Genomic DNA, 288,358 nt, shown 5'->3' on the forward strand with positions numbered 1-288,358 from the left:
AGGAAGAAAAATTGCTCAGCGTTATTGTTGTCAGGAAATACTTATTTTCTGTCGTACTTTCTCCTATTGCAGATGGAAATGATTCCCGGCTGCGTTTTCCCCCTAGAATTTGCAGGGAGCACCATTATTCTCCCAGCCGGGATGATGCAAAATAGCAAGCCACGCCAATCTATTGATGACGCATCAGTATGGGTGTTACTGGATACAATGGCGCTGGTCGTCTTGCTGTGGACATCAATCTGCCGCCGTGTCCGCTGGCTATCTTATTGTCGACGCTGAAATGTTATTTTTAATTTTCTCACTCCACTCCAAGGAAGTACCCAGCCCTGTTCAGTCTCATTTCTTGCCGCGACAATCGATGCGCCCGCCTCTGAGTTGTGCCGGTTGCTAGGGGCAGTGTTTGGGTGTTTACATGCGGGTGTTGCTGGTGGTTTTATTGATGTAGCTATCGATCCTAAAGTGTCAATTCCTGTGCGTGTGTGCCACTGTGTGTGGGTGGGTGGGTGTGTGTGTGTTACTAGTGTGTTTTAAATGAAGGAGAATCCTGAATCCAGTGACGGCTCATGGCTGATATCGTACTGTAATACCTGAGTCCCAGGGAGTTGAGGGTGAGCTTTCAGGGATCAGTACCTGACTCAGAGGCACTTAAGTACAGTGGATAATGATGAGTGATGTGAGAGCTTTAACCCTCAACCACGCTTTTAAATTATTAAAACAGCGGTTGTCTTTGGTTAAAAGGAAGCTGCACTATCAACCAGTCAGTCTTTCTACATAGCTGTGTATCTGTAAATGTGATTTTTTTTTTTTATTGATCTAGACCACACGTGTCAACATACGGCCCTGGGGCCAAAACTGGCCCGCCAGAGGGTCTAATCTGGCCCGCGGAATGAATTTACAAAGTGCAAAAATTACACAAAAATTGAAGACATTAACTGCAATTTTTCCAATAAAAGTAACTGCTATTCCAAGGGTTCATACATATTTGTGGATATAACAATTGAGACCTAGAACTAAACCGAAATTGCATTTCTTTTTCTTGAGAAATGGCCAGTCATAATGTACTTCTTTGCACTAAAACAAAGGGAATCATTTGGAGTTGTCGTTATTTATAGGTAAATATGCTATCATGTTATTGGTCCGGCCCCCTTAACATCAAACTCATTCAGATTTAGAAAGTACACACTTACAACATAAAGCCTGCGGTTCTCGCTGACAGTATGGCATTAATAAAGACATGGGTATTTCCCAGTCATGGATGGTCTATGGGAAAGATGTTGATGATGACTCCAATTTGGTTTAGATATCTTGGCTTCTGTTACCTTGATTATTATTCTGTATTCGAATCTGCCTTCCAAGTTGCCCACCTTAATGCAAGGAAAGTCAGCAAAGTGGTCTTTTAATAAAAGCCAATATTGCAAAAACAGACAGTTTGGACGTTGTTATTATTGCAGTTAAATTCTTTAATTGTTTTATCATGGCCTTATACAGTCCCAATAGCAATGAAAAATTGTTAATATGACCTTACTGAAGCCTGTCATGTAGTCAGTCAGTGCCACAGAGAATGCTCATGCTGACCAAGGAACACAAAATTGGAAAATGTAACATTGCTGAGTGAAGCTTTCTCTGGACTGACACATGAACACTACTGCTCTGCAGCTTGGATTTCACTGTCTCAATCCCTGTGAGCAGAATATTGTTTGGGGAAAAAGGACCAAATCTCTGTAGGATGGCATTTTTGAGATTTTAAAAATAGCATCAATGGCTTTTTAGTGGAAAATGCTGCGGCGGTTGTACAGTTCAATGAATTTTCAATAAGTTATAATGAGTTTTACACAACAACCATGGTATTTGGTGTTCTACCATTAGCATGTAGCTGGTTCGCTTCTGAAAAAGATTAGCTCTTCAGTTTATAAGATTGTCTGTGAAGGTGCTCAGTCTTCCAGTGTCATGGTATAGTTTCCTGGGTTTCTGTTTATTGTATTTTGTTAACTTCTTGGTTTTTCACAGTCATGGTTTAGTGTTTAGTTTTTCTGTTTTCTGTTTCCTGTTTTATTTTGTTAAGTTCTTGATTTCCTGTTATGTGTTACTCCCTGTGTTTTTCCTTTGATTAGATCATTGGTTTCTCCTTGTGTTATATCTTGATTTGTGTCACCTGTGTCTCATCACCCCTCTGTTCCTCGTGTGTGTATATAGCCCTGCCTTCCCTTTTGTTCATTGTCGTGTCATATTGTTTGTTTGCCATGTCTGTGTGTTCCATGCCATAGTTTTTTCATGTCTTGTCCAAGTTTTCATAGTGTTTTAGTTTTAGTTTTTTCTTTGGATATCCTGCCACGTCAGCAGCGCTCTTGGTTTTTGTCAGCTTTGTCTTTTTTTTTATTAAAAACCTTTTCGCCTACTCCTGCCTCAGCCCTCTGCGTCCTGCATTTGGTTCCTAACCTTCTTACCACGCAACCCTTCTTGATATCCAGGTCATGGTATATCCAAAAACCAAGTCCAAAGTCCCTAGTTATGTGAGTTTCACAGATCCTTTATTCCTAATAAAAACCTAAACCAGTCATTTGGAACAGAAGAAAACTCAAGTCCATTGTTTCAGCTTTGTTTTTGGATAAACTGTGAGATGAACTCCTGCACCCTCTATATTCAATAAGTCAAATTCTCTGCATCTTCTGTACATCCTTGCCCTGCTCTACCTTCCAAATTTCAACTGGAAGCAGAGAAACTGAGACGGAGTGATGTATCACATCATTGCTTTAATGCAACCCCCACACCCCCAGTGGCCAGGCCTTGCTGCCCAGTAACTGTGCACCAGTGGACCCAGTTTGCGCTGCACTGTATGTGTGACAGTGTCAGGTCAGATTGTTTTGCCGGATGACTTGTTGCGATCGCGCTGAGGCCGGCACATTTAATTGTGAGGGATGGGGTCGCAGAGGGGCGTTCTCACAAAGCACAGGGAGCAGAGGAATGAATGCGGTTCAGAAACATCGCACTCACTGCATTCATTCCGTGGCTGACCTGTTTACTAACCACATTAGCAGAGAATAAAAGAGGGTATAATAGGAAAGGCTGTAGGAGTGAAGTGGCTGGAAGCTGCTATTTTTTGCAGATGTTCATTATCTTTACTTTATAGTGTAATAAAAAGACCACCTGCACTATGTTTAAGCCCACTAACTAAATGACAAATTCTCATTTTGGTTTTCTGTCATGTTTCATAGTCGGGGAGCACAGAAGGAATTATTACTGTATACTTGTATGAGATTTTGCATTATTAACTTCAGGAAAATGAGCAGTATTTCTACATCACCCAGCAGGCAGTACATATTTAGTAAGGGAGCCGTTTATTTAAGCAATCATCCAGTACTGATTACTGAATGAAATGTTTTGAAATCATTCTGATTAAGCTCAGCAGGTATCTGATTGACTGAATAAACACACATTTAAATTCTAAAATTGGTCTGAACCGATGGCCGGGGAATCATGGTCGGCATTAGTATGAGGTCCATCTTTGACAATTAGGCAATGTTAAAGGTGGATCAAGGCAGCTTTTATTCCAGGCTTTATGGACTGGTGTCCCTTACTGAAGCACATGTCTCCTCAGATGTTATAGTTATAGAAGCTGATCGATTACAGCATAATCAAATGAGAGAATTAAGCAACCAAACCTTGTGTCTGTTTATATTTGAACCTAAGTCACTGTTAGACTCAGGCATTTTTTTCTGGGTTTGGTTGGTTTCTTTCTGCAGGAGGCCAACAAATGAACCTTCAAATGTTGTCGTGTTTTTCATATTCACTTGTGGACTCGGTATGAGCAGCATCATCTAGTGGTATTCACAGCTTTGTGGAAATTTGAGACGTGTGTTGGTTATAAATGGATGGTAAGTTTATAGGTTCTAGTCGCATAGAGTTTTCCTCATTTGTCTGAGGAATGTGTTGACATTCCCAATCGCCTCATCCTGTCATTCTGTCTTTCCATTTTTTACCTTAAGTTACTTGGTTAGCTTGTCTCAATTGCTGGCCTTGGTGGTTCAGGTACGTCCACAGTTGCCTAACAACAGTGTTGTAATGATATCTTTAGTAGCATCTTATGACCATAAGCCTATACAATATGAAGCTGGACAAACTTTCCATGGTTTTGAAGCTGTAGTCAAGCTTACTTGAAGCACTTTTAAAGCTCAGTGCTGCAGCAGGTAACTCCCCGCACCTCCCAGATGATTCAGAAATGGGGTGGAGCCAAAGCAGTCAGGTGAGGCAGATAGCTAGCAACACGTGAGCACATCCACCTGTCACTCAAAGCAGCCACATCAATAATAGTGCATAATTTTAAGTCTTGATATAATTTAAACAATAAGGTATAGCAAAATTTGCATGAATATGTCAGGACCACGTAGTGTTTTTTTTGTCACTTCCTGTTTTATTTTGTAGTCTGAGTCTTCTGAAGGCTGTCTTCCTGTCTAGTTCTGTCTCTGATTGCTTTCCCCGCCCTCATGTGTTTCACCTGTGTCTCATTGTCTCCCTCTCCCTTGTGTATTTAAGCTGTGTTCCCCACTCCTTCGGTGCCAGATTGTCTTGTAGGTTTACCTGAAGCGTTCAAGCCAGTTTTTGGCTGAGTTATTTGCCTGCTGGATCACTGTACCTTAGCTTGTATCCTGACTTCCTGGTTTTGACCCTGCATCTGAATAAACAACCTCTGAGCTTGCCTGATCCCTGACTCCTCCATTGTGTCCACCTGATCTGTACATAATAGAATGGTGAAGACAGCTATGGAGTCCAGGCTGTACCAGGGTATAACCATGGTTATTTGTGATGTGAAGTTGGACATTTTAACATGGAAGTCTATAGGGATTGGAGCCAGTTTCAAGTGGCCGTTTGAGGCAATTTTTGCTTAATTTTTCAGCCTCAGAGGGGTGCAGGTTTAGCCTGGCATAGCCACACTCAACTGTTGATCAGAATAGCATTTGGATTTCATTATAACATAAAATAAAATATGATAATCTTTTAATTCATCCCACAGTGGGGAAATTGCAGTGTTGCAGCAGCATCTGGTGAAGGACAGTGCACACAATCGGAGCCATTTTGTTGTAAACAAATTTAACTCCACGGCGCTTAGATGTGTCCAATAGTACTCAACTGATCTTTGCCAAAGCATAATCAATTCCCAGCGGAGGGACTCCAGACCAGTGTTCCCCCACACAAATACTTGGTGGCCGTAAAAACTTCAGACTGCCTTCCAGTGTAGTGCAGCTGTGGAACTATTATTATTATTGCTAACAGTGGTACAGTAAGTCTGTTGTGAGGTACGGCTGTCCAGTCTAGAATCTATAACTGTTTGACAATGACGCCATCTGATTGATGGAAAAGCAGAAAAAGACGATGCTTTTGTGCTGTTTGAACGGCACCTGAAGCGAGAAAGAACTCTTCTTAAAAGTTTATCTTAAAGGGGAATTACCGTTTTTTACAACCTGGACCTTATTTCTGGCATAAAATACGATAGTTTACTCACCCATATAACTTTGGTGTCAGTCGTTCGGACGATATTTAGATCCAGTGGAGCGCCGCGGGGAGTGGGAGTGACTAGTGGGAGTGACTGGGGCACCGAAACGCAGCCTCTAAATAACGCATTATCTGCTGTGAAACTCGTTCATTTCACCAATATTTTGTTATGATACGCTAGTACTATACCTCCTTACTACCTCCTTAATGTCTAAATATCGTCAGGACAACCCCACGTGACACCAAAGTTATATGGGTGAGTAAACGATCGTATTTTATTCCTAGAAAGGAGCTTAAGGAGCTTAATAAGGAGTTTGCCAGTGTTAGTATGATAATATGATTAATCATCAACTAATATTAAATGCTGTGTCTTGTTTCACAGCACCTCATCTGCGTTCATTCTCAGTTAAGAGGTGCAGTAAAGAACACTGAAGTGACAGAGATCTGTTGCAGAACTTCATGGCGCCAGTGTAAACGCTCCTCCATCTCTCTCAGCCCTGATCACTTCATAATTCAGCCAAAAATGAAAATCCTTCCAAAGAAACCATGACAACAACTCCACACAGTCTGCTGCCGCTTGTCAGAAAAGAAAGAGGAAGCAAGAGGCAAGCGTAAAATCTCTCGTCTCCTCTCTGCTTCACCCCTCTTTTGCATAATTAGTTTTTAGGGAGGATTAGAGCGCTAGGTGCGGGGGGGTGCCATTGTAATTGTGATCATTTTGTACAATAACTCCTCACCCAAGAGCATCAACATATGCAGACATCAAAGAGAGCGATGCCTGAGCAGGAGGGGGAATGAGGGATATGGAGAGTTTAGGATGGAGGAGGAGAAAAGAGGCCAGAAGGAGGCTGGGGGGGGGGGGGGGGGGGGGGGTGAAGCTGGAACTGACATTGTTACGGCTCAGATTTCTATTATTAACCTCAGTCTGCTCCATGCAGCATCAAACCACACAGCCGAGACACGGTCCCAGTCATTTTCTAATGTTTCATTTTGAGCTTTGTTCCTGCTCTTCCTTCGCTGATGCCTTTGTTAGCTGACATTTGGCGTCGCACCAAGCTGAGGGCTTCCCAGGCCTGCGGAGCAAAACCAGAGTAATCCCGACTCAGAATAAAACATTAGCTCTGTTTCGCTGTGCTGGCTCACTTTCCTGTTTTCATAGAGCTGTGTGCTCCCAGACTGTCAATCAGGCCCCGGTTTATAATCCTAACTGCTACATTACAGGGAGTTCAAACTGTTTGTTTTGACTGTACAAGGTGCTGGAGAGATGCCTGATCCAGACAAATGTTGTTGGATGAAGTGTAAAAGAGTTTAGATATCTTTTTTTTTTTCAGTATTCCACTTTTCTGGTTTCCAAGTCACATCAAAAGCCATAAGTTTAAACACAGAATCTTTTGCGTTTTGATAAATGTCAAGCTAACAAGAAGTTCCTGAAGAGCAAAACAAGTCAGATAAGTCAGTATTTTTAGCATCTGTAAGCTGGCTTTCTTCATTCACATGTGACCTACACTTCTTGTTCCTATTGGTTTAAAGAGTTTACACAACGCTGACTACGTTTACGTGAACAATATTTCTTCAACTGGACTGAAACCGGTTGAATTAGACGTCCCAACTTAACAGTTTACGTGGACGCTAAATAAAATGATCTGATAAGATTCACGTGTTTACATGCAGCAAAACGGCAATAGAACTTCTTGACATGTGGAAAGTGCTTTCGCTTTAAATCTCCTTGAAATATAACAGGAAGATTTTTTCCCCCTCAACTGCTGGCAACACACTGAATTCATTTAATAGAAGTTGGCCAAGATGGAGCCACGGTTTCTGCCCACATTGATTCTGGCTTTGTTCGTCTTTTCAGACACTTATTTTCCTGCCTCCATGTTTCTTGCTGATGTGTAGCCCACGTGGAGCAAACATGCTCAGAAGGGATGGATTTATTCCAGCCAGAGAGAAACAATCAGTGTTTCCGTTGTTATTAGGAGATCATATTTTCCTGTTGAACAGTCTGATTGAAAAGTCCTTCTGGTCAGACCAGTCTGTTGTGATTGAGGTGGTCACATGAAGCATTTTTATTCTGATTGCAATATATTTCTGATCATTAGCAGACCCATTTTAAATTTGAGAAGAGCTTCCTTCAGAAACATCTGTGTAGCTTAAGTACAACAAAATTAGTTGGACCTTAAGGACTGTGTTATGCTCAGAGTCATTTGTGTGAGACATAGATATTGCTTTGCATTTGAAGACGCATTAAGTATCACTACCCTGTGTTCTTTAAATGAGGAAACGCCTTGTACTAAAAAGAAGTTTTCTTTATTAAAGCAGCCTGGCATTGTCTTCATTTGATTTTCATGTTTTAACTCTCTGAAATGAAATAACCATTTATCTAGCCTGATGTCTGTGTAGTAGAAAATGGAAAATTAGATCAGATTTAAACAGCAGTGTTCAGTTTTTATAGCTTTGAATCTTTTTAGTTTTTCTTAAATTGGATTTTTCCATTCAAATTTGCTTTCAGCAGCATTAGCGCATCGAAAAGCTAGTGTGCCACCGATGTTCTGTAAAAGCTTGTTGCGACTAGTTTATACAATAATTAGATGGTGCATTAGCATTCCAATGGTCATGTAGTTGAATTACCACCTTTCTGACACTGTTTCAGCGTAAATTGAACATTAGAACAGTCATGAAGGAGGATTTAATGCAGGACTGTTACGTACTCCGCGAGAAGTTTGTTCTCGCAGCCCTCGTTTGGGAGTTCTCGCAGCTCGTGCATCAACCGGGCATTACTTTTTTTATTGTGTTTTTGTCCGACAACTATTCTAATATTCATAGTGTGACCACTAATCTCTCCTGAGTAGAGATTGGCATACTGTGTGTGGGTACATACTGAATGAACGGCGCGATCCGACGGACACGGTCGTCAAAACGACTGGACGAAACCCGAAAATAATAAGAAAAGTGCGTCCATCTCCCGCATCTCCCACAATGCTTAGCGCGTGTGACGTATGCTGCAGTGGGAGGGGCCTATGAGGACTTCCCCTGAGTTCGGCACTCTGGACTTTCTCGTGAAGCATAAAATTACCTGGCCAAAGCAAACTTTTTTCTTGTTCTCGCAGCCCTAGGAGCAAGAACAAATTTCTTGCTTCTCGCGGAGTATGTAACAAGCTTCAATCTCAGTTTTCATTAGTGTACCTAATGTTTTGTCAAGTGAGTGTATTTATAGCAATAAAACATTAAACAGCACCAGCTAGTTGTCACATCAGTGGGAATCTTCCCGGGTCCCTCATGCAGTATACTCTAATTATATCATTACATAGGATGAGGGCTTGTCATTTCCATTAGTTACTGTAGAACGCTAATTAGCTGTGATTATACAGGTCGCTTCTGTGGAGCAGGAGGGGAGGGGTGGTATGACAGGGTTGGGGGGCAGGTTGCTAACCTTTTCCAGAACAGACTGACGCAGACATGGCTTGGTGTAGCACAGGAGGGGGTGTGTGCACAGTCTACATGGCTGAGCAGACGGGGCAGTAATAGCATTAGCTGATATTTCCCTGACCGCCTGCTGCAATGATGAGTTTAGTTAAAGACAGTAATTAATACGTCTCCTGTTTATCATCTGTCTCTATAAAGCAATGCAAGTGAGATCATTTACCTACTTATAAAAAGAATATACTACAAAACACATTTTAAAATGAACTGGATTTCTGTGCAGAGACCAAGCTAAGTCTTAGTAAGTCTACTCCCTGGGGAGATGTTTCCGTGCAATACTCAGACTTGGGGGTTGTTTGGTCCGACATCTCGGCATCCCCTTAGCTGTGGCCAGCTTTGGATCAGAGGGTTAAAATCTTATCTGATTACAGCTGTAATTACACCCAGAACCATTAAAACATTATGAGGAGGATGTGGAAGAGGTGTTAAATGTAGGTACAGGGAAGGGAGACTTGTGATGAACAGCAGTGACCAAGAGGTGAACTTTAAACACAAGCACATTAGTCGCGTCACAGAGTACCTGCAGTGAGTGTTGTGGCGTCCATGTGGTTAGAAAGTTGAACCTGTAATATAAAGCTCACAAGTTGGTTTGAAACCTGGAGGCAGCGGTTGTGTCTCGTTTAGGGTCAGCGCCAATAGCCACGTATTAAAATACCTGTCACCTGTGATCAAAAATAGAAAAAATAACTGAAGTTGTGTTTATCAAAGTGATTTTAATTGAAGAATTTTTTTGTGTATCTGAAATGCTAATTCTTCATCTTCTTTGGGCAGAGCCTTTGTTTTTATTTTTTTAAGCTAAGCTAAGCTAAACTAGCTCCTGGTTCTAACTTCAAATTTAACAGTGGACATCTTCTTGACTAACCCCCGGTAACAGCTTCAGTAAACCACTGTAAGTAAAGATGGACGAAGAGATGTCTTTGAAGCTCAATATGGTTGGCTCTGGTGGCCGCCATCTTTAGCAAGCTACTTCAAAAATGAACAAAGAGGAGTGGCTTTAGTGGCAATGAGGTGCGTGGGGGATGTCTAGTCAGATAGCTAGCAACTTGTGAGGACATCAACCTGTTGCTTGAAGCGACCACAGCCTTTTTTATGCAGAATGCCCAGCCTACGGAAAAATTAAACAATGGCAAAATATTCACCTTCATGGAAGAATTAGCACTGGAGACAAAGAAATTGTTTGTTTTGTTATACCAGGCTGTAAACATGGCTAATTATGCTGTAAATGTGGACATTTTAACATGGAAGTCTATGGGGAGTGATACACTGCAGTGTGGTACCCGCAGGTAATTTAATTTTTCAGCACCGGAGATTGGCCCAATCAATAAACTAATTCCCCAAAATGTCAGAAGAACAAAAACGAAACAAAACTGGCATCCCCTTTGAATAACAAACCATCAATCACAGCAAAAAAAAGAGAAGCACTGAACAGAACATTTGACATCCATCATCTTCACTGGCAAATTCCTCTGTGCTAATATCAATTTTATTCATAAAGAAGGAGCCATGGCCGCTCACATTTCTTTCAAGACTCTAGCAACTAGCCACTAATAGTCTGTGACATGTTAATGTATGCACCTGCAACTTTTCTCCGCAGTGTCCTTAAAAAAATTCCTCACACAAATCTTTGATCTGCGTTGACCTTTCAGAATCTGACAAAATCCTCTGTTGCTATCTTGGTGCTGCGGCCTAAATTCTTCTTTGTTGTGAGTGCAGCTGTCAGAGTGCAATAAATCCTCTCAAGACCTACTTAGAATTTAAAGTTTCTGCTTTTCACGGGGATGTCCTTCCTCCCTTCCTTCCTTCCTCCTCTCCCTCCTTCTCTGACTATTCAAGCCATCCTGTCCCCTTCCCGTCATCTCTCTTTCATACTATTTTCAGAGACGCAGCGAGTTCCACTTTTGAGCAGCAGAGCGGATTCCTCAGCGCGTTGCCATGACAACACTCCCATGGCTCCGCGACACAGTTTTACCCTTTTCCTTCCTCCTCCATGTCATCTTGTTAATTTTTTTTCCTTCCCTCTGTGTCCACTAGTCCTAAAAAGCCTTGAAATGTTTAAAATTATAGAATACAAATGTACACACAACTTGAAATACACAGTCCTTACACTCTCGCTTTAGAGGTCTGCAACAATGTGGTTACTTTGTGATACTTGAGGCTAAAAAGGCTAAAAATTTAGCAATTGGGGGAAAAACGCTTATTGACATTTCTCCCGAGCCCTGCCACTTTTGTCATTTTGATCACACTGGTCAATGTAAGGAGCTGCTAAGAGGTACTTTAAAGGTACCTCTAGAGATGTTGGCCACTAGTTGCGCTATAGAGCAATGCTTTTATTAGCAACTTGTTTACAAATATGGATAATGGACTTGGCCATCTGTGCCGTCAGCCATAGGATTCCTAAAGGGCAGTTTTGAAACACAGAGTGATTGCTCTGCAGCTTAGGCAACCCCAGACCTCCGCACCATCCAATTGTCATGAGTGAAGAAAATTTGCATTTGGACGGAGCCCCAAGTGGCCATTTCAGGAAGTACATTTTCAGCATTTCCAAATTTGCTTCATTTTTCAGTCCTTGAGTACTCCCACACATACAGGATCAGTGATCACAAATGTAATCATTAATCAGTTTACTGTATTTATCATGTTAAACGCTGGGCAAGATACTTTAATGGTGGAAACATTAGAACACATCCATGTGCACTGAAAATTAGTGTCAGACTGAACAGTTCTGATTTGGAAAGTTGTTGGCTGTTGTTGGGCTCTCTCTCATATACGACCCTAGTTTTGGAGGTGCATCCTTGGACTGAAACCAGTCAAACCCAGTCGGCAGCCTGTTAGCCTGTTCAAAGCGAACACACGGAAGGCTTTGTACCATTGTTTGCTGTCTCTAGCTTCTTAGCCTCCAAGCTAATAGTAGCTCTTTTGATTTTGATGGTATAGCGCTTTTTGATTGACGAATACAGACTACTGCCACCTGCTGGTATTAAGAGTTATTTCCTGTCACGTAGGCCTATAACATAAGTATGTACCAGTTGGCCATCGGCTTTAGACTAACTGTGTGTTCAAGAGCAACATTTTGGTCCAGACACAGAAGACGTAAGGCACAGTCTGCCTTAGTTTCTGATAGTTCTTTGATGTCAGTTTGTAGTGTCAGCACTTTCCCAGCACAACAGAAATACTGAGCAATGTAAGTGTACAGTGATTGGTTGAACATATATCCAGCCTAGGCTCGGCAGTTTGAAAACAATTTGCAAACATAGGTAAAATGTTTGCAGTGTAAACAATTGCTCTTAAGATTAGTCTTAAAAAAAAATAGAACAAAACTAGCGGGACTGGACCAACAGAGAAGTCCAGGCTTTATTTAGTCTAAATGCAAGACCAACTGATGGATTATGTTGCGTTGCTATTGGTGGAGTGGTGGAATTTAGAAAGACAAAAAGCCCCTGAAGGGATATAGTTCACAGATGAATTTCCCATCTCATGAACGTGAACTGTTTTAACTGGACGTAAGAAAGATCAGTAAGCGTAAATGTGTCAACAACTAAAAGAAATAATTTGCAGCCAAAATTTCCAATCATTAATTTCATCGTGTTACAGAATTTCTGTGACTTTCCCGTCTTCTATTGTTTCCTCTATCCAGCCGCATCACGACTCCATTCTCATCTCAATTATGCACCAGACTTACAAAGAAAAGCTTTTCATTCATTAGATAGATACTCCTTCACTCTAAGGCTTTGTCTTTTCTTTGGGTGCTGTAGCACATCAGACTGATGTCACTTTGCCCTGAAGCTGACCTGAATGTGCCTGTGTGAGGAGACTAAGTGCCTCCGGGTGAAAAGGCAGTCAATGCATGTGTGTTTGTGTTTTCAGAGCGAGGGAGGATCCACATCTTTTCATGCATGTAGAGCTACATCTAACTGGCCTCAGAATCTCGTGCGCGCATTCAATCTCCCAGGTATCTCTCTCTAAACACACACATTCATAAGGGAAGAAGTGGGGAAAACCCACTCTGTGCTATGCACTAGGAAGACAGAGGAAAATATATTGACCCTCACTGATTTATTGATGAAACTGGGCAGAAATGGAGGGAAGAACATACGCAGGAAAAACAGGACAAGTGGAGAGGGATCCGACAGATGAGACAAATAAGAGATGAAGAGGCAGTAAAGGTGGATGATGGGGAGGGTGTATGTATTATTAAACAGCCCGGGTGTTGGATTATTCACAACAGCTGAAGGAGGAGGCAGATATTGGCTCACGAACAGGGAAAGCCGGATCACACACTCAAGATGAGCCAGAACCAACTGAGGTGGTTTGTGTAATTGAACGTCAGACGCTGTTAGAGGGCGAAAGAGCGAGAGGCCGTGAGAGAAAGAGAGAGAGAGAGAGACGTAAAGAGGACAAACTAGTCACTTTTTATTAAACCTGGCATGTGTGCTTCAGTCTGGGCAAACAAATTAAGGAGCGCACACACATTTCATGCTTCGTAAGTGTTGGCACGATTAAGGATCGCTTTCTGACATGCATTTTGATGCCTCCATTACCACAGGAATATTAATTGTGCCGTTGTGCGGGAAGCGTTTGAGGTGATGTGTGAATGTAGAGGTGACTGTAGAGTCTACTGTGGCCCGAGACAAAAATGTCCACACTAGACTTGGTCACAGACGACAGAGCTGGACCATAGACTGTATAAAGATGGACGGCAGAACAACTCCTCGAAAGTGAAGCCAAAGCAAGTAGAGCTCCCCCTGGTGACTGGTTGCAGTATAGGTCATAAGCTCCACCCCCTCCATGTTAGCGGATGGGACTTGGACCAAAATAAAATGATGATACAGGATGTGACATCATGATCACTACAGGTTGCCATGACTACCGCTCCGCGAAGCGGTCTCGTAGGACCGTGAGAGTTGAGGGGAAACATAAATTAATTAATTAATTAATACAGTGTATAGAGAGGGAACCCCTTGTGTTACATTTCCTTGTAACTGGTGGGGGTAGAGCAGAGCGCAGTATGTGGGTGTGGCCGGGTCATCGATAGCTTGGCTGCACTCTCAGACCGTACAGTTCAGACTCCAAACTCACAAGATGGCGTTGCAAAGGGATACAGGCAGCTGAAAATAGCATCAGTTTGACCAATGCAGGGAAGTGGTTGTCCATATTTATATACAGTCTATGAGCTGGACACACTGCTCTGCTAGCTGCATTAGCTAGTGTTAGCCGTCAAAGAACTCCCAGAGTGATAACTTCTGTTTGTTTTGAACTGGGCACGGTTGTCATACTTAACTACTCTAAAGAGTCATGCACACGACATGTAATGATGTGCAGATTTGTGTCAGATGGGGGCCCCTTATGGAGATCTCCTATTATTGTTATAAACTTAGCACATGGCCACTGCTGTAGTTTAACATTTCTCAGCCCTATCGACGGGCCCCAAGCAGTTGCCTGCCTTGCCTGTTGACAAACTGCTCCTTTGTGTGAATGGCACGTTCCCAGAGCGCTGACCCCGGCAAGACACATCCCACTGCACACACTTTTCACGAGCGTGCTTCGAAAAGGCACTTTAATTCCGAGGCGCACACACAGGCATGCATACGCACTCAAACAAAACCCCGCTCCAAAAATAACAAGCATGTCCCACATTGAGGATTCATTCCAAACCGAGGCGAGCTGAGCGGCTTCCTCTCACGTGTTTGACTCTGCTGGTATCGCAGCTTCTCCTCCTCACTTTTCTTTTGTATCAAAGAAAGGAGATGCAGCACAGTAGACAATGATGCATTCAGTTCTCTTATAAACAACTCTCTAACATTTTTATTAACATTTATTAGTATTATTTAGGAAGTTGTGCCAATACAGTGTTATATTTCATTCTTTCATTTTTGGATATTTGGGGTTTGGGCTCAGGACAGTCATCTCTCTTCAGCCTTATTTTTGAATGAAAATAAGGTCATTTTCCTGGTAGCTTTCAATCAGCACAGGAGTATGTGGCTCACATCATTACATGACATACATGATCTCCAGTACATGGAGCTATTCCCTTGTGACCTAACCACTCTCTCTTTACCACTCTTTCCACCTCCCATAGATTGTGTTTTTCCTTTTCCTCTTCGTCTTCAGCTCAGCTGTCGTCCCCGTCTCCCTCCCTCGGCCCCTTGTGGTTACTCTGGCCGTGGTTGTGGCTCGTTAGCGCTATTTAGAAACTTCTTTCCATCTCATTTGGCTCTTGGCTCCCAGCCGCATTGACATTACGCAGCGTGATGAGTTGCTGCGCCCCACAGCGGACATGACACCTCCATTTCCATCAAGACTCGCGGCTGAACATCAGCCCATTTCTCCTGAGCTTTCGTCTGTTGTGCTGTTAATGTACTCACATTTCATACAGGAGGTTTAAATAATGAGCAACAGCACGTTAGCTAATTTACAAAGATACCCAGCAGTAGTCAGGCAGTTTTAGAGCCAGATTTGGGCATGTTGGATCATGTTTTTGGTGATTTTTACAAAATAACGTAATTATTTCTCTTTCTGTCCTTCTTCATCGCTTCCTCAGGTGTAGACCAGCATGCCGTTGGTGAAGAGGAATATTGAACCCAGGCACTTGTGCCGTGGGGCTCTGCCGGATGGGGTGACCAGTGAGTTGGAGTGTGTAACCAACAGTACGCTAGCAGCTATCATCAAACAGCTGGGCAGTCTGAGTGAGTATACTGCAGTTCAGGATGAATATATTGTTTCTCTTGATATTTGAACATCAAACGTTTTAGCATTAGCATTTTAGCGCTTAATGATGTAATCTGAGACCAGCACCCCAAAGACATAGGCTGGTCTACAACTAATGCAAGTTTGACTGCTGTAAACAAAAAAATAGAACTAAAAAGGTGATATTCGACTCATAGCTTGTGGTTTGCCAACAATGTAGTGGAGCAATGAGAAGGGAAAGAGGTTGTTGGGATGTGACTGCAGTGTTTTTCCAAACAGGGTTTGTCTTCTATTGTTATGAGTATCATTGTAACTGTTAAAGCTTTAGTGTGGAGCTTGTCCAAATAAACTCATACCAATCCGACTTTTAGGTTGGACTCCTTGTTGCTTGGGCTACAGGCTCGCTGATCCTATGGTTGAGTAACAAAAGTTACAGATGTAATCTATGATTTCATTGTCTCTAGCACTGTGTAAAGATGGACATTGACCCTTGAACAGCTCCTCAAAAGTGAAGCCAAAGGAAGTAGAGCTCCCCCTGGTGACTGGCTGCAGTATAGGTCATAAGCTCCACCCCCTCCATGTTAGTGGATGGGACTTGGGCCAAATCAAAACACTAAAATACACGTCAAATACATTTCAGGTAGTTAATATAATGCCGATGCACTTTCAAGTGTCGATTTTTCTGTTAAGTTTCGTTTTAGTTAGTTATATGATGCCATAGAAACAAGATGTGACATCATGATCTCTGCAAGTTGTGAAGCTCCATGAAGTGGTCTCATAGGACCGTGAGAGTTGGACAAAATGAATTAATAAATAAATAAGTACAGTGTATAAGCCATCATTTCTTTGTAACTGGTGGAGGTAGAGCAAACAGTTAATCACAACACAAAAAACAAAAACGCAAGTGAGTCTGGCAGAAGTGTGGGCGGGTCATCGATAACGTGGCTCCACTGTGCAGATTCTGGCTCCAAATTCACAAGATGCTGCCGCCCGTATCCCTGGGAAAATAGCCTCAGTTTGGCCAGTGCAAGGAAGTGGGGATTGTCATTGTCCATATTTATATACAGTCCGTGCTCTCTAGCGGTAACACTAGAAGAGGAAGAGACAAGCATCAATAATGCAGCAAGAGACCAAAAATGGGAGAGACTGATACAGTTGATACAACACAGAATTCCCCAAACGTTTGCCTCAGTTACTTATCGTCCACAGCTTTGGTTCCTACCACTGCATGCTGATAACTGGCTTGGAGCGGTAGGTTTTTGACAGTATTTTTAAATAGAGAGCAATGACAGCAAGAAGAGTGAGCTCCGTACATACACTACCAATATTTATATGCTCTGTCCAAGAAGGTTTCTGATGCTCCAAATATAAAAGAAACTCAGCGTTGAGATAAAGGATGACATTCTAAAAAAGAAAGCGGTGAGGAAGGTGTAATTACCCTTATGGTGTTTTTACAGTGTAATTTCTCCCACCGCTAGATTACACACTGTATCTTCAAATTATAATTAATTCAAATTATAACCTGTCATTTTATAGGTTAAAAGATGTCTTTCTTTATTCAGAATTCATAGCAAACTAGTCAAGAACAGTTTTGTCCAAGAGAAGTCACCCACAGTCACATTCTTTTTTTGTGAAAGACGCCTCTGACCGAGTGTCACTAACCTTTCACAGGCTTGATCTTTGCTAGCTACCATGGCTAAACATACACATCGCATGTTTAAGCTTCACACTTTAAGAATATTACAAAAGATATCTGTGTACTTGATTTCACTACACAAGAAACTCTACAAACACTTCAAGGTTCTGGTCCTTCCATGTCGTCAAGCTCTTTGGTGGTTACACTCCGTCGTGTCAGGTCACGTGTCTGCCAGGCACCCTCGGCAGCAGTCACATCCCAGCGTCCTCCTCCGTCATCCTTAGCATTTAAGTGCAATCACACCCAAAAGCCAATCAATTCAGAGCTATGTTCCTCAAGATCACTTGGGTTGAGTGTGAATAAGCCACATGCTGATTAGTTGTAGTTCGGCAGTTGTTTGCTGATGAGTATGACGTAGCCAGTTTATAAAACGGTCAAAGGTACTTCCAAGCTGGTGAGCACACAGGTGAACATGTTTCTAATGCTTTGTCTCTAATTTTACAGTGTCTTCTGTACTTTAGTGTCCTCTCCTCTGTATCCTCTTGAAATTTCTCACCCTAAACATTTCATTGGAAACCTGCGTGCCTCATTTGCATGTATTTTTTGGGTTGTTTTGTGAAGAAAAGGACTACTTCGATAAACAGAGAGTAAATTAAATTCAGCGACAGCTCACTGCCTCTGCCTCTGCTCCATCTGTCATGGTGTGGGCTGAGAGATGGAGAGGCGCTGAGGTTATGAGGCTGCTGTGTGAGCATCTTATGTGGTTTTTTAGGATGTGGCTGTGGCATTTACATCTGCGTAAGTACATTTTAATATCTGTACCTTCGCGCACTCTCACATAGACGGAACAGGCCTTTTAAGTATTCAGTCCGACAGGTGCTCAGCAGGAGGCGGCCCGTCCCGCTGAGACAGACGGCGGGAGAAGGCACGGCATAGAGCTGTAGCACACTGAGAATGATGGAAGATGTTGCCCAATTCAAACAACGACTCCTGTTGCCCAGTCTGCCCAAAAGAATCAACAGTTATTTCTGAATACAGACGGCTATTACAGCAGGCGCAATGCCCTGTAAAGAAAAGTCTTGTCAGTAGAGAGCTGGGAATTAATTAGTCAGGGCAAAGGTGGTAATCCTGGGCTCAGACTACAAGAGTTTTCATCCAGAAATCAGGTCTGGATCTCACTCACTAAAGAGATTGAATGCGACCTGTTTGCAGATCCGCTCTTAAAGCTCTAGAACTGATTCCAGAGCTGTTGGGGTTGCCCATGTGTTATATGTAGAATTTAAAATCTGGGTCATTTAACAATAACCAACGAGAGAAACAAGTCAACAAGGAAACAAAGCAGCCAACGCTGTGTTGCCAAGCAACAGTAAACTTTACGACACAGCCTTCTAGGCTAACGTTAGCTAGCGTGCTCCTGTAGGCACGTACTAAAACTGACAGTTAAAATATCACCTCCAGTTTTGAATGAAGAACAGACACCCTTATGATGACTCCCCCCCAAAAATATCTTCTTCTTCTTCTCTCCTCCTTTTTGGTCTCCCTTCTCCTTCTTGTTCTCATTCTTCTTCGTCTCCTCCTTCTTCTCCTCCTCCTTCTTCCTATTGTCATTCTTTTTCACGTTCTTCACCGTGCCCTCCTTCTTCTTCATCATCCTTTTCTCCTCCTCCTTCCTACTCTCCTTCTTTCTCTCCTTCTGGTCCTTGTCCTTCCACTTCCTCTTCTTATTCTTCTGTTGTTGTTGATCATCATCTTCTGCTCTTCCTATTCCGCTTCTCATACTCTTCCTCCTTCTTCCTCTCTTTCTTCTTCTTCTCCTTCTTCTGTTGTTGTTGATCATCATCTTCTCCTCTTATTTCTTCTTCTTCTTCTTCTTCTGCTCCTTCTTCTTCTTATTATTATTATTATTATAATTGGTTGACAAACCACCTTCCAGTTGCATTAGCACCACCTACTGGACTGGAGTGTAGCTCAGTCAATTTACAGCCAGCTGTTTCACTCCAAGGTTCCGGGTTCGAATCCATGGGCCGACTGGGCCTTTCTGTGTGGAGTTTGCGTGTTCTCCCTGTGTCTGCGTGGGTTCTCTCCAGGTACTCCAGCTTCCTCCCACCGTCCAATGACATGCTCATTAGGTTCATTGGTGATTCTAAATTGGCCATAGGTGCGAGTGTGAGTGGTTGTCTGTCTCTCTGTGTTAGCCCTGTGATAGACTGGAGACCTGTCCAGGGTGTACCCCGCCTCTCGCACAATGACACCTGGGATAGGCTCCAGCAGACCCTGCGACCCTTAACAGGAATAAGCGGGTACAGAAGATGAATGAATGAATGTTTCACTCCAGTCTAGGTTTAGTTCACATCCGTTTCCCCATGAGATCACGTGAGGTGGTCTGTTCAGTTCTCCCCGATCTGGCACAATAATCTACTTAATACTGAGGTGTTCGTTGCACTCTTCATTTTTAGATTATGTTGTTTGATGTTAGCGCGGTGACTACCTGTGAGGTTGGGTAGTTTATCTGAATAAGACTTTATGCTGTCGTGACGGTTAATAAATGAAAACGTTTTATTGGAACCATTCACCAACACTTCTGCACACACTTTCCCCGCTGATTCTACTCTCTGCGAATAATCAAATCCTGTGATGTGAAGAAGAGCTCAGCTGGCGAACGTGTTAAGTGTGAATCTGCCTGGATGAAAGGAGTCAAATTTGAACCCTAACTGTGCGTGTGTGTTTGTTTCTGTGCAGGTCGCCATGCAGAGGACATTTTTGGAGAACTGTTTAACGAAGCCAACAGCTTCTACCTGAGGATGAGCAGCCTGCAGGAGAGAGTGGACCAGCTGGCGGTCAAAGTCACCCAGCTGGATTCCACTGTGGAGGAAGGTGGGTGTCATTTTGTCGCGTGTTTATTCATGAATTCAAATGTTCACAAAGGATAGAAACGGCATCTGTGTGACCCTGTAAAGGTCCCCTCTTCCTCAAGATTATGACGAGTGTAATTTAAACACTAGCATGAATATTTTCTAGTTGCATTCAGGAAGGAAGGAGAGAGAAAATGGAGAGAAGAAAGAGAAAGGACAGAAGGAAGAAATGGCAAAGAACGAGGCAAGAAGGGAATGAGAAAGAAAAGGAGAAAGAAAGGGCGGCAGATAGATTAAAAGAAATAAAGAGAAAAAAGAAAAAGAAAGACCAGGAGAAAGGGAATAGGATGGAAGGATGAGTGGAGAAAGAAAGGCCGTAAGGAAGACGAGAGAATGGGCACGAGGAAAGGAAAGGAGAGAAGAAGGAAGGGAAAAAGGAAGAAAGAGAAGGGAAGCGGAGAATGAAGACAGAAGGATAGGGCAAAGGAAAGAGTAAGAAAGGAAAGAAGAGGGGAGGAATGGAAGGAAGACAGAAGAAATCAAATGAGGGAGAGAGGAAAGACTGAGGTGATGAGGGAGGGAAGGAAGGAGGAAAGAGAGAAAGACCGAGAAGGATTAAGAGAGAAGGAAGGAAGCGATAAAGAAGGGAAGAAATAAAGAGAGAATGAAAGAAAGGAAGATGAAAGGACAGGAGGAAATAAACGAAAGAGGAAAGGAAGGAAGTGTGTGTGGTAGAAATGTCAGAATGGCCCTGCCATGTTGTGCATGTGCCCTTCAGCTGTGTCCGTTCCAACAACCTGTTCCACTTTCTCTGTGTGTGCGTGTGTGTGTGCGTGTTCATGTGTGTGTGTTTAGGACACACACTGTTCCAAATGCACACAGTCTGTAAAAACCTCCCAGGTTTGTGTGCGTGCTTGTTTGTGCAGTGTGAGTCTGAATCATTATCTCCATCATTACACTCTTCACTGTCTCTGAAGGTCAATTCTCTTAATGCAGTAATTGATAGGCCCGTAGTCACACACACACAGACACAGACACTCAGACACACAGCGTCATGGTGAGTGTTGATCCAGATCTGCATGAGCTGACTCACTTTATAATGTGACATGTGAGTAACCTCTAGTTGTCTGCTCCCTGTCCTCATTTCACTTATTTCCGCTCGTCTGTTTTCTCTCTACCTCCCCCTCTCTTCTTGTCCCTCCTCGCTTCCTTGCTCCCAACCATTTCTTCCTTCAAATCCCTTCTTCCTACCTTTCTTTGTACCTGCTCTCTCTTTCTTTCTTCCTTCCATTCCGTCCTTCCAGCCTGTTTTTGCTTCCTTCTCTCTTTTCTATCTCCTTTCTTACTTCTGCCATTTTCTATCTTAATTCCCTTTTATTTCTTCCTCTCTCACTCTTTCCCTCCTTCTCTATTCTCTCTCTCCCTTTCTCTTTATTCTTTCTCTCCTTCTGTCTTTTTTTTCTCTCTCTCTCTCTCTTTATTGTGTCTCCTTTTCTCAGTGTTCCCTCTCCCTCTCCATTCTTTCCTCACTTTATTATCCCTCCCTTTCTCTCTCTCTCTTTCTTCTCCCCCTCCAGGTGTTTCCTCTCTTTATTCTCTTCCTCTCTCCCTGTCTCTTTATTCTCACCCTTTCCTCTACTTCTCTCTTCATTCCCTCTCTCTCTATTCTTTATTTTCTCTCTCTGTATGCCGTCTCTTTATTCTCTTCCTCTCTTTATTCTCTCCCTCTCTCTGTCTATCTCTCTCATTACTCTTTCTTTTCTCTCTCTCTTTCCTCCCCTGTCTGTTTATTCTCACTACCTCTCTCCCTGTCTCTTCTGTCTCTCTGTCTGTCTCTTTTTCTCTGTATTCCCTGTATCCTGGCTGATACTGTCGAGTCATTCTGCAGCACGTCGGCCGCAGACATTCAGCATCAGAGCAGCACAGGCGGCGATGAAAAGGAAAAGCTCAGCAGTCCTCCGTCTTGTTCCTCTCTTCTTCCCTCTCCCCTCCTCTCCTCCGCCCTCGCTCCCTCTCTTTCATCTCCTCTCTCCGTCTCCTTTCGTCTCTGTGCCTCCTCGCCCACCTACGCGCAAACCGTCCGGCCGTCCTTCGTTTCCCACTCACTCACTCACTCACTCACTCATCTGTTACTGTGCTGTCTTCTCTTTCAAGACATGTCTTTTCTCCCTTCCTCTCTTCTTTATTTTCTTGTCCTTCGCGCTTTCCTTCTTTCTTTCTTTTTCTTTGTCTTTTTCCTGTATCTGTAAACTGACGTGGTAGATTACAGCATGAATATTTTCTAGTAGCGTGCGGGAAAGAAGGAGACAGACGACGGATAAGAAAGCAAGAAAGAGGATGATGTGGGGAAGGGAGCAAAGGAGGATAGGGAAGAAAGGGAGAGGAGAGAGGAAGGATGAATGGAAGGAAAAAGAGAGCATGTAATGGAAAAAGGAAAGGGAAGAAATGTGTAAAGAAAGCGAGAGAGGAGGGACGAGAGAAAGAAGGCAAGACAGAAAAAAAGGGAAGAGGACGACAGATGTAAGAAAGACGGACAGGAGGAAGAGAAAAGGGAAGCAACGAAGAGAGGATGGAAGGAATGAGGATGGAAGGAAAGCAAGGGAGACACAAGAGGAGGAAGGGGAAAAGAGAGCGTGGAAGGGAGAAAGGGAGGAGGGAAGAAAAGATTGAAAAAAGTAGGAAAGAAAGAACTGAAGGAAAGAGGATCGACGTACTGCAGGAAGGAAGGAAAGACAGAAAGGGAAGGGAGACAAAGGGGAGAGAGAGGGAAGAAAGAGGGGTACTAAAAAAAACAGAAGGAAAGAAAGAGACAAAGGAGGCAGGGAGGGAGGGAGGAGGTAAGGGAAGGAAGGACAGAAGGAAGGAGGTCAGAAAGAAATCAACCAGGGAAGTAATGAATATGAAAGCTTCCAAGTGACTTCAAGTAGATGTAGATGGACAGGTTCATTAATCAGACTGGTTTTTAACAGTAATGAACACATCTGTCTGCTCGGCAGGTCTGATGACATCAGTGTGTGGGACAGGAGACAGAGGAGGAGAGAGAGTGCATGGTCAGAGAGGGAGGGTGAGAGGAAGAGGGAGAGAGATCCAAGTCTCTTTGAAGACGTGTCTGAATGAAAGTCGCATTAGCTGCTGGTTGTGGGCCGCGGGGACAGAAGCTTAGGAAGGAGTGATCAAAGACAGAGCGCGCGCACACACACACACACACACACACACACACACCATACAGCCAATCACACCTTTAAGTCCTGAATCTTCGCTTTCAGAGGGTTAAACCCGACCTGACAAAGAAAGACACACACATGAGCACGGAGACTGAAATAAATCACCGACAGGAACATATGTCACGCTGACACGCTTTAACTTTCTTACAGCGTGTTTTGGGCTGGTGGACACTGATTTTGTGTGTGTAGAGCCATCTGGTTGATCCTGGATAGCGTCGCGTTAAGTCTTCTCTGGGGTTAAGGGATTGACACACATACCCGTAGTGTTTTATTGTGTGTCTCTCACTCTCCCTTTCTCCCAAACCACCAGGCTCCTGTTTGTAGCCGCAGTGTGTGCGTTGTGTGCATAAGATGCTTGTTAAGCCGATGCAACAAGCTCCAAGACTAATCTGTCCCTGATGTCCTATTATTACCTTCTTTGTACGGGCATGCATACGTATGTGTTTGTCACACACTGTGCATTAATCTCTATGCATGTGTAGTGTGTATTATTGTTGGGACTTACAGGGGGCTTATAGAGGGTTACCATCTATAGTTGCCATCAATAGATGCATATTACAACAAGCAATTGCAGACATAAGCAAACAGACGCTAATGATAGGTGTTCTATGGTAATATTTTATTATGAAGTACCTGTACTTCTGCCTCTGTAAGCAATTTCCTGGGTTCCCAGCATGCAGTTCAACAAAATCTATAAACCCATAAATCTCAGTGTCAAAGCCACACATATAAGGGTGACATTAAATGTCTGGAACTCGTCTGAATGGCCCAAAGCAAGCGCTTAATAGCTTCCACATAGGCAGCGCACATCTGTTTTTGTGCTTTACCTGTAAAGGAGAAGGGGTCGTTAATCTGGGGGTGGAGGCTGCAAGTTCAGCCTGTAGCCTACGTGATCTATGTAACGTCTGAGCGCAGTGTTGGTAACTTGGGGTGGAAGCACTCCTCGAAAATAGAAGACAATGGAAACACAGAACAGGGTACGCTAACGTTTTTAAAGTCGTCCCCCACTCAAAATATTTAAATTTTCATGCAACCATTTTATCGAAGCGTAGCCAGTAACCAGGAAGGACCTTCCTGTTGGCCAAATTATTCAAATGCATGGCTCATGCTCATGCCCTGTTCAAAATTAAATAGTTTTTCATATTGATTGCATTTCATATAGTCATTTACAACGTCCTTTGTTGCAAGTGTTATATCTGTTGACTATATGTAAAGCTGGACAAATACCAACATTTGTCCTGAAAAGTAGTTTTGAAGCTCAGTCTGGTGGATCTGGCCATTGCCATCTTGGCAGGGCCTAACTCCCGGTTAATTCTAAAAAGGGTTGCAAGAGTTGGCGAATGAATGAGGCAGGACGATTGAAGCCTAGAAAGACTCTCACTTAAATTATGCATAAATTAAAAGCATTGATACACTTCAAACAGGCAAGTTAAATAAAACTTCTACCACGCACAGTTGTCATGAATGATGAAATACAAGCTAGAGACCAAAACTGGTTTTTTTTACCAGTTAGAGCAGACTGGGCTTTGTGGGGGGAGCCTCCCTAGCTCTACATTTACAACAAACACATAAATAAACTTTAAAGATGTGTGTGATTCTGCCCATTTTTGGACTATTCCTTACGTTGTCCACTGTAGGATTTTGCCATTGTACTGTTTACTGTTTCCTTCTTTAAAAGTCTCCTCCTTTGCCTCTAGTCTCCCTGCAGGACATCAACATGAGGAAGGCCTTTAAGAGCAGCACCATTCAGGACCAGCAGGTAGTGTCCAGGACCTCTGTGCCCAACCCTGTGGTGGAGATGTACCACCGCTGCGACAAACCGCCTCCACTCAACATTCTCAGTCCATACAGGTCGGTCATTTAGCTCCCTGCTGGTAGTTTACCAATCTTTTAGGGACTTGTGTCTTTATCTGTTTCTCACCTGCTCCTTTGTTCATCCACGCAGGGACGACAAGAAGGACGCTCTGAAGTTCTACACCGACCCCTCCTACTTCTTCAACCTGTGGAAGGAGAAGATGCTCCAGGCCACCGAGGACAAACGCAAAGAGAAGAGGCGGCAGAAGGTATGCTTTGTGTTAGCGGGGATGTATGTGTGTGCGTCAGAAGACGGAGAGTGTGACGGAACAGTAAAAGAAATTCATCTTCTTGCTTTGATTTTGCTAATCTGTTGTGTTTTTTTGGCCATTTTTAGTTAAAGCATTCCTATCTTACTGTACTCGCCATTGAGCTTTGCTTCGTTGTGTAATCGGTTATTGATACAGCAGCAGTTGGGCAGACTCAATATCCGGAGACAAAAATGATGACTTAAGGGGAATGTAATATTTAATAATTTCTCTAACTTATATTCACATCAACAGAATGAGCCTAGAAGTAATATGTAAAGGTATGTACACAAGGATTTTAATTCCGTTTCCTGACCGAGGCTAAGCTAATGTTAGCTAACGAGCAGCTAAGTTAATGTCATAATGAAAGAATGAGGCTGCTGGGAATGTCAACAATTTACTCAGACATGTTATAATATTACAAAGGAAACTCACAAACTCTGACTTCTCTGACCATGGTAAACACGACCCTATGTGAAGGCAGCATAATTTTGCCTTCCAATTCTGTCGTGTTTCCAGAAAAGTCCATAAAACATAAACAAACCCCTTATCTTTAATAAGGTCCAGGTTCAGAAGTTGTTACTACTCTTTTCAGAAAAGGTGGAGGTAAATGGTAAATTGATAAACTGTATTTCTGTTGTATAGAGTTATAAAAGCCTCATTTCCTACATAAAGTTGCTGTCAGATTGCTAAACTGTTAGCTTCAGTGGCTTCAAGACACCAGCAGTTGTCTAGCAGCTCCCTTCTTGCAAGTTGTGGTCAGTGTTACCACTTGAATGGCTAGCATTTTGTGACTCATATTCAGGTTCTGTCTCTTCCAGTTCATTTTAATTCAACTCTTTTCACTAGGTCTTTGGTTACGTTTACATTGACAAGATTAATGCGATTTATTTAAGATATACTGTATGTGTTTACATGCCCCAAAACATCTATCACAATAGACATGAGGAAAGCACTTCAGCCCCCTGTGGAACATCACATCTGCTGGAAATATAAAAGAAGAAGGAGTTATTTTCTCCTAGTTTTATTTTCAAACACCGAGATGCTTCTGTGTTCTCATCGTTGACATTGACATGGCTTTTGGCATCTTTTTAAACATTTATTTGAACAGCTGGTTGTTTTGCTACCTCCGTGTTTCTGCCCCTCCTGAAAACTGGTCATGTCACCTGATGATTACCTGAGCAGAAAGAACTATTTATTCCAGCCATTATCAAAGCCTTACACCACCACTCTCAGGCCTATTTAAAATGTCTTCTGATCAGACCAGTCTGTTCTGATTGTTATCTCATTCTCTCGACAGTCATTGTCCAACCTTCTGAACAGCTGCTGCTGTACCTGTTTGCTGCATATCTGTGTTGAATTTAATGCTGTTCATGTTTTTATGTTCCCTCCCTTCAACCTGGAAAAGCATAGTGTAAGTTTTCCCGCTTGAAAAAATGACATGTTTGAATACCAGACGGCGGCAGGAGGATGGCCTCTTCTTCTCTGCCCCTTTTCTCTTACAGCACCTCCTTCTTTCTAATTTATCTTTAGTTCCCTGGAAGGGGCCCCCCTCCCCCTCCCCATCCCTTCCTCCTCTTCCTCCTCCTCTGCTCAGTCTAACGCACCAGCTTGTCTTTCTCCCATGTTTCCATAGGGCTGTCCGGCCCACCCTGACAGGCCCCACTCCAGACAGGCCCCACCCAGGAGCCCCCTGTCCATCTCTGTAAGACAACCCCGACCCCTAACCTGCCCCGTCCCGCCCTTACCTTTCTCCCCCTTCACATCCCACTAACACACATTACACGCTCACCTATCACACAGGGTGTCTGAACACTGGTAAGACACACACATATTCAACAGTGGTATTTGAATAAAGTTAAAAAAAAAAAAAAAAAAAACACAGCCACACACACACGCACTCCCTTCTGTTTGTGTCGGTGTCGTGTTGCGTTGGCTTGTCACCTCACCGTCTCTCTAACCCTCTCGTGTTTGGTTTGGTTGCCGTCCTGTGTTCCCACAAGTTTTGGCTCCGTTGTCCTTTGTTTTCTAATGTCTCTGTGTTGCCCAATAGTGAGTGGGTGGTGATGAGTAGACTAGTGTGTGGGGTTGTCTCGGTGTGAATTTACCCTGTGGTGAAGGAGCTGGTGATGGGGTCCAGTTTTTTTCCCCCCTCCACCAGATGAATCGATGGTCAATAACCGAGCTTTTCTCCGCTCCTCTATCTGTCCGTCTCTTGTAGGAGCAGCAGAGGCAGGTTGAGGATCCAAGCAGAGAGGTGAAGAAGGTCAGTAATCATATTATTATTGCCACATGTCGACTTCCGTTTGACACAAGCATGAAATCAGAAATATATGAACAGTATATGTATTAAATGAGCAGCTTATAACTCTCTATGACGGTAACAGTGGCAAGGAAAAACTCCCTTTTAACAGGAAGTGTCTTAATACCTCCATACAACTTGTAAATACGCTGATTTATTCGAAACGCATCTGCACATTGCCCAATTTACGACCATCCCCAAACATGCTGACTGCCACTGAGCCTGAACTCATTTGTCAAGTGGGGGAATTCATTAAACAGCTGCATTTCCAATTGAAAATCAACAAGTTATTAAAGTAAAATCACTGTCCAGGCTAGATAACGACAGAATACAGTAAAACGTTTCGATGTATCAAAGTTTAAATTGTTTAATGGTGAAAATGGTTTATTTTAGTGTAATTCAAGATAGGTTAGTGATTAATTGATTGCACTAGAAAAAAATCAATAATCTATAATATAAAAAAAAATAACTCTTCGTAGGAGCCCTACTGCTTATAGATGCTATGTTAAGGATTAGCATAAAGCCAGCTAATATCCTTAAGCAGCACCAGCATTTAAAACAACAGCATGTTAATTCATTAAATTCAGTTTACCACAACCCCAATTACGATGAAGGCGCCACTGGCGGATACAGTATGTCTGTAAAATGAAACTATGTTAGCCTTGTTAGCAGCAGCATGCTAACCTGAGAGGTACTGAGCACTGGTGAGCTTGCTTGTTTTTGCCTGGAAGTAGTATTACAGGTTAACTTGCCTGTTAGCCTTGCAGCTAGTCACTACCATTTCTGATCTTACCAAGGCGTTGCTCTTGCACTCTTGGATACAGTGCCTTGTTCCCTCCTGGCAGTCATTTTCTTCTTTAAAATCTTTAGTATTCGCGAAATATGATGTGTTATCCATTTTAAATTGTTAGATATTCGCAGTAGCAACAGTAGCAAATAACCAGTGCTTCAGCTAACCTTACTCTCATTAGGTAATGACAAAAAATTATGTAATAGCATCAGGAATCAATGTAGTGAATTAAAGAAAATATGACACAGAGCCAAAACAAAAAGATTTATGGTTAAATCTTAAGAGCAGAGACTATTGTTTTATATAGAGCTATTAATCAATCTAAACCTGTCTCTAGCAAATGTATATTTAAGCCATTTACTGAGACAGTAAGACACTCTCCAGTGTCTATTAACAGAGTCCCTAATGGGGTGTATGAGAGGTACAGCTGTGCTAATGCTCTGTAATATATGCACTATGGCAGCTCATTGAGTGTAAACTTTAACAACACCATCCCTTAAATGAGAGATTTTCAGGAGAAAACACCAAATTTGCATCTATTCTGTTCTGGTTTACTTTTGAAGGTGCGTAAGGCTCGCAACCGGCGTCAGGAGTGGAACGTCCTGGCCTACGACAAAGAGTTCAGACCAGACGCCAGGCTCACTCCCTCTCCTTACCACGGCATGTCCTCTGAAGGCTCGCTGTCCCCTGATAGCAGGTAAACAAACAAAAAAAACTGTCCGTGTAGTGTTGGTGTGAGGTCTGAGGTCCTGCCTCTTTTGGTCACACACACATCACCGCTCATATGTAGAGTTACTGTTTGAGGGGAGGGTACGAATATTTTATACTGTTACAAACCCAGCTATAAGGATGGGATGTTGGAAGAAAGACGCCGTATAGACCAAGCAGCTATACTGGTCATGTATAAGGTCATGTGAGCAGGGACCTCTAAGGTGATCTGTAACAGTGTTATTGGGATATATGTTGCTCAATCACAACAATGCTAATGTCCATTTAAGCGCATACCCATAAAATACACCGTAGCGACTGAGTCCATACTGACCTGCTGTCTGTGTTGTGTTAAGGTCTTTGCTGCCCTCTTCTGGAGAATGTAATTCATAGCAGATGAAATTTTAAATGTGACACAAGATCAGGCATGGCATGAAAAACACTGTCAGCAAAGCAGGAAGTAATATAAGATGAAAGCAGGATATATATGTAAAATGAAAATATTAACACTGGTCATTTTTATGGCACAGAACACATGCCTCTTAATAATATTTTTATGTTTTCTATTATGGATACAACTAACTTCTAAATGAGGGCTTGAATTATGCAACTGCAACTGAAGTATTCAATTCTCTATATTACTGTGTTGTAAACCTTTTTTATTCCTCCAAAAGATCAATGGCGTCCGACTCCTACCCGGCCAGCCCCAACCACCCCTCCGGCCAGGCCCCCAACACCGCCCACCCCATTGACCACCACGCCAGGGATCACCTCAGCGCCGCAGCCCAGACCCAGTCGCTGGATCGGGGCCTCAGGCCGGCCAACCAGCCGCCGGGAGCGGGAGTCGCAGCACCACCAGGTCGACATGTGGCCTCCCTGGGAAGGACCCCGTCGGGACATGGGGTCCAGGCAGGAGGAGATCCCACAGTTAACGGTCCGAGGCAGCAGTCAGTCAAGGAATACCGGGCCGGGCATGGGTAAGTTTCTTAATCTAGTTGTTTGGACAAAATGATAGGTTTACAAGGTGTCTCATGAGCTTTGTGGGTTTCATGGCAACAAAATCACTTTTCTTTTCTGTTGTCCTTCTCCCTTACCAGCGGCCAGCCCTCCACTATTCCAGAGTACTATATCCCACCAGCGCCTCCCCCGCCTCCCCCAACCATCCCTTCCGCCCAGACCGCCTTCGACTCCACCACGGCCCCGCCCTCCGCCGCTGCCTCCGCCGTCCCCCCGACCTCCTCCGCCCTCTCCCGTCCCTACTCCCCCTCCCCTCCTCCTCCCCCAGCCAACTACGTGCCCTCCCCTTCCCACCCACCTTCAGGCGCACCTCCGGCCGCCCCTCCACCGCCGCCTCCGGGGGTGCCCGCGGGACACCTGGCCCACCCGTCTCCGCAGCACGTCGCTGTCGGTCAGTCAGCTGTGGACGGGGCGCCCTCCGCAAGGAAGTCCACCATGCTGGGGATGATCCCGATGAGCGACGCACGCTCCGACCTGCTGGCTGCCATACGTAGAGGTGAGTGTGTGTGAGAAGTTTGGTAGTTTAATAAATGTATCCACACTAATATTTCTATTAAAAGAAAACCTAGATTCTTTGAATTTCTGAGATAAGAATTTCTGGCACTGAGACATCCACCCTCCGTCCCCTCCAGGTATCCAGCTGAGGAAGGTGCAGGAACAGAGGGAGCAGGAGGCGAAGCGGGAGCCCGTTGGCAACGATGTGGCCACCATCCTATCACGGCGTATCGCAGTGGAGTACAGCGAGTCCGATGACGACTCCGAGCTCGACGAGAACGAGTGGTCCGACTAGGAGAAATAATTAAATGAATAAGTAAAAGAGAATGAGATAAAGATGGGGGGCATGGTGGGTGGAGCTAACGGAGAGCGTGAGGGAGAGAAATGTGAGACTGAGGTGGATATGATGGGATCTGGTTAGTTTTAATGTTCATTATTAACATTTTAACATGAAAAGTTCTGAAAAGAAATCAACTGTTGCATCCTTTTCTGAACACTCAGCAACAGGTTGATCATTTCAGCTTGCTTGGTTGCCCCTGGCGACGCCTATTATCGAACTGGAACGCAAGAGGTATTTGTGTCTAATCACCCAGGGTGTGCGACACACTAAACACCATTTCACTGCCCTCTCGCCCCCATCTGCTCATCCTAAAACACTTAGCTGTGAAAAACAAATGCGCTTCTCTTCCTTCATATCTGAGTGGTGATCATTAGCAATATTACAGGTTCTCAAGCTGTAGGTAGGCGGGCCCCCATAGAGTGCGGGGGTATTGTGTTTACAAAACACATGGTATAGCACAAAAAAGAAAAAAACTAATTATAGTGCAATCTTAACTTATCTGCCAAATGATGAAGAATCTATGGAAACAATCCAGGATAATCAGGGGAAAATATTAGCTTATTAGCAAATTAGTCTGCTTTACGGGGCCATGCCTGTTTATGAAACATGTGCACTCTTATAAAGAGATGCTGGCCTTTTGGGAGTTTGGTCCACTGTTTGTCCTTACTAACCGATATTATCTCAGTCTAAAGAGCTCTGGCTGGTGTGTGAGCTGTTGAATACATAGCACAATGGCTAATTGTAGCTAAACCTAACTATTAGACAAAATGCTAATTGGCTAATCAAGCTATTACCAAGCTTTATTTTAGTGCGTTAGCCTGCTGGCTACGGTTATCTTAGTTCTCCAACACAAGTTGTTTGCCTTCCAGAGGACGTTAGCAAAGCTAGCTAAAGAGCTAATAACTGTTTATCACTGGTTATGGACATGAGCCAAATCAAAAACAGACTAAATTGACACATTTGTACAGTATAGTCACATATATAACTGGAGAGGTTTATTTATATGTGAAAATCATTGTTTTAACTGATCATAATCCCAAATAAAAACTATTTAAAAATGATTAATATTATTATTGGAACAAACAAACCTTTAAGGACACTAGGAAAATGTAATAAAAATCTATTCAGTGGTAACACGTCAATAATTACAAGTAGAATTAAAAATGCTGAGAAGATCTTTAAACTTTTTTACAAGAAATGACAATTTTAATTAGATTTTTTTTTTGTAATTTGTAGTTCGGCTTAAATATAAATTTAACTTTCCCTGGTTTTACAGTTAAAGCACTAGAAAGGACATGCATTGAGAAATGTGATGCTGGTTCTAAGGTAAAGTTTTGGGTGAAGTGATTAGAAAGCCAAACTCCCAAAAGTCAACCTAGTTCTTAAACTCATACCTTTAAGATTGTGACGTACGTTAGTTTGTAACAAAACTGTGAAGAAAGACACCGCCCACCCAGCAGTGTTGCCAGGTGGGAAATGTAGGATTATCGTACCAGAGACATAAAATTATCGTATTTTGAGGGAAATTATCGTACACCCGTCATAATCAAAATAACAAGTCTATTGATGCGCTATATAGTCACTCGAGTGTTGAATAGCATCTAACAGGCACTCACGGCTTTGCGTTGGTACGGAATGGATTCATCAGCAGCCCCACAGTTGCGTTAGGCTAACGTGTCCCCCATAAACAATGACGGGTGGGAACTAATGAGCCAAATCATGAGGCCTGGAGGCCACCCACTGTTAGGAAATAGACATAGCACCAGGTTTAAAAGGGAAATAGTATTCATGATGAGGATGCTGAATTTTTTTCTCATCAGGATTTCAGACAGACTCTCAAAATAGCAGTCACCAATAACATGCTTTGCTATGGCAGTTGCCTTTGTGCGGCCAAGTGACATGTTTTGTGCAGTTTTTGAGTCACTAAATATGTCCTTGATAACATCCACCAAATGGTCTGTGGCCCTCATTGCGATGTTGTGCTCTGCTAAAAACCCCGCCAGCTTGACCTCAGCAGTCTTTACCGCTGTTTCCAGCTTCTCCTTTTCAGAAGTTCTTTGCAGGCATTGTTTTATGGATTTTTGTGTTGGAGCTAATATCTTTTCTTTCTCTTTGTGTTTTTTTGATTTGCTGTGGTTTTTTAATACAGTTATTTCGGCCACCAGCTCTGTCTTGCAGCACCGACAAAAAGCTTTGCCTTCCGAGCCTGCAACAGGTCTCAACCACCCGGCAAATTGGCTCTCCCACTCTTTTCTGTAAATTTGTAGGCGATGCTGCTTACTTCGACTCTGCCCCGCCGTTTTCTTAGCCTCTCCTCCTCCTCCTCCTTCTCCTCCTCCTCCTCCTCCTTCTCCTCCTCCTCCAGGTTCTTTCATTTTCTTTTCCGCGCTTCTCCAGACCGGGCCGAGCCGTCTCTGCTTCTTCTTCTTTTCTTTTTTTTTTTTTTTCCTGGGGCGGGCGCAGCGGACTATTCAGCCAATCATTGCCGTTGTTCTGAGGCAAGCTCACATTTAGAAAAGCACGATTGGCTTGAAATTTGTCACATGGAAAGAGATGCCTTCAGGGTTCACAAAAAAAATCCGACAGACAGTTGCGACAGGCTGATTACAACCGATTACAACCACACATTCACTGAATGGTCAAATTATCGTATTTTTGGCCTTTTTTGGGATTATTGATCGTTTATCGTACAGAGGGCCAAATTATCGTACAAATACGATAATTATCGTACACCTGGCAACACTGCCACCCAGGGTTATGCTGGTTTGGGAAAACAAGCGCCACCAGACTTTGTCTGAGTTTAGGGATAACTGCGGCCTCCATATCAGCGCGTTGAACAGTAATGCAAGAGCACATGCCATTACTTAGCTTGTATTCGTATTCTTTTTGTAGTCATTCATAACTCAAAGCCAGTGACTGTGTGATGTGGTCTTATATACGCTTCCACAAGTAAACACAAAGCTCGTCATCCTGGCCCAGGGTCAACGGTCACGTCCACTCATCCATGTGAGTGACCCTGGGTCACTACTGCTGTCCGTGGAGGCTTTGTGAACGCAGCCCCAGGACTATAAATACATAAGTGTAAGAGACTTGCAACAGTAATATCCAGTATATTCTCTCTTTATCTCTTTTCAGTATAGGTTTGGCTAATCCTCAGTATGAACTGATTGGACTGTAGTGTTTTTATAATGTGCTTTTTCTTTTTAAAATGTGCTGCAGTGAGTCGTTCACATTGGTTTGTTTTAGGGCTTTTCCTTACCGTCAGGGTTACACCAGATAAAAACAGGTCACCAGTACAGCCAGTTAAAGGGGGAGTCCAACGTTTTTTTACCCAATTTCTTAATCTATTCTTGAGCCAAAGCAGATATCCAACAAAAAAAAAGAAAAAAAAGAAAAAACTTTTATGCTTTACTTATTTCTGGTTGATTCGATTTTCTGTCGGAAAGAATATTTTTGCTGCTTGTTCCTAATAGCAAACCATCATGGTAAATGTAGTGCTACGTATCCATTTAGTAGCACTGCAGCTAAATCATTTACTGACACCGGTTTCAAGTTGGTTTTATTTGTTTATTTGCATTTACATGTGCATTTTAAACAGTTTCTAGTTGTGGTAATCCAGTCCGACATTGACAGACATTGCCTAAATGATCAGGTATTAGCCACGTTCACAGTAGATCCTAATCTCATTTTAAAATGAATTTGAATTTTGAATTAAATCCAAGGAAATGGTGTTGAAATTTTAATTTTAACCTACGTATCTAGATGTTCATTGACTTGACGTTGTGCTAACTGAGGCTAATGACAAACACCTATCTATATCTGAAACTATCTGGACGACATTCCACAGGTATTTACCGACTTTGATTTTGAGATTTTGAAAAGGTTAGGGCTTATAGTTATTTTGTTGCTGTATATAAACACGATAGTTGACTCAACGACTGCACTCTGTTATACAAGTCACATCTGGATGTAGGACTGAGGGTGATATGTTGACGGGGTCTTGGTATCCTCCCTTATCGTCCGGAAGGAACTGTGCCAAGACCTTCATTTGTGGACATTATTATTACCGAAGCAAAAAAAAAAAAGCACATATGAACAGCCAGCGTACGGAGTTACCGTAGACCTGGGTGAGATTTAACTAGAAAAAAAAAGGGTTTGTGTTGTAACAGCCATGAAATCTGCTACAACCTGAATGGAGTAGAAAATCTGGAGGAAATGTAACCTAGGTCTGATTGTTGGGACTGTTTATTCTATGGTTGTGTTGTTGTCCAGTAGCCATAGATACACTCCGCCATGACATTTACCCCAGCACCTACTGATGGAACGTGTTCTCGAGCATCCTGAGAATTCTCTGATCTCCACACAAAACGAAACAGAGTCTCATATTTCTGGTCATGGGAAGCAGAGGCGTCCAAAGACAGAGATTTTGGTCCGATCCGTACCTTCCGTATCTATGGCTACTGGCTCGTAAGAAAACTACGTTACGTGTTGAAACTGTGGGAAATGACTTCATGTTGTATAGACTTTTGGTAAGGCAGCCTGTAAAGGTAAAGTACAATTGGGGTAATATAACCTAGACTATGGAACAAAATAAAACTGTGTATTGCACACTAAAAGTCAACTGTAAGCAAGTATGCATGTAACTATAGACAATAAATGGTGAACAAAACTGTACATCCTCTGACTGGTTTATTTTTTAATCTATTCCTCGTGGTTTTATGTAATTTAAGCGTTGTTGATAAAAACACACCACTGAATCATCTCTTTTGGCAGCAGCTGTTTTTAAGTAGCTCTACACCCATTGATCAGTAAAACACAGGGATTTGAAACATACAAGATATTAATGTGACATCTTTCTGCAACTAAGACAGCGGGGGACACATTTTGAAAAATGATGGCCATTACATAATGGTTCATCATGTTAAAATACTTTTTATGGTGTTTTTCTGTTTCTTTTTTCCCGGCATTTCTTTTTTTATACAGAAAAAATTATTAAATAGATAAATAAATTATATATGCGCCAATCAGCCACAACATTAAAACTGCTGACAGGAGAAGTAAATAACACAGGCACACACAAAAAAAGCTTTAGGAACAACTAAAAAAACATGAAGAACAGCACAAGGTGTTGACCTGGCCTCCAAAGTCACTAGATCCAAAACTGATCAAGTATCTGTGGGATGATCCACAGAGGCCCCTCCCCTCAACCCATAGGACCCAAAGGCCCCCACTAACAACATTCTGTTGCCAGACTCCTCAGGACACCCTCAGAAGGCCCATGTCCATTCTCTGGTGAGTCACCACAAGGGAGACTTACACAATATAAGGAAGGTGGTCATAATGTTATGCTTGATCAGAAGTCTTGCTCATAATGTCTTTGCCTGAACCTGTGACTGAGAATCTCACTTCCTTGATCCATGTGTTGGGGGCTGGGTAAGCCTCCAGTCAAACAAGATCAGCCTCTGGGCTTGCAGATTTCCATAATGGATTAGGGGAAATTATTTGACCTCTACCCAGAGTGTCCTAAATCCAAGAGTAGATTCTGGCAATCTCAGTTCTCAGTTTACCATTTGTGTAATGAATTTGATGAAGGATTTTGTGTTGGACTGAGCCATGCCGTGCACATATAGAAGAGTGAACTAAGTTTACAGCAGTATGCCATTGTTGGTCTGTAAGTTTCATATTCAGCTCATCCTCCCACACGCTCCTTATCAACGTTAGAGTTCTCAATAGGGATGGCTCGATCCGATCCCTTTAATCGGTATCGGCCCGATATTGGTCAAAATTTCAGGATCGAATATCGGAAAAAATAACTATAGCCCGTCCGATCCGATACCCAAATGCTCAACTTAACTTTGCGCGACATGCCGTAAACAGAGAGCAGCTGCTGCAAGCGTGTGTAAACAGAACCTCGTGACAGTGAATTAGCCTAGCGCTCTTATCATGTCAGCTGTGTGGAGTTACTTTGCACGCAAGGAAGAGAAAGGTAAAACAGCCGAATGCAACTTGTGCAACGCGAGTGTCTCAAGGGGTGGCAGCAGCACTGGATGCAAGTGTTTGTGACAGTTATTTAAAGTTAGCAGTCACTTAGCAGGGTGCCCATTACGTGATCGCGATCGACCGGTGCGGGTAGATGGTGTGCCATTGGAAAAAATAAAATGTTTTAGATGTTAGTCTGGCTTAACAACTAACTGTTGCACCTCCAAAACAAACAGCAAGACAAACGTTCATTTTTATTTATTTTACTTTATATTTGCAACATACCCTCAGTTCAGCGGCACAGCTTCAACCACAACAACTCACGAAAGCCGTCTTTCTTAAAGAGACAGCGCTATTTTTCTAAAGGTGCAGTGCACCAATTTTTCTTGATAAAGATAAAAACAAAGATGGATAGAGCTTTTAACACTGTAGCAACAATTAATATGACTTAGGATACACAGGTATATCACTTTGACTTGGTCATTGTAAAAGCAGCTCACAAGCCAAAGAAGCGTGGGCACCCCTGTCCTATAGTCTTCAATGGGACATTGGAACTGAGTCCATTCTATATCTAGTTTGATATGAGTGTTTTACATACAGTTCAACTCCAGAGGTTACATGTGAAAGAAGAAACATTCAAGTTTGCAGTTTGCACTGATTTGAAGTTTAAATAAAGAGCTTATGGCTTGAGGCACATCGTGGGCTATTTTATTTCTTCCCGTAGGGGAGCAGAATATTTGTTGCACAGTTTGGCCATGGTGTTTTTAGATGTCCATATTAAGCAAAGTACATCTATACAAACTATATGTATCATAAACAACTTAACAGAGGAGAAAAGAAGGTATCGGATTGATATCGGTATCGGCAGATACTCCAAATTGCAGTATCGGTGTCGGTATCGGACATGAAAAAGTTGTATCGAGCCATCCCTAGTTCTCAAGATGGCTGGCCACAAAGAGTTATAAAATGTAGAGATGCAGTGCCTTTGATTAGGGCCTGCTCATAAGAGAGTGTCTATCAAAGTTTCAGGAGAGTGATTCGGGAAGTGAGGGAACAGTATTTTTAACAATATCCTTCATTTGAAAAAAAAAAGAGTTTGGGAAGTGATATTTATGTGAAAGGTGTTGGAACACACCAACAAAGGCAACATGATGCTTTGGGCAATGTTCTGCTGGGACACATTGGGTCCTGCTACTCACGTGGATGTTACTTTGCTTTGGTTGGTGGTATATGGCAATGTTACAGACCATGCACACCTTTTCATGTTAGCGGAGCACAGCAAGGAGTTCAAGGTGTTGACTTGTCCTCCAAATTCCCCAGATCTCAATCCAGTCAAGCATCTGTGGGATGTCCTCCACTTTACAACCTTCAGCCTAGATTCTGCTAACGTCTTGGAGCCAGCAATACCTTCAGCATACCTTCAAAAGTGTAGAGGACTTCAAACGTCAGAGCTGTTATGGCAGCTGTTTGACCTACATGGTGTTAGGCAGATGATCATAATGTTATGGCTGATCAGTGTATTTGTTATTCACCAACACACAGTGTGTTTCTTTCCTACAAAATACGACATTTCTTCTCCATTTCATCATGACTCATGGATTTTCTTCTCACTTAAAGCCGAACATGGTAACAGTCACTCATCACCATCAGTCCTGTCATCTACGTCTATCCAGCAAACCTCCTTCCATGTTGCCGGCGCTGCGACAAACCCACCACTGTCACCATGCTCGCGTCCAGCTCCGTGCTGCGCTGGTCCTTGGCGGGGTGGCGGAGGAGGAACCGACGGGTGCTGTTTGGGACAGAGGAGTCATTTTGGGAGACAGATGGCAGCACAGCAGAAAGGGAACGAGAGCGAGAGAAAGGTCAGCGGTAGAAGCGAGCAGCACAGCAGAGACACACATAATGCTGCAAGGATATCTTTCATGTCGTATTGAAGAATGCAGATCCTCCATAGTCCACAATACTTACTCATTCCTTTTTTTCTGGGTCGGGATCTAATTTTAGAATAAAAAACAGGAACGTCTATTCAAATGCACTTGACGTGATGTTGGAGGGGATGTAACCAATTGCTACAATGATTCACTCCGTATTTAAGAGAGACAAGATGCTTGATCCCTTTCCCGTGCAAAAGACCAATAACGATATATATATTCACTCTTGATTAAAATGCCACCTGGTTTAATAGCACCAAAATAAATCCTGTTAATGGGAACAACAGCGTCATGAGTCACCAATTGATGATAACTTTAACAGAATGTGCAGAATCACTTCAGCAGTCAACTGCTCTTTAGACAAATCACTGGTGGCAATTAGCAGCAGGTTTTAGGTTCATTTCTCAACTTTGAGGCAATGAGGCAATGCCTATTACAATTATTTCATAACAGTATGACAGTAAATCCTCAATATATACGAAAACTATGGCATTGTAGCTTGACTGTCCAAGAAATATGGATACATTAATAAAGCACCAGTTAATAGTGTGCTTTCTTTTTTTAAAATAAAGAATCAGGTGATTGGATCAATTTGAAGAGGTTTACAAGTAGCAAAATCAGGAGTGGAGTATCCATCTTAGATCAGGTCAACAAGTGCAATGCTGAGAAATTCTGAGTTTAGAAGAGATACAACCAACAACCCTCACATGACTCCACATACCTACTTCAAGGCTACTACCAACCAACAAAATCGCTATGTGTTTATACATTAGATACTACATACATTAGCACTACTTTCTATCAACTCAATAGTTGATAGAAAGTAGTGCATCATACTTTGTAACACATGAAAGCAGGACAAATATAGCCCTGCTATTGTGGAATAAAATATGAGAAAAAAGTAAAAGGTGCAGAAAAGTTTGAAAATAAATTGACTTGTTCTGAAGCCACAAAATAAATAAATTCCAGTAGGCTCATAGGACAACTGAAAAATGGTCTTCCTAGCCTGCAAGATGACCCGCAGTGCGGAAAAGGTGCTTGCTATCTGCATTTGCGCCAGGCCTTGAGACATTTCTGGGTGTGCGGCGCAAAATCCTCTCGCCAATCCTGAGCGCCCTTGATCAACGGCTATAGTTTCACCAAAATTGTGGCTTGATTTGTTTTACTGTCAGGTTGAATATTCTAGGACCTAGAATCTAGAAGATAGAGTGAGGTGCAATCTTCAAAATTATTATTCTATTGGTCATAATTTTGCCAATCAAAATCAAAGTATCTAAATCGAAAATATAGGAGGCCCCAGTATTATACCTTGAGGAACTCCACACACAATGTTTCTTTGCTTTCCTGCTATAGTATTTAGAAAACACAGATTAACAGAGTTTGATGGAATGATCCAGTCCTGGACTTTCTTTGTTGCCCTTGGTGTTTACAGAGTCCACCAATCTTGACCTTTTAGACCAAAGGGAACCACAAAGAGGCGAGAATTTTATTGTTGTTTTCTAAAGGATCACAGATGTTCGACTAATCTCTTTATTTTGAAGCCTTGACACGAAACTGCGTGATGTGAAACAGTGTTGATTAATCCCTTCTGTGTGGCATGTACGACACAGTAGCCTTTAATGATGACTGTGTGGCTTAAATCAATTCATTTAAGCCACGGATATATTAAACATCCAGCAAAACAAACGAATCATCCGATGAACCTCCAGGAAAACAGTTCCCGTCAGCCCCGTGATCGTCTCCAGTTCGCGTCACTCATGAATCATTTCCTGGCCACATGGAGGACATCAACTTTCAGTCAAATGTTCGTTAAAACTTTTAAATCCGGATGAAGAGGTGCGTTGATCTGTGAGTCAGACGCAGCAGATGCAGGAATATCACCACCTTCTGTGCTCTTGTGTTGCTCTCAGAGACGCGCACATATATAGAGGTGATTCGCAGCGTCCTGCAGCAGACGGTGGAGGGAGCCTTGTGACTCATGGAGAGGGAGGGAGGAGGGAGAGCAGTGGTGAGAGTAGATATGGGTGAGTAGAGAGAGAGAGAGATTGGAAAAAGGGAGAAAGGGTTGGGTTCATGCTTGTTTCGAGAGAGAAAGAGAGAGAGGGAGAGCTGCTGTAATGACGTAAAAGAAGTGAGATGTGTGTGTGTGGGGGTGGATGCTGCTGCGTCTTTTCCCCTCGCCTCCTCACCGCGCAGCACTCGCCTCGAACCACACGGTGGAGCTCTTCACCTCCGCGAGCCGAGGAGTCGGAACACTTGTCACAAACACTGACACAAATGTATTCATAATTGATTTGATTAAAGGTTGCGCCCAGTGCCGCTGATTTACGCCAAACAAAGTCTCCTGCTGCACTGTTAATGATTTATTAAAAAAGAGCTGGTGGTGTGTGTGTTTGAGACCCCACCCTCGTGCACAAAAACACACACTGCATTATCACTGCTTGCCCCTTGGGAACACATACCTGCACATAGAGGCACAGATGACACGTTTGTGCGTTCCTTTTTCTTTTTTCCGACTGCTTCCTGACAACCTGTCCACGGGGGGAAAAACCTCGCCCACACAAGCCCTTCTCCTCCTCTACAATGTCAAACGTGTTTTCATGTGTGTTGCATCTCCTCTGACTGGATTCTCCCTTTTTCATCTCTCTCTCTCTTCCACTCCTCTCCCTACCAGTGCCTTTTTCTGCTGTTATGCAAGCAGGGAGTGGTTTAATAATTCATGCAGCATCTTCCTTTTTTTTTCATATCTTACTCGCAGGCTTTCCTTTACACTACACTGACCTGCAATATTGACTCACAGTCCCCCCCATCACCACCACACACGCACACACACTTGTAATAACACTCACATAATGTCACACGTTCTCCTCCAAACGCAAGACGTCACCAGATGCCAGCACACGGAAGAACACACGACTCGTATTATTTTCCTTCTTCGCACTTTATTTGGCAAATTATTCACCTTTTTATTTTTTTTTGCAGACTTTATTTTTTCTCTCTCGCTTCTCGTTTATGTACAATAATAAAAATAAATCTTTCTCTTCGAGGTTTTACATTCGACATTTACAAGTGCAATGTGTAACATGTCCATCTCATAAAGTGCAGTTGTACTTTTTCGGCCGATCGTTTCACAACGCAAGAAAAAAGAGGAGTAAGGAAACGGTGATGGTTTACAAAAAATAAAAATAAATGACTCGAGGACGCCACATAATGTCACACTGACGTCACAGTATTGTTGCCCCATGACCCCCTCGCGCTGCTTCCCGTCCGCATCAACAAGATCGATGCATAAAATGTGTTTCTATGAAGGCCATACTCGGTCCAATAGAAAATTAGCTCTGTAATGGTCGTTTTTTTTTGGGTTTTTTTGTTGTTTTTTTTTCTGATTGACAATCTCTGCTTGCCTGAAGAGTGGCCAGGTTGTAGGTTAGAGGGAAAAGGTTAGCCTAGCCTGACTGAGTGACAGTTGAGCTGGTCCTGCTTATTGTTATTATTATTATTATTAGCTGTAGGCGCTCGGCCCAAACCCTGCTTTTAAAATGTAAATGCTTGTGCTCACAAGAAAAAAAACTAAGTAGAGAGAGAGGCTCCAAAAAAGGGATGGATGAGGAGGAGGAATAAAAATAGACACGGATGAATGCGTGCTTGAGAGAAGGACACGAGGCAGTAGGGAATAAAACTTAAGAAGAAGAGGAGGTGATGTTTCCGTCTACGGCAGCGAAACGAAGGTTTCACTTTATTTACTACCTCCCCTCTTTTCCTTTTTTTTTTTTTTTAAATTCTGCTGTCCTTTGTTTCACTCTTGTTTTATCTCCGTTCAGGGGAACTATTTTTAGACGGCGCCCGACCAACCAGCCTCCTGCGGGCCGAGGGTAGCAAAATGTTAGACAACAGAAAGAGACGGAGGCAGAGGAAGTAAAAAGAGATAGCTGAGGACGGAGGTGCCGAGGATGTCAAAAGACAGACAGAAACGGGAGCAGGAAGAAGAGCGTTTGAACTAAAAGAAAGGAATGATGAAAGGTAACTTAGGAGACAAAAGTGCAAAGAGGACAGGAGGGAGAGGTGCGAAAGAATAAGGAGCAGGCGAAAAGAGGAATGGGGAAAGTGAGAGGGATGTCTTTGAAACGACCTGCTCCCTTAGACACGACGCAGACGAAAGAAAATGACGTCACTGGAAACCTGACTCTGTGACGTACAACGCTGCTCACGCACCGCCTCCCCTTGTCTTTTTGCACGTCTTTTTACGGACAGGACGAGCTGTGGTCGCTGCAGAAGACATTTTTCTGGATGCATGTCGTTTGAAGTGGCGCGCTCTCGTTTGCTCAAAGTTGCTGTTCCTGACCTTTTCTGTTCTTGCTTTAGTTGTCGTTTACAGATTAACCCACAGAGGATGAGCACAAACTGAAAATAAGACACTAGAAAGTCAAAAAATATGGCACTTTTTCAGCAAATTCAGCATATCTGACAAACAACCCCCCCCCCCAAAGAAACTTTTGACATTTTGACATTTTATAGGAAGAACACATATAAGAAGAGGAAGATACGCACACATACGCACAACAAACTCACGCTCACAGCAGTGACCATGTCCTTTAACTCATGCCCTGATGAACATTACAAAAATATACATTTCTGTACAGCATTGCATAAGAAAAATAACACACACATACACACACGCACACACTCACTTGTACAGTGTTTCTTTCTTTTTTTTTTTAAGTTGAATTATAGTCCTGTATAGCGACCAACAAAATTATTCTGCGCGTGTTTGTGTTTACAGTGAAAGTTGGTTGAGTTATGGTTCATTACAATTGGCTATGCTCCCGGGTGGAGAACGCACGCACAAACACACGCACATTTACACACACACACAGTGAATGGTCCATCCACTCCCGCCCCAGGAATGGTTGACTGAGTAGTGGCATATTCACAGATGAGTATTATTCATTGTTAAAACGACCACTGGATGGACATGCCAGATGGGACCGATGGGTCAGACGGTGCTCGAAACACAGCCAGTGAACGCTGGACCTCGCGATCGGTCGCTTCAGCCGAGCGATGCCTGAGTCGATGTTTCAATCAGCGCGCTCGTGAAACGGCTGATGATTTGTGGTTTTGTTTGATTCCCCCAGCGGAGTCGGGCCAAATAATCGCTTTGAGTTTGTTTAGCCTCGGTTGAAATAAATTGCCACACACGCTTGTGCTGCCAAATCAAACCTCATTTAAAAAGTTGTCTGAAAGTGCTAATTATGGCTTGAATGTTTAACTTGAAGTCTGCCCATCGACATCGAAATGTAAAAATATGGCCGCAACACACCAAGCCGCTAGCCTCTAGAATCTGTAACCCATAGCTTTTGGGGGGGGGGTTCTCCTGCACCGTTAGCAGAAGTTGGACCCCTCTCAGCAGCATTTACACCGACTGGGCGTTTTCATCTCATCCGAACAATCAAATTCAGAAATATTTTAAGAACAACTTGATGATCTAGAATAAATAAAATGTAGACCAACTGACCATCATCTGGATGACGGTTTGTGGCATTTCTAATAGTAGTCTCCCAGCTAATAGTAGCTAGGAATAGCTTAGAAGCCTCCCAGCTAATAGTAGCTCTTCCTAGCTTAGTAGCCTCCCAGCTAATAGTAGCTCTTCCTAGCTTAGTAGCCTCACAGCTAATAGTAGCTCTTATAGCTTACTAGCCTCACAGCTAATATTAGCTCTTCCTAACTTACTACCCTCACAGCTAATAGTAGCTCTTTCATATTTTAAATGACAAACACATATTTTATGATATTTGTCCAGTTTTTATGCTAGACCCTCACTGTGTGGCAGGTACGGAGGCTAAAACAAGCCGCAAAACTTAACTATTTAATCCAATGTTCATGTTTCTAATCACAGTTTAATTTATCTTTGAACAGAAGCATCAGAAGGTGAGTTTAAAGGCCACAGCCAGTATATTAGCATTAGCCATGCTAGTGCAGATCTTCTATTAATATTCCATTTAAAGGGCCAAACTTTGAAGGATGTTGTTCAACATTGGTAGCAATGACCATTCGTAAGAAACTCTATTGGATGTGACATCAATCTCACCTCACTTATGATCATTCTGCATGTCCCATCTAGCATTTCCAAACACGAGGCAATACATTGTGCATACAGGAGAACTGTGCGCCCAGAAGATCGGCATCAGTTTTCTACGTGAAATGGATTCAGTTGACATCTTCTGCTTCCAGTTTGAGACTGACTGAATGTATTTCACTTCAGAACTGATGTTAAGTGGTTTACCATTAGGCTGTTCTGTTTATGCAGCGACTGAGTAAAAAGAGAGATCAAGAGAGGTGGTCAAACAGCAACATGTTTCACTGGTGGGACCCTTTAACCTTCACATATAATGGGATTTTTTACATTTCAACTCTTGAATGAAATTCCGCATTGTAGAAAATACCAAGCAATTGCCAATAAACCTTTTTGTTAGGGAGAGAAAATCCAATCGTAATGCAAGACTTCAGTCCACAGTATACCATCTGTTAATGAAAATGGAGTGTTTGCTTCACATTTAGATTTGTCCTACTTCCACGATTCACTACTGCTTGAGCTGCATTTTGGAAACCCCAGCCAGCCAGGCAGTATTTCATTCAAACGCGGTACAATGTGCTATTTGTTGCTTTGTAATATTTGCTTTCAGTTATTCTACAAAAATCATTCAAAGCCGACCGCATCTCTTTTTCTCTCTCCGTTTCTCGATTGTGGCTTTTTTTTTTCTTTTTTTTTTGTTTGTACACAGCAAAATACAGTTGGACATTATTGCAAAGGAGTTTTTGTTCCAGTAAGGCCAAAACAAAAATAATTCAAATAAAAAAAAAAACACAAGAGATTCTGCCTTTTTCAAACTAAATCTTTGACAGAAACTAGTGTAGCTGTTGTCTTGCTACCAACTGCTGCAAAACAACTGATTGTTTGTTCCTGCCAAGAAGAATAGAAAACACTTCAACACTTCACTTTTTAATTTACACTATAGAAAAAATTATCTTAATACCTGCTTCTCCTGTGCGCCATTTTCAAATGTCTGTTTGCTGTCATCTAATGTGATTTATTTGGTAGAAAGCGTTGAATTTGGAAGTAACTCCCTCTCCTTACAGAAACAACCTGTTGTTTTTTTTCTAATGTTGAGTTTTATAGTTTGAAACTACAGCCCATACAGTTTCCATGAACTGTTTTCCCAACGCCAGTACACCTCCCACTCATGTATATTAGCAGCATGCCAAAAGCTTAGTCATGGTAACTCTCTGGGAGGTTGTGCAGAGGAACAAGAGAGTGAAAACTCCATCCGTAGATCGTTTAAATGCAGGTGGAGGTCGGCAATAAATCCCTTCTCTAGATCATCCCCACAGCCTCCACTACATCCTCTCTACATCAGGCCAATTCCCGCTGCCATTATTACTGCGATGTTATTAACATTAGCTGGATTTAACTTACATGATGCCCTTTCAGTGGGGAAATAACTTCATCCTGATTGGGTGTGTGGCGGACGTGACCGGAGGTCTCGTTAAAGCGCGTCTCGCCTGGCGTTTCCATTTCACGCCACGTCACCTCGCCTCTCTCGCTTCTCATTAACCCGGCGAGCCTTCAGACGGGCCCCAGGGCAGCGCTGCACTGCTTCTTCAAGGCGGGGCGAGAGTGTGTGTGTGTGTGTGTGTGTGTGTGTGTTTTTGTGTGTGTGGAGAGAATATCCGACTACTGCTGACAGGCTGTAAGCAGGGAAATGAAAATGGAAAGCGTGCTGCACAAGCCAGAGGAAATTCCACCAGATGATGCTTCTGTTTTACAGCTCCATTACAGCTCTGAATATGAAAATGTTTGAGGAAGTACAACTTGAAGCGTGCCGTAGCCAAGCTAATCTTCCCCAATGAAAATGACCTTTTCTATATGGATTGTGCTCAGCTTAGCTAATGTATAATCAATTGGGCAGCGGAGTCAGGAATCTGGTCTCTAAATTTAGAGCTGCGCGGCCTAAACGGCATTATGCAGATGCAGTTAAACAGAGAGCTCCTGGTTGTCTCAGAAAAAAACAAAGAAAAACAGCAGCTGCTTTCAACTTGCCCGTTTCAGAAGGCCGGTTTTACTCATGGAGGCCATTTGTGGCTTATTTTCAACCTTAATTTCAGCTGCAGAGACACAAGAGAGGCGAGAGGACGGTAGAAGACAGAAAGGACGGGGTCACAGTTGCACTTCAGGACCTCAGGTGGACGTTTTAGACCAGTTGAAGCAGTCATTTTAATTAACCGTTGTGATGCTAATAAACATCTTGAATGAAAAGTAAAAGTGTGAGTTGAAGCCGTGATTGTGTAATGGGAAGCTTTAGCATTTAATTTTGGAGATGCTAGCTGGTTGTTAGGAAGGTTTGATTGACAGTTTTAACAGAAGACAGTCGAATTACTCATTAGCATTGTTTTGTTTCTCAGTCGGGCGCCGAATGGACTGGAAATGAGCAAAAGCAGCTCTGGTCTCGCTGGAATGTTCCTTTAAAACCGCTGTCTGTCTCGCATTCCCTGTCAAGATGGTGTAGCGAGAGTGTGTGTGGAGAACAGCGTAGCCTACTTTCCAGCACTCTCTCGCCCCCCCTCAGCAGAGAGCATTCCCAGGGTAGCGGCGCGCTGCAGTGGCGCTGTCCTTGGTGCTGAATTCAGCTCTCTCTGCTTCGCAGTCACGGCGCAGCGGCAGGCCGAGAAACCCATTCCTCTCGGATGCGGAGCAGATTTGATTTGATCGCGCCAAGGACAACACACGGCAGCCTAAATATGGAAATCCCTCTCTAGGTTTTGGGAACTAGCGAGGGGTGGGTGGGGTGGGGTGGGGGGGGGGTTATGTATGCATTAGGAGCCTGGTAGATTAGATTTAGTCTTGGATTTGAATGTTTGTTTGAGGAGGGATGATCCGAAGTTGTGTTTTTCAGAATTGACGACATATTCTTCACCAACTTACGCACCAAAATGTGCTTCTGTCTCGAATCTAAAAATGGGGGACCGTGCCGTTGGCATTGGGAAAAGTCTATTACGGGCTTGGTAGTAACACCATGAACGCCACTGAGTTAATTACCCTTGCACTTACTAACTGCATCATCTGCATCAGACCAAGGGAACGTGGTTGCTAAGAATGTCTGAAGAGAGCAAATGTTCTTTCTGTTTTTTTTGTTTTTTTTTTCTGTGTGTATCAGGAGAAGACTGCAAAGATAGCTCATTGAGAACGCTCAAGGTCATTCATTGTGTATATTTAGCTCGTCGTATTTTTACTCACACGCCACTTCATTTCAAACACATCGGTGAGAACGCGTATTTCAAGGCTGGTCCACTCCTTCTGATTGCATAACCATGCAGGGCTGCTCAAGCTCAGGTCCTGTTTGGAGATTCGGTACATTTCTTTCTAAATCTCACCTTCACACGTATGCTACTCTTGAGAAGTAGTGGGCCTCACTGCTCACGCGTGGTCAGCATGACCGGCCGACGTCCACAGGCCACTTTAAGGGTACCATAATCAGGCTTTTGCAGTTGGTTTCATGCCGCCTCCATCCGCTACAGAACATGATCTTTAAAAGCTCCATCTTTTCTCGACTATGCGCTGTCCTCTTGCTCCTCCTCCGCCGGCGCCACTTTGAGTGTGGCCAGCTGAGCGTTCGCCATCAGCCTTCCTGCCCTGACACGAGGAGGGGAAATCTCTTTCCTCGGCCTTAACCTTTCAGCCTTTCTCCCCGCCGACGCTTGTTCCCATCCTCTCTGTCTGACAACCCTGACTTGGCGTCTAGCGTCATGCTAAACAGACACCAGCCTTCCCTGCTACACATCGCTGGAGGTCCTGGGTCTTAGGGAGAGGTTAGACGGGACGCACCCGCAGCAGGCCATCCACAGCGACTTTTGGATGTCTGGGTTTCGGAAAGCATAGATGATGGGGTTGATCACGGAGCAGCAGGTGGCCGGGAGGACCGTGGCGTAGGTGTATATGACGGGGTAGCTGGAGTCGGCCACGATGGAGTACATGGCGAAGGGCAGCCAGCACGCCCCGAAGGCACACAGGATGGCCGACAGTGTGGAGACACCTTTGGTGGTGGAGATGGCCACAAACTGGTGCTGCACCGCGATCTGCTGCGCGTGGCGGAAGGCGATCTTGCAGATTTGAAGGTAGAGCTGCATCATCAGGGCGAAGACCAGGAGGAAGGTGACGGCGAGGGCCACGGCGTTGTTTTTGGTGACGGGCCGGCAGATGCTGCACGTGGACTCGTCTCGCAGGCAGTTCCACCCGAGCGCCGGCAGCAGGCCGAGCGCGAGGCACGACACCCAGATGAAGACCACCATCACGTAGGTGAAGGTGACTGTCCGCTCGGTGTGGTAGGTCAGGGCGTTGTACAGCGACAGGTACCGGTCGACGGTGATGGCGAGGATGTTGAAGACGGACGCGGAGAAGGCCGAGATGAGCAGTCCGACCGACAGCAACGTCACGTACTCCACCGAGCTGTCGACCAGGTACGTGAAGACAAAGTTCAAGATGAGGCCCAGGCCGGCCAGGAGGTCCGCCACCGCCAGCGACCCGATCAAGATGAACATCGGCGCACGGAGCGTCGGCGTGTAGAACAGCACGGCGATGACCAGCGCGTTCTCGCAGGAGATGAGCGTCCCGGTCACGCAGAGCGCAATATCCCACGGGCTGACTTCCTGGACGGCGACGGCGGTGGTCGCCGGCTGGAGGTCGGGGGTCAGAGTTCTCACGGCAGGCTCGGAGGAGGAGTTAGACAGGTCCTCGCCCAGGCTCCAGGAGGTGGAGGAGTCGAAGGGGTCGAGGGGGGAGGAGGAGTTGAGGCTGCCACCGCTGCCGCTACTCATGGCTGCTGCGGCAGCCAGGGAGAGAATCATAGCTGGAGGAGCGAGAGAGAGAGAAGAGGGGGGAGAAGGGAGGGAAGAAATAACGGAAGAATGAGAAGGGAGAGAAGGAGCAAGGAGATCGACTGTAAGAAAACGGAGGCAGTTTGGAAACAGAGATACAGAGATGATGGAGAGAACAGGTGGGAAGAAGAAATATCAGTGGGTAAAAGTTCAGACATGGGCAATAAAGGGTTTTTTTATGTTATGGCCGTAAGTTGAAACGAGACAGAGAGGAATGAAATAAAAAAAAATGAGAAAAGTCTAGACCAAAATGATTTATAGAAGGGACCAGAAGAGATGCCCCATATAAGGAAAAGCAAACTAGAAAGAAATTGCATGTGATCGGAGACGGGGTGAAAAACGAGAAAAGGGACGTAAAAGAAGAAGAAGAGACGGGAAGGGGAGACGGAGCGTGAGTAAGGGAACGAAATAGGACACGAGACATGATGGGGGGCAGGGGGGGGCAAAACAAAGGAGGAAAGTGAGGAGGAGCGATCCCCTCTGATGAAGAGAGGAAAGCAGTAAGACGTGCTCCCGTACATTTACTCATCCATCCATCCACTCATCCATCCATCCACTCATTCATGAAAACAAGCGTGCTCTTGACCCTTTGGCACGCACGTCACCAGCAGCTCCCACGCATCACGCTGACAGGTAATTAGCAGCAGCAGCAGCACAACAGCAGGGGTGGACACGCGCGCGCGCGGAAACAAGACAAGCGATTGACAGAAATATTCCTTCCATTTTGGTTTGAAGGCAACCCGGGCAGAGCGGCAGACACAATCAACGGCACAATTAAAAAATGAATAAATAAATAAATAAATAAATAAAAGCCAAGAAAGCTTTAAATGGGATGCATTCCTACCCAGCTGGCGCCGGACGGAGGCGAAGACGCTCAGTTTTCTCAAAATCAGAACCATCATCAAGAAATTCTATTTTTAGAGCATCTCTAAAAATGGTGCATGACGTCCTGGGGCACGGCTAGCTGCTGTCCTATTCACCGGTGGCGTGTATGAAGCGCGTGCCCGGACGTGCGTCTTGCGTGCGTTTGTGTGTGCGCGTGTGTGTGTGCGTGTCCGCATTTAGCAGCTCTTTAATTCTGATCCACATATGCTGCTGCTGGAGCCGTGCACGCAGACAGAAAAAAATATATATATAATAATAAAAGAATAAATAAATAAATAAAATATCCGGGCTAATTTTAGCTCAAACCCAGCCGGAGCGCGCGCGCGCCAAAATGATGTGGAGCTCCATTCATAAAAAACATTTCTCCCCTCTCACACCTCCCACCTCAACCTCCACACACACCCTTCCCTCACCCCCCCTCCCGCCACCTTTATTTCTCGTCTCTGTCGCTCTCACGCGCACGCACGCGCGCTCAATGACTGCAAACGGCCGGGGAAGGTCACCACCACCACCTCCTCCTCCTCCTCCACCAGCTAAAGCCCCGCTGCTGACGGAGCTCACATCCTTGCGGTATAGTGGGAGCTCGTGCAGCCCGGTGCATCCCAGTTTTCAAAAAAAAACACCACCAGCAGCAGCACGTTCAGCAGTCGCGAGCTTTTAAACGCCATGAGTGTGTGCGCTTTTTTTAATTCATCAAAAAAAAAGGGAACAATAAATACCTGGATCAGTTTCATTCAGCTGCAGCAGTGCAGAGGGAGAAGGAGAAAGAGGGGGGAGGGAGGGAGAGAAAGTATAGAGGGGAGACCACGCCACAGACACAGAAAAAAAAGAGAGAAAATTACCAGCTCCTTGTCTTCTTCTTCTTCTTCCTCTCCCCTGAAGCAAACCGGGATATCTCCTCCTCGTCCTTTATCCTCCACTTTACGCGTGAATGTGGTTTTTAAGATTTTTCTTCTTTTCAGGGTTTCCCCCCCTCTCGTTCTCCCCTTTTTTTTCCTCTCTCTCTCCCCCAGTCAGCGACGCGCGCTATATTCCTCGGTTGGCATGGTTATTAGCCTTCTGTCGGCGGCTCCGTCCTCGCGCTGCGCATCCTCGGCCTCTCATTGGACGCGCGTGTCATTCTCCCCGCCTGACGTCAGAAGTCTCCGCTCCTCCGGTCACCGTCATCACGGTCGGTGTGTGAATCACGGAGAGAGGGATTAAAACACTCAGGAGGGGAAGTTTGTTTATCTCGTTTCTTCTTCTTCTTATTATTGTTGTTGTTTGTTTGTTTGGTTTGTCTGCGCACGCACACTCTAGAGGAATGGACGCACGTGCATGTAGAGGAACCCGCCGTAGCTAGAGTTTTTAACTTCCTCACACATTTTCTTAAAGGTGATAAACTGAATAAATAACAACTACAAGTCAAATTTTCTGAATATACATTTTATTTAAAGTTTTAGGTGATTTATTTATTACATTTATTGCTCTTGCGCGTGCGCGAGCGCGTGTTCGCCTTCCTCCGTGGTCCGCAGCCGGTCAAAGCCAGCCACGCGGCGGGATGGATTGTTATGCAATCTGCCGCTGCCGCCGCCGCCGCCGGGCATCCCACTGCATTATAACCCCGTATACGTCGCCATGCGGGAAGGCTGCGTGGAGCCGACCACCGACGGTGCGCTGGCTGCGGGCTGCTTTACATCATCCCGTGGCCTCGATATGAAAGTGTGATGCCTCGCTGTTCTACCGGCTGCAGATAGAGGTGTGTGTTCGGTTCTCACCGGCTGATATTAATTCAGTGTGTTCTGATCACAACAGTCCCCAGAGGAATATTAAAATACAGACCTACAGCGACTAATCTGATTCTTTTCCATTAGTAACATCCTAGAAAGACTGATGGTGTTACTCTGGAACTCATTAGTGTGGTTTTATTTTATTATAATATATATAGCACAGTGAAGCTTGACTCCTGTGCAGAACCTAAGCCGGTATAAGCACTTAGTAAAAGTGCCAGTTCATTAGGTACACCTTAAAATTTTAAGTTAAAACAAATGCACTCCCATATAACAGTCCTGCACTACCTTCATTGAGGTTGGCGTATTCAGCATTTGATTAAAATACCTGCTATTGATTCGATTGTGTTTTCATTTTGGAGGTGCACACTTCTATTATTTTGACAGCCCTATTCTAGTGAGTGGGCTAGGCTAAATAAGTCATTTTTAATTCAGTCCAGTTTAACGCCACATCCACCAAAATGAACTGATGCTGTTACAACACAACCCGAGTATTATAACAGTCGTAAAGGTGTGCAGGACCGGTATATTCATTTTCACTAGTGTACCTAATGAAGTGTCAACGGAGTGTGTGTTGTTCGTGAGCCGGTGTATTGGCATCACTCTGCAAATACGCAGCTGGAACGTTAGTCAGCACTTAGGTGGGTTGAGTTTCTCTGTGTACTTTAAACAATGGTGACTGGAACTGAGCAGCTCATGTTGAAGCTGATAAATGTCGCGCTGAAACCACTGCGGCTCAGAAAAGAAAGGAGATGTCTGAGGAGATTGTTTTGCGTTTCTTCGGCCACATACAGACGCGGACCATGCTAGACCGGTCACAGTTGTTGTGGTCTGAGTCATCAGGATGCGTAGATGGGCTTCTGGAGCATGTCAGGCTACAGGCTAGGCTACAAAGCTGTGGTGTACCTACCTGCAACAGAGAAGTGTAGTTTAAGTGTGGATGCCGTTAATTCATTCATTCATTCATTCATTCATTCATTCATCTTCTGTAATCGCTTCTCCTGTGAAGAGTCGCCAGCTGTCGTTGGGTGGGGTACACCCTGGACAGGTCTCCAGTCTATCACAGGGCTAACACAGAGAGACAGACAACCATTCACACTCACATGTACACCTACGGCCAATTTAGAATCACCAGTGAACCTAACCAGCATGTCTTTGGACGGTGGGAGGAAGCTGGAGTACCTGGAGAGAACCCACGCAGACAGAAGGTATAAATGGCCATGACTGATTGGTTAGTGCAACTTCATTGGCCACAAAAAGACGATGGAACTGAATAACTTCATGGGTGTTTCTTGTCTGTACTTGTGTTCTTGTGAGTACAGTACAGTCCCCATTCAAATTACCTGTTTGACCAAGAATGTCCTAATATTGGTTGTGTGTATGTCCTTGCCCTGCCCATCTTCTTCCAGGACTTGTGGGAAATGTGTTGACCCGGTACTGACAGGTATCCCAAAATGCATTTCAAGTGCGCTGCTGTACCCAATTCCAGAATGACCGCCTCGCGTCCTCTCGTCCATCCATCATATCCCAATAGATGACTTGTATGATGAACCAGTGAACCAATAGAAGAAGAGGTAGGATGTCTACGCTTGTCCAGCCACTTATGGTGTGTTCACATTACAAGCGTCAAAAGCTACAACTCCATCACATAGACTGTATATAAATATGGACAACGCGTCCCCACTTGCTAACACTGGCTAAACTAACGCGATTTTGCCGGGGATGGGAGCAATGGCATTTTGTGAGTTTGGAGTCAGAGTCTGCCCAGTACGTTCCCAGAATGGAACCATGCAGAGCCGCATTATCGATGACCCGCCCACACTTCTGCCAGAGTATTGCGCTCTGCTCTACATTTACTAGTTAGAAAGAAATGTTTGATTATTCACTGCATTTATTTATTCAAACTTTCAGGTACTGGGCGGCACAGGGGCGAGGTGGTTAGCACTTGTTTCTATAACGTCAAATAACGAACTAAAACAAAAATTGACACTTGAGTATCCATCAGTATATATCTATTATATATATATATTATATATTATTATTATATATATTGTATATGTTATATTACTCCACTATACTTTTTACTTGAATAGATTTGTGATGAAGAAACGCTACTCATACTCCGCTACACTGGCTACACTCGTTACTTTTTTTTAACCATTTATTCTAAACCCAACCCAATGGATGACTCCGTTTCACCAATCACACGTAGCCATGCAGTCACATGACCTTACTCACAAACTGTGGTGGCATGGCGGCTCACATTTGGAAATACCAGAGTTTTCACATTATTTTATATTTTTGTCTACCTGTTTACATCACCAGATATTTACTATGAAGTACTAATATCTCCAAAGTAATGTTTCAGTGATAGGTTAAAGCAGATGTGTGGTGGCCAGTTCAAGTGCTGCAGGAATTTGCAGTTCTTGTGCGCAAAATAAACACAGGTAAACTGACTTGGATTATATTACTGGCTCATGTTAGCTCATCGTTTGTCCAGTTGCAGTAGAATAATACACATTTATACTTTAATAAAACAAACTGAAACATATCAGTTCAATTTTGATATCGTAAAAACTCTAATTGGAGACGATGACGCCCCCAGTCCTTGAGCCTTGAGTGTAGCAGGGTGTCATTTTCTCTTCTAAATGGATGCGTGACTTCGGCCGCCGTGATGCGAACCTCCTCCTTCCTTGTTTGAAAAAGACAATGAGGCTCAGATCTCCCTCTCTCTCTCTCTGTCTCTTTCTTTCTTCAGCTCAATTACATCATCACACCTTTAGTGCAGGAAACTCCCGCCCCAGCCCACGCTCTCTGCACCCGGCCAGCCTCCCTCTGCTCATTGTCTTTCATTTCTTCTTTCTGCTTAACTCTTGAGCTCACCTTCAGCTCATCTATTCGCTGTTAAACCCACAAGGCGAGAGGGGAAATGGGACAGGAAGTAAGCTGCTTGTTTGTTTGGATGCACCACCCCTACTCCCGTTCGTCAGTTACAGCGTCTGGCTTTTTTTTTTTTTTTCCCGTGGACGACGTTTAGTTTGAATCACTCCACATGATTAGAATACAGACGAAATGTGTGTGTGCGTGCGTGTGTGTTTTCATTGACGCCCTCTCCATGTCTGACTTCATTCATCTTTCCAGCAAAGCACCATGGGTAATTGTGAGCTGTTACATCATCCCAGTGTTTTGGTATGCTTTGTGGCAGAAAGCTGGTCCGACTCACTCCCTCCCTCTCCCCCTCCCTTCCCCTCCGTCTTCATCCGACTCCGTTTCTGCGGCACACACACTTTGCTCTCTTTTATTCAGTGATGACAAAGCATGCCAAAGTCAAACTGGATTACATCACTGGTGCACGTCCAGCACAGCGCGCTCTTTTTATGTTCCTCCTCCGCTCCTCGTCTCCTCCGGGAAGAAAGTCGCAGGAGGACAGACATTTGGCATTGAGGAGATTAAGTTGCATAACTTCATCATATTTGGGGCAGTGGTGCATGCTTACGTCTCATGCACACTGTCACGATGCGGAGTCATCAGATGCAAAAACTGACTCCTCAAAAATATATATATATATACGTAGGTTCCATTGTGCTGTTAAAAACTCGGATAAGCAGGCTCGTTTAAATCCCCATCCGCCCATTATCTGGGAACTGTAAAAGTGGATGACTAATACTACTCCCACCCTTCACCCCCCCTCTTTCCTCTCTCCTCTCGCGTCCACCTCACACACCTACACGCTCTTTCATTAAACCTCCACTGTGTTTCCCTTGAGTGCGACGCTTAAAAGAAAAATCACCTGATATTTACTGAAGCACTCAAACCAGTGGGATTTTTTTTCATTGACATTCTTGTCATTATTAAAGTGATCATCTTTAATATCAACATTTGACATTACATAATGCATGTAGTACAAGCATGGAGTTACTCATTCAAGTAATTATTTTTCATTATTTTCGGCACTATTTTCTTACTGTTAATGGCACAGTTTGCAAGTGTTTTTTTTTTTTTTGGTTTAGTGTTATTACATTTCATTGCAGTTTAATTTTAATTGTATTATTCTTGTGAATATACAGTGAAATTTCGCAATTTGGGATTAAAAAAAGTTTCTATCTATCTATCTATCTATCTATCCATTGACTGTCTATGTTAGTCCTGTTGTTCGAAGTCTGGTTGCAGTGGCAACATGCCAAGCATGGTTTTCCAGATGTTTCTTTACTGAGCAATGCATTATAGTTCCTCATGAGGAGTCCCAAGTTGTTCCCAGGCCAGACAAGATATATAATTCTTCCAATGAAGTCTGGGTTTGCGTCTTCCCATGCCTGCTAAACCTCTAAGAAGAGGTGCCCAGGAGTCATCTTCACCAGATGCCCGAACCACATCACCTTTCCACGCAAAGGATCAGCAATTATACTCCAAGCTCAAGAGGAACCTTGTTTCAGTGTCTTGTACTAGCACTGCCATTCTTTTGTCACTATCCAAAGTTCATATCCATAGATGGCAGCTGGAACATACACTGATCAGGCCTCTGTGGATCAGGCTTCCCACACAGAAAGAACCTATATGAGGATATATGCGCATATATGAAACCTGTATGCAGTTTATCTGTGCATATATGCTGCATATATACGTTATATATGCACATATATGATAATATATATGCCGCATATATATAGCATATATGCGTATATATGAAAACGGCCAATTTTATGTATGTCACATATATTCAAAACCTATATAAGAACCTATATTAAAACCTATATGTTTATATAGGCTCTTTCCGTGTGGGTTGTTCCAGTGGATCCCACAGATACTTGATCAGTTTGGGATCTAGTGAATTTGGAGGCCAGGTCAACACTGGATGGCAGAATAGCTCCTTAAAAGTGAAGCCAAAGCAAGTAGAGCTCCCCCTGGTGACTGGCTGCAGTATAGGTCATAAGCTCCACCCCCTCCATGTTAGTGGATGGGACTTGGGCCAAACTAAAACACAATAATATGTGTCAAATCAATTTGTTTGAGTGTCAATCTTTTGGGTAAGTTTCATTTTAGTTTCCTTGTAAGTGGTGGAGGTAGAGCAGAGTGTAGTATTAATTCAACGAAAACTGGAGTGAGTCTGGAGAAAGTGTGGGCGGGTCATCATCGATATCGCGGCTCCACTCTCGGATTGTTCTGCGCAGACTCTGGCTCCAAAGTCGCAAGATGGCGCCGCCCATATCCCCGTGAAAATAGCATCAGTTTGTACAGTGCAAGGAAGTGGGGGCGCATTGTCCATATTTATATACAGTCTATGGTGTGAATAGTCCAGATCTGAAATTCTTGGTTGCACCTGCTGTGGGTTTTGTGAGACACAGGAGACACAGAGACAGTGATGAGATATGATGTGATGAATGCTCTTTCAAGAATGAAGGAGAAGCTCTAGGTGAAGCTTGCCAAAGAATAAAAAGAACTGTTACCAAAGCAAATGGAAGCAACTTTGAAGATTTTTTTTTCCTGGGTATTGTTCCGCAATGTAGAAAATGGTACAAACAAACGAAAACCCTTTGAATAAACCACTGTGTCAAGATGCTGTTCAAAAAGCAGAGCAAAGATTTTTAGCAGCTGTACAATTTCAGTGAAGTCAGGCTTTCAATGTTAAACTTTAAGGCACAAAACTGCTGCATCACTGGCCCAGATCGGATGAAACATAACAATGGCGCATCTTGACGCTGATCTTGTCCCACTGAGAGGTTCCTACATAATTTACAGACTACAGCATCTTGTCTTGTTTAACCAGAACTAGGGTCTTAAAAATCTGAGACTGAATCACACAATGAATCACCAGTGGCACTGTCGTCTTTCTTTCCTAGCAAAGCAAAACATGAATTATTTAGCACGCTGCCGTAGGATTAAGAGAAGGATGCCAACTTTTCAGACACATCTAATCCCTTGCAGGACTGTCAGGATGTGTGATTCGGTAGTTAGCAATGGCTCAAGGGAGCCATAACTCTGCTTTGATTAAAGGTCGTACTGAAAGGTCAAGAGGGAGAGGGAGGCTGTAAGAGAGCAAATTGGTGGACTTCAGAGAGCCTTTGGTCGATGGAAATGGAAATGTCCCTCTTCAGCGTCAAAGCAGAGATTGACACGAGTGGGTATACTGCTGTGATAATGAGGGAGCTGGACAGACTATGCTTTAAAAACACAGTTCTCCTTACATTTCTGAGATGTTTGGGAAATCAGGTTTATTCACAACATACAGAGAGAGCTCAGAGTTAGCTAGAAACTGGAACACTGTCAAATACCATTCCTCCGTGTTTACACTCGCTATTTTTAATTACAGTGGCAGTAACAATAACCTAACATTCATTCATTCATTCATCTTCCGAACCCGCTTATTCCTGTTAAGGGTTGCGGGGGTCTGCTGGAGCCTATCCCAGGCTGGAGCCTGCCCCATCGCAGGGCCAACACAGAGAGACAGACAACCATTCACACTCACACCCACGGCCAATTTTAGAATCACCAATTAACCTAATGAGCATGTCTTTGGATGGTGGGAGGAAGCCGGAGTACATGGGAGAACATGCAAACTCCACACAGAAAGGCCAGCCGGCCCACGGATTCGAACCCGAGACCTTCTCGCTGTGAGGCATCAGTGCTAACAACCATTTTAGTTACATAGCCGAAGGGGAGGGGCTATCAGACTTCAAACTGGCGGCTAAGAACCGTTTAGCTTTTGTGATTGGAATGGTAAACAGATCAACAAACAAAAGTTAAGTTGTACAGTCTACTAGTAGTAGTGTTTATTTTTCACTATGCACCTCTATAGAGTGCCGAAGTCCCGCCCCTCTACTTCCGGGTTATGGGACCTATCTTTCGAAAAAATATGAACGGCAGTCTATGGTGAGATCATAATTATTTTTTGGTCCCGATCGAATTGTGGCATGAATTTCACATATGATGTATGTGAATTTAAAAGATAATTTTTCACGTCAAGAGATAAATTATTTGACGTAAATAAGCTGAACAACATTAGGTTTTGTATGAGATCGCTTAGTGAACTACATCTCTCTAGAGATCCCTAGAGAACTATGGCTGTCTCCTTGTTGAGCTTTACCGTCTTCTTCCAGGACGAAGGCAGAAGCATCAAACGAGGTGAAAATCATTATAAATCGGGTCATGTCGAGAGCTCTAGTTACACGAAGGGAGTTTTGGTCGGTTCTGTACGCGCCAGCATGCGGGACTTGTAGTTCGTTTAATTACATATTTTCCATAGCGTTTTACTTAACTATCTTGCGACAAACTGTGACATTCTTGACATGTAAAAACATTTTTTATTCTGAAAAACAACATATGTATAATCCAAGGCACAAGTCGATCGGGACCAGAAAATAATTTATCTTTCGCCATAGACTGCCGTTCATATTTTTTCGAAAGATAGGTCCCATAACCCGGAAGTAGAGGGGGCGGGACTTCGGCGCTCTATAATGTTGCATATATGTATGTTTATCGGGTTAGCTTAGCAGTCTGTGTCAGTAACATGTGGTAGCTAACATTAGCTTGCTAAATTTGCCGACTAAATATCGACAAGTACACATCTTTCCTGTGTACACTGTTAAATTTCACCCTCCTCAAAATAAGACACCACTTTCTGTTGCTCTCCTCCAGATTTTATCTTCTAGTTTAGTCACTTCAAAATGAGGCGCGAGAATCATATCGTCTCCTCATGGCTCAGTAGCAAATGACTTGGGGCCTGTGGAGCAGTATCTGAGGACCTACGCCAGTGGTTCCCAAACTTTTCACAGCCCGTACCCCTTCAGACATTTGACCTCCAGCCATGCACCCCCTATTCTCACGCACTTGTAGCAGCTAGAAAAAGAAACCACCCACATTTAGCATGCATAACATGTGGGCTGACTAGTGGTAGCAGTTGAGATCACTCTGGAAGGGCAGCAAACTTATACATAGTTTCAAAGCCAGTTGTCCCACAATCTAGATATTAACATAATTGACTTTTGATTTTTCATTTAAGTGGAGAATCAGAAAATGAGAAAACAACCCATTATCCGTTTTTTCAGTTTCAAAATGTAATCAGGAGTTCAGAATCAACTCTTTCATGTACCCTCTACGTCACTTTGTACCCCAGATTGGGAATCACTGACCTACGCTAACAGATACATTTTTAGGCCAATTGTATGCTACGTACATTGCTAGAAGATGCAAGCTGAAAATAACAAGCAGCTGAAATGCAATGCCTTTCTGAGCAGTTGGTGGAGACCAAAACCTAGCTCAAAGAGGATACTGGACTGGACATTTGTCGAAACTTCAGAAATATAACTCCAAATGGACACTGATGCTGGTTCACGTGTGCTGAACAGGTCTGTGAAATCGTTAAGAGTCAAAAACTGATTATGTTTAACTTGCTGTGTGGACGTCTGCCCCCTAGTGACCATGTGTAAAGAGGTGTCCCAATAAATCTTCCTGATTTAGAGACTGAACGGTAATTACAGTTGAATTTTATATAAGATCCCTTCTCTGTAACTTTTAAGTAAATAGAACTGTTATGCTTCAATTATAGAAACGGACTCTAATTAAGGACATCTCTGCATGCATTTCCATAGAAAGGGCAACATGACCATGTGGGAGAGTGCGATTGATAGAGAAGTCTGTGTGGATGGGTGTTGTGTTTTACGCACGCTTGTGAAATAAATCTCCCCCAAAGAAAAAAAAAATCTATTGTTGAAACAGTTTCCAAGGAGGGCGCATTTGCTGAGGCAGTGAACGTAAAATTAGCGTTGTTAGCAGATGCGTCCCTGCTGAGAGCAAAACACCCGATAATATCACTTTCATCCCCTCTTTGTAAGAAGGAAAGAAAAAAAAACAGAAGAAAAAAGGGAAAGATGTATCAGTTGCAGAAGGAGTTTAGCTTGAAATAGCAATTTTCTAAACTGTAACATTCACAAATGTGTATAACGTTTACTTTAGTTAATCAAGAACAATCAGTTGCACTTTGAAAAGCTAGTGTATTTTGTGTTTACTTAAAGAGTAGTCACACTATGTGTACACACAGCTATTGGATGTGTACTGTATGTCAGTAAAGTTGAGTTACACATTATTTGTGACCTGATCTCTGGGGCACGGGAGCAGACTGTGAGTGAATACGACCAGTTATGCTTTGATATTTTGGCACTTGTGAATCCATCCATCCGTCACAGTAGTTGGGCTCGTACGTTTCAGTGACACTCTCAGGCAGAATTCCTCTGGATGGAGTCCAACGAGCAGATGCTGTGCAGCTGTTGCAGCTCTTGTCTGGGCAACTCCGTCACCAGATATCCTCTCACGTCTGGTCAGTTATTGTCCTCAGTCCACTTCTCATCTGCTTTTATTATATTATGACACATACCTTTGACGTTTGTTCTTATTTTAGCCACTAACCAGTCAGCTGGGAACTTTGAAACATGGATGAAGCTTTCAGAGCTGAGGACTCTTCTGTGTTGTAAAAATCTGGGCAACGTGTGGACAAACACAAGCACATTAAAGGGGAACTACTGTTTCTTACAACCTGGACCTTATTTCTGGCATAAAATACGATCGTTTACTCACCCATATAACTTTTGTGTCATTTGTAGTCGTTCAAGAGATATTTAGATCTGCATATATCCATATAGTGGGAGTGACTGGGGCACCGAGACACAGCCTCTAAATAATGCATTATTTGCTGCAAAACTCGTTCATTTCACCAATATTTTGTTATGATATGCTCGTGATACTCCCTGTTGATTCCGGAGTTAGCTGTTATCATCATCCAGGGTCTGTAGGTCAATCTACAGACCCGGATGATGTCTTCTGACCTTGATGATGTCATCTCTGAGCGCCGCACGCACCCGCAACGGTTAGCCTGTTTACCTGTAATTTGCTACTGCTATGGTTCGTCCACAACCTCAGAATCGGAAAAATATTCAGCCACTCAGTCACTCCCTCTATATGGATATACGCTGATCTAATTATCTCCTGAAGGAATACAAATTACACAAAAGTTATATGGGTGAGTAAACGATCGTATTTTATGCTAGAAATGAGGTCCAGGTTGTAAAAAACAGTAGTTCCCCTTTTAAATCAAATCAGATTCAGTGAATTCAGAAATGATCTGCTGTTGGACAAATATCTAAGTTTAATTTCCGAACAACACAGAAAAAAAGAAGCCAATATCATTGTAAATTCATCAGTATGAAGAGTTTCATGTAAAAAAAAAAATATATTTATAATAGAGTGAATACTGACAGTCACTCATTCCTAAAGCCCAAGGTTTTGTTTGAGTTTTGACTTCAAACCAACAGCCACAAAGACGTGACACAAAGAAAAGTAGCACAATCCTTGAAAATCATAAGGCGGCATGAATTATTCTTTGAGCTCAATGTTCAAATTCTGATGCTCAGGTCGACAGCTAGCCAGTATCGAGCTTTCCGCCATGGGCATCCTCTAGGTCCCTAATTTTGGTGACCCCTCTTGGTGTAAAAACCCATTGTGGTGAATTTGGCAGCAAAACACGTCAAGCAGAAAGTTCACTCTGATTGGTTATTCAGCTTAGAGAATCAGTGCACGAGATGTGAAACGGAAGCGACCAACCAAAACGATACTGACTTGAGGAAATAATTATCGACTGATCTGTTCTTGGCACAAGGCGGCACAGTGGTGAGGTGGTTAGCACTGATGCCTCACAGCGAGAAGGTCCCGGGTTTGAATCCATGGGCCGACTGGGCCTTTCTGTGTGGAGTTTGCATGTTCTCCCTGTGTCTGCGTGGGTTCTCTCCGGGTTCTCCAGCTTCCTCCCACCATCCAAAGACATGCTTGTTAGGTTCAGTGGTGATTCTAAATTGGCCTTAGGTGTGCATGTGAGTGTGAATGATTGTCTCTCTGTGTTAGCCCTGTGATAGACTGGAGACCTGTCCAGGGTGTAGCCCACCTCTCGCCAGATGACAGTTGGGATAGGCTCCAGCAGACCCCGCGACCCTTAACAGGAATAAGCGGGTACAGAAGATGAATGAATGAATGGATGTTCTTGGCACAATGCACTTTAGGTAGAAAGGATATGTGCAATTCATCTTCCATTTATTTATTCAGTTATTTATTACTCATTTTTTTAACTTCGCAATTTTAATGTGTTCCTAATGAGCACATATTACCTTTTATTCTGGGCTGCTTATTTTTTTCTTACTTTATTCTCTATCAGGACAAGCGGTTAATTGTACTTTTTTTTATTTATTCTGCCTCTCATGTTTACTACTTATTAATTGTACTTGGACCCAGGACATATCATGCTACTCCTGCTATACAGTATACTATTGTTTGTGAATGGTTGTATGTCTAGACAGTGGACTGCAGAAACTGAATTGCCCTTTGAGGATTAATAAAGCTTGCTGTATGTGTAAAATGAGAAAGTCCAATGGCCGCGCAGAAAGTTCTTCTCGTTTCACATCTTCATCTTATCTGGACATTCAAATACACAAATATTCTTACAAAAACATGACCATCTAGTATGAATGAACTGTAGACCACCTGATCAGCACGATTCAATACAGGCCAGCTCTGGTTTGTAGCTCTTCCTAGCCTCCCAGCTAATAGCAGCTCTTCCAGTTTCCCCTTTTAAATGATGAATACAGACTACTGCCACCGGGAGAAATGAGGTATTTCCTTTCATGTACCAGCTGGCTGCTGGCTGTAGTAATTCCATTGTAACTTTGTTGTTAGGCCTAGGCTAACTATAAAATCAACTCTTCATCTGGAGAGCTCTGATTGGCTGATAAACACTACAGGAAACAGCTAGGCTGCTATAGGCCTAGGCTGCTGGGGGACGATGCACCAAACACATGTCCTCCTTCTTTCATCTCTCTCCTCTCTCGCATCCTCCACTTTCTTTTCTCTGGCACAGAGCTCTTGCCCTCTAATTTCCTATCTACTACTAGTCATACAATTCTGTGCTATTACTATGTAGAATGTTTACTGCTGTGTGTGTCCCACCCCCCTTCCCCCCTCTTCCCCCCTCTTCTTGTGAGTATCTCTGGCCTGGAGTTGTGCGTTTCCCGTGGAGCTCTATACTACATCTGTTGTCGTGGTCTCATCAGCCTGCCTAGTCTTCATGGAATCCTGCAGTTATCCACTCCTACCTGAATGAACAATTCTCCAACCTGCCTATGATTCCTCTTACATTTTCAAACTGTCATGTAACATCATCAGTTTGTATCATAAGATTCCACATGTACACTTTAGTCAGATATGTGTATCTATGACAGATGTATGTTTATCTTGCTGTTCTCTTCTCTTCTCTCTTTGCTGTTCTCTTCTCTCTTTCTTCTGTCTGTACCCGGCTGGCCTTAGGCAGATGGGTCTCTCCATATGAGCTGGGTTCTGCTCGAGGTTTCTTCCCGTTAAAAGGGAGTTTTTCCTTGCCACCGTTGCCTTCAGGCTTGCTCTGGGGGTTTCAGGCCGGGTTTTTGTAAAGCGTCTTGAGACGATTTGTATTGTTATTGACGCTATATAAATAAAATTGAATTGAATTGAATTGAATTAGGTGACGCCACAGTCATACTTCATTTCTGGGAGTTCTTTGATGTCCATATCTTTATAGGCTTGTTCACATCAGGAAGTGTTTAAGCTACTGTAACTGTGGTGTTACTGTGTTCATGTGCAACTTTTTGGTCCAGACACAGGCGACGTGAGGCGACGTCGCAGTCGGCCTTCGTTCGTTCGCTGACGGAAGGTGGTGACAGTTTGGTGTCTCTGGGTGCATGAAAGTGCTTTATAGTATTCTTCTTGTAAAACCACCTGCTGTGTGTCTGTATTGTAGAATAAATTCACCCCGAAAACTTCTAGCTTTTAAGACAAGCGTTACACGGAGACATCTCATTAATGTATAATGCCATTGCACAGCTCAGGGCTAGGGCCTAGAGACCACACAAACTATATTAAACTTGAGGTTTATTTAACAAACAAGAAAATATCCGTTATTCCAATATTATATGTAGTGACTGGGAGATGCACAGGGATGTGCGGTGTACACAAATAATATAGCAGCCAGCACAGCTGAGTGCCTTTCTGCTCATGGAAAGGCAGCTACACCACAGAATACCAATCAACAACGGAGAGCAGTCACCATAACCCACACATCACGCTCTTCCGTCCATGCACAGCTTCATTTGCTCCTGTAATTTAAGAGTGTGAAGTCAGAAAGAGGTCAGCGAGCACAAGAACAAGAAACTCACGGCGAGCCCAGTGGTATACTGTACATATGTATGGACTCCACGCACAGGAACGGTCATGTCCTCTAGCCCGGAGGTGCTTCTATTCCAGTCGGTTCCTGTTGAGACGAGTAGCATGACTGAAAGTGTGTATGGCCCCCGTGGCGAGTGATGTGTCTGAAGAGTTCCCCGCGGAGCGCTGCAGTGGTGTTTTGTCGCCAGTCAAGAGGCCTTGAGAAACCCTACAATGTGTGTGTGGCTGAGAGAGTAACTGTAAAACGCTCACAAAGGGGAGAAATGAAAGACAGATATTAAAGTGATTGAGAACTATATTGTTCTGAGAGGAGAAAGGGGGGGAAGATTACAGGAAAACAGCGACGGAAAATAATAAAAGCACAGAGACAGACTCTCAAAACAGTATAAAGTCAATATAGCACCTATAAATAAAAGTATTGTTTACCACTTATAAAACTCAGCCAAGGTTTTCTGCTGTATCCTACCTGACTGAATAGCACAGGTGTACAAAGAAAGAGAGCAGATGTTTTTTAAAGTTCTTAAATGGAGAAATGAAAACTTAATACACCTTTTATATTACCAGGAAATGTTAGTGGATTAAGCTGAAAATATCAGTGCAAACCACAAATTAACAAATCGACAACAAAGGCCCAAATATAGCAAATGAGACTAAATATCTTAAATAATGTTGAGTGACCTGCTGATCTGCTAGTTCTTTGGTTAAAGGTCCTCTGAAAGTATTTTTTTTTTATTTCTGGATTTACTGGCAGAAATAAAAAATAACTTTCAAATTAAGTTTTATTCTAAAGAAATATGATTCATTATGTTTTAACTGCCTGAATGATCACTCGATATTTATATATGGCGCCACACCGTCCCTTGCAATCTCGGGTTTCACCACAAGTTGTCACTGCTTTCCGTACACTGGTTCTTTAAGGTGTGTTGCGCTGTGGGCAGCTAAAAGCTCTTGGTTAGAACAGCACAGTTATCAGTCCCATGTCCTGAAAATGCAAACTGAACTTGTTTATTAAGGAAGTGAAGAAATGACAGTGTTGAATTTACGATACGAGTTTGATGAGAGTGGTAAGACTGAACCAAGACACAATTCGTGGAGCATTAAACCAAAACAATAGGCTAAAAAAATGACCTAGTGTTCCGGAAATGGTGCATCAGTCTAATCTCAAGAAATTAGACTGATGCAATTTATGCGCTAACATGTGTTAGTGCATAAACGCTGGACCTAGACTTAGATAAACTTTATTGATCCACAAGGGAAATTGCTTGGTCACAGTTGCTTAGCTGCACATAATAAACACTCTTAAGAACCACAAGTAAAAGAAAGATTAAATGAAATAAAATAAAAATAAGTTAAATAAAATCTAGTAAAATAAAATAAAAGCGAAAATGTACAAATTTACATATGAACAAATGTACACGAAATAGAGACAGAATAATATAAATTATATACATAGGAATGATAGTAAGGTGCAGTAGTGTCCATTAACATGAATAACATGGAGTTATCTGTTACAGAAAGGTGAGTTGTTGTACAGCTGGACAGAGAATGGTATGAATGACATCCTGTAGCGTTCACTGTGGGAGAATGAGCTGGATCAGCCTGTTGGAGAATGAGCTCTGCTGTCCCTCTATAGTCTGGTGTAGATGAGATGGCTTGTCCATGATGGAAAGCAGTTTGTCCAGTGTCCTCCTGTCCCTCACAGACAAATGTCTCGAACTGACTGAGTTTAGTCGTGGTTTAGTTGCGAAAATAGCGGGCAGGCTATTAGTGGGCTAGCTAGATTGTTAGCACACTAGCTAGATATAGAGCTAACTATGTTTTACCTTTAATCATTAGAACATTCCTGTTCAATTCACACAAATCGTTTGAATTTGAAATGGAAAGGAAAAAGACACCTGGCTGAAGGAAAAGGGTATAGGGGAAGTGTGTATGTGCAACAGTGATGCAGTCAGACAGGCTGTTGTCACAGTGAGCAGCCGGGGGTTAGGACCCCACTGTGCCACACCACTGCTGTCTGACGCACACACACAAACGCACGCACACACCCGTCAGTCCGCATTACCGCTAACATTGGCGACTCAAGAGCCACACTGGGGTGTCAGATGAAAATAGCTCCCTGTTCTTATTCATAGAATGAACAGCTTTGACGCTGATTGAAAAGGGCAGCGCACGTACGTGTCAGTATGTGTGCGTCCGCGTCGGCATTTGTAGTTCCTCAAAAGCAAAGTTGCACGTCAGTTGACATAAATGCGTGTCACTCGGGGTCTGGGGCCGAACATCCTGACACTGAACAAAACTGAAAAGTGATGGCTTGCATTCACAAGTAGCATATTACCCACATACCTACCACACTCTACAGTTGATCATGGATTAAACCTTTTCAATTCAGAAATTCGCACTATTGATTCAAGCTTTAATAGCAGAGAGTCATTAAAGTGTGCCCTGTAAAATGCATCTTTGTGGAATCAATTCCAATCCAGTCCATTAGTTAAGTTACTGGCCAATCTGCACATATGACTCTGCACCTCCAGTCTGTTTCCTGTATTGACCAGAGCTATTTCTTTTCACTCAATTGATCTTTCGCCATAGTGTTAATCAATTTGCCTGACATGTAAACGCAAATTAGATGCTATTTTTAAAGTTATTGATTTCCAGAGGTCATTGAGTTTCAGTCATGTTTCATCAGCAGAGGACGATCACTGGTTACTTCTTGTTATTGGGAACAAAGCTTCGTGCCAGCGAAGAGGAAACCTAAACTTCAAACTACTTATGAAACCCCCTTAGAGGAAAAAAGCATGTGACAACCCCAAATCATTAAATATTCACCCCATAGTCAACTATACTGTGTGGTCTCCATCATTCGGCCGTTCAGAGAAAACCGAAGCATAATTACAAACATGAGGAGCTCAGGGTGGATGGATGGTTGACACTTGAGACTTTTGTTTTTTTCCAGCCTCCATATTCTTCTCTAACCTTAAAGGGGAACTACTGTTTTTTACAACCTGGAGCTTATTTCTGGCATAAAATACGTCCGATTCTGAGGTTGCGGACGAACCATAGCAGTGGTGCCCCAGTCACTCCCACTATATGGATATACGCTGATCTAATTATCTCCCGACTGACTACAAATGACACAAAAGTTTTATGGGTGAGTAAATGGCCGTATTTTATGCCAGAAATAAGGTCCAGGTTGTAAAAAATAGTAGTTCCCCTTTAAACTACTCATTCAAACTGTGGTGACAAAGGTTCCTTTACCTTAATGAAGTAGTAATTTCAACAACTTTCCAAGATTTCTCACTAAGTTTAACTAAATTCAACTATTTTTTTTTTTTTTCCAATGACAGGCATCATCAATGGTATTTTCTTGTTTATTTATTTTTAATCTTTGTGTTTTGTTCTCCCGCAATGTATGTATGTACAAACTAGTGTCCAATAATGACTAATCCCTGGATAACAAAAAAAGAAAACTTGCAGTTCCTTGCATTGGTAAAGGTTAGAGATCAGTTGTCACAGGTGTTCCAAAATTCAGGCCGGGTTTTGTAAAGCGTCTTGAGACGATTTGCATTGTTATTGACGCTATATAAATAAAATTGTATTGAACTGAATTGAATAACAGGTTTAAATTGGGGAATGATTAGATAAACTGTAAAAAAACAAAAAACAAAAACAAACTCAGAATAGATGGTCATCCATTTGTCACAAGCTCCTCAACACCATCTGGCTTCCGCAGTTGCTCCTGTTGTTGTAGGAGGCGTGGAAGTAGCTGAAGTTCCTGATCTTCTCTCCGAACGCCATTACGGTGGTGACCACAAATGGTTGACCACCACAATATAGAAAGGTGAACAGGGTGGGACATACTTTCTGGATCAGATGAATAACCATGGGAATATTTTTGTCCGTTAGAAGGAGTCATACGGTACAGGTGGCATGGTAGAAGAGTGGGTAGCGCTGGTGCCTCACAGCAAGAAGGTCCTTGGTTTGAATCCCCAGGGTGGAGAGGGCTCAATACTCAGGGTGTTTCTGTGTGGAGTTTGTATGTTCTCCCTGTGTTTGCGTGGGTTTTCTCCAGGCACTCTAGTTTTCCTCCCATCATCAAAAACATTGGTGCTAGGTGCCAGGTCAGGGTGGCCCATGGTTGCAGTAGCTCAGGACTACGCAATTTCATTGTATGATGCATAGTGTATACGTTATTCAAGGATTCAAGGATTCAAGGATTCTTTATTGTCATTACGACACATGTTGGTACATGGGAAGGAACGAAATTGGTTACTCTGGTCCCGATTCAAGCCACAAGTAAAGAAACAAAAAAACAAAAGTATAAATATAGAATATAGAATAAAAATTAGCTATATAATGACAAATAAAGCACTTTACCTTTACCTAAAGACAAACAACTCAAAAACAAAAAGACTTGATGTTGGACACTAGCTTTTATGATTCTGTGGAGATTCTGTTCCGTACATGCTAGTTCGTGTGATGGTTTACGGGAACATTTAATGGAAATTAGCTATACGGGGATTAAGGCAGCACCCAAATACAGACTGCATCCTGAAGGTAGAGTAACTAACGAACTGAGTTTACTTTTGGGAAACTCCTGGGTGAAGATCCAAAGCCAAGGCTGGCCGGTTAGCAGAGATCTAGCGACAGGGGCTTGAGCTGGTGGTTTGAGTTGAGAAGAGCAGAAGTGGGGAAATTCTGCAAGGCACAGGAGGGCCAGGAAAAAGACTGAGGCAGGCATGGAAAACTGCACATAAAATAATTACTGATGGCACAGTAACACAGAAATCAAGAAACAGTACTGAGCCCTGATATTCATAGAAAGAAGACTCTGGGTTCAAACCCGGCGGCTTGTCTATGCTGAGTTCGCATGTTCTCCCTCAGTCCTCCCACATTCTAAAGATATGCTTGTTAACTGGTGATTCTAAATTGGCTGTAGGTGTGAACCCGAACCCCTTCAGACATTTGACCTCCAGCCATGTACCCCCTACTCTCACTTGTAGCAGCTAGAAAACGAAATGTCTGTGAGCCTTCCGCCACCCCCACCACCCACATTTAGCATGCATGACATACTGTGAAACGGATGACCCTTGAGCGGCTGGATGATGCCGAGAAAAGTAGCAGACTCTGGTTTCTCAGTTTCCTTTACATTTATTTTACCACCAAAAGCAACATAGCAGCAACCAACAAAACATGGAACACGTCCAGTGAGATGAGACCTGCAACACAGACAGATTGTAACTGGCGCCTTATGTACTATGTCGACGGCTCTAATCATTGGATTAATCCATTCAGAGGTAAATTAAAATATTATCAGTTGGCTGTTTTACCAATGACAAAATATCTCCTCCGCTAATAAGACATAATATTTACCATAAGCAATATTTGCTGCTATTTCCACCCAAAATACACAAATATAAATATAAATACAAAATATAGAAATAAACACCAAATTAGAAATTCCTCACTTCCTGTCCCGCCGCTTGGTCTCTCCCGGAACGTATATACCGTGCCCGTGCCGCCGGGGGAATCTTTTGGCCGCGCACCCAGGCGAAGACACGGACTGGACAGGTAAGTGTTAACACAAACAACTTGCTTATTCGCTATTGCACCCGATTGCACTTTTACCACTTAACGATATTGCACCACACGTCTTTAAAATTACATCTGAACGCTTATCGTTTATTCTTTCCAATTATACGCACAATTTTGTTCGGAGCCTAACTTCCCTCTCTTCGCAGGCGGAGCCGAGTGTGCATTCCCGCACCTGCCCGACGGCATGCAATCACCCGTGGTCACGAGGTTACTTAAAAGCTCTTTGAACATTCAATAAATAAAGACATTTAAACATCTGTACCAAAAATGTGCAAATAAGCAATGTGCAAAATGTACTGTGCAAATCTAGCAAATAAAGTGCTATCGTGACTAACGTGCAGTTATTTCAAAAGCTCACGTTGTTGTGCCAATAAATACAATTACCCATGTGCAATATATACAGGTAACGAACTGTGCTTCGTTACACATAGCATTAAAATCTCTTAAAGTGAATTATTTCTCAGAAAATGGATTTATTTACCAGCATTTTTAGTGAGCAACAGCAGTTCACTTTTGAAAAGAAATCTATCAGAATTGTTGATGACATAATTTAAAGACCCAATCAAGAACGAGATCTGCTTGTTTCTGGGGGGAAAATAACTGTAGGTAGTATAGCTATATCATCAGGAGATTTGCACCTGCCCACCAATCAGACATTTCAGGGAATCTGCGTCTTTCTTATTTAGGTGACCTAGCACTAGCTACATTAACAGCAAACTGATACTTGGCTTCAAAGCCAGTTGTCCTACAATCTAGCTATTAACATAATTGGCTCGCATGAAAAACAGTCTTTTGATTTTTCATTTAGGTGGAGAATAAGAAAACAACCCGTTATCAGTTTCTTCAGTTTCAAAATGTAATCAGGCTGAGTTCAGGATCGACTCTTTCGTACCCCCTACGTCACTTTGCGTACCCCTGTGGGTATGCGTACCCCAGATTGGGACTCACTGCCCTAGAGGATAAGCGGTAATAGATAACGAATCAATCACTAGAATGAATTGCTTGAGTAGAGTCCAACATCCTGGCAGGGTGGAGGCGGCAGAGCAGAACACTTGTCGCTGGCTTGCTTGTGATGCTCTGCAGCTGGTGAAGCTCTGCTCCGGCTCAGACATACCAGTCTGCACTCCTGCAATTAAGCCAAACATCCAAGAAACACAAAACAGGACAGGGAAAATACCTGGTAAGAAGGGAGGGGAGTTAGAAGCTGAAGCCATGACACTGTCATTAATACAGCTGTTCTTCACTATTGGCTGTTACATACTCTGCGAGAAGCAAGAAGTTTGTTCTTGCTCCTAGGACTGCAAGAACAAGATCAAAGTTTGTTTCGGCCAGGTAATTTATATACCTCACGAGAAACTCAAGTGCCGAACTCTGGTGGAAGTCCTCATAGGGCCCTCCCACTGCAGCATACGTCACACATGCTACGCATTGTGGGAGATGTAGGAGATGGACGACGAGAGGCAATTTTCTTATAATTTTCAGATGCCGGCCGGTCGCTTTGACGACCGTGTCTGTTGGATCACGCCGTTCATTCAGCACGCAACCACACACAGTACGGCAATCTCTACCCAGGAGAGACCAGCGGTCGCACTACGAATACTAGCATCTGGGAGCTCACAGAGTGGCCGCTAGCATTTTCGCATTAACCACGCCCACCTCTAATTTCTGACCAATCACAGAATAGCAGCTGGATACGACACGAGAAAAAAGTTCTGCCCGGTTGATGTGTCGAGAACAAGCTGCGAGAACTTCTCACGGAGTATGTAGCAGCCTTAGACAAAACCTGCATAGACAAGGGTCTATTCATTTTGTGTAGGGGTGCACGCTGGCTTATTGGTTAAGTATCTAGTTGGCATCTTTTATTCACAAAATCTTAATTGAAAATAAACCTATGTATTTTATTCTGTAATATGTGCACGAATAGCACACATGAGACATTAAATTGGTTAATAACAGATGGATTCTTCCTCTGAAGGAAATTATCTCACCCAACAATATGGACGGGAATAATAATCTCTGACACCCATCGTATCATTTTAATCCTTTGTCCTCTTCTTCTCTCTACTTCCATCTGCTTCTCCTGCTCCACCTTCTCCCTATACAACTGTTTACCGGTTTGTGTGTTTGTGTGTGGGAAGGTGCGATCTCACACACGTTTGCCGGTCTTTGTCAGATGTGGCCTCGTGCACCTCCACACACACACACACACGCGACACTTACCATAAGAAAACAGTTGTTGCTTGCGTAACGGGCCAGCTGTTCCTGCGGTGGATGCAGTACGTGAGCTATTGTTGTTCTGTTTTAATTATCAAGCTTTCTCACTCCCCTAAAAGGTGTGTGTGAAATGCATCCAACACACACACACACACCTACACAATCACCCCCACTGTCCGCGGTTGCATAACGCGGACGCATCAGCAGCACAGCACACCTACTGCTGCGTCGCTCAGAGTCGGATAGCGCTGAAGAGTTTCATTTCAAGCACGCAATCTGTACTCTAGAGCACAAGTTTTAAAATCCGTATAGATTTATTCCATCGCCAGACTTGTGTTTGTTTAAATTCAGCAACTGTTTAGTTTGCTTGTATCTTGAGGGCTCCAGTGTATTTTCTTTTCGGAGTGATTCACGTTCTGCTCTCTCACACTCCGGCATGTGCCCGAGATGTCTGATATATTAGAAGAAAACACGTGGAGCGTTTAAATTCGAGATGTTAAGCCGTGATGATTCAGACTGTCTCGTAAGACATGCCATCTTCCGTCTCTGTTGCCATTCATTTTTCTTTTTTTTTGCAGCACTTCTTTGAATCACTGCCGTTAAAAGGTCCAACTCTCGGTGGATATTCCAGTTCCAACTTGGGAAGTGATCTCCAATAAGTGTTGATGGTAATTGTTGACAACTGGGGCAATACATTCTCTCTTGTGTTCAATATTAACAAATAAATGTAAGTTTAAGTTTAAACGTAAGCTTTTATTGCACTGCAGCTTGTGGAGGCTGGCATTTCAAAACTGTTGTATATGTATAAAAAACATGTAAAGACACAAATATTATATACTTTCTAAAAAAAAATAGGGATGGGATTTTAACGCGTTAATTAACGCATCTAATCGCAGTTTGCATTCCAAACAACGCAGAACTTTTGTCAGTGCACGATTTCCTGGTACACCGATTACACTGATGCACACGTCAGAGCTCGGCTAACGGCTATCAAAATTTAGGAATCAGATGAAATCACCTTGCTAGGACTGATGGAGGGCAAATTTTATTTAAAAAAACTACCTAATGGAAGCCTTGATAAAAGCGGGGGTTTTATGAAAAAAAAAAAAAGGAGTTTGCATACCACCGAAGCACTTCAACCCTGCATCTAAATGTAAAGCGTGTAGCACAGAAAACACCGGAGCTGTTCACGTCCCAGTCCCAGTCCATGTACGGACAAGACAAGTTGGCAGCCCAAACTGTTTCTTTTCTTTCTTTCTTTTTTTTTTTTGGAAAAAGTACTTAAAGTACTTAAAATGGCACTTTAGGTCTGTTCAGTTTTGGCCAGGGACCTTTTCTTTGTTTTTCTACTGTTTTGAATTGAAATGCAATTAAATAAATTCTTCCAGACATTAAAAGAGCTTGAGTTTACAATATTCTTCGTTAACCATTCTTTTGTAGAAGGACTTGTCTGCTCGGGGTTGTTGTCTTGCTACATGACCTAGTTTCTCTTAAGACTTAGCTTCACGTTTTTTTGAATTTGTTGGTATAGTTCAGAATTCACTGGTCCATCAGCAATGGCACAGATGCCACAAATCCGGCCCAAACAAGGACATCCCTGCATTTAATGTACAGGATGAGCTTCTGCACTTTAAACCAATATAATCTTTCAAAAATGTGTTGTATCTCTGTCTTCTCAAAACAACCGTCTTCAGCAGTCTTTTGTGTTTGCACAAAATTAAACAGCACTGAAAGGGCGCGTGTTTTATGCATGCAAGGAGGACTTTGAATAGCCCACAAAGGGTCAAGATGAACGCAGCAGAACTGTATGAAGCTCCTAGCCTCAAGCACAGATGAGCAGAGTATAGAGGTCTCGTCAAGTGACACCACTTGAGGCAACTTTACTCAACTTCTTCTGGAGCCACAAAAGGTTGTATACATGTTTTTTTTTTCTTTCAAGTACTTCTCTACAAGACATGTAAACATATTTTGATGTGTAACATCCCAGGAATTCCCCCCAAAAATTCCCATCCGTTGCTGATTTTGCTTTTATGTGACACTTTTTCTTTTTTTTCAGATTCATAGAGGCTTTATTCAAAGCATCCTCATGATGCATTGCTTAGTTTCACTCCATGCTTTCTAAAATATTTACTTGAGTGCTCTTGAACATGATACTTCAACCTCAGCTGCTTCAGGGATGTTGTTCACTCTTCATTTAGCCAAGTGTTTTCCCTGAAACACGTTACTATTAACTCTATTAATAGCATTTAGAGTACTACACACAGATCTTTTTGACACTTCGGGAGTCTTTGGTTATATTTCCATGAGCAGGGAATGAATTACTGTGTAAACAGTTATTTAAAAGAGCCTTGTCTCGTGTTTCTCTGCAGCTCAGAGCGGACGTCTCTGCCGTTATTATAGTCTGGGAGCTGATTGTTTAACCACTGACGCGTCTGATTGATTGGACGTTTAGATAAATGTCAGACTGTAAGCTAGACGCCAGCCAAGACTGTCACGTTTTCACAAAGCTATGAAGCTTTGTAAGTGAAATATTTAGAACAAATCAGGGCTCAGACAGAAAGATGAATGGTTCATTGTTTTAATCATTTGAAGTTATCTAGCACCAATGTGTACAATGCAGTGAAGATGGGAAACAGCGTGCACCCTATTTTTGGAACACATGGGAGCAGTACCTGATCTGTTCTAATCATCAGTATTCTTGGCAGTATTGACAGCCAACTTGCATTTTAATTCACTGTACATAGTATGCTGCTGCGTCTGTGTTTGTTTTAAACATGGAGCCACTGCAGCATGAGATCAACGCAGTTGTTAATCCTGCTGTTAAAATGTTGGTTCTGCCAGCGCCGCTGCCGCTCAGCTCTCGACATTTATTGAATCATTTAGCAAAATGAATCTACCCATTAGAGGTTTGGTAAACCACCACAACCCTTTGAGGTTAACACCTGCTTATCTTGACGCCACCACTGCGAGTGCTCCCACTGTTCCATCTTCTGTAGTTGCAGTCGTGAACACAGTTTTGTGGTTTGATTCGCATGCAGAGTTTCTCACCGAGTTTGATTCATCCTTTTAAGCCTTAAAAGGTTTTGGAGCACATTCACATAAATATGCTTTTTGTGATTTGCAATCCGCGTCATTTGTTGAATAGTGTTCTTACTGAAATACTTTCGGTACAGCTACACGTGCACATACTGAAACTGTTTTACCTTAAGCTGCTCTTATTATAACCAAGCAGTGACCTGGTGGAATGGAAAATAAAGCTAATTGCCAAGAATTGCAGTTCCTCAGCCCCCCACTTAAGGCTGAGTCAGAAATAAACATGTTTACAGATTGGTACAAAAACAGCTTTGGTCTCTTTACCTAATTTTCCCACACATGAAAACTGTATGTATGAGTGATTTCTTTATATGACTCACCTGTTCAAATTGTATTTCGTCTTAAATTTATGTAGGATTAAGGGCGTGGCCACTTTGAGTGACACGGTGTTGACGCCAAAGGTTGCTAGCTGTCACCCACCCACCTCATGTCCACTCACGCTCCACCTCGTCCACTTTTGCCAAGATGGCAACCGCCGGAGCCACCATTCTGAGCTTCTGAACTTCTTGTCAGAGATGCATTGAGTAACTTCTTTGGGGGTTCTTCCAACTTTATCTACAGTTGATAATTATGATCCATAGTTACGCTTCTTTGCAAGGTCACCCTTGCTAGGAGTAGTCAAAAGTGAGGCAGTGTAGTTAGACTAGGAGGAGGTTGGGTTGGACTGAGGGGTCAACAAAACGCTGAACGAACGGCACTGATTTGAACCCTTATTGTTCCTTGACTGAGTGTTACTGTTGCACAAAGGTACACTATATTTACCTGAAACTGGATAGTTCAATAGCTCTAGATCAACTTGTTTTTGTGTGTAAACCCATAATAAAAGTGTACGATTGTTAGAACTGCTGTTATGTGGTAGGTGCAACATAGTTTGAAATAGCCCATAGTTCATTTCCTGCCTCTACCGAAAAACACCAATAATAGATACTTACTAGGAGAGTGAGAAAATGCTGCCACTGGTGTTTATTGCCATTGTGCCTTTAGTTGTAGAAGATTTAGAGGCCAAACTTATTTATTTATTTATTTTTTTACATTCTTCAAGCTATACATTTAGCGCTACAACTATTCTCTTTGTGCTGTAAGCTGCATGGATATCGTCTTGGTGTCGGTGACAGACAGATAGTAGTGGTGGGTGTGTTCTGTAAACTCATCACAGCATGTTGCTTCATTAGCAGTTCTGTGTTTGCGCGGCGTGTATGAAGCCGGGTTGTAAAAGCTAACAGGATGTGTTGCTGTGCTCTTTGAGGTTACCACCTGTTCGCTCACTCTGTCTTGTGTTCTCATGGAAACCAATATGGTGAAGAGCCGAGCCAATCAGACACACAATGGCCTCTTTGTTTTTCCACTTGCGAGTGTCTGTCTGCTTACGGGTTATGTCCATTCCCGCTCTCTTGTGTTTGCCGTTGCTACTGTTACTGACTTCTAAACCGCACTAGCACTATGCACCAAATTCTTTTTCCCCATGTTCGCTTGTAATAATCAGAGCTATTAAAGTTTGACGTGTGACATGGCTGTTCAAAGCAGACCTGCTGCATTGGACTAGACTTCAAATGGCAGATGACTCACATGTTCCTGATCTATGTATTCCACAGGGGTATTTATAGCTTCAATAGATCACAGAGGGGAGGAGGCGCTCACCTTTCTTCAAACTGTATCTCTCCCTGTCTCCTTTTCTGCCTTTTCACAGCATGCCTTATGATATGCGTCTTCTTTGGAACAAAACCCTCTTTAAAACTATAAATTGCTTACACATTTTGTACGGATTCAGAGATAACATATCAGTTGATTGAGCCTTGAGGGATACTGATGGATTTTGTTTCATTTGAATAGAACCAGTGTCACTGTATCTCCCTTGTTTTTAGTCTTCAAGTTGAGCTACGTTTACTGGCAGTTGGCTCCTACTCTCCATTTATTGCATGGCTTCTGTTTTTATGCTAAGCTATGCTAACTGGCAGTTGGCTCCTGCTCTGTATTTACTGCACTGTTTCTGTCTTTATGCTAAGCTAGGCTAACTAGCAGTTGTCTGCTGCTCACTATTCACTGTATGGCATCTATCTTTACGCTAAGCTAGGCTAAGTGGCTGTTGGCTTCTGCTTTGTGTTTTCTGCACAGTTTCTATATTTATGCTAAGCTAGGCTAACTGGCTACTGCTCTATAGTTAATGCAGAGTTTCAAGTGTTTACGCTCAACTGGGCCAACTTGGTTCCTGCTTCATAGGCTACGTAAAACTCAGTTTCTATTCTGCATGCTAAGCTAGGATAGTGGGCTGTTGGCACCTGCTCTGAACTTAATGCTTGGTTTCCATTCTTTATACTAAGTAGTCTAACTTGCCTCTCAGCCCCTTCTCTGAAATGAATGCATCATTTCTATATTCTATACTATGCTAGGTTTAGGCTGTTTGGCTGATGAATGGATGCTCTTTTTCCATCCTTTGTTCCAAACTAGGCTAACTTGACTCCGGCTCTGCAGTTTCCAGGCTTCATGCTAAGCTACGGTAATTGGATGTCTGCGCCTAGTCTGTACTTAATATTTCCAGCTGCTGGCTACAGCTAGCGGGTTTTGAACAATTACTTCTGTCAGGAAACACAAAGCAACAAACAATGACTATATGAAAATACTGTTTTTTTTAAGAGTGAAATTGCTCAGATCAATTAGATAGTAGATATGCCATCAGTCAGTCAGATATTTTGCATCAATTTGGTTCCGTCCAATCATGTTCTTGACTGTCAATGCTTTTGAAATCAGACTTTATCATTGGAGGTAAACTTCTCCTTTAATCTGTCTCACCATTTCCTGTTTTTGTGAGCTACTCTCACTCTCTCTCTCTCTGACCTGTCTTACTTCTGTTTCGCTTTCTATTCTGCTGCTCTACATCTCTCTTCTTCACCCCTCCTCCCATTGTATGCCTCAAAATCATTAACCATGATTCCCCCGTCGCACTGATCAAAGGGGAAATCGCAGACTCCGCTTAATAATTAACGCTCTTAAAGAGCTTGTTGTTTGACTTCACCACTGCTTGCCATGCCTCCAATAACCAGTCACCCTCTTCCTTTTATATTCTCTCGTTTTCTTTTTTTTTTTTTCCACTGCATGCCGAGTCCCTTCCTGCACCCTCCAATCTCATTTTCTTGATGATTTCTTTTAATGGAATAAATCACTAGGTGGCAGCATAGTAACACATGGTGCATACATTGACAGGAGACTGCACACAGTAAATGAGCTGCGCAGACTGTATCATGTGGGTTGCAAATAGTTTAAGAAACGGCACTGAGTGTGACGAGCTCCATCCCTGATTGGTTAGGATCTGGAAGAACAGCCGCACCATTCATCTTTTCATTTATCTCTTCAATTTCCCTAATTGCCTGATCAATAAGCTCCATGTCGATGGCAGATCAATTGAAATAATGTTCCCCTGACCCATTAACGACCTTTTACGACCTTATAAAAGCATTCGGGTGATTTGCCAAGTCCTTAAATCTATCGAGTCAGGCGATTAATGAGAAGGTCAGTTAAAAAACAATTAAGAGCACTGTGTAAGGAATTCTCGTTCTCTTTTTAGTTTTCAGTTGTACTTGAAAAACTTGAATGCCACTGCCACAACAAAGCTTAGTTTGAAACAGAAGCACCAACAAATCAGGCCTCTAAAATAAAAATCACACATTTTAATATGCTTTTGCCTCCAGAAAAGACCAGAACCAAATCAAGAGCAGAAAACATTTTAGAAGCATTTGGGTTTTGTGCACGTAAAGGGAGCATCTGTTTAAAAAAAAAAAAAAAAAAAAAAGAGTAATTTGAGTCTCATGAATATAGTAAAGAACATTTTTTTTTTCCACAGAAACTGTTAACTGACATCTGCGATCCCTCTCTTAAGTGACTCATTTTTAATATGTGTGTGGCAGCTTATTTTAATATCTGATGTAACCATTCCTTGCGCTGTTTTAGGCTGCGTGTGGGGGGGAGGTATGTGGTTTAGTTGTGGGTGGTGAGAAAATGAATGACAGTGGGAATAGGACTGCGATTTTGACATTTCCCATTTTAGATCTGTGCCACTGAATGTGTCTGTACCATAGACAGGCTTCCCTGATGATGTTTATGTTTATTATGATAACAGATGTTTGGCAGGAATAGATTGACACTTAAACCTACATGCGAGCACGAAGCTAGCAGCTAGCAACTTGGCTTTCCCGGACAGAGCTGTTTACACTCCTTATGCTATGCTAGCTAGCTGCTAGCAGTAGCTGCAATACTGCACAGATATGAGAGCAGCTACAAATCTTTTCATCTAAGTCTTGGGAATGATGTAAGGTAGGGTATTTGCTAGGGAACAGTGGACTATTCACTTACCTTCAATCTAAACGCAAACATAAAGCTAGTAAGTTTAGCTTTCCACAAAGACAGGAGACTCTAAGACATCGCCCAAGCTAGTTTTAATGAGCTGTGAAGCTGCTAGCATGCAGTTTGTGTTACCACTGGACACTGCTGTTAATACTCCTAATGCTAAACTAGCTAGCTGCAAGCATTAGGTTTAACACTGTACAGATAAGAGAACATCTACACATCTTTCCATCTGAGTCTTAGCATCAATGTGAAATAGGGTATTTCCCAGAACTATTAAGATTTCCATGAAATCTTTTTTGAATTTTAATACATTTTAATTTTAATATTCCTTGCTGTATGCCTTGTAGTATACGCCATTATAGAACATTATCGCATTATAGTCATTTTAAGTAGTCCCAACGGTATTTTAGAGTTAGTAATTTCCTGGAAAACGATTTAAAAGTGTTGATGAATCATTCTGCACTTGAGGGCGTGTCCTAGTTGTGCAACCAATCCGATGCGTTCACAAACTTTTACGTCCCTCCCCCTGTGCAGCCTCCTTCAGCCGCAGGGGCGGAGCCTGCCCGAGGCCATTGGAGCTGACCAATCAGAGTAGACTTTGTGAGTGGAGCCTGGCTCGCTCCGTTTATAAGAAACATACATGAATTTTACTCTGCTAGCTGTTTGACAGAGTCTGCAAGGGGGTTTATAAATACATACACGCAGTTAAAAGGGCTAAAACATGGAGACAGGGACGCAGAAGCGATTCCTGCAATGTTTTAGCTGCACACCATTAAAGAGATAAACACGGGGTACGAGGATAACTGCTCTTGAAAGATTAGTACAGGATGTGCGACAGTATGTTCACATTTGCACAACGATAATGAGGGTGCAGCAATTCGCCCTCAGTTTGATATGTAACACAGAGCCGTTAATTATCTCCCTGTTATCAGTTTCTTTTATTGCTCAGCTCTGATTGCCGCTCACGCTGCGCGCCGCTTGGATGGGGAAGAGAGGAAATTTGACAACCTGTAAGCAGCTCCCAGGGAGAGCTTGAAGGAGTGTGAGAAGAGGGGGAGGAGGGAGGGAGAGCTTAGTGTACTGCAACTCTTCTGACTCCTTTTGCTTTTCCAGAATTTGTGAGTTTTTTAAAGAAATAAAAGAGTAATATGCTTTGGATGCTTGATTAACCTCCCTCTGCAGCAATAACAATCAACATACGAGTGGAATAATCTAATAGAGGAAAAATGTGATTGAAATTTAACTTAAATAGACAAAAATCACAGTTAGATCTTTCCGTTTGTGCATGTCGTTGAAGGTGAGGGATTAATCAAACAGTCGCCTAAATGGAAATTAATTACAGGCAAATGATTTTAAACGGATCTCTCAGCTTTCTGCCGCTTTATCGACACGTTTCCATTGGAAAACAATCCATGAATTTCATTCCCTCCCTCCCCTCCATCCTTTCGGCCTTCTTCCTCGCCGTCGCCAAGGGCAACCTGGAGGAGAGCGATGAACACGGCAATGCCATCACCTGAACGTCCGGGAAATTCAGCAGGTGCGAGCGTGAGCCACTTGTGGACGGTTACAACCCAACAGAAAGCAGGTGGAGGGAGGGAGGCTGAGAAGGGCACACAAACACACACACACACACGGTGTAAATGAAGTGAGTACTGGCAGGCTCACAGCTAATTCAGCATGAATATTTAATCAACTGTAAACAAATTACTATTGCACTGAGAGGTGCCAGCGCGTGTGTTCATGCAAGCGCATCTCTGTGAACGCCTGCATCCATCTGCCCTCGTATCTGTGTTAGTGTGCACACGTCGCTCCCTCCCTCTCCCCACCCTCCCTCCCTGCCTTATTAATGCAGACGTCTCTCACTATTAAATCTGGACTCTACTTAGCGGCGACTCTGCTGAAGAGGGTCGAGGAGCGAAAGAGGGAAAGTTTTGACGCCGTGTGTGGACATCATTTTGAGCAAACAGATGGGGCCCCGCAAGAGGAACGTTACACCATTCGCTCGGTTCAGGCGGTTTGCGTCCCTCACTTGCAAAATCAAACTGTTGCAGCAAAGTAGAAGCCGACAGATTTGAATGCACGCGGCTTCTTTCCATCGTTGTTCCGAGTGTGGTTCACTTTTTCTTTCGCTTTCATTTGCACAATTTCAAGAGACCGAAAAACCCGAAAATAAAGACAAATTTAACATTTTATACCCCTGAACATTTGACTTAAAAAAGTCAGACTGAATTTGAATCCATGGGCCGACTGGGCCTTTCTGTGTAGAGTTTGCATGTTCTCCCTGTGTCTGCAATGGTTCTCTCCGGGTACTCCAGCTTCCTCTCACCATCCAAAGACATGCTGGTTAGGTTCATTGGTGATTCTAAAGTGGCCATATGTGAGTGTGAAAGGTTGTCTGTCTCTCTGTGTTAGCCCTGTGATAGACTGGAGACCTGTCCAGGGTGTACCCCGCCTCTCACCTAATAAGAGCTGGGACAGGCTCCAGCAGACCCCGCGACCCTTCACAGGACAAGTGGTTACAGAAGATGAATGAATGAATGAATGAAAAATATATAAATCTGTTTTAAAGCCAAACAAAGAAACAAGCAGGAAGCGTGAACACCCTGGACTTCCATGACCACTGGGGATCATGCCACAGGACTGAAAGCTCCAGAACAGCTGCTCAAATGGGCTCGAGGTGAGATTGTTTTGCCAACCGTAAAACCGCATCCAACGCGTGTTGATCCAGCTGTCCGAGGGGGCCTGGATGACTTTAAAGGAACTGCGATTTGGTATGGTACCTCTAGGCCTAAATGTTTTTTTTCCCTCAAATCAGTTTGCCGGTCGGCAGTTGGACGGTTTGGAAAGTTTCAAACATCATTTTTGGACATATTGTGTATTGTTCTACTTTTTCTTTAAAAGTGTCTTGCTTTTGCACGTCATGCTGCCCTTAAATTGCTCCCCCCGGGCACAAATAAAGCTTTCTGAATGTGAATTTAACGGAAACTGGCTTTATTAGTGCACACACGTGGAATTTGTTCGGTGCGTGTAACCCACACTAGAGCAACCATACAAGGCCTCAAGGGGGCAGTTTAGGGGTTAGATGCACTTCAGACATGGATTGGGGGGGGGGGGCTACAGTCCCAAGCCCCCCCCCCGCTCACCTGAAAACAAGGGCAACTGTACTTCTAGAGTTCCTTGAAGCAGGTTCTTCATTAGAGCCAGTGTTACCAGAGATCCCAACCAGGAGCATTTTCCTAATCCACCCAGTCACTTTCATCCAGATTTTTCCATCAGTATAGACAGTAGTCTGCAGGCATAGTGCATCTTAATGTCATATTAATTGATTTCTCCTTTGAAGATCAATTCTACAACACCTACCAGGCCACTGTGCTGTCTAGTGCACTGTAAAAAAACAAAAAATCAAAACATCTAAACAAAACGGTTCTTTCCCTCTAGGCTGGTCTTAGCTTGTACCGCCTATTATTGGTGTTAAATGTGTGTTTCTTTTATTAGTTTTTTTATTAATTATTTCTTGTGGATGGTCTGCTGTGCCCTCCTCGCACGCGCATGCGTGCGTGTGCGCGTTGTTTGCTCTCCGTTTAACCTCGGAACAGCGATTCGAGGCGACTCAACACGGCCGCTTTCAAATCTCTCTCTCTCTCTTTTTCTCTCTCTATCTCTCACTCTCCCTCCCCTCTTCCCCTCCTCCCCTCCCTCGTCCTCCTCCTCCTCTCCGTACCTGATTCAGATCCGCTCCGACGCTATGCGTATGACCGCGTCTTTCTCTGCAAGGCGAGCACCACCGGAGAGACCCGCACGCTGCTGCCGCCGCCTCCTCCTCCTCCTCCTCCTCCTCCGCCGCCGCCGCCGCTGCTGCAGCTGCTGACCGCCTGGCCGCCCGCGAGCACCCAACGCCGGCTGTCGGAGCCACCCAGGCCGGGCAACAGGAGCGGTAGACGCCGACCGCCGCCGCCGCCGCCGATTTACCTCCACAGACACTGTGAACGAGGAGGGGGCAAGAGAATTAAGCCGAGGTAAATAAAATCCACATTTGATCGACTCGTGAGCGCAGAGCGGGGTTTGTTTGTGCAGAGGAGGTGGCCCCGCTCAGCGGCGGCGGCCGTCCAGGTCTCCGATGAATGTTTCAACCCCCTTTTTTTCCCCCCCCACTGACAGCTGATCCAGTCTGACCAATTATGCAAGGAGTTGAAAATTGATGATTGATTTATTTTTTTTATTATTATTATTTATTTTTTCGTCCGCCTTGTTTTAAAACGACCAGAAAGCTGAGAGTGCGCGGTGAACAGCGGTGATATACGGCCGGAATGCATGATCAAGCTGGGCTGAGGCGCTCGGCAGCCTGTTGTTCATCCGCGCTTCTGTTTATTCTCTCTTCAATTTTTTTTATTTTTTTAAAAAAAAAGAAAACACGTGAACCACGCAAACACCGTTTCTTGACGCACACGTGTTTTTCGGCGGAGTGTGTTCGCGCGTGTTGAAGTTTGGTGTCACCGGGCTGGAGTGAGGTGCAGACGGGCTTATGAATAACGTGTCCACGTCGCAGTCAAGGAGACGCGCACATGCACAGCTGACATCCACTTTTTTTATTTTATTTTTTATTTTAAATAGTGTATGAAGCATGCAGGAGCCCATGTGAGGCTGCATGGAGAGGATGCAGCATGCTTTGGCTCTGATGAGCCATATCATCATCATCATCATCATCATGTTTTCCCATTACATTCATCTTCATCTCCTCCAACTGTCATATTTGGTTTGACTGCGTGCATGCGTGTCTTTTTTGGGCCGCCCTTCATCACAGCAGCTCTATTTAAAAGACAAAAAAAAACAAAAAAACACCCAGGGCGGACTTTAAACCTCAAAAGTGTTTTCACACAAACGCAGGAAGACGAAAAGGGGAACCGAGAAAACAGAAGCGGCCCTCATTCGTGTCGCCGGCTCTCGGACTGAACAAGTGCAGGGTGGCGGAGGTGAAATAGTTTGTTGTGAACTTCAAGAAGTGGAGCTGCCGGCACCTCCCTGCCTCCCTCTCTCAGTGAGTTTTTCCTCTGCTGATCAATAATTCATTCCTCCATCTTTTCCAGAGTTGGCCCCCGGATATAGAGAGGTTGGGAAGAGAGCGACGTCCCGGAGCCTGCCGTCCCGTCCGCCGATCCTCAACCGGCTCCACCCTGTCCCTCCTCTTCTCCTGCTGCTTCCCATCCATCTCTAGATCTTTCACACCTGCCCGCCATGGCGTCCAAGCTGAACCCCAACGTCCTGTACGTGACGGGGCCCGGCGAGTCGCTGGGGTCGCCCCAGGCCGACTCTGAGAGGACTCATATCGTGAGTACCCATTCGGTTCGCTTCTAAGCTACACGGCCACAACACACTGCTTAGCTTCGGTGGCAGAAAAGAGTTATGCAGATTCTTTCAAACAATGAGTGCAGGTTTCACTTCCACATCATGCTGTCGAGTACCGTTAGTGCCACTTTTTGCGATTGATCTCCAATCTAAGACATGTTCAGGTCTCAAAATGCAGCTATTCAGCAATGCACGATGTTCTTGTGCACATGTGTAAACTACTCAGTGTTTCCTGCAGAGATGAGCACCTTCGTTTTAACGCTGGAAATGTAAGTCTGTGCTATATACAGGAAGGCACATTTACTATCAACGTAAGCAGACGGATTTTTAGACTCAAGAAGGGATGGAATCAGAACACGCACTGCGGTCGGGGTTAGCAAGCTGGTCAAGTGGATGTTGTGAACATACATGTGTTTCTGCCATGTTGCTTTCCTCATGAGAGAATTTATTTTGCAGAGTTTCTTCCAATTCGGACATAGGAAATTCAAACGACTGCAGGAATGAATCCATTTTTTAAGAATGATCCTTGTAAAAGTATTCTGCAGGTTACACTGTAGACCAAGAGGGTCTTTCCTTTCCCTCTTAGCCTTAGGCATATAATGATCTAAGAATTTTTTCCCCCAACTTTATTGACAAACCTGATCCTGTGTTCCTCCTGGAAACTCCTTGCCTGTTTAGCCCACATGGGGCAAACACGCTCAACAATCCCAACCGGAGAGAAACGATCAGATCAAGTGTTTACGTGGTTATTAGGTGATCTGATTTTCCTATTGAACTGATTATCAAAGGTCTACACCACCCCTCTTAGTCTGATTGAAAAGTCCTTCTGATCAGACCAGTCTATTCTGACTGAGCTGGTTACATGAGGCATTTGTATTCTGATTGTTAGTGGAATGCTAGCGTCCATGCAAACGTAGCCACTGTCTTTTATTTTGAAAACATGCATGCAAAAAATTAAGAAGCTGGCTGAAGGGGTTAAAAAATCAAAAAGTAGAAAATCAAAAAAAGGTCAAAGGTCCTTTGAATCTTGAAAAACAACTAAAGCGACAGAACCAAACACAGAAAATATCAATAGTATTCATTAAAATACTTAAATTATGTTGTTTGTTTTAGTCTTTAGATTTCAAAAACTTTTTTTATCAACCACATTTACATGATTTCATGATTTCAAGCTAGCTGTGATATTATCTAATGAATCTAATGATGCGGCCTCATCAGAATAGCGGCCCATCATCAGCGTAAAGGTTTATCCTAAATTAGCGGTTGTGCACTTTACAATACGGACATTTTTGTTTATTGACGTCAAAACTTCTTCTGTAATGCTGTCTTTGTTCCCTACTCCTCTTCCAGGCGGGAGAAGCTGGAGAAGAGTCGTCGGACAGCGACGGGGAGCAAGAAGAGACGTCGCACAAGCTGATCCGCAAAGTGTCGACCTCGGGACAGATAAGGGCCAAGGTAGGACGAAGTGGAGTGAACGTGGGAATGTGGCCTCGGCAGTGGTCAGAGAGCTCCTACTGAGTAATAGAATTTTGACAGGCTTGTATTCAACACATGAAATCTCTTGGCATTGTCGAGTTATATCAAAGATCACAACATTATCTGCCGTTTATCTGACATTTCTGGCACCGTGTATGAGAGCCTTTCTGAGCTGGATACGTCTCCAAGGATAGACGCAACATTAGCAAACCAGGGAGCGATAAAAGTTTAAGGTTCGAGAAGTGCTTTTCTCTCAGTTTGGGAAAGTCATGGAATTTTTCATCAGGGCTGTTTAGTTATTTAAGAGCTCATGTAAAATTTAAAGCTTTCACCGGAGAGTAGACGTGGGTTTGACGCCGGTTGAAGGGCACGCGATGATCACACACTTTTGTTAACCGCATCAATCGGCCCACTGAAGGATGGGACACTTTATCAGCGTTTTCTCTGTCTGATTGTCTCTCTGGTGTGACTTCATCATCACATAAATAGGAGCATTTTATCTTACCCCACCCCCCTCGTCTGCTGTGGTCAGCTGACTTCCTGTACAAGCCAGGTCCTCTTCCTGCCTGCGTCATTCTCCTCTTTTACCGCCACTGTGATGATGACTCGTGCTCAAATATCTGATAGGCCGTCTGACGAAATCGCACAACTTTCTTTTTTAGTGGATCTCTGTTTTACTGTAAAGTATAGATGCCTTGATACTAGCCTGTTACCGGCATATCAACAGACACACATCAGTTTCTTGTCGGTTATCAATGAGCTAATATCCACAATGAGAAATGCCTCATGTTCCATGCAAACACACATCTGATGAATGTCCAAATGTGTAAATCATCATCCATTACCTGCATTGACCGTCAACTGTAAAGCACACCGGAATCAATATGAGACACGGGATACCCGGCAACCCCTGTCTCCATGGGGACGGCATCCCATAATGCCTCAATTGTTCCCAGTGCAGACAATGGTATTGGGTATCACCCTGGTATTGATTGGCTAATCTCATCGGACGGCGCCACAGCGTGATGTGTGCATATGAACTCTGCCCGTACAGTTTAAATTTTTTTCCCTTTAAATTTACAACAAACACTGTATTTAAGCAAATTGTTGAACGGTGGGTCATACTTGACAAAAGGACACATTAAATATATAAAATCTAATAGATGAAATAGGTTGAAAATTTATGAGAACACAAAATATAATAAAATGTTTTAAAAAATGCAGATTAAAGAAGATCTTAACTGTATCAGTTTACTTCTCTTTGGCGACACCTATGGCGACAAGTGGCAATTGCAGGTGTGTTTTTGAACCTCCCTTACCAGACGTGTCTCCACAGACGCTCATTTCTTAATATCATAAATGCAAGGACTTTCACATCTTTTCAACAACGGTGGTGACACACGGTGACTCAATACTCGCGTATCAAAATAAAATTCTTTGAGATTTACACTTTTCTTTGTAAATGTTTTGAGTTTAAGAAAATAATGACTAAAAAGTGTGAGCTTGCCAGCTGTATGTTTGTGTAAAACTTTTGAACATAGAAAAATCACACTTTTACCACAACATCTGGAATTCTGGAGAAAATGTTTGCAAAATTTTGAAAAACTTTCAGTTTAAGGTACAGAAACTCCAGTTCTCATCAAAAAAATATTCCAGTGTATATGTTATGTAGCATTTCTTTTAAACAGACATTATTGTGTGTATAGGACAGACCATCTGGATATGCTTCACAAACGGTAACAGATTCTTTGCGTGCTACAGGGAAGTCACAAGTCAACATTTTTTAAAAAACAATGAGTATTCAGTCCCCTGTTTCAATACAATGGCGCCTTCCTACAGCTCTATGGATCACATATTCACCTGAGTAGATCTTTGTAGTACATGCTTGTGTGTGTGTGTGTTGATTAGACTGTGTGTACCTACAGTCATGTGACTTAGATTAAGCTAGTCATCGACTTCAGGATTATTCTTCAGCGACAGCAATGGCTTGATCGGATTAGCGTGTTTGTGGATCCCTTTTGTTTGCTTGTGTGCATGCAGGCGTGTGGGTGTGCTGCATGCTCAGCTGTATAGTGTGTGCATTGTTTATTGTTAAACATCATTAGCGCATCGCTGCCTCTTTCTCCTCTTTCTCCTCTTTCATTTGCCTTGCCTCGTTTTGTCCCCTGCCTGTTACCGTACTTGTTGGAGCAGCAGTCTGTTGCTGCACTTGTTAAAGAGGTGCTAATTCTTATCAACTGTGACATGACATTCTGACACCATTAGATTAATTCGGTTCCTCCGTCGTGAATCCCTAAATAATTACACAGATGGAAGTCGGGGTGTGTCAGGGAGATGCTGGTGTTGGCTGTAATTAAATATCTTTGCGTTTAGAGACAAGTTCTTTGAGATTTTAAGAAAGTAGACACGAGTTTACACTAGGCATATTATTAAAAAAGTGTTTTTCACAAGGTTAAATGCTGTTTTCACAATCCATCTTGGCCAGGTAAGGGACAACTAAATGTTTTGTTGCTGCTCTGAAATGAAAACGAATGATACCTTGGAGATTTGCTAATTGGCTGACTCTGTAAAACCTCTACTGATGGATTGGATTTTAAGGCTGATGGAGAATGACTTGGTGTAATCTTGTTTGGATGTCTTTGAAAGAACAGAGAGTTAAACTTAATCCCAACTCGCTCTGGTTTGTTTTAATGTGGATAATTGTTCTTAAGCCATCGGACCAGTCGGCCAGCCATGCATTTGCTGCACATCTATGCTATGTACACAACTCCATTATGCGATATTGTACTCCTGTCACATGTCGTTGGAAAGCTAAGATTCGCATTATTTGGATGATGTAAAACATTTCAAGATACAATCGTAACAGTCAACATTTTTGTCAAACTAACACAAAACAAACAATTACAAAGTTGTACAAGAACTTATGTATGACCCTTTTAGTACTGGTACTACACCTGTCAACAAAACTCAGACAAAAATGCTTGTGTCATAATTGCAATGGTCCAGTAAAGTATTTAGTCCTAAACACATTATTACATGAATAAATAACAAAGAATCAAGTCAAAGTTAAATCAAAGTATTCTATACACTGGAGGTAGTCTGAGGTAGTCTGAGAATGTCAGTATCCTGGCATCAGAACCGCATCTGCTCGTGTTGGGAAAAATAATTTGCTTCCTTTCAAAAGATGCCTAAACGATGTTCCGTACCTTTGTCGGCTCAAGAACGGCGTCCAGGTCATCTTGGGTTCACGTTGGGTAGGCTTTTTCTGGTGAATGTTGGTAAGGCGCTTAGGCGTCACAGTGGTCGCTCAGGCGCATACATGCAAACCTCAGTGTCCCCAGTTCATGTCCTTGTTGCATGCCTCCCCCAACACTTCCTGTCTACCTCTTGCTTTTATCGGCGGTTTTTCACAAGAACACAAGACCCTCAGCTTGAAGCACGGCAAGCAACGAAGCCTTATTTCTGGCGTAGTTAATATTGATGAGCAACAGACAAACCTGATGTTGGGACATGAGATTTCAGCATGATGCTGATGTTCACCACATGCTCAAAGGTAATGGTGACAGTTTCTTATTTTAGAGATGTTTATGCATCACTCATACAACCAGCTGCATGATAAAAATGGTAAGAGACGGTGAGAAAAACTTTATTTAGAAGTTTTTACTACATTGTTTATGCCCTATGCTACCAGTCTGAGCTTATCCCATAGAGAACATACATAGTTTGATGAATTTAATGGAGGGAAAAGACAAATTTCTCCCTCTATTTTAGTCCAAATATCTCAAATGTTCTTTTTAAATTTGCAACATTTAGACCAAAAGGTTTGGAAATCAGATGACCTAGTTTACAGAACAAATCTGAAATCGTTCTCATTTTGTTTCAGCTGCAGTTCACCATGCACATGTGCAGCGCTGCAGTCTTATCTCAGATATCTTCACTTGTATTCAGACAAGACGGTCTTGTACACATCGCCGTTGATCATCTTGATAATGTCTTAAAGATGCACTTTTAATAAACACGTTCAGCGCTGGGTGTCTTGCATGGGATTTTTTTCAAAACAAAAAAGTAGAAAGTCCATGAGCAATTTGAGTCAAAATGTGAAGAAATTAGTCTGCTCGTCTTCACCCTGGAAGCTCCAGAAGGGAGTGACTAACAGGTATAGCCGGCGAGCTAGCCGGTAAAGCTCTAGCACGACTCAGTCACAATAACTCTTTGAGCTTCTTTAGCTCCTCTTTATCCAGCCTTTCACTCACCGCCGCCGTTTGCTCTCACAAATGTACTTCAATTTATTCAATACAGAGTTATTGAAGAGGGGGAGGAAAAGGTTCCCCAGCTAGTAGTTAACTGTCAGCAAGCTAAATGACATTTAGAGGATGTGACTGAGGCTGGAGTTACGGAAAAAGAACCACAGCGCAACAAAGTAGAAACAGACAGTTGAGAGACAGAACTTTCTTTCTTTTTAAAGCTCAGCACAAGCTCAGCACAACGAGATGTGTTGCTGCTGGTCAGAGGCACAAACTCCCAGCTCACCCAGGCTTAACTTAATGTGAATTTCTCCGATGGCTGTGATTGGATTCCAGTAACAGAGCTGCTTGTGTGGTGGAGCTTTTATGATTGAGCAGCAGCTTTTTGCCACAGGAAGTACTTGGCTTGTGGGAAATGGACATGTGATGCTAAATTGGTTTAAGTTTTGCTCTGTCAGTCACTTTCAGGGCAATGTTTCTGCATTTGCATTGACGTTAGTATTCCACTTAGAATGAGAATAAAAATGCCTCACGTAACCGCCTCAGTCAGACTGGTGTGATCAGAAAGAATTTTCAATCGGATGTAGAGGATTTGGTGAGACCCTTTTTTGAAAATATTACCTCCTAATAATCATGTAAACTCTTGATCTGGTGGTTTCCCTCTAGTTGGGATAAATCCATTCTTTCTGAGCATGTTTGGGGTAGGGTTTAGGTGGGGTAAACATCAGGTGACGACTTTCTAGTAGGGACGTACAAGGGAGGTAGCAAATCAATAGGCGTTTATGGCTTTTTTTTGTCTGCACCAGTGTTTCCTGTGGACTGCCATGGTCCATGTTGGAGGAAAATAAATTGTTGCAATACCACTGTTGAACAACTTTACCAGACCTACTTGGTATTGATGAACGCTGAAGCACGTAAAACCTCTACTGATGGATTGGGTTTTAAGGCTAATATAGACTGACTTGCTGTAATCTTGTTTGGATGTCTTTTCGAGAACCGGTGTCAGTTTTTGACCCGAGTTAAACGTAATCCCAACTCGCTCTGGTTTGTTTTAACGTGGGTAATTGTTCTTAAGCCATCGGACCAGTCGGCCTGCCGTGCACCTGCGCGTCTATACTGTGTACACAACTCCATTATGCAATAGCTTGCCATACTCCTGTGACATGGCATTGTGAAAGCTAAGATTCTTATTATTTGGATGATGTGAAACGTTTCAGGAAACAATCGTAACAGCAGGAAAGCACAGAACGGACTTTTACAAAGTCGACAAAACTCATCTATGACCCTTCTCCTACCAGCAATCCACCTGTCAGCAAAACTCAGACAAGCAGTTGTTCGATTGTCATCTTCTACTGAATGACTTCAGTGTTGTCAACAAAGTTGGAAAAAGAACTTCTTCTTTGAGCACATTTCCGGTTGATTCGACTACTTTGTGAATGTCAAAAGAAAGTTCAGTTCTGGTTGATATTTCGGGGCAGGTAGAGACACGTATCTGATTTTATTTAGCGTCCGTGTGAACGGTTAAGTTGTAATCTCTAATCTGAGTTATTGTAGTTAAGTTTAAGGCTTGCTTTTTGTGACTGACCTCTCTGATTTTCTTTCTTTTTTTGTCTCTCCTTCCTTTTTCTGTCCCTCTCTACCTGCAGGCTCAATTACAAGGCTTCACGGTCTTTTTTCGTCCCCCCCCGCCCCTACATTCTCCTCCTCCCCCTGCTCCTGTTTGCCTTGCTCTCATTTACTGTGTGGAAAATAAAGGAGACACAGGAAGAGAATGAGGCAGAAGAGCAAACAGCTTCTGTGAATTGTGTGTGTTTGTGATTTTGTGTGCGTTTGCGCGTGGGGCGCCAGCACGGGGGCGCCGATCGCGCAACCGACGTGAAAGTACTATGTTTGTTTCCTTGCGAGGCAGCGCGGAAGAGACACCTCCTTCCCTTTTTTTCCTTCATTTTATTAATTTGTGAGTGTTTTTTTCCTTGTTCAACATTTAATTTTCTCTCATCCCAAACAACATTTAAATAAATGAATAATTCAAAAATATTACCTTTTATATGTTGCATCTGCACCTAGTTGACTGTCAATAAATCTCAACTTTTCTCTGCTTCCTAAACAAGCCCTGTCCTGTCCAGAATAGCAGCCCCCCTTCATGTTATATAAGCAGTTTTATTTCTGGCGCTTTGAGTGGTGACCAACAGGTAACACTTTCCTCATTCCTGTGGATTTCCTGGTTTGTTGGAATCAAACCCACTACATTTGTTCTTTTTTATCCGCATCTCGCTCGCAGTGCAGAAATCCGCGTGGGTGTCCGCTGCAATGGAGATGAGGACGAGTTATGGATGTGTGCGACGGGAATGGGAGTGTGTGTGTGTGTGTGTGGGATGGACCGCGCGCTTTGATTTATGCCCTCGGCTTGATGTGATACAGCTGCAGTGGTGTGCTGGTCAATACGGGAGAGAGGGAGAGATGGAAAGAGATGAGGAGAGAGGGAGGAAGATGGACAGAGTAGGGGGTGGAGGGGGTTGTTGGTAAGTGGAAGAAGGCGAGAGTTGGAGTGGAAAGTAGCAGGGAGGCAGATCCGGAGTCAGTTATATAAGAAATCCGCACAGCAAACAGCAGGCTTAATACCCGTATTTACCATCACAACAGGTTGGCGGGACTGCTGAGGAGGCGGTCGGACTATTTAAGATGTGCTATTCAGTCAGTGGTACTGAGACTGCACCGAACACATTGGATTTCTCCTTAAGGCTTCACAAACTGGCTCATTGAATCCTCTTTTTGTGATCTGGATGGCTTAAATCAGCCTTCCTCTTCTTCTACGTTTTTTTTTTTTTTTTTTTTGGTTTACCGAAACATTTAGCAGCGGCTTACCGATGCAGATTGTTGATATGTGGAGCTGAAGAGATGCAAAACAGCAGTTGATGTGTGTTAATAAGATGGACTTAGTCTAGCGTCTTAGGCGTCCACACAAATCAACCAATGTACCTGTATTAAAAGACACATTTCAATGGAAAAAGCAAAACAGAAAATGTTGGAAAGAGTTAAAGATTACCAGTGAAAAGATCCTGCTGTAACTAAAGGAATCAAATTGAGGTGGTAGTATTAAGTTTCAATAACCCTTTCAATAGGAAAATATTCTGAAAGATATGAGCCTCCATTGTTCCTCTCTGGTTGGAAGAAATCCATTATTTCTGGTGATGTTTGCCCGACATGAGGCAAACATCAGGTGACGTGATGAGTTCCCAGAAACACGGAGGTGGGAAAACAAACCAGTTGAATGAATAAAGTTTGGATTGGTGCCGGTGTAAACTTGGGTCGATCTCGCGTCATCATCTTGTATTGAATCAATTCTGAACGTTGACAACTTTATTGACATACGTATTTGTGGCAGTTTTTACTTTCCTTCAGCAGCAGAGCCGCTTTGTCAAGAAAATCTCTATTATAATTGATGTTGTGGCGCATGCAAACACATATTTTATCAGATCATTTTATTTGGCATCCATTTAAACAGCCACGTTGAAATCTCAAAGTTCCTAATGTCCCTTAAATAGTAGAAGAATACTTTAAAAAAGGAGCTTATGCAGTTTAACAGATAAATATTGCTGTCTTTTTCTCATCACAAACTGTCATTGGAGATTAATTGCTCTGTTTTCTCTTTAATTTTCTGAATACCACAAAAACATACCAGACGTTTGTATAATGTTACAATACTGATATAAGACCAAGCAACAACCTCCAGGGCTGGAAAATGAAGTTAAGTTGGATGTGCCAAATGCTGTAGTTCCACTAATGGCCACTTGAGGCTGACTCCAAAAGTGAGTCTGTCCTGGTGCAAAAAAAGTAGTTTTGGTTTATAACTAATTTCTCCATTCAGGACAATTGTACATGGCTTCATATTTTAAACAATGTACCTGGGCGTGGCTGCTTTGCTTTGAGGGGCAGGTGAGCATTGTCTCACTTGCTAGCGTCTGCCTTAGCTTCACTCACAAGTCAAGGGAGAGATGGCAACTGCCGAGATGGTGACGATCAGTGCCACCACAATGAGCTTCAAAACCATCATTCAGTAAACCATAGGGGTTTTGTCACAGATATTTTGTCCATATTTATTTACAGTGAATGTATAGGAGCCAAATCACTGGTCTATAGCCCCAGTACAGGCTAAAAATTGAACTTTTTCTTTTTCAACTTTAACTCCAGGGTTCTATATTTAAACACTGACCTATGTTATGAATATCTTGAGAACTGAAGTCCTCACTTATTTTCAACAGTTAATCTTGGCTGTTTGAGACCTCTCAGGCATTAAAATAAACAAAAAGCAGTTCACTCCAGTTGACCTCCTGGTTGGCCGCCCGCATGTTTGCTCTATGAAAAGCATGATCAGCCTTCCAAAGAGCTTAATAAAGTTGTATCTTTTATAACGTTTATTTAGAGAAAATGTTCAGCTTGGCCATCTGTTTTTTGACTCATTCTCTCATGAAGTAGATTTAGAATGGGACGAAAAGTTGAACCGTTAAACATGTCTCTTGGCAGGTTCTTTGCTGGAGCTTTGGCAGGTGAGCCTCAGAATTCATCCGTGACACCACGCGAGCGCGGCCATTCCCCGAAGTGCATTAAAAACGAGCAGCTGTTGGAAAAATAGAATGAAAGAATTATACACAAAGGCGGCCGCTTGCGTGTTGCGCTGTACGCGTAGCGGTGGTCATATGTTAAAAGTGGTTTGAACGGCGGATAAACATTTTGTCTTCGTCTAAAAGCTTCGGCCCTGATTTGCAGTTCTCCCAAAGCACCTCCAGCATTGCTGCTCGTATTTTATAGGTAATCTATGATAAAGCAGCTAACCCTGCCATGATCCCCAATGGACTCAACATGTATTATTGATTTGCTGTAATAAAATTACCCTACATAGGCTGTTAATCATACATGCATCACGCCCGCTTAGCGTCTAATGCCGAGTCTCCCTGACTGGCTGGTGTTTGTTAACTGGAGCCCTCAGACTTGGTTTCTATTGATTTGACCTCAGACAATCAAACAAGGGGACTCTTCACTTTCAAAGAGAGCGGGAAGTACTCAAAAACTCTGCTCTGCCTTCAGAGAAAGGAGGAAATCCTTTGAAAGGGCGTTCTTGAAAGGGCGTTGTTATGTTTCTTGGAAAACATATCAAGTCTCCTACGAGCATTCAGATGCCAGACACTGTTTCAGTTTTTAAAGCATGAATGTCTTGTTTTGGAAGAGAAAGTTGTCTTCAGATAAATCTATACATGCTTTTTAAATTTTGAAAAGAACATGGTGGAGGAGTGAACTAAAACTTGAGAGGTGGGCATGAATATTTCCCTACTCAGTTATTCATTCATTCAGTAGATTTTAATTCGTATAAGCTTTAAAAGCTATAAGTAAATGCTAACTGCATTCTTATATGTTGTTTTATACTTTTTAATTGCTCTATTAAAGTGTGGAAATATATACCAGCTGACCATGCTAACACGGCGGGCCGAGGACCTCAGAGGCAACACTTAACATTTGAGTGCTAACAAGACAAAGGCAGCGTGCTGCATATATGCAATTTAAAACCGACCTGTTATGGTGGCACACATCAAGTCGCAAACTCTGGGACTTAAAAAAAAAAAAAAGTGTCCAAAAACTGCAGTTCCTCAAATGGCCACTTGAGGCTGAGAAAAGTGGGTCAATCCCAAATCTCTGCGGTTTAAATTATATCAAGGGTAAAAGTTAATGCGTAATTACGGGAGTTGCTGCTTCGAGTGACCGGTGGTCATCTCACGTTGCTGGCCTCAGTTCCAATCATGCTCCACCTCTTTGACCATTTTTTTTAGTAAAAATTAGCCTGGAGTCTTAGCAGTCAGACAATGCCAAGATGGCGACGCCCGGTTCCACCTGCATTGTGCTTCAAAAACACTTTTCAGAAAAGCTAGGAAACATGTCTCAGCTAATGTCTGTCAACCTGCCATGATGAAGCTCCGTATCCGCCATTTAACGGCTAAAAAACACAGTGGGCGTTTTGCTTTGAATATTCTTCAATGACGAAGTGGCTGGACCTAAAAAAAAAAAAAATGTTTTGCATAAACAAACATTGTAATGATTATTTTTGGAGTCACAAGCTGCTCCTTTTCTCTGTTTGGTTAGATTGTAAAGTATTTTTAAAAGGAGGAAACCTTTATTTACTGCACGCTTTCACTCCTCACTTTGCTTCCTGTCTCTATTTTTACCCTCTTTTTTTCATTGTCTATCTTTTGAGTCCATTCTCGTTTCGATTCCTCTTTTCCCCGGCCGCCGCCACCTGTTTGTGCTTTATTCCTCCCGCCCTTGATCTCTACACGCTCCCTCGCTTTCTCTCCCCTGACCTCCCCTGTTCATCACACCGCTCCCGCTTCCTTTGCTTTCATCCCGTCCTCCTTCATCCGTCCACCCTGTTGCTCGGTACCGCTCGTTTTTCTCCCGAGTCTCTGGGCTGCGAGTCTGCTTCGTTTTGTCCTGCAGGCCGTGTCTTTGACGCCGCTTCCCGCAGCCTCTCGCTTTCAAGATGAGTCGTGCTTGCTTCCTTAATTTCAAATGAGGCCCTTATCTGTCAGGCCAGACAGTACACAGATAATTTCTTGTTTTATAGTCAAATTGAATTGCTTTAAATGTCTAGACTGACGAATTTCACTTCATTTGGAATGATTATATCTGTTAAAGAAGCTTTTGATCTTAAAAGGTCACGAATAGATTCTCAAGCTCAAATTTTACCACGCAAGAAGTCCTTAAAATGCTCATTTCAAGGAAAAATCCAGGTGTAGTTAAGTGTGTGATTTTTCTGAAAAGCTCTGGAACTCACCAGACCTCGAGTCGCTCAGTCAATTGCGACCTCACTGATGAACTATTAATCTGAAAGTCTCATGATGAATCGACATTGTTCCCAACAGACCTTTGATTGTATTTTCGCGGTTCTGGTGTTTGCACCACAAACGCATTATCTTGCCGTCGCTACTGTCTCCCCTCTTCAAGTACGTGCTGTGAACAAAGCCTCTTCCTGCACATCTCATGTCTCGCTGCAGTGCTTCATGTTTATTTTCACGTCTTAACATCACTTTGTGAGCGTTTCTCGTCGAGTAGATGCGTCTGTCAGACACGCCCCCTTTAAAAAGTCGCTTTTCTCGGCCGGAACATGATTAATGCCTGCAGCAAAGGTGACTTTAGGTGAGTTAACTTCTCTCCAACACCCCCATATTGATCTCCCTCCATCACTCCTGCTCTTTTTTTCCCCTTTCCTTTCAGGCTTCCTCTTCTAGTTTCACCCCTCCTTGTGTTTTTGCCTCTCCATCTTGCCCTGTCAGTCTCTCCCTCCTGTATCTGCAAACTCTAAACCACCATTACTCTGTAGCAGGCTATTAAAGAAAGTGTGTGTGGGTGTGGGTGTGTGTGTGTGAGTGTGCGAGAGAGACACAAAGTTGATGACTTATCTGCAGCGGCTGTGTCTAACATGGTGACACTCACTTTGGCATGTGCTAATGATGAGGAGACGACAACATCCAGTGTGTGTGTGTGTGTTTGTGTGTTGTCACAGATGAACTAGTTTGTGCTCCCAGTCAGGAGCAGCTGTGTGTGTGTTTGTGTTATCGCTAATGGGCGAACACCTTTCAGCCTTGATGTGCGGATTTGTCTGTGTTTGTGTATATGCGCGCGCGCGCGCGTGTGTGTGTGTTGGGCTGCTAAGGCGCTAACGTGTGTTATCAATCAGTGACAGGTCCGTGCGTCTGTGTGTTGACAGACGTGCACCGTTCATCACTTCCTTGTCTTTCACTCTGTGCTGTCGTTAATGGAGACGGACGATGTGAAGAGTTTCAGTGTCTCATGCGTCTGTATTGATAACTTTTTTTTCTGCTTGAGTTAGCTAAAGCTTCTCAGTTGTGTTTGTGGTGTGCAGGCTTTGTCCCCGGTTGTTGTGGTATACGGGGAGCTAAGGGCCTAAGGCAAAGCTTTTGGTTTAACGTTTGGTGTACATGCCAACCTTCATCTATTGCAGATGCAAGCGACTGAAATGAGCTTCCTGTGTAGGGTGGCTGAGCTCAGCCTTAAGCTTGTTATTGCAGAAATTTGTTCTTGTTCTCGGAGGTGAGCAGGAACAGGAACACCCACACAGATTGGCGCCCACACACGGCATGCCGATCTCTACCCAGGAGAGATTAGCGGTCACACTGCCAATGTTAGCATCTGGGAGCTCGCAGAATGGCAGCTAAAATGACGTCATTTTGTTCTTGCAGCCCTAAGTGCTAGCCCTAGGTTTTTCATCTGGAGGGAACTCGGAGCAGAGCCGCTACTCCTTCTGCGTCCAAAGGGACCAGTTGAGTTGGTTTGGGCATCTGGCAAGGAGGCCTCCAGCGCACCTAACTTTTGGGGTTTGCTTGACGTGGTCAGCGAAGAGGACATTTTGGGGTAGGCCTAACATTCGCTGGAGCAATTGGATATCCCATCTAGACTGTAAGCGCCTTGCAGTTCCATACGAGAAACTGTAAAGCATTGCTAGCGAGGTGGGGGTCTGGCACACCGGCCTTAGCCTTTTGATAAACCGAGATTGGATGGAACATTCTGGATGACTGGATCAGTTTTTAATTTGTGCAAATTATTGGGATTATTGATAAATATCGTACACCACGCGAAGGAAAATGTGCAGTCTGTTTGGAGCAATGAGCAGACCTTAACGTTCTTCAAAATAATCAATCATATCAATCATAAATACCAGAAGTCTGTTTTCTTCAGTACACCCACTTAATGTTCATGTACCATTAGCAGGTCAAAATACACAATGATATGCATTTTGTTTGTCACTATTCAGCAAATTTGTTTAAAAAGTGAAGCTCATGCCATTACTGTAGCTGGGTGCTAGCTTCAGAAATGTGCCACCATTTCAGTCCCATTCAAAAAAAATTTACTTTTTCTATTATGTGCTGCAGTAAGTCAGTACATGTTTGCACAAGTCAAGCTAAATTCACTTCTTCTGATGAGTGTCCTACTTGTCCTTTTTCAAAATAATTTCATAATTCAGTAGACATCAGGCCTCAAAGAGAGGTATGTTTGGGATTTGTCACATCTAACCCTCGCTCCGCCCCAGCTCCTTAATCTCATCCAAAGATGGTAACTTGTGACTCCAAAAGAACAACACAAAAAAGCACAGAAAGAGACAGCTCATTTGTTCCATTAGCATAGCAAGCTAATGCAAATGATGAAAATAAAAACAAAGTTTTGGATCTCAGTGCTGATACTTACTGACCTGAAATTTAGCAGTTGCACTGTGGTTGAGGTAGAGGTATGGGTACTGAAGGTTCCACAGAAGTGCAAAACTTGTTTCCCACAGACAATACTAAAAATAAAAAGACTTGCTAAATAAAAAAAAAAAAAATAGGGCAGGACACGTTTAGCTGAGACGTGTGCATTGCACTTCTTATTTTAGGTTTCGTTACCACCTAACACTGCTTGTTGTGAACGTTGGGTGGTTCAGCTAGCGTAGCGTGTTTCTATTAATGATGCACAGAGGCCACAACACTTCCTGTGATGCTCTGCTGCTGTTATTTTGTACGCTGTGTCCTGTCAGGGTGGCGGCCTTTAAAAACAAGACTCATGCTTCTCTCTACTTTGCATTTCTTCTTTTGTACTTTCCCCTTTTTTGTTCTTTTAGTTTGTACGTTTGTTTTGAGTTTACGCCTCGGTGCACTTCTTACTGTTTTTTTTTTTTAACCCTGCTATCTCTTCATCTTTCTCTCTCTCTCTCTCTCCCTCTCTCTGAGGCCAAAAATAGACTCTCTCAGGGTTTTTGTTAGTCTAAAACAGGAAGTCAGAGACAGTCGCCACAATACACACACACACACACACACAGCGCACCCGAGCACGCGCGCACGCAAACGTGCTGCTTTTGCAATCCTGCTGCGCTCAGATAAATTTACCGATTCGCTTTTCGTTCTTTTTGACGGAAGCTTGCGTTGCAAAATCGGCTGCCGTTGCGTGCGCGGCCCGGGCGATGTTGTGTGTCCGTGCGCTTTCACACGCCCCGGACTTGAAGTGCTACATGAGGAGTAGCGGTCTGAGTCAGCAGCATGCCAAAAAAAAACAGTTAATGACACTTGAAGTAAAGACTGCGCTCTGTGGTTGAGTGACAAAGCGAGTTGTCTTTTTTCACAGCTTTTACTTACTAGTACACTTCCCACCAATTTGAGTAATTTCAATTATTGTGATTATCGCTACTTCATCTGCTGCGTACCTGCTGGATCAAAGTATATATTTCTTTGTTACCATTCCGGCTCTGTGATCATTAATTTGGCCTCTCAGCTTGGCCTCAAATGTTTTTTTTTTAATCTTCCGCCTCCACATCATAAAAACTTTTATTTTTTTTTCCTAGGCTCTTGGAGTTGCACAAATGTCAATCATTTAAAGGTTAAACTAGAAAAGTTGTGTCCTGTTTACGGCTGTATTTTTGCCTGTCTTTTGTAGCGCTTGTGTTTCGTTTGACATCGCCTCTTTAAAAGACTTCATCGGACGATTAAACGTTGTATGACGCATCTTTTCTACGGCATTACAAGCCCTTTGATGATGATAACTGTATATTTTACTGTACATTTCAGTGCTTTCCCCTTGGAGGTGGATGGTTTCTGGTTTTAGGGCTTTAGGAAAGTAGTTTGAAGTGAGAAGACACCTTATGAACCTGTGTAGGTGTTCACTTCCTGCACAGCGTGTTGCGCAAGAGGACTCCCCTCCTTTATTTTGAAATAGGAGGTATTAAGGTGCTGGCTTTAAAAAGATCTCACTAACTGAGTACACTTTTCAGATTTTTGAAGTGCTGCTCAATTAAAATCCAGCTTCAGTGTTTCAAAGACCTCAGCTATGATTTGAAGTGTTGCCAGATGAGGCCTTTAAGTTGACAGTGTGGCGTGCTACGGCATGCAAATACTGCTGCTGCTATCTAACCTGCACCGTGACCGTCTGAAAACGGAACCCCACCCACACCGTTTGAAACAGAAAGCGGCGCGTTTTCAGCTCGAAATAAATCTAGCCGTTCACTGGGTCATGCGTTGGCCGCTTGTCGTCGTATGAGTCGTCACAGAGGTCGGAGGAGGTCCTTGGCTGCGAGAAACTGGCCCCGGGGTGCGTGCGGATCTTTCTGGAAACAGTCTGAGCAAAACCGAGAGTGAGACGGAGACGGGGAACTCGATGTACGCAGGCACTCGGGGTGACTGTAGTGGAAGGATGTGGCTTCCCTTCTAAAAACGGCACACTTTATTTTTACACAGCCGTCTGTGTGTGATGTTTCTAAAAGAGGAAGATGGTTATCATAACGAAACAGCAAGATTATCAATGCAATTGTAGCAACAAAGAGATTCTACAAGATAGACGCACACACAGACAGGCAGATTAAGTTGATTGACTGATAGATAAGCTCTGTAGATGAATAATATGTTGTGGATAGTTGACAGAACAAACGAGGAAGAAGAAACATTTACTTTCTGGCTATATTTTTTATAGATGTTCAGTTTCAGTAGCTTTGAAGGTAGTCATTTCCCTTATCTCTTATTTTCTTTTATTTTTCTTTTATTTTCTGTCTTTTCTTTTCAGTTTATCTTTCTTTTCCCCACTCTTAAAGCTTGGTTTATACTTTCTGTACTATGAGAGCGGTCACTATAAGGAATAATACCTGTCAGTTTGTCACCATCTCTCTGCCATTACGCCGCCAAAACAGTTGCTGATGCGATGTGTGGTCTGTGGCGACGAGAACTAAGCAGGTTAGTTGGATTTTTTTAGCTGATAAATGGTTGAACAACAGTTGCTTTTACCGAAATCACCGCAACGCAGAAAGGGAGAGGAGACGTCTGAGTCGATGGTGTGTAGGAGGCAGAAGGAGGGAGAATTTTACTGTGCTTGTTCGGCCGCTGAGAGACGTGGACGAGGAAGAGCGACATGACGTTAGATCTGGGGAGGTGCATGTGAGGCTGTGCCATCGGGAACGAAGCTATACCACACCTTAAGCGGTGTAGGGGAAAAGAAATTAGAATTCAGAGAGTTGCACAGGTAGTGGGGGGAAAAAAAACCCTTTGGGGATGCAAAGTGGGTTAATCTCAAGTTTGAGGCGACGACCAGTCCCAGAGACTGACATTTGTCATTTGTCTCAACATTTGTCTCAAGGAAAAACTGTCCATGACGTTGGTTCCTACCAAATAGCTTGACAGCTTGGAGGTTTGGAGCGTCGGGTGAACCCTGATGGACATGCTACATCACTGACGGTAATTTTTTTTTTTAGAGAGCGGTGATGGCAAGAAGAGATAGTTCTGTCCGTTTTTATGTTCTGCCTGATTTACTCAGAAACATCTGGGGTGGAAAATATACACTACAAGGAGGTTACCAAGGCAACCGGAGCCTGGAACGTCCACTGGAGACCTACTGTCAGCTACAAAGAAACGGACAACGAGTGAATGCAGTGTAGACAGGGTTAAGAAGTGTTCAGTGATTGCGCTCTAGAAAGGCAAAAAAAAGGGGCTGATGTATTTGGACTTTGAAGACGGATTCTGACACAACAAATGTCTGCTGTATGTGCCCGAAAACTGGAAGTTTCCTCATAAGTCACCAACTGATTAAAACCAAAGAGTCTAAACATATTCAATACATGGGCCGCTAGCTAGGTTTTTCATGAGCTTTAAAACATATCGCATGCTTTTCTTGAGTAGGTGCAATCTGCCTGTTTATCACTGAGATGCATCTGTAGCTATCCAATCTGATTATATTTCCACTCATAAAGGGAATATATAGACATGTCTCCAATTTGGGTTAATAACTGTATAACTGAAAGCTCCAGATAAAAGTGTGTTAAATAACTATTTTGCTTACAAATGAATTAGAAAGGCAGCACGTAGTTGCACCATCAAGTATTTGCAAGCAGCGCATGTGGCAACACAAACAGGTTTTGTGACACCACGTTTTGCCAGCCCACGTTCTCTTACGTTGCTCAACATGAGCTGCAGTTTTGCAGTTTCTCAATGCAAATCATTATAAAAGTCACAAATTCAAATAAGAAGCACGCTGGAGCATTTTCAGTATCTGCAGGTACTTTTCATAAGTTCCTATCTTTAGCACATTATATGTAAATAATGTTTTCACTCCGCTGCGGTGACAGAAAAAGACCCGTAGAGTTAGAGTAGGAGATGTGTGAAGCTGCGTGTTGGCTGGTGCTCGTATAAATAAACCCAGTCGCTTTCTGTCAGGGATCTACGTTTTCTCCTCTCCACTTTCATACTGCACATACGGGCGAAAATATCCATTCGTCTGTCCTCTTCTCAAATTAGGTGAACTCTTCCTGTCGGCTGTCTCCAGTTTGTAGCCAGACATGCCGAGGGAAAGTGATTGATATGCCCACGCTGTGTGCAGAGACCTTGTGTTTGTCATGAAGCTCGCATCACTGTGCTTCACTTGTGCCCACACTCTTCCAGTAAATAGACAGTAGAAGCGGTGCGTTCGTCCTGAAGGAGGAGAGGAAGGTCACATTTCAGTTGGAGCTGATGAGTCCCGCTCTGTGTGGAAGGATTGATCCTCTGTTGCCGTTCAGGAGATGCTAATTGCAGATACTCACCTGCAATTAGAGGGAAGTGTTTAGATTAGTCTGAGTTCTCTAACATCTCATTAGCTCAGTCCACAACCAAACGCTGTTGAGTTGATCTTGCTTTAATCCAGGAGTGTCAAACCTACGGCCCGTGGGCAAAAACCAGCCAACCACAGGGTCCAATCTGGCCCTTTGGATGAATTTGCATCCAAGAGGAGGTCTATTAAAAAGACGTAGAAGACACTTAATGGCAGCGTTGTGGCAAGATTGCACGAGGCATTTCAGGTAGTTCATTAAAATGTTTTGCAAAAGAAAAGTTCATTAAATGGAAATATTTCTAAATGTCCTTGTATTTCTTTGCACTAAAACAAATGGAAAAGTTGTTGTTATTGCTATCATGTTACTGGTCTGAACCCTTTGAGATCAAATTGGGCTGTATGTGGCCCCTGTGCAGGGGCCACATACAGCCCAGGGAGGATGATGAATGAATGGTGAGATGAGGAGGAAGGGTGGGGTCAAACATAGGGCCTGTTCAGACCTTGCATCAAGATCTGATAAAGAGCCGATCTGGGCGATCCGATCACGTAAAAGAAAGGTGTGAACACCCCCCAGGTCACACTGAGATCGCATTTGTGAGATACAATCTCTGACCACATTTGGAGGTGTTTTGTTTCTCATGTGTCCGGATGTGTTCGCATTCTGTTAGTAGCGCAAACACAGTGCGTCCTAGGTCGCATTAGAGACCACCTGTACTCAACAGGGGTGCTAATATTTGTCCTAATATTTGTCCTTCTTATGGATGGAAGTTTTGAACAAGCCCATAAATTGGGGGAGTGACTTAGGTATGGCCCTGCTCATGAACCTTGGTTAAGCTTTTTAACTTTATCTCCTCTTGACCTTTGATGCCAGACACTAGGTTGGGGACCTTGGCCTAGGTGATGTCTTCAAATTGCTTGATTTTCCAAAAGATGTCAACATTTTTAGTAATTACAGAACATAGAAAAGCAGTCATCCCACCCAGGTTAAAACTAGAAAAACATCCAAAACTAGAAATAAATGACTTAAACAATTCTGTCAAACTCATCCATGGAGTAATCAGTCAACTTGTTTTTAGTGTTATCCTTGATTTTCAGAGCAATGAAGTGTGATATCGGGCTGAGAGGCTTATCAGTCACATCCAGTCAGCTTCTGTAGATTGTGTTCTTCCTGTCTACATTTGGCTCCCTCACTTCCCGCTGGCGTCCGTCTGCAACACCTTAATTTAATTTCAGCACATCCGGCGAATCTACAGCATCTCAATTAGTGAAGATGGGACGCTGCTGTGTTGATCCAGCTCCACTTTGTGACTCTACCTGATGAGGCGGGCAGATTTTATCGCACAAACGTTGCAGCTTTTAAATGCCGCGTTCTGTTGAAACACCCTTTTGCATTTACTCTAATTGCTCTAATGCCTTGTGTTTTTTTGTTTCTTTTTCCATTTAAGTGTCCTTTTAACCTCAGCCAAGCACGGCTTCTTTCTATTTCTTGACCAGGCACTTAGCTTAGTTGCAGAGGCTTTCCAGTCTTGGAACGGGGCTGCTTTCCCCCTGCGACTCGGGCCAAGGACACAACTGGCACAAAAAGATGAGGACAAGACGATTTATAATCATATTAAGAAGGGGCCTGAAGTCGCACAGACGCCAATTTCTCTCCATTTCCATCTCCATCTCCCTGCCTGACTCGGCCTTTTGTGTCTGGCCGCTTCTGCCGCTCTCCCTCCTTAGTCATTGAGCTTGAGGCTGAGCCAGATTGTGAATCATATTAGAGTTAAAGGTACTGGCAAGTTATCAGAAACACAGCACATACCCCTAATTCTCCACCCCCTTTTTTTTAGGTCTGGCTAATGTAGCCACATGCAAATGACCACAAAAAGACGTCATATGTGCGAAAACACACCCAGAGTACTCCACCTAATGCGCACAAATGCACACGTAAAAGGGGTTTTTACCAGGAAAAGAGCTGGTGTTTGCAAGAGAAAAGCCACATCCTTTGAAAGGCAGAGTGGGGTCGAGGGCGCTTACTGTTTTTTAAACAAAGAGCTGATTGCATTTCGCTGTGAACAATGAGAAAGAGAACAACAAGCAGGGAAAGGGTAATGGAGAGTAGAATAGAGGAAGGGATGGGGAGTGTGAATACGAGAGGTGTGTGTTTGTTGGGTGTAATGGTGGGACGTAGCTCCTTTTGTATGTAAAGTAGGTCTTTGCGACAATATAGGAGGACAACAGCCGAACAGGATCGTCTACTTTTTACTTTTAACACCTTGAGAGAGAGGTGTCCTACGTAACCTCTGCATGGGCATTTATGTGCGCGTGACAAAACCAGGGTACTGACGCCTTCCGCCTGCCATCGCGCACCTTACTGGGAGAGCGCTGTGTTAAACCCGCTGGCGAAGGCAGGGGGAGATTGCTGCTCGGGAATCAAGCCTGCATGCGGTTTCCCGAACACGTTCATCGTGGAAGTGTGTATGCAAATGCACAGACATGCAAATAAGAAGCATTATTCCGAGCGCGCATCGGCAGTAAATCCATGAACGAGTATATCATTGTCACATTAGAATAGTCAAGTGATTTGTTCCCTCTTCTCAATCGTCGGTGTGTTGCAGCTCAAATTTAGGGCCGCTTTACCAATCGACTCATTTCCTCCCGACACTAAAGGGACCCACGCTGTTCATGTGGTCCAGTTTTCATGTTGAGGTTCTTACAGGGGCTTATGATGCCTTTCATACGGGCTGCAATCACTAATTATTTCCATTTTTGATGAATTCATGGATTTCGTTTTTAGAAGTGTCCAAAGCCCAAAGTATTTACAATGTTATAAAAGAACAATGCCACTGCACAATTATGGAACAACATACACCGATCAGGCATAACATTATGATCACCTCCCTAACATTGTGTAGGTCTCCCTTGTGTCCAAAATAGTTGTGACTCATCAGAAAATGGACATGGGCCTTCTGAGGGTGTGGGAGGATCAATGGAGGTGGAGAGGAATTGGGTAGAAAGGATGTCAACGGGGATTGGGTAGGGAGAGGGTTTAGGTAGGAAGAGGAATGAATGGTGAGGTGTAAGGCATGTTGTTAGTGGGGCCCTTTGGGTCCTATGGGTTGAGGGGAGGGGCCTCTGTGGATCATCCCACAGCTACGTGATCAGTTTGGGATCTAGTGAATTTGGAGGCCAGGTCAACACCTTGTGCTGTTCTTCATGTTTTTTGAGTTGTTCCTAAACTGTTTCTATGTGTGTGTCTGTGTCAGGCTGCATCCTGCTGGGGATGGCTGCTGCCATCACGGAGTGTCATTGCAATGGGGTGGTGGTGCCTGGTCTGGTCCAGGTGAGGGGGTACATGTTACATGACACTTGTTGGGGCAAGTGGGGCCCATCTCTTTGACGTCCCATCCAAAATGTTTCAGAGTGAAACAAGCAGAACATGTGTGGATGGATCTAGTTCCCTTTGCCGTCATGGCCCACTTGTAAAGAATATGCTGTCAATGCTGCCTCTCCATCTGGGTTCAGATGACGAGCCATGACCAGGTGAGTTTGGTGGCAGGAACCAAAATGGTGGATGGTGTCTCCTTGTGGTAGACATTTGTAGAACTCAGTGTTCAGGTCATATGTCAATCAGACGCTCCTATTGGTGGTCACCTCAAAGCTGAAATTGGTGCAACTTGGTTCCTGCCCATGTTGTGTTGTTAAAGGCAAGAAAGTAATACATAGGGCCTGACATACGAAAATATCAAGAGAGAAAAATCGTGGAGAAGCAGGAGAATCAAATTTACAGTGCTATGAGAAATCTGAATGAATTTCATCAAACATGGTTTAGTTAAAGAAGATGTGAAACAGAACAGATATGGGGATTGTAGAAACTGCATGCTGTTTAGTTTTGAGTCTTGGCGCATGACCCAGGAGTTCAGCAGATCAGAAATGTATTTTTGGTATTAGCAGTTTTAAAAGATATGACAGGTCATGCACTCATGAAAGTGAGCGTGTTATTTTTATCTTTGAGCCTGAAGCTAAAACATAGAAACTGAAAGTCAGAAGACAAAACAGGACAGTTTTTTTGGTGTCAACCACAAAGGAAACTCGTCCATTTCATGTCACATGTTTGCATGTCAGTAACAAAAGCTTGTAAAAGCTATACGTTCGGCAACAGCCCAGACCCCAATGCCGTAGCCGGATGTGCACCTCCCCAGAAATGTAACGCCCAGCAATGCGGACTACAATAACTGTGATTGGTCCACTTGGTAGTCGCGTGTTTTAGTACTTCCGGCTGCTTCTCTATCTCTGCAATTTTCAAACTGATTGTTTTGGATCAGTAAAGATGGAACACATCAAGGAAAGGTTAACTGAGGAGGTTCGGAGATACAAACTTTTGTATGACTCGTCTTTGGTGAAATTTCGGCAAACGTTTCAGTCACCATTGTTGACAGTGAAGCAGGAAGTAGAAACGAAAATGAATCCAACTGACAAAAAAGACAGCACCAACTAACGTTTGGGGGACAGACTGATGAGCGCACAAATATAAATGGCTGGCACCGGCGTAGGCTACGTGCGCAGGTTACAGCATCTAGTCCCACATTACCTTAAATGAGCCTCAAGTCTGAATCTGTTCAAAGCTACAGTGCTGAACATTAGTCTCCTGTTCAGCACTCCTCGTCCTCCTTTTAGCACTGCCCAATGAAGAAAAGCAACACAAACGGTAACCTTTTTGTCCTCGTTGTCAGACGTTTCCTTTAATCCTTCCTTTGAAGGTAGGGTTTGTCTTTTATCTTCAGCATCAGAAACTTACCTTTGACTCTTATGTGTTATTCTTCCTGGCTGCCAGAGACGGAGCATTCACAGAACCCAGGTTACATTGGCAACTCTGCCATATACTCAATAGTTGCGGTAGGCTACTCCATGTCCAATGCTACGATTTCTCCCCTCATTAGGTCTGGCAAGCAATCATCGCGAAGGTAGTTCGGGGAGATTGCGTGCAATTGAAAAAATGTTTTAGATGTTAGTCTATCATTTATCTGTTGCACCTCTAGAACAGACAGCGGGACAAAAGTTTGTTTTATTGCAACATGCCCTCAATTCATCCACAGCCATGCACAACATTAACAACAACAACTCAAGACTACTGTCTTTCTTACCGTCTTTCTTAAAGGGACAGTGCTTTTTTTCTAAAGGTGCAGTGCAACAGTACAGCACCAGCAACAGTTGTGGTCAAAGTAAAAGTAACACAGAAGGCCAAAAAAAGAAGTGTGGGGCCGTCCCTGGTGTCAACTCATTTGACAAGAGTTTGCTCCTGCACTACCACTTTCAAATACACTTTCAAACCTCTCAATCATCAAGATTGTTGCGGATTTATGTTTTTGGTGATTGTTATGAACATTAATTAATACAGTTAGAAAGATTTTGTCGCATTTAGGACAGTCCTAAATGACAGTAGCACAAGTTTGTGTCTAATCCAGTTTTGGATGCACGTTTGTGCAACGTGTCTGCAGGCGAATGAGTATATGTGTGCACGTGATAAGATCATATTTAAAGTCACCAGCTGTGCGTGTGCAGAGGTGCGCCGTTGCCGCTGAAAGTGCAGGATTCCCTTCAGTCTGACGAGTAGGTGCAGGAATCAGAGCTGCAGATGGAGCTCTGAGTCTTCTGCTTCTGTGAAAAAAGCCACACACACACATTTTGTCATGCTTTCTGCACCACCACTAACCACTCAGCAAACTCTTTGTAGAAAGTCTATTTTTGTCTTCCCATGTCTATGTTTGAGAAACCGAGCTTATTCTAGAAACAGGCTGTTACTGTATATGGTAAATCCTCAACCGTCCTGTCTCTCTCTCTCTTTTCATGCGTTAGGGTTAGTTCCTTTTCTTTCTACTTCTCTCTTTCTACTTCTCCCTTTCAGTATATTCTTTTTTTATCTTGCGTGTTTTCTTCCTTTCTGTGTTTTGTCACTTTTTCTTTCTCTCTCGCTTCCTGTCGTTAAAAAAAAAAAAAAACGTTTTCTTCTTTGTTCCCTTTCTTCTTCCTGCTTGCTCACTTTTCACTTGTTAATGTCTCATTACATTTTTTCTTTCACCCTGCCTTTGTTTCGGTCTCGTTTATTTCTGTCTTCGGTCACTGCAGCAGTCTGTCAGTGTGAGCGTACAGTCATGCTGCGCTGCAATCTGGTGCTCGTTGGACGAGCGCACACACAGATTCGCTTTAACGGGATCGCGCGGGGATACACACTCCCAAGTGTAGCGTTGCGTGAACATCCACGCGGGTACAAACACACCCACCTGTCATGTAAGCGAGAGACGGGAAGAGCCCATGTTGTTACCACACAGAGGCAAACTCCAACAAGTCTATCTCCGTCTGTCTTTTATTTTGGCTTTGCTTTCCCTCTGCCTCTTTTCCTTTTATGGTCGACCACATCTCTTCTTCTTTTTCTTCAAAATTTTCTTTTTCAGGTTTGTCATCTAGTTCCTATTTTAATTTTTCTTCTCTTTGTTGCTTTAGTAATTCTACTGTTTTCTGGTCGCGACAATGTTGACATGCACATATATCTTCACAACAGCATGATCATCTGGAATGAATAAACCGTCGATTAGCATGATTGAGGAAAGACCAGCTCTGTACGTAGTTTGTAGCTCTTCTTAGCCTCCTAGCCTCCAAGCTAACAGCATCTCCACCTGTTACCTATTTTCAATGATGAACACAGACTGCTGCCACCTGCTGGTACCAAGAGTGAAGAGTTAGTTCCTTTCATGCAGGTGCACAACATGTGGGCCAGCTGGCTTTGCAGTTTATTTAAGTGCAACTTTTTGATCCATAAGCAACATGAATCAACGTCACAGTCGGCCTTTGTTGCCTTTAGTTTTCTTGTAACCGTACCTTTTAAACAGCGCCAGCACGGCCACAATGGATACCACTTTACGGAAGTGGACAACACCTATACACTTATGCGCAATGTATAGTACCGCGTCACTTTGACGCCATTGCTACGGCGTCGCCCCAGACCCTGCGCAGGACCCTATGCTGTAGCTTGACGTGCGCGTCCCCAGAAATGTAACCACACAGTGCAGACTGTAACGGCTGTGATTGGTTCTCCTTGGTTCAGATTCCTACACACTATCTACTCCTACATCTTCTCTTTGTTCTGTGCTGCAGTGATTTCACAGAAACTAACTGTTGATCACTCAGTTTCCTTCACCATTGTGTGAAGCTGGCCTAGTGTCGCCTAGTGTTTCGGTTGCGTAATTACATAACAATAGGGACACACCAGCACACAGGTATAAATGATTTCGACTGTGTGACCCCCTATGCTGTAGCTATGTACTTTGAATTGAGCTTTAGAATCTGAGGTTACATCATGTAACCAAGTTTAACTTTGGAGCTAGGCAACAACAGTAGTGGCGGTAATGTACCTCCAAGCTGGTTTGCCAACCACCAATAAACCCAAAAGTAGAAAAGGGTAGGCAGTGGTAGGCCGCTGGATCCAAATGTTGCTTATGTGGTGGCATTGCAAACTTTCCGTCTTAGCCTACTCTTCGCTAAAGGACATAAGCCCAGAAAAAACAGGTAAGTGACTAAAACAGATATCAGGTCGTCCCTAAATGGTGGGAATTCAGAATCAACGAAAATGAATTTGATGCTCCATTGTTTTGCACGTGTTAAGCGGAGCAAACACCGCATCATTTTGTGGTTACACAACATGTCTCCAATTACACGATGCAGCCTTGTAAAGCTGTAATTATCCCAGTTAATGTACAGCAGCCACCCACCTACACACACACACACACACACACACACACAGAATAACCCGCCTACATGTTAAAACATACTGTAATCTTTGGCTTTTTTGCACCTCTGCTATCAGAGCTGAGCACACTCTGTCGTACCTGAACAACCACATACAAAGTGTAAAGGAAGTCATAAATGAAACGTTCATGTCAACATGGGTGTACTTGGCACTGGGAGGTGTGCTTGAAAGCTTCCATACACAAACACTTGAACAAGGAGGGACCTTTCTCTCGCATTCAAGTGTCCAGCGGATGACCGCAGACGCCGTTGCTGATTTCATCCCTTATCAAAACACTCCAAACCAGAGGAATTTCTGTTGCAGCCACAAGAATTTACTCATGCACAGTACAGTACGTGCACTCATACACATGTAATAAAAGCAGGCACAGACACACACAAGGGCTTGTCTCCATTTTTAGAGTCTCCTCAGGGAAATGGAGGCTAAATTTAGAACGTCATTTTGTTAAACAAATACAGCATCAGCATGTTGGAGGATTGTCAAAAACCCGCCGGCCGAGTGTTTCCGTCAGCGCGCATGTTTATGTGCTTCAATTTATCTTCTTGCGAACGCCGCTTGTGCATGCCGAGTGAGGTTATTTTAACTTTGCTTTTTTATATAAACAGTGACGGGAGAGTAATGGAGAGGGAGAAGTTAAGGTGAAAATGAAAAAAGAGAAACTTGGACACGGAGATGGAGAGGTGTAGGAGGGAGAGGAGTTCAGTTTCATTAGAATGGCAGCACACACTCTTTGACATGAGTACACATGAGTTTTGCAATAGCGGCTCCTCTGCTTGTGAAAGTCCCTCCAGTGGAACTTGTCCTGGCAGTTCAGTATTTCAACATTTTCAGCTCCGTTTACCAACCTGGCCGAAGGTTATCATTTCATAACTGCCCCATCTGCTTGGCTTTTATGGTGAAAGAGAACTTCATGTTGCTACCCTGCTGCCACCACAAACGAAGGAAAACCTCAAACTCTCAAAGAGGATCAGAACTAATAAAACTCCCACTGGTGGACTGAAAAGTCGAGCAGGATCACACCTCCAACCTCAAAGCTCAGATCGCTGATAGTGCCTCTAATCTTCTAGGTCAAGCCGTTTAGATCACCAGACTGTGCAGGATGAGTTTTAGTGAGCAAATCACCACAGCGAAAAAGCAGATTATATGGTCTAGACACGCGGAGGTCTGCCCCATCCATCACATTACCAAACCTGCTAATAACGGAGACAGTAGAGAGGGGCGGAGAGCAGCGTCACCTCAGTCCCCTTCATCTTTTCATGGGACAAGTAGTCGATCATCTTTAAGTCTGACAGAAGCTCATTGTACACATCTGACATTAAACTGATGAAGATGTATGAGTGCACCAGTTAACCCAGTTAGGGTAATTCTGAAAAGGTCACAGTGTTTTTCCGTTCAAAACATTGACGCAATGCAACATGTAGTGTGATATGTGGGTGAACTTTAAAAAAAAAAAAAAAAAAATCATATTGAAAAAGAGCTAGATTGCGTTTGACCAGTGCGTATTTTTCAGTATTTTAATAATGCTACAACACCAACGTCTAAATTTGAGGTTCATTTACAGTAAACATCACTTTGTGTTGTACAGTTAGTCGTAATAAAATGCAAATTTTGATCTGTGTGTGGCACTGCAAGAAAGCATGTTAACCTTATTAAATTGGTCATGTATGTTCCTGTGTATAGTTTGCATGCTTTCATCATGAGCATTAGCTATATGGACTTTTTCACCCACAAGTACGTTGGGTAATCGTAAAGTAGTAATTACTACTCGACTTTTCAACAATATGCATTTAATTTTATTGTTGGTGATTTTCCTCTATAGCAGCAGGGACTATCTAAAGGGCTGTGCATATAGTAAGATGACTTGGTGTTATTTTCCTACTTCCTGGCTGCCAGAGATGGTGCATTCTGAGAGCCCAAGTTACATTGGTAACCCTGGTTTCTCTGTCACAGAAACACTGTCTATAACTTTGCTTCAACATACTAATAGCGGGCTTGGCGCGTCAGATGAAACCACAGGTACGTAGTAATGTACGTGGTCATTCTGTGATGAACCGAAATATCAGACCTGTAGAAGTTTGGTGCCACTAGATGAAAAGATGTAAAATCACTGTAACCTTCATAAAAGAGTATGTAGAAAAGGAGAAACGTTTAGCTGATGGAGGTGAAACAAATAGAAAGCAGAGATGACAAAAGGGGGAAAACATTGATGTAGGTTTGCAGGAATGACGATAGAAGGGTCGAGCGGCACAGCGGACGACTGTACAGGTGAATTAATCGACTGAGAACAGTAGGTGACTAAAAGCAGGGAGAGGGTTAAAAAGGAGGGGAGAGGGAAGCTGGAGGAGGTATAAAGAAGAAATCACAGTGAAAAAAAGGAGGAGGAGGAAGAGGTATCGATCTGGGTAGTAAACAGACGGCCTGGCTAAGAGGAGGAATGGTCAAGGGGGATGAGATGGAAGAGTGATATTGATCTGGGGCAAAGAATGAGAGTTAATGGTGGAGTGAGACGAAGGGAGAGAGCTGTGAAAGCAGGGAAAAGAGAATGTAAGAGATGGAGAGCAATGGGAAAGAACGAGAGGGATCCTTTGTATGGTTATCAAGCTTTAGCCTCTTTGGACTTTGGCCTACAGAAAATGATTACTGTATGTTGCTCAAAAACATGTCTTGTTATAGCACAGCCACACTGTGACACTGAGATACAGTGGTCTGAATGGAACAAGAGTCCTTGAAATTACTTTAGAAGTTGTCAACGTGTGAAAATCTCTTCGAATTGCTCATTTAGAGTTTAAAATGTTCCTTTTTGATATCCAAACTGAAGATTAAAAATGCGGTTTTGACCCGTGAGACACAACTACCTTGAAGGGAAGTGCATTACTATGTCTGTTCTACATGGAAGTGAAGAAGTACCATGAACATGCTTGTTTTTTGGGGGTTTTTTTTGTTAGCCATTGAGCATATAGCTAGATATCTCAATTATGGGGCATTTATGCCGTTGTGAAGAGTTACCAGAATTACTACCTGACTCTTCCTCTTTTAAATACTACAATGGGGCATTATTGCTCAGACAGAAGAGCTTCATGAAAAATACCCACACGCGATGCGGTCTGATTTCCCGGCTGTTAAAACATTTGTTTTCCTGAAACGTTAGCAAGAGATATTATAGAGACGGTGACTCTGCCTGAGGCTACAGTTTCTTGACCCGGTAAGCTGAGACTGAAGCCTTCCAAAATCTTCTATTCTAACCAGGCATTTGCACACAGTAGCAACACGAAGAAGGTCATATCATTTTTCATCATTATGGATTTGTGGAAAATTTTCAGGGAAGTTGTTGCTGGTTGTTGCTGGAAATTCAGTTCTTATTCCCGGTTCTTAAAGTTAAAAATCCTTAAAGGGGAACTACAGTTTTTTCATTTCTGGCATAAAATACGATCGTTTAACGATCATATAACTTTGATGTTATTTGGAGTCCTTCGGAAGATATTTAGCTCCAGTAGAACGCCGCATATATCCATATAGTGGGAGTGACTGGGGCACCGAAACGCAGCCTCTAAATAATGTATTATCTGCCACGAAACTTATTGTTCTAAACTTGGTGAATAAAATGGTAAAATCCACCTATATGTCGTAAGACTGTTAAAAAAATGAACTATCAGTTCAGTTGCCTTGCTTGGTTTTGTGATGATACAGAAAATGTTAGAATATTAAAAATTGAGATGTATTAATCTTAGCGTATACAAATTAGCTTTGAAATCAGGACTGTATTTCATTTGCTATATAGTGTTGATTCAATCTTTGCATTAAAAAAGTGCTCCATGATGTGTATCATCCTCATTAATTCTTGTGTACTTGAATAAATACATGTATTAGTTTAAGAATGCTAATGGTATCATCCACTTTAGCTTGACCTTTTGAGTGAAACGGTATGCTAATGTGAAATGTTGGTAGTCCATTTCCACCTCCAGTGTCGGTATCTTTGTTCAAAGTAATGGGTTAAATGCACTGTGCATCTAAAAGCTATGAGACCTAAATTGAAAAAAATAGAAAAGTCTGAAAAAGTTATTGAGGTAAAGGAAATATACACTATGAATAGGTAATTGTTAGACTTGTTGTTAAAAAAAAAAGTTGCTTTTCAGTTACAGTTACAAATGAAGTGTTGTTAGCCACCACCTGCTGCCAGTATTTATTAAACTGTATTGAATTAGATATGAAAGGAACAAACCCACTGTGAAATACATTTTTATTAGATGACATATGATGGACAACGGCGAAGCAGCATCCTCTTTTAGAAAGAGAGAGAATCCCCACCAGCTACAGAAATCCAGGCACATGTTGCAGTGACAAGACGAGTCCTCTGATTCATGTTATTTGACTTGATTCACAGTGACTTGACCCTAAACTGCAGTCACAGAACTGGTCCAGAGGCTCCAAGCTCTTTTATCACATTTAGCAGCGCAGAGGAACTGGAGCTGCACAAAACGTCGAGCCTGAAGCGCTCCTTCTTCTGATCGATCACTTCTTACAGCCCCTGTTTATGCAGTGGACCCACCTACCAGTCCACGGCTGCAGGGTTCTTTCTGAGAGAAAATAGACCTACAACATGGCTGCTGTAACATCAGGCATGGTTGTCATGGTGAATATCCATGGACGCTGAGTTGAGCTGTTGTAATGAAAGAGGAAAAAGTCAACTGTCAACTCGTGTAACCTCCCAAAGTACTGTAAATGTAAAGTGAAAGCAGAAACGGCATTGTGGAGAATAAAATATCATCAGATGTGAAATTCCAGCGGACATTATTCATTCTGCATTCTGTTTTAAAGGCAGTGATAGGGTGGTAAGTCAGGGTTAAGTATGAAGGCTGAAATTAATATGAAGAATTCCCGGTCTCATGACCTAAATTACGCTTTATTTTCTTCCACTGAGCAGAAATCCTGACTCAAAACCAATTTTTATTTACATGACATATACATTGAGCAGGCATAACATTACGACCACCTTCCTAATATTGTGTCTGTTTCCTTGTGCCTCCAAAACAGTTGTGACTCATCAGAGAATGGAGAGGTTTCTGAGTACCATGTTGAACTAATCTCAACATAGAGGTGACAACCAATGGGACATGTCAATTGACTGATATGTGATTCGATTCCATAGGTATAAGTAAACACCACCCTGGATTTAGATTGCCACCAAATTCACGATACTGGTTGTGGGCTTGGAGCGTCAGTCCACCCAGATGCAGCTGTATTGTATTTGTTATCAGTGTCTTTTCAAATATAGAGAGGTGACGGCAAGAAGAGTTAGGTCTGTTTTAAACACTAGCAATATTGTTATGCTCTGATTGTGCCTCTCAGAAACATTTGGGTTGGGAAATATACAACAGTGATACTTTGGCAACCAGAGCCTGGAATGTCCACCAGCGACCAACTGTCAGCTCAAACAGATGGATGACGAGCTAATCACGTTAAATGTAGGCAAGGCTTAAGAGAACGGACAAGCAAAAAATATCAAACTCAGTTATGTGAAATAAAGAAACCTGATGTAACTTTGCTATGAAATAGTGTAATCTTGTAGGACTTCACCCCTCAGTTGAGGCACGAGAAAATGTATTATAATGCCAAACTGAGATAATTTGAGTGAGTCACACTTGATGATGTCTTTATCCTGTTCATTGTGAAATACCTCACATATCAATTTATAAACTTAAAACAAACTCCTTGAAACTGGAAAAAATAATCTTCTGAGAGGGAGAATGATTGAAAATAAAGATTTTTTACGTCTTGTTCTAACGGGTGAACGGTAGCTTTTATAGTATCGATATATCATCCCAAACTGAACTCAAGACTTTAACCTTTTGAGCTCACACGTCTTTGCTGGAAAGTATGATATGAGTAAACTCTGTAGTGTTTTTTAGGTGGCTAATACTGGAATATGTCAATGTGGGTATATTTCCAGGGTCATGAAAGTCACAGAAACAACTGAGTCATTCAGTAATTGCACTTGTAAATAAAATAGAAACTTTCTGAGACATCCTTTTAGAAAGTTTTAGAAAGTCTGATTTGGTCATAATTTTGACATTTTGTGACAATTTCAATAAATATAAATGTGTGTAGAGTTTGGCGGAGCGGGAGGCAGGATTCGGTCGACGGCATTAGTGTGAATAAAACTAAGGGAATGAGTTGGGAAGACAGGAGAAGCCCCCATGGGCTCCCGTGGAAATCACTCCCATGACAACGACATGACGGTTGACGGTTTGAGACTTTAGGGATGGGGTTACGCAGTCATTTCTCGTAGTTTGGGGTAAAGAGAGAGGGAATGTGTTATTTCCGTTATTTTATAAAAGTCAGTGTAATGTTCTCTGAAGTGATGGAAACTGTGAGTGTGTGTGGTCTTGTTTTTACGAAGTTGTGTGGGCCAAATTTTCCTGGAATACTAATGATGTGGGGTTATTTTTCAGGACTTGACTTGGTTTTAGGCTAAAGATTACAATTAGGTTAGAGTTAGGCACTTAGTTGAGATGGTTAGGTTTAGGGGCCTCATAATGCATGTTCCAACTGAAGGTCCTCACAAAGATACAAACACGAGTATGTGTGTGTCACAAATTCCAACAGGGAGAGACATTGCAGCTTGACAGCGCTGGGACGTATCAGCTGAATGGCACACATGTACTCACAACTCCCTGCGCTCACATTCGTCTCTCTCACACCTTCGCCCAGATTTACTTCAGATGTATTTTCATTTATTTTCTCACACAGACGACGTACACACAGGGCCTCAGAGTTGTAGCCGCAGACACACATGACCCTCGGACACATGTGATGTGTGTGAGCGCGAGCTTAAACGGTCGACGGGCGGTGTGATCATCGAGGATGATCAGCAGACACACTCACACCCAAACAGTCACGTATCCATATCAGCTGATCTCTTCCCATCTTTGGTCCCTTCTTACTCTGACCCCCCCTGGGTTTCACTGCTTCCTCTGCTCTCCTTCCCTTCTTCCTTATAGCCTACCTTCTCCTCTCCATCTGTCTCTCCTTTTTCTGTCCTCCCCTTCCTTCTCTCCTCCCCTTCTCCTCTCCATCTGTCTTCCCTTTTTTCTCCTCCCCCTCCCCTCTCCCCACCCATCTCAACTTCTCTCTTCTCACCTTCCTTCTTCTCTCGTCTCATTTCTCCTTCTCCCCTTTAGTCTCTCCTATTTGTCCTCCTCTACCTTCTCTTCTCTCCCCTTTCTCCTCTCCACTCACCTCTCTTTTTCTCCCATGCCTTCCCTTCTTTCCTCCTCTCCTCTTTCCTTTTTTCTAATCCACTACCTTCTTCTCTCCTCTGTCCTCTCTGTTTTTTCTTCATCTTCTCCCTTGTCCTCCTCTCTATTCGCCCCTCTTTTTCTTGCTTTCTCCTCCCCTCTCTTATCCGCTCCTCTCCGTCCCTGCTCCACACAGATGTAATAACTCGTCAAACGTTAAAACCCTTTATTTGCATGATTGCTCGCTAACAGTGCAAAAAAAAAAAAAAAAAGCCTGATTAACATCGCAAATCAATTACAGCAGGGACAACATGCTAATCACATCGGCACATTAAGAGATCCTTCCACCTCTCCTCCGCCATCCATCTCTTTCTGGCTGAGGGACTTATCTGTTCATTCGCCTGCTTGTTTGTGTGTGTGTCAGTGTCTGAGCGCATGTGCCAAACGTGTGTGTGTGTGTGTGTGTGTGTGTGTGTGTATGTATGGGAGGATTATGCAGCATCAGAGCCAGATTTGGTCCGTATGCTCCCAGGCAACCCCCCGCACACACACACACACACACACTGAGACACACACACTCACAGAGCAACACACCAGCAGATTATGTGTCCTTCGGTGCACAAACCTGACAGGCACATGCCAAAAAAAACTGGATGATATTTTCGAGAAACGTGGCTAAACTTGAAGACAGGCTAGGAAGTGTGCGTCTGTCTCCACCCCTCTGTCTCTCTGTCCATCGAAAGCATGACGGAGTGTCATCTGTTTCTCTCTGGCTGCACATATCACTGGTGTGTGTGTGTCTATTAATAAACGCACAGAGGTACATGAGACAGGATGTGGTCGCCATGGTGCGAAGTCCTCCCACGCCTTGTTCTGAGTCCGTGTGTGTGTTTGTGCGTGTGTGTGGTCAGACGTTTTGTTTATGCACGACAGATGATGCAAGCTGTTCCTTTTTTAAGTGATCCGTCTCGGCGTGTTTCTCGCCATATTTTTGCACAGTAGTTTTTAAAAAATGCCTCGCGTAATTAAAGCTGTCAAGGACAGAGGGGCAACGAGCACACACACACTCTCACACAGGAAACCTCGTTCACTTCCTGTCTGATTAACAGAAGACAGCGAGTCCAGGTGAAAAGAGTGATAAATTGTGTTTGCGTGTGTGTGTCATTACGTTTCCAAGCTCAAGGTTGATTTGAAAGTCGTGTCTGTTACCATGGCAACCCCGCATGCCTTTGCATTACCAACTTTAATATGTCAGGAAGCCAAAGAAAAGAAAAGAGAATGAGAATGAGAGAATATGTATAATTAGACATCGCAAATCGAGAATGATAGTGTTTGTTTTAGCCACCTCTAAATTCCAGATGGGTGGGGTTTACAGCATCGGGGACAATCCAGGCGGGATGTGCTTGTGTCTCTGGCACAAAACACAGCTTTAAACACACTTGCCTGTGTTTGTGATGCTTTAACAGCTTTGGACGTCTTGACGTATTGAACCCCGCCCGTGCGGTGCTGCCCAAGTGTCTAAAACAAATGCATTTACAGACTCTAACACTCCACAGAGACATGAGTTTATTATGAGGGATTTGTATGTCCAAACAGCCAGGCCAGCGTGTGTTTCTATTAATAAACCAACCATGCACACACAGCTGCGGAGGTTGTGACGAGTTAAAGCCAAACCTGATACAAACAACACCACCCCTACCTTCCTCGTCCTCTTTATCTCATTCCATTTTTTTAATGTTTCTCTCTGTTTTCTTTATCTTTTCACTCTTTTCATCCTCTACCTCTCTGATTCACTCTCCGTGCACCCGGTCACCTTGCCTCTTCTACCGTCCTCCCACCCCCATCTCTTTGTCAGCCTGCCATCTGCTGGAGCAATGAAGTAACTGCAGGTCTCTCCAATCACAGCTGGTGACATTGGGCGAGCTTCATTTGGCATTCCAGCGAGGTCCGTCCGGGGACGGCGCGGCCTCGCGATTACAAAAACAAGGCCGCGTTTTGAAAGGTCGGGTGGCTCGATGTATGTGGCAGACGGCGTGCATCTGTTCTAATTAGTTCTGGTAAAGACACACCTGAAAGTGTCAGCGCTTCACTAATTCCCCATTAAACAGCTGCTGGCCTAATCTTTGAATTAAATGTCTCAAAACCAGACTGTTACTTTATTTTAAAGGTAACTACATAGCGACAGTGAAGGTTATGCACCAAACTGAATACATTATTTACAAAGAGTCCTTGTGCTGCATTAGAATACTTCAAATAAGTAAATGAAAGGACTGAACACTTAGACTGTACAATCAGCCATAACATCATGACCACTGACACGTGAAGTGAGTAACCCTGATTATGTCAGTGGGTACAATATATCAGGCAGCAAGTGAACATTTTGTCATCAGAGTTAGAAGCAGAGAAATGGACACGTGGAAGCTTTGAGAGACTTTGGCAAGGACCAAACAGTGATGAGTACCTTGTCCTGTTTTTCATGTTTGTTGAGTTCTTCCTGAAGTGTTTTTGTTTGTGTGCCTGTGTCAGACTGCATCCTGCTGGGGATGGCTGCTGCCATCAAGGAGTGTCATTGCTATGGGGTGGGGGTGCCTGGTCTGGTCTAGATGGGTGCTACATGTCTAAGTAACATCCACATGAATGAATGCCAGGTCCAAAGGTTTCAGTGTTCAGTGGTCAATGTTATTTACTTCACCTGTCATAATGTTGTGGCTGATTGGTGTATGTTCCAGAGTATTTTAGGAATGTTTATTGAACAACACCACATTAATGAATAGAAAATAATACTGTCAAATTCTAATTCAATCAAATTCACACTGTTGCTCCAAGTCTCTTGATTTGCAAACTTTTTGATTTGTTACATTCACGCCAATCATTGTCTTGTGCGCAGCGCTTTCACCAATTTCTGTTTTTTTTGTTTTGTCAAAAGAAATACGTGCAAGTTTGCGTTGTCCAGACAGATCTTATGGGGGCGACTGTGGGTCAGTAGGTAGAGCGGGTTGTCCACCAACCAGAGGGTTAGAGGTTCAATCCCCAGAATGTGGTGTGCACTGGTGTGTGAATGTGTGTGTGCTTGTGTGAGCGAATAGGTAGATGTGTCTGTGACTGTAAAGCGCTTTGAGTACCAATAGGTAGAAAAGCTGCAAGCTATATAAAAGACAGCTGGGATTTAGAGAATTCCTGATGTAGTTTCATTTTCACATTTGTTGCATATTTTATTGTCTTAGTATTACCAAATAATGTGGTATTGTAGCGACTCCAACAGGGACATGTCCAGCTTTATCGCTGGTTTTATGTAAATGGGCATGGCCTACAAATGAGCGTAATATTAAAATGACTCTAAACCTACACAGAATTATTTCCCCCGTAGTTTAGACTGACAGAAAAAATAAACTGTTAAGGGTTATATTGTACATTTGTGTCTACAGTATGTGCTGAGGACGGTTATAGACGGTTATAGTGCATTGTATGAAAACGTGAAACTAATAAAAAAATAATAATTTATATGACTGTACTGTATATGACTGATAGGACCATGGGAGCCTCCTTCAGTTACTACTAAACAAGCAGAATGAGTGGTGTTGCATACACATTACAACTGCAGTTTATTTTTCTTTTAACCTTGGACTTCGCCTCTCAGACCACATGGACTGCAGGTAGTAAAACTTTTGTCTCTTATCTGGGTTTTACAATAATTTGATAACAAGTAACTTAGACTGAATTATAGTTTCAGATGTTGCAAATATGTTCAATTGTAGTAAATACAGAATGATCTATTTTACAGTGTCTCTATCAAGATAAGATAAGATAAGATAAGATAGGACTTTATTCATCCACTTGGGGAAAGTAGGGTGTTACAGCGGCAGGAAACAACAGTGCAAGATACAAAAAAGATACAAAAAAAAAAAATAGAATACGGCAGACAAATATGTTATGTACAAAAAAATATTTACATACTGCATCAGGTGAAAATTACTGTGGCTAGTCAGAAGTTGAAACAACCAACTTGTGTAGATTGAGGGTTGAGGTGTTAAGGAGGTTAAATATATTTATTGACATTGACATTCATGAATATCATGAGTAAAACAACAAACTCCAATAGGAGTTGTATTACCAAACATTGCAACTATAAAGATGTGAGATAATGGTTGTAATATACTGTGCTCTTGTATGTCTAGAAGGTCTAGGAAATGCTGATGTTAAAGAGTCTGACTGCTTAGGGGACAAAAGACCTTTGCTCCTTCTTGCACTGTGGGTGCAGCAGTCTTTGCCTGAAAGAGCTTCCCAAAGTCCCAACAGTCTCATGCAGGGGGTGAGAGGGGTTGTTCCTGATGTTGGACAGTTTAGAAAACATCCTCCTTTCCCCCACCTGCTCCACTGAATCCAGAGGACAGCCCAGGATGGAGCTGGACCTCTTGATCAGTTTGCCCAGTCTATTCTTGTCTCTCTCTCTGACTCCGCCACACCAGCAGACATGTGATTTAAGTGTAAAATAGGATATGATAAAAAATTGAACAAATGAAAGGATTTGAGCACGAGGACCAAATTGCAGTGACAAAAAACTGGGTTGGAGCATCTTGTAGGGTGTTCCTGGTCTGCAGTGATCCGTACCTATCGTTCACTTACCTGGGAAAGACATGGCACCATTGATAGCCTATGGGAAGAAGACAAGCTGGTGGAGACAGTGTAATGCTTTGGGCAATGTTCTGCTGGGAGACCTTGGGTCTTGCCATTCATGCGGATGTTACTTTGATCCATATTACCTAGCTGAGCACTGTTGCAGACCATGTACGCCTTTTATGGAATCGTCATTCCCTGATGGCAGCAGGATAACACTCCCTGCCTCAAAGCTACAGTGGTTCAGGAATGGTTTGAGGAACATAGTGAGTTCAAGGTGTTGACTTGTCCTCCAAATTTCCCAGATCTCAGTCTAATCAAGCATCTGCTGGATGCGCTGGACAAACAAGTCCAACACTTGCAAGACGTAAAAGATCTTCCGCTAAGGTCTTGGTCCCAGATACCACAGCACACCTTCAGAGGTCTAGTGGAGTCCATGGCAGCCCACCTACACAATATTAGGTGGATGGTCATAATGTTATGGCTAATCAGTGCACATGAAGAATGCAGTTAATATATTTTAAGTTTAAAATGTGGCTAATTTTTCTGCAAAAAAAACTCCCACAGTGAAATCTCTGTGGCACCTAATTAAAGTATCATGTCATCACCTTAACAAATTCCGTTCTGTCTGGAGCTAATGTGCAAACCAACCGTGTAAACTGAGAGCTGCCACGTTAACACTGCTAATGGAGACGGGTACGATTTTAATGAAGCGCCGTGGACTCGCGGCGGCCCGCGTGTTCCTATCCGCCCTGTGTTCTGTCTGGGGAAATAACGCAGCTCAAATGGACCAGACGCAGATAACGCGCCGATGCTGGAGTCATTCCACATCATTGACTGCAACATGACTTATTAAAGACGCTAATGAAACACTCTGACCTGATTGTGGCTTGATCTCGTTTCAGCGATTTGGAAGGAGAGAAGGGAAAGGTGGGGGTGGGTGAATAAAGACAACTTTTGGAAACTTTTGAGGAGGAGGGACAAAAGGATGGGGAGAGAGACGGGGAGGGAGCGAGAGAGAGTGTCAGTGAGTGAGTCTGCAGGGAACAGCATGTTTCTCCTCATTAAAGACGGAATGATATGCCGACTGGCACAAAACATACACACACACATTCAAATGCACACGCTCGCTGTAATTTGCCTTGGCAGATGAGACGCTGATCTGACACTGAAAGCAGTCCGATGACAGCGCGTAGGCAGCAGAGCACAGCTGTGAACACACACACAAACAGAAACTGGTATTTCAGTCTTTGAAAGACTTTCCATTGACATAATGCACCCCCCAGCCCCTTACCTTAACCATAACCTAATCGTAACCTACCCTAAAATCAAGCCGTCATTTGGTTTTAACTCTCAAAAAACATGAAAAACATTAATACACACAGACAGCTCATACAAACTGGCGGGACATGAGTTTGTGTGATCACAGTGATGTTTCCGGCACCATTGAACACAGTGGAGTGCCATTACCCATTCTGTGTGTGTGTGTTCGTGTGTGCGTGTGTGTGTGTGTATTCATTGCCAGCCAGACAGGTTCTCCCAGTTCTATTTATAGCCTCAAGGAAGTAGTCTTGTTCTAACATGAACACACCAATCCTGTGAAGTGTGTGTCATGCAAGGCAGGGGAAAAGTGCACTGGCATGCTCCGCCCTATCTCCAGGATTTGTGTGTGGGTGTTTGTGGGGGGAGAGAAAGAGAGAGAGTTGTAGAAGCCTTTTATGAAGGAGGCGTCTCTAACAGCACACCTGAGGGGGCGTGGCTACCTGACAAGGGATGTTTGAGAGGGAGGAAGTAGGATTGCATTGTTTGAGTATCTGCTGGTGTGAAAGGAGCTGAGGCAGGGTGTGTTAAAGAGCAGCGCAGGGTGAAAACTTCTATGAAGGAGTCCTTTTAAAGAGATAGGAGGAGAGGATGGGGACAAAACGATCCATGTAGCACAAAGAAAGGCGCAAAAGTTGAGAGATCCACTTCTTTTCCACCTCTTGAAACCTGTCTTGAAGCAGCTAGTCCACAGCTAGCACATTCTGAAAGGAAGTGAGGTCACCAGTGAGCGCTAATGCCAGGCTTGTGTAAGCTCAGCGGGTGCTGCATTGTACCCCTGTTGTTTCGAGGAGGGCAGGATGACGATGGCCAGCTCAGCCACGAAGACAATCTGGAGTGCAGCCACTCTGAAATCTCACAGGAGAGGCAGCTGGTGATAGAGGTCAGTGTGTTGTACCAAGATCCTATTTATGACCCCATGAAGGACTGAAACAGGAGGTCAAAATGAGGACGTTTGTAGTTGTTTCCTTTTTTAACGGTGACCTGGTAGATAGTAGTTGGTATTTATAGATGATTTATAAGGACAAAGATCTCTGTTATGTGTTAGTCATTTCAGGTTAGTTCAACGTCAGTTTCAGACCAGTGAAATCCGTCAGGTGGTCTCACGTTTGTTGTTGGTTGCAAACATTTTTCACCTTTGTCATCATTGAACTCTTCAAAGACGAGGCTGTTCATGGTCTATATTGTGGTTTTAGTCGATAAAATCCCATGAAAACCCAAACCAGTTCTCAAAACTGTCTACCAAACCTAAAATCTCACCTTCAGCCTTAAGAACCTTGGCTCCTTCTCAAGAAGAAGATTTACAACTACTTTAATTTTTAAACAAAAAGACCTGAGTTATTTAGTGAAATAGTTTGTTTTTGAACATTACTCAACAATAGTGGAGCTCTGAATAAGAGCAGGTTTTGGTTACAAGGATAATACTTGCTACAGTAGGAGGATCAACTGATTATTGGTTTTGGTCTTTGCAGTCTGTTGTCTTGAGGCTTAAAGTTGAAGTTGTTTAGTGCTGGAAACTTGAAAGACAGACAAAAGATGTCAGTGCAGATGTCCGTATTTCTGCCAATATACGGGTGAAATTCATATAATTGTCCACCTTTAAATACAGTTATTCACTAAGAAATACAAAAAAAAATGATGTGATCAATCCCAACAATAGCTGCAACCAAGTGTTGTCCTGTTTAGACTTGTTGTCTTTCAGTTGAAAGTAGTGAATAAGTCAGTTGTGTGTCTTCCTCCTCTATGTTCCCTTATCAGTTATTGTTCACTGTAGCAGGCCGCACTAAACTGCAGGAAGTTCTCGTTTTTCTCGGCTAACAACCCTGACCGCACACTTGTCCGGTCACCCAGGTTCACTGCTGTCCAGGAAATAAGTCGGATACTAGTGATTTGTTGATCGCGTTTTGAAAGTGTGAACACTGAAGGTCAAGCCTTCACGCATGAGAGCTGAGCGCAAATTGGCAGGGTGAAGGCAGACAGACATTTGTTTGGGGGTGTGTGTGTGTGTGTGTGTGTGTGTGTGTGTGTGTGTGTGTGTGTGTGTATGTGTATATATACTTGGTTGGATAGTTAATTGTAGCTCAAAGGGGAAAATACCCACCAAAAAGGAAGGAATTAAGAGTTGTACGTCTGTGTTTGTCTGTATTTTGCAGATAACTGTATTAATGTGTATTCGTTGGCCAATCCTCTTCACTGATATTCTGTGTGTGTGTGTGTGTTTGGGTGTGTGTGTGTGTGTGTGTGTGCACACCCGGTCTACTGAGGCTGTATGTTGTGATTTGATTAGTACTGCTCTAATGAATACACTGATCTGTCTGACAACATCTCTCGGCTGCAGAGACAATCCTCTGGAAGTGGCTACAGTGCAGAGTGACCTTTGCATACTGTAAATGCTGTGTCCAGGCAGTCATATGTTCTATACACGTGTGCTGATATTCCTCTGCGAATGGTACAACTCGATTTAATGTAGATGGGCATCACGAGTCGGCAATTTGCCTGAAGGGGCTACACAATCTGGATAACATAGAAGCGACACGTTTTATCCTTAGACCGTCGTTGCAGTCAAAAGGTCCTAATCAATCAGAAAAACTGACCAAGAAAACGTTATTTCGTGCAGAAATTGCCCGAAGTAGGTGTGTATGAGAAGGTCACACACGTTCTAGCCACACTCACATGAGCGACATAATGTTGCTATCACAAGGAAATGGATTTGGTTTTGTTTGTATCACCAGTCCTCGCTGCAATCCTGTTTCTATGGCTAAAATTTGACTGTGCTCCCAGACTGGAGGAATATATATTTTTATTGCCTACAAGCTCAAACCAGTTGCAAGTCTGACTCGACGGTGTGTAGTAGGCAGAAAATGCATTTCAGACCAGTCACAGCTTATGGGGTCTGCGTCACTGCAACATACAGAAACATGTTTGGGTTTACCTTAAGGCGTAGCTCTGAGTCATAAATCTGACTTAAGGCAAAAACTTTGGAATGCTTTTCCTGGTATTCTGCCTTGGTCACATTCAGAGATGTGTTGATTCAACCTTATCGTTATTTTGGAGGCTGCAGTTAGAGGTACTTTCAGTTTCTCTTGTGCTACTGTGTTCCTAGTATTCTAGTCTATTGTATCGCACATGAGTGGAATGGACAAAACATTTGCAACACTTGTGAGGTGTCAGTAGTTTAAGTTAGATGTACAGACTACAGATTGCAACTGCACTGGCGTGCATACAATCGCAGCCACTGACTGATATGAACATCTGGTGGAGGGGTTGAGGTTCAGTAGCATTTGTTTCAGATCCAAATGCTTTTAAAATTACTTACCAGCTTTAATCAATTGTTCATAGCTAAAAGGCCATTATTCAAGTGCTAATTCTGAACTCTTACCCCTATGTTTTCTATTTGTCTAATTGCTCAAAGATATTTTCATCCTTGCTGAGGAAAGTAAGCTAGCATAGCCTCATGTTAGCTACTGGCTTAGAGCATTGTAACCAGCGTCTTCATGGTGAAACTTCATTTTAAATGCAGCCTCCAGCCTCTGTAAAGTTTCACACCTAGATTGCAACATCCTGAATTGGGTCTAACTTCCAGTGCGTCCTTCGGCTATATCAATGGTTGCTATGTTATTAGCTGCTTTCTTCAAACAAAAACACTCTGATTAGCTACTTGACGGACACCTCCCGTTGCCGTTGCTGTGGCAACCACGGATAAGCTTGATTGGTGGAATATGGTCGTTACACCTTGCTGTTATCGCAGACGTGTCAGGTGGTTCAGTCAAAGGAGACCTTTACACCTTCTTGTTTGTGTGTTTTAGTCTTTCTTCTCCCTCCTCGTGGGTTTGCCAGTTCTTTAGCTGTCTTCTCTTTTATGTCGACTCTCCCGAGGCCCCGTTTGTTGTAAATCCTGCGTCTAACCTTTTTGTGTTGTTGAGTCACAGCTCTGTTTCTACTTCCCATCTCCTCTTGCTAATGATGCATACCATGAGCCTATATATAATTTTTCCCACCATCAGTCCCTTCTGCTTCCGTTCCATTCCTCTTCTCCCTTTCTCTAACAGAGTGACAATATGAGATTGACTCTCCCTCAGGGAGTCAAAGCACATTTCGTCTAACAAATAAACAAGCACTGCAAGTGCACAAGAAGCTCTATGTGCCATCACAAGGCGGGATATCTCACCGCCGCACATGTACACAAACACACACTCACGCTGCAAGGGAGAAATTAGATTGTGATGGAGAGATGAATTAGATTTATCGCTGGTTCAGTGGCTCTGCCTTGCATTGCTCCCCTGTTCAGACAGCCAAGGCCATTACTGCTAAGGCAGACAGGCAGAAGAGGAAAGAGGAAAAATAAGATGAGTGACATGGAAATTTAACAGAAATTTAGATGTTAAAAAATAAAAGAAATCAAGGACAAAAGAAGGGCAGGGAGAAAAAAAATAAAATACCTGCAATCTGGGAAGATATTATTTTTTTCTTTAAAAACTGTAGCAAAGCAAGACCCCAGACTAGCGAGAGTGAGAACCAGTACATCAACAACACAACCCTGTTAGCTTACAACCCACCAAAGGAACTGCATTCCAACAACGAAGACAACATAACGTTGCGTAGAAAGAACACCTAAGCACAGATTATTTTTGAATTATCTCCCTAGAGTTTGCTGCAATTCTTTCTTTTTCCATTGTTTGTTCATGTACACTCTGTCCTGCTAGCGACATACTAGCTACTTTAAGCTAAAATGCAAGTTACAATTAGCCAAAATAGCTAGCTACTGCAATCGATAGATAAAGTATGTGGTGTTTGTAACAAAACTCACCAAACTTTATTAAGTTTAAACACATGTAGCATATAATCTTGACAATAGGTAGTGTAGGCACATAAGTGGGCATGTGTACTAATAGCTAGCAATTTGATAGTACTTCATTTGAAAATGTGCGCCAGTTTCGATATTTGTGCCAACTTCCTGGACTTGAATAATAGTTTTAATTTCTTTATCTGGAATATGAATACATTAACAAATGGTTTGATACTTTACATTCTTTGGTACTGGGTTACAGACTTAAAACTGTTGTAATTCAATGAAATAAGTTATTTAACTAGCTTTATTTTGGCCTTAAAAAATAACATAAAATTGAAGCATTTTTGCAACCTTTTAGGGTAGCATTGTGCTAATGAGAAGGTACCACTGAAACATGGAAAGACAATCTTGCTTATCATTGTGGTGTTTTTGGTAGTAAGATTTGGTTTGTGGATTGGGTGATTGATGATCTGTCAAGATTATTAAGATTTTTATACTTTTTTTGCTTTGCCACATACACTTTCCATTTCTTTCTATCACAATAAAATGTTCTCACACTTTCCTTCATTCATCATCTTATAAGTTATCGGTAGTTGTAATGCAGCTCCTGTCTCAGATTTGAATTTTCGCTTCAGGGCAGATTTCCGGATCATGCTCTGTTCTGGAGAACTTGCCAAGTTACTGCTGCGCCAACAGCTCTCAGGCAAGCCTGTTTGGTTTGAGAGCGTCAGTTGTTTACACTAGAAAAACAACATAGCATGTTATGGAAAGCCCCATAAAGTCTTTTGTCAGTGCTGGTCTTTTAATCTTCTACTGATTCAAAGACAACAAATACAATATCCTTTGTGGATGTCTTTCACTTTCTTTATAGTCTAGTCAGTGTTTGCAAAATAATTTTACACATCAATAAAAGCCCAACCCTCTTTAATCTTTAACGCTGAGCGCTTTTAGTGGTAACGATTTTGGAATTTGGCCCTATTGTTCTGTATTGTTCTGCTCAGCTTACTGTAAAACAATCCAAAATGCCACCAAGGATCAATCGGATAAAATGATTACTCGTAATTTCATTTGCCTGCACGCAGGGGTGTGAAAATTACCAATTGATCAACAGAAAACGATATTTGGAGGCGCTCTGAGAAACCTTTAAAAACCAAGCTCCAACTTTTAAGCGCACTGTGAACCTTACTGCAGCAAAATATCTTGAATGCGTATTTTGTTTATCTTTACCCACAGGGCTTGGTGCCTGCTGCACCGGTCGAGCAAGCATATTTGTTAAGCATGACGTAGGGATATTTGATAATTTGACATTACATTCCTCTGATTGCAGCACAGGTATTTGTCCTGGAGGTTTTCATAAAAGACCAGCGTGATTAGTCATTTTCAGTGATATCTAATAATTTGTGGCTGGCACATTACCATTTTAGATGTTACCTTTTGTCCCTACAGATCTTGCGTGAAGTTGATGTAAGTCATGTTCTAAGATGTTTAACAGATTTAATGATATATTGATTGGTGCTATACAACACTTCCATACTGTATGAAAACCTCCCATGTAGTGGACATTGGTTTCTGCAGGTAACACATGCAGAGACACATGGTTACCGTTCTATTGGAAACTTGTCACAAAGGCAGATCTAATGAAAGTTGCCATGGTGATTCGCGCAGGAATGTTGCTACATTAGGCGATACACGTGTGGGTATGACCTGATGAGTAACAAGATTGTACCTGTGAATGTGTGTGTGTGTGTGTGTGTGTGGCTGTACCGGCATCTATCACGAGAAATGAGGATCTCCATGGCGACCCCCGATGTCCTATCTCAAATTGATTACCCATGGTGCATTCTGTCCTCTCAGGGAATGAGTGCACACTAAGCAGAGGCGGAGGATAAAGGACAATAGCAGCCACCACAATAGAATCAACAGTGACTTTGGGCTAAGCAAATTCAAGTATTCAAATTACATCGTGCATGCTGGCCATGTAAATGATTTCCATACAGCCACGCATGGCTGCACCTCCTACCTGCTTCATCGCCTCATCATTGTTGCTCCATTGTCTCACGATAACGCTGCATATTTCCAGAGGTTCCATGACTCTCTCAAACCTTAAATTAGTAGCAGTAATCTAATAGAATCCATTAAAGGTGTGTGAAAATGCACAAAAACGCTGTTATAATGTTTTAGCTTTATGGTTTTGTGCTTGCTATCGTCACAAAGCAAGCTATCTTATCGTCTTTATCCAAATCGATCTGCCTTCTCAGAGGAGCATAGCTGTCTCGTTAAGTCATTCAAAGGATCTGGATGCACTAACACTAATTTCTCTTCCTCTCTCCCTCTCCTCCTCCATTTCCTTTCTATTCGGCCCTCTCTTTTTTCCTCCTGTCTCACTATAGAAAAGCGTGAAGGAGGGAATCCTGTTAAAGCAGACCAGCTCCTTCCAGAGATGGAAGAGGAGGTACTTCAAACTCAGAGGGAGGACTCTCTACTATGCCAAAGACTGCAAGGTAAAGTTTTTCTCTTTTGCATCTTTAAGCTTAGTTTGTTGTTAAGTAGTGTCCAACTGAATATAAATGCTGATGTTTGTGTTTTTTTCCCCCCACCAGTCACTTATTTTTGATGAAGTGGACCTTTCAGATGCCAGCGTGGCTGAGACCAGCACCAAGAACATCAACAACAGCTTCACAGTAAGCTAAAGACAGGCTTCCAGAATAAATTAAATGTTTATCGAAGGGTTTCAGGGTTTTGCCTTCGTTTTGAAAGGCAAAGGGTTAGGGTTTCACCTCCAAGTTGCAAATTAAACTAGCAGCATGGGTCTGCGACGGGCAGTAACTGATCAGACGTTCTTGAAGAGCAGTTTTGAAGCTCAGTGTGGCGTCTCAACTGTCACCGTCTTGGCAGAGCTTGACTCATCCTAACTCCCAGCTAATTCCAACCAGCGTAAAGTTGTCATGTATGGTGAAATTAGCTGGCGAGACAATACCATTTTTTATTTGTTTTGTTTGCTGTAAACATGTTTATTGGTACTGTGAAGTCAGACATTTTAACCTTGAGCTTTATTGGGATTGACTCGCTTTAAAACCAGACTCAAGTGGCCATTTGAGGAACTGCAGTTGTTGGCACTTGAACTTAATTTTTCAGTTGATGCATGTGGTTGCCTCTTAGTCCAGATGGAGCTCTCCTAAAAAATTAAATGTAATAACTTTGGTGACTTTTTGTGTAGTGGCATCATCAGATCTAAATTTTAATTTGTCCAAACTTTTCCAAACTCCCATTAGCCTCAGTGGTTTTCTCTGGAAAGTGCTAACTAGCATAACATGCTTACATAGCAACCATTGTGGTGAAAAGCTGTGTGTTACCATTTAGCTTAAAGAACTAAAACCTCACAGAGCTGCTAGCATAGTACAGATAGCATTGTCCCAATAATGTAATACAATGTTGAATAAAACAAATAACATACAAAGATTTTGCCGCAGGTCTGATATTTTGTGGCCTAGCTTAAGCTTCTGTTGTCTTAAAGAAACGGCTAATCTCACAGTTTTTATTCCCTCTCTTTCAGGTGATTACTCCATTTCGCAAATTAATGTTATGCGCCGAGAACAGGAAGGAAATGGAGGACTGGATCAGCGCTCTCAAATCCGTCCAAAAATGGGAAACCTACGAGGTTAGCGCCTCCCTTCTCTGTCGTTGCTTTAGCGGCGCCGTTTCTTCTGTTGGCTGACGTCTGATTAAGCTGGGCCAAATTCACAATCATTTGATAAAAGCTAGTCATGAGTGTGTAATTTATTTTGATGGGAGCTGCCGTCACACCTCGGTTCTTCCTCCATCTGTTCTTTTCTGAAACGATCCATCCGACTTTTTCTTCATATTCTGGAGGAAAACACTCTCTCCTACATCCCTGTCTCTTTATTCTCTTATATGCTTCTTATTTCAGCTCTTTGCCAACAGATTGATGTGACTCATAAAATCAGAACCTCTGCTTTAATAGGCTATAAAAAGCTGAAGACTGTAAGCAGAGCTGAAGCTATGCAGGCTGAGCTTTTATTCTCGTGGGTTTTAGGTGTTCAGCGGCCCTCGTCTTTTACAATAGTGCATTTAGGATTTTAGTTAATGTTGTCGTCTCATGCATAGTATTCCCTGCTCATGTGCTAGTGAATCTTCAGACTTAAGCTGCAGCTCCCCTTGCACCTTATGAAAATGTCAAATTGTGTGTTTTACTGCACAGTCTTATACCACTAGTAGCATCAGTATCATTGCCCTAAGGCCATGGAGTTTAATACGTACACTTAATGTTGTTTTCTTATCCTCATGCTTCCTCTGGTTGTTGAGCTCAGCATGAAATGTAAAAAATGATTGCCCCGTCCTGCATTTGCCTGAATTTTCCCCTCCCAGGCCTCCCCGTCATTTTGATGTAATACTCAGGATGTCATGTTCTTCCATATTTCTCCCTCGACAGGCCAGTCAGTTCAACATGGAGCATTTCTCTGGGATGCATAACTGGTACGCCTGCTCGCACGCCCGACCGACCTTCTGCAACGTCTGCAGAGAGGCGCTGCCAGGCGTCACCTCCCACGGTCTGTCCTGTGAAGGTACGTAGACACACACACACATGCTCGCCCCGGGTGCTACATTTGTGTTCTTAGAGTCGCACATTTGCAGGCACATTCATTGGAACACTGAAGCATGAATTCCTGAGGGCTGATAATAATATTTTTAACCTAAGAGAAATAACCTTTTTTAAATGTGACCGTTTTTATACGTGTACGATGAGGCTCCTTTGTAAAAAAAAAAAAAAAAAAAAAAGTTGGTTGATAGCTTCTTACTGGTAGGTGAGGCAGAGCATATTACAGTTCTGATGCACTTGGAGGCACATGTGTGAAGTCATTTCCATTCTTCTATCAAGTATGGCAAGCTGCATTGTCGGCGAGTCAGCGTTGAAGTGTTTCCCAAGAGGTCATTGACGTTGTTGGTGTCGTCATCCATTTAAAGTGAAGCAAGCACATATGATTGGTAGACATTTCACCTTGTCATTGGAGCTCTTCAAGCTTGCCACAGACACCATATAAGCTGATAGTTGATCTATAAACCAGCCCTTAACAGCTGATAGCTCAGCTGAGGCATCCATTCAGGCTGCCTTATTTAAGCCGCTTCAGCATGCCTTTCATTGTTGATTACATAGACTGTAAATAAATATGGACAATGCATCCCCACGTCCTTGCATTGGCCAAACTGACGGTACTTTTAATACTGCGCTCTGCTGTACCTCCACCAGTTAAAAGAAATGTTGGATTATACACTGTACATATTTATTTAGTTTTTTTCCCACTCTAATGGTTCTACGGACCGCTTCACAGAGCAGTTGGCATGGCAACTGGTAGTCATCACAAGGTCACATCTTGGTTCTATCGTGTCACATAACTAGCTAAAATGAAACTTGAACGTGCATCAGCATTATATTAACTGCTTAAAATGACAGAAATCATCATTGAAAAAAAGAAAAAAAACATTGACACGGGCTGTGTCCGAAATCACTCACTCACTCATTCCCTACTCCCTACTCCCTAAATAGGGAAATAAATGTAGTGGACTATATAGTGAGCTCAACAGAAAAAAATTTCGGACACTTTCGGACACTTCTCTTTCGTCATCGCTGTCGCACAATTAAAACGTACCACATTAATGTCTTCTCACATAATACTTGTCCATTTACTACTGCATTTTTATTAAATTAGAGTCTTTTGATTCCTGTCCTGTACTTTTTATTTTCGTATTTTGTTTTCTATTTAAGCATATTTTCATATTTTATTCTCTTGGCTCTTTAGTAACAGAAAGTTACAGTGTAATCTACTGGAATGTTTAATTATATGCTGTTCGTTTTACACTTTTTTTTTTTCAATGAATGTAGGAAGCCATTTAAATTGCCTTGTTTTGAAAGATCTTACATTTGTACACAGTCTCCCGTCCGTCTGCCATATTTAATTTACTTTCCGCGCCAAGAGAACTTCTGGCAATGCATGATGGGACATCTTGCTCCGGTTAGTGACCATCGGATGTTCACTACATTTCGCGGTGAATTGTGGGATACATGCAGTGCACTATATAGTGGACACTAAACATTCGGACACCACTACAAAATGGCGTGGTCACTATATAGTGCACTATATAGTGGTTAGGGAGTGATTTCAGACACAGCCACGGACCTTAGTGTTTTAGTTTGGCCCAAGTCTCATCCGCTATCATGGAGGGGGTGGAGCTTATGACCTATACTGCAGCCAGACACCAGGGGGAGCGCTACTTGCTTTGGCTTCACTTTTGAGGAGCTGTTCTGCCATCCATCTTTATTTGAAGTCTATGGTTGTTTCTTCTGTTTCCACCTCTGCTCAATCCCACCCCATGTATCTGAGAATCTTTGCTGATCCTCTCCCTGCCTCAGGCTTTCCACGTAGCGCAGTGAAGTCCCATAAAAGTAAACATTAGAATAGCATTAGAATGCACAAATATACTCAGAGAGACGTTTGTTGAAGTTGATATATGAGTCAATTTTCATGAGTCCCAGCTACTTAAGCAAAGTATTTCATCATGTTTTCCTTCCCAGCACAGACATATAAATAAACTGTGAATAATTGGTCCAACTTCTTCTTCATCTTTATAGAAAACATCATTGAACCAGATTCAATACAAATGAAGTAGTAAATAAGCCTTTACTGGGTAGAGTGGAACCACTAGAGTTATGTTGTTTACACATAATAAAACATGTTCCCTAACCCCAGTTAACATCAATATTACACAGAGTACAACACGTACTTCTACATCTAATACAAACACATCTTCCTTGTAACATTATGCAATTTAAACCGTGTGCGATGTCGACAACCTTTATATATGCTTGTTTGTGCCATTTGAACCGTTGCCTAACATGATATTTATTCATCTGTCGTCTGCAGTTTGTAAGTTCAAGGCTCATAAGCGCTGTGCTGTTCGCTCCACCAACAACTGTAAATGGACCACACTGGCCTCCATAGGAAACGACATCATTGAGGATGAAGAAGGGGTGAGAGATGAAGCCATAATATGTACTGTATAAGCCCAACTCTACCTAGATGTCGTCTCTTCTTGACCCATTGTCAGTCAGTTTACTGCAGTTAGAACAGGAAATTATTGGATATCACTTAACTCAGTGTATTATATAGCAAATAATAAGTCATGTCTCAGGTCCCTTGCTGTTTTCCCCCATATTTTTCCAGGTGTCGATGCCTCACCAGTGGCTGGAAGGCAACCTGCCGGTCAGTGCCAAATGCGTGGTGTGTGACAAGAACTGCGGCAGTGTGCGACGGCTACAGGACTGGCGCTGCCTGTGGTGCAAGGCCATCGTGAGTGGCATTGATTTTAGCCTCTGTTCTGTCAAAACCTATTGTGTCAGATTATGGTTAGTCTTTGTTCAGGACATCCCCTCTAGCTGAGAGTTATTTAGGCTCTCGCATGAACTGGGAATCATGTCATCATCATCAGATCCATCCATGTTGATGGAGTCAAGTTTGATTACGCTGTCAAAATTATTCTTTTTTTTTTTGGCGGGATGAAAAACGTCTGTCTGCATTTTGGCTCCCAGGAGTTTGCATAAAATAAATTTAATAAATTTGGGTCTGAACTTCCTCCTTGGTCCACAGACCAAAAGTGTTTCCCATAAATACAGCACCTGTCTTTTATCCAAAGCTGTATGAATCATAAGTTGACACACACACAAAATGAATACATTATAAAGAATAAGTTCTCACTTTACTTGTCTGTCAGCCTCAGGGATGTGCTGATTTATGCACAGTAAAGATCAAATACACGCCCAAACTTTTCAATGCTCTCGGCTCCCTCTCTTACGAAGACTCAAGGTCTGAAAAGTTTACTCGAGTCGTCAGAGTAATAGGATGGCAGCAGAGATCCCCGGGGGGGAGGAGGAATAGGAGGAGGGCTTAAAATGAGAGCTGAAACGAGCGCTGATGAATTCCTGTCAGCTCCAGGGTTGCTCGAACTGACCCGACGCGCTCATCGCCCCGAGCAAGACGAGAATAATTTTCCTGTGCAAAGATATTGACAATATTCATTACATCTTTCAGAGGTTGGGTTAGTAGAGCTGTGAGAGAAGGACACGTTGTGCAGTTTAACAAGATGAACAACACTGTGCACAGCATTAGAATAGAAGCAAATTATCACCCAACTCTACAGGTCTTCTAGGCTCTATGGAGCCTTTTAGCATTTTTCAGCTCGTTGTTTTAGTTTCACAAGCAGCAGCTTTGTAGTTTTAAGTTTCTGACACTAAAAGGAGATATTGACATAGCAGCCATGTGGTGAATTTAATTGAGAAGGATTTAGAAGTTAAAGACATATTACAGATATTTTTGGCTTCAGGACATGGTGGAGACCAAAACCAGAGCTAAAAGGAATGTGAGCACCAAATCTACATCCATCAGATGGACAGAAACTTAATTTTAGTCCGTGTCAGCTAGATTTCTCAATACATTGACACGGTTGTCCTAAAAACTTCATGGTACTATGACAGATGTTATGTTATCAGCTCGTTATGCTGCCACCACTGGCCAGAAAATCGGTTACTAAAGCTTTAATAGTAACTCAGTCAGTTAACGTTCTCTCAATTTGTTCCATTTGTATTGATCCAAAACAATCAATTTGAAAATTGCTGAGATTGAGAAGCAGCCGGAAATACTAAGGCAGAAATTTGTTACTACCAATCGGACCAGTCACAGCTCTTGTGGTCTAAATTTCTGGGGAGGTGCATGTCAGGCTACGGGGCTGCCGCCATAGCTACGATGTCAAATTGATGTGCTGTTTATACCTTACACTTTACATACCTTACACTGAGGATTCTTATTGGTGTTTCCCTCAGTTTACACCAAACGACAAGCCAAAACCTGATACTTAATGAGTACATAGGACAGAGTTTACAGTGTTTGGTTTTTACTGTTTTAAAAAAGAAAAAAGAAATCTGAGATCTCATTCAATGATGGAATTAAGTAATCTGGAGAAAAAATCCAGTGGTGTTCATTTTCATAATGCACAAACTGAAATACACACTTTACTCTTTGCCCCTGTTCCACTTAGCAAAGACTGCATTGTTTCTCAGTGTTTAGTACGAATGTACACGTATAATGCAAAGTCGTACATCCAGTCCACACACACGCACAAATAAATCACAGTGGCATTTGTAAAGGTTACAGAACTGGCATTTGGTGGGTTTCAGAGGGATGTAATGACCTTTTTGCTTCTACTGAAATATAGAATTACTATGGAGACCACTGACTCTGTATGTACGTGCGTATGTGTGTGTGTGCGTGCACATTTACAGGTCCATAACAGCTGTAAAGAACAAATGGGGAAGGTGTGTCCCTTGGGTCAGTGTCGAGTGTCGATCATCCCTCCCACTGCACTTAACAGCATCGACTCAGATGGTGAGACACCTCTTACACCCACACGCAGACATGAATGTATACGAACACACACACACGGATCTTCACTTTTTAAGCTTGTTGCATACTCCGTGAGAAGCGAGGAATTTGTTCTCGCTCCTAGGGCTGCGAGAACAAGAAAAGGGTTTGTTGTGGCCAGGTAATTTTATTCTTCACGAGAAACAGTAATCATCACTCCTCATAGGCCCCTCCCACTGCAGCATACGTCACACGCGCTAAGCATTGTGGGGGATGCGGGAGATGAATGACGAGACGCACTTTTCTTATTATTTTCGGAAGTTGTCCAGTCATTTTGACGACTGTGTCCGTTGGATCGCGCCATTCATTCAGCAAGCACTCACACACAGTATGCCGATGACCAGTAGTGGTCATACTACGAATATTAGCATCCGGGGGCTCACAGAGTGGCCGCTAGCATTTCCGCTTTTCCACATTGACCACACATACTCCAATTTCTGACCAGTAACAGAATAGTTGCCAGACACCCCACGAAAAAAAAGTTCTGCCCGGTTGATGTGTCGAGAACAAGTTGCAAAAACTCCCAAACGAAGGCTGCGAGAACAAAATGACGTCAGACTTCTTGCGGAGTATGTAACAGCCTTTAGCGTTGCATTAACAGCAGGTTAAAAGCTAAAGGCACTTTGAATGCAGATGTTGTGAAACGGTGACCTTGGCTTTTTTCTGTTGACACTGATACTTGGTTAATCCTCTTGATTCATTATGATCATAACATAGACATGAATTTAAATATATATTTAAAATTTTTAGCATGCCTTCTTGCAGAAACTGAAGAAAGGCATAATATTTTCAACAAAACTTGGGCAACATTTTTCTTATTTCCTCACGATTTCTTGTAACCTAGCTTCCGGCATCCATCACATACAACCTTCTGAACCTGAACTGCTATGTTTGAACCTGAATCTGTTAGCTGTAAATTCATTCTAAGCCTTTTCGGTTTGTTTATTCACAAACCTTCCTCTCAGGCTTCTGGAAGGCCACCTCGGCGTCGTGCTCCAGCCCTCTCTTGGTCCTGGTCAACTCCAAAAGCGGCGACAACCAGGGCGTCAAGTTCCTCCGCAAGTTCAAGCAGCTCCTCAACCCAGCTCAAGTTTTTGACATGATGAACGGAGGGCCGGAGCTTGGGTACTTGGAGATTTTTTTCTGAACTATTGTAGCAGTTTGGCATATTACAAATAACCCGGGAAGAGGTTTATTTTGTTCACAGTTGATGGAAATAAGTAAAGTAGTTAATTAAATGATAGCTTTGCTCGTGGGTGTTTTTCGAGTTCACCATGACCCATTTAATGCAGTGTACTGTAATTCTGCTACCTGCCTGTGACATTTTGTGCTTTGTGTCCTCCTCTTTCTGTCCTCATCCTCCCATCCCGTCCCACTCGCTCTTATCCTCCCAGCCTGCGCCTCTTCCAGAAGTTCGTGACGTTTCGTATACTGGTGTGCGGAGGAGATGGCAGCGTGGGCTGGGTGCTTTCAGAGCTGGATAAACTCAACCTCCATAAACAGGTGAGAGCGACGAGGTGGAGGAGGAGGGAGGAGGGAATGGTGATATAATCCTGATGTGCAAAGCAACTGTGGAGAATCTAGCAGAATTTAAGATAAAACCTGTTTCATCTAGGGTTTACAGACTCTTGTGTCATAAATGGAAATCACCAAGCTGCTAAATATTTAATATCTGACTAATATGTTGAGGGTTGAGGAATGAGTGGAATGAGTCTACTACATTAATGAATGTCATGGAACATTTTTATTCTAATTTAATTCAGATAAATAAATGCCATGTCTGACCAGTCTGATTCAGTTTGTCACATCAAACTAAATAGATTGAAGTCCCTGTGTAGTGCTCAGCAAAGTGCTGGTAGATTTATGCATGTTTAAGTATTTCATCTAAATGCAGAGCAATGGAGGTCCAAAAAACTCAGTCTGTTCTGATTGGTCAGCTCTCAGTGGCCTGCCCAGGCTCCACCCATACAGGGCTGCTGGCGAAGGAGAGAAGTAGGGACGTGAAAATTCCAGGTAGCGTTTCATTGGACAGAGAATGAGTATACGCCCCCAAGTGCGGGATGAAGTCATCAACAGTGTTAGGTCAGATACTGGTGTAGGTTCCGGTAAGCAACTTTGCATATTTGTGACTTGAAGCGCTGAAGCCTCTGACCTTTAGTACTCTTGTGTGAAATTTTGCAGCGAGTATAATCATGGTAATCATGGAGCCGTGCCCTAGTGGTTAAAGAAGCAGCTTTAGGGCCGCGAGGTGCACTGAGCAAGCGTCTAAAAAAAATAAAAACTGCACTTTGCACAGCTGCCCACTGCCCCCAGTGTGCTCGCTTAGATGGGTTAAATGCAGAGAACAAATTCCATGTAATGGACAAAAAAAGGATAAAGATCTAATGTTGGTGAACCCTAACCCTAATTTTACTGTGTCTCTACAGTGTCAGCTCGGCGTTCTGCCTCTGGGCACAGGTAACGACCTGGCTCGTGTTCTGGGCTGGGGAGGCCTCTGCGACGACGACGCTCAGCTGCTGCAGATCCTCGAGAAGCTCGAGAGAGCCACCACCAAAATGCTGGACCGGTAAGACCAGAGGGGAAGGCGGTTTAGACTTCCACGTTAAGTTGACGCAGAGGCTACGGCAACAACGCAGACGCCGACGCAGAGGCTGCACACACCTTAGCGCCGTAACGGACGCGCACCTCCCCACGTTTCTGCTTTAGTATTTCCGGCTGCTTCTCCATCTCCGAAATTTACGAATTGATTGTTTTGGATTAATAAAGATCCAGAACAGATTGAGGAAAGGATAACTGAGGATGTTCGGAGATACAAACATTTGTATGACTTGTCTTCGGCAAAAGTTTCAGTCGCCATTGTTGAAAGTGAAGCAGGAAGTAGAAACAAAGATGAACCCGACTGGCAAAAAAGACACTACTAGCATGTGGGTGGTGTCTTTACAGAGTGAGCCAGACTGACGTGTGCACCAGTATAAATGGCTTGCACCGGCGATGGCTACGTACATAGGTTACGGCGTCTATGTCCCGCAGAGGTATAAACTCTGCTTAACAAGAGGTGTCAAACCCCTGTCTGTGTTTCCTTTGGGGGTTTAGTTTCCTGTCATGTTCCTGTGAACTGAGGACTGAAATGCTTTTACCGGTAAACACTAGTCTACATTAAGTGAGTTACAGGAAATCCCAAAGGAATGAATAAATGACAACTAGATCTGTTTCGTTTTTATTAAAGGACAGCAGACAGGAGTTAGAAACAGTAAAAGCAATATGGGTAATTGGATAAAGGTACTACAGGCTTTTCATTTCTGTTTATTCATCTGGAAAAGACTCATAATGTTAGAAGTAAGTTCAAAGCACAAAATGAAGCAGCTTTAGTTGATAATTGGCTGCTAATGGTCGCTGTTTCCAAAATGTCTTTGTTTGGACAAACCTAAAATCAACCAGTGCTGAGATTGACAATGTTGAAGACACCTCTTTTCACCTTTATCAACAATGTTTTTGGCATATTTTGTCTTCAGAAGTGCAGAAAAACTGAGGCTTCACTCCATGTCTGCCCACGATTTCATTCAAGTACGCATACGTTTTCATCCTCACCTGTTAAAATATTTCTACATCCACATCTACATTCATACATACAGTGGACATCAGTGGAATGTGACATGTAGGTATGCAGACTCAGTCGAGCCTTTTACAGCTTCCTGGGTTTTATGCAGTGCACGGCGTAGTCTTTCTACAGGTTTTGCCGTAGCCTCGTAAAAATCCGACGTTTGCTGGAATGTGAAACTGACTGTACATACTTGACTGCATGTGTAACATCAGCCGCTCCCTATCGTGATCTCCATCATCCTCCTCACTCTGCAGCGGCTCCGTCTATATATGGATGATGGATGTAGGCAGGTGATAACAGTGTTTATTATCAGCATGCCAAAAATGCCATGGCAATAAATCATTTTCCTATTAAGCGCTGAGACTTGAAAGAAGACAAACAAAGCTAAATTTAAAATGTTTTGCAGTGAAGGATGAGAATGTTTTTGTCATTCAAGTAAATGTCCCTGTTCAGACTTTGTACCAGTGTACACCCTGAGTGATCCGATCATAAGTGGTCGGTTTTAAATACATGTGTTGTGACTACAATAAATATCATTAGGGGCGTAGTAGAGCAGTGTGCAAAGAGCAGCTGTGTCAAAACAATGAATCGCTATCTGTTGTTTCAGAACCATGAACGACGTTTTTTTTTTTTTTTTGTGCGTGCGCCACGGCATAGTCAACACGATAAACCACAGCAGGCCATCAGTCATAATAGCTGCTCTGTGTTTTCCCCTCAGCTGCTGACTCTTGCTGCTTTTACACTACTGGCGAAAAAAATCAGATTTTTAATGGAAGCCGTCAGTATGAAACTACAAGCTGAGACCCAATTCTTGGAACTGCGTGATGCTCTTCAAATGAAAGCTTCATCTTTTCACGTGCAGTTGAATCACCAGTTTATTTTTAAATGGATGACGACATCCCATGCTGTCTTGGACACTTTCGCTTGTAAATGCTGTCGCTTGAAGTGTGAACATAGCTTATGAAGTAGAGTAGAATGTCAGTGGAAGATCCCTCGATGTGGCCAGAACACGTTGTGTGGCCACACCTTCTGAAAATGTCGTCAAATGGGTCATAGTTCACCTCCGAATGCTCATCCAATTTGAATTGGCTGTGTCCACGCCGGTACTTTAAGCTGCCCGTTTGTGATCAGATCACTCAGGTCTGAAAAGGGCCAATGATATTCAAGTAACTCTAGAAAATAATGAATAATATCAACTTCCTCCAGGTTTTTTTTAGCAGAATTCGGGGATATTTTTTATTTAAGTGAAGTCTTTTTAAAAAAATGAATTAAATGTTTGATAAAATGATGTTATTAGGTTTAAATGACATTCCCGTTTACACTTGTTTGTCCTTAACTCCAGGTTATTGAATAATGTTGAATAGAAGAGGAAATGAATGCTTCTGTTTCTCATTTCCCAGGGAGATAAGCTGCTAATAAACTTCTTAACCAGGCGCTCGCTGTGTGTGTCTTTTAGATGGAGCGTGATGACATACGAGGTGCCCACCACCAATAAACACACCCCGATAGTGAAGGAAGACGACAGCCTCGATTCCCCTCTGCAGGTAAAGCGCGTTGCAGGGCGTCCAAGAGCCCGTCCTCCTTTCGACAGATTGTATCCACAAAAGCCAGCGAGCTTTTGCAAGCTCCAAGAAATTATTTTGGAAAGCGTCCACTGAGAATCAATTGAGCCTGGCAGGTGGAGGCCAAAGCAATCAGACCGAAACCGCGGGGAGTGGTGAAGACATCGATGAAGGGCAGCGCTGTTTTTTCAGTTCAAGCTGAGCACTGCCTCTTGGCCACCGATTGGGTTGCTAAACATGTTGAAATCACCATGATCCTTCACCTGCGTAGACCAGCTCTCACCTCGGATTGGTTCACTTATTATGTTGCACAATCTTGGCTTTCTGGAACTCCGTGAAGAAAGATTTTAATTGGGCTGGGTTTTTGCCTGTAAACTGGAACATGAATAGATCGTAGAAGCTAGGATAGGTGGTCATAATGGTCTCTGAAGAGGGTGTTGTAAAACCATTGAAGGCGAATTTGTTCCGGGGGTATGTATTTCCTTTAGGAAGAAGGTCCAAATTTTTAGATGATAATATTTTCCTATGTAACAGACATTCAGAGATTTTCAAAGGCTTCCACACTCCCTCATAAACAATAAAAATACATTTTATTTTCAGTTCCTCTTAGCTTACATACATTTTTTCCACTAATATCAGCCTAACTTCTGGTTAGCAGAAGGAACCTGATGACCATTTCCTCCTGAAAAGTTTCAATGGCCCAGTTTCATAGCACAGACCAGGCGTAGCGAACTCAGCTTGACGAGGGTTTTACTACATGTATGTGTATGTTTCTCTGGTTTTTGTTAACGAAACGGTCTGAAAACCAAGCCTCTGCCCTGTTCTTCTTATAACTCCAAAGTCTCTCCCTCCCTTTTCTCAGGTCCACATCACTCAGTATGCAGACTCCGTGGCCTCCCACCTCGCCAAGATCCTAGACTCGGACAAACACAGTGACGTCATTTCCTCTGCCAAGTACGTGCCATGAATGCCTTTTAAAACGGCAAGGGGAAAAAAGGAGAGAAAAGTAGATGAGAAGAGAATGGATAATAAAGATGGGTGGATGAAACCTGGGAAGCGAAATAGAGAAGAAGGATGATAAGAGGAAGAGACACATAACGGGGGACGAGTGAGTGTCTGCTCAGCGGGTATTGATTTTCCTGTCTCATCCTAAGGACACACATACACTTAAGTGTGCGAGTGGGTTCTCGACTTTGAGTGAAAGAGACGGATGAATCAGTATTTAGGGGTCATCCTCAGTGCATTAGCACATTAGTAGTCTTCCTTTGGGGAAAGAGTAGCAGCCATTACAGGGCACTTTTCTCCACTATCGGCTCTGCATGTGTTTTTAAACTGACTCCGATTGTAGTTCTGACCTGCAGCGCATTCGAAACACCTCAGGGACTTCAGGTCACGCTGGAAACATGACACTAGTGCTGTTGGCGAAAGAAATGTGAATTTTAGAAGTTGCACCCTGGGATTTTAAGAGTCCAGAGAAAGCTCAGTACATGAAAAGACAGAAGTTCAGGGACAAAATGAGAATTTGAGAGAAGTGCAGTGTTTCCCCCTTTCTTTCACAGTCTTTTAAAGCTGGATCAAAGCATCTGGGATTATGACGCCAGTGCTGTTGTATGAGAATTACTCGGTTTTCTTTGCAAGCGTCTGGGCTTATAAAGCTGTTTGAGATGACACTCTGTTGCTCAGTGTTATAGCTAGCTACATAAACGTGAAACTGAGCTGGCCACTGATGCAACCTGGAGCTACGATCAGCAGAAGCCTGAACCATTAGCACCATTCAACACCGCCACACAACCTAACAAACCATTACTAATAAAGATGTAACAGGAAAATAAAATATGTCCAGAAGAAGGCTGGAATTCAATCTCTGAAACTATTCTCAGATATTGACAGATATCTCCTCGCATATCTTGTCAGACTTTCTCTTTGAAAAACCTTTGAGACATGTAGCTCCCTGTCGGTGTAGGCAGATGCTGATGCTGGACTAGAAACTCGTCCTGCAGGATTTTATGCCCTTTCCACCGTCTGAAGGGATGTGTGTACGTACATCTCCATTTGTGGAACTGCCAATATGAAGGGCCAAATTCTCCCTTCAAGGGCTAGAGTTTCTAAATCCTGAATACGGAGCCAAGAGGAGGTGCAGGTCTAGTTTCCTCACAAACCTCCTCACTAACATTATGCTGAGATATTATTTTGGAGTTTTGCCCAATGATGCCATATAATTATTGAATATAGCCGCATCAAGTGGGCTCCAAGAGACTGCAAAGAGTACAAAGAGGCATTGGCGTAGATGTTGCTTGAGTGTTTGCTTCATATACAAAAAACAAGCTAAAACAAGGGCAACTGGACTTGTGGGTTTCCTGAAGATGTTTCCTCCAAGTAGCTTCTCCAGTTCTAAAAGACTGTTGGGGTTTTTTTAATAGGAACCCTGCAAGTCCAGTTTCCCTTGTTTCAGCTTATTTTTTAGATTTAGAATGACTTGGATGACTGAGACATACCTCATTTATAGTGCTGCCAGTTGTTAATACCCAGGTTATTGTGACAAATGCGTTGTCATTAAAATATCATTAAGTAATGTAAGGCTACTGTCAGACTCTGATGGTTCCCTTTTACCATTAATACTGTATCGGACCGTCACATTGAAGAGGGAGCTGGGCTAAGAGAAAACCTTTGATTTACCAAACGATCTACGTTCCAACCCTCACCTATGGTCATGAACTTTGGGTAGTGACCGAAAGAATGACATCCCAGATGCAAGCGAACAAAATGAGTTTGCAGGGTGGTTGGACTCAGTCTTAGAGATAGGGTGAGGAGCTCAGACATCCAGATAGAGAGGGGCCAGTTGAGGTGGTTCACACATCTGGTGAGGATCACTTTGGACACCTCCTTTTGGAGGTTTACTGAGTGCAGACATCAAGGAGGAGACCCTAGGGTAGATCGAGAATTTTTTTGAGGGATTACATATCTTGTTTGGTCTGGGAAGAACTGAAAGAACTGGATTGTGTTGCTAGGAAAGGGATGCCTGGAATTCCTTGATTAGCCCCTTGCCACAGTGCCCGATCTTGGATGTGAGGAAGAAAATGTTCCTAAGTTGCTCAATGATTTAAATTTCCTTCATAATGAATGCCAAGTTTTATCTTTGTATTAAATTCAGACTATAATGAGAATTAACATTAAAAAGACCTAGATAAGGATCGGACGCATAGATCATTGTCATAACCACTCAAAACATCCTATCACATAAATGGTCATTTGGAATCTTTTCTAATATAGCCTGTTCTTTAAAGTATAACTTTACAATTAAGGACTTTGGTGGACTAGTTTTTGAGTGTTTTCAGAGGCAGCACTGCAAATTTCCAACCAGAACAAAATGGCCTTGCATTGATCGGTCATACTTTTCTAACAATGCTTTGCCACCTGCAGCTGTTGAGCTATGATTGATTAATTCTCCTTCTCTGCTGTTATTTCCTCCCACCTCTCCTTGGCATGATATTCAACAGCATTCAGAAAAAACATATAATTTAAAAATGTGTGCAATTAAACATCTGGAATGACGTAGTACGTAATTTGAAGATAAAACAGTTGTAGGAGAGGGCAAGCATTATTTCAAAAATTGAGGATCAGGTATTAATGCAGCTTTCCAGCTATTGTCAATATTTTCTAAATGCATGAGTGCTCGGTGAGTTTGGAGAAGCCTCCCTGCTGAGTCATACAGCAGCAGTGTAACAACTGTGAGTAAATAGTGACTGCGTGGGGGCGATGTAGTTGACAGGCAGGTAGGCGGCAATGAAATGGGAGCATGTGTGTGTAATATCCATCGTAGTGAATCACCAAAATTTGAAATATGTTAGCCATGTAATGGGTTCACTACTCAATGTTAATCATATTCACCCCGCTGTCCGTCAGGTTTCTGTGTGGGACGGTGAACGATTTCGTGGCGGAGGTGGGGAAGGCGTACGAGAGAGCCACGGAGAACAAGGAGGAGGCCGATGCAATGGCCAAGAAGGTAAAAGGCTTGTGTGCAATTGTGTGTGTGTGTGTGTGTGTGTGTGTTATGTAAGTGCTTGTGTAATAGTAACTAGTGGGCAAGTGTAGGTGTGCGTACATAATGGAGAGAGTGCAAAATGTAGTTGAAGGTTCAGTGTTCACTCCCTCCTTTAGTGTTCTAAGCCATTTGTGGTCCTTGTTTTGTATTTGTTAAATTTAAAGGAAGCATTGAGTCGGAAAAAAGTCGCACATTAAACCCACTTTATTATTTTTATTAAGCTCTAAGTGATGTACAAGAAGTATTGATCATGTAGAGCCACATCTACTCCTGTGGGACTTGGGCTTGTCAAACTTGGTCAAGGAAAACAACGCTAAGGAGTCCAGACTATCTCTTTTAGCAGCTTAAGCTAGCAGGAAGAGGTGAAACACCTACATTAAAATTTGCCTATATCCAAGTCAAGAACACGCAATATGTCTTAAATACGCGGTCACATCGGCCGTAATTCATGAGAGCAGCGCTGCTATCCAACTGTTGCCGTCTAGAAGACACCAAGGCTAACACTAAGCAAGCTAACCACCAGGTAACATGAAGCAAAGTGTCCAGTTTTGAAATGCCTTTAACTTGCAAGTTACTCAATAGCGTTATTCCAGTTCTGTTTAGCAGATGAAAAAATAAGTTTTCATCACTTCTGTCATTTTACTTTTTCCGCTGGAGTGAATAGAATTTCTCAACAGGGCAAACAGGAAGTGAAATATTGAAATGGACACAGTGAAGCCAGCTAAGCTAGCTTAGAACTGCTTTTTTAGCTTCTTTTTTTGTAAGAACTGAAACCATTAGTTGATAAATCAATAATTCAGGTGTTGTTTTAGTACTGATTTGCACTTTTCCACTGTATGACAGTAAACAGAATATGAATTAGCTTTGGACTAATTTAATTTGAATCAATCATGAAAACATGATTGGCTATTAGCACTTTCTGTTGGCACTCTAACCACAGATGTACAAACAGCACCAGTCTGACATTATTGGAATATGACAGTACTGAGTTATGAGTCTGGTGAGTACGAATACATCTAACAACAAAATATTTACTACTGAGATTGAAAAAAAAATGCTTCTTGAGCTTCCACCAAACCTTCCTGTGATTGTGCCATCAGTCCCTTTTATCCGTCCTTTCCTCTATTGGTGTCTGGCACGATATTCGCCATTAACTTCTTGAAATAAAAGTCTCAAAATAAGAGCATGTATTGATTTCACACTGGGTTCACATGTTCCTGCAGCCGGGTCATATGAGATTTTAGGAGCTGTGTCCAGCATCAGTTTGTCCTGTATCTCCAAATTTGTGAAGTAAGCAAAGCGGCAATAAAAACCTCTTTCTCTCGTCCTCTCTGTCTGCCTCTCTCTCTTTTCTCAGTGCGCGTTGCTGAACGAAAAGCTTGATTCCCTCGTCAAGGCCTTAAGTGAAGAAGCAGAAGCACAGGTAATGATAACATAAGCCATCACAATCAATATACAGTCAAAGCAATCGGTGAAGTTTTACGCACTGATTGAAAAAAGGTGTTACGACCCAGCTCATGAGTGAAGTGAGATTGGATCACTTTGGAAAATGCGACATTGTTTACTGACAGTTTGATTCAGTGTTGATGTCTGACTATGGTTTACAAGCTGAGCGTCGGGATCCCTCTGAGGGGCCATGGCAGGAAGTTTTAAGGGGTGAAAGGATGATATAAGTGGAACAAAAAAATTTTTTTTGCCTTTATTTAAAAAAATAAAATAAAATTATAATATATAAAAGTATTTGCAGCGCTCTGAATTTTCTACATTTCGTCATAAAAAAAGCATCAGTGAATTTTCCCTGAAAGATCCTGAAACATGAAAACAGAAATATTATGTTTGTGTATTTGTTTATTTAGGGAAACGAGCCAATGTTAGAATATGACAAGTGTCACAAGTATCCAGTGTGACTCCTTTGTGCTGCACTAACAGCAACTACTGTAAATGTTTCCGGTAACTGCTGACCAGTCGTCTACAGCGATTGGGAGGGATTTTGCCCATTCCTCAATACGGAACTGCTTCAGTCAAAACGCTCTTTGGTCTTTGACATCATACACAGTTCCACAAATGTGTTATGAAGATCAGACTGGGACAAATTCCTGATTTTTAAAGCCAAAGCAGGGCACTGAACGACACCTGAGTCTCAACACATTGATTAAAAGAATCGTAATTTGTAGTCTTACAAGTGCACTTACTTTTGCACCTCACAGATATGTAATGTTGGCTTACTTTCCTGAAAAACAAACAAACGCACAAGTGTAATATTTGTGTTTTATTTGTTTGATTGGGTTCTATATGTCTCAAGGTTCAAGGTTCAAGGTTCTTTATTTGGCCATTCGTGCACAAACCAACAGTCCAGGCACATTAATCCCAAACCATTACTTTATTTCTTTATCTGCTTGTTTTGAGAGATAAGAGATAAGATAAAGTGTTTCTAAATCCCCACTCAGCCAGTCAAACCTGATCCTTTACGCGGGCTCTTGTGAAACAGTGGCTTATGCACTCGTCTCATGTTTCTTCGCAGGAGCCAAACAACACAGCGTCGTGTAGCTTTTTGTATCTCCGCTCCCTGTGGAGTCTCTTATTCTCAGATTGATGTCTGTGCTTTAAAAGCAAACAGCGCAGCCCTCAAAATGTCAGCATGATTTCAACCTCTGGCTCAATAAAAAAAGGAAGTGTGCTGGGTTTAAGCTGTGATTCAGAGCTCCTTGTGTATTTGGTAATGGATAAATAAAAGATGGATATCCGCATAACCCTGAACATTTCAGCTTTTAAAGAAATATTAACTGCTGCTCATCATTGTCAGAAACAAAACCACAAGATTATGCCCTAACAGCAGCAGCAGTAGTAAAGGTTTATGAATGGTAAGATCTTTTCTGGTAACACTTTGGTGATGCCGCAGGGCTTCCATCGTACATAAAATCTGATAGTTTATGGGGATAGTCATTTAGGAGAAATCTGTGGAGTTTACAGTTTTACTACACGTTTTACAGAAACTCAATGACATTTCCTGTTTCCATCCAGGTGGTGCCAGCAGGTTCAGTGCCCAGCCAGGAGAGCGGCGGCTCGAGCCCCGGAGAGAGCGGCGGCGAGTCGGGGTCAGAGGGCAAAACATACCGGTCCAAGGAGCAGCTGATGCTCAGGGCCAACAGTCTGAAGAAGGCCCTGAGGCAGATCATCGAGCAGGCAGAGAAAGGCAAGAGTGACCTTTATCCTCTTCATCCGTTTTATGTAACGTCTGAATGCTCACCGCTCTTCATCGCTTCAGTGGTGGACGAGCAGAACAGACACACGCAGGTCCAGAGGATGTCGTCCTCGTCCTCTATCAAAAGAGAAAATAGTGAGGAGCTGAAGGATGCTGAGCCACGTAAGTGTCCCTTTAGTTTCATCTCAGTAAGGATACAAGTAGAAAAGGACTATGGCAGTATTTTAAAAACTTTCAAATCCGTCCAGGTCAAGGAGGCTTGAGTCCCACCTCGCCCATCGTCCTGGAGAAACCAGAGAGCCTCAACACCGTCACCTTCAACGAGGACTCTGTGTAAGTCTGCTTGTGTGTGCCCCTCTGATTTGAGTTTGCTACGTTGTGCATCACCGTGCATTAACATACAGACTTACATGGTGTGTATCTGCAGGCAATGCTCAGAGAAGTGTGTGATGAACAACTACTTCGGCATCGGCCTGGACGCCAAGATCTCCCTGGAGTTCAACAACAAGAGAGACGAGCACCCCAAAAAATGCAGGTAAAGAGAACACAAATCAGATTCTAATGAGTCCGCAGAGAAGTTCTCCTATTGAACAAATTGTAGTGTTGAACGTATAATATGTCCTATTAGAGGGTGAGCATGGAGCATAATGTGTTCATTGGAAACTCTTTGGAGATCCATGTACAGACGGCAGGTTTGTCCATTTTCTATTCAGATGATGGCCTTCATCTTCTGGACCAAGATGATTTCTTTAGGAGTTACATATCTTTTTAATCCATAACTGACAATTAACAGCTATAAATTACATTGTGGAAATCTTAAACTGTTGTCTGTCAAAGCTAAAGATTGGCTGCTTTTGAATTTTGGGTAAATTCTTGACTTGATTCAACAACATATCACCGCTGACATTTGAAAATAAGCCTGACAGGCTTATTTCCCATGGTAACAGCAGCTAAGGCTCATGGGTTTTGAAGTATTTCCAGCCCTCCACTGTAGAAAACGAATGTTCAAACCGTGAACTACGTTTTGGGGCCTGTTCAGACCTTGTATTAGGATCCGATCTGGGCTATCCGATCGCAAGTGACCAGCTTTAGGTACGTGTGTTCAGACCTGGCATTAACATGTGTCTCCAGATCCGATCTCGGTTTCTCTGTACCCTGACATCATCTGGGGTTCAGTAGAATATTGTAACAGCTATTGTCTCTAATGGATCTCTACCGCTGCTCCAGAACCGAGAACAGCTCTGTTTTATGTGTGTGTGTCATGACTTTGACACACACGTTGCTACTTTCAATACTTTACTTATATTCATTTAGTTTTTAGTTAGTTCACAGGTACAAGGACAGAATATCTGAGGCAAAACTCGCAGGAGCACCCCTATTGAGTATAGATGGTCTTTAATGGAACTCAGGGCACATTGTGTTCACACTACCAAAGGAATGCCGACACATGTGGACATATGTGATCCAGACCACATCCAAACGTGGTCAGAGATCGGATCCCTCAAATGCGATCTCAATGCGTCCTGGGGGCGTTCACACCTGTCTTTTACATGATTGAATCACCCTGATCAGATCTTAATGCAAGGTCTGAACAGGGCCTTCGTCTCAAGTAGCATTATCATCAATGACAGTGCGGTATAGGCTCAGTGCTGATTGGTTTCTTCTTCCCGTCTCCTCCCGCAGTAGTCGCACCAAGAACATGATGTGGTACGGAGTCCTCGGCACCAAAGAGCTGGTCCAGAAGACGTACAAGAACCTGGAGCAAAGGGTTCAGCTCGAGGTCAGACACACTCTGAGAAATATAAGAAAAAAAAAAATGTGTCTGCATCTGTTTTTTTGAAACAGATTGCTCTCAGCTGTTTTTCCTCCATCTTCAAACGTCCTCTCTTTCCCCTCCGCAGTGCGACGGGGTTGCCATGTCTCTGCCGAGTCTGCAGGGCTTGGCTGTTCTCAACATCCCTAGCTATGCAGGCGGCATCAACTTCTGGGGCGGCACCAAGGAGGATAATGTGAGCGTGGTGCAGCTTTCAAAAAGAAATAATAAAGAATAATACATCTTAACTCAAAAAACTTAAGAAAACAGAAGTCTCACTTTGCATCTGATGGTTTTTTACTTTGTTCCTCCAGAACTTCGGTGCTCCGTCATTTGATGATAAGAAGCTGGAGGTGGTGGCTGTGTTTGGCAGCATGCAGATGGCCATGTCCAGAGTCATCAACCTGCAGCACCATCGCATCGCGCAGGTAAGGCACACACATCCACGCTTAGGAAATAACTATCTCCTTTCTATACTCTGGAAAGCTTCTGAGTTAGTGGTGCTCTCTTAAACTTTATGTCTTCCACACATCCTCATGATGGAGTGATCACGTTAGTATTCAGCTCAAAGCCTCAGAGCTGTTAGCTTGGCTGTAGATTCTGCTGAGGTTTTTATCCTCAGTGATAACTGCAACATTAAATTAAAGTACTTAACATTCTTAAGCTTGCTTTATGCCTAGCAACAGGTACTACGTGTTACAGTGGTGAACGACTCGACTCGAAGGATTTTCCTGGATTTATTTACCTCTTGACAAGCTGCTGCAGAAAGCAATGACACATTAATTGTCTTCTTATTAGCATCCCTGAAGCTCTGCTCCTAAAGCCATACTGCACGAGACTTTACATCAGTAATGCATAAAGTTATTAGTAATGCTAAAACATCTGGAGTATTTCAGTCACATGATACAAGATGTCTCGCCATAGCATAAATCGCGCATTTCCAAACTTTCAGAAAGCTCGTATTTGTGGTCAAAATAACACAAAACTACTGAGTAATGTAAAACTTTATAAGATAAAAGGCTCAGTTTCCAGAAAAAATAAATAAATAGCACAGCAGCAAATATAGTCAGTTTCTGTCATTGCACCCAGACACGGAAGCATGACACAGATAGTTGAGTTTGTTGTCATTTACTTCACACAATGCTGACTGTTACTGAGCATCTCATGTTGGAGCAACAAAGAAAAGGTATCAGAGAGTAGTTGATGTGTACGACCACTGAACTGACTGAGGCAGAATCAGGGTGAATTTTCCGTTCTTGCCGGAGACATTGTGAAGGAAATTTAGGTAGTTACACATTTGTGGAAGTGCTTGTCGGAATACAGCATTATACAGTGAGCCTTGCGTCATAGCCTAAGCAAGTATCTTGATTCTGCATTCACACCATAGACTGTATATAAATATGGACAATGCAACCCCACTTCCTTGTACTGGTCAAACTGAAACTAGTTTCCCAGGGATTCAGGCGGCACCATCTGGCAAGTTTGGAGCCAGAGTCTGCTCAGTAGGTCCGGGAGTGGAGCCACGTGGAGCCGTAATTTTTTCCTACTCTCACAGTCCTACGGGACCGCTTCTTGGGGCAGTTGGCATGGCAACTGGTAGTCATCATGATGTCACATCCTGTTTCTATAGCGTCAAATAACTAAAAATGGACACTTGAACATGCATCAGCATTATATTAACTACTTAAAATGACTGAAACAATCCTTGAAAAAAATATATTTGACATATATTTCAGTGTTTTAGTTTGGCCCAAGTCCCATCCACTAACATGGAGGAGGTGGAGCTTATGACCTATAATAAGCTCCACCAAGCTTCACTTTTGAGGAGCAGTTCCGTCATCCATCTTTATACAGTCTATGGTTTTCACTAGTGGTGAAAAAGCATGTGGCTCCAACGTGATTCGTGGTTAAAACAGAAAGCAGCAGTTTGAAGGGGTTGAATAATAAAAAAAAAATTAGTTAAAAATAATAAAAAAAGGGGAAGAAGCAAAACATAAAAAATAAACAAAACATCTTGACAGCTTCTGCTTTCTGCTCTGTTGCGTTCTCAGTGCCGGCAGGTGAAGATCACCATCCTGGGGGAGGAAGGGGTTCCCGTGCAGGTGGACGGAGAGGCCTGGATCCAGCCGCCCGGCATCGTCAAGATCATCCACAAGAACCGCGCGCAGATGCTCACCAGAGACAGAGTAAGCGCAAACATAAAATCTACTCAGATTTTACCCGCAACATATGTCTGTATTGACTGTGTGCATGTGGAAAAACTGTGGATCAAGAAAGAAAAATGGCGTCGGCATGAAATACTCGTCCTTTCATAAATATTGCAGCTGAAAATCCGCTCTCGGCTCTCAGGCTCCAGCTCTCAACGCCGCGCTGTTGGCTCTTTCTATTTCAGGATTTCTCAAACCAAATCCATACCCACTGTGTTTGTTCTCTCTTTGCGCTGCTCAAACCTTTAAGGGCTCTCATGAGCCAAGCGCATTTGGGCAGTTTGTTTCCATGGTTTCCCTCCTTGAGCACCGCAGAGAGAGAATAACTCAGGCTCTCTGGTTTTATCCTCCTAAATGTGGCTTTCATTCAGTGAAACGGTGACAGTTATATCTCAGGTAAACGACGTCCCCCCTGGATGCCGCTTGAGGCGCGGTTAATATTAAATTCAGACATAGAGGTAATAAAACGCTTCTCTTTCTTTGCTCCTACAGCTTTACAGATAAAAAGATTTCTTGTCTCTCCGATTGTATTTTGTGTCTGCTCAAGCACGGAATACCTGAAGACACACATTGAAGCAGGAAGCTCATGAATTTAGTTTGTTTGAACACGTTGGCCAGCGCCGACAAGAAAGAAAGTGACCGTCCTCTCCGTCTTGGCTCAACCAGGCGTTCGAGAGCACGCTGAAGTCATGGGAGGACAAGAGGAAGATTGACAGCTACCGCTCGTCCAGGCCCCGCCTCAACTCCCAGCAGTCCATGGAGTACCTGACCGAGGAGGAGTGCGCTCAGGTCCAGCAGCTGGGCATCGTGGCCGACACGCTCATCAGCAAGTATGTGACACGTTTCTCTCCTGGTCTTGACTCGGTTTACTGTTAAAATGATGACACAACCCTTACATAAGAGCAAGCCCATCAACGCACTTCCTGTTCAGTCATGTGTTTGTGTGTGAGGAGCTTAAAGAGGTAAAGGGGGACTTTTTCTCCACATTATGGGATTCCTTCATCCCACCGCAATTAACTGGCCTGTTTGCTAAGTTTTTCAGTGTTGCGCTCATTCGTAGTTTTATTTCTCCTTTTGGCATTTAGAAACAACTTGTGTCCCCCCCCCCCGCAGTTTCTCGGATTCGCTGTGATGTTTTCAGATACGTCAGCAGACTGCATTCCTTTCAAGGATGATGCATATTTTAATTAGCCCTGTGAACTAACCCCACAAAGCAGTCACGCAGGGAGCTTCTGCTGTAAAGAGATTCAATGATCTGAGAACGCAGTAGAAGTCGCGCACTCTGTAATTTTCCAACCACCGTCACTTAATTTGAGACATTAACAATTGTTGTGAGGTTTGAAATGAAAACCGGTAAGTGGAGGTGTTTGTCTTGGGGGCAGATTTATGAGTTTTGAGTCCAAACTGAACTCAAAGGTGGGCTAACGGAGCGCTTTAGTCCCCTCAACAGGCTGAAATAATCCCCTCTTGTCGTTCGGCTTGTCGAAACAATAAACATAGCTCTTTCAGATCGATGATTTCCTCCTTTGTCCTCCCCAGGATCCGCGAGGCAGCCAAGACCCACAAGCTGGTGGAGCAGGAGTTGGCTCACGCCGTCAACGCCACCGCGCTGGTGCTCACCGAGGCCAAACTGTCCAGCCCTGAGGTAAGACGCCCAGAAGGGGGAGGAGGGGGAGGCGGACAGACAGAAGGACGGACAGATGGCCGCTTTGATTGACGAAATGGAGAAATAACGAGTGCAGACTTCCAGCAATATGCCCGCGCTTCACCTCCGTTTCACTTCGCAGCCTAAAATGCATCAGTGGTGTCAGTTCAAGGACGCAGTGTGTGTACACAATCCAAAAAAAGGAGACAGTACTAAATAATTAGATGAATAATATAAATGCAGTGTTATTAAAGCTTTCATCCTGTTGCTTTCTGCAGCAGCAGTTTTTTTGGAGACGCTGTTTTTCATTTTGTCGGTTTGAAAAGTGGCATTTTAAACTGTTACTTTGTGTTAATGTTATTTCATTGTACCCTGATTGAATATTCCGCACATATTTAGCCATGTAATTGTTCATTTAATGTCTTATTTATTCTTCTACTGTTGAATTTTTGTGCGTCATTCATTCAGTTTTATCAGAAAATCCATTTTCTGCAGCAGAGTCCGTCACTGTCTTTGTACATCTTTGTACTTTTTGAACATCTATAAATTGGATGCAAAGATTAAACCCTGAAAATTGAAGGACAAATACAGACTTTCTAGTTTTACCCTGGGTTCTGGTAATGATGGCGACCACTGATTTGTGTGTTTCCAGTGTCTGAGCCGCAGCACGGCGGTGGAGATCGTCAACAGCAGCAAGGTCCTGCAGGCTGAGACCAGGATGCTGCTGGACGGAAAACTACTGGTACAACTCCCCAGCTTCGTGCTCGTCTCTCTTCTCTGCCGTTTTCTGTTTTGTGTCCTGCTCACGTCTCATGTTTCAGCCGTTCTGCTGTCTTTGTTCAGGTTGCTTCCGGCGCTGAGCGCCCTTTAAGGAAATGTACCTTCTTAACAATAGCCCTTTGTGCAGAAGCAGCTCTGCATGACGTCGTTTAGGTTTAGAATCCATCTCCCTTTCTGTGTGTCTCTTTTCAAATGTTTACAGCGCTTTTCCAGTTTTAACAGACTGGGCTAGGCATTCGCTAATTTTATCATAACCACTGCATGAGGAAGAGCTTTGAGTTCCCTGTGATGACAGCCAGAAGATGAAGTGAACTGAGATGTTTAGAGAGATAAATGTTGCAGCCAAAACTGAATAAATTAGAATAATATGTAGATTAATATTAGTTTGAAAGAAATGCTTGACACATTTACAGATTAGCAGATGTTCTCTGTTTACACATCTCTGAGTATGCACAACAGGGTGGAAAGATGTCCATCATCTTCAGAAAGCAGGAAAACAGAACAGATGTTAGCCTTTTGCAGATTTATAGACCGAGAATGGTTTTTGAGAATGTCTCCGAGGCAAAATATTGTATAAAATATTTGTAGCTGTGCGTGCTCTAATGACACGTTCTCTAAGAGCTGTCTCCTCTTTTCTCAGTCCGAGTCTCCAGAGGAAGAGGAGCTCCGCTCGACTCTGAACAGCCTCAGCGCCGAGCTCCACAAGCTGGACGACATCCACTGGATCTGTCCGCTCATGCAGTGCTCCGAGGAGGTGGGGGCGGATGTTTGTTTGTGTCAGAGAGGCACCGTTGTACTATCACGGTCTAACAAGCGGCCAAGTGTCAGTTCTGTCGCTAAGGCCTAACTAGTAGCAGCCCGTCTGCCCTTGCTGACAACAAGTCTCAGAGTGTGCAACAATGATCTGTGCTTGTTTTCAGGACTCGGTGAGGAGCAGCAGCAAGAGCAGCAGCAGTATGAAGCTGAAGATCATACCTAAAGGGAAGAAGGAGAGGGAGAAGCTCCACAAGCAGAAGTCCAACAGTTCCCTCTCAGGTGAACGATCATGACACATCCACAGTATGTAAACCTTATTAATCCGTTTTAATGGAATGATAAACTATGTTTTGTTTGGAGATTCAGTTCATGGCTGTCTACAGTATCAGCGTCAGAGCCGATCCATGCGTTTTATTGATTATGTCTGTACTCATGCTCTGGGTATGACAGCTGTCAGGAAGTCCTCAGTGTGTTGTGCAGTCATGCCTCAGAGTGACAGGAGAGAAAAGCCTCAGCAGTTTGTTTATCGGTGCAGTCCAGCTCTCAATATTTGAAGGAAATCAGCTCTGGGCTGATTCCAGGCATCGATTGATGAGCTGGTATCAGTTAGTACTTTTATATAAACTCTAGTTAGGGCCCGAGCACGAAGTGCAAGGACCCTATTGTTTTCGTACTGTTTCTTATTATTATTATTATTTTTCAGGAACTTTAGAAAATCCTACGCATGCCTAAACATGCACGAAAAGTCCTGAAAATTGGCAGAAAGATTCGTTTGCCCGAAAATTGTAATGTATCAGGGCCTCGAGCACGGGCGTGGCAAAATGGCTCAGTAGCGCCACCTACAAAATTTCAACGGACCAGCCCCTGAAGCCCGTTGCGTCTAAAAATCTGGAAATATGTCACATATATGTAACATCCCGGGACGCACAAAAAAGTCTCTTGGAGCCATATTCTAAACCCAACAGGAAGTGTGCTATTTTGATTAAAAGTGTGAAAATTTGTGAAAATTGGACAAAAACAGCGTTTCTTAGAGTTTGTAAATGAGGTATTAAATCTTATCAGATTGACTTCAAAACCATGGAATTACGTAGGTGGAATCTCGATGAACAAAAACTAAAATAGGCGCATATACTTTTCGTCGAAGTGGCGTGGGTCTAATGGCCCCTGACAGTTTTTTTGACCCGCCATGAAACAGGAAGTTGCATTAAACGTGCTTTAAACGTGCTTTAATTCAGTCCAAAGTGCATGAAACTTTACAGTATTGTTACTGGTCCCTAACTGAACACATCCATATGTCAATATTCATGCAATTATTGTAGCGCCACCTATTGTGGGCAGGAAATGTCTGATTTAAATAGAATCTGTTATATGAGCTGCCATTCCTGTCGGGATGATTTTTATTGTCTTCAGATGTTATCACGACATACTTATGATCTTCATGGTCACTCCCTGCGAAGATTGTGAGTTTTCGTTAAACTTTAGGGCCTTTTATGGTAGTGAAAGTGAAAAGTTGCTCTTTCTCCCTCATTTCATCATCAGTGCACACGTAGTTCGCTACTTTGTCCAGCAGATGGAGCCAAATCATTTCTCTCTGCTGGCTGAATGTCAGTGTGTGTGTGTGTGTGTGTTGGTTAAACTTCTAATGATTGGTGAGGCTGTTTTAACATACTTTGATGACACAGAGAGAATAATTATACAACTGTTTGTTGATGCCACGGAGAGAATACATTCAAAAGAGTTTGGTGTTGCCGCCGCTATGGCGATGCTAGTTCCGTTAGCCTGTCTATGGTGTTTCGCATTGTACGTTAGCATTAAGCTAGCGGAGTTTATTCATCGCCGTGATAGATAGAGATAGATAGATAGATGGATGGATAGATGGATATGTAGGTAGATAGATAGATAGATAGATATGTAGGTAGATAGATAGATAGGTAGATAGATAGATAGATAGATAGATAGATAGATAGATAGGTAGGTTTTATTTGTCCCATGCACAGTTATACATAGTACAATGCACAGTGTAATGTATTGTTGTACCTGCAGCCAGTAGTAAAAAATATATAGTACTACGGTAAACAGTAGTTTGCACACAAGGTAAGCAATAGCCTATAAGTGTAATGTACACCGATAGAGAAATACAATAAAATAAAAATAAAAATATAGACTAAATCAGAGCCGAGACTCTCTGTGCTGCCGCTTCTGACATGCACGTCTCCACCTGAGGGTGGCAGTGTGGCGATTGCGATTGTAGTAGTTTCAAGAGAAGAAGTCGTTTTGCAGCTAAAGTTCAGCCTTAATGATCGTTCAGGAGTTAAGAGAACATTTGTCTGTGAGTATTATAAATGCGTAGTCATGTGTGTTGGTGTAACCTGCTTATATAAGGTCGCGGTCGTTTGATGTTGCCGCCGCTACGGCGATGCTAGTTCCGTTAGCCTGTCTATGGTGTTTCGCATTGTACATTAGCATTAAGCTAGCGGAGTTTATTCTTCGTTGTTATAGATAGATAGGTTTTATTTGTCCCATGCACAGTTATACATAGTACAATGCACAGTGTAATGTATTGTTGTACCTGCAGCCAGTAGTAAAAAACATATATCAGTACTACAGTAAACAGTAGTTTGCACAAAAGGTAAGCAATATAAGTGTAATGTACACCGTTACAGAAATAAAATGAAATAAAAATAAAAATATAGACTGGTAAACTTAAAAGGGGGTTAGTTGTACATAAATTTACAGTATTTGTCAGTCTTTACTAGATGGAAAGAGAAGAGATACTTTGATATATTTAAGATATATTCTTAATTTTATATTTAATCATCTTTTGTTGTATGTATTTCAGTTTCACAGTAAACTTAAATTAGGAGTGACAAAATAAATCCTTGAAGCAAGAAGACTTAGCCTCTCATTGGAGAACTGTTAGCTATCGTGCCACGGTGCATTGTTACTCCTCTGTTTCCCCTGAGATCTGCGGTGACCCCGTCCTTGCCGGACGCCGACTGGCGTGGATTGCGAGGGCCCGTTCAACGCTGCTTGCAGCTTTAATTTACCTTGTAATCAGAATAAAACCACCTCAATCAGAACAGACTGGTCTGATGAGAAGGAACTTTCAAGCAGACTGAGAAAATCAGCGCATAATAATAACCATGTAAACACTTGATCTGATTGTTTCTCTCTGTTCGGATTAAATCCAATTCTCTCTGAGCATGTTCGCTCCATTTGGGGTGAACGGCAGGTGTTGAGTTCACAGGAGGGACAGAAACATGGAGGTGGCGAAACAGAACTAAAATACAGCCGACAAATGTTTCTCAGGGCCTGTTCAGACCTTGGGTTAAGATCCGATCTGTGTGAGACGATCATGTGAAAGACAGGTGTGGACATGCCCAGGACGCACTGAGATCGCATCTGATCACATTTGGAGTTGGTCTGGGTTAGGGTTAGGTGTGTGTATAGAAGCTTCCAGGGATGGAGTTGTAATCTGAGTTTTGTACAGGTCTAACTAACGTCGGGGAGGAGATCAATAAATAATAACTTGTAGAAGTCATGACACACACATAAAGCAGCTCTGTTCTCGGTTCTGGAGCAGCGGTAGAGATCCATTAGAGACATCAGCTGTTGAAATATTCTACTGCACCCCTGATGATGTCAGGTTTATTTACATACAGGGCGCAAGACTGAGATCAGATCTGGAGACGCATGTTAATGCCAGGTCTGAACACGCATACCTAAAGCTGGTCACTTGTGATCAGATATCCCAGATCAGATCTTAATGCAAGGTCTGAACAGGCCCTTAGAAACTGGTAATGACTGCTGAGTGCCTCAATCATCAAGTACCTCAAGGCGTCAAACACCAAGTTGTTCAAACAAAGGTTTGATGAACAGATCAGTTATGGGTTTGGGCAGTGACGTTGTTAAAGTGTCTCCATCTCCATAGAAGAAGGTGATTAACCTTCTTCTATTGAATTCTGTTGTTGTATTTCCAGAAATGTCTTCCACAGAACAAGAAGCACTTTGTCATCAGAGCTCTACAGTTACAGATGACACATGTCTCATCACATCATTTTATTTAGCGTCCGTGCCAACTGTGTGAGCTGGAAACTCACATCAGCATAATTGTCCATGTAAACGTAACCAGCAAAGTGGAGCACAGTCCTTTTTGTTCCCTCTCCTGTCGGTGTTGTGTAGTCGTGCCTCAGAGCCGCAGGAACAAAACAAACTGCAGAACTTCCCTTTGGCAATAACGAGGAAGTTCTGCAACCCAATCTGCAGGAGTGGGATCAAGGTGTTTTTTTATTTTGCTGGTGGATCAATAGCAGCTGTAAGGAGCCCAGATTCATTTCATTTACAGTTTTGTGTTTGCTCTGTGTACACCTGCTGTACAAAACACTTCATTGTGCTTGACATTGTGCCCCATCTGGCACTGGAAAAAAAAACACAGAGCATTATGAGCTGGTAGAAAGTTTAGAAAAGCAACTGCAGCCAGCAGCTTCCAGCTAGGATCCAAAAAGTAGCCATAGCCTCAAGAGCAATGTCTTTCCTTGACATATTTGTGTTATTAATTCATATTTGTCTGCAAGGACTTGCTCAATCTGTCATTTGTATTTGTCTGTCTTTCTCTTGCAGGAGCTTGGGATATTAAAGGTGGGGCAGCGGAGGCTGATTCCTCGGGCAACTGAAGTCGTGCGCGATGTGTTTTCTAATCATGACAGCCGAGGGTGTGGAGCACCCCTCCTGTCCTCCTCCCCTCTCACCACGACGCCCAGTGGTTTGACCTGAGGCGTTAGAAAGAAAAGGAAAACCACCTTCCCAACTTATTCTCTTTCCTCCCTGGCTTACTTCCTCTTCACCGTCCTTTTTTTTTTTGCTCCTGCAGACGGGGAGGATTCATTTCTTGTTTTTATTGATTTTGAATGAAGGGGCCCGGCTTCGCGTGGCACCGCTTCACCGCCTGCTTTTGGCTCTGCGGGCGAGGCCGACGGCGAATCAAACTGAAGGTGTGGAACAACAAGCGTCCTCCTCACAAACTTTTTATTTTTGTTTGTTTTTTGACAAAGAAATGTGTTTACGCGGTGCTGCATGTCGAGTGCAACCATCTTATTTTATATCTACTATCATACGTTTTCACTTTTTCTCTTGATTTTAATTGTTTTACTTCTGAACTTCTGAATAGCCTTCTGATGTTTTTTTTTCGTGGGACTTTCTAAGAGTATTTATTTCGTGTTGCTACTGCCATGAGAACTCCAACAAAATCGTCAAAATGAACAAACTGAAACATCTCAACCTTACCGTCTAGCGAACTGGAGGATATCTTAAATGTTGCAAAAAAAAAAAAAAAAAAAAAAAATGTACCGAGGAATGTACCTGTGTGGACTTGTATTAACCTGTGAATAACGTTGAATCATATACGATTTCACAAAGGTTCTACTGTTGTGATTCTAAAGTGGTTCTTAATGGGCTGTTGTGTGACTTGTGCGTGGTTGGAGGCTATGCAGCCGCTCTGCAGAGATGAAGAGAGTCGCTTCATCTGGGGTTCAGCCTTGTGAAAAGATCAGACTGTGGGATTTTAAACTTATCATTGAGGTCTAAAGTGTGACTTGTGTGTTAAAAAACAAATTCCACTTTGCTTTTTTTTTCACTTGTGAACCATTTTTGAGGTACGTTACCAGATGAAATGACTCAGTATTTTTAGCAGTGTGTGGTAAAGGTGTTTACAGAAGGAGGAAGCATCAAGGACGCATTAAAACCTTACAGCTGCTCAGTATATTACTCCTACTTTGCCATACTCATGATTGTATATGTAATATAAGAGTCAGTGGATATTTCAGTTTGCCTTGTCTGTGATTAAAAACTATTATTATTAATATTACAAATATATAATATATATATATTTTTTTGTATATCTTATTTTCCCAATGGTAATCTGTGAAGCTGTCCTGGCTTTGCTGCTTCCCCCCTTTGACAAACTCCTTGGCCACTGTGCATATAATCGAAGCCAATTGATGCTGTTCTGTGTGTCCCTGCATGCATACTTAGCCTTCCTTCGCCTCACAGTGAAAAACTGCCTCATAAAAGGGAATTTTAGGTCGTTCCTTAAAGTTAGCGACGTTATTGTGAACATTGGTTTTATTTTAGCCTGCTCTGAGAAGCAGGTTTGTTGCCGTTCAGTTGGGATAAGGCTTCAGAAGTTTCATTTAGTGGAAAAGTAACGCACATTAACGCCTGTCAGGTACTTTGCTGTCAACCATACTCGACGAGAATGTATCGGTTTACAACGAGTTTAACGAAGTGTTTCTCTGAGCAGGTTTTAACGGACGTCGATGATGATGGATGACCTTTTAAAGGATACGCCAGCATTTTGGGACGTTTACTTATTTGCTGTTTTACCTCAAGAAAAATGAGAAGATTAATATCTTAAGTTATAAGTTATTTTAGATTTCTTAGTAAAGGCGTGTTTACTTTGAGTTGTAAAAATATATTTTATTTCAGCTTGCAACTTCAGGGGCTACTGTCAGGTAGAAGCTCCAATGTCTTATCGCTAGCTTATGGCTAGTTAAACAATATTTTCTTTTGCTAAATTTGTTAAATATGCTAGCAGACTACTTAATTGTTGGAGCTTTGGCTGTTTTTTCTTCCTTACCATCCTTAATATATATTTTTTTTTTAGAAGCTAAGCTAAACGCATTGTGAAGCTAACGCTATAACCAATGGACAGAAAAAAAGTTAATTTGGTAAAATATAGCATAAGTGCCATCATAAAAAATGTAATGTTCACAAGACGAGGTTAAATCTGAGTGCTAATTCTTAAGGTCCATGAGTTAGCTAAACCTGCTAACAAAAAAAACGCTACGCAGCTCAGCTTATGCTAACATGTGGCGTTAGCGCCTCTGCTTTCAAAACTACAAAAGGGATAAAAAAAATAACATTTTTTCGCTACAGCTTGAATATTACATTTACAAAGAGGCTGAAATGCTAATTGCTGTGCTTCTTCCCATTCTTGTAAAGGGTTGGATCTTGATTTTTCTTAACTTATTTTTGCTTTTACCAAGCTAACCCTTGATGGGACGGGTTTACTGTGAGGCATTGTAGATGTTCAGCTCTGGTAGGATTGTGCTACTGTAATCCATAGTGTGCCAGCTATACTACACCTTAGAGGCTTTAGTGGTGTTGTGCCAAGTTCGTTCAGTGGGTTATGAGACATACAAAGTGTGAGAGAGCGCGTGCACAAGCTTCAGCCGCGAAAGTTGCTGTATGTCGTACATTTCAAAGTTTACTGTATCTTGCCTTGCACTTTACAAAGAAGCAAAGTTAACGGGGGAAAAAAAAGACATTTGCGTGTGAGTGTGTGTGTTAAGATTTTGATTGTTTACGAGTGTTTTTTTTAATTGACTTGATGGGAAAAAAAATCTTTTATTTATGACAAATGTATAAGGACAAAAGTGTGTTGATAAAATGTAATATATCTAACTAATCGTAAAAGAATGATAAATGTTCATTACATTGGTGGTTGTACAATTACTCGCAGAGCAGCTTGAGACATCCCATTCAACACCAATGATATAATGTGTGATTACTTGTCGTTCCATTGTCACAGCAATGTCACTAAAATGTCCTTTCACCAATTGATATTGAAATCATATCCTACAAAAAGAAAAAAAATCAAAAAATGTTATTTTACCTTGAAGACAAAACTTTTGGAATCATCCAGTGTTATTTACAGACTAATGAGTTGTTCATCCTGGGTTAAGCCAATATTTGGGTGAAATCTTTCACTTTTGATTTGATTAGCCTTTGACGTGCTGGAAATGACCACGTTGGAGAACACACATTTGTATGGAAGCCATTTTGGAAAAGTCATTTGTTTAATGAGCTTTTTATCATGATTTAATAGTTGTTTTGTTTTATCTCCTGTCATTTTTGGACTGAAACTCTTCCGAAGACTACAAAAATGACAGGAACAGAAAAGAATCCACCGATTACGCTCAACCATGTTTTGTGCAACAGTATTCCATAGACGACATTTGTGAACGCACCCTCTGATCTGAACAGCCTGTATATCGAGACTGTGTGCGCCAATGCTGGAAGCCAGACTTGATGTTGCACGACCTTGTACATTGCGAGGTGTTTTATTGTGTTATCGTGTGAAGTATGTAACAAAGACAACGTCAGTGCAACTCTCTGGAGATTAAATGAATTATTGAAGTGTGAACCTTGTGTCTGTTGTTGTCATATGTTGATAATGGTGTGCTAAAAGTTTTTATGGGTTTCTCTTGCTGCTTTCAAGTGTTGTATTTCTCGCAGGTAGAGGAGACCTCACTCCAGTGACTTAGGGCTTGCATCAGATCACGACTTCAGGTAAACTCTTGGTTAGCTGATAGGCGGCTTCTCAAGACATCCGGCCTCTCTTTCTATTTCTCAAAGACAGCTTTGCATCATGTATAGATCTTTGTAGTCTTCTTGGGATTAATTATAAAAGCTTTTTGAATTTCCTTTTAGAGGTGTTCCTGGTGGACATGGTTGCACGTAGACACAAAGAACCGGAAGTACGTTCTTGGATGAAGAATGATTTTTGACATTTGGTATGTCACTGCATGAAGTGTGTGCAATTGTCTTGGATTTTCCATTTGAATTTTTTCAAATGGAAAAGTTTTTTAAATGCATCTCCCAAGAAAATGGCTCAGTCATCTGTTATTAATAGTTTCTGGATAACTGTGGTACAGTAGAATAAGCAAAATCAGATTGAATAGAGAGGAAATATAGAGGAAGTCCCACAAAGTTCTTTTTTATGGTCTTGGTGGAATCAAAGACGGTAAGTTTTAATGAAGGTATTTCTGTATAGCAGCCCAAAACTGACTTAATATTAATTATATAAATGCAGATGTGATTAATTAACTACACTAATATTTTAGTAGCTACAAAGTACTTCATTAAATTAATGGCTATGATAGATGTCTACATTTCCACATTTATTTATGCTTTCTAGTTTTATTGATGTATTTCGGCATTCCATTTATTTGTGACTGGATTGTTTTGGTTAATTGGTTGAGAGGTGCCTACCTCCATCAAAAGCTGTGCAATGAGTTCTATCAAATCTACGGATGTCTAAATGAACCCAAAAATACAGAATTCAAAAACATAATAATTCTATAGAAATAAATAATTGTAGAAATATAGAAACCGTAATTAAGTACCTTTTCATTACCATTTATTTATTTATTTATTTATTTATTTTGTTTCCAACAGTTGTGTCTAGACGCTTTATGTTTCTGGACTGTCCACCTATACGTAGAAGAGGCAGAACTTAGGGGTCTAAGTTCTTCCGACCCATTCTCATAATTGTTATATCTCAGGATCACCTTGAGATAATAATTTCATAAAATTTGGTGCAAGCTCCGTCCAAGGATGTATTTGATAGGTTATTGTAGTTGAAAGCCATTGTAACGTCAAGCCTTTCCCATTGTTGTTAAGACAATATCTCAGGAAAGCAACAAGTACAAGTCTAGCAAACACATCTCCACTGCAAACCTTCCGTTATCCATGTTAGTGTGAAAGTAAACACAGGGAATTTACATTAATTCAATTCAATTTTATTTATATAGGATCAATAACAATACAAATTGCCACTTTACAGAACCCAGCCAGTAACTACTTTACTAAACTTCAACATTACTGTGGAATAAGCGAGAAACAAATGGCTTCAAATGTGACAACATTTACCTACCTGCCATTTTCTTATTATGGCACCAACATTATCATGACATTTCTAGCACCCTGGCTCTTCATCAGAACAAAATGTGTGGACTATAACAAATGCCAGATGGTTTGTTAAACAGAGCGACCCTAGCTGCCAGTTGATCCTCTTTGGACGCTGACTTGTGCCATGGATTCAGCTGCCATTTTCCCCACAAAGTAAGTTAACCTTTTCAATGGTTTACAAGTCAGGCTTTATAAGATCTGACAAACACTTCATATAAAGCATAATGAGGCGTTGATAGGACTAGTTCTTGCCTGTCCTAAACAATTGCTCCACATACTGTATATTCTGTCGGTCTTAGGCTATAGTAAAACCCGTCAGTGAGTAATCCAGTGTAGGCCGTGTTCACAGTTGTACAATAGGCTTAAAATAATGAAAACAATGCGTGGAAATACAATTTCAGCATGAGTCACACACTGATCCAACCTGAGCTGTTTCGTTTACAGACTGTAACACTAGTGATAGTCAAATGAGTCATCAGGCTTTTAAATGAATCATTAATCTTTCTGCTTAACTCTCCGTGGATGTGTTCTGGTTAACAGCTTTACACTAAGCAAAGAATTTGTATCATAGATCCGGCAGAGTCGTGAGATGTTTTTTTTATTTTTAGACATGAAACAACAGAAATTTAGACGTGGGAACAGACATAGAAAAGTCTTTATTGCTTGTGTTGCGGTTGCATTTAGCTGTTATTGTGTTCACATTTAAAGAGAAAAAGAGAATCGGTTTCTACTGTAATTTAATAATATGTAAATGATTCAACCACAAACATGATATAAGTCACTTTTACGAAACACTTCAAGAGAATCAACTCCCATTTTTTTTAGCTGAACCTCTAATGTTGGTAGAGGTAGTTATTAGTAACCACTTGTATAGTACTCTACTTATTTCAGAAATAAATATTACATGTTACATGTATTTGAATTTCTCTCTCTTCTATGTTACATGTAACATAAATGTTACAAAAATCTATTTGAGTTACTCGAGCTCTGGCATGTCTTCAAATCCTTCCTGTTCGTCCAGCAACCTCTGCTCCTCCAGCTTCCTCTTCTCCTCCATCGCCCTTTTCATCTCCTCCTCCACCTCCTTCCTTTTTAAATTCTGCTCCTCGTCATCCTTCTTCTTCTGCTCTTCTTTGTCCTTCTCCTCCTTCATTTTATTCTGATCTGTGTCGTACGCCCAGTCGTCATCCGAGTCGCTGATGTCGTCGTCTTCAATGTCCCAGTCGGGCTGGTACGACTCTGCTATTTCGGCGAAAGGGTCCTCCACGGGCTCGGGCTCAGGTTTGTAGTTTGGGTCCTCCAGTTTGCCCCAGGACACCTGGTCGGCCTTACGTAGGGTGATCTCCACTTTGGTTGGGACCATGTTGACGGAGCTTTGTTTCACGTCGATCACCTGAAGGTAAGAGAGACCAAATAGATTGATGAGATTTGATCACATTGTGCTTGTACTTGGGTCTGTTTTGTTTGAAAGTTTAATACTTAATCTGCCACTGCTTTAGCAACAATGCTGCAACCAGGTTACATTTTCTATTCACATGATAAAGATAAGATTGGGCAAGGCGCGAATACATTGCTACAGACCGCAAAATGAATAGCTCCACTTTTTATGGTAAGACTTAGGCACTCAGCACTTTAAGGAAACAATCTTGTCTGGTCGAACACAGATCAGCTCCAATATAATTTTGACTTTTCATTAGGTTTAATCAAATCTCTTCCTAACCATGGCCAAAGTTGTTTTCTGTTGGCTAAACCAAACTAGAGACAGGATAAAAATCATGTGCTTTGTGCGTCCACCATCCACCCCAACCACCCCTTGCCACTAAGTCCACTTAAATGTGTCTATGTTGCAACTAAATGTAGTCATTCATATGTATAGACGGGTTGGTTCTCATTGACAGCGTTGGTGGTACTCACCCCCCAGAAGTGGAACTCTCTCTTGAAAATCTTGTTGTTCTCAAACTGGATTTGACATGAGAGCTACAGAGAAAAGGGAAGGAAGACAAAGAATGCAAGTTTTAATGAATAAATAGGGTTTGACTTTTAATACGAACGTCCCTTGAAAGAGATCCTTAGTTAGATCCTATTTAGCTGATTAAAACTGGAGGCTACGTATGCGCATATATCCCTTTAAGACTTAACAATGTTTTTAAATAATGATAAAGGTTAGCCAAATAAAAAAAAACTTGGAAGGTTGTTGTCTAATGTTAGAAATCCTTGTACTGGTTTGTAGAAGCATGTATTCCCAGCTAATCCCTGTCCTTCTTAGCTAATTTTAGCTTCCCTATGATAGCTTTACAAATAAAAAACAAACAAATACAAGTTTATGGGGTTTAAAAGTTTAAATATTAATACAAGACATTTTTTTTGTTTCTGCTGTTAAACAAATTTCTTTCTTTAACTAATGCCTTTATTTTTCTGTTAAAAGTGACCTAGTGCCTTATGAAAACAAGTCATGTAGCATTTTAGCTAGCTCCACCTCTGGTACTCTTGGAAAGGGCAGGATGCATTTATTATTGAAATGAAAAACAAAACAAAAAAAAAAGAGTAAAGGAGGTTTTCACAACCTGGAAACCCAACGTGCTGTATTAACTGTTACTAAAATCATTATCATTTACAACAACTGATGAATGTCGTCTGATTAGAAACAAGCTTCTTCACTGTATTTGTGTAACACACTCACCACCGTCCGGTTGGCCTCAATGCTTGTGAACTCTGGGTTTGCGTTTTTAGCGTAAATCGTTACAACAACATTGTTTGCAGTCTGGTGCCAGTCGTGTCGACACGCCACCTTCTTCTTGTCCTGTAAGGAATCACACAAACACTGGTCAGTGACAAAGAAACCGATCTTTTATGATTGGATCTTTTTGTATGAGGGAAGGGATAAAAGTTCTTATTGACACACTTTTCTGTAACACAGAAAAGGTATTTCAGGAATGAGTGAAGCCAATTTGAGTCTGGTAATACGACATTTCGTAATGGGCTGTGGTATCCAATACAGAGGAAAAATACCTCTGGATGCCATTGGATAGTCCTACAACCAATCAGATCAATATTGTTGTAAAAAAAATGTAACTCCACGGTGTTCAGATGACACATAAAGCCCCTCAGGACCCTCATATCTTTGCTGGAGCATAATCAGTTCCCAACGGAGGGACTCCTGACCAAAATTCCCCCACAACAATTTTGTGGGTGAGATTCCCTCCAGGCTAATGTTTGGTTGTTTTCTGATCAAAAAGCACAAAATGATTCAGAATAAACTCTACACACCAGTGCACAAGCAAAAAGTAGGTCATGTTAAAATGATTTTTGGTTTGTTTCAAAGATATCTTATAGGTTTTTTTCCTCTTGAAAACTTTAAAGCAGTCCCTAAAGTTCAGCCTGCCTTTTAACGTGGTACGTTCTCCAGGTGGTGGTGGTGGTGGTGGTGGTGGTGCAGCATGTACTGTACCTGCTTTGGGACCCAGCGGTGTTTCCCTGTGCTGCAGCCCTTCTGGTCCAGGAAAGCATTGAAGTCTGTCGTCTTTATGCAGCAGCAGCTCCAGTACTTGTACCTAAAACAAAACAAGGGTCACGCTTTTAGCAGCGCCGTCGTTCAGGGAACAGAGAGCAACACCGCGACTGATCAGCATGTAATTATCCTAACAGCAGATTAACGGAGAAAATGAATGGAGGAGAGCAATTGTAGTCTGATCTGCAAACTTGCCCTGATCTTTAATTAACTGTCTGATCTGTATTTTTTTTTTTTACATTCCAGCTTTTATGATTGCTCTGCATGCATCAGATTGGTTTACATTCATTCTCTATAGAGCTCCTCTGATTATTGTTTGAAGAGGGAGTGTGCAAATAACAATGCAGTGGTTCAGGCCTTTTGTTTTTAATATCTATTGTAAACACGCAGCAGTGAATGGTTTCTTCTTACCCCTCGTGAAAGACTGGACCTCCTGGGTGGTGGGTGCAGACCTCCTTGTCGGTCTCTGGGCCTTGGTAGATCTGAAGACACAAACACGATGCTAATGATCGCAGCGTAAAGATCATGTGATCAATAAGAAAGTCCTAAAGATTTACGCTCCAGGCCATCAGTCACATGATAAGGTCACCGGTCACGAGTCTGTCTGCATTCAGTGTTTCTCAATCTCGGGGTTGTGGGCCTGATTGAGGTCGTTTGTTGCCGGGATGGAGTCAGAGAAAATGGTGACTGATAAAGATTGATTTAATTGTGTATATATATATATATATATATATATATATATATATATATATATATATATATATATATATATATGTAAAACGTCCCTCTCACCCTCTTGGGGTGGTATCTGTGTCATCCTCAAGCTCGGGTCCTCTACCAGAGGCCTGGGAGTTTGAGGGTTCTGCGCAGTATCTTGTTCCTAGGACTGCACTCTTCTGGACTGAGGCTTCTGACGTTCTGATGATATATCTATATATCTATATATATATTTATTTATTTATTATGAGATATTTTGTCTTGAGTTTTGACCTGTGCAAAGAATATTTTTGTTTAATTTTATTTATTTAGCCATATTTGAAATAAATAAATAAATAAATGGGTTGTTTCATTTAGAGCATTGCATCTAATGTGTGTACACATTGTTTATTTATGTTTTTTATTATTTAACATTTTGATAGTTCAAATATATATATATATATATATAAATTGTGTAATGTTCCTATTATTATCACTATTAAGAGCATTGGGAAAAGTTGGTGATAGATGTGGTAATGGACCAAATGTGTTGTTACCTGGCTCGTCCACTAGATGGAGCTCTTAATAAACAATACAGAGACTGAAGCACAGCAGAAAGTGTATGTCCATCTGTATGGCTATCTCTGTGAGGACAAGTTTCAGACCAGGAGAGTGAGGACACACTTTCTGGTGCTGCTTTGGATTAAAAAGGTTAATTACGTTAAGGCGTCCTCACAAAGGTACGAGCACAAATGTGTTTGCGGAGGCAACACCCGTCGGTGTGGCTGATGAATTTGTCGACATTTGCTGATGTCAGACGGCGGACTATTTTGGGCCTCGGCAGAAATACCACAGAAGTTACACACACACACACACACACACACACACACACTAAACACATGATAAAGAGACACTCACTGTTTTGCATCCTGCGTTTTTGCAGCGGGTCCCAAGCATGACAGTCTGACTCTCTGTTGGAGAAGAGAGAGAAATTCAAATACCTGATTTATTAAATCAGTTGATTGTTTATTTACTTAAAAACGTGAGAGAATCTGGCAGAGCAGTCAGAATATGAATGCTCTGAAAGCAGTTTTTCTTTTTCCAGATTTTTGTTGTTAAAAGGCTGAAGTATTCCCAATGCACAGTTAGAATTTTTTGACTTGTTGGGACCTAATTCTGCACATAAATGCCCTGATAAGACAGGACTGTTTAGTACATATTTACATTCCAGCAGCACCTTATTAGGAAGACATGTGCAGCCTGATGAATTCCATGTCATTTAGAAAATCAGTGAGAACCCAGTGTGGATGCAATGAAATAAACAGCTCCGCCATAAATTCTACTTCCACAAATCTTATTCATCACGAGCGTCAACAAAAACTGGAAATGCTGCTAATCTTGTTTCACATCCCATAATACAACATAAGGCTTTAACTTTGAAATTTCAGCCTGTTTCTAATTTACAAATCAACCAACAGTTATTGTTTTTAGTGGAGCAACTTGGTTATTTTGTCTCTTTTAAAGTTACAGACAAATTCAGACTCCTCTTACGGTAGTCTATGGACCATAGACTGTATATAAATATGGACAACGCATCCTCACTTCCTTGCACCGGCCAAACTGACGCTATTTTCCCAGGGATACAGGCAGCGTCATCTTGCGAGTTTGGAGCCAGAGGTGCTCTACCTCCACCAGTTACAAAGACATTTTTTTCTCCCTGTGCTCTGATTCTCTAAGCTGATCAACCAATCAGAGTGATCTCTGTAGTCAACGCGTTGAATCCACTGAACCAACGGGGGTCCAACGGCGCTGGACATACCAGAAAAACCAGGGCCTGGAGTGTCACAGCCTTTAAGACAAGACTTTTCCCCTTCCTGTATATAAAAGTAGCTATGTAGCTCAACCTAAGTCCAGTCAGGAGTGTTTCTAACCTATCCAATCCTCCACATTCTCACTCATCCAATCACGTCACTGCTGTCAACTTTAAATACATTCTTCCTCACTGCTGTCAGATGTCACTTCAGTTGAAGTGCTGTGACCCTCCTCCATCCCGACCACCTCCAGTTTCTGAGCACAGCCTTATCTTCTCCCTCTCAAATACTTGGGCCTAACCGTCAAAGACTCGATCGTTTCATTGTGCACATCATGGAATAAATATTTTCTTGTTCACTCACGCCTGATTGAAATGGGTTGAGGCCTTATTTCTGCAGCACACAGTGCTGTGACTATTTTACAGTATCTTCTGAAATGGTTTGTTGTATTCTAGAGTAGGATTCGAGGTACAGGTGCTCAAAAAAAACCCACAAATATTGAGTTTAATGAATCTGAAAACTGACCTATCTTCTCGTTCTCTGCTCTCTTGCTGATGTCCAGTTTCTCCAACGCCTGAGCCAACGACGCCGACACTTTGTGGGGCAGCTCGATCAGGGGCTCGTCTGAACTGCACACACACACACATTCGTATTAAACACACATCCACACAGGCAAGCACTGACACATTATCGTTTAAATTATTAATTCCTGCCCTCACTCTGACCTCTGTGAATGAATGAATGAACAAATGTGGCATCCATGTGACTAACAGGGAGACGTATCCAACTGACAGACGCGGGCTACAAACACACACCTGGGTCTCTCTTTCTGCAGCTTCTCGGCAGATTTGGGGCCTTGGTAGATGATCTCCTGGCCGTTGATGTGTTTAATCTCGCCCTTATCTGACGACACCTCTGGCCTCAGAGGCTCCTTAGGCTTCTCGCTGCTGTGACGCCCGCGGGTGCAGCCCTGAGTTCAAGATAACAGAGGTCGCATCAGAGTGGAAAGAAATTCTTTGGAAAGGGTTTCTGGTTCCCAGCGGGACGTGCTCAGGGTGGGGCCACCCCTGCTGAAAGTTATTTCCTTCAAAGACCGAAAATAAAGAAAAAGACTGCACCGTTCAGTGTGGGAGCTTAATATACACCGATCAGCCACAACATTAAAACCACTGACAGGAGAAGTAAGTACCATTGACCATCTTGTGATAATTTAATGCTCTGCTGGGAAACTTTTGGACCTGACATTCATGTGGATGTTACTTAGACATGTAGCATCCACCTAGACCAGACCAGGCACCCCCACCCCATAGCAATGACACTCCTTGATGGCAGCAGCCATCCCCAGCAGGATGCAGTCTGACACAGACACACACACAAAAACACTTTAGGTACAACTCAAGAAACATGAAGAACAGCACAAGGTGTTGACCTGGCCTCCAAATTCACTACATCCCAAACTGATCAAGTATCTGTGGGATGATCCACAGAGGCCCCTCCCCTCAACCCATAGGACCCAAAGACCCCCACTAACAACATTCTGTTGCCAGACACCACAGGACACCCTCAGAAGACCCATGTCCATTCTCTGATGAGTCACAACTGGTTTGGAGGCACAAGGGAGACCTCCACAATATAACCTAATAATATTCATAATGTTGTGGCTGATGGGTGTATACACCTGTTAAACTAAATGACAGATTCTGATCAACGTTAAGCTCTTAAGTGGATGAAAACGGCTTTTTACACAAATCATAAAGCTGCATTTCCAGTAACTGCTGCACAGCTCATGGTCAGAAAAAAGGGAAGAACCCGACATACTAGGACGAGGCAGAGTGAAATGGTGAAAGGTCTGTTTAATGCACTGCAAAGAAGACGCAAGCTAATCCACATAAGATACAAACAAAACGTAACCCAACAAAAGTCACTACAGTAAGGAGAAACAAAGTGACAACTTTCAGTTCTGTAACACTGAAAATAACACATAGCCACGAGGAACCGGTGAGGAAGCAGATAGACTTTAAAGACTCTAGTCAAGGCAAACAACCACAAAGGCGGGAAAACACAAGGGACACAGATCTACCAGAAAGACAAGGGGATAATGATGATTTAAAATAAATCGGGAAGCGTGCCAAAAAAGAAATTCTAACAGAGTAAAGGTCCAAGATTCCATATCCTGACACTATTCCTACCACTAAATTAATCGGAAAGTCTGTGATGAATATTGTCACAGGGTAAAAGTCTGAAAGGGTTTCTTCAGACATGTTGCTTTGAGAAAATGTCTGAATAAAACACTGGAAGATGAATGCTAGAAGTTATGGTTATTATTTTGTGGTAAGTTTGCCGAAGGCTTATTCGACTACACAAAAAATAATGGATACACTAATGTATTGGGAAATAAAGTATGCATATTGCAGCTCTCATATAAAGTAGCTGTTGCTTCTTCTCAGCCTAATAAGAATTACCAAAGACTATTCTCACATTTTAGTTTCAAAAACTCCTTTAACCACACACCCGGATGACGATATTATTCAGTCCCTGAGGTTCATGCCAAATCAAGGTTTTATGGCTTTATACACCTTCCCTTTGCTCCTTACAGCTTTTACATCACAATGCGGGGATTAAATTGGAGGATTTTAGGATTGCGGGGATATTAAAGTTATGACACCTTCTCTCGCTCCACTAAGAGAATTAATGCGTTGGAAAGAAGGAGGAGGAGGAAATGAGGTATCTGAGTAAGACGTGATTAGTTGTTATGGCCCCAAAAAAGACATTTAACAGGGGCACAAGAAAAACACGCAAATGGATTCCCTCCTTGACACCGAGACCGTCACACACACTCACGCACACTTATTCATGCGCTAGTAGCATCGACTCATCAGCTAATGGCTGGATCTGACAGTAATAACACGTTATTGCTTGTATGGTCTCCCCATTACAGCTCACTTGTGCAAACTAATCGTGCTCACAAGCGTGAAACTGTCATAATATTATCCCAACAAGTTGATAATTATGCTCATTGTGGAGTTCTGCGTGTTTTTTTGATGCTTTGCCGTGTCCTTGTTTCACCACCAGCGATATCCGTGTCTCCTAAGTGTCTTGTTTGTGTTCAAATATCATTTTCTACTTTCTTCTTCTACTAATATTATTCACGCCGTGAACAGATCTTTGATGTTTAATTTTTCTTTAAGTGCATGTCTTGAGACACAAAAAGAGATAAAACACGGATGATATCACTAGATCACGTAGGGTTTGCTGATAAGGTTGAATATGAAGTGGTGACGTGAAATGAAACTACAAAGAGATCATCATCTGGGGAGCGCAAATGCATTTGATTGCAATTTGTCAATTCGATTTTGAGATTTTGAGGTTCATTGAGGTTTAACAGCATGACTCTAAGGCCCACGGTGCAACAAGTTAAACACCAACACTGAATATATGAAACATTTGAGATGTATATATATGTATGTATATATATGTATGTATATATGTATGTATATATATATATATATGTATGTATGTATATATATATATATATGTATATATGTATATATATAGGACAAAAAACATAAACTACAGATTTAAGTGAGTCCAATCTGTATTGTGCAGCCCCTGAGTTTGGCAGGAACAAGATAAGATATAAAAGACATCCATAAGTATAATAACATAAATGTCATAGATTGAAATGATGTAACAAATTAAAATGGCATGTAATGTCCAGAGTCAGACCAATGCTGCATAAAGTGCCTGGGGCAGGCCCTGAGTTCGGTGTGTGTGTTTGTGTGTGTGCGGGAGAGAACAGCTCCTGAAGGGGTAGTGGGGAGGTCAGTGTACAGAGCCGTGCATGGTTTCTACTAGCGTCAGCCCAGACCCTATGCAGACCCTAATGCCGTAGCCTGACATGCATCTCCCCAGAAATGACGGCGACGCAGACGCTTGGTTGTAACGTATATCAGGCTTTAGTGTTTCTCCATCTCCACAATTTTCAAATTGATCGTTTTGGACCAATAAAGATGGAACACACCGAGGACAGGTTAACTGAGGAGGTTCACAGGTACGAACATTTGCAAGACTCGTCTTCGGCGAAAGTTGAAACCTCAGAGGAAGCACTGAGACGACACTAGCAAGGAAGAAGCTGAACTGGAAGAAACCCTGTGCATGTGCTTTAGGGCAGCCAGGTAGAGGGACAGAAAAACACATGAGAGAAAGGGAACAGAGGAGGAAACAGAAGCACATAAAGCCATACGTTCCATTTCCATCTGATTCCGTAAAGGTCACTTCCTGCATTAGCCCTGATCACTGGGACTGGCTGTATATCACGAGATGTGGAGCGGCCCAACATGGCTGTAATTCTTGGCATATTGGACTGCGGATGTTGATCGTGATGATGGATATCGGCAGCAGTTTTTTTCTGAGAGGTTTATCCTTTTGGTACCTTGAATATTTCTGCCGATTATTTATTCAGTCGATATTTTCTCTGAGGCTCTAACAGTAAGCGTGTGCTTTTCCTGGATAAATGTATGGCTGAGGGCAAAACTACCATAGTCCCAATCAATTAACCAATGCATCCATCTCTATGACTACTAATATGTGTAGTTAATTCGGCTGTTTCTTTACAGCAAAGCCCCTGTTTGAAAGGAAAGATATTCCTGCCATTAGCCTTCACCTGGCTGTGACAAATAAAGGTTGAATTTTAAGTAAAGGTGTAAGCACCAAATGTAAATGAGAGCACACTTGTCTCTTTAATGATGGCTAGTTGTAGCAGCTCGAGCTGTCCCCTGCCGACACTTGAAACAAAAATTACACCCTTGCATCACACGGTCATACAGAAAAGCAGGGTGCTCGGTGGAGCGCCGGTGCTGCGGCGATCAGAGAAGAAAGCTCCAAAGAAGTATTTGAAATACCGTCCGACAGTTACCCAAGCACTGTTTTGGCCCTAAACCCAGGCGAAGCCGTTGAGTGTAGTGTACACAATGGAGACCAGCTGAGCTCAAAACATTTTCTGATTTGACAGCTTTGAGCCGGAATCCCTCGGCTTATGTCACAGGCTCAGTTTCTTATTTTTTTTACTTTACCACCTTGACAGGCTGTCTGGCGCCTTCCTTGCTGCTTCTGGTTGAAATCGTATCACTTATTTCAGGCTAAATTGTCCGAATCATTCAATGGAATCTAAACAGAGGCTTTAAAATTACATACTACACAGATCACGAAAACCGTTTCCAGATGCGGAGCCCATCGGTGGTGCTGCGGAGAAAATGTAAACCCAGGCTTGTTTAGTCTCGAGCTCGGTTTGTATAGAGCTTATATTACAGAACTCCAGATTCCCCACAGACTTGCACTGAAGGAGGCGAAAATAAAGATATCTTTGTCCATCTTCTTTTGTGTTTAAAGAGGGAAGTACATAATCGACAGTTTGGCATTGTCTTAGAAGTGATTTTCAGCAAATTCAAGCCAAGAAAAGTTATGGATATACTGAACAAACAAAAGCAACAAAGAACAGAAGAGCAAAGGTCGTTGTTGGCTCCTTTTCCAAACAGTGCTGTGATATTATCATGTTTTCAGTGTTTAAACACTCAGTCTAAACACAGAGTTTAGTAATTCAAACATATTCCAAAACTGAACGAGTGAATAAACAAAGACCCTGCGAGTGACCCACTGGGCATCGGCGAGAACAACCATCCCAAACAGTAACTGACTGCAGACTGACTGTGTGGGCGCTGTTACCCTGGGTAACTTTCCAACAATATGAAAAAGCTCAGATTTTCTAAGCTACACTGCTTCTCTGCACGATGATGAAATTAATCCCATTTGTGTGCAAAAACTTTTTTTCATGCATTGAGAATGTAAGCTTCTTATCCGTCGCCGGTGGAACAGGCCCAAAGTGATTCTTGCTGTCGGCTCAGTGCTCAGTGTTTTATTCTCACAGTAATACTGAGAATATTCTGGATGGGAGTAACTGCAGCATGAAAATACTCACTTTGTTGTCAACATGTGTGCAATTAGTTGATTAAGCTAAAAAAACTAATAATTAACACAAAGATTTAATAATGTTTTCACATACGTCCCGAAAGCAATAGCAGCAGTAACGGCAGCTAAATATTTTCGGTAACTGCTGATCCATCGTCTGCATGCACTTTGAGGAATTAGGAATTTTAGCTCATTCGTCAGTACAGAACCATTTCAGTTAAAGGGGAATTACCATTTCTTTACAACCTGGACCTTATTTCAGACATAAATATATATTTGGAGTCGTTCGGACGATATTAAGATCCGCGTATATCCATATAGTGGGAGTGACTGGGGCACCGAAACGCAGCCTCTAAATAACGCATTATCTGCCGCCAAACTCGTTCATTTCACCAATATTTTGTTATGTTATGCTAGTGCTATTGCCCGTTGAGTCTGGTGTTCTCGTTATCTATTCGTGGACGGACGGACGGACGGACGGACGGACGGTTTGTTGTTTTTTGGTCAGCTTTTCCTCCCTCTGCCTCTGCATCCTCCGTTCAACGAGCTCCTCATCCGTATACTCTGGTTCAAAATGTTAAGGACGTCCATCATAAAAAAAAGTCGTCGTCCATAACCTCAGAACCGGAAAAAATATTCAGCCATGTTGCAAAAAAATAGCAAATTACAGGTAAACAGAGATGAGCTCTCAGAGATGGCATCATCCAGGTCAGAGGTTAGTAGGTCAATCTACAGACCCTGGATGATGATAACGGTTAACTCCGGACTCAACGTGGAATAGCACTAGCGTATCATAACAAAATATTGGTGAAATTAATAAATCAATTTTGCGGAAGATAATACGTTATTTAGAGGCTGCGTTTCGGTGCCCCAGTCATATGGGTATACGTGGATCTAAATATCTTCTGAACGACTCCAAATGACACCAAAGTTATATAGCTGAGTAAACAATCGTATTTTAAATAAGGTCCAGGTTGTAAAAAACGGTAATTCCCCTTTAACAGGGGCACGCCAAGCATTCTGTGTACTCAGTTTATAATGTCATAATCCCAGACTCACAAGTTGCATTTAATGGCAGCAGTTTAAAAAAAAAAATTGTAAAAGTTTTTATTTCAATTAATCACTTGTCCAGGTCTAAAGAAGCAAGGTTCACATACTCACCAATTAATTAATCTGTAGTAAGGCTGGGAGGAGTGTAAGGTGGAGCCCATCTAATCACACGAGGCTGATTGTGGTATTTTGATTATTCATAGTTCGGAGTGTGAGTCCTGCATAGTCTGCATAATGACAATGGTTCTGTGTGTAAAACTTGATGTAAATCAAACAGTCCTCGTGCAAAACGTTACAACTTTTTCTGGACAATGGACTGACCTTCACCTGGAAAACAAACAGAGCAGCAGTGAGCCTTCATTTTACTAGAATTCTCCTGTAAAACATCATCCCGTTAGATTGCTGCTGTGTGTAACTCAGCTGAGCACTTTTACTCTGCTGTGATGATAAACACAACACAGCTAAAATCAAACATTTCAGATAAAGCAAAAATACAGCATTTTCAAACTATGTAGTTGATCCAAAATCTAAACCAGTTAGGTTTTAAACAGGGTGAGAGACGGGTATTTTCCATCGTGCTATTAGGATGTACAAAGTATAGCAACACCTAGGCTGAGCAGCAACTCACTTTAAACCAATCTGACAAAGGTTCACTCGGACTCAGATTCTGCAAACTCAATATCTCAGGAAGGCCTTGAGAGAATTTCACCAACTTGGGCTGAAACGTCCAGTTTGAATTCAAAGATGAACTGATTAGATTGTATAGACAATTCATGTCAATCCCATTCTGGTGATAGCAAAGCAATTTTACGGAATGCCTTCAAATTCCACACGAACGACCACTTGAACTCAAGGACGGCTACTCAACAAATCACGGTAAGCATCTAATAGGATCAGACTATGCGGCTCACGTCCAAAGGTCAACTTCATTCCAATCATAATGTTCACATTAGGGTTGTGGGGCATAAATAACAATAAAAAAAATGTTAGAGAGAAAGACAGAGAAGCACATTCAACTGGATAAACTATAAATGTAAGACAGACATGAGTACATGATGCTTAAAGGTGATGCAAGATAAGGATTTAAACTGCAGCTTGTGGTATTCATGTACACAACACACACACTAATACATCACAGAAAACAAAGAAAACAGTATAATATTAAGCATCAAAATCAGTTAAGGGAACATGAAATGAAGAAATAAAGACCATCTGGAGTGCCACAGTAATCTCTGACACAAAGGCAGTTTGCTTAAACCTGACAATCATGCTTTGGTGCGTGAAGGATTTAGTTTTACCGTTATGCGGCACTTTCCTCTTTCGGGGGGGAAGTTCTGCTGAGTGAGCACGTCAGTGACGCTCTGCTTCACCGTCGCGCTGATGGGCTCATTCACACCTGCCAGCTGTTGTATAAACACAGTCTGCACGGCGAGCAGATGCAGCCGTTGAAGGTTATGTGTCGTGCTCAAAGGTACTCACTTTTAGTTTGTGGGGAGGTGGAAGGTGATCTATTTATAGTATGCAGACCAGTCTGGTTTGGTTCCTTTTCTAGTTGGTGGTCAGATATTTTGCTTATATTTCAGCTGTAGTAGAGGTTCAGATTTCACTTTACACCAATCAGCCACAACATAGGAGACATAAATAACATTAACCATCATCTTGTGACAAATCAATGTTCTGCTGGGAAACTTTTGGACCTGACATTCATGTGGATGTTACTTAGACATGTAGAACCTACCTACGTAGACCAGACCAGACACCCCCAACCTGTAGCAATGGCACTCCTTGAAAACGCTTTAGGAACAACTCAAAAAAACATGAAGAACAGCACAAGGTGTTGACCTGGCCTCCAAATTCAGTAGATCCCAAACTGATCAAGTATCTGTGGGATGTTCCACAGAGACCCCTCCTCTCAAAGGCCCCCACTAACAACATACTTTGCCAGACACCACAGGACACCCTCAGAAGGCCCATGTCCATTCTCTGATGAGTCCCAAACGTTTTGGAGGCACAAGGGAGACCTACACAATAGTAGGTAGGTGGTCATAATGCTATCTCTGATTGGTGTAATCTACCTCAAACCCTTTACAATTGTGCTAGTGGTTAGCCACAGCAGCTGCAGTTGCATGAGCTAAAATTAATACGTTGGCACGTGCATTGAAAGCAGGTGATTATATTCAGGCAGTTAATGAAGACAAAAGTAATAGCAATAGCTGAATGGCAATGGCATAAGCCCAGTTACAGCTGTCTGCTTAAGCCTCAGGGCTGGACATATTTTAGTGTCACGTAAACAGTCAGGAAACATGAGGCAAGGGCAGCACTGTAAAATCACATGGATTAATGCGTCCAGCAGTCTGGCGCAAGGCTCATATTTTCTCATCTCATATGAGGTATTCATTTGACTGGATGTTAATTACTGTGTTCGGCGCAGTCCCTGCTGGTTAAAATGGCTTGCATAATCAAATGTTGTTGAGAACAAATTAAAAGGAGGCCTTCAGTACTATATGCATGTAAATATGCAAATCAGAATCTAAAAAAACAAAATCTGCACTGTTCCTCATAGAGCATGGAAATCTCAACTGTCATTCAAAATGAAGTGGAGAAGAAAGAGTGCAACTAGAGGCTACTAGATACAGTATATCCCCGTACTTTCCATGAATCTGTCATCATATAAAGGTGTCTAAATCCTAACAGCATGTACGAGCTTATTAGAGGAATAAACAGGCTTCCATTATTTCCATTACTTTCATTAATCCAGTTCATGAGAAGGAAAATCAAAAAACACACCTGGGGGTAATTCCCTAAACTGATCCAGAAAACTGCCTTCAAGCGATGAAAAAGATTCATGTGATGTTTAGGTACACAAAACAGCTGAGTGCCACAGCTGCATCCAACTAATACGTCTACATCCTGTGCTAGCACTAATCTCTTAATGGAAGATGGAATGTCAATTAGAATTTTGTTATGCATGATATGATTGTGGAAATCATGCACTGGAGCAACAAATAAGAAAGACAAGTAACGGCAAGCAACTGCTCTGCTTAAAAAATTTAGGAAGGCCTGCCTTCCCAAATCTTAATTGCCTTTTTTATTTGCGCAGATCAATTGTGCAGAGTGTACTCATCGGTTGTTTAGTCAGAGATAAAAAATGAAGCTGGGATGCATAACTCTGGACAGGCAGCCAAGATTTCGTTTTGTTTCCTTTCTTTGTGTTCTGAAGTAAAAAAGATTTTTTTTTTGTGCGTGAGTGGAACTTTGGAACTTGATTAGTACGATGCTGAAACATTATTTACGCAATGGAACAAACACTAAGGAGCACCACTGTTGAAATTCTGCAAGACGGAGATGGATTATCGTGGCGGTGTTGCCGATGTCGTCGGTTAAGGCAAATACAAGTGGCCACCTCAAGCTAGCTTTATATTCCCATAAGGGACCTATGCAGAGCCTACACTGGTATACACATTTATACAGTACTTGTGCGTTGATAATTGTCATCATTCTGTAATCATGGCATGGATACTTTCAACAAATGCGTGGCTAATAAAAGCACTAACAAAATGGGCTACGGTGTAGGGTATTGAGCTATGCCCCAACTACGGTGGAGATCCAATGCAGAACCATAAATCAGGCTTGAGAAACTGGAAAATGAAGCCAACCGAAGTGTATCAAAAACATCTGAAGTTCTTCAAAAGGCCACTTGAGGCTGACTCCTAAAGCGAGTCAATCCCAACATCATCGACGACATTTGTCCAAGGGACAGAATTTTTTCTCGGCAGACCCTGTGAGGGCCAGATGCTCTCGTAAAAAATAAAATAAATATTGTATCCTAATATATTATTATTTGCTATATTAATTTTCCTTTGAAATTTATGGTATTTTGTTAGCCTTTCAGTGTTAATAGACTCATATTACCTGTACTGCCACTAGGAGGAGATTGCGATATTTTAGGCCTCATATTTGTGAGGCCATCAATGGCCATCAGTCTTCACACTGAAGACACTGGTCATGAATGTACTCACCATGATCAGCATACACCTGTAAAGCTGGCTTTAATTTGATGTAAACAGTAACATTTCTAATAACTAAGGCCTGTCTCTTTTATTTGTTATTTGTTGATGTGCCACGCTTGCACTTACCATGCTCTTATCTGATATCTTGACAGTTGTTATTGAGACACTATTGTGTGGGGAAAAAAGCCCAAGCAAGGAGATATGTGAAAAACGATTATAGAGAGTGTTTGTTTCATTTGATTTAATAAATAAATAAATACAGGAACATACTGTTTATTTCAGTAATATGCTGGGGGCCAGATGGAAAGCTGTGGTGGGCCAGATGTGGCCCATGGACTGCCAGTTGACGTTCACTGCCATACACTGTAAACAAAGATGGATGGCGGAGCAGCTCCTCAATAGTAAAGCCAAAGCAAGTAGAGCTCCCCCTGGTGGCTGGCTGCAGTATAGGCCATAAGCTCCACCCCCTCCATGTTAGTGGATGGGACTTGGGCCAAACCAAAAGGCTAAAATACACGTCAAATAATTCTTTTCACTGATGATTTCTCTCATTTTAGGTAGTTAATAATCCTTTTTAAAATGTGTTTTAGTTAGTTATTTGACGCTATAGAAACAGTGTGACATCATGATGACTACTAGTTGCCATGCCAGGAGCACCGTGAGAGTTGGGGGAAAAAAATAATAGTAAAATAAGTACAGTGTATATTACATTTCTTTGAAACAGGTGGAGGTAGAACATGGCATATTATTAATTAAATGTAAATGTGAGTGATTTTGGCGCAAGTGTGGGCGGGGCAACAGTAATGTGGCTCCGTGTGGCTCCACTCTAGGACCGTACTGAGCAGAGTCCGGCTCCCAGCTCACAAAATGGCGCCACCCATAGTTCAGGGAAAATAGCGTTAGTTTGGCCAAAACAAGGCAGAGTGGACGTATTGTCCATATTTATATACAGTCTATGGTCAATCTCCATAGATGTCCTGATATACAGCAGAAGTAAACAAGTTTACAGCCTGCTACAAAAAGGGTTTCAACCATTCTTCACCATTCATGACAGTTATAAAGCAGTGTACATTTATGTAACTCACCTATGTAAATCGTACTAAGGCGTAGAGCAGGGGTCGGCAAGTACGTTTGGCCTGGGGCCAATTTTTTTCCGAGCAACTGAATGGCGGGCCAAAACATCACATCAATCAGAAACATTGTGAAATGGATGACCCTTGAGCGGCTGGATGATGCCGAGAAAAGTAGCAGACTCCGGTTTCTCAGTTTCCGTTACATTTATTTAAACCCAAACGCAACATAGCAGCAACAAACAAGCATGGCATATATCCAGTGAGATCAGACCTGCAATCCAGACAGATTGTAAATGGCGCCTTATGTACTGTGTCTCCGGCTCTAATCATTGGACTCATCCATTCAGAGGTAAGTTAAAATATTATCAATTTGCTGTCTTACCAATGACAAAATATTCCCCCTGTCAATAATCCATAATATTTACAATAAGTGATATTTGCTGCCATTCTGACCCAAATAAACATATATAAATATAAATACAAAATATAGAAATAAACACCAAAATTAGAAATCCCCCACTTCCTGTCCTGCCGCTTGGTCTCTCCCGGAACGTATATGACCGTGCCTGTGCGCCCGGTGGAGTCTTTTGGCCGCGCACTCTGGAGAGGACACGGACTGGACAGGTAATTGTTAACACAAACAACTCGCTTATTTCGCTATCGCACCTGATTGCACCTTTACCACTTAACAATATGCACCACAAGTCTTTAAAATTACATTTGCACGCTTATCGTTTACTATTTCCAATAAATATATATATATATGCATAATTTTTTCAGAGCTTAACTTCCCTCTCTTGCAGGCGGAGCCGAGTGTGCACCCCCGCACCCGCCCGACGGCACGTAACCACCCGTGGCCACGAGGTTACTTAAAAATTCTTTAAACATTCAATAAAGTAATTTACGTATCTGTACCAAAATGTGCAAATAAGCAATGTGCAAAATGTACTGTGCAAATCTAGCAAATAAAGTGCTATCGTGACTAAAGTGCAATGTGCAGTTATTTCAAAAACTCAAGTTATTGTTGTGCAAATTACCCATGTGCAATATTTACGGGTAACGAACTGTGCTTCGTTACAAACATGCTGTTTTTTTCTCCTTAACAAAACGTTTTCCCCCCATCTATAGGCTACTACTATATCTTGAACAAAAAAGTAATTTAAGAAAGTCAGTCGTTTAAAATAAAGTAACTTCAATTTGCTACAGACTGTTATTGGTGTTACTGCTTTAGCTCCACTCTATGGCTGCGTTATGAAAAAGCTTGTATTTATTCATTAATTTTTGTGTGCATTTCGCATTTTGGCCTGTCCCGGCATATTTGTAAGTAAACAAATATACGCGCAAGAAAAATCCAAACGCGGCTGGCTTGACTCGCTTTCTGTGAACGACCGCACTTGACCGCAGTTCGTGAGGCCGTATTTCAGCTGGAGCTTATTGATTTCAATCAGTGGATGACTTTTGGATGACATGCTCAGATGAGTACAGATGGGTCAAGAAACTCGCCTTTTATGTGCTGACGATGTTTCCCTCCACCTACAAGTCACCTTTTCTACGATGAATGCCATTAAGACGCACGAGAGGGATCGCCTGACGCACAAAAATCTGGAATAACTGCTTGCGGGTGAAAGTCACATCCAAAAGATCGTGACTGAAGGGTGATGCCAGTTGTCCCATTAAGTGAGTAATCTTTTAAGCTTGTCATTACCGTTTTTGTTAGTCATATTCATTGTTCCTTTATTTAATTTAAACAGTAATTTCTTTTTTCGCTTTTTCCTTTTTTGCTCTGTAATTTCAAGAGCGCATATGTCCCACGTTCCCACCACAAGCCGGTGTGCGTCCTGAATCAAGAAAATTACGCTTTTATTTTATTTTTATCTTTTCTAAATAAAAGGTCTGAATTCTCTACGGAATTGTCGTTTTTGTGATAGTAAATAATTTTAAAACTTTTTTCTTTCAAATCAGATTATCAATGTCATCTGGCGGGCCAGATATTACTGGAAGCGGGCCAATTTTGGCCCGCGGGCCGCCAGTTGCCGACCACTGGCGTAGAGTGATGCATAATTAAAGTCTTGGTCTCTTCGCATGACAGGTGGGTTCCTTCACAGGTCACCAGCTGTCGTGCCCTCCTTCTCCATCCAATCTACTCCGTTCACACCCCACATCTAGTGGAGAATGCCAGGTCCAAAATGTTGTTCATAATGTTGTGGCTGATCAGTTTATTTACCAACTACTATAAGTACTGACTTACATGAAAGTTAAATAAAAGAACAAGTCCAAATTTATCCAGACAGGATCTTCACTCAGTGACTGTCTGAATTGCATTCCTGGGTTTTGATTTCTCACCTCTTGTTTGCAGAGATCAGTCTCTCTTTGACATCTGGATTTATTTTGAGCCAGTAAATCAGAAGCACTGTGATGTTCTCTGTAGCTCTGTTTTTGTGAATCACGGCTTATAACACAGGTGTAGTTTTACATAGATTCACAAAGAAATCTTCCATGTAGCAGATTTAATTCAGCGCATGCAAATAAAACATCACAAGTGTGTCTGAGAGGCGACGGGATGCACAGAGAGAGGGCCAGTGATGGAGAGAGACGGGATGAGACGTGAAGGGGATACAGGTGCAGAAATGCCTCACTCTGATCTCTAATTCTCTATCTGGAACAAACACAGGCACTCTAATCCAAAAGCAGAGAGCATGCCAAGCTCCAGCAGAACAAAGCTCAAAAAACTTGTGATGAATTTGCCGCCGGTCTGGTTGACAGATGCGAAGACGGGACAATCGCTCAACGTCAAAGTGCTGCCGACTCCATATTTAAGCCTTGGCAGCGGGAGAGGAGAGTAGTATGCAAACAAGCTGGAAGACAAAGGTGTGTAAATAAAGGGGCTGATCGTAATTACTCATATTAACATTATCATAAGAATACAACATTTGGTGGAGTTCATCCAAAGCCCTCCTCTGTTTAGTTATCAAATTTATTTATAGCCCTAGAGACCCCAGGAGGATTGACCATGGCAGAAATACTAAGGTTATGAATGAATGTGCTGGCAAATCAGTACATTTATTTCAGCAGGGTTGAAGAAATTACAAGGCTCCAGTTTAAATAGAGTTGAAACACTTAGTTGGTTAATCCATCAAAATAGAAATGAGAAATATCTTCAATAATTTCTTAGTATGGAGTACTTCTCTACTCTTTAGAAAGCACCAAAGGCAGTGCGCATTTAGTAAACTTGCATACACAAAAATGAGCATTAAAAAGAAAATCCCATTTTTTTATTTATTTTTTTTTATTTTTACCCGCGAAATAAAATTCAGAACTTCCCAACTGCACGTGAAACCATGTGATCTGGCAACACTGCCGGAGCAGTACGGTCACTCTGTAACAGTAATTGTAATTCTGAATCAGAGAATGGACATGGGCCTCTGGACAGGTAGACTCAGCTTACTTGAAATGCATTCTGGGATACCTGGCTGTACCAAGTCCTCCAAATTTACCCCCTAATGCATCCTTGATAAAATGAATGGGCATTTGAACTCTACTTGAGATGCGTACTTTGGATTGGAACTTCTTGTGTCATAACCACAGGCTCATGAATTCCATTTGAAGGCAGCATCGGAAATGCAAATTCATGGGATGTCATATTGCAGTCTTTTTCTTTTTCCACTGTTATTTTTCAGTCTGTATCAATGGTTACCAAACTTTCCTTCTGGAAATATAATTCTAAATGATTAAACCAACAGACAATCCGTAAACTACGTAATTACTAATTCATTTTGCACACTTTACCTCCAAAGCATTCTTCTTCTGAGCTAGATTTTTGTCCTCAGGATTCTCTGATAAGGTCACCCAAGTGTGTGGCTTTATAATTGGAAGCAGGCACTCTAAACTCTGTGGAAAATACACTTTTTGGGGGGGTCAAAAGGCTGGTAAATGAACCGATGTGACTTTTTAATCAGAGTCAAGTGCAGCAGTGGGAATGAACCCGATGCAGAGGCTGATAGAATCAGCCAGTCAGAGTTATTGAGAGGCTGTTGTGGTCTTTGTGTGACTTTGTTGCATACACATGCACATGCCTTAGTTTTCCATGGGCTGTCTTTGAGTTTGATACTAGGTAAACAGAAACCTAAGCATAAAATCTAAGCATAATTAAGGATGTAGCTGCTTTGAGTAACAGGTGGGTATTGTCTACCTAGGTATGACCAGCCCACTTCGGCTCCAATTGCACGCTACCTCTTTTTGAATTAGCTGGGAGTAAAGGTTCATTTAAAGTACTGCGGGACATAGACGGCATAACCTATGCGCGTAGCCTACGCCGGAGCCATTTATACTTGTGCGCTTTTCAGTCTGGCTCACTCTGATTTTTGTTTCCACTTTCTGCTTCACTTTCTACTTCCTGCTTCACTTTCAACAATGACAACTGAAACCTTCACTGAAAACCCGTCATAAAGATGTTTGTATCTCCAGACCTCCTCAATTAACCTTTTCTCGATGTGTTCCATCTTTATTTATCCAAAACAATAAATTCTGGAGATGGAGAAGCAGTCAGAAATACTAAAGTGGAAACGCGCTACTACCACGCGGACCAATCACAGCTCTTGCGGCCTGCGATTTATTTATATAAATATTCTTCAACTAATTCTCACAGCTAAAAGCTAAATAAAGCTTTAGGCTTGCATTCAACTTGCGACCAGAAACACAAATGCTAATATCTTTACATATCTATTAGAAAAGCATTTATTTGCTAACATTCTATCACCTTTGCATAGACAGATTTTTTTATTACAGTAATAGGATGCTTTTTGTCTCCAGCTTTTAGTGCCCCAAGTGGCCAGTAATTGTATGTAATTTGAACAATTCTGATTTTAGTTCAAACATATTTATTTAACTTGTACTGGAACCTGGAAAAAATAACATAATGTTTAGTAGTAGACTTATTTTCGCAACAGAAAAAACTTTGCCAAAACCCTTCCTCGTATTATTTTCTGCACAGTCCCTGTATAGTCCTAATGACAAAATGGAACAGGTTAAACGTTTCCATTTTGGTTCGGACTGAAGAAAATTGTGGGCGTGATTGCATCGTTATTCTTTCTTTTTCCAGATTCCCCCAACAGGCCCAATAAAGATAATATTTCACACTATCAACGTGTGCTTTGTAGCTGTAGGTTTTTCTAGCCACATTGGTGGTGTTTTCTTTGGAGGATATAATGTTCCAGCAGATAAACATGCTTGTCAGATAGCTTATCGAAGCAAAAACTGCATCTACTGTAATTGAGATAAGCCTCCCCCGCTGCAGGTAGTCATACGCCTGCCAAACAGACCTGAATAAAAACAGCTCGCATGGGCACACAACCAGACATGGAAACACACACATATACACACACATATATGCAGGGTTATGAATCAGTTTTATGTTTCCCAAAGGAGTTTTAATCTGCTGTTGACTAAATACAGCACTGAAGTCACTGGAGAGATGCTTGGACCACTCAGCCATATTTCTATATATATGTGTGTGTGGGTGTGGGTGTGGGTATGATTATATGGTTTATGACACCACATTTCAGGTTTACATTCTTACATTACAAGGTAATTTGGTTTATGGAACCATATTTGATGTCCTCATAATTCGGGGAATTTAAATTGGTATAATTACTGAATAAAAGTTGTTTAAATTATTATCAATACATGTATGATTTCATCTTTATTAGTATTATTAATTATAATAGTTGTTTCACTTTTATAAACTTTCCCACGATTTTTAAGGCCTTCACAAATATTGGCCTCACAAACCAGGTTGTGTGTGTATGTACTTTGAGCAGCGGGGAAAATCTCGTTGCAAATTATACATTTTACCGCGAGATTATCCACGTTTTGCCGCCTTTTTATACACAAGTTCGCAGCGAAAGTCAATTGGAGCCAAATGCGTCCTGTACGAAGAGAGGTCTACTTGCGGCAACAGAACAACAGATTTTCTAGGAAAACTCCAACGGAAAAAGTAAGTTTTTTGTGTTTTATATTTTCTCTTTATATCTGACACCCTCAACTGACTAATAAATTTAAGAATAGTACTTTTATTTACTGAGTTTATGTTCGTCTAGTGAACAAATCTCTCTGTATCCACGGAGTCCATTACGAAGTACGTCATCTCGTATTGTAGTTTTATTAGTTATTATTAAAATGTTTATTTTTGATCGCTTCACTTTAATTCATCAACGACGTCTGAGCTAAAATGAACTACGGCGATAAACCTACTGTGCCTAAATTACCCATTACAGATATAACCGATAACTAGAGCCCGACCGATTTATTGGCAGGCCGATATTATCGGCCGATATTAGGCATTTTCCAAACTATCGGTATCATCATTTATAATGGCCGATAAATGAATATTTCAAAAATAAAATAAAAACGAAACACCCTTCAACCATGTCATGAGTGTTGGCGTTGTATAGTTTGTCCACCAGAGGGCACTCTACACCGTCCCTGTTGGCAACACTCGTGTATAACGCGCCACACATCCTGCAACCTGCTGATCCAGCCAGAGTCGGGCAGAGAGAACCAGTTATCCGCGAGTAAGATCATCGGTGAAGTGTGTTCATGGTGAGTTGGTCACGAGACATACATTGCTTGAATAACAATTAAAAGAACATCCCCATCAGTTCTCTTAACTCAAATAAGCATGACAAAATTCGTGACTATCATGTCCAGTTTTGCTGCTGTTAAATAAGCCGAGAGTGAAGCGGAATTAGCTAGTAATTACGTTACGTTGTTACAGTGTAGTTGATTGACTGTCCTTTTAACTTTTGACAATGTGGCTGAAGTATTTCTTTAATAGCGTGACAGTTATAGCAATGAGACGTATCATCTCTCCTTGGCCTGTTATATTGAAAATGTATGTTTTACAATTTGCAGTATGACGTTATCAATTGATAAATTATGGCTCATCATAGACTAGCTAACCACAAAGCTAGCTAATGCCACTATCACTGCTAATTTTAACGTTAATGAGCTTGGAAACCACAACGAACTTATTCTGCCTAAATAAAGTACTGTAATGATTACTGTATTTATAACTAGCATATTGAGGATTGACTGATTCAGTACACAACCTCATATACTGTTAGCAATTTATAAGTAGTATAGTTCAAAGTTATATTTATGAAGCTTACCAAGTCTTTTAATACTGGTAACTTTGATTTGGTTGTTGTTGTTATTGTGTTTTTGTTCAAGGACTTTAAAGTTTCATATCTGAAGTTTCTATTTTTATACATTTTATTTATCAGAACTTTAATATATTTTGATGTTCCTCTGTTCCATTGTGACAATAATATTTTAGTGAATACTCATAAATAACTACAAATAACTATTCTTGTACTAAAACCTGCCTCTGCTGGACTGGAGCTATTGAGGACTGACTGATTCAGTACACTACCTCATATACTGTCAGCAATTTATATTTTGCTGTTGTTGTTATTTATCAGAACTTAACAGAATTTGTCTCCAGTCCTATTCAAAGTTATATTTACGAAGCTTACCAAGTCTTTTAAAACTGGTAACTTTGATTTGGTTGTTGTTGTTTTTGTGTTTTAGTTCAAAGGACTTTACGTTTCATATCTTAAGTTTGTATTTTTATACATTTTATTTATCAGAACTTTAATATATTTTGATGTTCCTCTGTTCTGTTGTGACAATAAAAGAAACAAGTTTCTTTTTAAAATGCATTATCATATTATTTTAGTTAAAACTCATAAATAACTACAAATAACTGATGTTAGGGAAATCTGTTAATGTTTTGTTGCGCGTTTCTGAAATTTTAAAAAAAATATATATATATCGGCCGATATATCGGAATATCGGATTTTAAAACCAACAAATATTTGTATCGGTATCGGCCTTCAAAATCCTTCATCGGTCGGGATCTACCGATAACTAATGCAAAAGCGGCCTATTAGGCAAACCTTGGTCCCATTCTACATGCGCTGTTTAAAGTTATCCAAAAACAGACGAGTTATGAAAATGTGACTGTATATCAGGGACTAACATGACATTATTTGTTGTAGTGAGTGCAATGAGGTGGCAGACAAGAATAACTCCTTGGCAGGATGCAGAACAACATATAAAGACAGGGAAGGATAAAGATATATTCTACTGCCGTTATATTAATCATACCAAAGGTAAAATAAAAATTAAAACCTAGTGTCTGTTAATGAATGTTATCATCTGTGTTACATATTTCATCAATTTCGATGTGTTACAATATGCAAAACAATTTTTTATCCCTTTGGGATAATTCTAAGATACAAGTATTGTTAATTATTTTAAGTTTTGCTTGTTTCTATCAGAACGTAAGAAGTAAAACTAACTGAAGATTAAGAACTACATTACATTGTCTTATTAGATACTGTACTGTGGGTATTGTTAGACATGCTGTTGTTTTCAACAGATGACCATTGCTTGCCTTTATGCACATTGTTTTGCATTAAGCACATGGCACACAGTGGAATTTCAGAGTTAGATACAGTTTGTAATGCCTTCATTAATTTATATTATTATTTATAGGGTGGGGTTCTAAATGTTCAATTCCAAAAGGTTCTTTTTTAATGGAGTACAGAAGAGTCTTAAGAAAGCAGGACTCCAGTTATTACGGCCCAAAAGACGAATATGCCTATGTCTTCAAGCACAGAGGAGCTGAATATTGGTAAGTAGGGTTAGGGCTGGGCGATATGGACCAAAAGTCATATCCTGATATATTCAGGCTGAATATTGATATACGATATATATCCCGATATAAAGCTTTTTCAGGTTGTGGATGGATGCGACCGGGGCTTCTGCAGCGCGCAGTTTCACACACTCTTCGTACTGCAGTTTGTGCCACTGTTTTAGGTGGTGAAAAAGATTTGTAGTGCTTCCACCCCTGGCTGTAACTTGTTTATGGCACTCCCTACATATAACCAGGGGTCGTGCTAGCCGAATATTTTCCGTCATTGACTGTGATGGAAAAATCTGAAGGCCATCTGTCATTTTGACAAATTGCAATTCACACCCCTGACCACTTGGTGGTGAGTGACGTTATTAATTGGCTCTTGTCTCTAATCGCAGTTTGCGTTCCAAACATCGCGGAACTTTTATCAGGGCACGATTTCCTGTTACACTGATTATACTGATGCACAAGTCAGAGCTCGGCTAACCATAGACATATATACAATATATATATATATATATATATATATATATATATATATATATATATGTGTGTGTGTGTGTGTGTGTACTTATATGTGTATGCGGCTAACGGCTACCAAAATGGAGGAATCGGATGAAAGCACGTTGCCCAGCCCCAAGTAGGGTGCATTGTTATGTTTGTTAAATGTGTTTTTTACCCATCAAGCCAACTAACATGCACAGAGTTCTGTTGCAGGTTGAAATATTTACTAAAGATGTATTCTCTGCCAGGCCAGCTGACAGTCTTGCCCCCCCCCCCCCCCCCCCCCCCCCCCACTGTGACCCTCTCTCTCTCTCTTCTCTCACCGGTAGTCTGACTCTGTCCCTCCGCTCCGGGACAGCGGGCCCCTCCCGCATCACTGTCTCTGTCACCTGACTGCAGCTGGATCTCTCTCCTCTCTGTCTCATCCTCTCTAACGGAGCTACCAAACTCAACTGTTTCTGTCAAAGATAACGTGTTGTGTCAGGATTTTATACAAGCTAATGGACGTTAACATTAGAGCTAGCTTGTTAGGTTACGTAAGGCTGGTAAACGTTGGCTGCGCTGTTTTTTTACCTTGCTCTACGTTCACTTTACTAGTCCCAGCTTCACCGTCACCACCTTTTTTTAAATATTTGTTAAGAAAATCTGGCCTCTATTTTCTTCTTCTCTTCTTCTCTTTTCTTTCCATTTCTGAGCACCGGACTTGTGCTGACCGCCGGACATTTTGAGCGTACTGAACTTTAAATCAAACGGCAGCATCATATTTTGATCAGTGGCCAAACCATTTTTGTGTTGGGGGTAGGGGGGTTCTTGACCACTATTTCAAGGACAATTAGGAAGAAAACAAATAAAAAGCTTTTATGTAAGCATTTTTTTTTTTTCCACAAATAGGCCTATTTAAATTTATTTTATTTTTTTTAATTATTCCATAATTTAATGAGGGCCCAGTTCCGCCCCCCCCCCCCCCCGGTCTACCTTGGGTCCGGGACAGCAGACCCGTTTGTCCCCCCCTATCGGCGGGCGTGTTCTCTGCTATACACAAATCCGCCGCGAACTCTATGGGCGCCGCCATCTTGCCTGCCGCCATTACTGCGTGCCTGCGAAGTGTGACGGTGTACAGTACAGAGTACAGTACAGTACCATACCTGTCAAGTTTTGGATTTAAAAATAAGGGAAATTTTCCGGCGCCTGCCGCAAGCTATCCCACCACCCACAACCAAGCTCCAGTATCCCTTATATCAGGGGTGCCCACATTTTTCTGGCTTGCGAGCTACTTTTACAATGACCAAGTCAAAGTGATCTACCCGTATATATATATATATATATATATATATATATATATATATATATATATATATATAATAATAATGCATTTTATTTATAGGCGCCTTTCTTGGCACTCAAATATATACACATTTTTTTTTAATTGTCATATTAATAGTTGTTACAGTGTTAAAAGCTCTATCCATCTTTGTTTTTATTTTTATCAAGAAAAATTGGTGCACTGCACCTTTACAAAAATAGCGCTGTCTCTTTAAGAAAGACGGTAGTCTGGAGTTGTTTCGTGACTGTGGATGTGTGCCTCTGAACTGAGGGCATGTTGCAACTATAAAGTAAAAATAAAGATGAAGCTTTGTCTTGCTGTTTGTTTTGGAGTTGCAATGGATACATGTTTTAGACTAACATCAAAAGAAAAAAAAAAATAATAATTCAATGGCACGCGATCTACCCGCACTACCATCGCGATCTACAGTACCCGTAGTATGCTACTGCAGGTGGCAGTTATCGCGAGGCTAGTGACAGAGCTCAGATTGGGAATATTTTTATTTTATTTTTTTTACTCCGCCCGGGCCCGGGGTATTATTATTTTTTAATAACGCATGTTAAAATACGGGAGATTTACGGGAAAATACTAATACGGGAGGACGGCGGGAAAGAAGGGTAAAATACGGGACTTTCCCGGCCAAAACGGGATACTTGACAGGTATGTACAGTACAGTTGCCGGTACCCTCTAATGACATTTCAATGAAAGCGGATCCTGCTCATGAAAGAAAATGTCTGGTGAAAGGGAACATTGGGTAGATGATGTCAGGCAGTGGCCAAAACTTATCGATAAAGGTAATTTACTGACAACATAATGTATTAATGTAAAAATGCGTCAGCCAAATGTAATGTAATGTAATTGAGACGTGTAGCTATAAGGCTAAGCTTAATTGATGACAACAATAAAACCGAACGTCATTCTACACTAGCTGTGTTGCTAATATGTTCATCCACAGTCCATCCGCAGTCCGTCTGCTGAACAATGCCAAGCCCCCCCCCCCCCCCCCCCCCCCCATGAACACATCAAACCCACTACCATCCCACAGTAAATGTTCTGGTGGAATATACATATACTGTGTATATATTTTTGTATTTTGTTGTATTTTTATATTTTATATATCTGAGAGGAATATATTTTATTTTATTTTATTTTAGGCTTAACAACACCAAAGCAAATTCCTTGTATGTACCATCATGCTTGCCAATAAAGTCTTTTCTGATTCTGATTCTGATTCTGAAGTTGCAAATAACTATTAGCCACGACCAGTTGTAGCAATAAAATATCCTACATGTTCTTACAGATATTCAAGATTATTTTATTAATCATCTGGCAATTAATCATCTGGCAATCATCTGTTTGGCTTGAAGCCATCTTGGTTTATGTGTTTCATCCACTTTTGACGCACATCTTGGTCCTCCGCTCGACCAGGAACTCTGTGTAATCCGTATGGCCGTAAACATGGACAGTCGATGTGCAATAAAGGTTCGTGAATTTCACAAACAGTTTTATTCCAGGCCTGTAGTTTTGTGCTGTTGTTAAAACAGCCAACCACACAACACGATCTTCCCGGCATCACTGGACAGCATACGTACTAAAAAAACTAAATAAAAATAACATTTCCTACAGCTAACACCTGCTACAGCCGCCTACGGGACCAACACGCTACTTCCGCTATTTCCTTGGCAGCAAGGCACGCAGTAATGCCGGCGCTGCTTTACTTCCGTGTTTCGCCGGGTTTGTGTATAGCATAATTTTAGGTAACATTGTTTAACACTTGATTTTTGTAATCCCCGTAGCATTGATGCCTCAATTGAGGATGGATCACTGGGAAGACTGGTCAATGATGAAGCACATCCTAATGCAAGAATGAAAAAAATTGAATTTGACGGCGTTCCCCGTCTTTGTTTGTTTTCAATGAAAGAAATTAAAAAAGACGAAGAGATAGCTCTATGGAGGATTTGATTTGCCATGGCGGCATGACTGTAAAGACAAAACGTCTACGGTAAATTATTTTAGACTTTTATTGAATACTTAACATATTTTGAATTACTCTAATTGTAAGTGGTGTTGGCAATAACTCTCCTACCAACCCACTTGAAGAGGTTGTCATTACTATACTTATAATAAGTATTTATGAAGTATCAAATATGGCTGAAGTCTTTGGGTACTATATTCTTTGGGTATGTTATTCTTACTGTAAATATTGCTGTTTTGATGAACAACATCATTTTTAAAACCAAGCTTCAGTTCAGTAGTCCCTTTACAGTGAATGTAAAACATCTGGTAACGCATTATCACATTAAATACCATGAAATAAAAATGCAAGTATATGCTTTATATTGTAATTTACAAACAACATGAATTGTTCAACATGTATTTATGATTCATTTTGCAGTCTTAAATAATTTTAAAATAACCATACCTCAGACCAGACTTTTGAAATGAAAGGTTTTGGGAGTAGCTAACTATTCAATTCAATTTTATTTATATAGCGTCAATAACAATACAAATCGTCTCAAGACGCTTTACAAAAACCCGGCCTGAAACCCCCAGAGCAAGCCTGAAGGCAACGGTGGCAAGGAAAAACTCCCTTTTAACAGGAAGAAACCTTGAGCAGAACCCATATGGAGGGACCCATCTGCCTAAGGCCAGCCGGGTACAGACAGAAGAAAGAGAGACTACCTTGTTTCTCCGTCATAATTGTGATAGGGAAACAATTATTCAATCATATTCTTAAACTATAGCATTTTGAGAGTAAATGACAGTGACTGAAATTAAGATGCAATCTTAGAAAACAACGTTATTTCTGTCGCTGGTACTCTACATTTAGATAATTTTATCCTTTTCTTTATTTCTGCCCTTTCATCAGGCCTTGGCTTCAGCTACGCATCAGGACAGTAGGAGCTCTACCTCCACTCCTTCTGAAAAGGTTTGTCTATACACCTGTCAGCTTAGTTTGACACATGTGATGCTTTAATATAATCTGAGACCAGATTCTCTAATTATTACAGTATATGATTGAGCATTGGACTATCAGCTTTGTGTGTGCTGTGTCATGGTTTAAAGGGACATGATTCAGTTTGTGAGGACTCAAACTAGCTTTCAGTAAACTACATTAGGTCACTTCACAACTTGGTATGACTGAAAATTAAACCACTGTATTTTTGAACCAGTCACTATCAATTCCTGTACATTGCATTCAATTACAAAAGTGCCACATTCTTTAATATTAGATATGTTTTGCTCTTTCTGTCTTTCATTTTGCTCTTTCTTTATTTCTCCCCTTTCATCAGGCCGTGGCTTCAGCTACGCATCAGGACAGTAGGAGCTCTACCTCCACTCCTTCTGAAAAGGTTTGTCTATACACCTGTCAGCTTAGTTTGACACGCGTGATGCTTTAATATAATCTGAGACCAGATTTTCTAATTATTACAGTATATGATTGAGCATTGGACTATCAGCTTTGTGTGACATGTACCACCTACCTAGACCAGACCAGGCACCCCTACCCCATAGCAATGACACTCCTTGATGGCAGCAGCCATCCCCAGCAGGATGCAGCCTGACACAGACACACACACAAAAATGGTTTAGGAACAACTCAGAAAACATGGCCCCTACCCTCAACCCATAGGACCCAAAGGCCTCCCACTAACAACATTCTGTTGCCAGACACCACAGGACACCCTCAGAAGGCCCATGTCCATTCTCTGATGAGTCATAACTGTTTTGGAGCCACAAGGAAGACCTACACAATATTAGGAAGGTGGTCATAATGTTATGCCTGATTGGTGAAGTTTGAGTTATGATTCGAAGTTAATGGTGTCCAACATCAGCGTCAGATTTCATTCCAATGGCTGGAAGCCAAAATCCCACGGTACATTATCAACCTATCCATGCATGGGTTGGAAGTTTTAAAAGATGCAAATAACAACAAGATGCATGACACAAACATTACGTGGCTTTCAGTGGTTTTGGTTTTCCATAGAGTTGCCCAAGTTCCATTTAATTTTGCAGCCACTTGTGTCTGAGGCGACTGTAGCTTTTTTTTCTTTTTTCTTTTTTACTCCCCAGGGATCAAACCACTGACCCGTACAATTAATGGCAGCTCTCTTTTGAGCTAAACCTACCAACCACTGTGACTTTATATTTTTGAAATCCGTCTCATCTTTCAATGCTTCAGTAACTCTACTTCGGTCGTTGACAGTTTAAGCCAGGTTCCTTTGCAGTAACATGCCCGCACTAGTTCACCGCATAAAACATATTTAAGTTCTGAATCATGTGGCGTGTCAGAGGACCAGCTGAGGGAAGTCGTTCACACCGGAGAAAGGCTAGAGAATGACAAAGTCTGTCGGAAATGAAGGCCCATGTACCGTAAGGCAAAAACAAAAAGAGCAACAGAAGGAGAGGTAGAGGGAAACGGGGTGATGCAGAAGAAGAATTTGCCAAACATTGTAGAATTTAAATGACCACAAAAGTCTTTCTCTCTAAAACTAAGCCTAAGGCACCTAAGCTTTAAACACAAGCAGACTGTTGGAGGATTGCTGGAGGTGAGATGAAGCAGCCAGAAGGAAGCTCACAATCTTGCGTCATCGTTAGAACGAGAGAGAGCGATATGAATCTTTCTTTGCTATCCGGAGCATCTGGAAGCTGATAGGCCTTGAAAAAGGTTAATTTGATTTCGTCTGGCCATATTCATTACAGAGCAGCATAAAAATGATTCATAACGATTCGGTCTAATGTATCTGCAGTTAGTTTATTATAATAGGTTTGACAAGAATGGAAAGTGCGGAGAAGAACATACAGCAGTAGCAGAAGCTAGGGACTTAAAAGAAGGAGAAAGCAGAAAGAAGAAGAAGTGGTTGATCCGGTGAAGGTCAGTGAAATGAAATGTCATAGAATGTAAATATATGCTCATGTTGAAAGAAAAACCTGATGACATTTCCCCACACTCATGACGTGCTAATAGAGCTGTGGAATAGATCACCAGCTTCACAGAGAATGTGTAGCCACAATATGCTCCGATTGAACACTTTCTCGTCTAATGGCGATTTGAAGACTCGGTGGGTAATCACGGCGCCACAAGGTCATCTCTCACACCGCCTCATGTTCGAGCCATCGTTTCTCGCCAGAAGACGTCAGAGCCTAACAAAGTGGGTGATGGATTGAGAGAGGGAGGACAGGGTGCCGTGGCGGACGTGTACAACTGGAACGACGACCGTGCTGCCTGCAAGCCAAGACTCTGCAAGGAGAAAGAGAGAGAGAGAGAGAGAAGTGGTAGGGACAGTACACCTGCACCAACCTTGGCTGGAGTTCCTATTCCAGGTACTCGTGTGCTTCAAGCATAGCTGCAAAGGGTAGTGCACTTTTTGTCTGGACACAAGTGCAGTCTGAGTACTTTGGACCAATATACTTTGCCTTCCACAAGGCCATATACCTACTTTCAGGGAGTTTTAGAGTATGTGGGTACCTTTTCATTTTGAAATTAACTACTTTAAAGAGTCATGCAAACAAAATGTAATTGGATTAAGTATGCAGGCTTGTCGGGTCAGTGACCCTTGTGGGGGTCCCCTGTTGTCATTAAAAACTTGCCACTTGCCTGGTTTAATGTTTGTCAGCCCTTGGGGCACCCTCTACTGACCTGGCACCCAGAGCAGTTCCCTACTTTGTCTACTGTGCAAGGAAGACCTGCCCAAATAATCCAAAAAAAAATAAAAAATAAAAAAGACAGCAGCTTTGCAGATACTTAACTACCTATTGTACGTAGCTGTCCGCTGCCTCTTGATGGCAATCGCAAAGATTTGTGGAATGAATAGAAGGCTCGGCTACTCTTATCTGTGTTTGTGCTGTTGGTACGCTAGCGTTGCCCCTTTTGCAGAAAAGAGTGGACAAAGAACCTCTTTGTAGTAGTGCTTTAATATGTTGCCATTGTCTTTAATTTGTTCTCGTCCTTTTGCACTTTCTTCCCCCCTGTGCTTCTGTCTTATGTTAAAATCTATTTTGGACATTCCCTTTCCAGTTCAAACCAACTTTCAACCGGTCAGTCAGCATTTGATCTTCAAATAGCATCCTCAGCCAGGGTTGACACTCTGCTGGCTGGTTGAATTGCCGTAATTCTTTACTCTGTATTGAAGGATAATAAACCATAAAACAGTGTTGATGCAAGTTTGAGCGTTTCCATGAGGCTGTACTTAGACATAGCAGTGTTTTGAGTTGAACCTTTTCACCTTGGTGATCCCTGTTCAAGGAATAGCTCATGTATGTTATTAAAACAATGATACCATTTGTAGAAGGTTGCAGATCATGGCGCCTGTTCTCCTGCAATAAAAACAAGCGTGGCAATTCTCTTCTTTATTTCTGTTGCATCAAATTTGGTGGAACTTGCAGCCTAAATTTGCCTCTTTTCAGAATGTCACTTTGGCCTGTAGATGAGGACAGGGTTGGGTCAGATTACTTTGAAATGTAATCCATTACTGACTACAAATTACATGGCAATTTTTGTAATCAGTAACGTAATCAGTTGGATTACCAAAAACATGTAACGTAATCTGATTACTTTTAGATTACTTCAATAAATATGCACCTTAAGTAAAAGACACCGTCACAGAATTGAACAATGAATTCTCTTTTTATTTTCCTCTTTATTATTTCATTACATCTAAGAAAACTTTTTGTTCTCAGTAAAGCTGAGAAAGCATTCCTTTGTGAATGAACTAAAAACTGTATTAACTAAAAACTTTAGATTTATTACTAAGTACTTTCTTTACTCTGAACATATCCATTTTTCAGACGATATCCTCATATCAACCTGTTTAACTCTTTTCTCACATCATACTGAATGTTTACAGCTAAAAACATTCCTAAAACATTTTTCTATCTTTTCTCATATTTCTCTTTCTGAACATTTCTCATAACATATCCACAACATGTCTTTCAAAATCTCAAAATAAGTCTGTAAATAAGTCTGTAAACATATCATAGAACAAAAGTGAACATGTTCTTTTTACAACATATTTGGATTTTTTCATGCCCAGGCTGTCATAAACAAGTTGCATTGTTTGCATGATAAAATGTAATCAGGTAATCCCCAACAATGTAACTGTAATCTGATTACACAATTTTTGTATTGTAATCTGGGCTGATTAGAGTTACTTGATTTTTGTAATCTGATTACGTAATCCAGATTACATGTAATCCATTACTACCCAACCCTGGATGAGGACAAGAAGACGTCTTGTATTTCAAAATGGGTAACGCCCACACACGTTCCTATTTAAACCCCAACTCCCCACCCCAGCTCCCCCACCAACTACCCGTCTTTTAGAACGGCAGAAGGTTCTTGGATGTAAAATCTTCATGAAACTTTGCAAGTCCAGTTGCCTTTGTGTATTTCTTGGGATATATTGATAAGAGACACCTTAAGAGAACTGTGAAACAGTCTCCTCGTCCCTATCAACAAGCAAGAGTGAGATTCTAAAAACAGTACAACTTTAGGCTGCATGTTTACTTCCATCAAAAAGAAGAAATCCAGCTTCCCTTGTTCTAGCTTGTTTTTTTGGATATACCGTGACCCGAATGACTGAGAACCTTCAGAGAACCAGACATATCCCAAGGTTGTTAATTTTTATCTCCATGTTACCACAAAAGGTTTTACAATGACAGTGCTAACCCTTAATGAGTAAAGTAACCAGTATGAACACAAGCAGCAGCTACATAAGAAATTTACCTGCAATCACTCCTTTTAGAAGTAGTGGACACAATAATCAACAAACCAGCTGAAGGACATTTCAAACTGTTCTATTAAACAAAGAGGCGGATCGCCCCGCAGACACACCATCATTACTCTCCATAAGGCCATGCTGATACTGTTGCTAAAAAGGGAGATGCAACCACCGCTGATACCCCTTACCCTTCTATCCTTTCTTGCTGTGCTTGTTCCCCTTCTTCTTGTGTTTTTATACCATCGGCGGTGTGCAGAGGCGTTTGTGTGTCAGTTACTTCACTTCTGTTCCGTCATGCCTTCAGTGTCTGTCAATTTGTATTGTTCCATGCACACTTGTTCCTGTTATGTTTCACTGGTTTCAATCATATTCAGGATACGATGTAGAACATAACTTAATTATTCATAACCCAGTATGACTGGAACATTATCCAGGTTACTGATCATCTGTGGAGGAATAGCTTTGATGCCTCCCTATCAAACAGTCTCTCTTATTTTAGTACTGAGAAGCAGGTGCTGCCCTCATATGACCTTGTTTTATAATGTAATATTCCATTTAGTTGCAACTTGTACTGATACAGTATCAGCTGTTTCGTGCAGTGCCATTTTAAAAATATAAAGGGCACACTGGACGTCAGCGATCAGGAGCAATTACAACCCATCTCTTCTCCTCCTTGGCGCCCTTCCAGCTGACGGTGCCCAAAGGCGTAGTTGACCTCTGCCCAAAACGGCCTCGAGGGTGCGTTTCTGACAGACTGGCACCCACTTTAGATGTGACTCCACTTAACAACACACACACACACAAAAAAACTTTTTGTGCAAAAACTTTATCTGTTAGCCCTGCGATAGACTGGCGACCCGTCCAGGGTGTACCCCGCCTCTTGCCTGATGAGAGCTGGGGTAGACCCTTCACAGGACAAGTGGTTACAGAAGATGAATGAATGAATGAACGAACTTTATCTGATGGAGGATTATCATGTCGAAACAAGATCCATTTCTTCATTCGTATAAATCCACGTTTTAAAGATGAGTCTTACATATCATATGATGAAATGTGCACAGTCACAAGACATGCGGAGTTTACATGGACACCAATATTCTACAAGTGATCGGAGTTTTCAATCAGACTGAGAGGGATGGTGTGATAATATTTGCTAAACTTTGATAATCTGAGCAGGCACCTAATAACCATGAGAAAACTTGATCTGCTTGTTTCTCTCTAGTTGGAATAAATCCATTCTTTCTGAGCGTCTTTGCTCAACGTGGTACAAAAGATGAACAAAGCTGGAATGATGACGGCAATGTTGGAAATGTGGAGACATATTGGTCCTCTTGTTCTGTTGACCATCTCAATAGATGCGGGTCAAATCTGACCTGAAACAACCTCAGTGTACAAAAATTTGTGTGTGTGTGTGTGTGTGTGTGTGTATTTTAGGACACTTTAGGAAAAGTCATCAAATTTCAGGCTAAAACAATGACATTTAGTTTTTACTGCTGTCAAATGGCAAAACTGGTCAAACCTGAACAGTATGTAAAGGTTAAGTGTAGTCATTAAACCCCAAAGGCAGTGATTGGGATTTTATGGCATTATTGATGATGACATTACAATAGACTAAAATCTACTCCAGCCCACTTTGGGTTTATAAATCCATCAATCATGTTTTTATTGCATTGGCGTAACTTTTAGGAACCCTTCCCTTGTTGCTCGCTGTGTTATATCTACATTAGAGTCAACTGGAGACTGTAGGGATAGGATCTTATAATCTGGCCTAATTAACTTTTACAGCATTACACTCAAAGCTAAAAGCATCATTAGCTAATACGAGGCATTCCAGTATATCAGTTACTCATATCAGGTATTTATTTTAGGGTAAGGGTTGCACAGCTGTGCGGGTGAGGCTGTGTTTTTTTTTTTTTCCCATAAAATATTCAGAGAACAATAAAATGCCTGTTCAGCTTTGACAGCATGACAGTTGCAGCAGGTGAGGACAGATGAGGAGGCACATCATGTCCAAAGAAGAGAAAGTTTAAATGAAGGGACGCAAGGGAGACGCATTAGAGGGAGAATAACATGATTAAATTAAGACAAAATGGAAAAGAAAACAGAGTGCAGGGGAAAGAAACGGATGGAAAAAGCCTGGTAATGGATGAGCCAGAGGGAGACATAGATGGTGTAAAAAGATACCACCTCGAAGTGGTTGGAGTCATATCGATATAAATACCGGGGAAGCTAAGTGTTTGGAGGCACGGCAGCGGTTTCATCATGTACACACGAGACTGGATGATGTTGGCCCACTGTGGACGTCCTGCCTCGAGGATTACCACAGGCGTGCAAATCTGTTTGTGCAGTAGGCCCTTCGTGGCTGTGGCAGGAAATTTAGGAAGAAGCACATTGGAAACACTCAACTTTTTAATTTCCCGTGTTGAATCAAGTCAACTCTCAGATTCCACTGATAAAAATGTAATTAAGATTGGAGACATGACGTGTCTTCACGGGGGAATTATCGAAGCTGCAGTGATCGGAAAGTGCTTCATATGCACATCAGCAACATGACAGTCTTCTATAGTATTAACATTCAGAGTCCATGCTCAAAAGCCCCCCTAGCAGTCTATGATTAGCAGCCGTATAGTCTCCATGTACATCTTTATAGGGTGACACGGTGGTGTGGTGGTTACAACTGACAAGTTCTGGGTTGGAACCTGCCTGTTGGCTTGGGCCTTTCTGCATGGAGGTAACATGTTCTCCCTGTGGGTTTGCTCAGGTTTCCACCCATAATTGGGTTTTATTGGTGGTTCTAATGTGGTTATAGGTGTGGAAGGAGTGTGAATGGTTGTTAGCCCTGTGATAGACAGGCAACCTGACCAAGTTGTACCCTGCCTCTTGCCCAGTGACAGCTGGGATAGGCTCCAGACCCCTCGCAACCCTCTTAAGAATAAGCAGTTACAGATAACAAATGAATGAACGTCATTCTAGACCTTTATTCTCGACGTTTAGGCTCGTATCACAAGATGGAATAGGCCTGGTTGGTGCTATTACATGAACCAGCTTGAATGAGGGTTTTTGCATCCCAGATAGGCCCTTACTCTGTTTTTGAGAAGCAATATTATTCCGTCTGGGGTACTCTAAAAGAAACCAAGACAGCGTGTTTGTGTATACATCTTAATCTGTTTCTACAGACTTTTGGAGGCAAGACTCATAAGTGAAGTGACCCAACAGATACCCAATGGTAGCAACAAGTGGGTTTCCCTTCTGGAGCGATGAAGAAACTGAGTTGTGTCTTTTGAAAGAATTAAATATATCTAAACTATGAAGTTTAGATATGAAAAAAACATTGAAATGCTAACCAATTCAGGTTTGCAATAATCATTCTACAGAATCCTGGTTTCCCAGCCCAGTACTGGTGGGGCACGCTAGGTCACGCTGGAACATTAAAGGACCAAAGGAACATTACTATAGCTGCTACTAAATTGTGGATGACGTGCACGGTCACTGGCATTGACTCTACATTAAGACTGTGCATGAACGCCCAAGCCTAAAGTGGGGTTTTGAAGCTCAATGTGGTGGCACCAGTCGTCGCCATCTTGGCAGTGACTCCACCTAACTCCTGGCTGCTTCAAAAATAGGCAAGGAGATGAGGTGGGAGGGTGACATCAAGGCGGCACCCACCTCTGACCTTACTTAATAATTTGAACAGATCTGGCGGACATGTAACCCCTGTAATGCTATGGATTTTAGTATCAGACTGTAAACATATTTATTTCTGCTATAAAGCTGGACATTGTATGCATGGAAGTCTTGTGGGGGTGTTGACTTGCTTTTGAAGCCTCCCGTGGACATTTGAGAAACTGCAGTTTTTGGTGCTTTTTTATCAGCTTTATTTTTCAGCCCTTATTTTTCAGCCCTTATTGAGCATGCAACACAATCATGGAGCCATATGTTCAAAAACTTCTTGGCCAATTTAAGGATTTCTCATCTGTTTTACCTCTCTGAAACGAAAGCTGAAGAACAGAAATTTAACCGACCATGTGAAGGTTGTAGATTGTCAGTGCTGTTTATGGATTTTACTGACTCTGAATTGTGGATATTTGAAAGTTACTTGATTTATTTTGATCTTTAGTTTCATTGCAGGCTGATAAAAATGTCGTTTCTCCATATATAAAATCCAAGACATTCCCAAGAGTGCACAGCTGTGTCATTTTCTTTCTCAAACTCCGTCAACAGACTGTTAGCCTGTTGATGGATATGAGAGCTAAATGTAATTTTCAAGCATTAACAATTATGCAGGATCTGCAGGTCAAGGGTCATTTTAACACAATTTCTCTGAGATTGTATCCACACTCAATCACCAGTGTATTTTTTAAATGTAATTGTTTCCTTTTGGTTTGATAGCAGCTATCGTAATAGGGGCCCGGGGTGTCTTCTTACCACAAATTGCCTTTTCAAGTGTGAAAATGTGCCCACAGGAATGAAACCAAAAAAAAGCACGCGTCTATTTTCTCATTTCTGTCGCGTTTTAACCTCTGTCTTCTCGTTTCTCTCATCTTCTCGCGGCTAAATATGGAGAAGGAACAATTTTCTCGTCGTGTTCAAACCTCTGACAAAACGCTGAAGACAACCAGTTCTCCCTGGGCTAAACGCGCGCATCGTTGCGGCCTCTTTTCCTCACTCTCTTCCTCGCTCTCTTCCACCCACTCGGCAACATTAGGCGTACGGGCACGACGGCATGTTGAGAGGACTGCCGTTGAAATGTCACTGTCTGCTCTGAACTGATCCCTGTGCTCACCAGTGCAGTTGCTGGTTAGGTTGCTGAAATTCGTGTGCACATTGAACTGTTATGGCTGGTTGGCTGACTTTTTGTCTATATTTGCTTTACTACAGTATTTTAAAATTCTCTGGAAGGTGTCTTTCTGACAGCAGAGAACATAGACAAATTAGCTCTCCTGTGCTAATCAGGTAAGTTCAGTGTGTTTGTGTGTGAGTGTTATCCATCACCAAACAGTTGTTGCACCAGTTGTTGCACAGTTTTGCCCAGGGCTGTAATTGTGCATGCATCTAGTTTCTACTGTGCGTCTTCATTATGTGCGTGTTGCGTGATGCGAAGGATTGCAGCATCATTTTGCCTTTTCTATTTAACTTATCTAATCTAAGATTTGTTGCGCAGCAGCTGTCGTGTCCGACTTGCTAATACATTTGTCAGGCGCCGTTTGTCATGTAGGACTCCTGTGAACAGACACGAGCGGCGGCGGGCTGCTGAGCGTGGCTGTGATCAAAGCCCTAGCTGCAGGCTGCCCTCTGTATTTCCATAGGACATTCACTTGAGGGAGCAGACGCTGCTCATCTTTATTACGCCTTGGCAGTTAGACATTTCCCCGAACTGTAAAAAGCTTCAGCGTTAAATCTAACTGCAACTGTTCTTGGGTGCAGATGTACACAGATCAGCCATAGCATTATGACCACCTGCCTACTGCGACTCAGCAGGTAGAACGGGTTCTCCACTGAACCCCCAGTTGCTCCCAGTGTGTGGCACTGGTGTGTGAATGTGTGTGAGCCAACGGGTAGGTGTGCCGGTCTCCCTTTTCATTTGCCAAAACAGACCGGACCCATCAAGGCATGGACTCTGCTAGACCTCTGAATGTGTACTGTGGTATCTGGCACCAAGACATTGGCAGCAGATGTTTTAAGTCCTGCATCTTGCCATCAGTGGATCTGACTTGTTTGTCCAGCACATCCCATAGGTGCTCCATTGGATTGAGATATGGGGAATTTGGAGGCCTGAAGAATTTCCGCTTTGTGGCAGGAAGCATTATCCTGCTGAAAGAGGCCACTTCCATCAGGGAATAACAATTCCATGAAAGGGTGTATATGGTCTGCAACAATGCTTAAGTAGGTGGTACATGTCAAAGTAACATTCACTTGAATGAATGCAGAACATTACCCTGTGCATCATACTGCTTGTGCTATACACAGAAGCATGTATAAAATATACTAGGTTGTATACCGATTAGGCATAATATTATGATCACCTTCCTAATACTGTGTAGGTCTCTCTTGTGCCTCCAAAGCAGTTGTGACTCATCAGAGAATGGGCACAGGGAGGTGTTGAAGAGCCGTATGACTTGAGGAACAATCAACCACCGTCCATGGAGCAGGACAGAAACAGCAGCCTGTCGCTAAACAGGCTATCGGCCTGGTTGTGGTGTAGTGCAGAGGGTGATAGACGTTCTTCATGTTTAACCAGAGTTTGTTTAATGTATGTTCCCCTGGTTAGAGGTGCAAAAACGTGATTCATCAGGCCAGCTTCTAACATGGTCCAGTTAAAATGCTCACATGGCCAGTGTAGGCGTGTTCCACAGTGGACAGACATCAAATTCTGGCCCTTGCTGTTTAAATCCCTCCACCTTCCCATGTTTTTCTGCTTAAAACATCAACTTTGAGGACAAAATGTTCACTTGCTGTGGTCATAATGTTATGGCTTATCTGTCTGTTTCTATAAGGCAAGATATTTATTTTTGTTTATTTCTTCTTAACTGTTTTATTCTACTACTACTGTATTCTTTTCAGAAACACCCCATCACTTTTGAGCAAAAAAGGTCGCCTTCATATTTGTACCCAAAGCACATATTCTACGATTGCAAACATGGAGCAGAAAAGAGACTAACTGTGCTACTGCTGCAAACATGAGTAGATGAGACATCGATTAAGACATTAAAAAAAATCGACATAAGAGACCAACTCTAGCTTCATTCTTCTTTTCTAACTTGTTTGGACAACGTTTTGCTGCCTCCATGTTTGCGTTTACCCCAAATAAGGAATAGGTAAAGGAATAGAGTTATCCCAATCATAGAGACTCAGTTTATCTATCATTCTCAGTCCGATCGCTCAAATTCTTTCTGATCAGGCCATTCTGTTCCCAATGAGGTGGTTACATGAGACGTTTTCATTCTGATTATTACAATACTAGAAGTTTTTGGCAACTTCCTACAGTAAAACTCCGACTAGTGGTTCCTCAGTGTTTGCATGCATTTCTTATAGCATAAATCTTTCTAATTTGCACGCATACCTGTAGCTGTTTGTGTGTCTTCTCCATAGACTGTATATAATTATGGACAATGCGTCCCCACTTCCTTGCATTGGCCAAACTGACGCTAGTTTCCCGGGGAGTTTGGAGCCAGAGTCCGAGAGTGGAGCCACGTGGAGTAGCGTTATCCACGACCCGCCCATACTTCTGCCAGACTCACTCGCGTTTTCATTTAATTAATACTGTGCTCTGCTCTACCTCCACCAGTTACAAAGAAATGTTGGATTATACACTCTACGCCCGCTTCACGGAGCGGTTGGCATGGCAACTGGTAGTCATCATGATGTCACATCCTTTTTCTGTAGCATCAAATAACTAACTATTGTTATATTGCCCAAGTCCCACCCACTAACATGGAGGGGGTGGAGCTTATGACCTATACTGCACCCAGTCACCAGGGGGAGCTCTACTTGCTTTGGCTTCACTTTGGAGGAGCTGTTTCACCATCCATCTTTATACAGACTATGGTGTAGTCTAACCTTGTCACTCAGGATAATTATAATTGGAGTCCATTAACGGCAGTGAGGTGAGGGATGTAAGCAGATGCCGTCTCCTTGTCTGGAAGCTCACTTAGTTTTCTCTCCATTTCCACTCGTTCTCTTACCTTATTGTTTTTCTCTCTCTCTAATTTCACTTTTGCCTTTTTCCATGTCTCTTTCTCACTCACATTTATCCCCTTTATCTTTTCCAGCGCAGGTCAGTCGCCCACCTCAAACAAATCCTTCTCTGACACAGTTTGCAGCCTCACTTTCTAACTCTCATTAACACACACGCCGGATTCCCTCAAACTCTGTCTTTCCACACACACATATCTCTCTGTCACCTCTGGAGCTTTCACACTCATGTCCTCTTCTCGTTCTCCAAACTGAATTAGCCTGGAAGTGAGGCAGAGCAGGCCCATTACCACCACATAATTTCATTCATTTAAGCTTCGGCTCAGACTAAATCCTCTGCTTCTCGTCTCTCCCCGTGCCTCCCCGCTGACCCTGTGACTTTATCCTTTGTGCTGTTCCTTAACATTTGTTGTCCTTTGCACTAATTAAATTTCCAACTCCCAGTTTGTAGGCAGGGACACGGTAATGACAATACACGAATGTCTGCTTGTTTTATGGCTTCATTTGTGCAGCTGAACAGCTTCACACAATAAGCTGCATATACGGCTGACATTTTGAGATTGTTTCCAAGAAGTCTAAAAAGCAAAATGGGATCATTGAGGAAGTGGTGGAAAGTTTAAAGATCGGCCACTAATGCTCAACTTAGTCGACAAACACAAAACCTGTCTAACTACAGAGAGGATTAGACCAAAGACTGTTCGTTTCACAGTAGTCACCCAGAGGAAGAATAGATTAAGAGTGGCAAAACATCAGCTGGTCCAGTGAATCACTGTTTCTGCTGGGCATGGTTCAGTGAACCTGACTCTAACAGTTACTGCAGAGGGCTGTGGGCTGTTGGGATGAGGTGTAACAGGGTGTTTGCAGCATCAGTGCGCCGCTGAGAAGTTAACATGACCCGAGGAAGAGGTCTAAGTTAACTTCCAATGCACGTGGAAGATCCAGCATCTGGACAAAAGTTATTCCAGGGGTAAAAAGTACAGACCAGAGGTATGGCATGATTGAAGGAAATGCGTTCTGGCCAGAAAGTGACAGTTTGACTGTTGTACAGCTTCCATTGTTTGTGTTGTGAAAGTCAGTGTCATCGATGGAATTAGCTGTATGACCAGCATGCTGTGAGCTTAGCTGACCAATGTATGTAACACCAGTAGGGTTGCAAAGGGGTGGAAAATTTCCGGTAAATTTCCAGAAACTTTCCATGGGAAGTTAAACTGGGGAATTTTGAAAATATTCCAAATTAGAAACTTTCCATGGGAATTATGGGAATTATTGGGAATTATTGGGAATTTATGGGAATTAACTGGAAATTGGGGGTAATTTAAACATCCAACTTACTTGACTTTATATAGTCCGCGGGCTCAAATGTGTGGCTTCAATAGTCTTGTGCTTTGAGCTCAAAAGTGTGGCCTCCAGGCTTCAAGAAATCACCTGTGCATGTGATGGAGGAATGCACAGTGCATGTAGGGGGTGTGGCCTCAATAGCCCTGCAGTAAGCAGTGTGCTGTGTGCATGTGATTGAGGAGTGTACTTGCATTAAATCTGGTTGTTTTAGCCAAGACTATGCTACAATATATTCCCCCCAACTATATTTAAGTTCCCTGTTAAGGACCAACCTTCAATTTTGTAAATTTCTTATTTATTCCTGTTTATTCCCATATATTCCCGTTAATTCCCGTTAATTCCCATATATTCCCGTTAATTCCCATGGACAGTTTCCAACTTTGAAAATTCCCGGAATTTTGCAACCCTAAACACCAGTCATAAAACAGATCAATACCCATGTTTTCAAATGATTCTTGAGTAATTTGGTTTTGTAATGTGATTTTGGATCAAATAAACATGGCTGTATAGTGTTGCCATATGGTGGCGCTATATGCTATATTACATGTGGCAACAATAAACAAGAATAGAAGAAGTACAGTGTGAATTGAAAACAAAACCGGTTACCTTGACTGTTAAAAGAGAAAAATGTCAGTTTGTGTTGGGCATGTTTCATGCTGTCTGGGGTATAAAGAAAATCTTGCAGTATTAGGTATTAGGGTGGTTCAAAATGCTTAACATACAGCCACAGCATTCCTTGTTTGATTCTAGGCAGGAACCGTTGTTATCACACCCTGTCTCACCAGAATTTTCCCACGGACTCTGTATAAAGATGGACAATCACTCAGTGGCGTCACAATGGCTTTGAAGCTCAGTGCGGTGTCTCCGGCTGTCGCCATCTTTGAATTGCCCGACTCCTCCTAGCTCCCGAAAATGAGGTGGAGTTTGAGTAGAGATCAATATGGAGGTGACGTTCCCCTTAATTATGCATAACTTTAAACCTTAATCTGATTTGAAATGGGGATATTGTCAGTAGAGTCCAAAACATTTTAACATGGAGGTCTATGGGGATTGACTGTATTTTCGGCTTCATTTTTCAGACCTGCGGTTTGCTGTCTGGTTTCCTTTGTACTGTCACATTAATAAATACAGGCAAGAAAGCTACAGAAGTAGCCCTGTCCTTCAGAGTCAATGCCCTGCACACTGGAAAAATGTCCTTGTCCTTTCTGAATTCAGATTTGCCAAATGCCAAACCATACCTTTAGCTAACTGATGAAAAAAGAGAGCATCAAAAGACATTAAGTTGAAAGACTTGACACATTCCTGCTTTTTATCTTCTTCTTCAGTCACGTCCTCTGCAGGCGTCGTTCTGTACTCCGTCCATGTGGACTTTTCAGCAGTTGTCTTGTTTCAGCTGAATGGTCCTCTGTTGCCCCAAGTACCTTCACTGATACATACATACTGATACATGCACTTTGTGTGTTTTCCCCTGACCTTGAGAGCGTCTGTGTATGGCGCTGTTTAGCCCAAAACAATGACAGAATTTCCTTTTAGAAAGACAGCAGACTTTCCTGGAATATTCTAGGGGCATACATGCACACATTATCTACATCTGCTCCCGACCACTGCAGAGAATCTGAATATAATCCTAGTCAACCTGCATGATTTTAAGGTTCAAAAATGTCACCTGTCCTCTGCAAAACTTCAGAAACATGCAAATTTCCTACATTTACCAGCAGGTATAATTCAGTGTAATTCAGCTGTTGGAGCAAAATGACACGGTGAAGAGCAACCTCTTGTGCAGCTATCCCACACAAATAGCTCCCCTCTTGTCTTTTCGCTGCATCCTACATGCTTCTGCTCTACATCTCTCTCCCACAAGCCCTCCTCTATCCGGTTTCAAATAGCATTGTTACCTTCAAGAGAGAAATTACACCAACTAGAGGACAAATTAGCAGCGTCCAGTAATTCGGCAGCACATACTACATAATGACATAGTTACATTTAGTGTAGCTATATATGTCAAGTGCCAGATGGCAAGTGAGGCATTTCAGCTAGAGGCCAATATCCAGTGTGATCCATGGGACGATGATGTTGCTTCGTGTTCACCACGTTCATCAAAACTAACATAGCGATATGTTGAAATACTAATTAAAAAAGACTCATAATGTTATTTTGACAGTATCTGTAATGATTGTAATACAGATATCTTTTCTTGTTAAACAGTGGATCCAACGTAAATGTTGGCAGGAAGGTCTATGGACTATCCAGACTAGTTGGAGCACCTTTTTGTTGAGATTGTTGTTGAATATATAGACCTACAAATGACTCTTTTTGATTAATCATCAACCATTCAAACAAGTGTTCATTTTGACAAACATTTTTGGTTTAGTCTTAGTCTTACTTTAGTCATTTTTATCTTTCAGTTTCAGTCTAAGCACTGATGCCTCACAGCAAGAAGGTCCCTGGTTCGAATCCATGGGCCGGCTGGGCCTTTCTGTGTGGAGTTTGCATGTTCTCCCTGTGTCTGTGTGGGTTCTCTCCAGGTACTCCAGCTTCCTCCCACCATCCAAAGACATGCTTGTTAGGTTCATTGGTGATTCTAAATTGGCCGTAGGTGCGAGTGTGAATGGTTGTCCGTCTCTCTGTGTTAGCCCTGTGATAGACTGGAGACCTGTCCAGGGTGTACCCTGCCTCTCGCCCAATAACAGCTGGGATAGGCTCCAGCAGACCCCGCGACCCTTCACAGGACAAGTGGTTACAGAAGATGAATGAATGCGTTTTAGTCTACTTTTAGTCGACAAAAAGTCATTGCACTTTTGTCAACTTTTAATCATGACATCTCGTCAAACTGCAACTAACAACATTTATTTGGCAACTTTTTTTTATATTTCGGCTTTAGACAAATGACAATCAGAATTTTTCTCCCTTTAGACCAAGATATCAGCCTGCTTTGTTGTCCCTGCTAATTTATATGGTTAGATCATACATTACAGATAGATATAAGAGGTAGCATACACAAGAAGGATTCATTCTAGACACTACATTGTTCCGAACCTAATTCCTTGCCACAGGCTACCGTCAACTGCCTGAGATTAGATGGGCACCCCTTAGCCAATCCAGTGACAGGGACACACATTTTGAAAGACACTCAGTCTGTACAAAGAGATTGTGTATTTTGAATGTCCAATATTCAAATAACAACTTATCAAATAACATTCAAGCCCTGTCTGGTCTTGTTAACTGAAAAGGAAAGCCACAAGTTTGTCATAGTTTTTATCATCAGATGTTAGCTTTAGCCTGTCAACGTCTCAGACAAAATGGTCCTTGACGAATATTTGTCGTCATCATCTTTGCTAACAAAATGAACACCGATGCAAATGCTTTTTGACGATGTACTACCACGAACTGCAAAAAGGCCCTGCACACTGACTGAAGAGCTAGGAATTAATTGGTCTGCTGTTGCTCTTCTGCAGTGTGTTTCCCAAGATCATCTTGCTGTGTAGATGTTAAGTGTTCCACAGTTGCTATGCATTGTTAGCAACACTAGAATCAAAATGGGACAACTGGTACTGGGAGATTGCTTATACTGCCAGCCCACGGCCAATTAAAAACTAATTTAATGGGAATATTTAATTTTAGATAAATAATTACGACTTAAAGTGTTTTTTTAATGACTCATGAAGATATATTAATTTCTACATTAGTCATGATATTCTGGGATGGCATCCTTCATTTAAGATAAGATTTCATTGTATTGATTCCTTTGAGGAGAAATTCAAAGGAATATAAATAGATTTAATGTGCGTGTACTAACATATTTGGTGTCCCTTTTTTGTGAAAGTGTAAAATCACCATATACCATAGAGTCTATATACTCATATACCTTGATAAAAATGATTCATAGCTGATGAAATATATTCCTCCTCTCCTGGTTCCTGGCATGGAAATATGCCAACAATGTGGTTTTCAAGAAAGTTAAATATTACATGTCTGTTTCAGAACTGCATGAGGATGTGTGACTTATCTAAAGATCGTAGGTTTTCTGAACCAGTGGCACGTAACCAAAAACAATGTACTTCCTGTAAGACACTGCCTCATGTCCCCTTTGTCTCCTGGGGGCCGTATATCTTCCGCCTCTTGTCAAAAAGTGACTGGGAACTCCAGCTAATTCCATTACTGGCGAGCCAACAGGGAGATGACTGCAACATCAGGTGGCACACTTACACAAGCACTCACATAAAAAACAAAAGACCGTTAAGTAAAATCCATATGGCTTATAGAGAGGAGGCAGCTGAGCCGGGAAACAGACAGCTTGCACATTTATTTGTTGTCAGATGAAAGTGACATGAAACAGTAAATAAGCAACACTAAAAGAGTTTTGCATAATTCCAACCTTGACATTGTTCTGGTTAAGCCATAAAATGTTACAAGCAGCTGGTGCATAATTTAGCTTCTGGGTGACAGCTATGATCCAAATAGCCAAACAGACCATAATTTCTGCTCTAGAAAGGTTGCCACGACAACAAGAGCTGGCCCAGCATCTTACACATTAGGCTACTGTCAATCAGAGTTTCCCTTAAAATGTAAAAATAATAATTTTCCCTTAAATATTTATAGAAACGTGTAAAACGTGTAAGTCTTTTGTCAGGGCGACTCATGACTTTTTTAGGACTTGATGGCCTGATAGGTATTTGTGGTTTGTGCGTTCCAAGTATTGTCACTCTGACCGCATGGTTAAGCTGCCCATCACAAGCGGTGAATTATGATGGAGGGGATGGCATTTTGGAAAAGACAGGGAAATCAAAGGGGGGGACAAGAGGGGAGTCAGGGATGCAGCAAGTAGAATCAGTTTGGGAAGAGCACCTTGTAGACTTGGCGATGCCAGACAAATACTGACAAAGCAGGCTGGAGAAAAGCTGTCACACTTGTTCAAAAAATCTAAAAGTAGACGATTTGAATTCAAGCATATGTCAGCAACCTGCAGAGAATTTGCATCGTGAGGCAGTTGGGTCTATGTTACTGGGTGCCCTGCCCCACCAACAGCACCGCCCTCCCCCACAAACTCTGACTAAACCCCACCCCCTCAAAGATGTAAACATAGGGAAAACACCAGCCAACCCAAAGGCATATTCTGAGGAACTACCCTCAATTACATGTTTTTGGAAAACAGCAATGATGTGATGCCTTTATGTGCTAATTTTCCTTCCAAAGGTGGCAAGAATCTTCTACCGACATGCTAACTTCATAGCTAGCTACATGGAATAACTCCTAGCTTTCCAAACTCCTTGAAGAGTGGTTTGTTGTATTTCCTCTTCTGTGCTCTCTTACTACATGAAATGGTTTGTTAATCTGACTGACTAGCCCTTGATAGTTGGTGATGGTAGGATGGTTTAGCCGGATCACCTGCCAATTGTTTCTTCTTAGATGGTTCTGTATAGTCTTAGTGGTCAGGGCAATCACATGTTGCACGTGACATCTGTAGCATGCTGTGCCCGAACCTCATGTCCTTTGTTTTGTAATCATTCACCTGACACCACTTGCCCTACAGGAACCTGATTTCCTCATATTCTCCTTTGTCACCTGGCCTAACTGTCCCCATTAAGACAGTTAACCCCAAAGTCAGTGAGCTTGGGGTTACGACATGGGAAGTCGTGTACACAAATACTTGCCATTCAAGCGTTAATGTTCTCTGTGAGTAGTGAGAACACAATTCTCTGTTGGTGTCTAGAAGCCACGGAGGCAAAGAGTTTAGCTAACAGTACATGTACAATAAAACAGTACATGTGGGCTAACATATTTAAGCTAACTGACTAATCGCTCAGTGGAAACTTGTCTTTTACTTACTTTCATGCATTTAAATTGAAATTACGGTTGGTGTGTAGTTGCGGTCCGTGTAAGCATGAAGTGCAAACCCAGTATAGCTGTTTAGTTTGTAGTAGTTAGTCTCCATTTATATTATATTTTGCTTTTTTCAGTCTCCATCTTGTCAAACTTGTGCTCCAAGCTAATCTGCCCATTGAATTTTAATTAGATTTACACCAACATTTTTCTGCCTTCAGAGCAGCTCTGGTTAAATTTAGCTACTCCAGTCAGCAGAGATTCAGACAACAAGAGATAAGTGAAGTGAAATAAAAGAGGAGATGGAAAAAAAAAAACACGGAGAGATAACACAATTTAACACAAGATGCTGTGACATGATATAAAAGCAATGTTATGTTAAAGTGCAATGGGGAGGAATGACGGAAGCCTCAAACAACTGCCAGTTAAATTTACTTTACATACACACATGCCCACAAAGTATGCATTTGAGAGAAAGTAACTTTAAAGTTTGACCCATGTCACCCGTGATCATCCATTAATGTTCTGACAAGTTTTCTTTCCTCATTATTCAAAGACACTATGACCCATCCAACAAACACTGAGGCTGCTGTGTAATAAAGCTGAAGCAGAAAGCTGTGCTGTTAAAATGTCTCAGCCAAATCTCTGGTAGCACTGCATTTACCTTGAATACCTTTATACCTATAATGATTCTGTATAGTTTCTAATCTACTTTTTTAAAATTGAAAAAGTTCTCAACCATTTGTTGGAGCCAAAAAAAGGATTGTCCTAATTAGGCCTCAGTTGGACCCAAATGTGTTTTGATACAAAGCCCAGATCTTCAGAAATCAAGTGGAAATCTGGAAAAACAGACTCAGACTATGGGGGGGTTAGAGGGTGACAATTTTAAATAAATAAAGGACACTGCTAGCGATGAGATGGACAAGTTTTTGACGGGCTCCCACGCAAACGCAAACCTGTTACACTGAACATAATTACACAGTGAAGTTTACTTTTATTTGTTCAAAAAAGGTTGAGGTTTGTATTAATTACAATGTGTGAAATAAACTACAATGGAGTCGGAAAACAAAATGTTTTTTTGGGGGGGGCGTAAAGATTTTCTTATGTACCAAAGGGGGGCCCAGCAGAGAAAGTTTGGGAACCACTGACATAGAGAGTTTCTCTTAAAGTCACAGACATACCGCAGCCTCTGTGAAGACTGCAGGAATTCACATACTGACTTTTTAGCCAGTCTTTTTTAGCCAATGTTTGCCATCTTATTTTAGCATGTTAGTCTGCTAACATTTGCTAATTAGCAGTAGACGCAAACATGAGCGGAACTTTTGCGGACGTTTAGTCAGAAACCAAAGTATTGGACAAATTATTAATTTTATTGGATGCGTCATATCTTTTGGGTGGCCACACTTCTCCATGGCCACACAAAAGTCACAGGAGTTCATCCTCTGGGGAGCAAGAATGTTTGTGCCAAATTTTGCGGCAATCTTACTTGTACATGTTGAGCTATTTCATTGGATAATTGAAAACTTTGATTTCCTGTTGCATTAGAGATAGAGTCAGGAAATCATCCATAGTCAGTGGGCTTTATCTTCTGGATTACAGATTTGGACTTTACATATTAAAATATGCACCAAATAATCAATGTCAAAGTTGTTATAATACTGCTGACTAAAGTTGTCGTCTTGTTGACCCACTACTCCCATGCTGCTGGTGGGATTAACAACAGCAAAGTTGCTCATGATCATTTGTACTTTATAGTTTTTACATTGCCTGACTTTGTTATGGCTCCCCAAATTTCCCAGTTCCCTTGCAGTATTACTAAAAGTAGTGATGGGAAATCCAGCTCTTTACAAAGATTCAACTCTTTTGGCTCGGCTTCCTTGGAAGAGTCGGCTCTTATGGCTCCCAGACAGCTCCCAAATGTCTCTTCATTTAGTTCCACTCAAAGTCTTCTATTTTATTCTAATTTAGCGGTTATGAATAGTTTGTGTGTTGGTAAGCAATTTTTCAAAAAAAGTCCCACTTCCTTTTTTAACACAATGGTATGATCCTAGTCTGTCCTCGCATGTGATTGGCCGCATAAGTGCGCATCATAATAAAGTTGCAGCCCTGCCTGCATGGATGCAGGAGCTGCTGAAGCTTCAGCTCTCCCCAGCGGGATTCAACTCTTCTCGTTTGCTATAAAGTATGGACTCTTAGAGCCGGCTCGTTTGCGTACGACACATCCCTAGAACATTAAACTTTTTGGCTTTGGGGCACTTCAACCAAATCAGGTAGTGTACTTAAATACAGGTAGACAAGTCATTGCCTAGAGGCAGTTCTGAAATGTAGTATTGGGTTAACTTCCATGCCCCTTTGCTTGTTCATGAAGAATTTTACAGTTGGTAACAAACAGTACTCAAAACACTGCAGTCAGCAGCGACACTGTTTAACCGCTTTCAGCAAGGTAATTACCAGCAGAGCCTGGGATTGCAACATTATCCAAAACAGTCACCCTCTCCGTGCATTCTCGAGAGGACGGCAAATCAGACTCAAAGCTCTCGCACAGGCCCTTGAAGGATACGTGCGGCAAAGACATAGGTCCACACACGCGGCTGCAATTATTCTTAAAGCCTTTTTAGAAGAGTACGGATGAAAGGCGGCAGCTGGGACTGAACTCTGATACCATACAGTTAGACTCCAACTGACACTGCTACTGAGACTGATCAGTCTAGGATACAAGAAAACAATCTATTACTGGGACTTAATGCAGTCTCTACGCTAGTAATTAGTTTCAATCAAAATATAATTATACACCGATCATGCATAACATTATGACCACCTTCCTAATATTGTGTAGGTCTGCCTTGTGCCTCCAAAACAGTTGTGACTGTTGTTAGTGGGGGGCCTTTTGGTCCCATGGGTTGAGGGGAGGGGCCTCTGTGGATCATCCCACAGATACTTGATCAGTTTGGGATCTAGTGAATTTGGAGGCCAACACCTTGTGCTGTTCTTCATGTTGTTTTTTTTTTAGTTGTTTCTAAACCTTTTGTGTGTGTCTGTCTGTGTCAGGCTTCATCCTGCTGGGTATGGCTGCTGCCATCAAGGAGTGTCATTGCTATGGGGTGGGGATGGTACATATCTAAATCCTCATTTAAGGTACTGCGGGACATAGATGCTGTAACCTATGCACATAGCCTATGCCAGTGCAAGCTATTTATATTTTCTATTTTTTTTTTAGAAAACTACGAGAAGCACTATTACTACAATACTTGAGTCCTGAATCTAATTGTAGTCAGGAATGTTGATTAACCAGTGACCAGACCTTCCACACACACACTGGCGTCATTATACTACAGCCCCAAGAGACACATTCACTACACTCAATTCATCTCCATTGCACTAAATATGAGACAACTTGGACCATCTGGCTGGACCTCTGTTGAGTTAGATCAGCCACTTTAAACTGGGTAAATACTTATTCAGTAACTTATTTTGCAAATTAAGTGACATTATTTTAACAGTAAATAGCTTTTTTTTATGTTGTTTCTATCTGTAGCGCTGCCGGTTGAACTGAGGATTAACAGGTCCTCCAGGCTCCAGCATAAAAATGTAATATTATTCAAACACAATAACAAGTTTGTTTTATCTACCCCAAATGATCTTGGCTTGCAAATTGTATTTTATTTTTGGAGCTGTGAGAAAGCGGATTCAGTCAAATCTGTGATAAGATCTCCAAATAGTCACATTAAATTAAGTTTTAAATTGAAAAAAAAACAATAAGCTGATGAACTCTTGTTTTGCTGGCCGCCTTTAACCATGTCCAAATATATTTGATTAAATATCCTGGTTGAAACACAAGTACATTTTAATATCATACCAATCAGCCACAACATTAAAACCACTGACAGGAGAAGTAAATAACATTGACCATCTTGTGACAATCCAATGTCTGCTGGGAAACTTTTGGACCTGGCATTCATGTGGATGTTATTTAGACATGGAGCTATGGAATGAATTTACTATCATAATGCAAGAGCATTTTAAATTGATTCGAGGGTAGGATTTATCGATTTCATTCTCAGATTTTGTGATATTATCTCTCAAAACTCTGCTCTCGCTCTCAAATTTGCTCTGCGCTCTCAAATTTGCTCTGCGCGTGCTCAAACTGTGTCCACGCACTCGGTTACGATGCTGCTCGCGCAGATTTCCTGCGCTCAATCTCCAGCTCTCTCTCTTGCTCTCACGGAACATGTGCGCTCACGAAACTCTGCTCTGCTCGCGGATGTTTGGTGTATCAACGCTGTCAACCAATAGAAGGCCGGCTGGTAGTGACCAATCAGATGATCCCTGTTTGTATACGGGTGCGTTGGCTGTTTTTCGAGGAGCGTCGCATACGGGCGGGCACTCTTTCAACAGGTTTCATTCACTCCCTACCCCCGGGGCAGTAATAAATGTGATTTCTTGTATTTGTTGGACCACTGTAAAATATCATTCAACACATACAAGAGCGTCCGAGCTTCTCATTAAAATGGCTATATTGTATAATAACAGCCGCATCGAACACGCTCTTTGCGGTGTGCTGGTGCAGAAAACAATGTCACCATCCTGAAGCTAGCGGGACGGGCGAAATGGGGCGGCAATGCCAAAGTGCTCAGGCAAGTTATTTTTAGATTCATTTTAATGTCACGCGCTTGTGGTAACTTTCGTGAACGCTTTAAAATCAAGGTAAAATGTTTACGATGAGGCAGTGAGCTGCTGAGGCTCTTGGTCTCTGTTCCAGACCTAGCTAATGAGCTATATTCTAGATGTGCAACAAATATTTACATGGGACATTGGTGGTTATTATTTTTCTTCCTAATGTTAGCAGGCCATAAAATTGCCTCATCGTAAACATTTTTACCTTGATTTTAAAGCGTTCACGAAAGTTACCACGAGCGCGTGACATTAAAATGAATTTAAAAATAACTTGCCTGAGCACTTTGGCTTTGCCGCCGCTCCATTTCGCCCGTCCCGCTAGCTTCAGGATGGTGACATTGTTTTCTGCACCAGCACACCGCAAAGAGCAGTGTTCGATGCGGCTGTTATTATACAATATAGCCATTTTAATGAGAAGCTCGGACGCTCTTGTATGTGTTGAATGATATTTTATTCGAACAGTGGTCCAACAAATACAAGAAATCACATTTATTACTGCCCCGGGGGTAGGGAGTGAATGAAACCTGTTGAAAGAGTGCCCGCCCGTATGCGACGCTCCTCGAAAAACAGCCAACGCACCCGTATACAAACAGGGATCATCTGATTGGTCACTACCAGCCGGCCTTCTATTGGTTGACAGCGTTGATACACCAAACATCCGCGAGCAGAGCAGAGTTTCGTGAGCGCACATGTTCCGTGAGAGCAAGAGAGAGAGCTGGAGATTGAGCGCAGGAAATCTGCGCGAGCAGCATCGTAACCGAGTGCGTGGACACAGTTTGAGCACGCGCAGAGCAAATTTGAGAGCGCAGAGCAAATTTGAGAGCGAGAGCAGAGTTTTGAGAGATAATATCACAAAATCTGAGAATGAAATCGATCAATTCTGCCCTCGAATCAATTTAAAATGCTCTTGCGTTATGATAGTAAATTCATTCCATATGTATGGAGCACCCACCTAGACCAGACCAGGCACCCCCACCCTGTAGCAATGACACTCCTTGATGGCAGCAGCCATCCCCAGCAGGATGCATCTGGAAATCGTTAACTCAGACTTGAGCACCTCCCAAGCGACACAAACCTTTCGTACGAAGTGAAATCGGAGTCAAAATTATATATGCATTTGCTGCCACCTGACACATACATGTACTTTAATTTGAAAGTAGGAAAGTAAAATGAACAACCCCATACAACAACAGGCTAGGGATGCTTGGTGCTGCTTTAATGCAGCGTTTGAAATCAATAGGACTGGGTTGAGAACTGGTGTCTCCATGGTAGTTTCAAGTATTTGTGTAAAGCAAATGTCCACCAAAGCTGCAAGTTGCAAAGCTAATAAGCACATCCCTCAATTGAATATTTGTCCATGTTCTCCAACCCAGTTTCTTGCAGTGTCACTCTCTCCCTCCACTGTTGTTCCTCCAGTCATTTCCACAACAGAGATACACCAGACGTTATTATACACCGAGGGCTCCATTAAACTGCAAACTAAACTGAACAGCCTCGCTCTAATAGGCCGCTGCACAGCTCCGTACAGCTCGGAACGGTCCTTTCCGACATCATGCGCTCTCCGCCACATGGCAATAAAGGAAATTGAATGGCCACAAAGCTGTGCCGTGTGAATTTGAGCGACGGCCAACACATTTCAGAGCAAAAAGGCTGATTGCCGTGCAGCCACACAGTCGGCAGATTGAATGCAGTTTGGTGTTTATCGAAAAAAAAAAAAAAAGAACTCATATTTTAATCTCTTTGAATTACAATTATTCTGCAGCTGTCGTGTTGTCGGGCTTGAATATTTTTTTTGATTTGGTTTCCATCAGAACGGAGGCGATTTAATCACCCTTATTCTGTTGTCTTGCTGTTTTTATGATCGCTGCTGAACACAACCACCACAATCGTAAAGATCAGTCAGCGGCTGTGTGAAGGTGCCACGCCGGTCGGCCTCGACGCTGTCGTGATCCCAATAAAATGTAATGCAACAAAGCACTATAAAGTCCTTTATCTTCACAGCAGATGGAACTGAATTGCGTTGTAGAGAATGCTGAGAAGAAAGAAGCGCCTCAGCTGGGTATGTTATAATGCTGCTGTGAGCTTTAGAGCCAAATAAATTCATCGCTCTCCCTCCCGCTCCGGTTTACACGCAACACTGTGCCAGCATCATGCCTTTAGCCAACCAGCTTCCTGCTGAATGTCACTCAGACTGCCGGACTTGCCTGTTCCCATCTGTCTGTAGCCATTACTCCAGTTCCTGCTGACCTTCTCCACTTACCTCAAATCCCTCCACTCCACTAAGTCGCTCTCACATAAAGTTTAACTTTCCACCAGCAGAGTACGGGACTTATCTGACCTCTCTAGAGCAGTTAGCTATCAGCTAAGAAGCACGGTTATACCTCTGCGGGACATAGACGGAGTAACCTACGCACGTAGCCTATGCCGGTGCGAGCCATTTGTACTTGTGCCCACGTCAGTCTGGCTCGGTCTGTGAAAACACCACCCAAATGCTAGTCGTGGTGTGTCTTTTTCGTCAGTCAGGTTCATTTTTGTTTCTACTTCCTGCTTCACTTTAAACAATGGCGACTGAAACTTTCACCAAAATTTTGCCAAAGACGAGTCATACAAATGTTGTGTGATGTGTTCCAAACGATGTGTTCCATCTTTATTGCTCCAAAACCATCATTTTGAGAATTGTGGCAATGAGGAAGCAGCCGGAAATACTAAAGCGGAAACACGATACTACCAAGCGGACCAATCACAGCTGTTGGTGTCTGCGTCGGTGTACACATAGTTACATTTCTGGGGAGTTGCACGTCAGGCTACGGTGTTAGGGTCTGCATAGGGCCTGGGGTGACGTTGTAGCTACGCCATCAAATTGACACAGAAGTATAAGCCATGCAAGAGCCTTCTAATTCCCATTCAACCTGATAAACTCCTTTTTTTGTAATGTCTATTCCTGAGAGGCTCATCTCTGTGCTTCTCTCTTTTTTTTTTTAGAAGGTTAGACAAATACACTAGGGCTATGCTTCCCAATTTACCTGAAACGTCCCAAATAGTAGTTTAGGACAACTCTCACCTCCGTGATGTCTATACCTGGCCAACAATACTGGCCTGCTTTACTTATCTGAATATAGATATGGTTCGAATTTTTGCAGAAAATGTGTTGCAATCTGCCACATTACAGTGAAGATCTCTTCAGTGCCAAAAAGCTTTCCAGTTTCAGCAGAAACAAGCCAGAAGCTCTCATCCTCTTTGCACAAAATAGTTTGTCTCTTTGTCCCTTTGTGTTCTGTATCAGTGGGATAGTTGGCAAGAGATGAGCCTGTCCCAGCGGCTTCACGATGTGGGCTTAATCTTCATTTACACCGCACATCCACACAAAGTGGCCTTAGAAGACGCTCCCTCTGGAGTTTAGCCTGCTTTCTTTGCCAGGCTGTAAAAACAGTGAGAAACTGGAATTTGTTGCTTATGTAATCTAGGTTGTCTTCCTTTTATAGGTGAACTCTGACAAAGGACAGGAATGTACAACTGATGCAGAAGCACTTTGTAAAGAGAAGGTATAAGTCTCCCAGAGCTTCAAAGGGTTGTTATGTCTTCTTTAATACTTGCACAAGATGGGCTGCAAGCCTCTAAATTCAACATTTTTCCATTGTGTTGTCAAGCTTTCTTATTGTAGGTAGAGACACACACTTCTCACTAAAATAAATTGTGATATTAGTCAAACCAAAAAAAGAACATAACATTCCTGAAGATAAAGCTTGGTGAAGGGCCTGTGCAACAGTATCCAGTGTCTTTCCCCGTCTCAGCTGTTGAACTCCTTCAGAGTCACCATATATGTTTTCGTGGCCTCACTCACCAGTTTCCTCTTCAGTTTGTGAGGACGGCCTGCTCCGGACAGATTGTGCCATGCTCAATATTCAATATCAAAGTGATGGATTTAATTAAACTCTAATTAGCCCTGTGATAGACTGGCGACCTGTCCAGGGTGTACCCTGCCTCTTGCCCAATGACCGCTGGGATAGGCTCCAGGCTCCCTGCGACCCTCCAGAGGACAAGCGGTTATAGAAAATGTATGAATGAATAATTAAACTCTAGGGTATGCTTATTTTTATATCTATCCCCTCACCTGGACTTTTAAATAACCTTTTCTTAAGAGTTACTTGGAGTGTTTTCTTTTGTCTTGATGGTGTAACTCTCCTTATTCTGCCTGCTCCAAAGACTCACTAAAGCGCCAAGACCAACCCACATACTCACATAGTGCACTCTCATGCAAGGACAAACGCCCCAAAATATTGCACAAGCCACTTTCAGCGAAGACACTTGCATGATAAAATCTTTGCACAACAAAGGGATTCACTCGAACAAGCCTGATCCACAGAGGCCCCCACCAACAACATTCTGTTGCCAGACACCACAGGACACCCTCAGCAGGCCCATGTCCATTCTCTGTTGAGTCACAACTGTTTTGGAGGCACAAGGGAGGCCTGCACAATCATAATGTTATACCTGATCTGTTTGTAAAGATGGACAAACCCTCCATGACGTCACCAACAGGTTTGCTGAAGCTTGGTTTTGAATCTCAGTGGTGTCTCAGTGGAGTCACAATCTTGTCAGTGCCTGACTCCTGTTTAACTTGCAGCTTATTCAAAAAAGTAGTGAGGCGATAAGTGTCGATAAGGCTGGTGGGTGACACCTAGGCAGATCTATTATGGCAACCATGCATTTAATTTTGCAATTTTAAGCCTTGTTAGAATTGAATCACTTGGGTCACCCCTGTACAGTTGTCATGAATGAGGGAATTAGCTATACAGACCAAAGGTCTTCTTTGTACCAGTCTGTAAACATGTTCATTTCTGCTGTAAAGTTGGAGATTTTAATATGAAGGTCTATGGGAATTAACTCGCTTTTGGAATCAGTCGTCTCTCAAGGAACTGCAGTATTTTGGCACTCAGTTAATTTTAATCGGATAGTCTACTCTTTTGCTTTCTTGAAGAAGTAATGTCTTCAGACTTGTAATCACACCTCTTAAAGCTTCATTATGCTATTCTGGGCCTCTAGGGGGCAACAGAGCCTCCTGTTAAACAGTGGAACTGTCACCATATAGATGATTGCATGCACATTCCTTTTAGCATGGAATATTAACATTCTTTTATAACTGTTTTTATGGCCACCCAACAGATATGAGTCACATTTTTATTCCCCTTTAAGTTTTTATTTGTTGTCCAACTGTTTCAGTCTTGCAGCTGCTGAATGTTATGTTGTTTGCTCTGGCTAATCTCCAGCTAAAACACTCTATAGAGCTGAGTAGGACTGCAATGTATCTGAGTTCATCACTATCAGTGACACATGTCAATATTTAGTAGCAGCTGATATTTGTTGATACACGTGGTATTTTCGTCATGTTTAGTAGGCTCCCCTTGCTAGCTGTTTTTAGTCCAAATGAATGCACTTATTTGTGGTAACGTCATCTGTCCCAAGTTCAAAGCACCTGACAATGACTGACAATGTCCTGGTCCTTTATGCATGTCTGCATTATATTATATTAGGGTGAGTCAAAGAAAACTATGGATAGGTTTGGGAAGAGAAAAGAAATAGGAGACATAGGAGCAGAAAGGCAGAGTGGCACAGTAAAGCAGGTGAGAAGGACAAGATGACGAGAAAAAAGAGGGATGGCAATAGATTTTAATGAAGCCCTCAGTACATCCCGCAATCTGATAAGGTGACACTCTAGAGAGAGTGAAACGGCAGGAGTGTTAAACAGGGAATGTGTAATAGAGAGAGGAAGAGACAGCGTGACAGATGTGATGGGTACCCCCAAAGCCTCAAGTTGCTTGTACACTGCCCAACAGCCCACGGGCCGCTGCAGTGCAGGTATTCATTCACCTACTGCTGCAGCCGTTACCCTGAGAGTGTGTGCTGGAAGAGTATTTTTGTTTCTCAATATGCGTTTGTGTGCATGTGTGTTTCCCCGGAACTGATTTAGATTCATGATTAACAGCGTATTCTTTGGCAAGGGCAAGTGGCTGATGCCTGACTGCAAGGGAACACTCGCACACGACTCTTACCTAAACAGGAAACTATTGCTGATAAGAAGGTTAACAATACACTAGCATCTAATCAAGGTCCCCATGGCTTGATGTTGACCTTTCCTTAGGCTTTGTTAGTTCCTGTCCCACTTTGAAGTGGGACCGACCTGACTGACAATTGCCATCTGTATTAACTTCATCCACTGTTTGCGGTCACTTAATGATTCATTTTAAGGAAGGTTTGCACTTTCTGAAATGAGATCTTTGGGTCATTGATCAGTCACTGTTGCCAAAACACTTTTTTGTGAACTATTTTGGGATTCCCTGGTAACTACACAGCTAGCAGGTGTAGAAAATGTGCAATGTTTGCTTATTTTCTTATAAAAAGGGTTTTGGCAACTTTGGTAACTTGTGCTTTAAAGCTGAAAACTGGCACAAGGAATTCTATAAACATCACAAAATGATGAGCACTGCAGTTAGATTTATTTATTTTTTTAACTTTTTTATTGAAAGGCTAGCTATCATAAAGTTTTGTCTTGTGTTGGCCTTTGTTAGCGTCATTGCTAGTTTGCAGCAGCTATATGCTAACTTTTAGCTTTTAAACAGCTAAAAAGGGCCCAGTAAGGATCATTTTCTGAATTGATTATGAGATCTTTAAAATGGCCCTAGAAATAGGTGACATAATCTTTTTGCTCAATCAACAGTTTATAGTTTTTATCTGCAGTGATGGCTTATAAGTGTGGAAAAGTTGCATGTAATGTACAAAACCAATGTCTTACTATCCTATAAAAATGTTTTGGGGTTTTTAATTTGAAATCTCTGACATTGTGCTATTAAGGGGTTTTAAATGCAAACATTCTATAAAAACTGTGACAAAGTTGAGACGGCTGTAGACAACCTAAACATCCTATTAGCAACTTTAACATGTCAAAAGAGTTGCATCACTCTTGTGTGTCGGGTAACAACAACACAAAATACATTTAATTTGTCTCTGCTGTCTTTTGTAAACAAGGAAATGTAGGCAATAATAATTCTATGGTTTGACAGGTAGGATAATAGAGGCGGCTTTCAGACAAATGCCAGCTGTCTCTGAATTGTGTTTAGAAAAATGGGGAAGACGCCTAGAGTTGCGCGGAACAAAGTGAAAAAGAGGAGTATATGTTGAGTCCCAAGTCACCCCGTGTGACAGCGGCATCATTAGAAAATTTAGCAGGAGGAGAGGCGGTAAGAAGGCACTGCTGTGAAGCTATAAAGGAGACGCGATGGGAAGACGCAAGGGGAGACGAGACGGCCATTTGAACGAAGGAGCGGTGATGTGTGCTGACAACTCGGAGAGTGTTGACAAATGCACAAATGTGCGTCAATCACTCCACAATCAGGTTCCATGCTGGGAACAGAGCCGTCAAGTCTGTTTCTAAAAGCAGCGAATGTGGCTGCAGACGATATACCCAGAGGAAGACGGAAAAGAGAGGAGGAAGAAGAGGCTGTCTGTTTAGAGCAGAAAAGAAAGTGGATGTAAGATGGAAATTGCCGTAGTTCAGGGAAGAGACAACAAAAAAAATCTCTTGCGAGAAGTAGTGGTAGTAGCATTTTTTGTGTGAAAAGTGAAAGTACCAATAAAGGAATGTCAAAATAGTCTTAGCAAAATGTGTCAGAATAAAGTTAGTGTCCTTGGACAAATCTGAAAGGGTGTATTTTATCAAGCCATGAGATTTTCTTACAATGTTTTTGTTGCCAATACGCAACAGGAAATACATACTCTTGTTTTTCATCTTTCGTCTCATCTTGACATCAAACACGCAAATATTTTCACAGCAGCATGATCATCTATAATGAATAAAGTGTAGACCAACTATATCAGCATGATTCAGGAGAGGCCAGCTCTGTACGATGATATGTATCTCTTCCTAGCTTGCTAGCCTAGTAGTAGTGTCTTTCCCTGTTTCCCTGTTTGAATAATGAATACAGACCACTGCCACCCAGTGGTGTGAAGAGGTATTTCCTTTCACGCAGGTGCAGAACATATTGTTAGCCTCAGAGCATAATTGCCTAAGTCATTTTTTGGCCGCTGTTACAGTATCAATTAAAAAATACCAATGTGCTTGCTAAAAATTGTGTTTTTTTTTATTGTTTTCCGAAAACATTAAAATATGACTTTGCAATTGTGCTATGAGGCTAACAATATGTAACTAACTGCTCCTTGCAACTGCACACTTTAAGGGGGCAACTGCAACAAAACCATTTCCTTGAAGAGGATTAATAAAGTGTTCTGATGATTCCAGGCCCAGGTGACGAAACGATCGAACTTCGTTGGTGTTTCTGTCAATAGCCCCACATTCAACCTTGTAATCTACTGGATGAAGACGTTGCGTGTGATTGGAGTCACCAATACCCTTCCAAACTCATAAAGTAGACTTTTTATATAATCTTGACTGCGGCCACAGGCTTTCTTTCTTTCAAATCCATGGTGCAGAAAGAATTTCAACTGGCAGTGTAGGGGCCCCTGTTGCCCTATCAATTCTGTCCATATGACGTAGAAGAAGTAACTCCTCTCATCTGTCCTTTTAGTTCCGGAGATCCTGTTGATGTTCTTTCAATTCTAGATTAACTAGATCAGAAAAAGAGAGTGGGAAAACTCTTATATTTACTTTCTAGGGAGGGGGAGAGATTGAGAGGACAGCAGGGACCCCTACAGAAGCATTACTGCATACCTAGGTAGAGGTAGCGCCTATACATTTGGGAAGTTCAAGTCTACAATTCCCAAACCTCAGAGGCCAAAATGTCCATATAATCACAAGACATCTTAGGGATTGTGAGATGTGAGATGATGAATGGTGTAGGAAAAAAAAAAAAAAGAAGCAATACCCAACTTTTATACAGGTTTTGAACATTTCTGGAATTTGCAGAAATAGTATCTTCAGCGATCCAAATTTATTTGGAGACCATCTGAGAAGGCGCTGACAAGGCGCTGCTTCTTTTAAGAACTCATGGTCCAAAAATGATGGAAACGCTGTTTAATATAAAAATTGTAGCTGTACAAAAAACCACACCTGACAGACAGGTTAAAAAGGTCAACATCTGAAAAAAGATTTTGCACTGTCACAGCAGAGAGAAGCACATTCAAATACCCAAGACAGAAATACTCAAGCAAAGTGCAAGTACTGTACTGTAAGACAAGAATAGTGGCTGACATTTGCTCAGGGTGAAAAACACCAATGCATATAAATACTGATGTATACAGGCAAGAGGATTCATGCCTTAGGGAAGAAGCTGGCAAAAACCCTACACATCTATTTAAACAAAAATAATTCCAACTGTTTCACATTTAATTAAAAAAAAAACATCTGCGGCAAATTCTCAGTTTGTCTGCAGCGTCATGCTCGGCGGTTTGTCGATCCTGGCACTCTGCTCTCCCAGGCCCATTGGGAAGAAACTTTTGCAGAAGGGGAAAGAGGCAGAGCTCGGTGTAATGAAGGGCAGTATGGTAAATTTGACATTTAGCCTTAATGGCTTAATGCGGGAGAGTCAAATCCCTAGGCAGAGTAAACCTAGGCGGGACTTACAATTTAATACAAGTACGGACTTGAACTTTACTTCTTGTTTTGTTGTGTTTATTTATTTGCAAATGTGAAGTGATTGAGCCATTTCCATGAGATTATAATTCACTTGTTCGCTCACTTGTGCAGCTTCCCGGTGAAGCACGCACACACACACACACACACACACACACACACACACACACCCCGTTTTCCTTTGGGTGTGATATTTCTGGAGCCGAGACGTCACTCGAAGGGCATTAAATGGCAGGGATGTGTTCTTGAGCTGACAGTTTCACTTTAGCTATCGACTGACAGGAAACAGGACAATTGTTTGTTGCATCAACCGGCTGATAAACCTACATTCACACACACGCAAGGAGAAGAGAATGAGATCCATACACGTGACACGCTCCTCGATAAGGCCATGGCAGCTAGCATATGGCACGTCATCCATCTGTATCGTGTGTGTTCACAGGCGTGACGCACAGTTTGCGTGTACAGTGCTGTGTGCCATATGGTGTGGCTAATCATGACACCTGAAGTCATAAAGGAGACATCAAGGGCTGGTAAGTAAGAACGATGGGCAGACGGAGAGCTTTAGCAAGAGGAAGAAAAAAAATTTCCGAGAAAGACGTGATAATTGTTTGTTCGCATTAGGGGAGTGAAGGGAGGCTGTCCCCTCTTTGGTGTAATGACAGCTGGGAAGAGGTGCGAAGCAGGAGTCATGCAGGGGAAACGACATGTAATGGATTGAGGGAATAAGAAAGGCGAGAGTAGAAAAGGACTCACCGGGATATTCGGATGTGGTACGCAACTAGGAAAGAATGAATTGCACTACCAGCTGAGATCAAATGTCCTGAAGGTTGGAAAAATTGAAAATGAAGCCATGAACTGACGAGGAGGCAATTAGGTTACGGTAAAGAACAGAAATTCAGGAATGGTGAAAATCAAGAGTCTACAATTTGACATGCAGAAACAAAAAAATAAAAGCTTTTCTAAGAGCACGTGACGCCCCTAACCCTAACCTCAAACCGTAAGAAAAAGGATTCAGACCTTTAGGGGTGGTTCCCTAACATCACTCCTGCACCGCTGAATTTGTTCATTTGGTTTTATGCATTACACTGTATGGTTGACTGTGCTCTGCATGCTGCCAAAAGCCTGACTTTATACAGACTAATTCTATATATTCTGATACTGTGCTGAGTCAGTGCAATGAAATTTCATTCTGTGTACACTTGTATATCAGAAATGACAATAAAATCTATGTCTAAGATAAAATACTGTTACAGTTACTTTTTGTTGCAATATTTTACTCAAAGAAATCAGTGTAGTACACAATACTTTTTTTGTATAATCTTGATTAAATGTAAGCGTTAGTGCAGCATCTACTGTAAAAATAATACAATTTTAGGCACATAAAACAAAGTTAATAAAAATGCACAAAAATACTATTAAACCCAATAAAAACGGTTAATTAAAACAGCGTTACAACCATGATATACATATGGTTGTATGTTCTAAGTAGAGATTTAAAGGAGCTCACAGAGCCAGTTGAGCCGAGTTCCTCGGGCACATCACTTCACAGCCATGATGCCCTAACTGAACATCTCAAATGTGCATTTTAGCTAAACTAAAGGCCAATTTAAGCGCAACTACACTGTTTTAAATACAGCTATATGGTAATATTGTTCTAATTGTTGTTGTAATAATGTATAAAATCATAAACTGTATATAAATATGGATAATGCGTCTCCACTTCTTTCCACTGGCTGTGCAAGGAAGAAGTCTGTGCACTACTGCCCAAGAGTGGAGCCAAGCAGGGCCGCGTTATCAATGACCCACTCACACTTCCTTCTGGCTACTACGCTCTGCTCTACCTCCAGTTACAAAAAAATGTTGGATTATACACTGTACTTATTGATTTATTTATTTTTTCCGATTCTCACGGTCCTACAACGCCACTTCATGGCATGGCAAGGTGGAGTTTATGACCTATAGTGCAGCTAGCCACCAGGGGGAGCTCTACTTTCTTTGGTTTCACATTTGAGCAGCTATTCTGTCGTCTGTCTTTATACAGTCTATGTATTAAAGTAAAGTTTTACTAAGTTTACAAAGCACTAAGAATGGGACTTTTTTCAGTGGATGCCAATTATTCTTTCTGCAGAATAATGACATCTGGATAGCATAAGGTCAACATGACATTTCCATCCAATAATTACAATACTATGGGGGGTTCATGTTGTGTGCTCATCTTTAAATTTTAACATTTCTATATGACCTAAGAGCAGGAGTAGAGACCAAAAGACCTTAACTTATCTTTTCCCTTCCATAATTCCTGTGTCCCAAGGGTGCAAGTGAAAGTACACACTGCTCATTATTTAGTTTACATTGCAGTACAGGTCCAAAGATGTGTAGAGGTTAAACCGACCTTTCAGGCAACTAGATTGCATTATAACAGTTGTACAGACTCCATCTTTAACTTTAACTTTAAGGGTCAAATTAGTTCAAATTTTATTTATTTTTTTATTTAGTCATTTAATTTCTGTTGAAACTAGCACGGCACATTTTTAATCTAGACAACCTTTATCTTTTTACATTTCCAAAAAATATCCATAACATTCACTTGACAGATGGAAACACAATTACACTTCTACAAGCTGCAGTCAGTGTGCGTTGTGTTTGTGTGGGCTGATGGCTGTTTGGCATGTACAGATGAAAACATACATGTAGAGATGAGGTGTGCAAGTGTGACTGAAGTTTTGCAGGTAGCAGACTGCTGGGGAGCAGCAGCATACAGCAGATGTTGGTAGAGACGCTGGGAGTCACAGGTCTTCGAGCCAAAGCAGCGATTTGTCAAAACACAATGTTGCTTTAAATATTCAAACTGTATGTAAGCGAGGGTGAGGTTATGTTAGTGATTCTGTGTAGCTGTATTCAGAAACAGGATTACACTCATTATGCATTATGTATCACACTGGCATTTTAGTTTAGCATGTTAGCATGATAATATTAGCAAATGACCACTAAATATCATTCACTGTATAAATATGGGCAACGTGTCGCAGCTTCCTTGAATAAGCCAAACTGATTTTTGCCTACATTGATTTCAGAAAACACTAATTAACTAATAACACTTTTTTACCATTTTAGTTTCTCATCTTAGCATGCTAATATTAGCAACTTACCATTAAATACAGAGGATGAAGAAAAGTCATTTATTCATTTTGCTTGCATTGATCCTAGAGAAAAAAATACATAATCAATATATCGGAGCCCATGTGTAATTTTTCACAATGTTTTATGTAACCATGTGGAAATGTGTGTATTTAGAAATGGTTTTGATTAATGTCACTATGCTAACATATTCACAATGAAATTGACAGTTATTGTTTTAATTTAGCAAAGCAGCATGCTAATATTAGCAAATATTGGCTGAATCTTCAGCATGTGGGGACAAGAAACCATCAGGTTATAATGAAGGGGAATTGAATTTGGTGATTTTTTTTTTTTTAGCATTGAATGATGAAAAGTGGGTGGTAACCGAGTTGGAGTAGTCTTACAATTTAGATGATGACCACTGGGAACATCTGATACATTACTGACACATGACAAAACAGTGTTCCTCAAGGAAAAGCCATCCATGTCACCGTCCATGACATGGTGGTAGGAACCACAGGGTGAACCTAGATGGAGCCACAAAGTCATTCGCTGTATTTCCTTTACAATGTTGAATGTTCAGGTTGTTTCACTTTGAAACATTCAGGATGTGAAATATACAAGTGGGTTATAGAGGCAACCAGAGTCTGGGATGTCTATTTGCGATCACTTGTCAGCTGCAATGCGATGGTCAACAAGAAAACATCTTTATGTGTGAATGGGGATTTATTTTTGCTAGAATTAGTCATAACAGTATGTGATAACCAACTAGGAATGGACAAAACAAGTTGACCAATCAATGCCACTGTTAGCAGCAAGGCTAAGAATACTGATTATGATAGATTTTACTCATAAAACTTTAGGTAAAAAGATTTTTACAGAGTGTGACTTGTTGTGTAGGAAAGTTTTTGACAGGCAACCATACACACTCATAATAATGCAGTGGTGGAGAGACTCTTATTAATCTAAAATGCATGTCTCTAGCTTTAGGAAGTCCATGCAAGGACAGAGATGATGAATAAATGTGAGTCCATGTTTTCCTCCTTTTGTAAAGATGTCACTTTTCCCCCGGTCTTTTCCCCTCCCCTCTAGTTACTTTTGTCTTTTGGCCTTGTCTCCAGCTATTTCTACGCCCACACACAGTCACGAGCCATGTTGATATTCACCACAGGTTTCCTCTAATTGTTTTAGATGCTCTGTAAGCCACTTTGTGACAAATGTGCTTTGTTACAACCGCTCTGCCCTTTCTAATGCACACCTCTGCTCCCTGTGGGTGACACCAGATGCCTGAGCGTGAATTAGAATTATTCGCAGAACGATTACTTGTCATACAACTCAGGTTTGGAGCTGAAGTGAGGGATCAAAGTCTTTCTGGATAAGTCCTGCTGCTTTTAGAATAGTTAATAGTAGAAAAGACTCCACTCCTCTTCATTTTACTTGTCTTTCTCTTCCCTCTGCTTCTCCTTTGTAGTATCCTTAATTATTTTGATGCCATCTGACTGACAGCTGTAGCACTGACGTGACTTCAGTGGGCATCGCATACTGTGGAGGATAATGGATGGATGCATCACTCTCGCACGCTGACCTCAAACTTCAAAATGACAAATTTTATTTTTTAAAAGAAAATGTTCAGTGAATAACTTGGCGACGTGAGGATCCTGCTGATTGAAAAGAAGCAGGGCTCGACAGAACACTGATTATTGTTCATGCCTTTATTCATGGGAAATGAATGAAAGAGTACGGTATTTTGCATTTCATGCCAGTCGTGGTGAAGATTAGCTACGAAAATGTGTCCAATCAATCAAACAAGTAACCAGAGTGCAGGATTTCTCATTAGAAATGGCTTATATAAACATTAATTCATTCATTTTCTGCAACTGCTTGCTTATTGATAAAGACCAATAACTGCTGTAAAGCATTGCTAAAACAAATGCAGCTGGGCTTGTCTGTGGTTTCCTTAAATCTTTTCACCAATCTAGTGGCTACTTCAGTTCTAAATGACTCGTGGGAAGTTTAGGGCTGTGTTGTTCACCTGAATTTCACACGGCTAGGGTCTGCTAACCGCCCAATACTCACTTTAATAATTCGATTTTATTTGTATAGACCTGGATGGCATCCTCTGTAAATGGTTGTCTAAGTTCTCTACAAGTTCATTTGCCCTTGTTTCAGCTTGTTTTCTGGGTAAACTACAACCTGGATGACTGAGAACCTTCACAGATATGTTCTCTAACGACCCATTAATGGCCAGGAAGGTCTAAAGACTTAGAGAGATGTTAAGATTTTGTAGAGCTTGGTTTCCAGTCCCACAAGCAGTCTACAGTGACCCATTGCCGTAGGGGGCTACGCCGCTGAAACCATTTATACCTCTAGTGTGACGGCATTGTTTTGCAATTAGACCACTGTAAGTAGACCACAGCTGTGTTGACTTTCACTCGGTTCTTCACACACTGACTAGAACTGAGTCGCTCATGTGGAGTTTAAGTTAATAAATGTAGATCAGCTGTAACCTTCACTGATATCACTGCAGCACACAACATAGAGAAGACATCTGAGTAGATGGTGTGTAGGAGGATGAACAAGGGAGAATTTCTGTGCATGTCTGGCCTCTGAGACACATGAACTAGGAAATACATTTTGGACCAATCAAAGCCATTGTGGTGTGCTTTTTCCGTGAAGCGTAGGTGCCTTTCTGGGGAGGTGTACATCAAGTTACACTGTAGGCTATGGTGTAAGTTCCGGAACTATGATGTAGATACAGCATAGAAGTGATGCACGGCTATAAGTTAAGCTTGAGAGGCTAATAAGTGGTGTTTCTGTCCATCTCCCCTGGTCAGAGAAGCGCTTTCCAATTTTATATCTATGTAAAAAGTTGCCATGATTGGGTCGTTAGGAGGGAAAAAGCTGTTTGGACGAGTTGTGAAACGTCTTCAAGAAACCTTCAATAAGTCCAGTTGCCTTTGTTTTAGCTTTGTTCTTTTGATATACCATAACCTGGATGACTGAGAATCATCGTCATCTGACGCCAACTGCAGCCTAGGGACAGCTTCTCAAAGGGGTTCTGTTCCCAACATACATTTTTAGCTTGGTGTAAGTAGAGTTCAAAGGTAAAGAAACTAACATCACAGTCACATAGTCATAGTCATAGTAGTAGCAAAGATTTACATCTGGTAGCAGGAAAGCTCTGAATCTGAATCACAAAAATCACTTTTCTTCACAGAACGTTAGTTAAAATGTATCTCTGATTAAAACGAGAAGACACTAGCAGTCGTGCTCAGCAAGAGAACCCGAGTAACAATGCAGTGATTAAAAATCATCATTCCAGCAGTACGTAGTGCCAAAGGTAGCGCAGCATGGCGGTTTGACGTCTGTGCTCTTGGCACAGAAACCCTGGGGATCAATGCTGTCTGCACTGAGGTTCTGATCTAAAATTACTGCATCTGTGTCACTGCTGAATTCTTTCACATTCTTGTGACGCAAAGTAAAACTCGCTCAGAGTTTTTGTCGAAGGCTGGGACACATGAAGCTGACTGAAATGACAAAAGTAAAAAAAAAAAAAAAACGACAAGGAGGACACAGAAAGCTTGTCTCGTTTTATACCTTTATCTCGTCTGAACATTCAAATATACAAGTGTTTCCATTTGATCATCGAATGCATAAACTGTAGACCAACTGATTAGCATAATTCAGGAGAGGCTGTTCCTGTTAGCTGTTCCTAGCTTCATAGCCTTCCAGCTAATGGTGGCGCTTCCTGTTTCCCCTTTTGAGTTAAGAACACAGGCTACTGCCATCTGCTGGTATGGAGGGGTATTTCTTTTCACACAGACTCACAACTTATTTGCCAGCAGGCTATTGTCTTTGTGGTGTTTTCAAACGCAAACTTTTTCGACCAGAAATAGACAAAGTGAGGCGGCGACACACTCAGCCTTCGTTGCTGGTAGTTTTTGTTTTTTTATGTTCATTTGGTGTGTCCATACCTTTAGATTTATTTTCCTTACCGCTAATGATCACCAGGGCTACACTAAAACACTAGAGTACAGGTCAAATACATGGTTTATGTCATTTAAAGTACTTGATACACCGATCTGCCGCAACATTATGACACTGACAGGAGAGGTAAATAGAAACTTTTGGACCTGACATTCATGTGGATGTTACTTAGCCATGTACCAACCACCTAGACCAGACCAGGAGCAGCCATCCCCAGCAGGATGCAGCTTGATACAGGCGCACGCACAAAAACGGTTTAGAAACAACTCCAAAAAACATTAAAAACAGCCAAGGTGTTGACCTGGCCTCAAAAATTCACTAGATCCAAACTGATCAAGTATGTGTGGGATGATCCACAGAGGACCCTCCCCTCAACCCATAGGACCTAAAGACCCCCACTAACAACATTCTGTTGCCAGACACCACAGGACACCCTCAGAAGGCCCATGTCCATTATCTGATAAGTCACAACTGTTCTGGAGGCACAAGGGAGACCTACACAATATTAGGAAGGTGGTCATAATGTTTTAGTTATTTGACACTATAAAAACAAGATGTGACATCATGATGATTAGAGCTATGACTGATAGTTTCCATTGACAGCCAGGCTTTCCAAAATGGACCTGTGTGCACCTCCCATATCCCCAAATTCTAGCCTCACTTTGACCAATGTGAAGAATTTTTTCTACAGTCTATGGTTTCCACATAGGTGTGTTACCTCTTCCGTGATGCAGAACTCTGTATGAACATGGGCAAACAGCTCATACACTGCACTGATCATCATGCATCATGCATGGCCCGATACGCCGTCTTTTCTTTGCACACACGCATTTTCGTCAGCAGACATAAACAAAAACAACACACAAACACACGCCGCGCTCCTCATGCCCACTCACATCCACACGCAGATCGAGCGCTGAATACGCCTGTCTTTCTCCCAACAGACACACACGAGCAGAGTGACTAGTGTGTGTGGGAAGTGACAGGCGCGCTGTAGCACAGTGGGACGAGGCGAGGGAAAAGGGAAGGGGTGTGTTCAAAAGTCAATGAGAGCTGACAAGTTCCCCACAGGGTTTCAACAACCCAACCAGCACAACACGGCAGTCTGCTCCCAGTGTGTGTGTCATAGATACGTGAGTTTGAGTGTGTCACAAAGGAAGAGAGGAGAAGCTAGACGGAGATAACGGTGACAGTTTCAGGCAAAAGAGCAAGCATGGAATTTCATTTGGAGTACTTGGCGATGAAATCAGCTTTCTCTCTCAACGTGTTAGCCGTCAAGCGTCGTCTTTACTGCTTACGATCCGTTAGAATGGATGCACAAAACAAGAAACTGTTGATGCTCTTGGCCAATTTATAAGATTCATTTTAAACTTTTTTTGCAAGGGAAAGAGTAGACTACCTCCAAAATCAACAAGGTACAATTCATTTTTTAAAGGAAGTCAGCAATTGGCCGGCAATCTGATGTGACAAATGAGTTGTGCCGGCTTCAAGTTTCTTCCATTCTTCAATGACGCGGGGATCAGTCAACCAATCATACAGGTTTGTGTCCCCAGTTAATTTTTTTAACAGATGACAGCATAACGGCAACGACCCGCTTGAGCAACACTGAGTGTGAACTAAGCACTAGATGCTGCAAGCAACGCAGCAATGTGAAAAGACTCCACAGGATCCTATTGTTTTCCTGAAAGGTCAGACCGGGCCGTGATTGTTGATCGACTTCCTTGCAGAGCCACCTGTTGCTCTTCTTTCTCGCAAATGTACGGTTCAGTGACTATGAGACCTATTAAACTGCGCTTGTTACCATGGTACCAACAGCTGTTTCCTTATCAACCGCAATGGACTTTGTTGGGATTATGACTTCATGTGTTGCATAAATTAATCAGTGCAGACACAACTAACTACCTTCTCCCACTGGATTTTGGCTACAAACTGTCTACCTAATGCATATGAACACTCACATGCCAAAACTTTAGGTACACTAGTCAAACAATTCCCTTCAAATATAGCAGTCCTGCACTATTTCCCCCGATCGTGGCTGTTCTAACGTTCAGGTTATGTTGAAACAGCGTTAGAAAGGTGGTAATTCAACTGGATGATCGTGCTGGAGGGTGTAGTTTGTGTTGCTGTTATTTAGCCTAGCCCACTGACTACAATGGGGTTGTCGAAATAATAGGAACGTGTTGGTACAACACAATACAATTCAATAATACGACAAACCACAACCTCAAAAATGAAAACATAGTTGAATCAACAGCTCTCTGTTCTTTGAAACTAATGCTGAATGCCATAACCTTCGTGAAGATAAGATTAAGTGTAGGACTGTTATGTTAGAGTGCATTTGTTTTAACTTAGTGTACTTAGTACTTCCTGTGAAACTGCATATGAAATTGCAAATGAAGAATAAAACCCTGCGGTCGTCTTTCAATTCTTGGAGCTGTCATGACACTGGTCGTCATGCTCTCATAATGTCAGATAGTCGTTTTTCGCTCGCGCATCCTTTAATCATTCATACAATTCCTCCCACAGCAACATCTGAACCATGTTTGCAGCGTGGTTCAACACAAGCCCTCCTAAAATAAATATGAGGTCACGTTCACATCCTTTCGAAAATGAGCCAACATCCCTCCCCAGATAAAGCCAGGAGTGCGGGAGAAGCTGCATTCATTCCATCCAAATAAAACCAAAAATCAGACATAATTCAGAAGTTGCTGGCCTGGTATTCCGTGTGTACACTAACTAATAACAGCAGGAAGTTGCGGTGCTGGAGGGAGTCTGCAGTGCCCTCTGTCACCAGCGGTGCCATGCAGGAGTGATATAATCAGAGCGTGAGTTGTCGGACAAAAAATAGACCTTGCTCGCTTCAGAGAATGTCTGTTATTGTTACTCTTGCTTTCAAAAAAAGGGTAAAAAACATCAGTTTGTGAGGAGGAGGTCTACGACTCACTAAATAATAAGCACACACGTAGAGAGGTTTTGGTTTCAACAAAAGGGTTTTGGATTTATTTACAAAAACAGAAATATTCTCTGGGTTGACTTCAAACAATAAGCAAAATAAAAAAACTTAATTTAGTGGTTGATAAACTATTTCACTGCTCACTCCCTTCACTCCTTCAACAAAAAAACAGACTCAAAGAAAACCAGCTGTCCTCACTCCCTAATCATAGGAGGAGGATGGCCTGACTAGGAGGATGGACCTGAGCAGCAAAAAACAATTATAATAAATAATAGTTCATCTACAATAGTCATCATTGTCCTTAGCATTTCCAAAATACAAAGAATCAATAGGCTCCAACAATGTCAGAAATGTCTTTTCCAAAAATTCACAACACAAGCATACATTCTGCATCATTCTTCAGCTGACTGACAAGTGAAGCTACATCTGAGGGGTAGTAGAATGGTTGACAGAGAAAGAAAAGAGACTAAACTCTTATTTGTGAAATGTTGAGAAGGATTTAAAACAGTTACTGTAATTCAACCATCTGACAAATTTAGAGGGAAAAAGACAACTCAAGGATATATCAAAGCCCTGACTGTAGAACGTTCTTTCTGAAACTATATCACGAGCCAAAAACACTGGGAAATGTTTAAGTCTTTATGTCTTAACCTGAAACACTCTATCAGAATTAGTCATGATTGATTTGCAGACAGCTGTACTTACTGGTGGTTGTTGTTGTTTCATTAAAGATGTCAGCCACTAATTGTCTTTTTCTCCCTGCACACAGCGTGGGTCTGTGAACAGCACTGCACAGTGAAAGAGGTTGGTTACCTCGCTGGTGTGCAGTCTGTCACCTGCAGCTCTTCATCTAACAGCTCACTGCGGCTGCTCCTTCTTGTTCCATTCCTCCTTGACATACTTCAGCTGTCAGCCACTTACAGATGCACTTCTGATGAATGGTCGCGGTAGGTGCTGTTAGTGTTTCAGTTACATGTTTCTAAGTTGAAGCTGCGGCAGTTGGAAATGTTCTCTGAGCCAGTCAGCTTTTGTCTGATGATCCACATATCTGTTATAGAAATGACATTGTTAGTGAAATGATACAGCATTTTGTCAGCTAAAGTCACCACAGACACAAAAATATATGATTGCCACAGTACCTTTATCAGTAACAGTGTATTAACTAGGTACTTCATATATTCCATGGGAGATTCTGTCACCTGGAAACCCCTGCTCATGAAAATTTTGTGAGTGAAAGACTTGGATTTAAGTGCGGTTTATGCCTCTGCGAGACGCCATGACCCACGCATATAGCCTACACTACGGTGCGAGCCATTTATACTTGCGCTTGTCTGTCTGGCTCACTTCGTAAAAACGTTAGTCGGTACTGTGTCTTTTTTGCCAGTCGGGTTGATTTTTATTTCTGCTTCACTTTCTATTTCCTGCTTCATGTTCAACAATGGGGCAGCACAGTGGTGAGGTGTTTAGCACTGATGCATCACAGCGAGAAGGTCCCGGGTTCGAATCCATGAGCCGACTGGGCCTTTCTGTGTGGAGTTTGCATGTTCTCCCTGTGTCTGCGTGGGTTCTCCAAAGACATGCTGGTTAGGTTAACTGGTGATTCTAAATTGGCCGTAGGTGTGCATGTGAGTGTGAATGGTTGTCTGTCTCTCTGTGTTAGCCCTGCAATAGACTTGAGACCTGTCCAGGGTGTACCCCTGCCTCTCGCCCGATGACAGCTGGGATAGGCTCCAGCAGACCCCGCGACCCTTACCAGGAATAAGCGGTTACAAAAGATGAATGAATGAATGAATGTTCTACAATGGTGACTGAAAGTTTCGCTGAAATTTCGCAGAAGACGAGTCATACAAATACTTGTACCTTCTAACCTACTCAGTAACCTACTCTTACTAAAACTGGATAAATTAGCAGTTACTTTTGTAGCACTCTGTTCTCTTATTTTACAGGAGGATGGGTAAACTGCCTCAGACTGTAGCCCCATAGGGGCCCCCACAGTCTCTCCAGCAAACAAATACACTAAGTCACGCACGCAGGCACGTAACTAAGTCTCACTCTGTCTCTCTCCTCTCACTCCCTCCCACCTGGATACCCGGTAGGTTAACTTGAACATCACTAGCAGGCTAATCAAACAGACAGCATTAACAACATAAGAAAATGGTGCGTTCGGGAACCATGTCGAACATAGGACATTCCATATACTTAATGAAGCATCCCAAATACCAGAAATCTTCTGTGTAATTTATGCCACGGGCAGAGGTATTTTTGTTTTTCTCAGTGGAAACACGCCCCATAATGAAATCCAAATGGTGTGTTACCAGACTCTGGTTAGACCTGGGCCTGGCTTCTATGAGAGAACCACTTTAGGTGAAGTACCAGAATTGACCAGTTTGATCTAGTTTCCATCACTTCAAATGAGTCATTGCAGTGCAGGCTACTTTTTGAATGTGTCTGCTTTAATTTAATTAAAACATTTCATTAATTTTCGTAGCTCTGTTGAGTAGGGACTCCTTTTTATTTCAGTAAAACATGCAATAAGCCCCAGAATCAGGCTGTAAACAAGTCAACATGTTAGCCAGATTAAGAATTTTCTGTTTGAATTTGTTATCTTTCCAGTTAGTTACAATGGATGTTAAAGCTAACTTCATTTATTTTACATGTTGGAAGGTTCAAAAAGCTTCTGCACAGCAGATTTGAGATTGAGACAGTCTCTTGAGTCTCTTCTGACTAAACAGTCTGCACGATCAAGCTTGTATCTGCTGTTTCTACCTTTTCTGGTGATTATTTGCTCACTCGAGTCTCTTTCTGTTACTCTCTCATTCTCCTAATTACCGTCCTCATTCAGGGGTGTGCCGTCCATTATTTATGAGGACGTCTTCTTTCCCCCGCTCTGCTTCCTATACTCTCTTGTTCACACACACACATGCACAGGCGCACACACACACACACAAACATCTGTGTCTAACCCTTGTTTGCTCCCTCCGTCTGCTCCTGCCTGTGGCTAAGCTTAGGGCTTAGGCACACAAACACCTATTTATTTATATTCGTGTTTATCTCGATTAAGAGGAACAACTTTGATGTGACTTTGTGTCAGCGTGGCCTCAGCTACCACTGATCTGCAAGTGTGTCTTTTGTGCTCTGCTGCAGTAACACCAAACGTGCATGGGAAACTGTATTCCAGATGGTAACGCATGCCACTGGAGAGAATCAGGGTTGTACAGTGTTTGGAGATTTATACATTTGTGGTAACTTTGCATCATTCCAACAACTTCAGGAAAAATATACACAGTTTCTTTAGATACCTCCAGAAAGACATGCTATTTCCTTTATATATGATACTCTGCAGGAACTTTGTCCATTAATGCACTCTCATACAATTTAATATCCTGCATAGATGTGTTTGTGGCAGGTATGGGCATGCTGAAGCAGATTTGCTCCATAGTTTGGTTTTGTAGTTAGTTTGGTAATCCAGATCCTTGGATTATATTGGGTGCGTCCAAACAGCCAGAGAACCTTAATGATGCACAGCTTTATCGTTTGCCCTATGGTTTGTTCTGTGCAAAGGAACTCATTCGTCTCCAGTGGAAAGAGAAAGAAAGGGGCCGACTGCACTGATGGACACCTTTCATCTGGAGTGGATCCGCCACATCTTTAACGACAATCTGGAGGAATCTGAATGAACTTGAAGACCACCGATCACCCACTTGGAAGGAACGGAGTGAAAAATGTGCTGCAGGATTTTCTGAGTTTCAAACTGCAATCTTGCCTCCAAATTCTCTAGATCCCAAACTGATCAAGTATCTGTGGGATGATCCACAGAGGCCCCTCCCCTCAACCCATAGGACCCAAAGGCCCCCACTAACAACATTTTGACCCAAAAGGACACCCTCAGAAGGCCCATTGTCTATTTTCTGATGAGTCACAACTGTTTTGGAGGCACAAGGGGGACCTATACAATATTAGGAAGGTGGTCATAATGTTATGCCTGATCGGTGTATGTCTGTGTCTGCAAGGAAAAAAATACTGCTCAAGAACACATTCATTAATGCTAAGACAATGGTAAGGCATAGGAACATTTGCAGCTTGTTTTGATCTCATTTCAACATTGAACTTACACCAAAATCCATTTTTAAACCGTATATTTACAGGTTCCACCCTCCGAGTTGCCTGAATGTCTGCCATCAAGCTCAAATAACCATGAACATTTCCCAACACTGACGCCGGCTTTGATCACAAACACTGTAATCATCTTCCGGTAGAGCGGGAGAAATGCAGACACCGCCTAAATGCGTTCCCATAACTCATTTACTGTAGATTACCATCACTTGGATAATGTCATACAGTGAGATATCACAGAGCGCGTACGAGTCCTGGCACTCTGACTAATGAAGGTAATTGTCGCGGTGGCTCTCATTCATATTCTGAAAGTGATTGTGTCCGCTCATGAATGGCTCCGCATCTCGTTCAGATAATCACGACGGTAAATTACAAGAGATGAGACGGCTGCTCTGCCACCACAGAGCCTGGATCATGACTCATTTGGATTCGGATTTGGTGTCTGGATGTCTGATTTTGATTGATGATTGCTCATCACTCAAAAGTGGCTGAGGCTAGTCGCGGGTTATCAATTCCAGCGGCGCTGTTGATGGTCGATTGTGGAGTCGCGGCGCATCGTTCCAGCGCTGCATAGATCAGTGATTTCCCTTCATGTCGTTACCAAGCAGGGCTCTGTAGAGTTTCTTTGCAATCATTCCTCTGAGCATTACACACGCAGTGTTAGGGCTGGTTGGAGTGCTGGACATAAACGAAATCTAAGTAGGTCTACACCTCAAATAAATCTCTCATACCAAGCACTTCTTACTATGCTGATGTCCAAGGCTTCTCTTTTCTGACAAGATTTAGATTAGTTATTTGATGCCGTGAATATCGCTGATTGACACTTGAGGCTGATAGCTTTTGTCAAAAGGTGTACTTAGGTGTAAGAGGAGCTGTGGTTAGAGAAGCAGATTTGGGACAGTAAGTCCACGGGTTTGAATCCCTCCTCCATGTCCATGATTGAGGTGTCTTGGCTGCTCCAAGTGTACTCCCTGTGTAGGCAAAGAGGACCAATTCCTTAATGGGTACATATACACATGCCCAATAAAGCTGGCTTACATTTACGAGTTGATGCTAGTGCGCCCTTTAAAAGGAAATTCTGCTTGTTGTCCAAGTGTCGTAATCTAGAAGCCACAAATCCAAACAATTTAGCACGTTAATGCACTGGTGAACTGTTAGATTTTAGAAAATGTGTGTACAACTATTAAAATTTGGATACCACAAGAGGGGAGTGTTTGGATAGATTCTTCTCATGAGCATGGCGCCATAATGTTATGCTGTAAAAGTAGCCCTAGCAGGCTAAGACTACAATTGCTCTTTTGGAAAATAAAGCACTTTGTACGTCACAAGCAGCAAACATCCATGGTTACAGCTGTTCTATGTGAATTCCAACAGGTGTGTGCCCATTTTGACCTGGCAAGTCAAGACTTTCCAGACTTTGGCTGCAAATGATGTCACCAACACCAGAAAGCAGCGATATCCTGGCTGAAGTGGCGATGGCGGTGACAACTGACTGGTGCAGGAAACTGTGAAATGTGGTTCAAGGTAAATTCAGAGGTTTCTTATATAATTGTTTTTTGCCTGTTATCCATAGGTACACATACATTCGGGGTTTTACTTCACTAGAGAGTGTGAATTGGGCAGCTCACTTCTGGCGAGCAGTGTGCAATCACTGTAGCCAAGCAAGCTGCTGATTTAAAGTATAGACTGTATATAAATATGGACAGTGCGTCCCCACTTCCTTGCATTGGCCAAACTAATGCTACTTTCCCGGGGATGCTGGTGGCACCATCTGGTGAGTTTGGAGCAAGACTCGTATGGTACGGTCCAAGAGTGAAGCCACGCAGAACCATGTTATTGATGACCCACCCACTCTTCTGTCAGACTCACTTGTGTTTTTGTTGAATTAATACCGCGCTCTGGTTTTACTCCACCAGTTACAAGGAAATGTTGGATTATACACTGTATCTTAGTGTTTTAATTTGGCCCAAGTCCCATCTACTAACATGGAGGAAGTGGAGCTTATCACCTATACTGCAGACAGTCACCAGGGGGAGCTCTACTTGCTTTACTTACTTTTGAGGAGCTGTTCTGTCATAGTCTATGATTTAAACCAATAGTAGCCCTTGTCAAAGTCACTCAGAGTTTACAATTGCCCATTTCTCTGGTGTCCACCATGTTGGCTTTTAGAACCAAATGTTAGCTTGTTATAAGACAACAAAAGTTTTGGCTTGCGTCTGTTGGTATAGATGAATGGAATTTTGGAAAATGTTGTAGCTTTTACACTTTCAAATGTAAACAAGACTACACTTCCTTCTTGTGGTGGCGGCCATCAGTTTCATCAGTACTTTCCCAAGTTGTGCTGGGACACAGACTGATTTCTGTACCCTAAAGCTGATGGAATGAAATATCCTCTAGTGAGTGGTCTGATTGTCGCAAGCATAGAAGGCCGCTTGCAGTAATGGTGTGCAATGAAGCATTTCGCCCATGTGCTGAGCTGAACTGTGCAGGTTTAAAAATGCCTGCCTGTTCTTGTCCCCCATGCACTACATCGGCCTCAGGCAAGCTGGGCTCAAGTTGCCCAGTTGCCTTCTCCCCTACTATGCACAGCTGAAACAAGAAATGCTGCAGCATGTACACACAAAATATTGTAGGCAAAAATGAATGTGTTGCACTACAAAACAAATAAATAAGGTGCCAAAATAGCGTCAAAATTAACTAACTGTTTTAGTGTCATTTGAGCAGGATTTGATGCATTTACCTTTCTAATCAGCAGAACTTTGTTAGTATCTCCCATAGAGATTGTGTTTGTTCTTCTTTTTTTGTGAAGTTGTTGTTGGGTCAACTATTTGGCTTTGGTCAGTTCTTGCACTTTAATCACTTTACTGTCTGTGAAAAGCTTGCTGAGTCAGGATCTCTCTATCGCTTTACCCCCACTGGTGCTTCGGGTATCAGTCAAGCTTGTGTGGTTCAGCTGTTGGGAAACAATGTGGTGAAGTGGACGTTAACAACAAATCCTCCCAAGACACTGGAGAGATTTCCTGCAGTAAAGAGAGATTTTCTTCTTCATTAAGTCGAGCCATTGTTGAGTGCGTGAGGGCGACAGAAAGCAGAGGGTGTTTGTTAGTGGACTTTCATGTATAACTGTGTGTGTATTAGCAGAAGTATGTATCAGCGTTACACTATGTGGGCAGGTGGCTTAGCGCTCTACAGAGCCCAGGTGGGTATTTCATTATTAAGCTGTCGGTATAATTAAAATCTGCGGTTTTCATGAGGACAAAAATCATTATTGCATTAAGAGAGGGGATGAAACAAACAATTAGTGCAACAATTCGGATTTCAGTCGATGGAAGGCGCGCTTTTAATGAATTAGGTGTCGTCCTTGAAGGACCACTGAAAAAGATTAATTGACCGGGGGCTCTAACTTTCATAAGGGAAAGAAAGGTGAGGAAGAAACAGGAAGAAACAAAGGATAGTTTAACATAGTTTGAACAAAGTCAGTGTTAGACAATACAAGTCTCGTGTTTGTCGGAAACATTGAGGCAAAGCTAGCTTAGCTTTACACAGCAACTGGGGGTAAAAGCTACCCTGCGTCTGCATGAAGGTTAAAAATCCAAGTATCAGCTTCTGAAAAGTCAGTTTTAGTATTTTAAATACATACATATTATACATATTACATATTATATGCTTATATATGCTTATATCTTAACGCAATTTAAAAACTAAAATGTTAGCTTGATTTGCGTGTAATATATAGCCAGGTTGCAATGTCTAGGTTCATCACCAAATGTTGAAGGCATGTTGAAAATAAATCTATGTTTGAACCCAGTTGTCATAAAAACAGAGCCCTAATAAAATGGATGCTTTGTAAACGTGAAACTGCCTACTACAGCGGCACAACCACTAAGCATGAGCATCTCGACAGAGAAGACACCTTCAAAATAATGAGACAGCAGCGCCAGGATTTAGATTGTTACATCAGAGTGTTCAGTGAAGGTCAGTGGGTGTCATTCTTGCATCTGTATCTGATGTGATTCAGAAAAGAGCTCAGTGTCTCCCTGGAGCAGATGCTAAAGGCTAGAATGGCTATGCTCAAGATATCCATTCCCATTAACGTCACACTCTGAGTGGGTGTAAGCAACCATTTGCAGGTAAGTAATACAGATTCATTTACAAGCCATGGAAGTTAAATCATACTGCTTATTAATGTTAGACTATAGGGAACGACACCTTTCCTAAAAAGGTCTACACAAAATGAATCTTCATTTTGACAGGGCTCCTTTAGGAATGAATTTCATTGTAAAATACATTATGATCATGAAACAAAGGTTTCACATAAAATTTTGAAAGATTAATAATAGCAATTGTAGTTATTATTTTATGGCAACATAATGTTAAGACTAATCAGCAACTTGGTAATAATAGTTAGATTAATTGGAAAAAATGTATTATTTATCAGGAGTTGTAATAGTCCTTCTTCCATCTTATTGATTATTTTTACTGATTATTTTTTACTGTTCAGGAGGCTATGCTAGGCTAGATGGGTGCTAGCTCCAAAGCAAGAAAATGAAAAAGCATTTTTTTCCAATATGGTTCACTGAATATCCGATTTTTTTTTTTTTTATACGTGCACATCCATGAGGGAGCAACAAGTAAATTGCTTGGATAAATTATATGTCAAATGAATGATTCTGGCTCTGGTGAAGGGAAACCAAATAATCCTTGAGTATAAACTGAGAGTGTGAGTTGTGGCGTAATTAAAATTAATAGATTAAAGATTAAATTGCGGTTAAAGAAATGACTATGGCACAAGTGGCACAGAAAGGCAAGGTCATATTGTTGAATTCACTGCGAAGCTTGTTGCCTGAGTGTCTTCCATTAAACATTAGCACAATTAAACATCAAAGTGTTGCATTACTCCGGCTTTAAAAGGGCAATTAAAACCAACAAAAGAGTAATTGCATAAGAGTCCAAGGGCATTCAAAGGCAATGAAAACAACAATAAAACAACAGTTGCATTAAAGACGTGATTATAATGAAGAAAAAAAATGCTGCAGCTGCTTGTTTCTGACCACCTGAGAGTAAATTTTGTCTCTGAAAACTCCTGATATGCTTTCTAATGCTTTCCCAGCACTTTCAAGATGAAAGCAAACCATGCAAAGGACGACTGAGTGTTCAGCACCGCTCGGAGCATTACACAACACTTGCAGAAGGAGTCATGAAGGTCATGGAGTATTTTTCCATTTCACTTTAATTTATTTATTGATATAGTGCCAAATCGTAACATAGGTCATCTCGGGGCACTTTATATTGTAAAGTCAATACAATATTATAGAAAGAAACCCAACTATTCCCCTATGAGCAAGCATAGGCTGTTCTTTAGTGATTGCAAAAACACATAACGATGGCTCCCGTGAAAACACAATATGCTTCAAAAGGCCAGCTTTGTTGTTTTTAGTTTGTGGTGGATGTCAAGAGAGTCCACTGATGAGAGCTTCTTCACATATAACTGTTTTTGACAGAGCATTAAGTGGATGTGTGGAGAGAATGAAGAAATTGTCAAAATAGAGAATTCATTTGACAACTGGAAAATACAAATTAAACCACAGGACATGGAGGGAAATTAACACATAATCTTCTATTTACATTAACAGTTTACAGCAACACAAACTCAAAACTGTAATCGAAATGCAAGGTCATTGCTAAGAATAAGGTTGTTTCAAAGAATGTGTAACAGAGGCACTAGCAAATGTAGAGAGCTATGAAGCAACAGCTGGCGTACGTTAATTTGTACATATGTTCCGTATTTCTATTTTGCTACCATCCCCGCTTTAGCAGTGCTAATTGACGGCTGCTATCTCAGCAAACCAATTAGCTAGCCTGTTGATTAAAAATGAGAATTCCACATGTCATGGTTGATGCAAAAAATGATCTAACTGAAGAGTGACTATGAGGTTGATTCAGGTTTTTGTAAAGCCAAGGAATCATATACTGTAGCTGTTCAAACACAGACCAGTAGCCTATGCACACCAGTAGCAAGCAAGCTAGCTAACCTGTTTAATAAAGATGGGAATTACAAAGCATCTTTTAAATACAAATAGGTTTGCTCAATCAGTAGTTATGATGTAGTTTGTTCACTTTCTTCAAAGCTAAGAAATCATATAGCTGTTCACATGCTTACACCAGAATGAACACTGTACACAGTGCGCACACCAGATGCCACCTAAGTAAGCTAACATTTGGAATAAAGGTGACATTTACAAATGTCATTACTAATACAAATCATTTTGATCAGTCTAATTCATAGTTATTATGAAGTTGGTTTACGCTTTTGTAAAGGAAAGCAATCAAATAGCTGTTCACAGACCAGTACCCACACCAGTCGCAAGCACAAGCTAACTAAACTGTTTAATACAGGTGTGAATTGCAAATGACTTTCTGGATACAAACAGTTTTTTCTCAGTCAGTTGTTACGATCTTGTTTGTTCACTTTTGTTAAAGCTAAGAAATCCTACATTCAGTGTTCATTGAACAGGTTCATATTTTTGTGAACTGTGAACTAAACGCATCATTTTTCCAACTGTGAGCATTGACGTAAGTTTGGCTCAATCTAGAGCAGGGGTGTCAAACTCATTTTAGTTCAGGGGCCACATACAGCTCATTGTGATCTACAGTGGGCCGGACCAGGAATGTTATAGTATAATAACTTATAAATAACGATAACTCCAAATGTTTCCCTTTGTTTTGGTGCAAAGAAGTACAAGTACATGTAAACATTTTCACGATGTACTTGTACTTCTTTGCACCAGCTCGTAATGTGCCCGCGTGCTTTACTGCTATCCTTTTAGAAAACATTTACAGTATGAACAACCTGGAATTTTGACAGCTGGGATAGGCTCCAGCAGACCCCCGCGACCCTTAACAGGAATAAGCCGGTACAGAAGATGAATAAATGAATGAAGAACAACCTGGAATTTCTTTAAAAAAAAATGCAGTCAGTTTTGTTGCCATCTACCATTAAACCCTCCTTCAGCAGTGTCCCATCACTGTGGTGAAGAAACACTTCCTTAGACGTACAGATCCTGGCGGAAAAAATATCACAGGCTGGGGATGGATGGGCAGGTCAGTCAGAGAAATAATATCGCCCAGTCTAAATCAAAGATTCATAATTACTGTGTAGTTTATTCACTTTTATAAAGCTAAGGAAACATAAAGCTCTTCAGACACACACCAGCATGCACACAGTATGCAGTATTCACATTTCAAGCTAGTTAGCTTAACTGTTTAATAAAATCGCAGTTTGAAAACAATTTTGCTCAGTGGAATTCAAAAATGACCATGTAGTTAATTCACTTTCTTCAAAGCTTAGTTAAATTATAAAGCTGTTCAAGCAAACTGTAGAGCCACATACAAGCTAGTTAGCTAACCTGTTATCATATACATATGGGAATTACAAATGTAATTCAAAGATTCAAAGTTACTATGTAGTTTTTTGATACATCGTTTAATTGTTCAAACCCACACCAGTACGAGAGTACAATGTATGCAGTACATCATTCATCATTCAGAAAATGAATACACATTCATAGCAGATTTCTATTTCTTCAAATGAAGCTGCAAAAGTCCCATTCTGAATGTGCAGTCAGTCTTTTGCTATTGTTTGGCTATTGTTTGGACAAGCATTTCTCTAGAAGATTGCAATCTCCCTTTTATAGGCTCCTTTTTGAGCAAGTAAAGAAAACAAAAACAGATTAACCAGGATTCAGGGGTGATCCTAGGTTCTGGGAGGCTGCCGGGCAGAGACGTAGGTGCTTTTAGCAAAATCTGTCATAGTTTAGATCAAAAGGGCCCCTAAGTGGTTGCAGAGTAATGGGGTTTATGGTTGTCATAGAAAAATATGTCAAAAGGTAGCCATCTGGGATCTTTCTTTGTCATGTTTTTCTTTTCACGAGGCCCTAAGCAATAGCTTGTTCGGCCAGCCCTGACAGTCTGCCCGTGCCTGCATTTATAAATGTAGTATATAGAGCATATACTGTATGATTTGTCTAAGACTTGCAAGGGTTATATTGTCATTTCTGCTCTAAAGTTCATTTGCTTTTCAAGTTTACCATTTGTTGGGCTTTACCCAGTGAGGTTTATTTAACTGAATTGAATTCCTCCCGCAGTTCTCTGCATGTTGGGATGAAATAAAACTATAGAGAAAAGATGTGAGAGACCAATGGTGCTCGGTATGAGAGAGAAATCTTAGAAGACATGAAAAAGGGAAGAGTAGAGGAAAAAATAATTCTCCGGGGACTCGTTCATGCTTTTGGCGGAATAGTGATAGATAGATGGTAGGATGGATTAATGGGAAAGAGTAAGAGGTTCGCCCGGGGAGGTGACCAAGGAAGCCCACACACACCTTCAGGGCCATTGATTGGTGCATCGTAAGTGGCTCTTGGCATGTGATTGGCCTTGCTATGCGAGTGGTAGCACATTTACCTTGACGGAGGTGGGTGTATGGCAGGCCTCATTGGCATCATGAAAAGAAATGACGATAAAATAAATTATACTATTGATAAAATAAATCATACTGTTTGTCCATTCATTGGTCTGTGATATAAATGCAATTTATAAATGCAATTTCTGTACGATTCCTGTCATTTGGATAATTTTTATAGTCGAAGTCGCTGAATTTACGTATTTTCTGTGTAAATACAGCGAGCCACCATAGGGAGCGACGCGAGGTGAGGCAGCAGAGAGCTGAGCCTCACCTCGAGTTGCACAATCTCTCACAAACAGAGTTAGGTTAGTGTCCTTGGCGCGTGCTTGTGACTAACTCTCTGTATGTCATCAATATTTTGGTTGTACACATTTTTGTCATATGTCCTAATTATCCATAGCCTACGTAATGTATTTCATGTATGAGCGTAACACATTTAGTCTTGCTGATCTGACATTAAACCGCACTGAAAAAGCACGAGATGAGGCAGCCAGTACTCCTGCCTCATGGAAGAGGGCGCTAGTGAGCCACGGGTTGAAGCTGTTACTCTTCTTCTACGCTCTATGCTTCTATGCTATGTCAACTGGACTGCAGCGTTCCATTTTTTTGGGATCTTAAAACATTCTCAAAACTAGACCTTCAGTCAAAACAGGAAGTGGTGAATGATGCAAGATATTTTGTTGAACAGTATGTATAAAAAATGCATCAAATCATCAGAAGATTTAACAACTCAATATTACTATATATATTTGATTAAGGTGACGATTTGGTTTGAAATTCAAATATTTGTGTTTGTTTCTCACTAGGTACTCTCATGTTGAACGAGAATGAATGAACTGTGGAATTGCAACTGCAAACGCGCTCTCTCTCTCTCTCTTATTCTCTCTCTTAACCACTATAGATTTGACATTGTTCCTTTGGCCAGATATGTACCTTATACGTACCTATATGTGTGCTCATTGGAGATATGAAACGTAACCAGTTAGAGTGGAAGCAGCCAATTGAATGGCGACTTTAAGCTATTCCATTGGGTTCATAATTGTAAATCGGTGCCTCACCAGCCACGAACCTCACCGCACGTCACTGGTCTATGGGCATGTCTTCTTGTGTGGCTGCAAACGCTTTTCGGTATTGTTAGGGCGCGCTGTGTTTGCAGATAGCGGCCAAAGCTTGATAAGAACCCAGGGAAGCAGAGCGCTGTGGAGCAATTATTCCAAACTACTCTAAGGTTAGACAGAGAGCGGGAGAAGGTCAGGGGGAGAATCGGGTGGGGGCAGATGAAGAGAGGAAAGAAGGTGGTAGGGTAGAGGAATGAGGGTGAGACAGAAGGAAAATGAGCAAATAAGGAGAAGAAGAAAGAGAGAAACTGTAGAGGAAAGTAAAAGAGACAAGCTCAGAGAAAAGGAGCAATCGAAGTAGAGTAAAACAGATAGAAAACTTGTCCGACAAAAAAAAAGAGAGAGATTAGAATCCCTGATAAGATGACGGACTCTTTCTGTTTCTCTTCCATTTTCTACATCTCCCTCTGTGCCTGCATCTCAACATGTCTCCTCTTCCTCTGGGGTTTTTGCCCTGCATCTGTTGTCTCCCGCTAATGTCTTCCGTCTTCTTTCCCGCGCCCTCTCTGTCATTCTCGCCCACGCTCTCTTTTTCCCCTCCGTCAATCCCCCTGATGGGGAAGGTGAATCAGACCGTGAAGAAGGCAGGCGCTGCGCTGTGAAAAGAGCCGGGATCAAAACTTCGGGAGAGTCTCGATACTTTTATTTCCCGAAATTGAAAGTGCCGAGATCAGAAGTGTCAGGAGGTTGTCAGAGGAACCCCCGAGAAAGACGAGCATACTCTTTTTTAATGTTTGAAGAAAGGCTTAAGGTGAAAGGCTACAACCGCCTCTAGTGATATTCTTCTAACCCGATCCTTTCTTGTTTGCTGTTGTCTTGTGGGATTCAATCGTTTAATTTGTAGATATAATGAGATACCATGGAGTCTGACATGTCTAACCCCATTAGAAGGAATTTTCAGTCAGATCTAGACTTGTCGTGTAAACCTTAGATATTCTGTTCAGTAGGAAAATGTGATCTCCCTGGAAACACTTAATCTTATCGTTTCTCTCTGGTTGGAATAAATCCATTCTTTCTGAGCATGTTTGCTCCGCGTGAGGTAAACATCAGGTGATGGGTTTCCAGAAAAGACAGAAACATGGAGGTGGCAAAACCACCAGTTGTTCACTCGAGTGTTTGAAAAGATGAATGAAGCTTGAATCAGTGTGGAGAGCGCCAGTGTATAGCTCGATCTTGGTCATATTCTTCTATTGAACTGATTCAGTGATATTGAGAAAACTTCTTCTGCTCTACCACTTTGCACAACAACAGTAAAGTTATATTCTGACTGATGTTTTGGGGCATGTGAACACACAGAGTGTGTCTTATTTTGAGTTTATCTTCATTTCATTTTATCTTCAAAACAACTGGATGTTGTTACGATTAACCTTGGTGGTTAATTGAAGCCATCCCTCTTTGAACAGGGAAGATGGATTTAGACACACTTATCAGTCACCTACAGAACAATCTTAACATCTCTCCCTAAACCTTTCTGGCCTTTATTGAGTCGTTAGACACCACCCATGTTCATCTGAACAACACCACCACATGTCCCTAATAAAACCCCAGCAAGTCCAGTAGCCTTTGTTTCAGCTTTTTTTAGTCAACCATTGTTGTCTAAGATATACCATGACTTAAAAGGTCGACGATATTCAGACTTTATTTAAAACAATCAAGTATATTTGCTATAGTCACACTTAGAAACTTTGTTGATTTACATATTTGACAAGTAAGATGGGATTTTGACTTTAATATATACTATAAATGTAATTTTAAGAATGCAAGATTGACTCATGATACTAGAAGACTGTTTGGATAGTTAAGAAAATATGTGCCACTTAAAGCATGTTGAACCCTGCTAGACTTGGCCCCAAAAAATACATCCGCTTCATCTACCGCAAAGACTTCGCGACTGCTTTTCTCTGCGCCCATGTACAACGGAGACAGAAGCTGTTCTTTGTTGTGTAGGTTTCCTGCCCTGTCTCTGCCTTACAGCTTGTTCCCAGCAACCTGCTCGTTCAAGTCTGTTTCAGGCGCTGTCTCTCTGTCTCTCCCATCCATTTTAGTTTTTACTTCATTTGCTCTCAATGTGGCTGACAGCGTCTTTTCATTCACTCTTTACTCCGGCTAATTCTCTGTCCTCGTTTCACCCCGTTTATTCTCCGTGCTTTGTTTTTCCACTCTTTATGTCTCTTTCTGTGTCCCTGGGTCCAGATCTCTCCGCTAATCTGAGTGTTATTTTCAACCAGAACCTGAAAGCCGTTAAGCCAATTCCTGTGAGACTGGGGAGCCTTCAACCTGAAAAGCACACAAAACAGCACATTCCCAGACACGGGGCACACGAACATATGTGATTTGCTAGATTCTGTGAGAATTCAGTAATTATTTTTGCACATGTCGGTCAATGTATTAAAACTGCACCATAATTAATATCATCCCTTTAGAGTTAACCCCTGCCCCCTTTCTCTGCCCTGTCACCTATCATATGTAATATAAAGTAGAAGAAATTACATTATTTTCCTGTCTGCTCTAACCATAGACTGTATATAAATATAGACAATGCATTCCCACTTCCTTGCATTGGCCAAACTGACGCTAGTTTCCCAGGGATGTGGGCAGCGCCATCTTGTGAGTTTGGAGCCAGAGTCTGCACAGTACTACCCAAAAACTACCCAAGTCTCGCAGTCTCCCAATCTCCTTCACAGTGAATGGAGAAAGGATTCCACTACTGGCAGAACAATCTGCCAGTAGTGGAACAATCAAAAGTCACACAAAAAGGGAGGAAATACCTGATGTTTCCAGAGGTGGTCAGGATGGAGGAGGAGCAGTATACGATCTGCGCACTCAGCCAACGGCAGCAAGGAAGTTGGACAGCCTGGGAAGGAGTCATTGACAGGACCATCAAATGGACCTACATGTGGAAGGTGCCTCAAGCAAGATTAATCTTCCTCATTCGGGCCACCTACGACACGCTCCCCAGTCCCAGCAACCTGTATCAGTGGTACAACTCTGAGGAAAACTGCCAACTCTACCATGCCCCAAACCCAAGCCTGCAGCACATCCTGTCCAGCTGTAAGACAGAATGTGGGAATGTTAAGAAGCCATCCAAGGACTTGGCAGAAGAGGCAGAGAAAGCAAGCTTCTGGCTGTGGCTGAGGAGGAAGGACATACCGTGGGGAAAGCAAGGATCCTAGGGGTAGCTGCAGGGGGCGGTGGGGAGATGTCCCTACCATTGCTCCACCCCCGTGAAATGTACTGGGATTAATGGAGCGAAACATCAATGAAAGGTGGCTTAGAAACTAATACACATTTGATAAACAACTCAATATTAATGGTAGCAGGATGATTTGATGATACGTTCAATGTGTCATGCTTTGGCTACATAGAGGGCTCAGCATTTGGGTCAGTTCATTGTTATTTCTGGTTTATGTCACCCACCTCTGGGTTTAGTTTAGACACATCTCTATATCATTCAACATCTCTCCGAGGCAATTGCGAGGGACTGATTATTTTCTTGTAATATTATAAAATTGTGATTCAAAGTACATATTTTTTCTTCTGCATTGTGTGTAAATAATGAGACAAGTCTTCAGACCTTGCATTAAGATCCGATCTGGGCTATCTGGTCGCAAGTGACCAGTCCTAGGTACATGTGTTCAGACCTGACATTAACATACGTCTCCAGATCGGATGTCAGTTTCATGCTTTGTATGCAAATAAACCCATCATCTGGGGTGACTCAGGACACACTGCATTCACACTACCGAAGGAATGTGGACACATCTGACCCAGACCACCTCCAAATGTGATCAGAGATCAGCTCCCTCAAATGCGATCTCAGTGCGTCCTGGGGGTGTTCACACCTGTCGTTTACGTGATCTGATCACCCAGATCTTAATGCAAGGTCTGAATAGGCCTTTATTGGTGAATTAGCACAACCTCAGTTAAACCTCTGTTTTTTGTTTACCTGCAATACATACAGAGTTAAGGAGGTGCGCCTGCATGAGGGTTGCCAGACTGGAGACTTATGTCAAGAGCGTGTCTATATCTCCAGGTATATCATCACTCCATGTTTATTTTTTCTATTCCGATTCAGTAATTGGTCTCACTTGTGCCCACTCATAAACAATGGATTTCGTTGAAGCTTGTGTTTCTGCTGAGCCCTCTTGGAAACACTATCTCTAATTTGAACATATCTAAAACATTTTCATGCCACGTAAAAATAGATGGACTGTTTTAGACCAGAAAATGAGTGTACCTTTCTTTCAAGATATAGCCGACTGAAAGAGCAGGTCCCTGCTGAGCTCTTCCAACTTCAAAGGAGTCCATCATTAGAAAGCAGAACCACATATGTGGATGGCGTCACCGCTTAACCACGCCTCAAAACTTGGGGAAAAGTTCCTTTTCATTCATATTTCATCACTTTCTAGAGGCTTGCAGCTGGATGGGTGTAACTTAATGAGACATCGGGGTGGAGAAGGGTGAGAATGAATATGTAATTATCCCGTCAAATTTGCAGGTCAAAAAGCCTTTGATCACTTTGTCAGGTCTTAGGGAAGAGAGAAAATAAGTGGCCAAGAGACTGAAAGTGAAGAGGCAGAGGTCCTTGCTCTCTCTTCGACATGGGGTCAATACAATGTGCTATAAATACTTATGACGTCACGCGGTCAAGAGCCGTTTTAATCACTTTTGATCGGCTCGGATGAAGACGACATAAAGTGAGGAGTGCAACAGATGCCTAACCCTTGAAATGTGTTTATCGTACAGGTTCCTAAAAAGAAATAAAAAAAAAATTGATGTCATCTTACTTTCTCCTAGCCTGCCCTGAATTCATAGAGGGCACAAGTTCAGCCTGACAAATTGAATATGGTGATTTGTGACTGTTACTATTTATACTATCTGATTAGTATAAATATAGTCTCATAAAGTTCCTGCTGTCAAATCTTAAGGTAAAACGCATACTCCATTGTCTTTTCATCTGTTGGAAAGCAGTGGGTTGCATCATCAAAGCCAGGTTTATGATCTTATGGATGTCTGCTGTCTGACTGGAATAAGATTCAGTCTATGCTAATCTTCATGTCTTTTCTTCTTCTCTTGATGTATGCTGCCCTAACCATGGAAGTTTGGGGTTATTGACAGTATAGTCTGGAGAAATGGTAATTCTGAGCAGACTTTTGACACAGTTAAGATCATAAAATTTGATGCAACCGGCTGCACGAGTGACGGGAGTTTTCCGTCAATCAGACACACTTTCGGCAAACCGAAGGTTCACGCAGTTGGGTGTCATCATCCGTTTAAAAGCTAACTGTCAGAATGAACGCATTTGATTCGTTGACTAGAACTAGATCGAAAATAAGCACTAAAGCTCAACTGCAGTTTTGGGATTAGGTGCTTGCTCAAGGCATCTCAGCCATGGATGAGTCGGGACGCTGAGGGATGTGAATGCGATTCATTATGGGGTGTGTTTCCACCGATATAGAGAAAAAAATCCTCTGTATGCAGTTGAAAGAGCTGTCTGTCCAGTCCTATCCATCAATGCAGACGGACAATGTGGACAATGCAGAGCCATTTAGTTGTAAACAAAATCAACTCCGTGGTGCTCAAATGAGCATAATCGGCTCCCAAAGGAGTCCAGACCAACTTTACGGTGTAAAGATTTAGCAGGTAGGGAATGTCAGAGTGGCTTCCGGGCTAGTTCATTGTGCTCCTGTGTGGTTTGCTCTCATGATTAGCCTCTTGCCACTGACCACCGTACATAATCTTTCCTATAAGGGTGTTTTTTTTAAGGGAAAAAAAAAAGTGTGATTTGCTGTCTCAACTTGAAACCAGTTGGCATATGTTGTGTTCAGGAACTAATTTCAGTCCGCCTTAACCTCTCTTTCATTGACAAAATGTAAATTCTGTTGTTCTATGATGGCAGGCACTTCATTCGTAATCCACGTTTAAAAATGAGGGTTAAGAGAAATGATTTAATTCTCCCTGTAAGAGGTGCAAAAAGGCTACATATAAGTTCTAAAGTAAATCTGTGACGCTTAAAATATTTAAGCACAACCGATAGACTGGAGCCTGCGCTTTAACATGTACATGACACGGAGAAGCACTTTCATGAGCAGTTTCCATCTTTAGAGAAACCCAGGTACTAAATATATATGTGCAGCCCACAGAGGGGATTCATTCATTAATTATTGTTCCAACATGGAAACATGATCTTGAAAAATAGATACATGGTCCTGTGCTTGCCCGGACACTTGACTCACACACTCTCCTGCAAATATATGAAGTTTAAAGTGAAGTCTTTCTGACTGCAGGTCACTTTCACATGTCCATGCTGCATCCGTACGGCTGTGGGCCTGTGTTGTTAACCCACAGAGTTCGTATGACGCGTATCCTCTGCAGCTATGGACCAGAATTTAAACAAGACATGCTCAGCCCTGTACCCACTTTCCCAAACAAAGCATGCTAAAGGCGTACAAATACACCATCCCAAATGTGTCTGCAGCAAATTTATCAAGAGAACCCCCCCCCCCCCCCCCCCCACAAAGGTTTTTGCCCCCCACCCCCTTTTCTGTGGTTGCTAGGGGCTCTTTTCTGTTGTATCGGTTGCTTGTTATGCAGGTGCAGACATTGAAGTTAACTGCTCTTTGCTCTAGCTGCTATGTTGACTGAAACCTGAACGCCTTAAGTAATCAGAGATAGCAGCTTATCATGTGAAAATATTTATCTTCCTTATTCCGCATTTAAACTCACATTAAGTTTTGATAACGGCCTTTGGGTAAATCATTTAAGTGATTTCTATGATGCCAAGATGTTAAAGATTTGACAATTTGGAAGAAGAATTTTCGCACATTGACATCTGTCTGATAAATAATCGATTAGCTTGGATTAACTTAGCTCAAAGATTGGAAATGGCAAGCCTGGCTCTGTCAGTGGGCATTGAAATCCATCTACCAGCGCCTCTGAATCTCCATGTTCTAAGTTAACTGGCTGCTAGCTAAAGGACATATATGACTTTGTTGTCTTCCCTATTGATTCCCTACCAGCAAGCAAATAAGTGAATTTCTCCAAATGCCAAACTATTTCTTCAATGAGGGTCCTCGGTTTAAAGAAGAAATTCCCGCTGGACTATATGTATACAAACTTCAGCAGACAGAGAGCTACATTAATCTAGTGTTTTAGTTGTGGTGCCCTGGTGAATGATTGGCTAAAGAAAATATCTGTCTTTACCTGCTAAACTTCCCATGATGTTAGCACTCATTTACAAACTTTGTCTGTCTGCAGTTTGGTGACGTAGGGCCTGTTCAGACCTTCCATTAAGATCCAATGCGGGCGATCTGATCTCAAGTGACTCTGTATGCAAAAACATCATCTGGGGCGCAGTAGAATATTTTAACAGCTGATGTCTCAAATGGATCTCTGCTGCTGCTCCAGAACCGAGAACAGCGCTGTTTCGTGTGTGTGTCATGTTTTATGTGTGAGTTATTATTTATAAATTAAAACTCCATCCTTGGAAGTTCCCACACGCACCGTGATCTCCGGTAAGGAAGGAAAGTAAAGACATCAGAGATTGAGGAAATGCATAACTAACCACATCAATAATTAACACAGAATCACACTCATGTACTCTGTGCTCATGTACTTAAATACTCTGATTTGGAACTTCTTGTTTAGATTTATTTAACAGCTACAAGGACAGAATATTATACAAGACTCTCATTACTAATAAACAGACATCACTTAGAGTACTTTTCCCTTTTCAGGTGACCATTTATAATAGCGGCCGTATGTTCTTATGACCGACTATGCTCAACAGGGTATACTCAACCGCCTATAGGCGGTCATACGAACATATGAACAGTCTTTAATGCGACTCAGGACGCATTGTCTTCACACTACCAAAGGAATGTGGACACGTGTGACCCAGACCACCTCCAAATATGGTCAGAGGTCACATCCTTCAAATGCAATCTCAATGCGTCCTTGGCATGTTCACACTTGTCGTTAATGTGATCAGATCGCCTGGATCGGATCTTAATGCAAGGTCTGAACAGGCCCAAAGAGTAGCCTACAGTTTATCAAAACAGATGTTTTCTGCCTTTGAAAGCAGTTAGAGGAGTAAAACCGAGATATATTCCGTCTGAGAAGCAAAACATTAAGCTCAAGGACTCTAACATGCACTTGAGGGATAAGGAGAACCATGCTGATGCAGGCAGGATAGCTGGCAAAACACTGGGAGTAAGGAAATCTATAACCAAGGTTAGTTTCTAACACTTGTACACATTTAACTTTTGATCACTGTACTTTGTGGTTCAAACATTACCTCTCAGACCATATTTTGTTGTCTTCTACTGCGCTGCTCCGGTGTTGTTTATCTGAGAGCTTCAGGGGAGGTCTTTGCCCACTAGAGTGTGATTTTGTTGAAGAAACTGCAGCCGCTGAGCTGGTGCCTGGACTTCTGAAGGAACCAAAAGCACACACACACACACAACAACGTAAACAACAACGGCAGCAACAACAACAACAGAGAATTTCTCTGAATGGAGACTGTCGAGAGGGATTACTCACAAGGAAAATAGGGCAGTTTCTTCCGGTCAAGGATTGTGTCTGGCCGGCTGACCCAGGCTGCAGTTTCATTCGGCATCTTCTTACAAATGCAGAGTTTCCCTCGCATCCACTGTACTCCTCTGTTTTTCCACCCACCCGCTCTGCCTCTGGATTATAGGCTGCTGTTTCCTTCCATAGTGGAGCGAGAGATGGGAGGAAGAGAGATTGGCAGTGACTGAGGAGACACAGGGGCGAGGTAAACATGACTCCGTTTTTTTCCCAATGTCAAACCAGGTTATTGTTTAATCCACTCAACATGAAGATAAGGTAGAAAACACACATTCAATCTGAGGGAGCATAAGATGAGATGAAACAGCATATTCCTGAAATCCCTTTCTCTCTTGACCTCAGTGTTGGATTAGATAGGACTACACGCGAATAATCACATTTTTTCTCCTTTTTATTTGATCCAATCCAACGCATGGCAAATACCAATTACATTTGGCCACTGTCCCCTAAAATACGCCCTTGAGACAAATGTATGTATAGTAATGTGATTCCATTTGCCTCGTGTGGTTTACCAAAGATATTCCTTGAGAGGTCCCGCTATACGTCTTGTCATGTGGATATTTGAAAATCCCATCCCAAGAGGTCACCCAGGGAAGGGCACTGGATTCAGATCAGATTCAGACTGCCTTTGTTTGATTTAATCCTGTAATGATGAGTCCCACAGCATACAGGTAGGCTACGATATTATCCTCGGAGGTCTAGGATCCCTGTCATGTTTCTCAAACAAATTTATAGTAAGTTTTTGGAGATTATTTGCCCTTGATAGCCAAGGTAAAAAGTAGCCCTCAAATAATCAAATTTCATTGGTTCACATGGCGCTGGAACCATAACTGAAATAGCCTCAACACCAGCCCGACTTCCCCTGCCCACAAAGTTTTTGCATGAAAAGCTGGTCTGGGGTCACTCCGGCAAAGATCTGCCCATAATACAATCCCAACGGTGTCTTATCAGACTATTGAAAACATGAATCCTGATGCAATTCATTCAAATGGAAATTAAGATTCAACTTCTTCAAGGCTCTGGATGAATGTAATATAATAGATTACTGAGTCTGTTATGTCTAGCTTGACTAATATGAAACACTAAATTCTAAGATTACTGGTGAGTCAAACTGTCCAGATGATACACCGATCAGCCACAACATTACCCCTGACCACTGACAGGAGAAGTAAATAACATTGACCATCTTGTGACAATACAATGTTCTGCTGGGAAACTTTTAGACCTGACATTCATGTGGATGTTGCTTAGACATGTAGCACCCACCTAGACCAGACCAGACACCCCCACCCCATAGCAATGACACTCCTTGATGGCAGCAGCCATCCCCAGTAGGGGATGTCAGTCTTTCAGTCTGACACTTCTAATATGCGGATCTCGCTCTGCAAACTCTCAACTCTACCATAACTTCCATGCATTCACTGACATCAAGGACAAAAAATCACGCTCGACAACCACAGTCACAATGTCAAATAACAGAACACAACATAAGCACATGAGCTTATCAATATTGTGCTCTGTAGATATGTTAAGCCAACATACATCGGCACTGTCAATAGCATTTAATAGTACTTCACAGTGTGTTGTAAGATAGGATAGTGTTGCCGGGATAAAAAAAAAAAAAATGCAGAATTTCTCTGAAGCCTTTTTCGTGTACAGCAGCTGAAGGTCTACTAACTCTGACAATGAAATTCACCATTAAATTGTAGATTTGCAGCCTCCTTCTCTCTGTTATCACAGGGTGTTTGGTGAAGTTGTTAACTGACTGCTGTGGAGAGGATTTGGACCGTTCCTCTGCTAGCGTTAGGAGATGCCTTTTCAGATGAGTGTGCATTGCAGTATTTCAGGACTGACATGTCATGGTAGAATGGGCTTAAGTGAAGTATTTGATTACCTGTCTTCTCAAGGTGTCCATGTTGTTATTGTCACGTGATCAGCGACTAGTCGACTTCCTGCTTAAAGCGTGATGGCACAGCAGTGAAGTCGACTAGTCAACTAGTGTGTACAAGCCCGAGTACGCTTCTGTAGCTCATTCTGACTCCCAAACCATTGGCCCATTCCACCGAATGGTTGTCATTTTGGTCCCCAGGAAATATATAAGTATAAATGAGCATTAAAATTAAGCAGAGAATACTTTTTCTTGTTAAGCAAAGTGTCCTGTATATTTATCTTTTTGCAAATTTACGATATATATTCGAAAGGATTAATAAAAACTACATAGAACACTGAAAAAAATAGCATTTGTTACCTGTCCCAGCTATTTAAAATTACACTTTGCATAAAAAGTCCATAATATTTTCATTATGTTGTACACACTTGTTAATAGCATTCATTTTAATGATGGCCTTTAATACTAGTTCAGCATTTCTTGTTGCTCAAGGCTTTGTGATTTGACCAGTCATTCTAAAACCCAGACTTTTGGTTGAGGGGCCAATACTGACTGAAATCATTACACTGTTTATAGATTAGACGAAGCGTTGGGGTATAATTCTTGAAGAATTGGAATAAAGGCTGATAATACTGACAATCTCTGTTGCCTGAAAAGAGGTAATTTGTCACTGTCCTTAGACATGGCGGAGGCTATTATTAGCAGCAGGACGATGTGGGGGGAGCTCTTAAATTCTGTGCACACAGCCTTGTCGAAACCCAGACTTCAATTGAAATTCTGTGTCGCTTTTGATGATGGAGCTGCCTTGCAGAGGACTCACCTTGTGTATCGAGGACACATCTAGCGGCAGAATAAGTAAACAGGACTGAAAATGACTTATCACCCGTTCAAAAAAATGCAGACACTCCAGAAACAGCTGTTGAATTGAAGACAAAAACTTGAACGTTTTTGTGTTGAATCATCTTTCTTGTCTTATCCTTTGCAAGTTTTGTGATAGCCAGGCGGATATTCAAACTGGATGTGTGCCATCTTGGATCATATCTGATTGATAAATAATGACTTTATCAGCGTTATTGGCAAACTGTAGGAATTTTCAATGACGTTGAGTGAAGTCTGCCCAAGAATGTTTCAGGCACAGCACATGGGAATTTTGGAACGACAAAAAAAAGTCTTGTTGTTTTGTATTGATCAGTGACCCTATTACTCTCTAGAGGTAGGTTTGAAACATTTTGTGCAGTGGAGAGTTTACATTCTTTTTAGAGACTCCTTAAAACCTCACTATAAGAGTGATGATGATGGCTGCCTTCGTAGAGAGCGATGTTGACTATTGACCTTTGGATGGATGCCACCAACTTTATGCATTCTGCTCCTTAAAGGATTGTACTCCGGACTGCACCATATATGAATGATTTATATGCACTCTCAGGTCCAGTCTTTCAATTTAAAGGTGTACAGCGAATGAAATGTAAAATCCTTACGAGCCCATGACAGATAGAGTTGGTATTGGGCAGTAATGTTTAAGTGCAGGTGGTGAATCGGCAATTTATCCTGCTCAGTTCCCTCTCTCTTTCATTCCCCCGTTCATCTCTTCTTCCGCATCCCTTTAAGTGTTCTTTATTCTGCTGCTTGTCTCTGTTCACTTTCAGTCTCTTGTGATTCATTTGTTTCTTTCTGGACGCAAATTTTCATTTGATTTACAGCATGTCCGTTTGCATTTGTACACGGGGAATATATCTGTGGATAAAAAGCAAATCCTGAAACGTCAACCCTTACATTTGAGGTTGAGATACGTCTGAAGGTATCTCAGGGTAATCAATTTAAGTAAATCTGATGTCCTCAACAGTGTATGTGCCATGTTGAACAAAAGGGGACCGTCCACAATTTCTTGGTGCGTCGGTGGTTGTAAAATCCACACCAAATCGCAGTACACGCTAAATTGTGCCAAATGTTGGCTGAGCATGCCTGTACAAATGATGGTCCATTGGAGACACCATACAGAATTATCCTTCAACATATGAAGACAAACTCAGTCACATTCCATACTGGAAAACACGCACACAGGCTTTTGCATACACAGCTGAAATACTGTCAGGCCCTTTTCAGACCTGGCATTTACGTGACTCTGGGGTCTAGTCCACTTGTGACCACATTCTTCAGTAGTGTGAACATACACTGTGTCCTAGCTGCATTGATGGACTGACGTCCCTTCTCATTCATTCAGAGAAAACAGACAGTGGTCATTACATCAGTGATTTCTCTTACTTAACAGTGGCCTTTTAACATCTTTTGCCCTTGTATGTGTTAAATAAGTAATGAATAAATACACAGATCAGCCACAACACAACGACAGGTGAAGTAAATAGCACAGGAACACACAAAAACACTTTAGAAACAACTAAAAAAACACGAAGAACAGCACAAGGTGTTGACCTGGCCTCCAAATTCACTAGATCCCAAACTGATCAAGTATCTGTGGGATGATCCACAGAGGCCCCTCCCCTCAAAGGTCCCCTCTAACAACATTCTGTTACCAGATACCACAGGACACCCTCAGAAGGCCCATGTCCATTATCTGATGAGTCACAACTGTTTTGGAGGTCCATAGGTGACATATACAATATTAGGAAGGTGGTCATAATGTTATACTCCTCATATCATTTGTTGTTTCTTGTTTAGATTTACACCAATCAGGCGTAAGTGAAAAGCATAAAATGCCATTGCCTAGGATTGGGTTTAAATAATCAATTTCCTGATTCAAATTGTCCTTGATTTCGAAGATCTGATATTGATTCATAAAACCCTTCGGTCATTTTTTTGAAAATACACACCATTTCCTCATCCCCATCAGAAATCATGCTGTGGCCTCGCGTGACTGGGTTTGCTCAACAGATCTCCTGTGGCAGTGCGACGAGATGTCCTTGCTCAAGAGAGGTCCAAAACATGATGGAAGTCACATGCAAGGTGAGACCACTGGAGGTAAAATGTTGCGGAAATACCGAAAATCCCTGATACCAAATAGTTTGAATTTGAAGTGAAATTGTTATGAAGAGTCAAATCGAATGGACTCAAGACCTTGAATCTGAATCGAACAGAAGTGATACCCATTCCCTATTAAAATGTGGCCAGCTATTGACAGTCAATCACATTATATCACGTTGGCATTAAGTGATAGCAGAGGCAGGTGACTGGAGTAGGTATTGTATTTGTGACTGCATGATACAATCTGCAGAGGAGTTGATCTTGACATTAGCATATTTTTAGACGTGTTGATCCTGATCCTTGGGGCCTGTTGCTGTATGTACGTTATATACAGTACTTACATTATGTAAAAAGTCATAGAAAGGCCTGCTTCCTTGCAGAGACTGTACATACTGTCCACCTGGTATTCAAACTGTGTCCACACTTGACTTTAGACACTCTTCGCAATAGTAGGAGGTGTTACGTAAGACAAACTGAAACTATTATTTCTTTGTGTATATGATTGTCTATTAATATTACATAGGAGTAGCAATGGAGAGTGGTGAATAGATAAAAGAAAAACTGCTGTAATCATAAGTAGAAAGGAGTTTTTCTACATAGAAGGAGTCTCTTTTTTACAATCCATTCGCCTTGCTTGGTGGTCCGAGCAGGTGTAAAAGCAGGTGCCGTGTTATGTAAAAACAACCTCGTCTGAGGCCATGAAATTACCAAACAGGTGCAAATGCAAAGAGGCGACGATGGATATGGCACCGGGGTTGTGTTAATGGTGCTGCCAGAACTGCTCTAGTGGGAAATTAGGGATGACAGCAGTGGGTTGGAAATAAAAACAAACAAGTAATGTGATGATGAATATTACTAAAGATACCCATCAATAGTACTGACTCATAACACACGTGCCTCTACTCTAGACATCACTCAGTTACACATCCATTTGGTCGCGGGTGTGAATTTGTCTGTTGACGTTGAACCGTTCATTTCTCTTGGGGTACATTGAAAAACACTCCAGATGCCTTCCTCATATGAGGAATAATATTTCTGAGCTTTGCAGATGTGAGCTATATACAGATGGAATGTTCCGGGCGCCGCCAGCCGCACGTTTACTTCAGGGATTGTCTTAAAATTCCCGTAAATCCATTGGGATGGTTGTTCTTCACCTTATTAGGAGCGAGATCCCCTTCAGAGATTCGCTTGTGAAACATTCTGCTTTAGTGAAGAAAAGGGGTTAACTAACCAAGATTATGGACAGAGCACAAGACGTATGAATAAAACTCAGATCTTGTGGTGTACTGAATTTAATGATAGAAATAGTCATTTCTGGGATTCTTATTTATTTTGATCAAATATTTAAAGAATTGCAAATATTTTCCTGAAAACAAACTTACTGCAGGAATTTATTAATTAACTACTTGTTAATTTATACAATTAGGGCTTTTATATTTACTGTTTTTAATGCCTCTGGTGTATTCTGAAAAAAAAAAAGAGTGGAAGCATCTTAAAGGGGAACTACCGTTTTTTACAACCTGGACCTTATTTCTGGTATAAAATACGGTCGTTTACTCACCCATATAACTTTGGTGTTATGTGGAGTCTGTCGTCAGATATTTACGTCCGCATATATCCATATAGTGGGAGTGACTGGGGCACCGCAACGCAGCCTCTAAATAATGCATTTTCTGTCGCGAAACTCGTTCATTTCACCAATATTTTGTTATGATACGCTAGTGCTATTCCCCATTGAGTCTGGAGTTACCTGTTATCTATTCGCGGACGTGCAGCGGTTTGGGTTTGTTGTTCTTTGGCCAGCTGTTCCTCTGTCTGCTTCCGCATCCTCCTTTCCACGAGCTCCTCATCCGTATACTCTGGCTCAAAACGGTAAGGACATCCATCATAAACAAAGTCGTTGTCCACAACCTCAGAATCGGAAAAAATATTCAGCCATGTTACAAAAGACGAGCAGTGGCAAATTACAGGCAGATAATGCGTCATTAAGAGGCTGCGTTTCGGTGCCCCAGTCACTCCCACTATATGGATATACGCGTGTCTAAATGTCTGACGAAGGACTCCAAATAACACAAAACTTATATGGGTGAGTAAACAATCTTATTTTATGCCAGAAATAAGGTCCAGGTTGTAAAAAATCAGTAGTTCCCTTTTAAGTGTAAGCTACTAAGGACAATAATAAGGCTACAAATCTTAGGACGTTTTTTTTAATGTTGACAGCCATGTTAGAAACTCTGCCATAAATCAAAGTTCTGTTCCTCCTGCCACTACTCCCAAAACCCAACAATGTGTCTGCATTAGGCTGTCTAAACTTCTAAACTGTGAAATGCCCAAAGAAAAACGGCTAAATCTCTTCATCTTCTCCCTCTTTTCATTCAGCAAACAGAACGCTGTGTCACAGCCGACATCTAGTACGGAGAGAGACTGACAGGGCCGACTGTTAAATCATTAATTCGTTGTTGTGACTTTGTCTGGCAGGTAAATGGCAGCTGCTGTGCCAGGTCAACCACTCTATCTACATTTAAAATGCATGATTACACTGAAACTTAGAGGTGAGAGAACGTGGATGCCAAGCCTCTAACTGTAGGCTACACATACAGGTGGTTACTGTGATGAGCTACACCTGCTCTAATTGACATTTTAAATTTAAATTTTGAGTAATCACAGGCCACAAACACTACAAGTTACAATCACCTCCACTTTCTCGTTAAACTACACTGGCATTTTAAAAAAGCATTTGCAGACGCGTCCTATAGCTGTTTTACCAGACTGTCACTAGGCTTAGGTTACCTTTGGCAAAGGCTCAATACACACTGAAACACCAAGATGACGCTTTTGGGTTCACACACACTCTGCATGGTGTATTTTATCTGTAACCAGGCCTGAAACAAAAAGAAAGAAGCTCTTATTGTCGACATAAAGTACACTTAATAAGAGAGTATCCAATTTCCGCAGATGTCTACCAGTTGGCTAATTATACATCCACTTGACTTTCAAATGACTGCAAGTCTGTTTCTCAAAATGGCACTGGGTTAGTCTCTGGTTTCCTCAAAATACGACATTTGAATCCTCACTTTGACTTGTCAAAGTATGCCACATTCTAATAAGCTTGTGTTTACCACGTTCAGGAAAAGAATCTATATGAACTGCGCCTTCTTGAGGTATTCTCAACCTTGTAGGACGACAAAAGTTTCCCTAAGATCCTTTTGAAGGACTTGATAAGTTGTGAGGTATTTGCTGTCATTTTCAGGAATGGTAGAGGTGGATAGTTAATATATTGTTGATATTCCCAATGGGTTAGGGGTTAGGGTTAGGGTTAGGGTATCATCTTATTATGCCTATACTTTTCCTACATTAAGTTATCCATTCCTTACCTTGAAACTGTTATGGTACGTTCACACTGTGAGTGACATAAGCTTGGTTAGTGACGTTGGCCAGGAGTTTGCCATCGGACTCTTACTCGAGTCCTAGGTGACATAATTGGCGTGTGTTTTGGTGTAATGCCAGTTGGCAGTGGACTGAAACGTAACTGCTTATCAAACAAAATATTCTCCTTTTAAACTCATCTCCAGATACAATTAACGCTAATTTGTAGAGACAGATACTTAACAGTTAGTTCTGACCCGTGAATGACTTTGACGTCTACCTCTCTGGGAGTGCTTCTTGTGTTGTAACCACTCTTGGAACTTGTCCTGATCAGCCTCTATAAAAACAACAACAACATATTTTGGTGACGTTCCCGTTCAAGAATTCAGACTGCACCGTGTGCTTTGACACCGGCAAAAGCTCTTTACAGTCAAGTGAAGAGGAGAGCGATATTATTAACTGCTGGTCCAGAGCCATTTTTCATTTCTCGTCCTGTCAGTCCCCTTCCAGCTTCAGAACAAAAAAAAAGTGTCAGAGCCGATGGAAATTAAATCAGCACGATCGAAGGACGGGAAATGTTGGTTGTGACGACGCAGCCGATAGATGGATTCAAGCCAGTCTCAAAAGGAGTTTGTGTAATATTAAGGTCAAGGCATGAGAGGCTGTATCAGGACAACTTCTTAGTATTCATGAGGACAACTGAACTTCTGTGTATCTACCTGCTGTACCAGCACTGTCATTCCTGCCTTCCTCTGTCTCATCCACCTATTCACTCTTCTGCTTCCCTATTTTGTCTGTTTTGCTTTACAATTGTGTCGGCAAGCATTTACAAAAAGAAAGGTTGTAAAGAGAAAAACGACGACAGGTACTGCAATGCAAACTAGAAATTGAAAAGAGCTGTTCTAGCTTAAATTCTGTTCTGGTTATTATATTCTTGAGGTTGACAAATGGATTACACCATGTGGTTAATCCTATGTGTTTACTGTTGTGAAGACTCCTCCTTATGGTAGACATAGATAAAGGTATGCCTACCTTCCAGAGAGGGTTCTTCACTCGGGTAGATTTTGTTATCGGGTTTTAGGATTTTAGGAAACCATCCCCTACTGGTGGTTGAGACCTTTTTTTTTTTTTTTTTTAACATACCAGAACTCACCAGTCTGTTATTTTTATTCCTGAGAGTGAACCAAACTGTTGATTTGACCAGTCCTAATGTTCCTGTTTGACCTGGAAGCCAGCCCGAACTTCCATCACCCACAAAATCTCTCAACCAGAATGTTGGCAGAGATCATTCACATCTGTTGGCCGGCCTTTATGCATTGAGTAACAGCCACGTAGTTATACATGTCATCTGATTGGCACTGAATTGAATTTACAACAAAGTGCCTCTGATTGGTTCTAGGACCTTTTGAAACATGCCCCATAATGAAATACAAATGGCTATGTCAGGCTAGTTCCTGCATCCTCTCTCATGGATTTGTTTGCATGTTGTGCGTTCACAACAGTTTCAAAATGCAAATGCAGACCTCCCCTCTCTGCTCAGGGGGTTTCAAGACGGGTTTTGTAAAGCATCTTGAGACAATTTGTATTGTTATTGATGCTATATAAATAAAATTTAATTGAATTGAGTTGAATTTGACCTACTTAAATGATGAAGAAATAATGAAGGAACATCCCAGATCTGCCTTTGTCCAATTACACAATAACTTTTGTGACCCTGAAGAGAGCAGTGTATAGAAATATAAACATTTCCTCTAATTTGGATGTGAATACTCTCAAATTCAAGCTGAGAGGCAGCACTTAAGACCTGTATTTATTATAACTTGAATATGCTTAGATGAAGAGTTGAAGTAACAAAAATGTGTCAGTCATTACGGAGTTTTTGGTTTTCAGATGGCTTCTATGATTTCACCTAATCCAGTATCTCTCTCTGTCTCTTTAGGAATGTCTCTGAGCCGTTGAGCGTTGAGGGAGATTTTCCATTTTCCATTAGAGGTTAGATATTTGTAATGTTGTTATTATAAGGCACAAATTCTAGCCAAATATAGTTTGTCTAACTCCGGATTTGGGTGTTGAATCATCCGTGTGTTGTTGTGAACCTATTTCCAGAGTTCCAGACATTCTGTGTTTCAAACTGTCTGTAGTCATCCACTCCATCACCTCCTCTGTCAAGAAAAAATGTCTATATGTGGAAAAGAGGAATATAAGCCCGTTCATACACAAATACAAATGCAATGGTCCGGAAATGTTTATATGTGGGAGCATGTGTGCCGTCCACAGTGCCAGTATCAATTCTCTAAGGAGTCTTTTGGACTGCAGCTATAGGCAGAGCTAGCTGGAAAACTGTACTTAACTGGACTGGTTATTTATCGGCTATCCAACACAGCAGAATCCCAACCTTCACTGCATAAAATAGTTTGAAATCTTCATCCTTTTACTTATTGGAAATTAATATAATTGTGCATAATATATATGGTCACTGAAATATTATCCTTGTGTATTTATGTATTCAAGATAATGAGACAACATTGCATATCTGTGAGTTGCAAAAGTTAGTGCACCTCTAGGATTACCAGTTAATTAAAGTCCATCTGTTCAGAAGTGTTTCCAGTCAATGTAATGAGACTCAGGTGTTGTTCAGTGGCCTGTTTTGTTTCAAAAAGCAGGGATTTGTCACTGTCTGATCTTCACAACACATGTTTGTGGAAGTGCATGATGGCACGGACAAAGGGGCAAAGGAGCATAGACTGTATATAAATATGGACAATGCATCCCCACTTCCTTGCACAAAGAGATGTGCTGGCTCAAATGAGCACTTCAGCAATACCGTCTTGCAACGTGGGTCAGGGCTGTTGTGGCAGTATGCAAAGGTCCATGATCAGTGTTATGGCACATAAATGTAACCCATAGACTGTATAAAGATGGAGAACAGCTCCTCAAAAGTGAAGTCAAAACAAGATGGGCAGATAGGACTTGGGCCAAATTAAAACACGAAAGTACACGTCAGATAATTATTTTTCAAGGACAGTTTCAGTAATTTTATTTGGTTAATATAATGGAGATGCATGTTCAAGTGTCCATTTTCCTGAGAAGTTTTGTATTCGTTAGTTATTTGTTATATAGAAACAGGATGTGACATCATGATGACTATGCCAACCACTCTGCAGACCGTGAGGATTGGAAAAAAATAAATAAGTACAGTGTATAATCCAACATTTTCTTGTAACTTTCTTGAAGTTTTGAACAAGTCTGAAGTTGTTTAAGAGATTCATGAAAAAAAAAAGCAGAAAAAAATATTGATGTATGATGTTTTTTTTTTTTTTTTGCAGTTTCTATGTGTGTGTATATTTTTGCGACAACCGTGTCAAGAGGGTTGAAAATTAGAGGAGGGCACAAGGATTAAACGAAAACGCGAGTGAGTCTGGGGGCAGGTCACTGATATCGCTGCTCCATGTGGCTTCACTCTTGGACCATAGTGTGCAGACTGTGACTCCACCCCGTGTCCTTGGGTAAACGGCGTCAGTTTGACCAATGCAAGGAAGTAGGGACGCTTTGTCCATATTTATATATGGTGTAACCTGACGGGTCAAATGGGTTGTTACACAGAACCATCTGGGATCTTGTCCTTGTTTCGAAGAGGGCAGGACCTTTCAAAAAAGCCTTGACAAATGATTACACAAACCATCTGTCATTATCGATTGCCAAAGAGGAAACAAATCAATCTGATGACCGCAAAGAGTCGGTGTGTTGCTAGCTATGTAGCTACCATGTTGTTGGACAAGTTTTGCCATCTTTGTCATCTCCATCTTATAGTACCTAATACATGCTAGTTGCTATCAGTCGTTCCTTACTGGACTGATTGGCCTGCGCCTCTGTGGATCAGTACAGGATGGATTGCCATGTGATGAATCCTATTTGCTTGGATAGCTAATCATGAGCCCAGTTCCTCTAAACAATCCAGAAATAGTTCCCTGACCAAAACTTATACGCCCCATTAAAAACCAATGACCAGCAGTTTCCAGTGAATCTAACTCCATGTGGAAATACTTTTGTCATATTTTGGTAGGAACTGAATATTAACCACGACAGACATAATGTACAAGTATTATTTAATGAGATATCTCTTAATTTATATTTTACGAATTTCTGATCAGTTGTCTTCTAGGCAGTACTCGTTCCTTTCCAGAAAGTGACCCCGGTCACATTAATATTTCTAGGCTTCTCCTTCAGTCCTCTGCTGAGTTGTTACATCCGTCTGAAATCACACTTCAGATGTCAAGGTCAATCTAAAGGAAGGAGTGATAAATATTTAAAGAGCGCTTTGAAAGACTGCTTACATTTGACTAATGCTGGGGCCCATAAACCAGTCTACTATTACTTTAATAATGTTTGTCAGAAATCCATTGGCACATAAGTCACTTTAAATCTGATGAGCTCCATAAAAATCTGTTTTTACACACCACCACACGTTCATTTAGGACCCTATGTGCTTGAGTCTGACGTCATTTCAGGATTATAAATTGATCACTGGCGTCATCCTCTCCAGCCTCGATTTATTGCCATACTTCCCTCCAATACAACCTGCTACCCAGCTCACAGCCCTGGTATAAAAGCCCATTACATTATTAATCAGAGCTTACACACTCCTACATAAAAGGTGTGTGTGTGTGTGTATCACTGCTTTCACTGCGTGATTGTTTTGTGTGTAACTTTTATGCTGTGACATATTTGTGTTCCTAATCTGTGAGTTTGCATGACGTCAGCATGCGTTTCATTTTACATGAGTCTGTGCATGTGTTGACACACAAAAAATGAAAGTCCTAAGAAGAATAGAAGGTACAATTCAAATTTGAAAACTGTGGTTACACATTAATCGAATGAGGAGCAACATTAGCATTGTGTTTCTGGCCAATTAGTTAATTTAACTCCAATATTGTGTTTTCATTTAGTTCTATTTTGTCTGATTTTATACTAAACAGGTAGTATATAATGATTCCAAAATAATCCTGCCTTACTTCAACCACAGATTTCCTAAAGAGTAGTTTTGAAGCTCAGTGTGGTGGATTTGGAGCATCGCCATCTTGGCAGTGCAAATATAGGCAAACAGGGGGAGCGTGAATGGAGCTGACTTTGGGCGGGCGATGAAACGGTAGACAGCTGGAGACAATGGACAAAACCCGACTGTCACTTAACGAGGCCACATCCTTAATGAGGCATAACTTTAGGCCTTAGTATAATTTAAACAACTGGGTTAAATACAATTCCTTCCCCTTTCAGCTGCATGAAAAATATTTCTGCTATGAAGTTACATGACATTATAACCATAGACTGTATATAAATATGGACCATGCGTCCCCACTTCCTTGCACTGACCAAACTGATCCTATTTTCCCGGGGTTATGGGCGGTGTCATGCTGCAATTTTGGAGCCAGAGCCTGTGCAGTACGGTCCGAGAGTGGAGCCACGCAGAGCCGCGATATTAAGGACCTGCCCACACTTCTGCGTATAATTAATACTGTGCTCTGCTCTACTGCCAACAGTTACAAGGAAACGTAGGATTATACACTGCATTTATTTATTATTTATTTTTTTCCTACTCTCACGGTTCTATGAGACCAGTTCATGGTCATGGCAACAGAGATGGCAACTTGTAGTAATCATGATGTCACATCCTGTTTCTATAGCATCAAATAACCAATTAAAACGAACTTCTCAGAAGAATGGACGCTTGCATATGCATCAGTATTATATTGACTACCTTAAATGACTGAAATGATCCTTGAAAAAAATATTTAATTGTTGTGTACTTTCATGTTTTATTTGGCCCAAGTTCCCTCCACTAACATGGAGGGGGTGGAGCTTAGGACCTATACTGCAGCCAGTCACCAGGGGAGCTACTTGCTTTGCCTTCACTTTTGAGGAGCTGTTCTGCAGTCCATCTATATACAGTCAATGATTTTAATGTAGAAGTCTGTGGAGATTGACTCACTTTTGGAGCTAGCCTCGAGTGGCCATTTGAGGAACTGCACTGGCACAAGTAAACTTTATAATAAGACCAAAACACTTTGCTTAAAGACAGTCTTTATAGCTGTGAACTGTAAAATTGAGTGATATTTTTTTGTGGAAGTCACCTTTAACATTCCCCATAACCACAGTGCTCTATTACTGATATGAAATTATTGATTAGTGCAGCTTTAATGTACATTACACTGTTATTGTTTTACTTTCCATCTTATTTTAAATAGAAGGTTGTGAACATCAAACTACTCAAACTTCTTAAAAAAGGATGGTTTACAATCAAATGACTCTTGAAATCCCCTGCCTCATGAATAGATTTAAATGTTCAAGATGCAGGAAAATGTTTTAAAACACTTTTCCATCATCCTGTCTCAGTGTTTCTCCCCATATACCTCGTCTGGAAGGAAACACTGTGCCATTGTTTTTTTTAGTTTGTGAGTAACACCAGACTGATGCACATAGGCAGTGTCTTCTAGACTATACGGGGCTTGCTTATTTAAATTTAAGAAAGGATAAAGTACACTCTACTGTTTTTCTGTGACTGAAGAATAAAGAAAAGAGGGGAAAAAAGAAGGGAGAACTAAAAGAGAAGGAGAGCAAGGGCTTATTTCGCATTCTCAGCCGAGGCCCCCATTTTCTGTCACAACTACTCAGCCTCTCTTTCTGCCTTGCCACTGTTTCAGTAAGTAAAACCTCCTGAGGGAAGTGGACTGCCACTAAGTTGCCTTCTTTAGTCTGTGTGCATTCATGAACTCATGTGGGTGTCGTTCCCTGCGTTGCATTTAAAACAACAGATTTCTTGAGAACCGGATCCCGTTCATTTCACGAGCAGCAAATCTGAGCTGGGTAGTATAAAACACAACTGCACACACACACAGTTTCTTAGCCTAGTGTATATTTCCTGGCAAGCCACGTGTTTTTACATCATTGATGACCCCAGTTTAAACTTCTTTTTCCACCCCGGCCTGTGGTGAATATTAACTGTCAGAAGAATGAAATAACAAGAGTGACTGATTTATAAGATTTCCTGACATATTAATAAGGTCTACTGTTTGCAATGGAATTAACCGGCATGGCGGCCAGTCAATGTTCCCTTCTTTTTTTTTTTTTCAGTTTTTTTTGGGCCGTTCTGAATAATAATGTGTCTTTCAGCCTCACTACACAAACACAGATGAAAGTGCAGTGACACATGGACAGAGCACCAGCCCGTTTCACTGCCCCGCGACTGCTGTGCAGATGGACGGGTGGGGGGTGGGAGGTGCACCGATGGAAAAATCGGCCGTCTCTTTTAAGCTCTTCTTTTCTGAAAATCTGTGTTTCATAAAACTGGCTGGGCTGCAGAAAAAAATGTTTAAGCAGCAGTAGGGAGATAGTTTTGGATAATAATGAAGCTTTTAAGCAATAATATGGTTCATAAGTGGATGAATGGAGAGTTATAACCGGTGATTTTTGGTGAAGGGCGCCTTGTTAATCTTCTCACACTCACCTGAATCATTTGAAAATGAGTGTGTGTTTCAGTGCGTGCACAGACACTTGCTTCACCGATCTCCCTGAGCCATTAAAAAAATAAAAACTGTCTCCGAAGTAAAGAATGTCGTGACCAGCAGTGACACAGTGGGTTATATTTTCTCTGTAAACCATTCAAACTCTTAAAAATATGGACTTATATGATGTGCTTTGGATTTCAGAGTCCATCATATCCAAAACCCAAATTTCCAAAGAATTTGCACTAAAGGTTTCACATACACCGATCAAGTGTAACATTATGACTATCTTCCTAATATTGTGGAGGTCTCCCTTGTGCCTCCAAAACAGTTGTGACTCACAAGAGAATGGACATGGACCTTCTCAGTGTGTCCTGTGGTGTCTGGCAACAGAATGTTGTTCGTGGGGGTCGTTGGGTCCTATGGATTGAGAGGAGGGGCCTCTGTGGATCATCCCACAGATACTTAATCAGTTTGGGATCTAGTGAATTTGGAGGCCAGGTCAACACCTTGTGCTGTTCTTCATGTTTTTTGAGTTGTTCCTATGTCTGCTGCCATCAAGGAGTGTCATTGCTATGGGGTGGGGGTGTCTGGTCTGGTCTAGGCGGGTGCTACATGTCTAAGTAACATCCACATGAATGCCTGGTCCAAAAGTTTCCCAGCAGAACACTGAATTGTCACAAGACGGTCGATGTTATTCACTTCTTCTGTCAGTGGTCATATTGTTGTGACTGATCAGTGTATACTGGACATTATGTTGTTTGTTCCGGTTACTTGATGATCCACATTACTTCAGGCTGTTTGGCAGATACCATCGTATTTGTTTAGACTAGATAGCATCAGCTCTCTGAATTAGCCATATTTTCTTTCCCTGTTTGCAGTGAGATTAAAATGTTCCATTAGAATTTGTTCAAGTGTTTTCCGTAATCAGCAGTTGTTAGTTCAGTCTGCAGTCCTTTTTCCTTGCCAGATGGTTAATTCTATCCACCTGGTGGAAATTACTCATTACGTTTCTGGGAGGCAGGGCTGTGGATTTACGCTCCTCAGATGTATGAAGATTAATCTGTTTTATTTCCAAATTCAAGCTTCCTCAACACTTTTTAGTATTTATAGTTTCACAAATCTGAGTTCATTGTTGTTATCTTCTGTGGCATTAAAAACTTGACACCAGATATGTCTGGTGCAGTTAACAAGTAATTGCTCATTGTCCGTTGAAAATAAACTGGTGAGACAAACAAATATTATTGGTTGACATATCAACACTACATTTCATCACTACAGTTGAAACCACCTCATCTAGGAGCGCCGTACTAGTCACGCAGTGAAACAAGTCATGGTGCGTTCACCCAACAAGTGACAAAAAGCTACCAGAGCTGCTAGTGCCATTTTTGTCAAATCACCATTGGAGTGTCACTCATGTGCTCTTTGATGTTTTTTAACAAAAATGTTGAAATGTTGAAATGTTAGCTTGTAACTACATATGGCCAGCTTCCTTTGGTGCTTTGATGCGTTCAATCGAGCCTACAGTACATTTTCAGTTTGTAGCTTATGTTGCTTGTTTGACCTACAAGTAGCAGCTAAGCTAGCCCTTTAGCTAGCATGACAGCTACTGTTACACCTACAGCTCCTACTACTACTTTTAAACCTAATTATCAATAACCGATCAGTATAGTTGAAACTCTCGATGCCAGTCTAACTCTGTGTGGACTAAACTATTAAGAAAAATTGTATGGTCCAGTCTTGGTTTCTTTCTGTAAACAGATGAAGTGCTGCATGTTTAGCGACATTTTGAGAAAGGACGGAGGCGGGTGGTAAGTTAACATATCAGAATTTAGTATTTGTTGAGTTTTCTTTGAAATTGAATAATATGTGAGAGGAAAATGCTGATATTGCCAATGGCCACATCCACTTTGCATTTCTCATGTTAAATTAGCTTGCTAAGATGTTACACTCAGTGGCTTCTAGATGCCAGCAGTTACCTGGCAGTGGTGTTTTCACTACTTAAAACTTTTATGTACACAAATTCCCAAAGGTGTGACCAAAAGCTCACAATTTCCATTTGAAGGGAGCATAAATATCCTTGCTATTCACAGTTCATTTGCCAGATTGTCTTTGAACACTCCGTAGCCAAGCCATTGTTTGTGGTTTCATTTCCCTAGTTTATTTCCTTGTGTTTTAGTGTCAGACTCTTTGTGAATTACTTTCTACTTGCTCCTGGATATTTGCCTTTTGGCTGCGCCGAGTGGTTTATTGATTGCCTTGACATTTGTACACTTAATCAGCTGTAAGTAAATCCCACTTTTTGTTCTGCCAAGTGCAAGGCCTTCTGTGCCCCGCATTTCCTGAGCCTGTCACCCATGGTTGTATGCAATAAGTCACTTTAAATCTGAATCACACCAGAACTAAATGGCAGCTATGGTGCAGATGACAGGTGCCTTCAAATTCAACCAAAGGTCCTATCATAAAACAGTCCAAATACACTGAAACCTTGGACAACTACCAAAATGAATGGCTTACAATGAGATATGAGCCATACTCTGCATATTTTATACACCACTGATGATCTGGAATCAGATTTTTTTTATTAAATCCACATATGCAAGCTAATAAATCAACAGCCCACTGTAGCTGACTGTCTGGGAATGACAGGATGATATAGCCAGTGGTTAGGCATAACATTATGACCACCTAATAGGTTAATACTGAACCAAAGAGGGATAAATTTATGGTCAACAAAAGCTGCATTGTAAAACCCATGATGGCCAGATCAAATTACTGAGTTAGGAGTTAGGTTTTCTTCTTTTAGTGGCCAGTCAAAGTCACAGCTGGTCAGAGCAGATTTCTTGTGTAGCCTCGTTGAGTCAATTGCAACTGTGTCACACACCTTCTATTCTCTTTACAGCTTGTTTTACCTGCAGACAGAGATGAGGGAGTGCAGATACGGCAGGTGGCTAATAGAACAGGTTATGAACTGTCTGAGATGAAGCAGACATCGAAGCCATAATGAGAGACTTTGTTTTTAAAGTTTATTTTTCTCACAAACTAGAAACATTTGGCCTTTATTCTTAGTGATGGGTTCTCATTAAAAAACCCTCTGTTATGACAGTGGGGACAGCTAGCAGCACAGTAAATAAGTTCTTCATGAGTACCATCTCTCCTCATTTAGCTTTGTCAGACTACATTTTCATTATGCTCGGAGGGGCCAGGAGACCAGGAGACAGTGAAACTTTTCATTATGTTTGACATGCCTGTGTAAGTGACCTTTGCAGGTTTGATGATAAATGTAAACTTGCATTCCTGCGTTTTCCCATTGCGACTATATTGGAAGACTGCATGTCACATTAGCCTAGAGTCCATAGAAATGTTTCACTAGCAACTTGGAGGGATTCCGCCGAAGTTCATATAAATGGCTTTAATAGTTGCCCTATTGAGGACAGATTTGTTCTGCGCTGACAGGGCAGTGGTCATAAGTCTTGCTCACCACCAGCAAATGACAAGTCAAAACTTTCAGCGAAAGCACTTTGTCCAGGAAGTCATTCACCATTTCACACTTTTTTTTTTCTCATATCCCATTAAATCTTTATGTCTTGCATACCAGCTACCGTAATAATTGTGGAGTATGGGTTGAAACATAAGAAGCCTCAGATAGGCCGATCTGGGCTATCCAATCGCAAGTGACCAGCTTTAGGTACAGACCATAGACTGTCTAAATATGGACGGCGGAACAGCTCCTCAAAAGTGAAGCCAAAGCAAGTAGAGCTCCCCCTGGTGATCGGCTGCAGTATAGGTCATAAGCTCCGCCTCCTTGATTCAGGGCTCTGTCATTTTAGGTAGTTAATATAATGTTGATGCATTTTCAAGTGTTAATTTTACTGATAAGTTTCGTTGTAGTTATTTGACACTACAGAAACAGGATGTGACATAATGGTGACTACCAGTTGCCATGCCAACCGCTCTGTAAAGCGATCCTGTGGGTCTAGCTTAGAGCCCGACCGATAAAGGATTTTGAAGGCCGATACCGATACAAATATTTGTTGGTTTTAAAAACCGATATTCCCATATATCGGCCGATATTTTTTTTTTTTCAGAAACGCGCAACAAAACATTAACTGATTTCCCTAACATTAGTTATTTGTAGTTATTTATGAGTTTTAACTAAAATAATATGATAATGCATCCCTTTACCTGCACTTTTTAAATTCTTTCCATCAAGCTACATCAAACCATTTTCAATCATCAGTTGTTGCCTGCCTTCTAAAACCTACTATTTAGCGATCTAAATCCATTATGTGACTCGTTAATGCTGCGGCTGAACGACAGTCTGCAACGCACACTTGGCGTCATTGGATTTCACACACGTGTAAAAGAAAAGCTAACTTTTATGCACAAGCTACGTTTGATACTTTTTCTCTATGTCTAAATGTTCACTCCTCGCAAGTCTAACTTACATTTTACAATGCAGGGACTGTAACTAGAGATA

At 42.0% G+C, this 288,358-nt stretch overlaps 4 protein-coding genes across 5 annotated transcripts; 2 read left to right on the forward strand and 2 right to left on the reverse strand.

The window, feature by feature from the left end:
- Positions 1-15,517: 15,517 nt before the first annotated feature.
- LOC311496252 (actin-binding protein WASF3-like) lies at positions 15,518-31,161 on the forward strand (the record flags this gene model as incomplete). The annotated part of the gene is made up of 10 exons (XM_084556031.1): positions 15,518-15,650; positions 20,027-20,161; positions 25,061-25,214; positions 25,309-25,426; positions 27,102-27,170; positions 27,687-27,731; positions 29,121-29,254; positions 29,940-30,242; positions 30,363-30,778; positions 30,915-31,161. The coding sequence occupies 10 exons, from the start codon at positions 15,518-15,520 to the stop codon at positions 31,070-31,072; spliced, it is 1,665 nt and encodes a 554-aa protein (XP_084412157.1). The 3' UTR covers positions 31,073-31,161.
- A 17,691-nt stretch (positions 31,162-48,852) lies between these two features.
- Positions 48,853-49,923, reverse strand: LOC311496511 (G-protein coupled receptor 12-like; the record flags this gene model as incomplete). Its single annotated transcript, XM_084556397.1, has 1 exon — positions 48,853-49,923. One exon carries the CDS (start codon positions 49,921-49,923, stop codon positions 48,853-48,855), a length of 1,071 nt encoding a protein of 356 aa, XP_084412523.1.
- Positions 49,924-84,959: 35,036 nt separating this feature from the next.
- Positions 84,960-168,917, forward strand: LOC311490334 (diacylglycerol kinase eta-like). Of its 2 annotated transcripts, none has more exons than XM_084547779.1 (30): positions 84,960-85,093; positions 86,162-86,402; positions 87,771-87,875; positions 133,880-133,990; positions 134,090-134,170; positions 135,043-135,147; positions 135,940-136,072; positions 138,428-138,534; positions 138,728-138,853; positions 140,839-140,941; positions 141,943-142,102; positions 142,372-142,480; positions 143,404-143,543; positions 146,035-146,122; positions 147,003-147,094; positions 150,044-150,143; positions 151,540-151,605; positions 153,204-153,546; positions 153,633-153,717; positions 153,812-153,919; positions 155,068-155,164; positions 155,286-155,393; positions 155,512-155,625; positions 157,249-157,383; positions 158,071-158,234; positions 158,944-159,049; positions 159,702-159,791; positions 160,470-160,583; positions 160,750-160,888; positions 165,206-168,917. In XM_084547779.1, the coding sequence occupies exons 2-29, from the start codon at positions 86,310-86,312 to the stop codon at positions 160,876-160,878; spliced, it is 3,312 nt and encodes a 1,103-aa protein (XP_084403905.1). In that variant the 5' UTR covers positions 84,960-85,093; positions 86,162-86,309; the 3' UTR covers positions 160,879-160,888; positions 165,206-168,917. The 2 variants fall into 2 exon arrangements, with proteins under 2 accessions (XP_084403905.1, XP_084403904.1); XM_084547778.1 differs by having other exon boundaries at positions 160,750-160,864.
- Positions 168,918-171,311: 2,394 nt separating this feature from the next.
- On the reverse strand, positions 171,312-216,603 carry LOC311486269 (cysteine and histidine-rich domain-containing protein 1-like; the record flags this gene model as incomplete). The annotated part of the gene is made up of 9 exons (XM_084542061.1): positions 171,312-171,728; positions 172,250-172,312; positions 173,016-173,135; positions 173,784-173,886; positions 174,255-174,325; positions 175,458-175,510; positions 176,876-176,979; positions 177,166-177,320; positions 216,508-216,603. 9 exons carry the CDS (start codon positions 216,601-216,603, stop codon positions 171,312-171,314), a joined length of 1,182 nt encoding a protein of 393 aa, XP_084398187.1.
- Positions 216,604-288,358: the final 71,755 nt, after the last annotated feature.

This window comes from Chelon labrosus (genome assembly GCF_963514085.1).
Source record: "Chelon labrosus genome assembly, chromosome: 1".
Lineage (NCBI taxonomy): Eukaryota > Metazoa > Chordata > Actinopteri > Mugiliformes > Mugilidae > Chelon > Chelon labrosus.

Bases quoted from the DNA above. Each gene is read 5' to 3' on its own strand.
- LOC311490334 (XM_084547778.1), top strand. From the start codon at position 86,310: ATGGCGTCCAAGCTGAACCCCAACGTCCTGTACGTGACGGGGCCCGGC. The intron at 147,095-150,043 runs GTACGTGCCATG...GCTGTCCGTCAG, and splicing joins GACGTCATTTCCTCTGCCAA to GTTTCTGTGTGGGACGGTGA. The intron at 158,235-158,943 runs GTATGTGACACG...TGTCCTCCCCAG, and splicing joins GCCGACACGCTCATCAGCAA to GATCCGCGAGGCAGCCAAGA.